Genomic DNA, 288,358 nt, shown 5'->3' with positions numbered 1-288,358 from the left:
CTACCATATTGTTGTCCATTTTTGCCAATCGTCAGTTGTCTGAGTCAGTGCACTACATGCTGAGTGTCCTTCCCTATATGCATGCTGAAAGTCAGTGGTTAACTTGTTCTTTCAAAAATAGCATTGTATTTTGTTGAAACACAGTTGTCTCTATAAGTTTACTATGAACAGGCAGCAAACTGATTATGTGGCTGTTACAGCCAGCAAAGAAAGGGTGCTTTACTATTTTTAGGTAGTGGAATTACTTTAGCCTGTTCTTCCATGCCTGTGGACACACACTCCTTTAGGCTTTGGTTAAAGACATGGCAAAATAGGGGTGGCAATACAATCTGCTACCATTCTCAATAGTTTCCCATCTAGGTTGTCTATACCTGGTGGCTTATAATGTTTTATGGATAATCTGCGTTTTTCCACCTCTTCCACACAAACTTGACCAAATTCAAAACGGCATCCTTCTCTTTCATTATTAGATCTTCAATACACTAATATGATTGTTCACTGTTCAAAGTTGTCATTTCACTTCTCAGTTTGTCCACTTTACCGGTGAAATAGTCATTGAAATTATTGGCTATATCAAAAGTTTTTGTCATAAATGACCCAACAGCTTCAATGAACAATGGAGATGAATTGGGTTTTCAACCCATAATATAATTTAAGGTGCTCCAACATCTTTTCCCATTGTTTTTTTATGTCATTTGTCTTGTTTTGGTGATATAATTTCTTATTTTTTTGTTAAGTTTAGTCACAAAATTTCTCAATTGACAATATGTCAACCAATCAGCTGAGCAGCCTGACTTTTTTTGCATCCTTTCTTTAAACCATACAAGTGTTCAATTCACCATAAATCCAGGGGGCTTTAACAGTTCACAGTTTCTTAACAGGTGCATGCTTGTCAACAATAATTTGGCAACACTTTACTTTACACCCAGATTCATAACACATTATGACACGGTCATAACCAGATCATAATAGGTCATAACAGCTGACATAAGTTGTGGTAACCTGTCATAATATGGCCATAATACTGATATGACCCATATATTTACGCCTGTTGTGACATATTGCATTATTTTATGGCTGGTTATAACACCTACATAAGAGTGTCAAAATCCACATTTGTTCAAATGTTTTTTCCCTGCCAAGAAGTTTGCTTTCATTTGAAAGTTTTTTTCTTAAGTCTGTTGTTGTTGTAATGAATTCTTTACACATTTTTTTTTCTCCATCATATTTTTAATAACTAGTAGAAAATACACTTTGACACTGTCAAGAAGCATTATGACCATCATAATCATATAAGCCAGATAGGCCTATCACGTACATGCCCTTATGTCAGCCATCAGTCAAAAAGAGTGTCTTGTTCTGCTCCTGAAATCTGCTCATGCATTCACACCAGTCATCAGAATCAGAGCATTGGGCATGTCTGATATCAATGTGCATACAATTATAATGATAATTTAATAATATGATTGATTTCAGAAAATGTCACATAACATAAACAAGTAGGCTTTAATGTAATGGAATGTTTGCCTTGTGTGGTAGGTTTAGTGTTTTTTTACATTGTTATGTAGGTGTCATAACCAGCCATAAAATATCTACCGAGGTAGGTTTTGTGGGTTCTGACACTCTTATGTAGGTGTCATAAACAGCCATATAATAACCCAATATGTCACAACAGGTCTAAATATCTGTGTCATGACAGTGTTATGACCATATAATGACAGGTTATGACCGTGTGATGAGTTAAGCGTTATCAATAAGGTAACAAATACTGCTGCATCTGGATTCTCCTCCTTATACACATCAGACCAACATACATGTTTTACATCTTCAACAAAAGAGTCCTGAGAAAACAGTTTGTATGATCTCATAACTTTAGGCCCTGCCTTTGATACTTTGGCTTTCCTTGTTATTGCCACAATCTTATGGTCACTACAGCCAGTGGGAACTGATATTGCGTTGGTGCAAAGCTCTGCAGCATTGGTGAAGATATGATCAATAGAAGTGGATGTCACAGATCCAACACTATTGGTATACACTCTAGTTGATCGAGTGATAACCTGTGTCTTGCAACAGACATTAGTCACAGTAAGAAACTTCCTCTTGAGAGGACAACTAGTTGATCACCAGTCAATGTTCAGATCACCAAGAAAATACATTTCTTTGTCAGCCTCAGAGACCTTATCTAACATCACACACATACAGTGCATTTTCCACATTTTGTTACGTTACAGCCTTATTCTAAAATGGATTAATATTATATATCCTCTTAAATGTAATGGCAAAATGTAGATTCCTGCCTAAATAGACATGCCCAAAAGTAACTGCTATTCATGTGTAATTACATGATTCTGACATGCAAAAACTTGATATATTTGGAAAGAAGACATCTGGGAGATTATGAGGAAATGATCAGAAGATAGGAGTTAAAGTTCAGAATACACAAGATCAAGCACACACAAAAATAACCGTTTTTAATTTTGAAAGTCATCTCTCAATGACAAGCTTTAAGTGAATTATTGATGACTAGAGCTGGAAACACATCAGATAGCTTCCACAACATGTGAACAATATCATTAAAAAAATGGGATTCATAGACCTAACAACTAGAAATGGGCAGATGTGTCAGGTGTGGTCACAAGGCATTTCCAAGTGTCCCTAAACCTCTCCAAAGTGGCATATGTCTGTAAATTAGATAAGTCCAGTCCTATTACATATCTGCAATACGTAAATGCTATTTGTTCAGTATAAAAACACAAGTTCTACCATATCAACCTCACTCAAACATTGTGGTGTTGTTATGGGGTATCCAGGGTACATTCAAGTGTCCTTTCAACCTCTCCAAAATGTCAAAATGTGATAATTGCACTGTTTTTGCACACTGGATGTGCCTAAAAGTTATTGTTCAATATAAAAACAAAATTTCTACAACACCAACCGCTCTCATACATTTCGGTGGTAACTGGGGACATACAGAGGATATGGATGCCTACAGCGCGTAAGCAGGCAACATCATATTTTTGATGCGCAAAGATATAGTCACTCAGTAGACATTAGATGTTGCCATTAAATCATACATTATCAGATAACATTGGCAATAGGCTAGATGTGTTCATACCAACCTAAGGCTGATGTGCGTCGCTGGAGACCTCGGACAGGAGGGCGACTCTGGGCGCTCCGGACCGGAGGGCGACTCTGGGCGCTCTGGACCGGAGGGCGACTCTGGGCGCTCCGGACCGGAGGGCGACTCTGGGAGCTCCGGTTCCGGACTGTAGGGTGACTCTGGCTGTGCCGGTTCCGGACTGTAGGGTGACTCTGGCTGCGCCGGTTCCGGACAATGGGCCGTCTCTGCCGGCTCTGGACTGTGGGCCGTCGCTGTCGGCTCCGGACTGTGGGCCGTCTCTGCCAGCTCCGGACTGTGGGCCGTCTCTGCCGGCTCCGGACTGTGGGCTGTCTCTGCCGGCTCCGGACTGTGGGCCGTCTCTGCCGGCTCCGGACTGTGGGCCGTCTCTGCCGGCTCCGGACTGTGGGCCGTCTCTGCCGGCTCCGGACTGTGGGCCGTCTCTGCTGGCTCCGGACTGTGGGCCGTCTCTGCAGGCTCCGAACTGTGGGCCATCTCTAGACGGGGCACTGTCGCCAGAAGCTCTGGACGGGGCTCTGTTGCCGGACACTCTGGACGGGGCACTGTTGCCGGACACTCTGGATGGGGCACTGTTGCAGGACACTCTGGACGGGGCACTGTTGCAGGACACTCTGGACGGGGCACTGTTGCCGGAAGCTCTGGACGGGGACTGCGCACTGAAGGCCTGATGCGTGGGGTTGGCTTAGGAGGCGCCAGACTAGGGACACACACCACAGGGCTAGTGCGAGGAGCAGGAGCAGGACGAGCTGGACTGGGCTGACGCACTGGAGGCCTGGTGCGTAGGGCTGGTACTGGAGGTACCAGGCTGGAGACAGGCACCCCAAGGCTAGTGCGAGGAGCGGGAACAGGATGTACTGAACTGGGCTGACGCACTGGAGGCCTGGTGTGTGGTGCTGGCTTTGGAGGCGCCAGACTAGAGACACACACCTCAGGGCTAGTGCGAGGAGCAGGAACTGGATACACCGGGCCATGAGTAGGCACTGGAGGTCTGGAGTGCACCTCCTGCACAACCCGTCCTGGCTGGATGGTAATAGTAGCCCTGCACGAGCGGAGTGCTGGCAGAGGGCGAACTGGGCTGTGCAGAGGCCTGATGGCTGCCGTGCGTAGAGCAGGCGTAGGGTAGCCTGGGCCTAGGAGGCACACTGGTGGCCAGATGTGCTGCGCAGGCATCCTCCTTCCAGGCTGGATGCCCACTCTAGCACGGCATTTGCGAGGGGCTGGGATCGCTCGCACCGGACTGTGCGTGCGCATGGGCAAGATCGTGCACACTTCCGCATACACCGGCGCTCTCCACTCCACATGCTCCCCATAATAAGCACAGGGAGTTGGCTTAGGGCTCACCCTTGGCCCAGCCAAACTACCCGTGTGCCCCCCCCAAAAAAATATTGGGGGTGCCTCTCAGGCTTCCTTGCTAGCCGTGTCCCAACATAGCATTCTCTGTCCTCTCCAGCTTTCTTCCATGGTCCTTCTCCCGCTAGTATCTGCTCCCAAGTCCAAAACTCCTTATAGCTCTGCTGCTGCTTCTTCCTCCACTGCTTGGTCCGTTGGTGGTGGGTAGTTCTGTCACAGGTGTCGTAGGGATTGGACCAAAACACAGCGGGAACGTGTAAACTCATCTTATTGTTTTATTTAAGAAGGAAAACAAAAGAAACACGTATACAAAAACAACAAACGACACTAAACAGTCCCGTCAGGTGCACAAACACAAAACAGGAAACAACTACCCACAAATCCCATAGAAAAAACACCCCTCTTAAATAGGACCTTCAATTAGAAGCAGTGAGAAGCAGCTGCTTCCAATTCAAGGTCAACCCAATAAACACCACATAGAAATAGACATACTAGAACTAACATAGAAATAGACTAACAAGAACATAGCCCAACAAACCCCGAAACACTCTAAACAAACACCCCCTGCCACGCCCTGACCAAACTACAATAACAAACAACCTCTTTTACTGGTCAGGACGTGACAATATGGTAGTAAGTCATACCAAAGATTTGAACGCTCTGATCAATAGCTAAGATACTCAGCTTTCTGCAGACACCCTGCTTTTGCAGATAGGGGCTACCATTCCCATAACAGTCTGAAATACTCTTGGAAGGTAAAAAGGGCGACATTTTATGACAATGTATTCCAAGTCGGGAGTGCAGAAACTTTCAAGTTCCTCTACATTTCCCAAGTCGCACCACATGTTGTTGGTCATAAAGCAGAGCCCTCTGCCTTTGTTCTCGCCAGAGAGCTTGAAAAACTGTCAAACTCGCTGGCTGTATATAATCCATTTGGATGTTAGAGGAAAGCCAAGTCTCAGAAGAACAGAGTATGTTGCATAATCTGCTGTCCCTCTGGAAGGAGATCCTCCCTCTGAGTTTGCCAAGTTTATTCATTAATGATTAAACTTTGGCAAGTTGTATGCTCGGTAATGGAGGAGGGTTGCCTGGCGTCTTAATCTCACTAAGACCCCGCCACGGCTGGCTCTCCATCGGAGTCTCCTTTTCATTCACTTCGGTAGGACTCTCAGGCAACTGAGGTCTCACCGAAGAGGCTAGCGCAGAAATTCGGGAAAGTCGGGTGGACGATGAGTACGCAGCAATTCATATTGCAATAGTTCTGCCCAGGTGTATGAAGTAATGCACGAAACAAACTGAGTAAGAAAATGAGAGAAAACCACGGCCATCTTTGTGGTTAGATTGTATGTGAACAAAACATTGAAAATGCGTAGGCCCTTAAATGTTATGTAATCTAAAAATATCACAGCTGGTAGAACTGAGCAAGTTAAATGAATCATAGAGGCCTTATAACTTATTCCATTTGACAGGTATTTTGCGGGGGCTTATATCCCTTTATATTCATATAGCCTAGGTGCTATGTAGATTCTTATCTGTCATGTTTGGAGTTGTGTTGCTCTGTTATGTGGACACGAGCATTTTTCTTTACAGTTGAGTTTCCCTGTTCGTGTCAGTATACATTAACTTTAAAACTAACTAATGGCATGTTGCACCTCTACCTTGCAGTTGAGCCAAGGAGGAGGACAGATGAGAACAGCAGGCCAATGGAGCACTTAGAGCAGCAGCTGTCAGGGGCAAATAGTAGGGAAGAGGATGAATTAGAGACAAGCCAGACAGAGACAGAAACAGAAGAGTAGATGACGGAGAGAGACACCAGACAAGAGACAGAGACAGAAACAGAAGAGTAGGATATGATGGGAGAGAGACACACCAGACAAGACACAGAAATAGCAAAAAAATAATAGGTTATGGAGAAAGACACACCAGACAAGACACAGACCACAACAGAAGAATAGAATATGATGGAGAGAGACAACAGAAGAACAGAAAAGGCCATAACAGAAGAGGATAGACAAAGTCAGTAACAAACAAGAACCTGAGATTGCAACAGACAAGACAAAGACAGCAACAGATGAGACAGAAGAGGGCAGATAGAGAGAACAGAGGTGGGTTGAGCACACTGTAGAATGTATCACTTCAAGCTGCTCTATACAGAGCTGTGGGAAGTAGGGGTGCTCAACCCACCACAGCATCCCCTGATAAATCGAAATTAAAAAGTAAATAATATCAAATATATTTTTATTTCACAAAATGTTCAACTAGGCCTTTATTACTCCTGTATTAGCAGAGAAAAATCCTCCTCAGCACCCCCATTCCTATTCTGTACAGGCTACCTTCTTTTCACTCTGTCAATTAGGTTAGTATTGTGTAACTACAATGTTGTTGATCCGTCCTCAGTTGTCTCCTATCATAGCCATTAAACTCTTTAACTGTTTTAAAGTCACCATTGGCCTCGTGGTGAAATCCCTGAGCGATATCCTTCCACTCTGGCAACTGAGTTAGGTAAAACGTCTGTATCTTTGGATGGTGTATCATTACATCCAGTCACTACAAAGTGCCATTTTTTGAAATGTATTTTTTATTTTATTTAACCTTTATTTAACTAGGCATGTCAGTTATGAACAAATTCTTACTTACAATGACGGCCTACCAAAAGGCCTCCTGCGGGGACGGGGGCCTGGGATTAAAAATAGAAAATCCAATATAAATATAGGACAAAACCCACATCACAACAAGAGAGACACAACACCACATAAAGAGAGACCTAAAGACAACAACATAACAAGACATCAACACATGAATAACATGAATAATAAGCCGGCGAGAGGTGGTTAGAATAGGATGGGAGTCCAAAAGTCAGTGTAACCAAAAGAGAGTCAGAGTCCCGAGTGTGGGAACAAACAGTCTGTCCCACAGTTGGGTAAAGAAAGTTTGTAGTCAAAGTATGCAGGAGTCATGAGGCAAAGAGCAAAATGCACAAGAAAAAAATAAAATATTTAACCAGAGAGATTTCTGCTACTAAGGTTTTCTTTTTTCAAGCTATACTGAGGGTGCTCTAGCAAAGAAACAGCAGAGACCTGAGGACACCATCCAACCTAAAACTGAGCTCCCAGGCTTGAAAAGACAGACCAGATACAAATTCATTTAGCACTGAGGTGTGAAGTAAAAGGGCTTTTGCTCAACAAGTGTCAGGAGTCTTTGAAGCGTCCTCTGAATCCCCCTCCTGCTGTTCAAAGACCATTCACTGGCATTTTCTACAAGAAATCTGCCTCCAGAAATAAAAGCTTCTTCCAAGTGGGTGTGACACACACCTACTCCCATTGCCTGAGGCACTGCTGCTTGGATTCCACCTGGCAATCTGTTCACCGTCTGCCCTGGCCTGTCTCCCCCTGTCTGGTACAGGTACCTCTACCACACTCACCCCTCTCTCCCGAGCTTTCGCTCGCCTCCAGCACCCACACACTGTTGAGGCGAGTGACTCTGAACTTACAATGGCTAGCCCCAAGTCGTTAACATCTTTGGGGTAGGTGGGACGCTACCGTCCCACCTGGCCAACATCCGGTGAAATTGTAGAGCGCGAAATTCAAAATTCGTAATATTAACCTCTTACATCTAGATGTTCCGCTAGCGGAACACATGCTCCAATATCCAATGATAGGCGTGGCGCGAATTACAAATTCCTCAAAAATACAAAAACTTCAATTTTTCAAACATATGACTATTTCACAGCATTTTAAAGACAAGACTCTCCTTTATCTAACCACACTGTCCGATTTCAAAAAGGCTTTACAGCGAAAGCAAAACATTAGATTATGTCAGCAGAGTACCCAGCCAGAAATAATCAGACACCCATTTTTCAAGCTAGCATATAATGTCACAAAAACCCAGAAGATGCATGTTTTGTTCAATCAAGTTCATATTTATATCAAAAAACAGCTTTTTACATTGGCATGTGACGTTCAGAACTAGCATACCCCCCGCAAACTTCCGAGGAATTTACAAACAATTTACTAAATTACTCACGATAAACGTTCACAAAAAGCATAACAATTATTTTAAGAATTATAGATACAGAACTCCTCTATGCACTCGATATGTCCGATTTTAAAATAGCTTTTTGGTGAAAGCACAATTTGCAATATTCTAAGTACATAGCCCAGCCATCACGGGCTAGCTATTTAGACACCCGGCAAGTTTAGCCTTCACCAAAATCAGATTTACTATAACAAAAATGTTATTACCTTTGTTGTCTTCGTCAGAATGCACTCCCAGGACTGCTACTTCAATAACAAATGTTGGTTTGGTCCCAAATAATCCATCGTTATATCCGAACAGCGGCGTTTTGTTCATGCGTTCCAGAAACTATCCGAAATGGTAAATCAGGGTCGCGCGCATGGCGCAATTCGTGACAAAAAAATTCTAAATATTCCATTACCGTACTTCGAAGCATGTCAACCGCTGTTTAAAATCAATTTTTATGCAATTTATCTCGTAAAAAAGCGATAATATTCCGACCGGGAATCTCCTTTTCGGCAAACAGAGGAAAAATCACAAAGACGGGGGCGGCCTGGGCACGCGCCTAAGCCCACAGTCCCTTGATCGGCCACTTGAGAAAGGCGATAATGTGTTTCAGCCTGGGGCTGGGATGACGACATTCAGGTTTTTCCCGGGCTCTGAGCGCCCATGGAAGACGTAGGAGGTGTCACGTTAGAGCAGAGATCCTTTGTAAAAGATAGAGATGGCAAAGAAGTTCAAGAAATGGTCAGACAGGCCACTTCCTGTAAAGGAATCTCTCAGGTTTTGACCTGCCATTTGAGTTCTGTTATACTCACAGACACCATTCAAACAGTTTTAGAAACTTTGGAGTGTTTTCTATCCAAAGCCAATAATTATATGCATATTCTAGTTACTGGGCAGGAGTAGTAACCAGATTAAATCGGGTACGTTTTTTATCCAGCCGTGAAAATACTGCCCCCTAGCCATAACAGGTTAAACATTCATGAAAATACAAGTGTCTTACATCGTTTAAAAGCTTAATGTCTTGTTAATCCAGCCGCTTTGTCAGATTTCAAAAAGGCTTTACGGGGAAAGCACACCATGCGATTATCTGAGGACAGCGCCCCGTGTACAAAAGCATTACATACATTTTCCAACCAAGCAGAGGCGTCACGAAAGTCAGAAATAGCTAGCCATCTAGCTCGGCCAGCTTTCAACAAAGTGTCATCAAAATATTTAATACTTTCCTGGAATATTGCATAACATTAGATGACAAGTGAGAGATACAGTATATAAAGTATTATTTCTAACAGAGCTAACATTAACCAAGTTTTGAGTTTATCTTACCAGCTGAGTGCCTACGGTCCATCAGTTCCCAAATAAGCTGCTACCCATTCCATCTGATCACCTTGGTTTTTCCACCACCTTCATCCTTGTCTTTCCAGAACCTTCATCTGACTTTTTTAGCAGATAGTTTGCTGTCAGTCTGCTGTTGAAAGCAGGTAGGTAGCAAATACTTTTGCTTTAGCACCCCCATGTTTTCTTGGTTTGACTGGGGATGTAATAATTCACCAATACGCATCGGTCCCCGATTCAAATGTTTATAATACAAGTGCATTGTCTGCTGACCCCAAAACCAATCCAAATGTAGCATGCATCGGTCAGAAAATAAATTCATACATTAAAAATCGCTGGTTCCAATTTTTTGTTGCTGTTCATATTACATTCTTTCTACCTTGCAAAAATACCTCATCTTTTATGACAACTGATTTATCCTCTCCTTCAGTGTTGAACTGAATGTAACTGTGTTAACAGTCATTGATATACAAGTCATTTGGCATGCCAAACAACCCCAGGCAATGTCAGTAGCCTAGTCAAACTACATACACTGCCCAGCTTCGCACGCTGATCTTGCACATCTCTGCAGCACCTTCAGCATTCAAATGCTAAAATGGCTTGCGTGATATTAGGCTCCCTTATGGCTCAGCTGAGGTGCCTACATACAGTAGCACATGCACCATAGACGTACATCATGTACACACACACACACACACACACACACACACACACACACACACACACACACACACACACACACGTCAGCCAGCTCAGACAGATCCAGCTCAGAGAGGCCCAGCTCATGAGCTCCATCAGCAGCAGGTTTTAATTTAGAATGTAAAATGAATGTGTTTATGCAACAAATGTTAGTCCATCGAATTGTATTGCATCGAACCGATTCGCCCGCTAATCAAACCGAACAAAGCGTTTCAAACTAAAATGTATTGTTTCTGTATCTTATCTAGACACGTATCGAATAGTCTTGAAAGGGAAAGATGAACATCCCTACCTCTTACATATTGCATCCCTTTTCAGAGCATGTAGGCCAAATTTGCCAGGAAATCGTACCCAAACATTGATATTTCAGCTGCTGCCACAGAGGCCAAACTGGGGTCTGAAATGATCTAATCTTCAAAGAATTACATTCTCCTGCCACTTTATTATGTCCATTGAGAGCTTTCATGTAAACAGCTCTTCAATTAAAGGTACATGATGGACCCATATTTAATTGGGTCAAATAGCTAGTATTATGCCTTATATACAGTACCAAGATGTTTAGCTGCCAACTTTTTGCCACTTTTTCTTTATATCTGAAATGTATTGCCCGTAACAAAGCCTGCACTTACTTTTCCGCCAACCTACCTAGTCATGAATGCGGTAAAGCAGAGGTAATCAAGGTATCAAATTGTTGTTTTGAAATATAATCTCTTTTTGGCTTGTGGAACATTTGCAGTGTAAATATTATGATTATGTTCCGGCCCCCTCACCATCCGCTCAGATTTGGTCAAAAATCAGCCTGTGTCTGAATCTAGTTGCCTACCCCTGACCCACAGCTTAGTATGAAACGTAGCCGTAATGCTACAGCGGCATTGGCACGCTCAATGTAGAAAATATATAATATAAAATATTGTCATCTTCAACCTAGACTACGCTCTTATGCACTTGGTGGTTGCTAGGCATCACATTACTAGGCTGTTAACGTCTTTCGGGCAGTTCTAAACTTTGCGAGGCATGTCACTTCGCCCATCACTTCGTATAGCCCACCACATGCACTGTTTTCTTAACCACAACTGGATGGATCCATAAAGCATTACTGGGAATGAATAAAATTGAATGACAAAATTATTTGGAATAATGTAGGCTTATGCAATTGAAGGCATGTATCAAATTGTTGCTTACTGAAACTCCCAAAGTTATCCAATCATTATTATCCAACACTATGGTGCCCACAAAGCTCACCACTAACCTAAGGACACTGGACCCTGGAACTAAACACCTCCTTCTGCAACTGGCCACTCCCAGGTGGTAAGGGTAGGCAACAACACATCTGCCAAGCTGATCCTCAACACTGGGGCCCCTCAGGGTTGTGTGTGTAGTCTCCGCCTGTACTCCCTGTTCACCCACGACTGCGTGGCCAAACACGACCGCAACACCATCATTAAGTTTGCTGACGACATAACAGTGGTAGGCATGATCACCGACAACAATGGGACAGCCTATAGGGAGGAGGTCTGAGACCTGGCAGTGTTGTGAGCAAGACAAAGGAGCTGATCATGAACAACAGAAAAAAGGCGAGCCGAACAGAGTTTCAAGTTCCTTGGTGTCCAACTGCTCAGCATCTGACCGTAAGGCATTACAGAGGGTAGTGCGTATGGCCCAGAACATCACCGGGGCCAAGCTTCCTGCCATCCAGGACTTATATACTCAGCGGTGTCAGAGGAAAGCCCCAAAAATTGTCAAAGACTCCAGTCACCCAAGTCATAGACTGTTCTCTCTGCTACCACATGGCATGCGGTACTGGAGCGCCAAGTCTAGGACCAAAAGGCTCCTTATCAGCTTCTACCCCCAAGCCATAAGACTGCTGAACAATGAATCAAATGGTCATTCAGACTATTTAAATTGACTCCCCCTCCATTGGTTTTTAACACTGCTACTACTCAGTTTATTATCTATGCATAGTCACTTCACCCCTACCTAAATGTACAAATTACCTCGACTAACCTGTACCCCCGCACATTGACTTGGTAACGGTACCCCCTGTATATAGCCTTGTTTTTGTTATTTTATTGTGTTACTTTTTCATAATTTTTTACTTTAGTTTATTTGGTAAACATTTTCTCAACTCTTTCTTGAACTGCATTGTTGGTTAAGGGCTTGTAAGTAAACATTTCACGGTAAGGTCTACACCAGTTGTATTCGGCGCATGTGACAAATAAAGTTTGATTTGATTTTCATTATAATACATTTGATGCAATACTAGCGTGGGGTCAGCTAGATGACCATTTCAGCACCGTTTTGATTGGGAGAGCGCCATTACCCTGCTTTGAGACACGTGTGGGGACTCCTCTTGATAACATTCTATCAATGTCAGATTTTTCTTTTCACCGAATCTCCATTTGGATATTTGGTTACAAATATACTGGGGAAACATCAGCTAAGTTGAGGAGAGTGCTGCTCATGATCATCTTCAGTCTAGTTGGCTCATTTATTAGCCCTTATCAGAACATTTTGCTAGCGTGTTATGTAGCGTAAGTTAATTATTTTGCTCTTTACTCGTTCAGTAGGCTGGCCTACTGCCGACCAAAAGCCTGCATGACTAGTGTAACTTGACGGATTTACACATAAATATACAATTACTCTAGCCGTACTATGCCACCTTTTTTTATACTCGAGGTGAGGCCCTTTGGACTAATCTAAAATACATTGGTTCTTTACATCAAGGAGTGACGCATGGGAATAAGAGGCTAAAATAGGATGCAACAGCATTCCAAGAAAGGCACAATAATCTCCATAGGCCTGCATCATTTCCATACGTCATCTTTAGCTCCAGGAGCTCAATACAACTGTCCTACAAGCCAGACTTCAATAGTTAGCAATATGAGATCTCACAAACATCACCAGGTTTATGCATTTCATTCACATATCCAAAAGGACAATAACAATGTATTGCAACACTGAGGGAGGGCATGCCAAGGGAGGAGGAGAGCAGATCTAGGTGAGCCTAAAACACTATGTTTAAAATTGCTACAGTACCATACTTACTTTTGCTAAAATCCCACCATCACCAGTCCAGTCCAGTCCGGCCAAGGTACATCAACCGTAACATGGTAAATGGTATCCCCTGACTGAACAAACAGATCTGACTTAGGGTGTGTTCGTAAATTCACTCTGGAGTGTCTGAGTGTGCTCAGAGTGCGCTCTGGAAATACGTACATTCAGACCGTTGCCAGATTGTCAGTTTGTAAATTCAGAGCATTTCGCTCTCGGAGTGTTCAGAGAGCAAACTGGATGCTCTGGCCGAGGAGTAGGGTGGATCCGAGCGTTCTGACTTCACAACGGCAGTCGAGCGCCCATGCAAACTGGCTAGCTTGCTATCTACTTCCAGAACCAAATGAGAGAACACCTCACTCTGACCACTTTACTCATCCTAGAAGAGCTGGTTAGGCTGTTTTCATGATATCCAGAGCGTTGGTGATTAACTGTGCTGCTGGCAACAACTGAATTATGCTTTTTGCCGACGTTTACTCCCACCAGGTGTTGAGCGTTCATAAATTCATCAGTTATTCTGCTCTCTGGCAAACTCAGATGATAGTGCTCTGTAGGGCGGCAGGTAGCCTAGTGGTTAGAGCGTTGGGCTAGTAACCGGAAGGTTGCAAGATCGAATCCCTGAGCTGACAAGGTAAAAAGCTGTTGTTTTTCCCCTGAACAAGGCAGTTCCTATGCCGTTACTGAAAATAAGAATTTGTTTTTAACTGACTTGCCTAGTAAAATAAAGAAAGAAATCAGAGTAGATAGCCAGAGGGAATTTACAAATGCACACTTAAATAATTAATTAACAATGATCCACACCTGGGACTGGCAGCCCAACAACAGTACGTTCACAACAACAACTGTTCTTCCCCATTACACTTGTCTGATAATTGATCAATGTGATTTTGTTGTTTCACTGAATCGTGATGTTTGTTTGGTTAATTTGTCTCTGGCTGGGAAAATAAGTGGTGGTAGCTCATCTATTCATTTGCTCATCCATTACTGATCAGAAACATTTAGCATGCAATAATGAAACCTAAATCAAGGGTAGCCTATTATTTAGCTCGATCTCGTATCGGCAACTCCAAAAGCCAGCAAAAGTTGTGAAATATGAACACGAGACTTTGAAAACATACAGTGCATTCAGGAAAAGTATTCAGACCCGTTGACTTTTTACACATTTTGTTACGTTACAGTCTTATTTGAAAATGTATTCAATTTTTTCCCTTCATAAATCTACACACAATACCCCATAATGACAAAGCAAAAACAGGTTTTTAGGAATTTTACTAAATGTATAAAAAATTTAAATAATGAAATATTATATAAGTATATAAGTATTCAGGCCCTTTACTCAGTACTTTGTTGAAGCACCTTTTGCAGCAATTACAGCCTCGACTCTTCTTGGGTATGACGCTACAAGCTTGTCACACACCTGTATTTGGGGAGTTTCACCCATTCTCTGCAGATCCTCTCAAGCTCTATCAGGTTGGATGGGGAGCGTCGCTGCACAGCCATTTTCAGGTCTTTCCAGAGATTTTCGATCGGGTTCAAGTCCGGGCTCAGGCTGGGCCACTCAAGGACATTCAGAGACTTGTCCCAAAGCCACTACTGCATTGTCTTGACTGTGTTCTTAGGGTCATTGTCCTGTTGGAAGGTGAACCTTCACCCCAGTCTGAGGTCCTGAGAACTCTGGAGACGGTTTTCATCAAAGATCTGTCTGTACTTTGCTCCGTTCATCTTTCCCTCGATCCTGACTAGTCCCTGCCACTGAAAAACCTCCCCACAGCATGATCCTGCCACCACCATGCTTCACCGTATGGATGCTGCCAGCTTTCCTCCAGATGTGGCACTTGGCATTCAGTTCAATCTTGGTCTCATCAGACCAGAGAATCTTGTTTCTCATGGTCTGAGAGTCTTTAGCTGCCTTTTGGCAAACTCAAAGGGGGCTGTGATGTGCCTTTTACTGAGGTGTGGCTTCCATTTGGCCTGATTGGTGAAGTGCTGCAGAGATGGTTGTACTTCTGGAAGAGTCTACCTTCTCCACAGAGAAACTGGAGCTCTATCAGAGTGAACTTCGGGTTCTTGGTCACCTTCCTGACCAAGGCTCTTCTCCCCCTATTGTCCCAAGAGTCTTGGTGGTTCCAAACTTCTTTCATGTAAGAATGATGGAGGCCACTGTGTTCTTGGGGACCTTCAATGCTGCATAAATGTTTTGGTACTCTTCCCCAGATCTGTGCCTCGACACTGGATGATAGTGGGGTGAACAGGCAATGGCGTGGGTGGTTATTGTCCTTGATGATCTTTTTGGCCTTCCTGTGACATCGGATGCTGTAGGTGTCCGGGAGAGCAGGTAGCTTGCATCGGGGATGCATTGGGCAGACCATACCACCCTCTGGAGAGCCATGCTGTTGCGGGCTGTGCAGTTGCAATACCAGGTGGTGATACAGCCTAACAGGATGCTCTCATTTGTGAATCTGTAAAAGTTTGAGGGTTTTAGGTGCCAAGCCAAATGTCTTCAGCCTCCTGCGGTTGAAGAGTCTCTGTTGCGCCTTCTTCACCACACTGTCTTTGTGGGTGGACCATTTCAGATTGTCAGTGATGTGTACGCCGAGGAACTTGAAGCTTTCCACCTGCTCCACTGCGGTCTCGACGATATGAATAAGAGCGTGCTCCCTCTGCTGTTTCCTGAAGTCCATGATCAGCTCCTTTGTTTTGTTAACATTGAGTGAGAGGTTCTTTCCTGGCACCACACTCCGAGGGACCTCATCTCCTCCCTGGAGGCTGTCTCGTCATTGTTGGTAATCGGGTCTACTACTGTTGTGTCGTCTGCAAACTTGATGATTGAGTTGGAGGCGTGCATGGCCATGCAATCATGGGTGAACAGGGAGAGGGCTGAGAACGCACCCTTGTGGGGCCACAGTATTGAGGATCAGCGGGGTGGAGATGTTGTTTCCTACCCTCACCACCTGGGGGCGGCTCGACAGAAAGTCCAGGACCCAGTAGCAAAGGACGGGGTTGAGACTGATAAGGGAATTTATATGTTTAACCTCTCTGGGCCAGTGGGACGTAAGCGTCCCACTCTAGTCAACAGCCAGTGGAATCGCGTGGTGTGAAATACAAATACCTCATAAATGCTATAACTTCAATTTCTCAAACATATGACTATTTTACACCATTTTAAACCTAAGACTCTCGTTAATCCAACCACGTTGTCCGATTTCAAAAAGGCTTTACAGCGAAAGCAAAACATTAGATTATGTCAGGAGAGTACCCTGCCAATAATCACACAGACATTTTCAAAGCAAGCATATGTCACAAAAACCAAAACCACAGCTAAATGCAGCCCTAACCTTTGATGACCTTCATCAGATGACACTTCCCTGTAGCTCAGTTGGTAGAGCATGGTGTTTGCAACACCAGGGTTGTGGGTTCGATTCCCACGGGGGGCCAGCACAGAAAAAAAATGTATGAAATTGTATGAAATGTATGCATTCACTACTGTAAGTCGCTCTGGATGAGAGCGTCTGCTAAATGACTAAGATGTAAATGTAGGACATTATGTTATACAATACATGCATGTTTTGTTCAATCAAGTTCATATTTATATCAAAAACCAGCTTTTTACATTAGCATGTGATGTTCAGAACTAGCATACCCACCGAAAACTTCCGGTGAATTTACTAAATTACTCATGATAAACGTTGACAAAATACATAACAATTATTTTAAGAATTATAGATAAAGAACTCCTTTATGCAAACGCTATGTCAGATTTTAAAATAGCTTTTCAGCGAAAGCACATTTTTCAATATTCTGAGTACATAGCTTAGCCATCATGGCTAGCTAATTTGACACCCACCAAGTTTGGGACAACCTAAACTCAGAATTACTATTAGAAAAATTGGATTACCTTTGCTGTTCTTCGTCAGAATGCACTCCCAGGACTTCTACTTCAACAACAAATGTTGTTTTGGTTCCAAATAATCCATAGTTATATCCAAATACCTGCGTTTTGTTCGTGCGTTCAGGTCACTATCCGAAGAGTAACGCGCGAGTGCATTTCGTGACAAAACAATTCAAAATATTCCATACCGTACTTAGAAGCATGTCAAACGCTGTTTAAAATAAATGTTTATGCTATTTTTCTCATAAAATAGTGATAATATTCCAACCAGGCAATGTTGTATTCATTCAAAGAGTGAAATAAAAAAAATGGCGAAGTCTCGTGAATGCGCATCTCCAGTGTCACTGTCCCCAGGCAGGCCACTCACAAACTCTGCTGTTGTACTTTGCCCAGAGAAAGGAGACACATCATTCCGGTTTCTGAGGGCTTTAGAGAGCCAATGGAAGCCTTAGAAAGTGTCACGTAACAGCACAGATGCTGTAATTTTGATAGAGATGCAACAGAAGGACTACAAATTGTCAGACAGGCCACTTCCTGCATGGAATCTTCTCAGGTTTTGGCCTGCCATATGAGTTCTGTTATACTCACAGACACCATTCAAACAGTTTTAGAAACTTTAGAGTGTTTACTATCCAAATCGACTAATTATATGCATATTTTCGTTTCTGGGCAGGAGTAGTAAGCAGTTTAAATCGGTTACGTTTTTTATCCGGCCGTGAAAATACTGCCCCCTAGCCCCAACAGGTTTTAAGGTAATAACTAAAGAATTCCACCCTTAAGCATAATTGTTAGTTATAACATATATAATGAATAATTAGACAAACATAACTATTAGTAATTATTTGATTATGTAACATGTATAATGAATAATTAAAGTGATAAACTTAAGTCCAATAAGGTTTGGTCGAGACCAGTAAGGGAGAGAAATGTGTGTGTGTGTCTTAAGAAAACACAGAGAACAATTAAACTATTCATGACCTGACCTGGTTAGAACTCTGAGAAACTTACATCAGGAAAGGGAGTCCCGTCAAGATCCCTTTAATCTCGGGGTGATGGAACTGCCAGCTTGGTAGTGATAAACAGTGGTGAGAACTATGGGGAAGGATACATTCTACCTACTGTTCATGTGTATGTATCTGCGTAGACTATCTACTGTTTGTGTGTAGGTATGTGCGTAAGTAGGGAGAGGAGTGAGTTATAAAATGGCATGTGTTTGTATTACGGACTTTAGAACGTTCTCGTGAATAAACTTTATGGACCTTTTGCATAAGTCTATGCCTAATTATTATTAAACCCAGGATCTTACAAACCTCGGGGATTGGTCAAAGCTTAATTGATTGTTAGATATTAGGGGAACGGCACCTCCGTACCTTCAGGCTCTGATCAGGCCCTACACCCAAACAAGGGCACTGCGTTCATCCACCTCTGGCCTGCTGGCCCCCCTACCTCTGCGGAAGCACAGTTCCCGCTCAGCCCAGTCAAAACTGTTCGCTGCTCTGGCACCCCAATGGTGGAACAAGCTCCCTCACGACGCCAGGACAGCGAAGTCAATCACCACCTTCCGTAGACACCTGAAACCCCACCTCTTTAATAACCTGTTGGGGCTAGGGGGCAGTATTTTCACGGCTGGATAAAAAAACGTACCCGATTTAATCTGGTTACTAATCCTACCCAGTAACTAGAATATGCATATACTTATTATATATGGATAGAAAACACCCTAAAGTTTCTAAAACTGTTTGAATGGTGTCTGTCTGTGAGTATAACAGAACTCATTTGGCAGGCAAAACCCTGAGACAGATTCTGACAGGAAGTGGATACCTGATGTGTTGAATTACCTTTAAGCCTATGCCATTGAAACACACAGGATCTTATTAATGTTTTGGCACTTCCTATTGCTTCCACTAGATGTCACCAGCCTTTACAAAGTGTTTTGAGTCTTCTACTGTGAGATCTGACCGAACAAGAGCCTTGGAACGGTGATGGCCGATTAGACTCTGGCGCGAGGTCATGTTGGGTACCCTCGTTCCAATACGTTTTAAAAGAGAATGCATTCGTCCACCTTGAATATTATTCATGTTCTGGTTAAAAAAGGCACTAATGATTTATGCTATACAACGTTTGACATGTTTGAACGAACGTAAATATATTTTTCCCCCTCGTTCATGACGAGAAGTCCGGCTGGCTTAGATCATGTGCTAACAACACGGAGCTTTTTGGACATAAATGATGAGCTTTTTTGAACAAAACTACATTCGTTATGGACCTGGGATTCCTGGAAGTGACATCTGATGAAGAGAATCAAAGGTAATGGATTATTTACATAGTATTTTCGATTTTAGATCTCTCCAACATGGCCGTTAGTCTGTATCGCAAAGCGTATTTTTCTGGGCGCAGTGCTCAGATTATTGCAAAGTGTGATTTCCCAGTAAGGTTATTTTTAAATCTGGCAAGTCGATTGCGTTCAAGAGATGTAAATCTATAATTCTTTAAATGACAATATAATATTTTACCAATGTTTTCTAATATTAATTATTTAATTTGTTGTGCTGACTTGACTGCCGGTTATTGGAGGGAAACGATTTCCTGAACATCAATGCCATAGTAAAACGCTGTTTTTGGATATAAATATGAACTTGATAGAACTAAAAATGCATGCATTGTCTAACATAATGTCCTAGGAGTGTCATCTGATGGAGATTGTCAAAGGTTAGTGCATCATTTTAGCTGGTTTTATGGTTTTGGTGACGCCTGTCTTTGAATTGACAAAACATTACACACAGCTATTGTCAATGTACTCTCCTAACATAATCTAACTTTATGCTTTCGCCGTAAAACCTTTTTGAAATCGGACAACGTGGTTAGATTAAGGAGATGTTTATCTTTCAAAGGGTGTAAGATAGTTGTATGTTTGAAAAATTTGAATTTTGACATTTATTTGGTTTCAAATTTGCCGCTCTTGAAATGCACCTGCTGTTGATAGGGTGCACCACGGGTGGCACGCTAGCGTCCCACATAGCCCCTAAGGAGTACCTGGGATAGGATATAGTAATCCTTCTAACCCCCCCCCCCCAAAAAAAGATATAGATGTACTATTGTAAAGTGGTTGTTCCACTGGATATCATAAGGTGAATGCACCAATTTGTAAGTCGCTCTGGATAAGAGCGTCTGCTAAATGACGTAAATGTAAATGTAAAAAATATTATCATTGGGATTGAAAATTCTCATGACAGAGACCCAGGGTCTCGAGCTTAATGACGAGTTTTGAGGGTACTATGGCGTTAAATGCTGAGCTGTAATTGATAAACAGCATTCTTACATAGGTATTCCTCTTGTCCAGATGGGTTAGGGCAGTGTGATTGCGATTGCGTTGTACGTGGACCTATTGGTGGCGGTAAGCAAATTGAAGTGGGTCTAGGGTGTCAGGTAGGGTGGAGGTGATATGATCCTTGACTAGTCTCTCAAAGCACTTCATGATGGCGGACGTGAGTGCTATTGTCACGTTCTGGCCAGTATAAGGGTTAATTGTCATTTTAGTTTGGTCAGGACGTGGCAGAGGGTATTTGTTTTATGTGGTTCAGGGTGGTGTGTTAGTTAGGAGGGCGTTTGATTTATTATTCCGGGGTTTTTGGGCACTGTTCCTTGTTTACGTATTTCTATGTTGATCTAGTTAGTTGTATGTCTATGTTTGGTTAATTGGGGTGGACTTCCAATTGAAGGCAGCTGTGTGGTGTTGCCTTTGATTGGAAGTCCTATATTAGTTGGGTGTGTTTGTCTGTTTAATTGTGGGAGATTGTTCTGAGTTTAGCCTTGTGCCTTGCCAGACTGTCTGTTAATCGTTCGTTCTCTTGTTTTTGTTATTTTGGTGTTCATTTTGGAATTTATTCAAAGTCAAGATGAGCATACATATACCTGCGGCATTTTGGTCCTCCTTAAACAACGACAACCGTGACAGCTATGGGGCGATAGTCGTTTAGCTCAGTTACCTTAGCTTTGTTGGGAACAGTAACAATGGTGGCCCTCCTGAAGCATGTGGTAACAGCAGACTGGGATAGGGATTGATTGAATATGTCCGTAAACACACCAGCCAGCTGTACTTGTCCTCTTGCTCAGTTGTGCACCGGGTAGAAACAGACTTCAGTTTCTTGGCAATTTCTCGCATGGAATAACCTTAATTTCTAAGAACAAGTAATGACGGACGAGTTTCAGAAGAAAGGTCTTTGTTTCTGGCCATAATACTGCACAGTTGCTTAGGAGCTAGAAGCAGACTTGCCCTATGTGTCGGCGCCATCTTGCTGACATGCTAAACATTTTGGGACTATATCAACAATTGACTGATGAAACAAATACCAAAACTTTTTGGGTGGAATATTCCTTTAAGCAATAAGGCAGGGGTATTCAACTCTTACCCTATGAGGTCCGGAGCCTGCTGGCATTCGGTTCTACCCGATAAAAAACAGTGGAACTGGCTTTGAGGTAAAGAGTTGAGTTTTAGGGCAATAAGGATTAGCGTGTGATAAAACCGCCCTTAGGAGGGAGTTATCACACAAGAATTCCCGGGTTTGAGGGCCTTACGGCTTTTGTAAAACGGTTTCTGTTTTTTTTTTTAAATGTATTTGAATGAGTAAATTTGTTTTATTTCATCCTTCCACCAGAAAGTCCGTTTTTAGTTCTGATGTTCTGAAGTTTCTAACCAAACAGGCCGGTCGTTAATTCTATTATTCTGTTTTGCCCAGTTATTAATGCTATTAATTCTATTAATGCCATGTTCCTATGCTAAACAAATCATTGGCATGTAGCTAGCTAGCAAAGGTTCAATGATGATGGTAGACAAACACTTAAATAAAAAAGGATTTAATAAATAATTTATGAATAGGCAACAAAAACTTCAGCAGAACTTTTTATAAATAGGCAACAACTAGCTGATTGTTGAGTCTATAGGATAGTTATAGAGGATAGCTAGGCTAACGTTAATTCTCCTTTGCTAGCTAGTTAGCCAACTAAAGCTAACACACAATCACATCAAGCAGGTGAAATGACAGAAAACAATGTGCATTTTGTTTGTTTTACCATCGCTTCTATTTCCAATTCTTTGCATACATCCATTATAATGATCCTGATAAATTAATTTGCCTGGATCAGAGAAGCTGTCAGTCTCATTACGTTCATATGCATGGCATGGTGGAGATAGGGAAAAAACTGCAACATGCTGCTCAGGTCAAATAGGCACACAGCGAATCTTATAAAGTTGCAGCGAACCCCCTAAAGTTGCGGTGACTTTATATTCACACAGCTTCTAAGGACATAAACAGTTATCATAGAAAATGACATAATTAGTCATGCTATCCCGTGTTTTACTGTTTAAGGAATTGTCTCTTGTTATATGCTAGTGTTTCTTCTAACTTGATACAAACTTGTGTTTGTGGGATTTAGTTAGAAGACTGGGCGTATCGCTATGGTCTGCTTGGGTTCGACCGCAGCATGTGGTGTCCCTGTGGGTTTACTATCTACAGAAAGTCACATGTATGTAAACTTGCAGAACGGAGCACATTATAGTGTTTTGCTGTTGTGAATGCAGTTAGACGGTTGAGCCCTCGGGCTATCAACCTTGTGCTATCTTAAATCTGCACAGACAACTAATTGCCTTTTTTACACTATCTGCTGACTGCCACGTATACAAAGAGGATGTGCTTCTCTATAAAAGCTTTGAACCGGCACTGTTCGTTGAGCTTTTCAACTATGCACTGTTGAGTGGATAGTTGATTCTCCATTTTTGCAAATCGTATAATAAAGTGTTGTTTGAAAGAATCTGCAGTCTCTCTTCCAATAGAATTGCTACCACAATTTGGCGACGAGGATGGACGGCTAACTCTGCTTGCTGATTGCTCCCAAGGAGACCGAAGGTATAACTGTGCATGCAGGAGCTGCGTTAGATGTGGCTCAGGGAGTGTCAGTGAGTGGATACACCATTCCGAACAGATAAATTGAGGGTGAGATTGATTTTCTTAAACATCATAGAAAATCCTGTTCTGAGAACAGGTTGTGCACATTGTCTTTGTTGTAGCAAATACACCCCTAGTTAGAAACTTTGTTGTAGCAGAATAGGGAAAGTCCTTCAAGTAATTCTAGGGCAAACATCCTGTTGAAGCAGGGTGACCCTGTAGGAGCATGGGACATCTCCGATTGGGATCTTTTTGTTGAAGCAGAAGTATCCTGCTTAGAGACAGGGGTTGTGTTTTTCTCTGTTGAAGCAGAGAAGTAGCCATGGGATGATATGACACTGTCACGTCCTGACCAGTATAGGGGTTATTTGTTATTGTAGTTTGGTCAAGACGTGGCAGGGGGTATTTGGTTTATATGGTTCGGGGTGTGTGTCTATGTAAAGGGGTGTTTGATTTATGTATTCCGGGGTTTTTGGGCACTGTTCTATGTTAGTGTATTTCTATGTTCTGTCTAGTATAGTCTATTTCTATGTTTAGTTTATTGGGGTTGGACCTTCAATTGGAAGCAGCTGGTTATCGTTGCTTCTGATTGAAGGTCCAATAAGTAGGAGTTTGTTTTCATGGGTTTTTGTGGGAGATTGTGCCGTGTATAGCTTTGTGCCTTACCGGCCTGTTATTCGGCGTTGTGTTTGTTTGTGTACGTGTTTGTTTTGGTTTACCTTCTTTGTCCTTAATAAAAAGAAGATGAGTGCACATATTCCTGCTGCGTTTTGGTCCACTCTACCCTACGACAACCGTGACAGACAGGGTTACGAGTTCTATGATTCCAGGGCACAATCCTGAGATAGAAATAATAAAATATTCCTGCAGGTAAAAAAAAAAGTTCAAAAATAAAAAAAGAAACATTGTAGAAGAAAATGAATTAGTCAGTGTACTTGTAAAACAGTTGGTTATGATTGAAACCAGCTATACATTTAAACCCAACGCGGAAAAGTGCACAGGAGAAACTACCATGTGTGTACAACATTTAAAATTGCATGGAATAATTACAAAAGAAGAAATTACTCTTTTCAAATTGTAAGAAAGGAACACGTTCCTATCCAAATACTGTTGTTTGTGTGTTTGTGTCTAAGTGTGTTTATAGACAGAGAATGATAAGAAAAGGAGAAACAGGGATGATGATGATAATGACTGTTACAACTGTGGAACTTTGCTTGTTACAACTGTGGAAAAGAGGGACATTCCACTAGAAAGTGTACAAACCCAAGTAAACAGAGGGCAGCGGGGGAAGGTTGGAAAACCTAATAAAGAATTCAGATGCTATTGTGAGTTGGCATAAAATAAAAAAAATAAAAATCTAAAGGTCTATACATCAGCGTTTTGATGTCACCTTAATATAAACAGAAAAAACTGGTACAACCAAGATTAGTAGATTAGTAGGATAACCGGACTAACCGTACTATTTGTGAAGTAAATGGAGTATGTAGTATGCTTATTGGTCATAAATACACATTCATTGCTTTAACTAATTATGACAAATGTTAAGAAAATGTTGTGCAATGTTATAAAGTAATGGCTTGAGCATGCTTTTGGTGCACAGTCGATAGATCGCTGGACTTCAGGCAAGAAGATTGATGGTTCGAAACCTGCTCCCTGCTTGTTTCATTTGAAGCGTGCACAGTTTATTATTTGGTTTATATTGCCCATTCATTGTCAGTTAGAGACACAGTAGTGCATTGGGACCCAAAAGCATAATCAGTGCTCTAACACCCCCTTGGTCATTAGGGCAAATCTGGTCAGTGATCGGATGGGGGGTTTTCACACCTAGCTCGGCTATAAGACTATTCTTTAGTAAAGGTTGAATAGTCTATTGTTCAGCTATTAGCCCCCATCCCCAACTTCCAACTAATGGATGTATTTTTGTCGAGAGCAAAACTTTTTTATTTTCAATCAAAAATAATTGTTCTGAAAGCAAAAATGAGGCTTCAAAGTAAAAAAAAATTTTTGCAATCAAACATTTTGTAATAGAGCCGAAGTCGATGCCCCTCCTTGTTCGGGCGGTGCTCGGCGGTCGACGTCACCGGTCTTCTAGCCATCATTGATCCATTTTTCATTTTCCATTGGTTTTGTCTTGTCTTTCTACCCACCTGGTTCCAATCCCATTCATTATATGTTGTGTATTTAACCCTCTGTTTCCCCTCATGTCCTTGTCAGAGATTGTTTGTTGTTATGTGCTCGTGTTGTTGGATTGGTGCGCGATGGGTTATTGTACCCATGTTTATTTTATTATGTACTTTGGTTTTGGAGTTTGTTTTTACTTTATTAAACTACTCCAGTTACACCAAGTTTGATTCTCCTGCGCCTGACTTCCCTGCCACATACACACACGATGTGACAAGAGCACATCGTGTGTGCTCAGTTGGTAGAGCATGGTGTTTGCAACGCCAGCATGGTGTGTGCAATGCCAGGGTTGTGGGTTCGATTCCCACGGGGGGCCAGTCCAAAAAAATGTATGAAATGTATGCATTCACTACTGTAAGTTGCTCTGGATAAGAGCATCTGCTAAATGACTCAAATGTAAAAAAAAAAAAAAAGAGCACAAAATGTATACAAATATTTTGAGAACAAAAAATGTATTTGAAAACAAAGCTCCAATTTAATTTCGCTATCAACCACCCTCCATTTTGGCAATTTTGAGTGTCAGTGTGGCTACAACCAATACTGTTCAGCCTTTCTTTGCAACATAAAGGAAGTCATTGCGGACACCTACGAAGAAGGATTGTGTGATGATGGCATCTCAGGTAAGCAGCACTGGGTGTTCTTCCGTCCAACTCTTACATAGCTAGTAGTTAGCTCCTACGATTCAGTATCGGTTCATAACATTCTACTATATTACATACATACATACATACATACATACATACATACATACATACATACATACATACATACATACATACCGTAGAAGGATAAATCATGCAATTATTATTCTCAAGCTAACCAAAAGCATTTAGCTACGAGCGCCTGTACTCGCCAATTTCAGTTGAATTAATCTAACTTTCTTTCATAGCAACTCATAAGTAGGCCATATCCTATTTCTTTCATAATCGATATATAATCATATTTCATGACAGTGTAACGGTTAGCTTTTTTTACAGAAGGATGAAAGAACACAATATGTCTGTCAGGGAATGCTATTCTGATATGTCAGATGAAGAGTTAGACCAGAAAGTCAGTGCCATTAAAGCAAGGATGCCCCATGCAGGCTTTAGAATGGTCAAAGGAAGTCTCAGAGCAATGGGCCATCGTGTACAATGGCAAAGAGTTAGGGAGTCTTTGCAGCGTGTGATAGTGCAGGTATCATTGCCAGAATGATCCAGCTTTGTTGCATTGCTCAGCAAAAATACTCTGTTCCTGCTCCCCTGTCTCTCGTCCACATTGATACAAATCATAAATTGATAAGGTACTAAGATGTATAATGTCTCCATCAAATCTAAGAATTGATTTTAACTTTTATATTCTTACTTATTCATAGACACATTTTCAATTATGTATGAAATTGGACTTGTTCTTCATCATCTGGCAATACATAAATAATGAAGCAGGTTAATAGGTTAGACATTTCACTTTTGATTCCAATGCTTTTTTTCAAGATACAACAGGTAAGTATGTATATTATTTTGTATACATATTGCATATTTCCCATCACCTAATGAACAACCACAATATCAGTCTGGTGTTAAGCTTTCTGTGCTGTATTGACATATCATGAAAATGACATCTGCTGCTTTAGATTGAACGGTCATATCTCAGTTACTGTTTTCATATCTACAAAAAATGTACTATTTTCTTTACTTTCAGAGTGCGAGCTGATCAAGGGGTCGATAATGAAGATATTGCCAGATGTTTACTGTCCGAGAAACAGACCGTGAAAGCTTTATTGCTGGCAAAAGAGTCCATAACCAGAGGTAATTAAACTGTTCTGTGTTCTTTCTCTTCCTCTCTGCCTGTCTTGTTGTACATGGAACCTGTCTCGTATGCACAGTTTGGAGGAAGGATACCTTGACCTGTCGAATTCTATCCACCTCTTCTGTGTGGGATATGTGTTCCTACCTCGTCTGCGGGCAGATCTGCAGCATTTCACAGAGAGTTGGAATAATCACCCTTTAAGTACAGAGGCGAACCTGATACCTCACCAGCTGTGGTATATCGGAATGCTTCAAACACCTGTGCACATTTTTGTTTTTTCCTTAACACTATACAGCTGATTCAAATGATCAAGTCATCATCAAGCTTCAAGTCTAATAATGACATTATCTTCTATTGTTTGTCCTCATGTGTCTGTTTTTCAGCATAAAGTACTTTGTATGCACTTAGTGTGGACACCAGGTGAGACCACACACACACACACAATAACAGTCTATCTCCTTCACTTCATCCCTCTCCCCCTTCTCCCTAAATCCTCTAGGTTATATCAGCTATGTTGGTGAACCCCTCCGAAATCTGAACTGGCTGACACAGAGGGCACAGCATGATCATAGGTGAGCGGTCCCTTGGTCGGGTCAACAGGAAGTGTTATTAAAGAGATGTTTTACATTGAAATACAGATAGAGATGTAGTAGTCCCAGAGTTAATGATCCAAGGTCAGTTTTGCATTTCACCTCCTGATGATTATGATGACTGACCGTGTTAGAATAAAAGTAACAAGGCTTAACCATGCTCTCTCTCTATCCATCTGTCTCTCTTCTGCAGGTAAGTTTTGATGTGAGAGAGGAAGCCAGTCACGTCATCGCCACCTCACCCGCTCTTAAGATAACCTTCGGGCCAACTGTGGGCCCAAGGCTGGTTAGGAGACACCGCTAGAGACACTGTAATTGTGATGAACTGAGAGAATATTAGAGTAGCACTGTAATTCATGAATCATATGCTGTCTGCCTCTGTTCTTACCTCTTTCCTTTTCTGTCTTTTACACCTCTCTCCCCACCTCGTCTTTCTTCCTCGTTTTATAATGCACACCATATGTGCATTGAAGTACAGATTGAACTTGTATTTATATAATATTACAATTATCATAATTATAACACATCTTTATCTGTTTGTAACACCTGGATAATGAACTTCTTTCAATAAAGTGTTTCACATTCTCCACTGGTTGAAATTAAGTATCTCATTGAAGTACTATCCTGTGTCCTCAGATTAATGCAGATGAAGGGAGTAAGATGTGCATAGTTTTTTTCTGTGTATATGAATTACAAATCAGACTTTACTTAAATAATGTTTCTAGTCCATAGTTACAATGTATAATCATTGATGTCCAAGGAGCAGGAGTGGTAAACACTGAAGTGTATAATTATAATACATACACGCAGACACAGCATCATTCAAAGAATGAAGTTTGATACAACTGGTATTGGATTTAACTGAAAAAGAATGTCTAACAGAGATTCATACTTGAACCAGACCTTTATTTGCCAAGGAAGAGTAAATTATCAGAGAATATATTCAATGTACCGGCTAGAATGTGGGGAGCTCATGCGTGGTAATAACTACAGTACATGTACATAGGACTTGCATCCTTGGCACATTAAAGTTATTATATTCCACTCAATCCATAGGTTTCATTAATGCCATTCTGTCACGGCTGTCTGAAGAATGGGACCAAGGTGCAGCATATGTATCGTTCCACATATTTTATTGAACTGTGAAACTATGCAAGATACACAAATAAACTAAAGAACAAAAACAACAAACCGCGACGAAGAGGTGCAACATACACTAACCTCTCTAGGGTAGGGGGCAGTATTTGCACGGCCAGATAAAAAACGTACCCGATTTAATCTGGTTATTACTACTGCCCAGAAACTAGAATATGCATATAATTGTTTGATTTGGATAGAAAAGACCCTAAAGTTTCTAAAACTGTTTGAATGGTGTCTGTGAGTATAACAGAACTCATATGGCAGGCAAAAACATGAGAAGATTCCTTACAGGAAGTGCCCTCTCTGACCATTTCTTGGCCTTCTACACTCTCTTTATTGAAAACTGAGGATCTCTGCTGTAACGTGACACTTCCTACGGCTCCCATAGGCTCTCAGAAGGCGGCAAAACGTTGAATGATGCCTTTGCAGGCCATGGCTGAAAAACAGTAGCGCATTTGGATAGTGGTCGATCAGAGAACAATGAGACTGGGGGCGCGTGCACGAGCCGACACCATGTTTTTATTTTTTCGTCTTTGAACGAAAACAGGGTTTCCCGGTCGGAATATTATCGCTTTTTTACAAGAAAAATCGCATAAAAATTGATTTTAAACAGCGGTTGACATGCTTCGAAGTACGGTAATGGAATATTTCTAATTTTTTTGTCACGAAACGCATCGGGCGCGTCACCCTTCGGATAGTGTCTTGAACGCACGAACAAAACAGAGGATATTTGAAAAAACCAACATTTGTTATTGAAGTAGAAGTCCTGGGAGTGCATTCTGACGAAGAACAGCAAAGGTAATCCAATTTCTATTATAGTAAATCTGAGTTTGGTGAGGTCCAAACTTGGTGGGTGTCAAAATAGCTAGCCCGTGATGGCGAGCTATCTACTCAGAATATTGCAAAATGTGCTTTTGCCGAAAAGCTATTTTAAAATCGGACATAGCGATTGCATAAAGGAGTTCTGTATCTATAATTCTTAAAATAATTGTTATGTTTTTTGTGAACGTTTAAAACATGCATGTATTGTATAACATAATGTCCTAGGATTGTCATCTGATGAAGATCATCAAAGGTTAGTGCTGCATTTAGCTGTGGTTTGGGTTTATGTGACATTATATGCTAGCTTGAAAAATGGGTGTCTGATTATTTATGGCTGGGTACTCTGCTGACATAATTTTATGTTTTGCTTTCATTGTAAAGCCAGTTTTGAAATCGGACAGTGTGGTTAGATTAACCTCTCTGGGCTATTACTTCAATTTCTCAAACATATGACTATTTTACACCATTTTAAAGACAAGACTCTCGTTAATCTAACCACACTGTCCGATTTCAAAAAGGCTTTACAACGAAAGCAAAACATTAGATTATGTCAGCAGAGTACCCAGCCAGAAATAATCAGACACCCATTTTTCAAGCTAGCATATGTCACATAAACCCAAACCACAGCTAAATGCAGCACTAACCTTTGATGATCTTCATCAGATGACAATCCTAGGACATTATGTTATACAATACATGCATGTTTTGTTCAATCAAGTTCATATTTATATCAAAAAACAGCTTTTTACATTAGCATGTGACGTTCAGAACTAGCATACCCCCGCAAACTTCCGGTGAATTTACTAAATTACTCACGATAAACGTTCACAAAAAACATAACAATTATTTTAAGAATTATAGATACAGAACTCCTTTATGCATTCGCTTTGCCAATTTTAAAATAGCTTTTCGGTGAAAGCACATTTTGCAATATTCTGAGTAGATAGCCCGGCATCACAGGGCTAGCTATTTAGACACCCACCAAGTTTAGCCCTCACCAAAGTCAGATTTACTATAAGAAAAATGTTATTACCTTTGCTGTTCTTCGTCAGAATGCACTCCCAGGACTTCTACTTCAATAACAAATGTTGGTTTGGTTCAAAATAATCCATAGTTATGTTCAAATATCCTCTGTTTTGTTCGTGCGTTCAAGACACTATCCGAAAGGGTAAAGAAGGGTGATGCGCCCGACGCGTTTCGTGACAAGAAATGTCTAAATATTCCATTACCGTACTTCGAAGCATGTCAACCGCTGTTTAAAATCAATTTTTATGCCATTTTTCTCGTAAAAAAGCGATAATATTCCGACCGGGAAACCGTGTTTTAGTTCAAAGAGAGAGAAAATTAAAACATGGGGTCGCCTCGTGCATGCGCCTCAGTCTCATTGTCCTCTGATAGACCACTATCCAAAGGCGCTAATGTTTTTCAGCCAGGGGCTGCAAAGACATCATTCAGCTTTTTCCTGGGTTCTGAGAGCCTATGGGAGCCGTAGGAAGTGTCACGTTACAGCAAAGATCCTACATTTTCAATAAAGAGAGTCAAGAAGCCCAAGGAATGGTCAGAGAGGGCACTTCCTGTACAGAATCTTCTCAGGTTTTTGCCTGCCATATGAGTTCTGTTATACTCACAGACACCATTCAAACAGTTTTAGAAACTTTAGGGTGTTTTCTATCCAAACCCAATAATTATATGCATATTCTAGTTTCTGGGCAGTAGTAATAACCAGATTAAATCGGGTACGTTTTTTATCCGGCCGTGTAAATACTGCCCCCTAGCCCTAACACGTTAATGAGAGTCTTGTCTTTAAAATGGTGTAAAATAGTCATATGTTTGAGAAATTGAAGTAATAGCATTTCTAAGGTATTTGAATATCGCACCACGGGATTCCACTGGCTGTTGAGTAGGTGGGACGATTTCGTCCCACATACCCTAGAGAGGCTAACTCAAAAACAATCTCCCACAAACCCAGGTGGGAAAAACAACAACTTAAATATGATCTCCAATTAGAGACAACGATGACCAGCTGCCTCCAATTGGAGATAATCCCCCCAAAAAAACAACATAGAAATACAAGAACTAGAACATAACAACATAGAAAATCTAAACTAGAAAACCCCCTGTCACGCCCTGACCTACTCTACCATAGAAAATAACAGCTTTCTATGGTCAGGACGTGACACATTCAGACTTGAAGTTGATACAACAACTGTGATAGCTGAGGTTCATAGATAGGTTCTGAACTAATATTCATACCAAACGTTTTAGGGTCCATAGACAAATCGGCTACATACTGTAGCTAGCTACACATCCATAGACATGCAGTTATTTTTATCCTCCACTACACAATCAGCAAGTAAATAGTTAGCTAGCTATGTTACTTAAGCTGCATTGCACGGCAAGGCAAGCTTACACAATTGTACATTCAATTTGCAGTAAATGCTTTAGCTAGCTAGATTCTTTACATCCACTGTTTCCCAAGACGACAGCCCGGTTTGCTGGTTTTCTCAAGAGTCCCTAAAACATTAAACAACACAAATTACAATGTCATACTCATGTCATTACACCAGCTAGCTAGCTGGCTAATGTTAGCTAGTCAGCTAACTTGCTAAATAGCGATTTTTGTAAATGAACTTTATGACAAAAATATGCACAATCATTTGTCTCTACATTAACTAACATATTCCTCTCAAATGTACATGTTTAGCTTGACTCATTATGACATAACTACTTACATTTGCTTCCCCCGTAATGTTTTGCCATCTTTGCTGAAGAAAGTCACCAGGGATGGGTGGCTCGCATTAAATTTGTCATTGGAACCACTCGATATGATTGGTCATATAAAAACCTTGGGACCCAAATGCTTAATGAGTGCTCTAACTCCCCCTTGTGATGGTCTGGAGCAATGAAGCCGTGACGCTGGGTACCTCTAAGGTCCCATGGTGTAAGCTCGCAACTTTTAAAGGAGGAACCACTGTATGTTTTGATCGTAGGTTTGAAACCTGTTATCAACATGTATATTGCGGGGGTAGTGTAAAAAATACCGAAGCGTAGTGTGTGGGGCTGTTGGTCATTCGAAAAGTGAGTGTAGGGGCAATATTGGCTAAATTTATGACAGAAAGTTTGGGGAATTTACTTACCCTAACCAATGAAACTACAAACGCTTATGGGATGTTCTCCGCCCGGGTAATACATTTAAATAAAATAGCCCATACGGCTTGAAATTATATTTTTTTCTGCAGTAAGAGTTAGGGAGAATTAACACGGAATGTAGACAACTTGTAATGACGTAAAAAAAATAATTAAGGTTTCCATCAAATTAAACATCATTGCGAAGCAAATGTGATGTATTGAAGGAATTTCATTATGTCACAAGGGAAAATATAATCTGCTTTTATTGACCTTGCCAGATCTGTTTCCAAATCAATTAATGTTGATTCAGCTCGTTGACTGCTAAATCCCCTTTGCGCATGTGAAATCTTTGCAAAGAAACACTTAGATGAACTTTATGGCTATTTTCTTGTAATTGTGTCATTATTATGTGGCAGATGTTAAGACTACAAACCATTATAATTGGTTTATTTGCGGGATTTACCGGTTATTTCAATAGCATTGGGTCTATGTTACTGACTGTTTGTTTTTAATATTTTCATCGAGCAATGTGACCAAAAACACAGACCACACAGACATTTCAGCTCAGCTTCTTCCACCTTTATGGCCTGGTTCTAAATGAACAATTGGCCAGCTATTCTTTGTACTGGTCTAACAAAGGGTATTAGAATATCGTAAACTCAAGTTACTTTAGCTTGACCATAACAGTTATAAATTATAGAGCACAGGATGTGGCCAATTAGAAAGTAGTCAAAGCACTGCTTGAGACGATAAGCCTAATGCCTCTCATAATGGATCGATTGAACAAATGTATTTCTGGAGAAACTTAATTGGTGGGCTAGTAAATGGACAGAGAATAAGGGAGATTTAATGTCAATCTGTCCACTCTGTGGTGTGTATGCTAAGCTATGTAAATAACATTTACGTACTCATTTTCATGCTTCCTTACCTTTCAACTACTATTCCCACTCCCTCCACCCTCTCTCTTCATCCCAGTCCATCAACCTTCTGTCTCTCACCTTTTATGCCAACAGATTGTGCTCCATTAGCTATGAGCAGCCACATCTAAAGCTGTGTGGGCTGTGTCACTGTCCATTATAAAGATGCATGGGTAGGAGAGGGCTTTTCACTGTAGCTTAGTCTGAGCAGCCCTCAGAGACCTGGTGGTTTAATACAGACCCAACATGGCTGCCCTCTGCACCACTGTAACACATGGGCTGAGACGGCAACTGTGAATTGTCATCATGAAGCTCTCACGAAATCATTGCCTTTCAGTCCTTCACAGATGGGGAGCACTTATAATAACTATTTCAGTTGTGTTCTTCACTTACAAAATATTTATATAAAATTGGAAACAATTGAACTGTTGTCTTTCTTTTTGTGTCAACAAAGTATGAGGATACATTACCTACCACGTAAATGGAATTGTGTAAAGATCTGTGCAACGTATTATGTATTATGTGACAAATTGTTACCTGAACTTATTTAGGCTTGCCATAAGGAAGGGGTTGAATACTTATTGACAAAAATATTTCACACGCAGAGAGAGAGAGACAGAGAGGGAGAGAGAGACACACACAAAAATAACGTGAGAGAACCTTCCCAAGTTCTCTCACGTCACCCCGCTCCTCCGCACACTCCACTGGCTTCCAGTTGAAGCTCACATCTGCTACAAGACCATGGTGCTTGCCTACGGAGCTGTGAGGGGAACGGCACCTCTGTACCTTCAGGCTCTGATCAGTCCCTACACCCAAACAAGGGCACTGCGTTCATCCACCTCGAGCCTGCTCGCCTCCCTACCTCTGCGGAAGCACAGTTCCCGCTCAGCCCAGTCAAAACTGTTCGCTGCTCTGGAACCCCAATGGTGGAACAAGCTCCCTCACGACGCCAGGACAGCGGAGTCAATCACCACCTTCCGTAGACACCTGAAACCCCACCTCTTTAAGGAATACCTGGGATAGGATTAAGTAATCCTTCTAACCCTCCCCCCCAAAAAAGATATAGATGTACTATTGTAAAGTGGTTGTTCCACTGGATATCATAAGGTGAATGCACCAAATTGTAAGTCTCCTAAATTATGTAAATGTAAATGTAAAAATACCATATTTCTCCAGTGTGCCCCCTGTATTGCATTCATTTAAATGTAGTTGTGTTGTGGCAGAGTTGAGTAAGGTAGAGGTTGCAGGAGGGCAGTCAGTGATTATAGAGAAGCAGCTCCTCCAAGGGACCTTCATCTAACCTATTCCATAATTTGTCACATTTGTATCGTGACCTGCTGTGTGTACGCGCGTGCGCATTTAAATTCTCACCGCATTTTCTCTATTTAGCATTTATTAGGATCCCCGTCTTCCTGGGGTCCAAACAGGAATAAAACAATTATATCACAACAAAACAAAACAATAGACTACATCATAAATAAAACACTTCATACAAGACATTACATTATTACAAATGAACAAAATACAATTTACAATATTACAATACAATATTACAGTGTGTGTTGGAGTATGTGTGTGTATGTGTCTCTTCAAAGCCCATGTTGTGCAGGGATGTGTTGTTTTATCTGTTTTTTAAATCAGATTTTACTGCTCGCTTGAGTTACATTTTGTGGAAGAGAGCTCCATGTAGTCATGGCTCTATGTAGTACTGTGCATTTCCCAAACTCTGTTCTGGACTTGGGGACTGTGAAGAGACCCCTAGTTGTATGTCTTGTGGGGTATGTATGGGTGTCTGAGCTGTTTGATAGCTGTTTGAAGAGACAGTTCGGTGCTTTCAGTACCTCTCACAAAGACGATGCAGTCAATCTCTCCTCTACTTTGAGCTAGGAGAGATTGACATGAATGTTATTGATATTTGCCCTCCTTGTACATTTAAGGGCCACCCGTGCTGCTCTGTTCTGGGCCAACCGTAATTTGCCTACATCCTTCTTTGTGGCACTTGACCATATAACTGGGCAGTAGTAAAGGTGTGATAAAAGTAGGGCCAGTAGAACTTGTTTGTTGATTGTGATGTCAAGAAAGCAGAGCAGCGCTTTATCACAGACAGACCTCTCCCCATCTTAGCTACTGTGCATCTTAGCTGTATGTGGACTCATCTTGACTCATCTATATGGACGAATGTTGGTACTGTACATGTTTCTACTCACAGCCCCGTCTTTCCATTAAGAGCCACAATGCATTAGTGAATCCCCAAACACAATCACACTATTTTATGAAACTGTCACGCCCTGACCTTAGAGAGACGTTTTATTTCCTCTAGTTTAATTAGGTCAGGGTGTGATGTGGGGTGGGCAATCTAGTTTTTGTATTTCTTTGTTTTGGCCGAGTATGGTTTCCAATCAGAGGCAGCTGTCTATCGTTGTCTCTGATTGGGAATCATAATTAGGCAGCCCTTTTTCCCTCCTTCAGTTGTGGGATGTTGTTTTTGTACAGCTCAGTGAAAGCCTGCAGAACGTGACGTTCGGTTTACTTAGTTTTTTGTTTTGGTTTAGTGTTCTGAGTTATAATAAAAATTAATCATGAGCACTTACCACGCTGCACCTTGGTCTCCTCTCTACGACGTACGTCACAGAAACACAACACTGTGCTATCTATAGCCTACTGCAGGACCAATCAGTCACACCTTTGTGCAGTATAGTCAGGCATGATAGACCTATCCAAAATTTTGTCAACTCCGAAATAACTTGGCTGTCAACCAAACAAGTGCAATACTGAAGTCTAATAAGATGAAGTGAGATGTTGTGGTCGATACAGGAAAAAATTGTAAAGAGCCTTCTATAAAGCACCAAAAAGGGATCTGCTATCATTACGAGCCAAATAAAACTTATTTGTGCCTTCAGAAAGTATTTCACACCTCTTGACTTGTTCCACATTTTGTTGTGTTACAGCCTGAATTTAAAATTGATAAAATTGAGATTTGTTGTCACTGGCCTACAATACCATATGTCAAAGTGGAATTATGTTTAAAAAAAAATTTTAAAAATTAATACAAAATTAAAATCTGAAATATTTTTTGTCAATAAGTATTCAACCCCTTCCTTATGGCAAGCCTAGATAAGTTCAGGTAACAATTTGCTGTGTGCAATAATAGTGTTTAATATGAATTTTGAATGACAGCCTCATCTTCGTATCCCACACATACAATTATCTGTAAGGTCCCTCAGTTGAGCAGTGAATTTCAAACACAGAGGATTCAACCACAATGACCGGGGAGGTTTTCCAATGCCTCACAAAGAAGTGCACCAATTGGAAGATGGTTAATAAAATAAAAATAAACAGACATTGAATATCCCATTGATCATGTTGAAGTTGATAATTACACTTTGGATGGTGTATCAACTATAAAGATACAGGAGTCCTTCCTAACTCAGTTGCCGGAAACGAAGGAAACCACTCAGGGATTTTGTCATGAGGCCAATGGTGATTTTAAAACATTTACAGAGTTTAACCTGTTAGGGCTAGGGGGCAGTATTTACACGGCCGGATAAAAACATACCCGATTTAATCTGGTTATTACTACTGCCCGGAAACTAGAATATGCATATAAGTATTGGCTTTGGATAGAAAACACCCTAAAGTTTCTAAAACTGTTTGAATGGTGTCTGTGAGTATAACAGAACTCATATGGCAGGCAAAAACCTGAGAAGATTCCTTACAGGAAGTGGCCTGTCTGACCATTCCTTGAGCTTCTTGACTCTTTTTATTGAAAACTTAGGATCTTTGCTGTAACGTGACACTTCCTACGGCTCCCATAGGCTCTCAGAACCCGGGAAAAAGCTGAATGATGTCGAGGCAGCCCCTGGCTGAAAAACATTAGCGCCTTTGGATAGTGGTCGGTCAGAGTACTATGAGACTGAGGCGCGTGCACGAGGCGACCCCATGTTTTTATTTTCTCTCTCTTTGTACTAAAACACAGATTCCCGGTCGGAATATTATCGCTTTTTTACGAGAAAAATGGCATAAAAATTGATTTTAAACAGCGGTTGACATGCTTCGAAGTACGGTAATGGATTATTTCGATTTTTTTTGTCACGAAACGCGTCAGGCACGTCACCGTTCTTTACCCTTTCGGATAGTGTCTTGAACGCACGAACAAAACGCCGCTATTTCGATATAACTATGGATTATTTTGAACCAAACCAACATTTGTTATTGAAGTAGAAGTCCTGGGAGTGCATTCTGACGAAGAACAGCAAAGGTAATAACATTTTTCTTATAGTAAATCTGACTTTGGTGAGGGCTAAACTTGGTGGGTGTCTAAATAGCTAGCCCTGTGATGCCGGGCTATCTACTTAGAATATTGCAAAATGTGCTTTCACCGAAAAGCTATTTTAAAATCGGACATAGCGAGTGCATAGAGGAGTTCTGTATCTATAATTCTTAAAATAATTGTTATGTTTTTTGTGAACGTTTATCGTGAGTAATTTAGTAAATTCACCGGAAGTTTACGGGGGTATGCTAGTTCTGAACTTCACATGCTAATGTAAAAAGCTGGTTTTTGATATAAATATGAACTTGATTGAACAAAACATGCATGTATTGTATAACATAATGTCCTAGGTGTGTCATCTGATGAAGATCATCAAAGGTTAGTGCTGCATTTAGCTGTGGTTTGGGTTTATGTGACATTATATGCTAGCTTGAAAAATGGGTGTCTGATTATTTCTGGCTGGGTACTCTGCTGACATAATCTAATGTTTTGCTTTCGTTGTAAAGCCTTTTTGAAATCGGACAGTGTGGTTAGATTAACGAGAGTCTTGTCTTTAAAATGGTGTAAAATAGTCATATGTTTGAGAAATTGAAGTAATAGCATTTCTAAGGTATTTGAATAACGCGCCACGGGATTCCACTGGCTGTTACGTAGGTGGGACGAAATCGTCCCACTGGCCCTAGAGAAGTTAATGGCTGTGATAGGATAAAACTGAGGATGGATCAACAACATTGTACTTACTTCACAATATTAACCTAATTGACAGAGTGAAAAGAAAAATGCCTGTACATTAATACTCCCAAGACTTACCTAGAAAGACTCATAGCTGTAATCGCTGCCAAAGATACTTCTACAAAGTATTGACTCAGGGGTGTGAATACTTTTGTAAATTAAACATTTCTGTGTTTCATTTTCAATACAAGAAAGTATATTTTCAAAAACATGTTTTCACTTTGTCATTATGGGGTATTGTGTGTAGATGGGTGAGAAAAAAAATCGACATAATCCATTTTGAATTCAGGCTGTAACACAACAAAATGTGGAATAGGTCAATGAGTATGAATACTTTCAGAAGGCAGTGTAGACTGTATAATAATTTTTTAACTATGTGCTTTTTCAATAGAAATCCTCTATCACACATGTAGGCAATGTCATGTCGATGTTAGCTACCTAAGCTAATGCGCAGAAACACGTCATTGGGTCTACACTCGTGAAGTAGATTTGTGGTTCAAATAGAGCTACACAATCACACACACAGGAGTCAGGAGATTTAGAGGAACCATTGTTTTATTACATTTTACAAGTACATTTTCAGCCATGGTTCCTAAAAGAGATGAAAAAGTGCAGTAAATTATATTTTATCAACAATAATAGTCAATCAATTAATTTAATAACATTTTCATAATAACAAATGTGCATAAATAATATTACAAAAGGATCCAATGAAATGTCCATATAAATGAAACCAATTGTCAGATAAATGTAATAAAAATGAACAAAGCTCCCTATGCCCAGTCGGCAATGGATATTTCCCATTTCAGGGAATTTTGAAATGTTATAGGCACAGTTCAGTACAGCCTCCAGATTTGAGCAGCAAATCTGTGTTTTAGTCCTGTGCATTATGGTCATCGATAGTTGGTAGCGTAACCAGTCTGGCCACTGGACAGACATACTCTTGACCCTGTATTGAGATCTTTGAAGTCCGCACCCGGCCATACCACTCCAGGATATGTTTCAATTATTTTTCGTATAGGTCATGAAGCCTGAGGCTGCTAAGGATCCACCATAATTGCAATCTGGCATAAATCAAAGTTTGCCCTATCAGTTTCACATTTTTGACGGGTCTGAAGAGAAGGAAGGTAGTTGCATATGAAGGCAGCCCAGAAGTTGTCGGACAGAATCTGGCTATGATCTATGACCATGGAGATCACTAGAGCAACAGATGGCTTGTGGGAGAGAGGAATCACACCACCCTATATTTTATGTAACTAGACCTGGGTCAGGCAGGCAAGAGGATACATGTGGTTAAGATTTCAGGATTCCCTCTACCTCCACCAACACAGTGTGCAAGACTGCTTCTGTTGTTGACTGGTTGCCTAGCACCACACGAAGGGCTGTTTTTACTGATTTGATATCTCACTCCCAGCTTCCACCAAAGTGAGGAGCAGATGGATGTTGACCTGTTTGTTGGCTAGCTGCTGCTGCAGTGCTGGGGCCATGGCCTAAAAGGCAGTCTGTAATTCAGTCTCTCCAACACAGAAATATGTCCATTGGTCGGACAGGACCTCAAAGGGCTTGCCTCCTCAGTAAGAATGTGTCAGCATCCATACTGTCCAGCAGCTCAAGATGGATGGACCATGTGGTGAGGCGTTTGAACAGTATACCCCCATCGTTTTTTCTGTACATCCACCTATCTTGACTTTGAATGTGCCGAAGTAGTCCATGCCCGTTGACCAGAAGGGGGTTAAAGAGCCGTAGGCAAGTTGGAGGGAGCATGGGAAAGGATTGTTTTTTCTGACCCTTCATTCAGGATGGCATGTGTCTGGAGTGTTTTCTTACCGTTGTGGATTAGGATGTTGACGACTTTCAGCTTGACCTTTGCATGTAGAGTAGCTGTGAATGGGAGGCTGTTATCAGCACACTGGTGTGTTTTTGTTCAGCTGCGTCATGGAGAATGGTTAGGTGGAGTTCTTGACAGTTGTTGCATGGCTTATTCAGCATGCACATACCAGTCTTATGTGTTCTCCCACACCTCCAGCTGCGCTCTTTCACCTGTATCCAGCAGACAACGTCCTTTATTGAAAGCTTTTTGAATTCTAGACAGGACCTGTAATGTATTGACTTGACTCAGACTGATGGGAATCATTGACTTGTACTTTATTCCTGGTCCCCCAAGCATAGCCTCCCTCCGTTCCTCACGTAACCCTAGTGCCCCCCTGGTATTGCATCACTAGGTGTCGCTAATACACTACATCCCTGCTCTTCTTAGACATTTGACTAACCATTATGATAACACATCTCCAAACTGCAGATCTATGCATTATAATGTAACAAAACATTATCCAGTACTCAAAATAAATTATCTCTTGTATACAGTATTAACATATTTTCCAACAACAACATACTGCGATGTTTACTTCTACTTTCTTTAAACTTCCAACCAAAACACTGGTTACGTTGCTGGAACTCTTTTGTTAACAATGTTTTTTGAAAATAATTCTTGCCGGAACTTTTCTGTGATGGCTAGGGTTAGACTGCCCTGCCATTGAGACTGTGCCAGAGATTATTCTTCTCCATTATGGCAACATGTCTATCTAACATAGTCCTTCAGGTGCACAACTTGTTGTCTGAGTCTTCGGGTCGAGGCTGTAGTTGAAAGGCCTCGTCAGGTGCAGGCATTTGTCTAGGCAGTGTGTCAGGCTCTGCCCGGTCAGTGTCTTTGTCACATGTAGTCCATTGTCTTGGCTGTGGTTGTATCCACTGTTTCACAAAAGAAACATGTCGCATGGCCCTCTTGCTAATCCTTTCCAGGATAATATAGTTCCCCTTCCTGTCCACGACGCTGTATGGCTCTGGTTTGAAGGTAGTAGACAACTTGTTCTGCGTTGGTTGCTGTAGCAGAACCATGTCACCTTGATGGATTGTGTTTTCAGTGGCTCTCCTAGTTCTGTCAGCGTTCTGTCGGCCCTTCTCCTTCCTTTCAGCATCAGTAAGCCAAATGTCGTTGTCGTGTGGTTCAGCTGCTGGCAGCATGTCGGCTGACAGCTCTGGCAGTTTGGTTCTAAATTGGCGGTTGAACAACAGTTCAGCTGGACTGCAGCCTGTGACTGAGTGTGGCGGGAGAAACGTCTGTAGTTCTGTGCGCCAATCCTTCCCTTCTGATTGAGCAGCGCAAATTGCTTTGACAAGCTCCTGTTCTGCCTTTCAACTTCGCCGTTGGCCTGAGGCCAGTATGGAGTGATGCAGCGGTGTCGGATCCCGTTTTCCTCCACGTATGCTCGGAAGTCACTCACGGTGAGAGGAGCGCCATTATCCGTCACAATAGACTCAGGATACCCATGGACTGTGAACGTCACCGTTAGGCTTTTGATTATATTGGCGGTGGTGATGCGGTTTAGGATACTCACATCAACCCATCTTGAGTAGTAGTCTGTTGTTACGAGGAGCTGTTCTCCTGTTGGAAACGGCCCACACATGTCAATGGCTGCCAAGGATCTGCCATGGTTTAGCTCGTAGCTAGCTCTGTTCTGACCGTGTGGACCTGCTTTGGTGGTGTGCCATTGACTTGACATGCTGGACAGGACTTCACAAGCAGTTCAACCTCTTTATCAATGTTTGGCCACCACACTTTTGTGCATATTCTCTGATGCCCTGATGCCCTTCGTGTGCTAACATCAAAGTCCATTTCTGAGCTGCTCGTGACATAATAATGTGGTTGCTTCGTAGAACTATCTGTCCAACAATAGAGAGTTCTTCTTGAACACGTCGGTATGCAGTGTCGCATGTGCTCCAATCACCCTGTCTGATGCTTGTTCATAGAGTAGCTAGAACTGGGTCCTTTGCTGACATTTGTTCCAGCTCTCATGGGTGAATGCACATGTCACTGTGTGTTTGGCTACATAGTAGATGTGGTCGTCCCCGTAGTGTAGAAGTGCCGGAGGGTTAAGAGTCAACCGTGACAGTGAGTAGGCTGCATTCTGAGGCCCAGGCTTGTATCCAACATTGAATCTGTAAGGCTGCATTCTCAGTGCCTATCTATCAATCCTTGCTGGTGGTTTGGATGTTGGAGAATAAATAGTGTCTAAAGGTTTGTGGTCGGTTACCATTACAAAGTCTTTGCCTTGGAGAAACATATGAAACTTCTCGCACGCCCAGGCTATGGCGAGTGTCTCTCTTTCAGTCTGAGAATAGCGTCACTCTACATCTATGAGAGCACGGCAAGCGTAGTACACTGGCCTGTGTGAAACATATTTTTGCTTCTGACTCAAGATAGCCGCTAGTCCACTGCATCTTGATTGAAGCAGGCCATGTTGTGTGAACTGGCCAGTGCGTTCTTCTGCGCATTCAATTATGATTCTTGTTCATCTCCCCATGTCCATTTGCATGATGCTTTTGTGAGTCTTCTCATCGATTCAGATGTGGTTGCCAGATTAAAGATAAATATGCCACAGTAGTTCACTAGTCCTAAGAAACTCCTTAATTCAGCAGCATTTGTCGGGCTGCGTGTTCTCTGCACCGCTTCCACCTTTGACTGTGCTGCTCTGATGCTGTTCTTCAAGAGAACTTGGCCCATGAACTCCATCTCCATCAATTGGAATTCACATGTGTCACTGTTGAGGGTGAGCCCCCTCTCCTGCAGCCGTCTCAGGACTTGGTGTAGTCGTTTGTTGTGTTCTTATGCGTTCTTCCCAAACACAATGACATCTAAGATGTTGTGGACCCCCTTGATGTCTTGTAGGACTTGACGGACGATGTGCTAATATGTGTCTGGAGCAGAGGAAACACCGAACATTAGTTTCTTGTTGCGCCACAAACCTGTGTGAGTCACAAATGTGGTTAGGGAACGAGACTCAGGTTTCAGTTTGATCTGATGATATCCCCACCTTAGGTCCAGTTTTGAGAAGACCTCAGCTCTTGACATCCTCCAGGATCTCGATGTATTCCTCCTGGAGATATCCCTCCAGTGGTGTGGGGGCTGTGCTTTGGCAAAGTGGGTGGGGTTATATCCTACCTGTTTGGCCCTGTCCAGGGGTTTCATCGGATGGGGCCACAGTGTCTCCTGACCCCTCCTGTCTCAGCCTCCAGTATTTATGCTGCAGTAGTTTATGTGTTGGGGGGCTAGGGTCAGTCTGTCACATCTGGGGTATTTCTCTTGTCTTTTCTGGTGTCCTGTGTGAATTTAAATATGCTCTCTCTAATTCTCTCTTTCTCTCTTTCTTTCTTTCTCTCTCTCGGAGGACCTGAGCCCTAGGACCATAGGACCAACTGACACTTACTCTTGTTTTACTGACTTGTTGCACCCTCGACAACTACTATGATTATTATTATTTGACCATGCTGGTCATTGATGAACATCTTGGCCATGTGCTGTTATAATCTCCACCCGGCACAGCCAGAAGAGGACTGGCCACCCCTCATAGCCTGGTTCCGCTCTAGGTTTCTTCCTAGGTTTTGGCCTTTCTAGGGAGTTTTTCCTAGCCACCGTGCTTCTACACCTGCATTGCTTGCTGTTTGGGGTTTTAGGCTGGGTTTCTGTACAGCACTTTGAGATATCAGCTGATGTAAGAAGGGCTATATGAATACATTTGATTGATTTGATGGTGGGATGAGGTGTCACTCCCGCACAACAGCTTAATTTGCTCTACGCATGTCAACACATACTCTGATGACACCCGTTTTCTTGTGTACTACAACTAATGGGGGCACCCATGGTGTAGGTCCATTTGCTTTATTAATAACATCCAAGTCCTCTAGCTCGTTTGTCTACTCTTCAACTAGCTTCCTGACACTGAATGGTATTCAGCGTACTGGCTGTGCAACTGGTGTGAGTCTCATCTCCATTAATTCCTAACTGGAAATCTTTCAGTTTTTACAGCCCTCTGAAACAGTCTTTGTATTCCTCCTGGAGTGCAGCTTTGAGTGTCTGTGTGTCATAATCTTGGACTGAGTTTGTGTGCCTTTGGCCCTATGTGCAAAATGCCAAGAGCAACTGCTGATTTATTTTCCAGTACAGATGTCTGTGCATCTTTCACGACTAGAATGTCTGCAGTGACTGACTCAGAACGAACAACTGCTGTAATATTGGCATTGAGCAGGCCCTCAACTGCTAATGATTGTGACAAACCATATGGGTAAAGTCTCTTGGATGTTGGTTTTAATTGCACAATGCATTTGGTCTGCAAATGACTGAATGTTGCTGTGAACCCATTTGCGCAACACATTTGAGTGACACTTGTCAATCACTTGGTCCCTTATGAAATAGTCTTTGAAATATCCATAGTCACATATAGCAGCCAACTGTTTGTCTGCTCACAAACGTCTCCACTGATCCCCCTGTGCTTTTTCAGCTTTCCTAAACAAAGGTCTCTTGTAGGGAATGTTTTTTTGTGGAGTGAAGTACTCGTTTAGCTTTGTCAACGGCATCTCATAGTCCTTGTCTTCCCCCGTGTCATCTAACGTGGTGAATATATCCTGCACATCCGAGCCTCCCAAGTGCAATAAAAGAGCTTGTTTCCGTGCTGCATCTTTGACTCCTGAAGCAGTGATGAACAGTTTGAAACTATTAATCCATTTCGCCCATCACAAACCAACACTGGCTGGGTCGGAATGCACATCAAACTGCGAGAGAGAAAGTAAGCTCAGTGTCATTATTCTTAGTTTCTTTTGCTAGCTAGCACACTCGTTTCGTGGTTAGCTATGTTAACTGAATGGCTAGGCTAGGTTTTCGTGAAAAGTCCCTTCACAAATTCACTTTTCCTGCACTCACCCAGCTTCTTGAGTGGATAAGGTTTATTTTATTTCCATATCCTCTTCACCAGTTGTAATGTATCGACTTGACTCAGACTCACGGGAAGCATTGACTTGTACTTTATTCCTGGTCCCCCAAGCATAGCTTCCTTCCGTTCCTCACGTGACCCCTAGTGCCCCCCTGGTATTGCGCCACTAGGTGTTGCTAATACACTACAAGACCCAAAGTAGTGGTCTCGAATGTTGTGGAATGGACAGTAGGGCTTGAATTTCTCTCCATCATTACCTTTGATCTTACTCACTTTCTGTGTTGTCTTGATTTAATTTTATTTAACCTTTATTTATCAGGGAGTCAAACTGAGACCAAAGTTTATTTTACAGATGAGCCCTGAATTACATAAATTACAGAAAATACACACATCATTATAAAAACAAAATGCATGCAGAAAGAAAAACATGGTCATAAAAAACACACATTTATCAGTAATAAAGTCCTCAATCAGCCTTCTGAACTGCCCTAGATGCACCAAAACATCAAATTTAAGAACACTTTGAAGATTGTTCAACAAATAAGGTGCAAGAAAACTAAAAGCTGATTTACCTAACTCCGTAGAGACCAAAGGAATTTCCAGAGCAAACCATCCCTGAGACTGGGTGTGGTAACTCATACGTATAAAGTTTAGTAAAGATGTTAGGTACAGTGGGACATTTTGTAAAGGGCTTTATAAATGAAAACATAGCAATATATCAACCTACGTGACATCAGAGGGCCAACCAACTTTCTGGTAGAGAGTACAGCGATGAGTGCTAAAATTGTTGCCCGTAATAAAGGGCAGTGCGCTATGATAAAATGCATCTAACGGCTTTAATGAGGTGGCAGCTGCATTCATATAGACGATGTCGCCATAGTCCAGGACCAATAAGAATGTTGACTGAATAATCTGCTTTCTACAATTTAGTGAGAGGAAGGACCTATCTCTATAGAAGAAGCCCATTTTTATTATTAGCTTCTTTACAAACTCCTCAATATGCTTTTTAAAAAGACAGCTTTTCAGCTATCCAGATGCCCAGATAAGGTGCATTCGGAAAGGATTCAGACCCCTTCACTTTTTCCACATTTTGTTACATTACAGCTTTATTCTACAATGTATTAAATTTTAAAAAAATACTCAGCAATCTACACAAAATACCCCATCATGACAAAGTGATAACAGGTTTTTAGACATCTTTGGAAATGTATTAAAAATAAAAAACAGATATACCTTATTTACTTAAGTATTCAGACCCCTTTGCTTTTAGACTCGAAATTGAGCTGAGGTGCATCCTGTTTACATTGACCATCCTTGAGATGTTCCTACAACTTGAATGGAGTCCACCTGTGGTAAATTCAATTGATTGGACATGATTTGGAAAGGCACACATCTGCCTATATAAGATCCCACAGTTGGCAGTGCATGTCAGAGTAAGAACCAAGCCATGAGGTTGAAGGAATTGTCTGTAGAGCTCCGAGACAGATCTGGGGAAGGCTACCAAAACATTTCTGCAGTATTGAAGGTCCCCAAGAACACAGTGGCCTCCATTATTCTTAAATGGAAGAAATTTGGAACCACCAAGACTCTTCCTAGTGCTGGCCGCCCGACCACACTGAGAAATCGGGGGAGAAGGGCCTTGGTCAGGGAGGTGACCAAGAACCCAATAGCCACTCTGATAGAGCTCTAAAGATCCTCTGAGGCGATGGGAGAACCTTCCAGAAAGACAACCATCTCTGCAGCACTCCACCAATCAGGCTTTTATGGCAGAGTGGCCAGACGGAAGCCACTCCTCAGTATAAGGCACATGACAGCCCGTTTGTAGTTTGCCAAAAGGCACCTAAAGTCTCTCAGACCATGAGAAACAAGATTCTCTGGTCTGATGAAACCAAGATTGAACTCTTTGGCTTGAATGCCAAGCGTCAAATTTGGAGGAAACCTGGCACCATCCCTACGGTGAAGCATGGTGGTGGCAGAATCATGCTGTGGGGATGTTTTTCAGCGGCAGGGGCTGGGAGACAAGCCAGGACTGAGGGAAAGATGAACGGAGAAAAGTACAGAGAGATCCTTGTTGAAAACCTGCTCAAGAGTGCTCAGGACCTCAGACTGGGGTGAAGATTCACCTGCCATCAGGACAATGACCCTAAGCACACAGCCAAGACAATGCAGGAGTGGCTTCTGGACAAGTCTATGAAAGTCCTTGAGTGGCCCAGCCAGAGCCCGGACTTGAACCTGATCGAACATCTCTGGAGAAACCTGAAAATAGATGTGCAGCAACGCTCCCCATCCAACCTGACAGAGCTTGAGAGGATCTGCAGAGAAGAGAGAAGAATGGCAAATACAGGTTTGCCAAGCATGTAGCATCATACCCAAGAAGACTCGAGGCTGTAATCTCTGCCAAAAGTGTGTCAACAAAGTACTGAGTAAAGGGTCTTATATAATACTTATATAAATTTAATATTTCTGTTATTGAATTTTTTTTTGCTTGGTCTTTATGCGGTATTGTTTGTAGATTGATAATGGAAAAAAACTATTTAATACATTTTAGAATAAGACTGTAACCTAACAAAATGTGGAAAAAGTCAAGGAGTCTGAATTCTTTCCAAAGGCACTGTATCATAAGTTCAAACGTCTTTCCTACGCTACCGGCTGCCAGCGTCATTCTTCTGTGAGCTGCTCCATGCCAAGACCCATTGAGAGCTGCACACTCTTGCTTCCTGCAGATGTTTTCCGCTGAAACTAGGCTGTGTGGGCTGCGCGCATTTGAATATATTTCATGCGCTTTGTGATTGTGAAGGCTACTTTGTGCACGATTTCTCTATTGTACTACATAATTGATAAGTCTTATAGCCTCCACTACACCACTGGCCCTTTGTGTTTTACAAAAAGCTCACTCTCTAACATAAGTGCGCTGGTATTATGGTTGCTGTCCTTTCAGAGTCACGCACCTGTCACACTGAAGGCGTATAGGTTCGCCGCTGCGCAAACGTGTCTATAATAGATATGAAGGCTGTTAAGATACTGTATTAATGTTTAAAGAAAGGAGTGCATATGTTTGGCTTGGCGAAGCGGTTTTATGCGCTGATTTCATGGCAGCTGATAATTATGAGTTTTTTAGTCCACAAATGCATCCAACACCGAGATAAAACCGAGACACTCAATATGTGGTCTCGAGACCAGACTAGAGACCGAGACCAGGTCTCGAATGCTACAACACTGGTTACCAGGGTTTTTCACATTTAGGCGTGTGGGTTTTGAGATCAGTTGAGTCAGACTAAAATCAATGCATATACTCTTAAATTTATCTGAGGCCGGAGATTGTCAATCCAGATTCAAAACCCCTACAATGACGAACTCTGAGGACAAAAAATATGTTAAACACTCAGATATAGCAACAATAGCAGACGCTACAAATACACGAGTATTCTGGTTTATTGACACATCTACAACCAGGAGCTCACATTTTTGGGAACAGAAATAATTAAAGATCGGGATGCCATGAAATTAGACTTTACATATATGGCCACTCCTCCCCCTTTCTGTAATCTGTCAGATCTAAATACATTTTAATAATTTACTTATCAGATGCAGAACCATTTTTTAAAATCATATTTCACCCATTTAGGAGCGTTAGCCAAAGCCCCTACGAGATTTAAAGTCAGAGGGGGTATTCAGCTCATTCCCATAAGAGCTAACAGGCATAGAGTCATCTGGAGCCGTTTGTTGAGTGAGCTGAGACTTTGCCAAGGTCCCTGGCCAACCACGTGAGAGCAGAGCAGACTGAGCATGACAGACCTCCCTCAAGTCGCTGGATGCAGGGGCTGGGGCGGGAACTGGAAGAACAGTGTTGGCAGAGCTCAGTCCACCCTGATGAAGCTCCCGCCAAAGGAGTGGAGCTGCTGCAGGGGATCGGAGTGGTTGCCTATGCACCATTCTGGGTGTGCACAGGATGCCTTGGTGTGGCTCCTGTTGCAGGGTTTGGGCTGTCATGGGGGGCAGGAGTGTCCCAGGTCTGTCCTGGGGATGGGAGTAGGGAGGGTAACCGTAACTAGCCTGGGAGGGAGGTTGGGGGGATTTAGGAGGGTGGTGTGGAGGATAGTGTAGCTGGCGAAGCTCCAAACTCTCAGCAATTAGCTCATTGTTATGCATGTATCCAAATAAATGTCACAAGAAAACAGTTTAAACAAATGCAGCTACTTTGCTGTTATTCTAGCTGCAATGTTTGACTTTTGTTTGGGTTTTATTTGGATCTCTTTTAGTCCTCATTTGGACTAATCTTCCAAGAGTCCTTAAACATTAAAATACAATTTATAATACGAACACATTTCCACATATACACACACTGTTACAAACAGACATAATACACTAACATATTGACCCGATAAATGCTCAGTCTAAAAAGATATTGATTCTCCATCTACTATAGTCCAACACAACATTTCTATGTATTATATTTAAATGGTTTTAAAGTATTGTTTAAATTAATATTTTGAGAGGTTTCTGGTTTGCTCAGTTAAATTATTCAATTTCTTTATTGCTCTAAATCGAAATGTTCTTTTGCCTGTTTCTCTTTTCTGTCCAGATAACACATAGATGGTGGACAATCTATTCCTAGTATTTACTGAATGTCTGTCTCTTACCAACTGAATACCATTGTGAATAAAGTTTGGCCATATGAAATACAATAAGCATGTTTTTTTCAATTATCTTGTTGATTGATAACCAACCAAGAGCATTGTGCATGACTACAACAGAAAAACCACATCTCCACCTTAAAACAATCCTTTGTTTTGTTCTGTGCAATCTGCAGCCTCCTAATTTCACTTGCTGATGCATTTCCCCAGACCACAGAACAGTAGTTCACCTGACACTCAATTAATGTTTGGGTTGTTTTCTGAAGAATCTTTCCTGGTAAATATGTATCTATCCTTGTTATCATGCATGCTGTTTTAATAAAATGTTTTTACATAGATGAGTTATTTGAGACGACCATGATAAGCAGTTGTCTAGCTGCACTCCCAGTAGTTTGGTTTCTGGTACTTCCTCAATTTGTACTTCCCCCATACTCAATTGGATCCCCATACTGTGTTGGCCTTTTCTTAGTGGAACAGACCAACATAACTTTGGTTTTCTTGGTGTTTAAAACCAGTTTATTCCGGAAAATCCACTCCCTGATATTCTCCAAATCTCCTTGTAAAGCTTGCTGTACCTGTTGAACCGATTGTCTTGCTGTGTAAATTGTAGTATCATCTGCAAATATAGTAGCTTGAGTTACAGATAAGGCATAAAGGAAGGTCGTTGGTATATATTAAATATAGAAGTGGCCCAAGGCAACTGTCCTGCGGTATTCCACAGTTTAAAGCATTAGGGGAAGAAAATTAACCATTGATCCTGTCAGTTAGATATGACTGTACCCAATTTAATGCTACCTGCTTAAAACCATAATGGATTAATTTTGTCGAAATTATTTAATGATCCACTAAATCAAATGTTGCACTAAAATCTAAAAATAGTACACCCACAAACCTGCCATTATCCATAGCATTGAGCCACTGGTCAGTCATTACAAACAATGCAGTGGTAGCGGAATGTTTTTTGCGATAAGCATGCTGATTGGCTGTAATCAGATCATTCTTTTCCATGTACTCCCATATTTGTCTACTCACAATACCCTCCAATATCTTACTGAGTGAAGGGACTAGACTAATTGGTCGACTATTGGCAGGAGTAATGTTTGTTTTTTTTGTCTTTCGGAATAGGACACAATTTCGCATGCTTCCATACATTTGCAAACATTCCCTTTTCCAGTGACTAATTAAATAAATATTTCAGTGGAGCTGCAATCTGGAGAGCAGCATAGCGAAGTAAAACATTGTCCATAAGATCATAACCTGTAGATTTACAATTGGGTAATGACTTCAATAGGTTTAACACCTCCTCTACGGACACCATTTGTAGACTAAAAGAGCAGGTCTTGTTGCTCATAATATGATCATCAATCCATTGGACAATAGCTTGTTTGGTAGAATGTATGTTTGCATTATTGCTCAGTAAATACATTTTCTTTGTAAAAAAATCTGCAAAATGATTAGCAATATCAGCTGGTTTTGTTATTGTTCTCCCGCCAACCTCCACACTAGATGGGCATGATGAGATAGATGTACCAAGTAGGCCCTTAACTGTATTCCATACCTTGTTAGAATAATTTTTACAATCAATAAAAGCATTTTTGTAAAATAACGTTTTTTTCTTACAATTCAATTTAACTGCACAATTACGTAATGCTCTATAATTCTGTTCATCAATTTGTAGTTCTGATTTGGCTGCTAAGACTTTTGCCATATTTCTTTGAGAAAAAGCTTCACCGAGTTCATCATCAATCCATGGAGATGGACGAGCCCCAACTGTACTCTTTCTTACTGGGGCATGATGGTCCATTACCTCAGTGAGCAAATCAATAAAACATTCTGTAGCGTGATTTAAATCATCTTCTAGATAAATCAGCTCCCAGAGTACAGCAGCCAAATCATTTTGAAATAGCTCATGATTAAATGTTAAAAAATGTATCTTGACCACAATCCTAGGGGATTTCTTTAGAACCTTGGTGTTCATGGTTATGGTCACAATATTATGGTCTGTCCAGCCCAGTGGCATTGATCTGGCTTTTAAACATTGAAATGGTATAGTACAGAAGATCAGATCAATGCATGTGTCTGAACGATGACCCAACTTAGTTGATGATCCAGTAGTATCATTAACCATTTATTTCAAACCACAGTTCTTGGTATATATCATCTATTTAGTTTTATTCTAATTATTATGATCCTTCCAATTTATATTAAAATCACCCAAGCTAAATACATCTCTGTTACTATCTGTGGCATGGTCAAACCCCGTGCATAAGTCATCCAGATAGGACACCTTAGAGCTACGAGGTCTATACACACATCCTGTCAATATGGCTGCCTGGTGAGGAAGATGTACTTGAGCCCATAGTGCCTCTACTTGACATACATTAAGGTCATCCCTCTTAAAAGGTATATAATTGTGAATGTACAGTGCTACACCCCCACCATTCCTATTCCTGTCTTTTCTATGTAGACTATATCCTTCAATGTTAATTTTCCCATAATTTACAGATGCATCTAAATTAGTTTTGGTCAGAGCCAAAATATGAATATTATTCTTGTTGACCAAGTTAAAAACCTCATGTATTTTGTTAGGAAGGGTACATACATTAACCTGAGCTATATGCAACCCTTTCCTTGTCAAGTGGAGATCAATAGAGCATGTATTCGTTATAGTTGAAGTTGTTATGATACTCTGCAACACAAACTCAGATTTGAACATTGAATTAAAATAGCCAGGGAGTTACTCTAGAGTCCCGATACAATTGCCCTTTGATTAAATGTTTATCGATCACCATGGAGACTCATTGATTCAGGCAACGCTTTTCCTTCATGATGGGATACATTTTTTTCTCCTTTCATTGATCTCAGTGGGGAAGGGATCATTCATTCCAAAATCAGTGTTTCTGAGTTCTCTGACCCTGCTCTTCGTCATTTCCTTTTGCTTAAATCTGTCAAAACATGCAATAATAGCCCGTGGCCTACTTCCAGAGGCCTTACCTATTCTATGGACTCTGGAGAAAGTGACATTACGCATAACATCAGTGGGCAGTTTCAGTTGAGTTGACATAAAGTCTTGGACAGTGTCCTGACAGCCTCTGCTGTTGTCATTCTCTGGTATCCCTGAAAATATTAGATTGTCCCGCATTGATCGACACTGTACATCAAGCAAGGTTTCTTTAAGTTGTTTGTTCTCCCTTTGCACCACCTCCACCTTGCCATGAATAGAGTCTACAGTACCTTTCAGCTCCGTGTTCTGTTTCCTTAGATCATTAATCTGACATTGGCTGAATTCTAGACTGGCACATAATGCATTGAATTCCTCTCGTAATATATCCAAGATATCAAGTTTGGCAAGCCTTTCATTGATGGATTTTAACAAGTCAACATCCATATCAGTAAATCTCTCCCCACTCGCACCCTCTTACTTGGAGTTGGTTTGGTTCCATCATTGATACCGCTTGGCCAACTTGGCTTTGGTTTGTTTTGTTGATTTGGGTTTGTTGTCCTTAACAATGCTTGAATCCTCCGAAACCAGCAACATGTTTGAGTTCGTAAGTATCTCTCGTCAATAAATCGTTCAAGCTCTTCAATAGATTCTGAATCATCCAGCGTGTTTGCAGGCAGAGTAAAACAAAAAGAACAAAAAATGTTAACTTAGCAAGGCAAATGATAAAGGGGGTGAGTCCAAACTCCTTAACGATGACCCCCTGCAATTTCCACCCGCCACATGTTTCCCATTGGAATCTAATCAGGTCAGAATACTACAACTCTCAAGAGAAAATAAAAGAGTTTGGTTGGAACAAACAATCCATTTAGCCAATGAAAGCGGAAAGAGTGGAGACAGAATTGAAACCGTGGGACTTTTCTGAAAGCGCACACCCACCCCACGGTGGACTGCACATTGCCTGTGGAGGTAGAAGTCGCCATGGTGGGGGTTCTCTAGGCGAAGGGGGTGACTGTTGAGTGAAGTCTGTAATTCAGCTACTTCTAATACAGCAAAAGTAGCTTTAAGAAAAACTGTGACTAAGTTAGCCATAGTTGGCTAGCTAGCAAGCAGTGGTAGAAAAAGTCCTCAAAAGTCATACTTGAGTAAAAGTAAAGATACATTAATAGAAAATGACTCAAGTAAAATTGAAAGGAACCCAGTAAAATATTACTTGAGTATAAGTTTAAAAGAATTTGGTTTTAAATATACTTAAGTATCAAAATAAAATGAAATTGCAAAAATGTACTTAAGTATCAAGAGTAAAAGTATAAACCATTTCAAATTCCTTATATTAAGCAAACCAGACGGCACAATTTTGTAATTTTTGTATTGACGGATAGCCGGAGGCACACTCCAACACTTAGACATAATTTACAAACAAAGCATTTGTGTTTAGTGAGTCCGCCAGATCAGAAGCAGTAGAGATGACAAGGGATGTTCTCTTGATAAGTGTGTGAATAAAATCAAAATCAAAATCAAATCAAATGTTATTAGTCACATACACATGGTTAGCAGATGTTATAGTGAGTGTAGCGAAATGCTTGTCCTTCTAGTTCCGACAGTGCAGCGATATGTAACAAGTACTCTAACAATTCCACAACAGCTACCTAATACACACAAATCTAAGTAAAGGAATGCAATAAGAATATATACATATAAATATATGGATGAGCAATGACAGTGTGGCATAGGCAAGGTGCAATAGATGGTATAAAATACAGTATATATGTATGAGATGAGTAATGCAATATATTTAATCATTCTTACATTTTACATTTTAGTCATTTAGCAGCCGCTCTTATCCAGAGCGACTTACAGTAGTGAATGCATACATTTCATACATTTTTTCTCTCCGTGCTGGTCCCCCGTGGGAATCGAACCCACAACCCTGGCGTTGCAAACACCATGCTCTACCAACTGAGCTACACGGGACTATACATTTACATTTAAGTCATTTAGCAGACGCTCTTATCCAGAGCGACTTCTTAAAGTGGCATTTATTAAAGAGACTAGTGATCCATTCACTATAAGTGGCCAATGATTTCAAGTCTGTATGTAGGCAGCAGCCTCTCTGTGTTCGTGATGGCTGTATAACAGTCTGATAGCCTTGAGATAGAAGCTGTTTTTCAGTCTCTCGTCCCAGCTTTGATGCACCTGTACTGACCTCGCATTCGGGACGGTAGCGGGGTGAACAGGCAGTGGCTCGGGTGGTTGTTGTCCTTGATGATCTTTTTGGCCTTCCTGTGACATCGGGTGCTGTAGGTGTCCTGGAGGGCAGGTAGTTTGCCCCCGGTGATGTGTTGTGCAGACCGCACCACCCTCTGGAGTGCCTTGCGGTTGTGGTTTGGTACAGAAACAAAGGTTTCTGTACCAAATATTAAGTTCTGCTTTTCTGATGTATGTCATGCAATAAAATGCAAATTAATTACTTAAAAATCATAAAATGAGATTTTCTGGATTTTTGTTTTAGATTCCGTCTCTCAAAGTTGAAGTTTACCTATGATAAAAAATTACAGACCTCTAAATGCTTTGTAACTAGGAAAACCTGCAAAATCGGCAGTGTATCAAATACTTGTTCTCCCTAATGTATGTATATATATATATATATATTTATTTTTTATTTTTATATCAGCTGAGAGGTAGACTGAGGTGTTTTTTTTAGCTTGGTTGGCGTTCTCACCTCACTGTTGTTGAGTAATCTTGTCTGTGCAGATCAATGGCTCTTTCAGATATCTGCTTGGCTCTGGACTTCACCTGCAACCATCTGGATAGATCTGAAAGGGAATCATGTCTGATGGGCTTGACCAGTCAAGATGCCTTTGTTTATACAGTGTTCAACGAAGCCATTATGGTATGACGCAGGAATCTTACTCACGAGACAGTTAACATGAGAACCCCACTTCAGCTCGTAACCATTGGGACCTTCTAGAGAAAGCACTATACCAACCAAAGCATGAATGGATAGAGAGAAGTTGTCAAAGGCATTTACATCTCCCATCCTAATGGGAGCAAAGTTCAGGATTGTTCTGATTTCACTCTGGACAAGTTGACGTGGTTGGCTGTATTTGTCCTGCAGGGATTGAAGAGCAGTGGTGTGGAGCAGTGCTTCCTGAACTGTCCAGCTTTCAATTTACTCTTGAAAATTTTAATAGTAGAATGCCCAAGGTGCAATTTAGAAACTGGGTAGTGCGTAATGTCAGTCATTGCATACCTTAGAGAACTATTTATAACTTGGCAGAAATGTCCAGATCAACAAGCCTAGTGGTCACCAACCAATCTCCAAGGCATTCCTAGTTGATAGCCATTGCGTTCCTATTTTTTTTTATTTACCTCGTGCTGTTGACAGTAGGTGCACCTGATTCAGCTGCCCTGCGCATGTTCCCATTTAGAACCATTTCATATGTCTGAAGGTACAAACTCTGGCTTCCCGATGGGCCAGGGGGGAGCAAATCAAGTGCACTATAGACCTACTACTGGCCAATCAGATGGCTCAGAATACCTTATCTGCTGGAAAGCCACAGAAAAGCTGATAATGAGATTTCTAAACTTTTAAAACCATGACTAGCCTCTTTTAGCGCTGATCCAGTAACCGGGATCAACATCCAGCGAAAAATCAGAGCGCCATATTCATAACCAAATCTAAAATTTCTGTTTCTCAAACATAGGACTATTTTACACCGTTTTATCGATACACTTCTCCTGAATCGAACCACGTTGTCCGATTTCAAAAAGGCTTTACAGCGAAAGCAAAACATTACATTATGTTAGGAGAGTACATCGTCAAAATAGCCACACCGCCATTTTCCGACCAACCACATGCATCACAAATAACCAAAACACAGCTAAATGAAGCACTAACCTTTGACAATCTTCACCAGATGACACTCCTAGGACATCATGTTACACAATACATGCATTCTTTTGTTCGATAAAGTTCATATTTACTGGGAAATCACACTTTGCAATAAACGACGTGCTATGCTCAGAAAAATAGGCTAGGCGATACAGGTTAGCGCCATCTTGGAACCATCTAAAATCAAATATACTATTGTAAATATTCCCTTACCTTTGATTATCTTCATCAGAAGGCACTTCCAGGAATCCCAGGTCCACAACAAATGTAGTTTTGTTCGAAAAAGTTAATAATTTATGTCCCAATAGCTCCTTCTTGTTAGCGCGTTCCGAAGGCTACTCAAAATCTACTGAAGCCCGCGGGACTTGTCGTCACGAATGTGCAAAAAATATATATTTACATTCGTTCAAACATGTCAAACGTTGTATAACATAAATCTTTAGGGCCTTTTTCAACCAGAGCTTCAATAATATTCAAGGGGGACGATTGCATTGTCTTACTAAACGTTTCGGAAGATGAGGCTACCCATGGGCGCCCGCATCATAGTAGTAATGGCCCCCCCTATGACCAACTTTCCAAGCCTCTCTTTCAGTCAGTTTCTACCATAGAAGACTCAAACCACTTTGTAAAGACTGTTGACATCTAGTGGAAGTCTTAGGAAGTGTTCAATGAATCCTAACTCACGGTGTGTTTCATAGGCAAAGTGTTGAAGGTGATTCCACAAATCAGATTTCCACTTCCTGTTAGGATCTGTCTCGGGGTTTTGACTGCCATATGAGTTCTGTTATACTCACAGACACCATTCAAACAGTTTTAGAAACTTTAGAGTGGTTTCTATCCAAATTTACTAATTATATGCATATCCTAGCTTCTGAGTTTGAGTATGAGGGCGTTTTATATAGGGCACGTATTTTTTTCCAAATTTGCTGTAGCGCCCCCTATCCTTAAGGATCTATAATAGGCTAGAGAGAGTGTCAACGAATACAGCAAAGAGTTTGTTTTTATGGGTGAGTTCATGTTTACTCAGCACTTTCTATTCAACACTTTTATAAGCCATAGAATGCGCGTTCTCCCAACTTCCACTCGTGCTACAACCAGCACTGCAGCTGCAATTAATGAGCAGGAAAGTGTATCGATAGGCTTGCGTTATTATTAGCAGCTTGGGTCTTGTAATATCGAGGAATATTTCATTTTCTCTGGTCATAGGAGTAACGTGAATTTGTGAACAAGGCAGAAATAATGCGGTACGACTTGAGTTTCGCCATCAACTGGAAGACGGTGTCCCTTTTTAGTCAGTGTCAGCGGAGGAAAGGGAGAGCAGAGGGATGTTGAGAGTCGGACTCAGTCTGCTTCCCTCTCCCTCTGCTGAGACTGACCATCAGATGCGGGCACCATCAGCGCAGTAAAATAAAAAAAAAGCGAATTGTGACCGACCGGCTCAATTCAGTCTTATGTAGCAAACTTTGAAATGGTGTTTTTTACATTGGATAAAAGTAGAGACTCAGAGCTAGAAAATGGTATATCATACACTACAGTTGAGGAACAATGGGAAAGTAATTCTGCTTTTGAGAAAATGGCCCTTGAATGTTTTGGGACCTATTGGAGAGCTCTTCTTTGTGTACACCCATTCAACATCATTCACACCCTCTTAAAGGCTTTAGCCCCCCATCTCTTTAAGGATTCACATGTGAGGCAATATACAAAACAGCCGAAAGCTGGCTTATATTACGGGTGTGTTTTGTAAATTCACTCTGGAGTGCTAGAGTGTGCTCTGGGCGTTTGTAAACTGAGTGTTGTCAGATTGTCCGTTCGTAAGTTCAGAGCGTTTCGCTCTCAGAGCGTTCAGAGCACACACTGGACACTCTGGCCGAAAAGTAGGGTTGATCCGAACGTTCTGACCTAACAATAGCAGTTAAGCACCCAAGCTAATGTTGACTAGCTACTTCCAGACACAAATGAGAGAACAGCTCACTCTGACCATTTTACTCACCCTAGCTGTCACACCCTTATCTGTTTCACCTGTCTTTGTGATTGTCTCCACCCCCCTCCAGGTGTCACCCATCTTCCCCTGTGTATTTATACCTGTGTTTTCTGTCTGTCTGGGCCAGTTCATCTTGTTTGTTCAAGTCAAGCAGCGTTTTGTGTCTCAGCGCCTGCTTTTTCCAGTCTCTCTTTTTTCGCCCTCTTGGTTTTGACCCTTCCCTGTCCTGACTCCGAGCCTGCCTGCCTGACCCCTCTGCCTGAGCCTGCCTGCCGACCAGTACCTATGCCCCCCCTCTAGATTACCAATCTCTGCCTTACCCTGAGCCCGCCTGCCGTCCGGTACCGTTGCACCCCCCCCCCCCGTGTGTTCTGACCCCCTGCCTGCCTTGACCTGTCCATTGCCTGCCCCTGTTTGGAACATTAAACTATTGTTTATTCAACGTGGTCTGCATCTAGGTCTTCCCTTCATACCTGACACTAGCAGAGCTGGTTAGGCAGTTTTTATGTTATCCAGAGTGTTGGTGACTGCAACTGTCCTGCTGGCAACAATTTAATTACACTTTAATTTACTGACACCGACCATATTCAATGGGTGTTGAGCGTTCGTGAATTCATTAGTTATTCTGCGCTCTGGCACACCCAGATGAGAGTGCTCTGAAATCTGAGAATATAGACGTAGCTGGTAAATTTGCTTGGCTATTAACAGTTGTTGTAGTGGCATCAAACATTGAAATAGTTACTTGCATAGTGGAGTCTTTGTTTAGAAATGTAGCACACATAACTGTACTACCCTGCATGAATCTGCAGGTAGCTAACCAACAAGGTTCAATATTATGCAAATGGCTCTGAGATACAGATCATACATGTAATGTTAGCTAGCAAGCCAGCCAGCTAACGTTAGCTACCTAACAGTACACTTTAACTTGAAATGAAACTACTTTCTGACAAAATTGTAATATCTGAAAATGTAGCTAGCTAGACTCGCTTAACCATATACATGGATGGACTCTTCCCCCTCCCTGTCACAGATGCCATGGTTACCCTTAGTTTGAAGCCTTCTGTGTGTTCTCTTTTCGACTCCGTCTGCATATTTGCAATCAAGCATCAGAATTTTATCCATCTCCTTAGTTATCATACTCTAATTCCATTGATTTCAAAATTTGCTCCTCCAGAAAGTGGAGAGCAACACTTATGCAGTTCTACTACGTGATATCTTTCAAAAAAGCCTACACATACTGACCAGTTCATATTATAGACAGAAGCGTGCTACATGGCAGTCCAATCTGAACTCATCTCTCGGCATGTCCAGCCCACTCATTATCTCAGCAAATCATGGCTAGCAGGAAGGTTGCTCACTTATTCCATGGCTAAAACAACTAGGCTTGTAATTTAACCTCTCTTAACGAATTCGTCCCACCTACGTAACAGCCAGTTGAATCCTGTGGCGCGATTTTCAAATACCTTAGAAATGCTATTACTTCAATTTCTCAAACATATGACTATTTTACAGCATTTTAAAGACAAGACTCTCGTTAATCTAACCACACTGTCCGATTTCAAAAAGGCTTTACAACGAAAGCAAAACATTAGATTATGTCAGCAGAGTACCCAGCCAGAAATAATCAGACACCCATTTTTCAAGCTAGCATATAATGTCACAAAAACCCAGAAGACAGCTAAATGCAGCACTAACCTTTGATGATCTTCATCAGATGACACACCTAGGACATTATGTTGTACAATACATGCATGTTTTGTTCAATCAAGTTCATATTTATATCAAAAACCAGCTTTTTACATTAGCATGTGACGTTCAGAACTAGCATACCCCCCGCAAACTTCCGGCGAATTAACTAACAATTTACTAAATTACTCACGATAAACGTTCACAAAAAGCATAACAATTATTTTAAGAATTATAGATACAGAACTCCTCTATGCACTCGATATGTCCGATTTTAAAATAGCTTTTCGGTGAAAGCACATTTTGCAATATTCTCAGTAGATAGCCCGGCATCACAGGGCTAGCTATTTAGACACCCAGCAAGTTTAGCCTTCACCAAAATCAGATTTACTATTAGAAAAGTTTGATTACCTTTCCTGTTCTTCGTCAGAATGCACTCCCAGGACTTCTACTTCAATAACAAATGTTGGTTTGGTCCAAAATAATCCATAGTTATGTTCCAAAAGTGGCGTTTTGTTCGTGCGTTCTAGACACTATCCGAATGGTAAATAAGGGTCACGCGCACGGCGCATTTCGTGACAAAAGATTTCTAAATATTTCATTACCGTACTTCGAAGCATGTCAACCGCTGTTTAAAATCAATTTTTATGCCATTTTTCTTGTAAAAAAGCGATAATATTCCGACCGGGAATCTGCAATTAGGTAAACAGCCGAAAGAAAATAAATCACTGGGTCAACTTGGGCACGCGCCTAATTCCTTTGTCCTCTGATCGGCCACTTGGCAAAGGCGATTATGTGTTTCAGCCTGGGGCTGCCTCGACATCGTTCAGCTTTTTCCCGGGCTCTGAGAGCCTATTGGAGCCGTAGGAAGTGTCACGTTACAGCTAAGATCCTGACTCTTCAATAAACAGAGGCAAGAACAACAACACCTTGTCAGACAGGCCACTTCCTGCATGAAATCTTCTCAGGTTTTTGCCAGCCATATGAGTTCTGTTATATTCACATACACCATTCAAACAGTTTTAGAAACTTTAGGGTGTTACTGGGCAGGAGTAGTAACCAGATTAAATCGGGTACGTTTTTTATCCGGCCGTGCAAATACTGCCCCCTATCCCCAACAGGTTAACAATTTTATTTGTATTTACAGACGCCATACAAGTTAATTATTAAAGTTCACATGTTCCAGAAGGCATTTCTGCTCCCAAAAAAAACATTTTAATATAAAAAAAAGTTTATGTTCAAATGGCGCTTCCTGAAACTGTGTGTCACAAGTAATACAATATCAACAGATCTATTCCCGGTGTGATCGAATCAAATCAAAGTTTATTTGTCACGTGCGCCGAATACAACAGGTGTAGACCTTACAGTGAAATGCTTACTTACAGGCTCTAACCAATAGTGCAAAAAAGGTGTTAAGTGAACAATAGGTAAGTAAAGAAACAAAACAACAGTAAAAAGACCAGTATATACAGTAGCGAGGCTTTAAAAGTAGCGAGGCTACATACAGACACCGGTTAGTCAGGCTGGTTTGAGGTAGTATGTACATGTAGATAAGGTTAAAGTGACTATGCATGTATGATGAACAGAAGGTAGCAGTAGCGTAAAAGAGGGGTTGGTGGGTGGTGGGTGGCGGGACACATTGCAGATAGCCCGGTTAGCCAATGTGCGGGAGCACTGGTTGGTCAGCCCAATTGAGGTAGTATGTACATGAATGTATAGCTAAGGTGACCATGCATATATGATAAACAGAGAGTAGCAGCAGCGTAAAAAGAGGGGTTGGGGGTGCACACAATGCAAATAGTCCAGGTAGACATTTGATTGCCCGTTCAGGAGTCTTATGGCTTGGGGGTAAAAACTGTTGAGAAGCTTTTTTGTCCTAGACTTGGCACTCCGGTACCGCTTGCCATGCGGTAGTAGAGAGAACAGTCTATGACTGGGGTGGCTGGGGTCTTTTACAATTTTTAGGGCCTTCCTCTGACACCGCCTGGTGTAGAGGTCCTGGACTGCAGGCAGCTTAGCCCCAGTGATGTACTGGGCCATACGCACTACCCTCTGTAGTGCCTTGCAGTCAGAGGCTGAGCAATTGCCGTACCAGGCAATGATGCAACCAGTCAGGATGCTCTCGATGTTGCAGCTGTAGAACCTTTTGAGGATCTCAGGACCCATGCCAAATCTTTTTAGTTTCCTGAGGGGGAATAGGCTTTGTTTTGTCCTCTTCACGACTGTCTTGGTGTGTTTGGACCATTCTAGTTTGTTGTTGATGTGGACACCAAGGAACTTGAAGTTCTCAACCTGCTCCACTACAGCCCCGTCGATGAGAATGGGGGCGTGCCTGGTCCTCCTTTTCCTGGAGTACACAATCATCTCCTTAGTCTTGGTTACATTGAGGGATAGGTTGTTATTCTGGCACCCCCCGGCCAGGTCTCTGACCTCCTCCCTATAGGCTGTCTCGTCCTTGTCGGTGATCAGGCCTACCACTGTTGTGTTGTCTGCAAACTTAATGATGGTGTTGGAGTCGCACCTGGCCATGCAGTCATGGGTGAACTGAGAGTACAGGAGGGGACTGAGCACGCACCCCTGTGGAGCTCCAGTGTTGAGGATCAGCGTGGCAGATGTGTTGCTACCTATCCTCACCACCTGGGGCGGCCCGTCAGGAAGTCCAGGATCCAGTTGCAGAGGGAGGTGTTTAGTCCCAGGATCCTTAGCTTAGTGATGAGCTTTGAGGGTACTATGGTGTTGAACGCTGAGCTGAAGTCAATGGATAGCATTCTCACATAAGTGTTCCTTTTGTCCAGGTTGGAAAGGGCAGTGTGGAGGGCAATAGAGATTGCATAATCTGTGGATCTGTTTGGGCGGTATGCAAATTGGAGTGGGTCTAGGGCTTCTGGGATAATGGTGTTGATGTGAGCCAACCTTTCAAAGCACTTCATGGCGAATACTTGAGTGCTACGAGTCTGTAGTCATTTAGGCAGGTTGCTTTTGTGTTCTTGGGCACAGGGACTATGGTGGTCTGCTTGAAACATTTTGGTATTACAGACTCAAATCAGGGACATGTTGAAAATGTCAGTGAAGACACCTGCCAGTTGGTCAGCACATGCCTGGAGCACACGTCCTAGTAATCTGTCTGGCCCCGCAGCCTTGTGTATGTTGACCTGTTTAAAGTGATTTAGCTCGTCTGGTAGGCTCGTGTCACTGGGCAGCTCGCGGCTGTGCTTCCCTTTGTAGTCTGTAATAGTTTGCAACCCCTGCCCCATAAGACGAGCGTCGGAGCCGGTGTAGTATGATTCAATGTTAGCCCTGTATTGACACTTTGCCTGTTTGATGGTTCGTCGCAGGGCATAGCAACATTTCTTGTAAGCTTCCGGGTTAGAGTCCCGCACCTTGAAAGCGGCAGCTCTAGCCTTTAGCTCGGTGCTAATGTTGCCTGTAATCCATGGCTTCTGGTTGGGGTATATACATACAGTCACTGTGGGGACGACATCCTCGATGCACTCATTGATAAAGCCAGTGACTGATGTGGTGTACTCCTCAATGCCATCGGAAGAATCCCGGAACATGTTCCAGTCTGTGATAGCAAAACAGATCATGTAGCCTGCCTCAAATGTTGAAATATCATTTAAAAAAATGTTCTGAGAAGAATGAATTGGCAGGTCAATTCAAGCAAAGCCAATATGCGGTGATAATGTTTTGGGTCTATAGCCTACTATACACACCTCATTTCAACAGTACCTTTAAATAGATTAATGTTGCATAGGCTCACAAGTCATGTTAAAACAAAAATGAAAACGGTTGATCTCGGCTTGCATTTTGATTCAGAAAGCGATCTCGACTCAAAAAAAGGTTGATGACCACTCAACTATCCCATGTCAGCTAACGTTTTTTAGCTAGGTTTTTTAGCCCATAGATTTTGTAGTGAAGTTTGAGTCACTGAAATATCACATGAATACTCATTAGACATGGCAAAATGTATCAAAATGTATCGCAGTTTGTGTCATGAACAGTGCTTGAGCCCATAGAAATCGAGAGCACGTGCGCACGGGGGGGGGGGGGGGGGGGGGGATGTTCCACAAAGCTGGAAGGTGGATCTGAGTGAAAAAGTTTGGGAACCCCTGGTGTAGAGCCTGGCCTCATGCATACAGGCCTTAACCAGTTTGTGTGCACCTGGGAATTGGATATGATTCAAGAGAACCTGATATTTATATTGTTCCATGAGGTGAGGATGATTTTTCAGACATCTTGAGAAGTGTGAAATCACTCTCCCTTCCACTTCTGAAGGTTGGCAATGATTGCTTTGGTATCCCTTGGGCTGATGCTATGAAGAGATCTACCATATTGGCAGCTAGCAGAGGTTGAGGTGGGGCCAGCACAGATTGACCTGGGGCTAGCGGAGGTGAAGCTAGCACGTCTTGATCTGGGGCTAGCGGAGATTGACCTTGGGCAAGCGGAGGTTGGAGAGGGGTTAGCATAGCATGGCCAGGGGTCAGCGGTTGAGGAGCTAGCATAGCATGGCCAGGGGCTAGCAGAAGTCAGATCTAGAATAGCATGGCCAGGGGCTAGCAGAGGTGAGGAGGGGCTAGCATAGCATGGCCAGGGACTAGCAGAGGTTGGAGAATGGAAGCTAGCTCATTGTCAGCTGGAGCTAGCATAGGTTGAGGAGCTAGTGTAGCATGGCCAGGGGCTAGCAGTGGTTGGAAAAGGAATAGCATAGCATGGCCAGGGGCTAGCAGAGATTGAGAATGAGTTAGCGTAGCATCTAGAGCAGGAGCAATTGAGGGAGTTAGTGAGGGCCTAGCTGGAGAGCTAGATTGATATGCTGATAGTCTAGGAGCAGTGGCTGCTTTATCATCCAAGATGTTATGTTGTATAAAGCTGAAAACAAGCTGTGCTGAAGAGAGTTTGAGTTCAGCTTGGCGGATTCAAATTTTAGTCTCCTAGCAACCTTTTCCCTAGTTGCTGCCTCCTGTACCCTTTTAGCGGCTTTGGCTTGATCATTAATCTGAAGGCATTGTGCATCCAATGTTTCCTCCTCCACCATTTGTGTTTTCAGTTACTCAACTGTATCCTTCTTGTTTCTCCCATAGAATACTGGTTTGTAGGTCACTCAGGGAGGCACAACTGCCTGTGAAGTTGCAGTTGAAGTCTTAGTCACAGTTGACCTTTTACTTTTTGCACTGCATGCTCATTAAGTATTGGATGTTGTTAGACGTCCTATTCCATAGAAGTCAGGGGGGCGCCTAACCCTCTTAAGATGCACCACCTGCTGTTGGAGTCCCCTATTGCATGAGGAAGGGGGTCATCTTAGTGTACTGGTGTACTGACAAAGCAAAGGCCATCCCGTCCAGCCATGTCCATTGTACTTTGGAGCACATCATTGGGGTCCGAACTCATGATCTCCATAGGTCACTGTGTGATTACTCTCTCTATACTGCCCGAAGGACCATTTGAAGTAGATTTGCGGTTTAAGTAGAGCTACGTAATCACACACACACACACACACACACACGCACACGCACACGCACACGCACACACACACACACACACACACACACACACACACAGGTGTTTTAAAAAAGAACCATGGTTTATTTTCAAGTTAATTTTCAGCCATGGTTCCAAAAAGGGACGAAAAAGGGCAGTAAATAATTTAGGGGAGTAAAATGATTATATTTGATCAACAATAATTCAAGGAAATTAACAATAATAATCCAGAGCTCCAACACATGTTTTCTGTAAAGATGCAAACGTAGGCCAATCTTTGCTAAAAATGAATTGTATTTATTTAACAGAAAATAAAAGTTGTACACCCTCAATACCTCTGCCTGCCCTGTTTGTTATGGACGATGGATGCAATGGGTGCCGATTGGGCCATCAGCAGCAGTCCTTGCATTCCAGACCCAACATGGTGGTAGCGTAGGTCTGTGATTCATACCAAACTGTCAATGCAGAAATCATTCATCAAAATTGTGTTCTTATTGCAAGAATATATTGTCATTTCACTTAACCATACCACAAGGTAGCTACTCTACCTGCTTCATTCATGATGAGAAAACTAACTGGAACAACCTAGCTAGCTAGCCAAGTTGCTCGTTAGCTAGTTCGCTAAGTTAGCTAGCTGGCTTATATTAAGCAGTAATACAAAATACGCCTCAAAATTTTAAAACATTAGCTGTCACCTTGAGGCTTGATAGGGGGTCAAACATTTTCTCAGAAGGGAAGGGAATTTAGTTATATGTTAGCCTGCTATGCTACCAGTTAGTTTTTACCCCCCCCATCAAGCTCAGCTAGTGATCTAGCTAGCCCTACAGCCCAAATTAACTAACGTTCTGGATTCTATACTAAACAAATATATAAATGCAACATGCAACAATTCCAAAGATTTTACTGAGTTACAGTTCATATAAGGAAATCAGTCAATTGAAATAAATTCATGAGACCTGAATCTATGGATTTCATATGACTGGGAATACAGATATGTATCCGTTCGTCATAGATACCTTTAAAAAATATTAGGGGCATGGATCAGAAAACCAGTCATGATCTGATGTGACCACTACTTCTCTCATCCAGTGCGACAAATCTCCTTCGCATATAGTTGATCGGACTGTTGATTGTGGCCTGTGGAATGTGTCCCACTCCTCTTCAATGGCTGTGCGAAGTTCCTGGATATTGGCGGGAACTGGAACATGCTGTCGTATATGTTGATCCAGAGCATCGCAAACATGCTCAATGGGTGACATATCTGGTGAGTATACAGGCTATGGAAGAACTGGGACATTTTCAGCTTCCAGGAACTGTGTACAGATCCTTGTGACATGGGTGATGGCGACGGACATGAGGTGATGTCGGCGGCTGAATGGCACGACAATGGATCTCAGGATCTCTTCACGGTATTCCTGTGCATTCAAATTGCTATCGATAAAATGCAATTGTGTTTGTTGTCCGTAGTTTATGCCTGCCCATACTATAACCCCACCATGGGGCACTCTGTTTACAATGTTGACATTTGCAAACCGCTCGCCCACACGACACAATATATGTGGTCTGTGATTATGAGGCTGGTTGGACATATTGACAAACTCTACAAAATGACCTTGGAGAACATTCAATTCTCTAGCAACAGCTCTGGTGGACATTCCTGCAGTCAACATGCCATATTCAAAGTCATCCCAATATCATATATGTCTAAAAGACACATCTGGATTCAGAATTTGTCAAGATATGTTGCATATCCACAAAACATGCATTGGAAATGACCTATATTCTCTGGAATATAAAAAATGTGTCATGTAAAGATATCCCCTGATTTGGACCCTTTTCGCATAACTATTATTGCAAAAGGATCTAACAAAATCTCCATATAAACAGAACAAATGATCAGATATACAATTGAAGTTGGAAGTTTACATACACCTTAGCCAAATACATTTAAACTCAGTTTTTCACAATTCCTGACATTTAATCCTAGTAAAGATTCCCTGTCTTAGGTCAGTTAGGATCACCACTTTATTTTAAGAATGTAAAATGTCAGAATAATAGTAGAGAGAATGATTTATTTCAGCTTTTATTTCTTTCATTACATTCCCAGTGGGTCAGAAGTTTACATACACTCAATTAGTATCTGGTAGCATTGCCTTTAAATTGTTTAACTTGTGTCAAATGTTTTGGGAAGCCTTCCACAAGCTTCCCACAATACGTTGGGTGAATTTTGGCCCATTCCTGTCACAGATAATGTCGTTGTGTTGAAGGGAGGACCAATACGCAGCGGGAATGTGGATACACATCTTTTTAATAAAACACGAGCAAAGCATCCACAGGAAAAAAAAACAATAAACAATACTCACGACAAGAACAGTGTAGCAGGCTAAACAAAAGCAGTGCTCACAAACAACTACCCACAACCACAAAGAAAAACACACACCTGTTTATAGGACTCCCAATCAGAGGCAACTAGAAACACCTGCCTCCAATTGAGAGTCCAGCACCCAACCTACACATAGAAAACCTACCTAGAACCTACACATAACACAAACCCTCTGCCACGTCCTGACCAAAACTAATTAAATTACTCCCTCTGCTGGTCAGGACGTGACAATTCCTCCGGACAGAGCTGGTGTAACTAACTGCAAGCCTCCCCCTTTTTCCTCCAAACATAACAATGGTCATTATGGCCAAACAGTTCTATTTTTGTTTCATCAGACCAGAGGACATTTCTCCAAAAAGTACGATCTTTGTCCCCATGTGCAGTTGCAACCCATGGTCTGGCTTTTTTTTATCATGGTTTTGGAGCAGTGGCTTCTTCCTTGCTGAGCAGCCTTTCAGGTTATGTCGATATAGGACTCGTTTTACTGTGGATGTAGATACTTTTGTACCTGTTTCCTTCAGCATCTTCACAAGGTCCTTTGCTGTTGTTCTGGGATTGATTGACTGATTTCTTTTGATTTTCCCATGATGTCAAGCAAAGAAGCACTGAGTTTGATGGTAGGCCTTGAAATACATCCACAGGTACACCTCCAATTGACTGAAATGATGTCAATTAGCCTATCAGAAGCTTCTAAAACCATGACATAATTTTCTGGAATTTTCCAAGCTGTTTAAAGGCACAGTCAACTTAGTGTATGTAAACTTCTGACCCACTGGAATTGTGATAAAGTGAATTATAAGTGTAATAATCTGTCTGTAAGCAATTGTTGGAAAAATTACTTGTGTCATGCACAAAGTAGATGTCCTAACCGACTTGCTAAAACTATAGTTTGTTAACAAGTCATTTGTGGAGTGGTTGAAAAACAAGTTTTAATGACTCCAACCTAAGTGTACAGTATGTAAACTTCCAACTAAACTTCCAACTTCCGACTAACTGTATGCAATATATATGCAAACTGCATATGTGATTGGACATATGACATAAGTTTGATCCAGATTGGACATATGACATAGGTTTAACTGAGTTTGGATATGTGAAATAGGTTTGATTGAGCTTGGACATAGGTTCCACTCGAACAATGGAACTGAATTAGGAGAGTGTTTGGGTGGGTATTACATCTCATTGCCCATTGTCGAGACCAAACCATGTAGAATGTTTTTGTAGAACAGGCAAACGATGTTAGAAAACATGTATGGAACAAAAACTCCCCCTGTATAGAACACCTACTAATCATACTTTAACTTTAACAGCTTGTGTGGGAAATGGGACGAGCTTACATGACTAACGCCTAGTGGCGGATTTAGGTATAGGCGACATGGGCAGCCGCCCAGGGCGGCATCTTCCTGGGAGCGGCACGGGGCGCCCGCACAAAAAAAATTCGGAATGGTGAAATTTGCACGATCGGTTTTCTATCGCTCATTTGCACGTCATTTCAATGATATCATGTCACCGCATGGGACTGTGGGTCAATTAACCTTGTCGGAGTGGCGCCCTGATTCTAGTTTGTGAACTCGGCAGGCCAATGCCTGGGAAGGTCTCCCCCTCAGAAGTACGAGATTGGGAGGGGGGGCGGGGTTAGGTTGACCTCAGGTCTCCCCACTGGAAACCTGAGGTAGGGGGAGCGGGTGAATCTATCAAATACTGCACCTCTAACTTTGTACAGTACTAATGCAATTAGTAAAATCAGTCACACTACAAAATGCTACCAAATAAACCACAATTCATTCATAATACTATGAATATGTAGTCTCACAGACATATTGTTGCATTTTTTTCTGGTTTGTGTGAAATCGTTAAGAATAATATTAAACCAGTCTGCACACCACCAAGGTGAATTGGTTTAGTCTTGACTCTTGGTTAACAGTGTTGGGGGATGGGTAATGTATTGATGCTCGAGTGCCAAATCAACACAAATTTGTTTCTATTTGTCTTATTTTTTTGTATATATTTTTATATTTATATTTTTTTAAATGTTAGGATTATTTGTGTTGTTCCAAATGTCTGAATAAAAATACCATGTATTTTTTTGTTGGCGGGGGGAGGGCACTGAAGGGGGGGTTTGCCCAGTGAGCCATACAAGCTAGAACCGCCACTGCTAACGCCTGAGTTTATTTATTTAATAGGCACAACTCTGTCATTAGCTTCTTTGAGCTTAAAGAAATCCTGATTGGCAGTACTTTGCATTTTTAAATCTCTGTTGTATAGCAATTAAATGATAAATCCTGTGGTCTACACTGTGTAAACAGGAAAACAGGGAGACATGAGCTGTGGTCCCGTCAATCAGATGGATCATTTTGCAAGTATCCAGGTAAATACAGAGTAAATACCAAACCCAACCTCCAGATAAAAACATGTTCCTGGCATGTTTTTGAAGACTACCAGAAAATTTGTGCTAAAAAATAAAACTCTACAATACAGGACCACAGGAATCCTTGAAATATGGGTGCTAGGAGACTTGTAATCCTTATTGGAGATACACTGTGACCTTCAACACTATGTTTTAACATGCTCCTGGTTGGGTTATTTATTGCCCTATTATTTCTGCAACTGCTTTTTAAAGGAGGGAAATAATATTTGATCATTCAGTGGCACACATCGCACACAAAGCAAGCAAATGCTGGAATTGAATATCTTATAAAACACACTTTTTTGGACATCTTGTGACAGGAGAAAACATGTTTTATTATCATGATAGAATTGATCCAGTGGTATATCCCTGTGAATTATTAATTGGTTGGGTTTTCTTGAACACATCAGGTTTATACACATTACACCCAATCCTGTGGTGTTTGCCAAGGGAGAAGCCCAAACACGCAAACACACACATATGATGAAATGAATTGGTAAACTTGGGGAATGAACCACAGGGTATCCAATACTCACAGACATTTCTTCACATGCATTTTTGTTTTCACGCTGTGAAGCCTGAGACAAAGACAATACCCCCAGAAGATACACACACACAAGCACCCATGAATTGTGAAAAGACACGGTTCATTGTGCAAAGTGTGGGGGAGAGTGAGAGACAGGTAGAGAGGAAGAATGAATGATGGACAATGTCTGCAAGAGAAACAGTGAAACATTATGTTGGACTGAGAGGGGGGGCTAGAAAAGAGAGGTCTGGTATTGGAGATAAACTATAGGCGGTCATTTCCTTCAATTGTAAACCCCATGCAGATACTTCTCGGAGTTCCTGCTGGCATGTTTTGTTGAGTGAAAGAGACAGATGACTGTGGTTTTCATATTGCAGCTCCACTGGAGCTGGTGCACAGTTACTTGGCCGAAGGCTAGCTTACCAAACACAGGGTAAAGTCAGGTTGTGTTCTGTGCCAGACAGAATTAAGCATCTTAGTTCATTGTAACGTGAACAGTGTTAGGTATTTCAACACATTATCAGGATGCGTGAAAGGATATGTTCAAGTTTTTATACTCACATACAGTATCAGTCAATACAAACTAAAATATGTGAGTGATTAGACAAAAAAACATGTCCTGCTACCTTAAAGAATTAAAGGGTTCATATTTGCGAACATTATAAAAAGTCTTCAACTTTTTATCAGTCTCAAAATCTGCATCAATCAATTAAAATTGTTGACGTAGTTGCAAATGATAAAACGCTACATGTTAGCTTTTCCTATTAGATAATCTGGCACACTTAGCCCAATGCTAATCTGACCAGCTGGCAATCATTATTTCCTGTAACAAATTATGCATCAGCCAATCAATGATCTTAGACTTTATATCCACCAACCAATGGCATTTCTTAAAATGCGAACTTGGCCACTGGAGGGATATTATAAACCTCCAAATTCAAGGTTCCGTTTGTTCCGTTTTGTCTGTCACAAGTGTAGTGTGCTAATATTGCATGATGCGTCCTTGACTAGGCTACTACCTACTAATGTTAAAATAAATTCAAAATTCACGTTTCCGCATATATGACCAAATCCAACCTTTTTGCTTATCCGTTTCACACACATCCATGTGATTTTATGGAGAAAAAAAAGATAAAGGAGGTCATCATAACATTTACGTTTATAGTACATCGTAAGATAAAACATTTGAAGAGCCTCATGGTCTTGTCAAATAGCTGTCATGTACCTCTACTACTGGTGCTTCCAGGTGGCGTGCACCACTACTGTACGTCAGCAAATGTTTTATCCGCAGTAACCGTGCGTTCGAGGACCACTCGCGTCAAGCATTTTTGTTAAGGAAAAAACTTCACTGCTGGTCCTCGATGCTCAATTCAAATAACGCAAATGTGACGAAGTGGATGACTAGAATAATGCATATAAAGTGTTGTACCTGTAAGTGTTGCCTACACATCTATGTAATACAGCCCATATTGTAGCGACGATTATAAAATCATATAACCTGTCTGGGCCAGTGGGACGCTTGCGTCCCACCCTAATCAACAGCCAGTGGAATCGTGTCGCGCGAAATGCAAAACCTCATAAATGCTATAACTTCAATTTCTCAAACATATGACTATTTTACACCGTTTTATAGATACACCTCTCCTGAATCGAACCACGTTGTCCAATTTCAAAAAGGCTTTACAGCAAAAGCAAAACATTAGATTATGTTAGGAGAGAACCCAGCCAGAAATAATCACACAGACATTTTCAAAGCAACTAGATGCATCACAAATACCCAAAACACAGTTAAATGCAGCACTAACCTTTGACAATCTTCATCAGATGACAATCTTAGGACATCATGTTACACAATACATGCATTTTTTGTTCGATAAAGTTCATATTTATATATAAAAACAGCATTTTACATCGGCGCGTGACATTCAGAAAATCTTTTCCCTCAAATGCTTCCGGTGAATCAGCGCTACAATTTACAAAATTACTATTCGACAACATTGTTAAAATTTTATATTGTCATTCAAAGACTTATAGATTAACATGTCTTGAATGCCACCGCTTTGCCAGATTTAAAAATAACTTTACTGGGAAATCACACTTTGCAATAAACGACGTGGTATGCCCAGCAAAATAGGCTAGGCTATACATGTTGGAGCCATCTTGGAACGATCAACCATCAAAAATACTATTGTAAATAAAACCTTACCTTTGATTATCTTTATCAGAAAGCACTTCCAGAAATCCCAGGTCCATAACAAATGTAGTTTTGTTCGAAAAAGTTAATTTAATGTCCCAATTGTTAGCGCGCTCCGAAGGCTACTGAAAATGTACCGTGGTGAGTCGGACTTGTCGTCACGAATGTACAAAAAAAATGTATTTAAGTTCGCTCAAACATGTCAAACATTGTATAACCTGTTAGGGCTAGGGGGCAGTATTTGCACGGCTGGATAAAAAAATGTACCTCGATTTAATCTGGTTACTAATCCTACCCAGTAACTAGAATATGCATATACTTATTATATATGGATAGAAAACACCCTAAAGTTTCTAAAACTGTTTGAATGGTGTCTGTGAGTATAACAGAACTCATTTGGCAGGCAAAACCCTGAGACAGATTCTGACAGGAAGTGGATACCTGATGTGTTGTATTACCTTTAAACCTATGCCATTGAAAAACACAGGGGCTGAGGAATATTTTGGCACTTCCTATTGCTTCCACTAGATGTCACCAGCCTTTACAAAGTGTTTTGAGTCTTCTGGAGGGAGATCTGACCGAACAAGAGCCATGGAACGATGATGGCCCATTAGACACCTGGCGCGCTAGGTCATGCTGGGTACCCTCGTTCCAATACGTTTTAAAAGATTTTGCATTCGTCCGCCTTGAATTTTATTCATGTTCTGGTTAAAAAAGGCCCTAATGATTTATGCTATACAACGTTTGACATGTTTGAACGAACGTAAATATATTTTTTCCCCTCGTTCATGAAGTGAAGTCCGGCGGGCTTAGATCATGTGCTAACAAGACGGAGATTTTTGGACATAAATGATGAGCTTTTTTGAACAAAACTACATTCGTTATGGACCTGTGATACCTGGAAGTGACATCTGATGAAGAGAATCAAAGGTAATGGATTATTTACATAGTATTTTCGATTTTAGATCTCCCCAACATGGCGGCTAGTCTGTATCGCAACGCGTATTTTTCTGGGCGCAGTGCTCAGATTATTGCAAAGTGTGATTTCCCAGTAAGGTTATTTTTAAATCTGGCAAGTTGACTGCGTTCAAGAGATGTAAATCTATAATTCTTTAAATGACAATATAATATTTTACCAATGTTTTCTAATTTTAATTATTTAATTTGTGGTGCTGACTTGAATGCCGGTTATTGGAGGGAAACGATTTCCTGAACATCAACGCCACAGTAAAACGCTGTTTTTGGATATAAATATGAACTTGATAGAACTAAAAATGCATGCATTGTCTAACATAATGTCCTAGGAGTGTCATCTGTTGGAGATTGTAAAAGGTTAGTGCATAATTTTAGCTGATTTTATGGTTTTGGTGACGCCTGTCTTTGAATTGGCACAACATTACACACAACTCTTGTAAATGTACTGTCCTAACATACTCTAAATTTATGCTTTCGCCGTAAAACCTTTTTGAAATCGGAAAACGTGGTTAGATTAAGGAGATGTTTATCTTTCAAAGGGTGTAAAATAGTTGTATGTTTGAAAAATTTGAATTTTGACATTTATTTGGATTCAAATTTGCCGCTCTTGAAATGCACCTGCTGTTGATGGAGTGCACCACGGGTGGGACGCTTGCGTCCCACCTAGCCCATAGAGGATAACATAAATCTTTAGGGCCTTTTTCAACCAGAGCTTCAATAATATTCCATGGGGACGTTTGCATTGTCTTTCAAAACGTTTCGAAAGGGGAGGGTAGCCATGGGCGTCCGTGTCATAATGGTAAATGGCCCTCCACCTGTGACCACATTCCACAGCCTCTCTTTCAGTCAGTTTTGATAGTAGGAGACTCAAACCACCTTGTAAAGACTGGGGATATCTAGTGGAAGCCTTAGGAAGTGCTAAATGATTCATAAGCCCCTGTGTGTTTCAATGGCAAATGTTTGAAGTGATATCCACACATCAGATTTCAGTTTCCTGTCAGGATTTGTCTCAGGCTTTTGACTGCCATATGACTTCTGTTATACTCACAGACACCATTCAAACAGTTTTAGAAACTTTAGGCTGTTTTCTATCCAAATCAAACAATTATATGCATATTCTAGTTACTGGGCAGGAGTAGTAACCAGATTAAATCGGGTACGTTTTTTATCCGTCCGTGCAAATACTGCCCCCTATCCCCAACAGGATAATATAAAATGATGTCAGGGACATAAGCATATCTTGTCAGATGAACAAGACTACAGACTATGGCATGGAGCATAGCCAGATAACATACAGTAGGCCCACTCATATTCTATTATTATGAAATATACATTTTCTATGGCATTGAGGTCAGGGCTTTGTTATGGCCACTCCAATACCTTGACTTTGTTGTCTTTAAGCCATTTTTCCAAAACTTTGGAAGTATGCTTGGGGTCATTGTTCATTTGGAAGACCGATTTGCGACCAAGCTTTAACTTCCAGACTGATGTCTTGATATGTTGCTTCAATATATCAACATAATTTTCCTGCCTCATGATGCCATCTATTTTGTGAAGTGCACCAGTCCCTCCTGCAGCAAAGCACACCCACAACATGATGCTGCCACCCCCGTGCTTCACGGTTGGGATGTTGTTTTTCGGTTTGCAAGCCTCCCCCTTTTTCCTCCAAACATAACGATGATCATTATGGCCAAACAGTTCTATTTTTGTTTCATCAGACCAGAGGACATTTCTCCAAAAAGTACGATCTTTGTCCCCATTTTCAGTTGCAAACCATTGTCTAGCTTTTTTATTATGGTTTTGGAGCAGTGGCTTCTTCCTTCCTGAGCGGCCTTTCGGGTTATGTCAATATAGGACTCGTTTTACTGTGGGTATAGATACTTTTGTATCTGTTTCCTCCAGCATCTTCACAAGGACCTTTGCTGTTGTTCTGGGATTGATTTGCACTTTTTGCACCAAAGTACATTCATCTCTAGGAGACAGAATGCGTCACCTTCCTGAGCGGTATGACGGCTGCGTGGTCCCATAGTGTTTATACTTGCGTATTATTGTTTGTACAGATGAACGTGGTAACTTCAAGTGTTTGGAAATTGCTCCCAAGGATGAACCAGACTTGTGGAGGTCTACAATTGGCTGATTGCTTTTGATTTTCCCATGATGTCAAGCAAAGAGGCACTGAGTTTGAAGGTAGGCCTTGAAATACATCCACAGGTACACCTCCAATTGACTCAAATGATGTCAATCAGAGGCTTCTAAAGCCATGACATCATTTTCTGGAAATTCCCAGCTGTTTAAAGGCACAGTCACTTAGTGTATTTAAACTTCTGACCCACTGGAATTGTGATTCCGAGAATTATAAGTGAAATAATCTATCTGTAAGCAATTGTTGGAAAAATTACTTGTGTCATGCAAAAACTAGATGTCCTAACCGACTTGCCAAAACTATAGTCTGTTAACAAGAAATTTGTGGAGTGGTTGAAAAACAAGTTTTAATGACTCCAACTTAAGTGTATGTAAACTTCCGACTTCAACTGTATGTGGCAGGGTCTACAGGAAATGACGGACTACAAACACAAGAACAGCCACGTCACGGACACCGACGTCAAGCTTCCAGACAAACTAAACATCCTCTTTTCCTGCTTTGAGGACAATTCAGTGCCACTGTCGTGGCTCACTAACAAAGACTGCGTCCCCCCCTCTCCTTCTCCGTGGCTGACGTGAGTAAAACATTTACATGTGTTAACCCTCGCAAGGCTGCTGGCCTAGACTGCATCCCTAGCTGCGTCCTCAGAGTATGCGCAGACCAGCTGGCTGGTGTGTTTACGGACATATTCAATCGCTCCCTATCCCAGTCTGTTGTCCCCACATGCTTCAAGATGGCTACCATTGTTCCTGTACCCAAGAAGGCAAAGATAACTGAACTAAATGACTACCGCCCCGTAGCACTGACTTCTGTCATCATGAAGTGCTTTGACAGGCTAGTCAAGGATCATATCACAGCCACCTTACCGGCCACCCTAGACCCACTTCAGTTTGTTACCAATCCATGGCTATTGGTTGATTCAATCACTTGAGCTATATTTGTTGTGAGAAGTGCTGCATAGCAAAAGCATCTCTGCAGGCTTGTCCATTTCTGTCATTGTCTGCCTCAACCATGGGACCATCTAGGTTATCCTCATCTTCAATGCGAGGATCTGGGCAGCCATGCTGTTTGAGGTAATTGTGAAGTACTGATGATGCAATTATGGCAATGCAGCATCTTCTTGGTTGAAAGTGCAATGTGTTTCTGAGACACTGTAAATAACTCTTCCATACACCAAAAATGAGCTTGGTTGTACCGTTCTTGCTCAGGTCCTATTGTATGAAGATACAGGGTGAACAAGACGTTGGTCTGTGCATACCCACTGTCACCAAGTATGATTCCACTATGTTGTCCACTATGTTGTCCTCACACTTCACACTGAGCATAAAAAGAGGAGTTTTGGAAAATCCTTGAGTCAAGAGTTGTACCTTTCCAACGTGCAATGATGTTTAGAGAACTGCATATTGCGAGTGCACACTTTGTACATTTATTGAGAAGCAGTTTTTAAATTCCTGTACTCCTCAGTATCTGCTGTAGAGGGACACTTGATGGGAATACGACATCCATATATACAGTGCATTCGGAAAGTATTCAGACCCCTTGACTTTTTCCACATTTTGTTACGTTACCGTTAGCGTTATTCTAAAATTGATAAAATATTTTTTTCCCTCCTCAATCTACACACAATACCCTATAATGAAAAAACGAAAACAGGTTTTCGCCAAGTCTCATGTCTGGAGGAAACCTAGCACCATCACCATGGTGAAGCATGGTGGTGGCAGCATCATGCTGTGGGATGTTTTTCAGCGGCAGGGACTGGGCGACTAGTTAGGATTGAGTGAAAGATGAACTGAGCAAAGCCACCAAGGCATGTTGTGTAAATCAAATGATACAAACCGCCCAAAAATCTATTTTCATTCCAGGTTGTAAGGCAACAAAATAGGAATAATGCCAAGGGGGTGAATACTTTCGCAAGCCACTGTACATCACAGGGAGTTTTTCCTAGCCACTGTGCTTCTACACCTGCAATACTTGCTGTTTGGGGTTTTAGGCTGGGTTTCTGTACAGCACTTTGAGATATCAGCTGATGTAAGAAGGGCTATATAAATACATTTTATTTGATTTGGAAGACCCATCGCATCTGGAAGGTTCCAGATCACTTCAAGGTGTTCAGTACTTATAGGGAAGGAGGGATGGGCCTTCCACAAAGAGAGTCAGATGAAAAGCTCAAGCAAAGAAATACCTGCTGCATTTTCTTTGTACATACGGAAACGGTCACGGAAATTGATTTCATCAAAATCATTCAGTGGGTTGCTCCTGTTTATAACCGTCCTTATGTCTGGTTTTGGTGGTGCTCTTTGATCATAATTGTAAGAGTCCAGGTAATCAATTTTTCTCCACTGCCAACATCAACCTGAAGGCCAGCTTCCATTAATCTGAAGTTAAACCTGCCTTTGGCCAGGTTTAATTTAAGCCTTGACTTAGATCTAGATTAGCTCTAATCGTCCTTCTGGAAATCAGACTTTTAAAATCTAGACTAGGGCAAGTCTGAGACTATTTTAAACCATGTCTGAGAAATAAAATGTCAGTTTGTCCAGTTGAAAAGTGCAATTTAGTCTAGGATTAGGCTTAATCTATGTCCACGTAACTGACCCCTAAAGGCCTGCATCACTATATTGACATCTTTGCCGTTTCTAAAAGGACGTAATGGTTGTTTTTTTTTGTTCATGTTTTTTCATACTACACAACGAGGATGAAGAAGTAATTTGCTGTTTGTGGTAAGTTTTTTTAAAAAGTAGTGAAATCACAAAAAATATTTACATACTTACATAAAAAAATAGAGATTTGGTTGTCAAAAAAGAACTCCTCCTTTTAACGAAATATATAACACATTTTCTGTTGTGAAACAACTGTTGCAAGGAGTTAAGGAAGAGTTATAATTTGAATGTTTTGTTAATGTTGTCTACCTCGTGAATGAAAACTGATCATAAAACTGGGAGATGTAGCCTACACACAGCAGTTGGCGGGACCGGACAGTTTTTCTCTAGTGGATTTTTATTCCTTCATTACTACTGATAGGTGATTGAGGTCGAAATATGTATGATTTGCAGGTATAAATGTATAAATCCTTTAAATGCTTCCAGTGTTTCAGTCTTGTAATCACAGACTGGTTTCAAACATGGCTTTGTTTGGCGGCACCTTTACGGAGCCTTCAAAAGAAGTAACTCTGAACGTAATGGGATAGTTCAGCAAAATAATGTACTCAGATATTTGTTTCCTTACCTCGTAAGAAGTCTATGGACTGCTCTTAATCTCTCATGGATAGATTCGGAGCATAACCAAATAATCTGTCTTGATATGATGGAATGCGTAGGACAAGTAGCAACAGTAGTTCCAGTCTTTCACTGATTATTTGGATTTACCAGGATTGGGTAAAGGTGGTGCTTAACTCTTAGCACACGGATCCCGCTAGCGGGATCAAATTCGATAACATCCGGTAAAATCGGAGCACGCCAAATTCAAAATACAAAATCGTAATACTAGTGTCACACATGATTCTTTATCTTAGAATCTTGGTAATCGAACCGCGGTGTCCGATTTACAATAGACTTTACGGCGAAAGCATAGCATTCGATTATCTGAGGTCAGCGCCCCACAACAACATATGTTTACAAACCAGCACAGGCATCACAAAATCATAAATATCGATACAATAAATCACTTACCTTTGAAGATCTTCCTCTGTTTGCAACAAGTCCGTTTAGTAGGAGTCATTGAGTTCAGTAATCCACCCATTCAACAAGCAGACAAAGAAGTCTCAAAAGTTACCGGTAAAGTTCGTCCAAACAAGTCAAACGACATTTCTAATTAATCCTCAGGTAGTCTAATATCTAAATTAATGAAAATATTTCATACGGAGACTAGTATGTTCAATAGGAAAAGAAAATAACGAAGAGCGCGCCCTCATTCGTGCTCAAAGAGACTACTTTTGCCTTAGTGTTCCCCTTGGATAAACTACTATTCCTCGTTGGTTTTTCAAAAAACAAGCCTTAAACCATGTATAAAGACTGTTGACATCTAGTGGAAGCCATAGGAACTGCAATCTGGGAGGAGGAAGTCATAGTTTTTAATAGCTTCACATTTGAAGTGGCCGGGAGCTCAACAAAAAAGAAAATTCCGGATGGATTTTCCTCGGGTTTTTGCCTGCCATATCAGTTCTGTTATACTCACAGACATTATTTTAACAGTTTTAGAGTGTTTTCTATCCAATTATGCGCATATCCAGGGCCAAGGTGAGAACTCACACTTAAAGGGTTTCAATTGCCCTATATTATACTCCTAGAACTATATGATCATACTGTCTCTCTATAATTTTTGTTTTTCTTCCGGATGCTGGAGTGAGTAGTCGTGCTGCACCTCGCTCCGCGGGTAATATTACATTTCATTACATTACATTACATTACATTGGAACGATTTGATTAGTGTATTGTTGGCTAGCTGCATAGTTGTCTCTGCTGTCTTTGTATCAAGGATAAAGGTGTAGCTCTGAGGAACTAACAAGGTTAGCTAGCCAACTGTATTCGTTCGTTCGCGCCGTTTTTGAAACGGCGTCAACACCATAACACCACAGCTAGCTAGCCAACTTTACCAATTAGCAGTACTGTAGAAACTATATACATTACAACGGAACGATTTGACTAGTGTAATGTTAGCTAGCTACATAGTTGTCTTTGTATCAAGATAAAGGCGTAGTACAGAGTAACTCTCGAGGTTAGCTAGCCAGCTACATTTTCTAACATAGTCAACAACGCGCCCACTGCTAGCTAGCTAACCCTACCAGCTAGCTGTATCATTTTTAGTCAATAAGATTTTTGCAACGTAAGCTTAACTTTCTGAACATTCGAGATGTGTAGTCCACTTCTATAGCTAGCAGGACTGACTTTGTGTTAGCTAGCCAATGTTTAATTACTTCTGCGTTATGAACTAGACACGGACACGAATGATCCATTGGTAGCTTGTTGTTACCAAGTATTGGTGCTAACCGTGTGTTATAGGATGCTAGCATGCTAGTTAGCTAGTTAGCTACGGCATCATAGGACACGGTGCACTAGGTGGATTTTCACAGAAGAATACTGTACAAAGTTAGCTAGCAGAATAAACTAAACTTGAGCCTATTCCTGGACACATTGAACCACTGTAGTTTCTAATTTCTAGTGGTAGCTAGAAAAGATATATTTTAGCGTTTTAGTGTTTCAGTGAATTGTTAGTGAGGGAGGCCCTGCTCTCTCGCTTCCCCAGTTGTTTAGTTAATTTTCATGCCAATCTCCTTTGCATTAGCGTAGCCTCTCCTGTAGCCTATCAACTATGTGTCGGTCTATCCCTGTTCTCTCCTCTCTGCACAGGCCATACAAATGCTTCACATCACGTGGCCGCTGCCACTCTAACCTGGTGGTCCCAGCGCACATGACCCACGTGGAGTTCCAGGTCTCCGGCAGCCTCTGGAACTGCCGGTCTGCGGCCAACAAGGCAGAGTTAATCTCAGCCTATGCTACCCTCCAGTCCCTCGACTTCTTGGCGCTGATGGAAACATGGATTACCACAGAAAACACTGCTACTCCTACTGCTCTCTCCTCGTCTGATCACGTGTCCTCGCACACACCGAGAGAATCTGGTCAGCGGGGTGGTGGCACTGGAATTCTCATCTCTCCAAAGTGGACATTCTCTCTTTCTCCCCTGACCCATCTGTCTATCTCCTCCTTTGAATTCCATGCTGTCACAATCACTAGCCCATTCAAGCTTAACATCCTTACCATTTATTGCCCTCCAGGTTCCCTTGGAGAGTTCATCAATGAGCTTGACGCCTTGATAAGTTCCTTTCCTGAGGATGGCTCACCCCTCACAGTTCTGGGTGACTTTAACCTCTTACATCTAGATGTTCTGCTAGCGGAACACCACTCCAATATCCAATGATAGGGCGTGGCGCGAATTACAAATTCCTCAAAAATCCCAAAACTTCAATTTTTCAAACATATGACTATTTTACACCATTTTAAATACACGACTCTCCTTTATCTAACCACATTGTCCGATTTCAAAAAGGCTTTACAACGAAAGCAAAACATTAGATTATGTCAGGAGAGTACCCAGCCAGAAATTATCACACACCCATTTTTCAAGCTAGCATTTAATGTCACAAAAACCAAAACCACAGCTAAATGCAGCACTAACCTTTAATGATCTTCATCAGATGACACTCCTAGGACATTATGATATACAATACATAGATGTTTTGTTCAATCAAGTTCATATTTATATCAAAAACCAGCTTTTTACATTAGCATGTGACGTTCAGAACTAGCATACCCACCAAACACTTCCGGTGAATTTACTAAATTACTCACGATAAACGTTCACAAAAAACATGACAATTATTTAAAGAATTATAGCTACAGAACTCCTTTATGCAATCGCTGTGTCCGATTTTAAAATAGCTTTTCGGTGAAAGCACATTTTGCAATATTCTGAGTAGATAGCCCGGCCATCACAGGCTAGCTATTTTGACACCCACCAAGTTTGGTACTCACCAAACTCAGATTTACTATAAGAAAAATTGGATTACCTTTGCTGTTCTTCGTCAGAATGCACTCCCAGGACTTCTACTTCAACAACAAATGTTGGTTTGGTTCCAAATAATCCATAGTTATATCCAAATAGCGGCGTTTTGTTCGTGCGTTCAAGACACTATCCGAAGGGTAACGAAGGGTGATGCGCGGACGCGTATCGTGACAAAAAAATTCAAAATATTCCATTACCGTACTTCGAAGCATGTCAAACGTTGTTTAAAATACATTTTTATGCGATTTTTCTCGTAAAATAGCGATAATATTCCAACCGGGCGACGTTGTTTTCGTTCAAAGACTGAAAATGTAAAATGGACTCTTCACCTGCATGCGCACGCCCGTTTCATTGTTCTCAGATCGACCACTATCCAAATGCGCTACTGTTTTTCAGCCAGGGACTGCAGAGTCATCATTCAACATTCTGGCGCCTTCTGAGAGCCTATGGGAGTCTTAGAAAATGTCACGTTACAGCAGAGATCCTCTGTTTTCGAAAAAGAGGGTATAGAAGGCCAAGAAATGCTCAGAGAGGGCACTTCCTGTTTAGAATCTTCTCAGGTTTTGGCCTGCCATATGAGTTCTGTTATACTCACAGACACCATTCAAACAGTTTTAGAAACTTTAGGGTGTTTTCTATCCAAATCAAACAATTATATGCATATTCTAGTTTCTGGGCAGGATTAATAACCAGATTAAATCGGGGACGTTTTTTTATCCGGCCGTGAAAATACTGCCTCCTATCCTAAACAGGTTTACCTCCCTACGTCTACCTTTGACTCATTTCTCTCTGCCTCCTTCTTTCCACTCCTCTCCTCTTTTGACCTCACCCTCTCACCGTCCCCCCCACTCACAAGGCAGGCAATACGCTTGACCTCATCTTCACTAGATGCTGTTCTTCTACTAATCTCACTGCAACTCCCCTCCAAGTCTTCGATCACTATCTTGTATCCTTTTCCCTCTCGCTCTCCTCCAACACTACTCACTCTGCCCCTACTCAGATGGTATTGCGCCATCGCAAACTTCGCTCTCTCTCTCCTGCTACTCTCTCCTCTTCCATCCTATCATCTCTTCCCTTTGCTCAATCCTTCTCCAACCAATCTCCTGATTCTGACTCCTCAATCCTCCTCTCCTCCCTTTCTGCATCTTTTGACTCTCTATGTCCCCTATCCTTCCGACCGGCTCGGTCCTCCCCTCCTGCTCCGTGGGTTGACGACTCATTGCGAGCTTACAGAACAGGGCTCCGGGCAGCCGAGCGGAAATGGAGGAAAACTAGCCTCCCTGCGGACCTGGCATCTTTTCACTCCCTCCTCTCTACATTTTCCTCCTCTGTTTCTGCTGCTAAAGCCACTTTCTACCACTCTAACTTCCAAGCATCTGCCTCTAACCCTAGGAAGCTCTTTGCCACCTTCTCCTCCCTCCTGAATCCTCCCCCCCTCCTCTCTCTCTGCGGATGACTTCGTCAACCATTTTGAAAAGAAGGTCGATGACATCCGATCCTCGTTTGTTAAGTCAAACGACACCGCTGGTCCTGCTCACATTGCCCTACCCTATGCTTTGACCTCTTTCTCCCCTCTTTCTCCAGATGAAATCTTGCGTCTTGTGACGGCCGGCCGCCCAACAACCTGCCCGCTTGACCCTATCCCCTCCTCTCTTCTCCAGACCATTTCCGGAGACCTTCTCCCTTACCTCACCTCGCTCATCAACTCATCCTTGACCGCTGGCTACATCCCTTCCGTCTTCAAGAGAGCGAGAGTTGCACCCCTTCTCAAAAAACCTACACTCGATCCCTCCGATGTCAACAACTACAGACCAGTATCCCTTCTTTTTTTTCTCTCCAAAACTCTTGAACGTGCCATCCTTGGCCAGATCTCCTGCTGTCTCTCTCAGAATGACCTTCTTGATCCAAATCAGTCAGGTTTCAAGGCTGATCATTCAACTGAGACTGCTCTTCTCTGGGTCACGGAGGCTCTCCGCACTGCTAAAGCTAACTCTCTCTCCTCTGCTCTCATCCTTATAGACCTATCTGCTGCCTTTGATACTGTGAACCAACAGATCCTCCTCTCCACCCTCTCCGAGTTGGGTATCTCGGGCGCGGCTCACTCTTGGATGCCGTCCTACCTGACAGGTCGCTCCTACCAGGTGGCGTGGCGAGAATCCGTCTCCGCACCATGTGCTCTCATCACTGGTGTCCCCCAGGGCTCAGTTCTAGGCCCTTTCCTATTCTCGCTATACACCAAGTCACTTGGCTCTGTCATATCCTCACATGGTCTCTCCTATCATTGCTACGCAGACGACACACAATTAATCTTCTCCTTTCCCCCTTCTGATAAGCAGGTGGCGAATCGCATCTCTGCATGTCTGGCAGACATATCAGTGTGGATGACGGATCACCACCTCAAGCTGAACCTCGGCAAGACGGAGCTTCTCTTCCTCCCGGGGAAGGACTGCCCTTTCCATGATCTCGCCATCACGGTGGACAACTCCATTGTGTCCTCCTCCCAGAGTGCTAAGAGCCTCAGCGTGACCCTGGACAACACCCTGTCATTCGCCGCTAACATCAAGGCTGTGACCCGATCCTGTAGGTTCATGCTATACAACATTCGCAGAGTACGACCCTGCCTTACACAGGAAGCGGCGCAGGTCCTAATCCATGCAGTTGTCATCTCCCGTCTGGATTACTGCAACTCCCTGTTGGTGGGGCTCCCTGCCTGTGCCATTAAACCCCTACAACTCATCCAGAACGCCGCAGCCCGTCTAGTGTTCAACCTTCCCAAGTTCTCTCACGTCACCCCACTCCTCCGCACACTCCACTGGCTTCCAGTTGAAGCTCGCATCTGCTACAAGACCATGGTGCTTGCCTACGGAGCTGTGAGGGGAACGGCACCTCTGTACCTTCAGGCTCTGATCAGGCCCTACACCCAAACAAGGGCACTGCGTTCATCCACCTCTGGCCTGCTGGCCCCCCTACCTCTGCGGAAGCATAGTTCCCGCTCAGCCCAGTCAAAACTGTTCGCTGCTCTGGCACCCCAATGGTGGAACAAGCTCCTTCACGTCGCCAGGACAGCGGAGTCAATCACCACTTTCCGTAGACACCTGAAACCCCACCTCTTTAACCTCTCTGGGCTGGTAATTGTATGTAATGTTTTGTGTGCTGGGCGCTGTCCTCAGATAATAGCATGGTATGCTTTCGCCGTAAAGCCTTTTTGAAATCTGACACCGTGTGACGCTTGCAGTAGTGGGTGTGGAGTCAGGCGCAGGAAACAGGAGTAGTTGCTAATGGGCTTTTAACCTCTCTAGGGTCTAGGGTCGAAATCGTCCCACCTACGCAACAGCCAGTGCAATCCCGTGGCGCGATATTCAAATACCTTAGAAATGCTATTACTTAAATTTCTCAAACATATGACTATTTTACACCATTTTAAAGACAAGACTCTCGTTAATCTAACCACACTGTCCGATTTCAAAAAGGTTTTACAACGAAAGCAAAACAGATTATGTCAGCAGAGTACCCAGCCAGAAATAATCACACAGCCATTTTTCAAGCTAGCATATAATGTCACATAAACCCAAACCACAGCTAAATGCGGCACTAACCTTTGATGATCTTCATCAGATGACAATCCTAGGACATTATGTTATACAATACATGCATGTTTTGTTCAATAAAGTTCATATTTATATCAAAAACGAGCTTTTTACATTAGCATGTGACGTTCAGAACTAGCATACTTCCGGTGAATTTACTAAATTACTCACGATAAACGTTCACAAAAAACACAACAATTATTTTAAGAATTATAGATACAGAACTCCTTTATGCACTCGCTATGTCCGATTTTAGATAGCCCGGCATCACAGGGTTAGCTATTTAGACACCCACCAAGTTTAGCCATCACCAAAGTCAGATTTACTATAAGAAAAATGTTATTACCTTTGCTGTTCTTCGTCAGAATGCACTCCCAGGACTTCTACTTCAATAACAAATGTTGGTTTGGTTCAAAATAATCCATAGTTATATCCAAATAGCGGCGTTTTGTTCGTGCGTTCAAGACACTATCCGAAAGGGTAAAGAAGGGTGACGCGCCCGTCGCGTTTCGTGACAAAACATTTCTAAATATCCATTACCATACTTCGAAGCATGTCAACCGCTGTTTAAAATCAATTTTTATGCCATTTTTCTCGTAAAAAAGCGATAATATTACGACCGGGAAACCGTGTTTTAGTACAAAGAGAGAGAAAATAAAAACATGGGGTTGCCTCGTCCACACGCCTCAGTCTCATTGTCCTCTGATAGACCACTTACCAAAGGCGCTAATGTTTTTCAGCCAGGGGCTGCAAAGACGTCATTCAGCTTTTTCCCGGGTTCTGAGAGCCTATGGGAGCCATAGGAAGTGTCACGTTACAGCAAAGATCCTAAGTTTTCAATAAAGAGAGTCAAGAAGCCCAAGGAATGGTCAGAGAGGGCACTTCCTGTACAGAATCTTCTCAGGTTTTTGCCTGCCATATGAGTTCTGTTATACTCACAGACACCATTCAAACAGTTTTGAAAACTTTAGGGGTATTTTCTATCCAAAGCCAATAATTATATGCATATTATAGTTTCTGGGCAGTAGTAATAACCAGATTATATCGGGTACATTATCTCACATTCTTTGTTATCTCTATCCAAAACAGAGGATCTCGGCTGTAACGTGACACTTTCTAAGGCTCACATAGGCTCTCAGAAGGCGCCAGAACGTTGAATGATGACTCTGCAGTCTCTGGCTGAAAAACAGTAGCGCATTTGGATAGTGGTTGATCTGAGAACAATGAGACGGGTGTGCGCGTGCACGTGAAAAGGCCATTTTAAATTTTCAGTCTTTGAACGAAAACAACGACTCCCGGTCGGAATATTATCGCTATTTTACGAGAAAAATCGCATAAAAATTTATTTTAAACAGCGTTTGACATGCTTCGAAGTACGATAATGGAATATTTTGAATTTTTTTGTCACGATACGCGTCCGCGCATCACCCTTCGTTACCCTTCGGATAGTGTCTTGAACGCACAAACAAAACGCCGCTATTTGGATATAACTATGGATTATTTGGAACCAAACCAACATTTGTTGTTGAAGTAGAAGTCCTGGGAGTGCATTCTGACGAAGAACAGCAAAGGTAATCCAATTTTTCTTATAGTAAATCTGAGTTTGGTGAGTACCAAACTTGGTGGGTGTCAAAATAGCTAGCCTGTGATGGCCGGGCTATCTACTCAGAATATTGCAAAATGTACTTTCACCGAAAAGCTATTTTAAAATCAGACACCGCGATTGCATAAAGGAGTTCTGTATCTATAATTCTTAAAATAATTGTTATGTTTTTTGTGAACGTTTATCGTGAGTAATTTAGTAAATTCACCAGAACTGTTCGGTGGGAATGCTAGTTCTGAACGTTACATGCTAATGTAAAAAGCTGGTTTTTGATATAAATATGTACTTGATTGAACAAAACATGCATGTATTGTATAACATAATGTCCTAGGAGTGTCATCTGGTGAAGATCATCAAAGGTTAGTGCTGCATTTAGCTGTGGTTTTGGTTTTTGTGACATTCTATGCCAGCTTGAAAAATGGGTGTGTGATTATTTCTGGCTGGGTACTCTCCTGACATAATCTCATGTTTTGCTTTCGTTGTAAAGCCTTTTTGAAATCGGACAGTGTGGTTAGATAAAGGAGAGTCTTGTCTTTAAAATGGTGTAAAATAGTCATATGTTTGAAAAATTGAAGTTTTCGGATTTTCGAGGAGTTTGTATTTCGCGCCACGCCCTATCATTGGATATTGGAGTGGTATTCCGCTACCGGAACGTCTAGATGTAAGAGTTTAAACGCTAGTAAAACCAAATGCATGCTTTTCAACCGTTCGCTGCCCGCACCTGCCCGCCCGACTAGCATCACCACCCTGGACGGTTCCGACCTAGAATATGTGGACAACTATAAATACCTAGGTGTCTGGTTAGACTGTAAACTCTCCTTCCAGACTCATATTAAACATCTCCAATCCAAAATCAAATCTAGAATCGGCTTTCTATTTCGCAACAAAGCCTCCTTCACTCACGCCGCCAAACTTACCCTAGTAAAACTGACTATCCTACCGATCCTCGACTTCGGCGATGTCATCTTCAAAATAGCTTCCATTACTCTAGTCAGCAAACTGGATGCAGTCTATCACAGTGCCATCCGTTTTGTTACCAAATCACCTTATACCACCCACCACTGCGACCTGTATGCTCTAGTCGGCTGGCCCTCGCTACATATTCGTCGCCAGACCCACTGGCTCCAGGTCATCTATACGTCTATGCTAGGTAAAGCTCCGCCTTATCTCAGTTCACTGGTCACGATAACAATACCCACCCGTAGCACACGTTCCAGCAGGTATATCTCACTGATCATCCCCAAAGCCAACACCTCATTTGGCCGCCTTTCCTTCCAGTTCTCTGCTGCTAGTGACTGGAACAAATTGCAAAAATCACTGAAGTTGGAGACTTTTATTTCCCTCACCAACTTTAAACATCAGCTACCTGAGCTGCTAACCGATCGCTGCAGCTGTACATAGTCCATCTGTAAATTGCCCACCCAATCTACCTACCTCATCCCCATACTGATTTTATTTTATTTACTTTTCTGTTCATTTGCACTCCAATATTTCTACTTGCACATCATCATATGCTCATTTATCACTCCAGTGTTAATCTGCTAAATTGTAATTATTCGCTCCTATGGCCTATTTATTGCCTACCTCCTCATACCTTTTGCACACACTGTATATACACTTTCTTTTTTTCTATTGTGTTATTGGCTTGTTTATTGTTTACTCCATGTGTAACTCTGTGTTGTTGTCTGTGTCACACTGCTTTGCTTTATCTTGGCCAGGTTGCAGTTGTAAATGAGAACTTGTTCTCAACTAGCCTACCTGGTTAAATAAAGGTGAAATAAAAAAAATAAAAAATCTCACCTACAGTTACTGAACTCAGCCTGCAGGAGGTTTGTTTGCTGCGGGCAAGATTCTGTGTTGGTGGCAGCAAGGACACATCCAAGAAACACCCACATTAAACCACACCCCCAAGCCAACTCACTTTTGGCTTCTGTCATGGGTACCAGCATTTCTTGAGGAGCAAGCCAAAAAACAAGGCCAAATCAGTGGGTGCGGTTCCTCTTGAAGCTCACATGATGTAGAGCTGTGCTGTCACATATATTCTGTAGGTGTTTGTACTTTTAGGTGTTCCTTCCTCTCCTCTATGGCTTTGCAGGGATCATAACATCCTGTTCTATTCTTGCATTGAGAACGAGTTCTATTTCGAGGAGTGACTAACCACAGTGTACAAAATGGTCACACATGCTCATTCTAAATGGACAGTTAATTTGCTCCTACATGTATCTCGACTCCTGGACTTAAACAAGGAAGGAAAGTGTCAGGGTTATGATTAGGTATGTATGGAATGGGATGGGAACATGTCAAATGGGAAGTAGAAAAACCATTCATTTACTTGGAGACATTGGACCTCTCCCAACCCAATATGGAACATGTCTTTGTGGAAGACAGTATGGAATTCAAGGCTCTCCATTGAACCACATACATACTTTTAGCGTTTAGCTCTAAGGCGAATGATGCTGGGTTTCTTTGTGAGTAGTTGTTAAAGGGATGAGTCACTGCAGAGGCCACTAAATCTCTCTAGTATACAGGTTGCCTCACACAATGTACCAATGTTCCAGCATACACCAGTGGAGGCTTCTGAGGGGAGGACTGCTCATAATAATGTCTGGAACGGAATGATACCATTCCACCCATTCCGCTCCAGCCATTACCACGAACCCATCCTCCCCAATTAATATGCCAACAACCTCCTGTGGCAAACATGTCTGTACAAGTACCCGCGTCAGTTGGGACAGAGAGGAGGTGGAAATTGGACGCTGTAAACATTCCCAATAGCTAGCTAGATGGAGCTCACGGAGGACATATTCAATTAGTGTATTTTGAGAGTAGTTTGCATGCGTTGGGAGCCTGAAGAGGACCCTCCTTCGAATAACTTTTTTTCCCCTTTCGATGTGTCTGAAGAGAATCCAGCATGATTCCCAGACCTGGTGCTTTTGCTCTAGGTCAGGGAATTCCAATGCTAGAGGCATCTTGCATCATTCAAGGGTTTAAAGTGCAGGTTGATGTTTATTGTCATGAATCTTGCCCTGAAGGCAGAACTGACCAATTTCTGCTAGATGGGCCAGCTGAAAGACAAAATTGCCTATATCGTAAAGAATAGATGAAAAGAAAGTGTAGTGTGAAGGTTAGGGTTAGGTTTTATGACTTTGTGACTGTGCCAGCTAGCGACCACTGCAGTGCTGCCTCCAGGGCAAGATTCATGACAATAAATGCCAACCTGCGTTTAAAGGGATGCACTTGCACAATCTTTTTTCGGGTGCTTCATTGTTCATTAGTCATAATTGGGCTCCACACAGTGGCACAATATTATTGTTGGTGTTGCGGTGTAAATGGCTGGCTAAAAACAATCGTATTTTAACAACATGCTGTAAAAATGGGATACAGTGGCATATAACTAGGTAACATAGAGTATTGAAGGTAGTCAGCTAACAGCAATATCAAGCAATATATCACTAAACCCCTAAAATAAAGCAGCTTAATTTAATTTTAAACTCCAAATCTATTTTGCATGAAGAAACAACCTGTCATTCATCACAAACTTTGTGAATATCTGTGTTTTTCCCTATTCACAATGCAGAAAGACTGCACCACTCGTTTTTATTACAACACACCTGTCATAATTGGTTTCTTTACTAAAGTAGATGTTTATTATTATTATTATTATTATTATTATTGCTAAAGGTGCTGCATAGGTGTAAACATTAACTTGTTAGCAAGAGATAGCACTTGTACAGCCTAAAAAAGTAGAAGAAATGTGCAGAAAGTAGCAGAAATGTGCAAAAATGAGTTTTTAATGCATTTTATTGAACAGAAAGAATAACAGTCTTGAACTTCTTTGGCAACATAGTGATATATTCTTATATACTGTACAATGTGGAATTCAACTACAAAATACTAGTCTTCTCCCATTTTTTTAACCATTGTCCCCACCCACAAGGTGTATAAACAACAACAATAAATAAGAATAAAATAAGATAATAGATACAAAACAAAAACGTGAAGAACATAAATCAATCAATTAATTAGCACATGTAGGACAGTATGCAAATGTGTGTGCATGGACTTTGCAGATGTATTTCTCACATGTGCAGCACATAGTATTTGTTTTACTGTCCTTCTTTGAGGGGCAGAATTGGCATCTCCTCCTCTTGCCAGCCCCAGCTGCAGCCTCAGGTGGATCAGGACAAGATTCAGCCCCCTGAACATCTTTCACAAGCTCTGCAGAGGCTGCTGTGCGGGGGAGGCGCTCCCTTCTTTGAATGTGTGGGAACACCCTCTTCTTATTCTGCTTATCAGGCATCCAGGTAGGGGTGATCTTGTTCCATAGCACAAAGGCATTGTATGAGGACACATCAATGATGTTATGGAAGATGACCATGGGCCAGCAGGCAGTCATCCTCCTGCAGCTGTAAGTTCCAATCAACTTGTCCAGGTTGTCCACACCTCTTTTGTTGTGGTTCTAGTCCAGGACGATGGCTGGCTTTCTGTCCTCACGATCACTGATCTCAGCTGTTTTGTGCAGTGTGCTCAGGAGGACCACATTCTTGTTCCGCTTTGGGAGGTAAAAAACTAGTGGTGGTGGGGGTGAAGGCGGCAAACTTTGATGAGAAGGCCTCTCTCCCTCAAGTTTGTGAAGAGTGCAGGGGGGGGCTCAGGCTTGTTCTTTCTAACTTTGCCAACCATAGGGATCTTCCTCTTCAGGAGCTGCTGGCTGAGTTCAATCAGTAGCACACATAGTCTCAATTTCTCATTGTGGTTGTGTGTGTGTGTTTGTGGTCAATCTTTGTCCCTGGTGGTGTACAGCTTTGATGGAAATATGAACAAAGGCGATGTTTCCCTTTTTCTAATGTTGGGGTCACTCTAGGAAAAGTCATCAAATTTCAATTTGAAAAAATATAATTTAGGGGGTTTTCTCTGCTGTTAAACATAGTTGCGGGTCATTTTTGACCCTTAAGACAACACAAGGGTTAAGCACAATGGCACAATGTAGGCTACTACATTGGATGGCAGGTAGCCTAGCAGTTATAACGTAGGGCCAATAACCTAAAGACCACTCGAATCGCCGACAAAGTGAAACATCTGTCGATGTAGTCTTGAGCAAGGCGCTTAACCCTAATTGCTCCAGGGGGCAGGGCAATTCCGAGGGTGTCTCAGGGGGAGTTGGGAAAGGCAGAAAACTCTCTTCCAATTCACGTGTGAAATAGGACAAATATAACCACCCACCAAATGATTTTGTATTACATACCAAGGATACCACTGCAATCTGTTAGGTCCTGACAGTACATTTCTACAATGCACAATAGCTCTGAATCTAGTATTCAAAAACAGGTGTAAAAACCGCACATTAGAGAAGACAGTGCAGTTTTTACTCTTTTTCTCTGCTTGTTCCTGCCAAAACAGCACCTGAATCTAGATGCACTGATGTAAACAGTGTTTCTCTTTCCTTTTAGTCCTATATTTATTGTCATTATCTACATTCAGATAGGAGCTAAAAGAATCAGAAATATGGTGAAAAGTTACTTTTCATAAAGGAAGATATGTGACTTTCCTTTCAGAACTGTGTTTACACAGTGGTTCACTGTCTCTTTTGCACGTGTCAGGCACTTCACAAACTGTTCTTGGACACACGTACAACCTCCTAACCCTCTCAGCCCTCCGGATGTGCCCTGCTGGCTTGCCTACAGCGGAGGACTCCCCAAGCTTATCTCCTCCCTGCAGGCTCTGAAATAATACCTATTTTTCAGGAGGATAAACACACACACAGGCACACACGCAGACACACACATCTATGCTCACGCATCCTGGAGTCAGCACTAGAAAACCCAGTATTGCTGCAGTCTGATAAATGACAAGCGTGAAATGTGCTTTAGCATTGTTTTGTTTTTTCCTCCCTCTTGCATTACTTAACTTCTTAAGAATGTTCATACCTCCATGAACATTGTGGTTGCCGTCGTTGCCATGGTGCTACGAGGTAGCCTAGGCAGAGAGCTCTGTAAATATTGTACATATTTGTATTATTTCTAAGTGTTTTTTTGTCTGTGAATTTTTGTATTTATTTTGGAGGGGGTTTGACTGCTCTAGGGTTTGATCACTATATCCTGTGGTCTTGACTCTCAGAGTCCCAAGATCGTGCTGAAATGTCTATCTTTTGGCTTGATAGCTAGCCGTGGCATCACCCAGGTGGGTGCTACATTCCTGGCAATGGAGGACCAGTACCAGAGGAGTGGCTCCAATGGAGTGACTGACCATTCAGAGAAGCAGGTGCGGTGGGCTGTTGAAGAGCTCCGGGACGGTTTCTCTTTCATCCTTGGCACCGATGCCCCCTCCACTGAACCTACACTGCCTTTCCAGCCCAAAGTGCACAGTTTCATCACAAGCCAACTGAGACTTTCATTCTCCATCATGTTTGTTTGTTTTATTTTATCATAAACATCATAATATAAACTCTGAGGTTTCAGGCGGCTTAGAACACCTGCTCTTTCCATTACATAGACTGACCAGGTGAATCCCGGTGAAAGCTATGATCCCTTTTTGAATCCACTTCAATCAATGTAGATGAAGGGGAGGAGACAGGTTAAATAATCCTTTTAAGCCTTGATTCAATTGAGACACGGATTGTGTATGCAAGACAAAAGATTGAAGTGCCTTTGAGCGGTGTATGGTGGTAGGTGACAGGCGCACCAGTTTGTGTCAAGAACTGCAATGCTGCTCGGTTTTTCACACTCAACAGTTTCCCGTGTGTATCAAGAATGGTCCACCACCCAAAGAACATCCAGCCAACTTGACACAAATGTGGGAAGCAATGGAGTCAACATGGGCCAGCATCCCTGTGGAACGCATTGAGTGTATGTCCTGACAAAAAAAGCTTTTCTCTACGTCCAAACCACTTTGTGATAAATAATCTGAATCTGTAAAAAATATATATTTTACATTTACAATCTGTAGAAATTATGAGAACAGAAAGGTTCAGAGCTTTTGTGAAATATCACAGCACAGTTGAAAAATATATGGCAAATACAAATTCAATATGGATGGTGTTAACCTGTCTGGGAACCTGGGACGTTTGCGTCCCACCCTAGTCAACAGCCAGTGGAATCGCGTCGCGCGAAATACAAATACCTCATAAATGCTATAACTTCAATTTCTCAAACATATGACTATTTTACACCATTTTATAGATACACCTCTCCTGAATCGAACCACGTTGTCCGATTTCAAAAAGGCTTTACAGCAAAAGCAAAACATTAGATTAGGTTAGGAGAGTACCCTGCCAAAAATAATCACACTGCCATTTTCAAAGCAACTAGCATGCATCACAAATACCCAAAACACAGCTAAATGCAGCACTAACCTTTGACAATCTTCATCAGATGACACTCCTAGCACATCATGTTACACAATACATGCTTTTTTTGTTCGATAAAGTTCATATTTATATATAAAACAGCATTTTACATCAACGCGTGACGTTCAGAAAATATTTTCCCTCAAATGCTTCCAGTGAATCAGCGCTACAATTGACTAAATTACTATTCGAAAACATTGTTAAAATGTAATATTGTCATTCAAAGAATTATAGATTAACATCTCGTGAATGCAACCGCATTGCCAGATTTAAAAATAACTTTACTGGGAAATCACACTTTGCAATAAACGACGTGCTATGCTCAGAAATATAAGCTAGGTCATACAGGTTAGCACCATCTTGGAACCATCTAAAATCAAATATACTATTGTAAATATTCCCTTACCTTTGATTATCTTCATCAGAAGGCACTTCCAGGGATCCCAGGTCCACAACAAATGTAGTTTTGTTCGAAAAAGTTAATAATTTATGTCCCAATAGCTCCTTCTTGTTAGCGCGTTCCGAAGGCTACTCATAATATACGAGGCGCACGGGACTTGTCGTCACGAATGTGCAAAAAAATATATATTTACGTTCGTTCAAACATGTCAAACGTTGTATAACATAAATCTTTAGGGCCTTTTTCAATCAGAGCTTCAATAATATTCAAGGCGGACGATTGCATTGTCTTACTAAACGTTTCGGAATGAAAGGGTACCCACGGGCGCCCACGTCATAGTAGTAATGGCCCTCCCCCATGACCAACTTTCGTTCGGTCAGTTTTTACTGGAGAAGACTCAAACCACTTTGTAAAGACTGTTGACATCTAGTGGAAGCCTTAGGAAGTGCTAAATTAATCCTAACTCATGGTGTGTTTCATAGGCAAAGTGTTGAAGGTAATTCCACAAATCAGATTTCCACTTCCTGCATGGAATCTTCTCAGGTTTTTGCCTGCCATATGAGTTCTGTTACACTCACAGACACCATTCAAACAGTTTTAGAAACTTTAGAGTGTTTTCTATCCAAATCTACTAATTATGTGCATATTCTAGTTACTGGGCAGGAGTAGTAACGAGATTAAATTGGGTACGTTTTTTTATCCGGCCGTGCAAATACTGCCCCCTAGCCCCAACAGGTTTAAGAGATAGATGGGAGGGGTTGATTGGCGCTGAAGGTTGGGAATAATAACAACTAATAACAAGATAACTAATGTAAAACATACTGTGTCCGTAAAACATATATAGGTGCAGAACTTTTGTCCAATAAATTGATGGAAGAGGTTGAGGTTAGAAGAAGGACATGACTAAAACAAACAAAATATAACTATTGTAAAATAGACTGTGCCCGTAAAATGTATATAGTATGTTTAAGCTGGAAGTATAAGCCTAAGCATTGTTGTTTACTCCAATTAGGTCGAGGGGTGGTAGGGTTAGAAAGTAATTAAGGAAAATATATTTTTTTAAGTATGTATGTATGTATGTATGTATGTATGTATGTATGTATGTATGTATGTGTGTGTGTGTACAGTACACATCAAAAGTTTGGACACACCTACTCATTCAAGAGTCTTTCTTTATTTTCACTATTTTCTACATTGTAGTGATGTGTTGTGTTGGACTTTGTATTCAGATAAAAAACAGGAGCTGGCGCACACCCAGAAAAAATTATTTTATGTAGAGGTGCTGACTAGTGGCAAATAAACTATAATTTTGCCATAATAATAATAAAGAGAGTCGCACACTCTAAACTCCCAGTAATTTATTGGGTAAATCACCAATGTTTCGGCATCACTGTGCCTTCTTCAGGGTCAGGACATAAAGTTAATTTCTTTGCCACATTTTTTGCAGTTTTACTTTAGTGCCTAATTCCAAACAGGATGTATGTTTTGGATAATTTTTTATTCTGTACAGGCTTCTTTTCACTCAGTCATTTAGGTTAGTATTGTGGAGTAACAACAATGTTGTTGATCCATCCTCTGTTTTCTCCCATCACAGCAGTTCAACTCTGTAACTGTTTTAAAGTCACCATTATCCTCATGGTGAAATACCTGAGCAGTTTCCTTCCTCACCTGCAACTGAGTTAGGAAGGACGCCTGTGTCTGGGTGTATTGATACACCATCCAAAGCCTAATTAATAACTTCACCATGCTCAAAGGGGTATTCAGTGTCTGCCTTTCTTTTTTCACATCTACCAATAGCTGCCCTTCTTTGCAATGCATTGGAAAACCTCCCTGGTCTTTGTGGTTGAATCTGTGCTTGAAATTCTCGATTGAGGGACCTTGCAGATAATTGTACGTGTGGGGTACAGAAATGGGGTAGTAATTACAAATGCAATTTGTTAAAGTAATGATTGACTGTGTCGTCGAATATTCTAATCAAGTGAGAGACACTGTCATTTCTTCAAACAATCATCTTTATTTAATATTAATTACTGCAATAATGAAGCTGGTCGATCCCACGCTCTGAAGTGTGATGCCGAGAGCTCCCCGAGCAGAACTGAGACACAATATTTTATAGTGTAAGAATATTTCGAAGATAAATACACAATGCAGAGACAGAGGACGAGAAGTCAATAGAGTACTAACGATCAATGTAAATTCGTGTTTTTTCTGTAATAGGGGATTAATGAGTAATGGGTCAGAGACATGGGAGGAATTTGTCTATGCAGTGAGCCTGAAATAGGATACTTGTTGTTTGGCCATTAGCCCCGTTTTATTGCAAGGAATTCTAATTGGTCAACCACAAGCTAGGGCTGGGTTATAAACTACATCCTGTGCCTTTGTTCTGTGGAGAGAATCACTAGGAGAGAATCATTGAGGACAGGGAAGGAACAACCATCTTCCATCTACCTCTCAGCATAACATCTATGCATAACATCCATGATTTAGCCTCTTTGAATAAACCTATTTTCCTCCCCCTGATTTGCTTTGGGGTCTGTGTTATTAAAGAATAACATCAACTGCTAACATTTGGTGCCGTGACCCGGATGAATTGGTCTGAACAACAAGAAGAAAAAACTCAACTGTATGTTGATCCAGAAAGAGAGAAGGCTGAGCGCAACCCACTAAGGGAGTCACCTCTTAATCTTGTGATCTATGGCATAATTGCTGGGTGAGTCTAGACCAATATCATTTTAAAAGAAACAAATCAGGTTAACCTGTTAGGGCTAGGGGGCAGTATTGACACGGCTGGATAAAAAACGTACCCGATTTAATCTGATTACTACTCCTGCCCAGTAAGTAGAATATGCATATAATTATTGGCTTTGGATAGAAAACACTCTAAAACTGTTTGAATGGTGTCTGTGAGTATAACAGAACTCAAATGGCAGGTCAAAACCTGAGAAGATTCTGTACAGGAAGTACCCTGTCTGACCATTTCTTGGCCTTCTTTGCCATCTCTATCCATTACAAAGGATCACTGCTGTTACGTGACACTTCCTACGGCTCACATGGTCTCTCAGAATGCGGCAAAAAGCTGAATCGTGGCTTTGCAGGCTCTGGCTGAAAAAAAGTAGCGCGTTTGGGTAGTGGCTGGTTACAGTACTGTGAGACTCAGGCTCGTGCCCGCGTCGACCGAATGCTTTGTTTTCTTTTGTCTGTTTACCTAAACGGAGATTCCCGGTGGGAATATTATCGCTTTTTTACGAGAAAAATGGCATAAAAATTGATTTTAAACAGCGGTTGACATGCTTCGAAGTACGGTAATGGAATATTTAGAATTTTTTTGTCACGAATTGCGCCATGCTCGTAACCCTGATTTACCATTTCGGATAGTGTCTGGAACGCACGAACAAAACACCGCTATTTGGATATAACGATGGATTATTTTGGACCAAACCAACATTTGTTATTGAAGTAGCAGTCCTGGGAGTGCATTCTGACGAAGACAACAAAGGTAATCAAACTTTTGTAATAGTAAATCTGACTTTGGTCAGGGCTAAACTTGTTGGGTGTCTAAATGGCTAGCCGTGATGGCTGGGCTATCTACTGAGAATATTGCAAAATGTGCTTTCACCGAAAAGCTATTTTAAAATCGGACACCTCGATTGCACAAAGGAGTTCTGTATCTATAATTCTTAAAATAATTGTTATGTTTTTTGTGAACGTTTATCGTGAGTAATTTAGTAAATTCACAGGAGGTTTGCGGGGGGTATGCTAGTTCTGAACGTCACATGCTAATGTAAAAAGCTGGTTTTTGATGTAAATATGAACTTGATTGAACAAAACATGCATGTATTGTATAACATAATGTCCTAGGATTGTCATCTGATGAAGATCATCAAAGGTTAGTGCTGCATTTAGCTGTCTTCTGGGTTTTTGTGACATTATATGCTAGCTTGAAAAATGGGTGTCTGATTATTTCTGGCTGGGTACTCTGCTGACATAATCTAATGTTTTGCTTTCGTTGTAAAGCCTTTTTGAAAATCGGACAGTGTGGTTAGATTAACGAGAGTCTTGTCTTTAAAATACTGTAAAATAGTCATATGTTTGAGAAATTGAAGTAATAGCATTTCTAAGGTATTTGAAAATCGCGCCACGGGATTCAACTGGCTGTTGCGTAGGTGGGACGAATTCGTCCCGCCTAGCCCAGAGAGGTTAAAATTACTGCATGCAATGAGTGATATGTATCTGTGATGTATAAGGGTTCAAGTCCTTTGTTCTATTACAGACTTCCTTTGTTTGCTCGATTAGGGGTTTGAGTCCTCTGTTACAGATTTGTTCTCTATTATAGGGGTTCAAGTCCTCTATTAAAAGGTTAGAGTCCTTTCTTTTTATGAAACCTTCTTGTTGCATAGAAGTGAGGTGCTAGTTGAGTAGGACATTTTACACGTGTGGTCAGTGTAAGCCTTCAAAAAGCTTTTTGAAGTGAACATAAGTTTTATGCGTAGCCAGGCCCTACAGAAACAATGTGTTCTAGAAGAGGTTTGAGTCCTCAAAAGGGGTGTCACGCCCTGACCTGAGAGAGCCATTTTGCTCTGTTTAGTTAGATCAGGATGGGATATGCGGTGGGCATTCTATGTGTTTATATTTCTATGTTTTGGCCAGGTATGGTTTCCAATCAGAGGCAGCTGTCTATCGTTGTCTCTGATTGGGAACCATACTTAGGCAGCCTTTTCCCACCTGTGTTTTGTGGGTAGTTGTTTTCTGTTTTGTATTTCGTTACCTGATGGAACTGTTTGGCTTTTCGTTTTGTTTCTTTGTTCTAGTGTTTCATTTGTTTAATAAATAATAATGAACACTTACCATGCTGCGCTTTGGTCCCCACTCTACGACAGCCGTAACAGAACTACCCACCACCAAAGGACCAAGCAGCGTGGTCAGGAGGACTGGACCTGGGAGGAAATCCTGGATAGGGCAGGACCCTGGACAAGGCCTGGGGAGTATCGCCGTCCGCAAGAGGAGATAGAGGCTGCGAAAGCGGAACGGCGATACTATGAGGAACAAGCACGGCAACAACGGAAGCCCGAGAGGCATCCCCCAACAAAAAAATGGGGGGGGGGGGGCGTTACACGGGGAGATTGGCGAAGTCGGGGTTGAGACCTGAGCCAACTCCCCGTGCTTACCATGGGGAGCGAGTGACCGAGCACGCACCGTGTTATGCGAGGATGCGTACTGTGTCGCCAGTGCGCAGCTACAGCCCGGTGCGCTCGGTGCAAGCTTCCCAGAGTTGCCGTGCTAGAGTTGGCAGTCAGCCAGGAAGAAGTGTGCCGGCTCAACGTTCCTGGTCTCCAGTGCGTCTCTTCGGCCCAGGTTATCATGCACCAGCTTTACGCACGGTACCCCCCATTCACCAGCACAAACCAGTTCGTCCTGTACCAGCGCTCCGCCCTTGCTGGGCTAAAGTAAACATCCAGCCAGGACGGGGTGTGCCAGCCCTAAGCTCCAGACCTCCAGTGCGCCTCCACGGCACAGTATACCCTGTGCCTGCTCTGCGCACCCAGTCTCCTGTGCGTCTCCCCAGTCCGGTGAGACCGGTTCCAGCTCCACGTAGGAAGCCTTCAGTGATGATCTATGGTCCGAAGCCTCCAGTGATGATCCATGGCACGAAGCCTCCAGTGATGATCCATGGTCCGGAGCCTCCAGTGATAATCCATGGCACGAAGCCTCCAGTGATGATCCATGGCCCGGAGCCTGTAGGGATGATCCATGGCATGAAGCCTCCAGTGATAATCCATGGCCCGGAGCCTCCAGCGATGCTCCCCAGTCCGGAGCCTCCAGCAACGCTCCCCAGTCCGGAGCCTCCAGTGATGCTCCCCAGTACGGAACCTCCTGAGACGGCCTGCAGCCCGGAACCTCCTGAGACGGCCTGCAGCCTGGAGTCTTCAGCGGCGGTCTGCAGCCCGGAGTCTTCAGGGGCGGTCTGCAGCCCGGAGTCTTCAGGGGCGGCCTGCAGCCCGGAGTCTTCAGGGGCGGCCTGCAGCCCGGAGTCTTCAGGGGCGGCCTGCAGCCCGGAGTCTTCAGGGGCGGCCTGCAGCCCGGAGTCTTCAGCGGCGGCCTGCAGCCCGGAGTCTTCAGCGGCGGCCTGCAGCCCGGAGTCTTCAGCGGCGGCCTGCAGCCCGGAGTCTTCAGCGGCGGCCTGCAGCCCGGAGTCTTCAGCGGCACTCGGCAGTGCAGAGCCTCCGGCGATGATCCACGGTCTGGTTCCTCCGGCGACACAGAAGCGGGGGGGATCAGCGGTCAGAGTGGGGGCTACACCCCGAACCAGAGCCGCCGCCAAGTATAGATGCCCACCCAGACCCTCCCCTATAGGTTCAGGTTTGCGGCCGGGAGTCCGCACCTTTGGGGGGGTACTGTCACGCCCTGACCTGAGAGAGCCGTAGTTAGGTCAGGGTGTGATATGGGGTGGGCATTCTATGTGTTTATATTTCTGTGTTTTGGCCAGGTATGGTTTCTAATCAGAGGCAGCTGTCTATCGTTGTCTCTGATTGGGAACCATACTTTGGCAGCCTTTTCCCACCTGTGTTTTGTGGGTAGTTGTTTGCTGTTTTGTATTTCGTTACCTGACAGAACTGTTAGGCTTTTCGTTTTGTTTCTTTGTTCTAGTGTTTCATTTGTTTAATAAATAATAATGAACACTTACCACGCTGCGCTTTGGTCACCTCTCTACGACAGCCGTAACAAGGGGATATATTTTGGGGTTAAATAGAACTTTTTAAGTTAATGTAATGCCATTGTAAAGTGAGAAAACCACTCTGAAAAAGGGGTGAAACAGCTCCTTCGGATGTGAGCATGAAAGAGATTTTAAATCCACTGTCTAGTGATATGAAGAACCATTTCAAAGTAGAGAAGTGTGGGCAAGAGATAATAAAGAAATATTCCTTCATTGTTGACAAAGATGGAATGTGGAATCTGTCTGATATACAAAAAGATTGGGGAAAAATACAGAGAATGTCTAATTCCTTGACACGATGGTCTTTAACTGTATTAGCCAAAGTAAGAAAACAGGATGAGAAATTATTTCTGGAGAATCATGACAGGACATTGAAGAGAGATAAGGATAGTTTGAAAGCTCTTGGTGAACAGATCAAAACCTTGAAAGAAGAAATTCAACAATTACAGGCAAGGGTCGTAAAATCAGACTTGACCCCTACCTGTGGACCATTTGTTTCCTCAATCTACCCTCACACTGAGTTGTGCAAGGATGATCGGGGTTCCAGCATCTGGTCAGCATGGCCTGGCTTTGAGTCAACAGATACTGACAGCGGTGACGAACGATGTCTTGGGCCAACACAGGTTGTAAAAGGTAATAAAGACACACCTCCGGTGACAGTAATCCCACATAAATCAGCATCTCCTAAACAGTTGGATGAATGGTCAGAAATGTTGAAACATCCGCGAGAAGTTGGTATGAAAACACGGGACCATTTGAAGCGTTATAAGAAACTCTACAATCTACATCCTTATGATGGGTTACAGTTATTAGCCTTTGTTTTGACTGCGAACATGGTGTTCTTGAAGAAAAGGATAATAGAGCTGTGGGTGGTGAAGAGCAAGATGTGGCCGATGGATGGAGAGCCATACATATTTTCCTTATAGGTCTGACCAATGCAACCACCAATTGGGGAGAGATAACCAAATGTGTTCAAAAATCAAAAGAACCATTTGTGGAATTTGAAGAAAGGTTTAGAGCAGAAGTGGTTAGACACAGTGGGTTACCTGACATGGAAGATGAAGATGCCCCATTTGTGGAAGAATTGAGTGTAATCATTCATCAGCTGATGCAATCCATACATGGTAATTTGCGAAAAACTTTTGTTTCCGCAACTAATGACTGGGAGAGACAAAACTACGGCGACATCATCGACAGGTTGTCACGACTGGACAGAGACATCAATCAGCATAATAAACCGGCTGTTATCAGAGATGTCCAGGTTCCGAGTGAAACCAATAACATAATTTGTTCAGTAGAAGAGAAACCTGGTGTATGTCATTATTGCAGGATTTCTGGTCACTGGCAACGAGAATGTCGGAAAAGAAAACGTGTTCTTATGGTTTCCAATTGTATAGAAACCAGAGTTTGGCCCCTAAGACAAGGTTCCTGCCATCAGCTGTCCACACCAGAGACATCTCCTCCCTGGTACCTCACAGTTTACAAACACCAACTCATAAATAAATTGCTAGCGCCAGGCCCCAGAGGCCCAACTCGGTCCCACAGACACAGATGAGAGAGTACTCATCAAAGCTATTTAATTCATAATCAGTATTAAAACATAATCTAGTAATTTTTCTACCATAACTGATGTTTCTCTTTGCTTATTTGAGCTGTTCTTGACATAATATGTACTTGGTCTTTTACCAAATAGGGCTATCTTCTGTATACCATCCCTACCTTGCCACAACACAACTGATTGCCTCAAACGCATTAAGAAGGAAAGAAATTCCACAGATTAACTTTTAACAAGGCACACCTGTTAATTGAAATGCATTCCAGGTGTCTACCTCACAAGCTGGTTCAGAGAATGCCAAGAGTTTGCAAAGCTATCATCAAGGCAAAGGGTGGCTGCTTTGAAGAATCTCAATTTTTAAATATATTTTGATTTGTTTAACACTTTTTCGGTTATTACATGATTCCACCACTTTCCTTCAGAGTTCTTTATTGTGAGTGACAAGCTATTCTATTTATGTGCATTTATAGGATTAATATCTCAAATTGGAATGTTGTGAAGAAAAAAGTCAAGATGACATCCAATGGTGACGTCTCAAATTGGAATCTTGTACAGCAAATCAATATAGACGCGAATTGACAAGACGGGAACTGCTTCAGACATATAAGATTGCAATCAAGCCATGTCAACGGACAAATCTGCTCAAAATGGATGTGATGATTCCATTGAAGAGAAAAAGCCACTTCACGTTATGTATCATTATATTAGATCCCTCCGATATGGTATCCATCTGCTCGGCTGGATACATTTCGAGTAAGAATTTCAGATTAGTCCCGTGTACTGGGTAGTGCTGCGGCTGACCCCCTTCAATAGCTGCTGCCGCACTACTCCCAACTGTTCCTTTTCACAGCTCATTCCAGAGAGGATTCACTTGGTAGGAGCTCTGTTTGAATGTGTAAAGGTTTGTCCTATTTGTCTGTGTCTTGTCTGTCAACCGGAACCCTCAAGGTTAGCCTTCTGGCTCGGGACCACCCTTATAAGAAGGATGGGCCCTGTCAGTCCTCCTGAGGTCCTGGCGGACGCATGAGCCCCCCATGGAGTGGCAAGCACATTAATGTGCTGGAGGTCAGGGCGGTTCGCCGGCTTGGAGGGGAAGCATGTCCTCGTCAGATCTGACAACACCACGGTAGTGGTGTTTATCAATCACCAGGATTAACTGAGATCACGGCACCTCCACGAGATGGAGAGGGTCATGAAAGTGCTTTGCAGCCATTCATCTCTTACTCTTTCAGGTCCTGGTTTGAGGTGAGGCACCTTGCCAACAATCTCCTTGTCAGGGAGGATCATAGCAGCCACCATGTCATCCATCACCGGATAGTGGTCTAGCCCCAAGGACTCTGCATCCATTAGGAGAGTCAACGGCCTGGTATAGTTGTCGCAATGAAAGCGCCCTCCCATCTTGCTCCAGTATTCACGGATAGCTAATGCGAACTTGGGGCAGATGGGTATAAGGAGCTGCTCAGATGGTTCTTCTTCCAGCTTGATATCAAGAGTGGTAGCCCCCGGTGTTGCTTGCGTCACCACCGTGGTGCTCCCACCTACAGATGGCGCTATGGACTGGGTTGATCCCTGATATGCTCGGAACACTGAAGCACTGTCATCCAACTATAACTTGTTTCCAGCATGGAGAGAGAGGGCGTTGTCGCTGTCATCATCCCCCCGTAAAGCATCAACTTGCTCCCACTGGCTTTCCGCCTGACGTTCGAGGTGGATCAACTCCTCAGCTAAAATGAGTTTGGAGGGGGCGGCCCCACAGCGGCCGAAGGGGTGCTGCCACGATGACGCATCACCCCAGAGGGGGGAATACAGTCATCAGATGGGGAGGACTGTACTGTGGCCCTCATCCCCTCCAGGCATGCTAAACGCATGCGTTTTCCAAAGGCGGTACAGGCCAAACAACTACTGGGTTCTCTAACCACTCTCCGTGTGTGATCTAACCCAAGACAGGTCATGCAGGCAGAGTGTGCGTCCCCCATAGGCAGGGGTACCCCGCATCTCTCACAATGAAACACCATAATAGTTATGTAGTTTCTCTGTGAAATTGAAGCTACATGTGTGACATTACTACGTGTCTGTAGTATACACTGCGCAATACTGTAATAGTCAGATACTACAGACCTACAGTACCAGCCTTAGTCTCATCTGAAGGAGAAGAGACGTGAACAGGGTGTGAACTGCCTGATCGTGGGGGGAGGAGCACACAGACTCACACATGTTAGCTCAATCTTTGCTTATACATGTTGGTCGGCTGTAGCTCACGCCACGTTATAGTTTATTCTACTATACGTGGGTGTGTTGGCAGGATGTAAGGAGTGTGCTTAGTCCTGCAGTGGTCTGCTCTTGTTAAGCTAGCTACTGCATAGCTCATTCACCGTGGGACACACAAGAGTCTAGGCAAGATGGTTACACCCTGTGAGCGATGAAACATGGTGCGCCTAGAAACACATGACTCATTGTCCGGGGAGAACTGCAAGCCCGCCGGAGTGAAACATACACAGACTGTCACGTCCTGACCAGTATAAGGGTTATTTGTTATTGTAGTTTGGTCAGGACGTGGCAGAGGGTATTTGTTTTATGTGGTTCGGGGTGGTGGTTTATTTAGTAGGGCGTTTGATTTATTTTTTCCGGGTTTTGTTTTATGTTCTATGTTTTGTACTTCTATGTTCTTTCTGGGTTGGTGTATTTCTATGTGTAGGTTAATGGGGGGTTGGACTCTCAATTGGAGGCAGGTGCTTTCTCGTTGCCTCTGATTGAGAGTCCTATATATGGGTAATTGTTTGGATAAGTGTTTGTGGGAGATTGTTTCTTGTTTTGCCTGTGTGAGCCTTACAAGAATGTTTGTTGTTCGTGAGTTCTTCATTGTTTATTATTTTGGTGTTCACTTTATTTTATAAATAAATCAAGATGAGCATCCACATTCCTGCTGCGTTTTGGTCCTCCATTCCAGACGACAACCGTGACACAGACTCCCTATCTTACGGGGTTAGAAGCGGTCCCGAGCCCGAAGGCTAACCGGGAGGGTTCCGGTTGACAGACAAGACACAGCCAACTAGGACAAACCCTCAGCACCACAATACTGGTCGACCAAACTGAGTATCGCCCAGGTTGATACACTGTCACAAGTAATTAAATACAAGGACAAAACCCACACGAGATGGCACAATCCAAACTGAGTAGGGGGACAGCGGAGCACCCAGATGGAGATGCTAGCTAGCTGCTCCAAGCTATTGAATAGCTGCGTGTATACTTCTGCGCTTACACTCTCTAACACAGAGCTCTTACCAAGTGATGTATATCAAACACCAGGGTTGACTGAGATCACGGCACTTCCACGAGATGGCTCGGGAGCTCTTGCTGTGGGCTCAGGCCCGCTTAGTGTCACTGTGGGCCATGCACATTCTTGGGGTCTTGAACTGGGGCAGCGGACATGCTTTCGAGAATTGGCCCATAATGAGCAGGTCACTGGTACTTCCTTCCCCCGAGTTGTGTGATGTACAAACGGTTTTACAATTTTTACAATCGCTGCTTGATGCCGGCCGAGCGGCATCTACTTTGAGAGTGTATTTGGCAGCAATTTCGGTGTGCCATGACGATGGCCCGGAAGGACCCATGGGTGGCCACCCATTGCTCTCCAAGTTTATGAAGTTAGACATCTGTGTCAGCAAAAGCCTGCACGGTGCCAAACTGGGTCCTTGAAGTGGTGCTGTCAGCCCTTCTGGCCATCCTTCGAGCCCTTGGGTTTAGTGTCTTTGAAACACTTATCCATGAAGGTGGTATTCCTTTGGCTATTACCTCAACTAAGAGGTTACTTAACTTCATGCTCTCTCAGTGAGCACTGAATGTTTCCCGAATGGGTGCAGACAAGGGGAGTGTTATCCTCTGGCCTAACCCTTTTTCTTCCTGAAGGTCCTGTCTGACAGACATGTGAACCAACCCTTTACATTTGTCCGCATACGCACCTCCAATGGCTGCGAGTGCTGTGCCCGATGAGGGCACTAGACATTTACGTTACACGGACTAAGATAATACGGCAGTCGGATCAGCTGTTTGTGTGTTATGGTCAGAGAGTTCTGGGGCAGAGCCTATCGAAACAGAGACTCTCACATTGGATTGTGAACACTATTACTACAGCATATCACCTGGTCGGACGGCTTTTGCCGTCTGCTGTGGTGGCGCATTCTACTAGAGGAGTAGCTACATCGTGGGCTCTGCTTGGAAGAGTTCCCCTTGATGAAATTTGCCTCGGCCAGTTGGGCGTCGTCTAGCACTTTTGCTAGGTACTATCGTGTCAATGTTGCTGCCACCAACCAGGTCGGGACGGCCGTGTTGGGTGTTGCCTCCAATTCCCTGGAGGGGATGGAGGGACACAGCAACCATGACTGCCCTGAGCTCAGTCCTACGGTATTTTGCTCTTGTCTGGCCATGCCTAGTTCACCGATTAATCTGGTATTGTGCTACCATATTGGAATGATTCAAAACAGTGCTACCTAACGAAGGTTACATATGTAACCACGGTTATGTGAGCTATTGGATCACTCATATCCTCTTTGTCAGTGATCGACGGCGCATCGAAAAGGACACAAGGTGGGAGTAGTGTTGCGGCTGCTATTTAAGGGGGTTAGCCGCAGTGCTACCCGGTACACAGGACTACTCTGAAATTCTTACTCAAAACGTATCCTGCCGAGTGGAAGGATACCATATTGGAGTGATCCAATAGTGATCCAATAGCTCACATAACCGTGGTTACATACATAACCTTCATTTGAAATTATGGGTAATTTTTTAACCTCTCTGGGCTAGGTGGGACGAAATCGTCCCACCTACGCAACAGCCAGTGTAATCCCGTGGCGCGATTTTCAAATACCTTAGAAATGCTATTACTTCAATTTCTCAAACATATGACTATTTTACACCATTTTAAAGACAAGACTCTCGTTAATCTAACCACACTGTCCGATTTTCAAAAAGGCTTTACAACGAAAGCACATTAGATTATGTCAGCAGAGTACCCAGCCAGAAATAATCAGACACCCATTTTTCAAGCTAGCATATAATGTCACAAAAACTCAGAAGACAGCTAAATGCAGCACTAACCTTTGATGATCTTCATCAGATGACACACCTAGGACATTATGTTATACAATACATGCATGTTTTGTTCAATCAAGTTCATATTTATATCAAAAACCAGCTTTTTTGCATTAGCATGTGACGTTCAGAACTAGCATACCCCCCGCAAACCTCCGGTGAATTTACTAAATTACTCACGATAAACGTTCACAAAAAACATAACAATTATTTTAAGAATTATAGATACAGAACTCCTTTGTGCAATCGAGGTGTCCGATTTTAAAATAGCTTTTCGGTGAAAGCACATTTTGCAATATTCTGAGTACATAGCCCAGCCATCACGGCTAGCTATTTAGACACCCACCAAGTTTAGCCCTGACCAAACTCAGATTTACTATTACAAAAGTTTGATTACCTTTGGTGTTCTTCGTCAGAATGCACTCCCAGGACTGCTACTTCAATAACAAATGTTGGTTTGGTTAAAAATAATCGTTATATCCAAATAGCGGCATTTTGTTCGTGCGTTCAAGACACTATCCGAAGTGTAAATAAGGGTCACGAGCATGGCGCAATTCGTGACAAAAGATTTCTAAATATTCCATTACCGTACTTCGAAGCATGTCAACCGCTGTTTAAAATCAATTTTTATGCCATTTTTCTCGTAAAAAAGCGATAATATTCCGACCGGGAATCTGCGTTTAGGTAAACATACGAAAGAAAACAAAGCATGAGGTCGACTCGGGCACGCGCCTGAGTCTCACAGTACTGTAACCAGCCACTACCCAAACGCGCTACTTTTTTTCAACCAGAGCCTGCAAAGCCACGATTCAGCTTTTTGCCGCCTTCTGAGAGCCCATGGGAGCCGTAGGAAGTGTCAAGTAACAGCAGAGATCCTCTGTAATGGATAGAGATAATCAAGAAGGGCAAGAAATTGTCAGACAGGCCACTTCCTGCATGGAATCTTCTCAGGTTTTGGCCTGCCATATGAGTTCTGTTATACTCACAGACACCATTCAAACAGTTTTAGAAACTTTAGGGTGTTTTCTATCCAAAGCCAATAATTATATGCATATTCTAGTTACTGGGCAGGAGTAGTAACCAGATTAAATCGGTATGTTTTTTATCCAGCCGTGTCAATACTGCCCCCTAGCCCTAACAGGTTAACACTACAGTGTTTTCCTTGTCATAACCTAAATATTTCCTCATCACAAAGAGGAGAGCACAATGCAGGTGCAAAAAGGGAACTAATGCATTTCACCTTGGGATGTGATGTTCAGTCATTCAGGAAAGTGTAGGCATTCCTTATGCTTTGTATTTATGTAAGAAGTAAGATAACATGGCATCTGAAAAGCTCTAAAGATAATGCTATTCACAAGGACACTGTCACGCCTATGACGTCGCTGGTCTACTAACCACCGGTCCTGGCAACCCACATCACGCACACCTGGCAACCATCATTAAGCACACCTGCTCCCCATCACAGGATTATGAAAGGGGAGCACCATGGCCTCTATTTGAATTGTGTTATCTTTTTCTCATTACACACATGCCATTTAGCTTGTTGTGCTTTCATAAAGGTGGCACACAAGTAAGCATTCACTACATAATTCTCACATAGCAGGCTAAGTACTAAGAACTAGTGGTTACAGCTTGTTCCTTTTGTAGCCTTGACAAAGTAATGGAGGAAGTCATGTGAGGCATGAGCAGTTAACAAATTCACATTTTTCAAAGGCTTGTTTATCAGCTGCATTGGGTATCAGGATTGGAACATGCTGTACGTGATTAATATTATTTTCTCATTAAAATACTTATAAAATTCCGACTGTTTTAGGGAAAGGAAAATAAAAAAGTTGTATTAACAGAGTATCAGTAGCTTAAAAGGTTTAAAAGGCAGAGAAACCCAGAGTTTCGAGTTCAGTGCACCTGACGTAGAACGTTTAAAGTCTTTCTCGCAAGCCCAAATCCAACAATTGAGTTGCAGAATTATTGTAGTTATTGAGGATGACACTGGCCTTGAACCAGTGACCCTATGGATAAGGGGTAAGTGTAATACTGTACTACTGTAAGAATATTACTGTACCATAAAAACACAGGTCTCATGGCTAAGGCAATAGTAGTCTGAACACATGTACAAGAAAGCTACACTTTTATCCCTCTCTCTAGAAGAGTTCCATGCACAACAACCAATGCAAACAAGGTAACACGGCCTGAGAGAGGACTATCCCACTACTCCCACCAATGTGGCGATTAAGAGAGAACTGCCAGGGCGAGACCCTGTGGTTACGGGGAAAGTGCACTACTACCTGGGCCATTAAATCCTGGACCCTTTCCTGTACCCTAAATGTATATTCACTGACTCTACAATGCCACTGTCTAGGAAAATAACTAACAGAAATAACAGGTTTGAAACAGGTTGAAAAAATCCATCAAATAAATGGCAGCTATTCTACAGCAGCTAAATGTCAGGGGATATGGGATATATTCGCCTTCCCCTGACTGTATCTGTCATCGGCGAAAGATCCTGGTTACAATGGGGGCTAATGTTTGCATAACACCAACATGTGACAGCTGGTATATTTGCATGTCTAGTCTTTCACGTAGGCAGTGAAATATTACTGTGAAATTGAAACTGAAGATAGCATACCCATTGGAAAGACTATAATAAGCTCCACATCCACCTTCTACGGCTGCACTAACGAAGTGTGGAATTTCATAAATCAGAAAATAGATTATGCTTCTGCACAAAAAAAGTGTTGGTGTTTTTTTCTTCAAATACATTATTTTCCCACAATCCCTTATTTACTTTCTTACTCAATTATATGTGCATAGGCGTACAGATCTGACTTCTCAATAACATAAAAATTCACAATTAACAAACGTATGATTGGTTATTAGGCTAATCTGATTATTAGAACACTTAAAATGCACTCTGCGATAAAAGCTACCATCCTTTGTGAAAAGATTTAGCCTGTTTTATAAGCCTATAACATCCTCACTGTCTGGTGCGCGAAATCAAAAACATTTTGAAGCTGCTTTGTGGTGGAATGTTGATGTGTGCATGCACTGTCCTATCAGCACGTGAGCGTGACTACAAGAGGAAAATCATGCCATCAAGGAGCTGGTGTATTCACTTTGCAAGCTAATTTCTTTATCGTTTGTAACCCAGTTGATCCATACATCATTTTCAACTCCACTTATGTTAGTTCATACCGTTTGGACCCTGATTAAATGCTAAAGTGTGCAGTGCCTTAGACCGCTGCGCCACTCGGGAGGCCCTGGCCAATGATTATAATGGCGATTCTGATCCAACCATTAATTCATACAATGTTGTGCCCCTGTCCTGAGAGGATGGAAGTTCAATATGTACTTAGGATGTAGAAGGCTAATGTTAACTAGCTAACGTTGCCTGTGAATGGAAGTTAGGCTAACGAGCAAGCATTTTAGCCAGGTAGCCTAGGACAACTAAAATTAAAGTGTGTACTGTATGAAAGAGTGATAGACTGTTTCGTCAACATGAAAGAGATGAGGATGGCATTGGTGTTTCTCTACAAGTAGGGTGAGTCAAAACGTTTCTACTTGCACAAACTCGCATGCACACACACACACACACACACACACACACACGCAGGGGCACAATCCCCCCACACTCTGAAATTGCATTTTTGACACCCCCAGTTTTATCATTGGAATGTGATACAAAATACAACACCGGTGTAGCTTTAGGACCATGTGGACGCCTCCGACCAGTCGGGTGGGCTGTTTGGAATGTTTACCCGACTGGATTTAGGACACATGGACACCACAGAGCAGGCTGGCAGGCTGTGTGAAGGCAGAGCTTCTGGAAGGCTGACTGGAACAGCATGGGAGAGTTAAACATAGTGTGTACGTGTTGCGCTCTTTCACCAAGTTGTTAAAGGAACCAGAACCAAAATTGGCTACTCTTTAGTTGACTGATGTAGCTGGCATTATAAAACGGGTGGGTCTAATCCTGAATGCTGATTGGTTAAATGCGCAATCCACTGTCTCATCAGCCCAGACAGGCAAATTATAACCTTGATCTCCACTATAAAAAGCATCTAGACATTATCTCACATTTAGTTTAGACTAACATTCAGTTTTCAACACTGGATTGGATTTGTCTTCCCTGTGGCTCAGTTGGTAGAGCATGGTCTTTGCAACGCCAGCATGGTGTGTGCAACGCCAGGGTTGTGTGTTCAATTCCCACGGGGGGCCAGTACAATATTTATTTTTTTAAATAATAAAAAAAAAATGCATGAAATGAAATGTATGCATTCACTACTTACTGTAAGTCGCTCTGGATAAGAGCGTCTGCTAAATGACTAAAATGTAAAATGTAATGTAAATGATCTGGCGGATTCACTAAACACACATGCTTCATTTGTAAATAATGTCTAAGTGTTCTAGTGTACCCTTGACTATCCATAAATAAAATAAAAACAAGAAAATTGCTCTGCTTGGATTGCCTAATAGAAGTAATTTGAAGTGATTTATACTTTTGATACTTAAGTATATTTTTTGCAAATACATCTACTTTTGACACTTAAATATATTTAAAACTTAATACTTTTTGCCTTTTACTCAAGTAGCATTTTACTGGGTGAGTTTCACTTTTTCTTAAATCATTTTCTATTAATGTATTAATACAAGTATGACAATTGAGTACTTTTTCCACCACTGTAGCTAATGTAAGCCAACTTTTGGCCAGCTCTTGCTATAACAGTTCATCCACTGGAGAAAGCTTGCCAAGTTCATTTACTTCTGAAACGGGACAAAACAACAGTTACAAACATGTCCATACAAACAACTGCTGTTAGATAGGGATATCAGGTGGCTATTATTACTATCTGACCGATAAGTATAGGCCAGAGCTGACCTGGCTGTTGTAGCTACTCACTAGCGTAGCGTATTCATTCACCTCAGTTGAGAGGTGTTAGTTAGTTGTTAGTGTTAGTTACAATACTAGCTCAGCACTAAAAATAAATACTAGTTTCGTTTTTTTTCTGTTAAGTTAAACAGCAGTTACCTTAAGTGATAATGCCCGAGAAGTCGTGTTTGGAGGATATATTGGCACAGGTGTTGTTTGTCGAGGGCCGGCAAACCTGCCAATATATCCTCCAAACATCAGCTTCGAGGGCGTAATCACTTATATACAATGGGTTACCAATATATTCAAAAAGTTTTTTTTATGATTAATTTATTCATACTATTTCATCCTTCCACAAGATATAGTCCCAACACAAATCTAGGGTTGCTACCCAAGCCGGCTGGTCATTCAATCTATTGGAACGGTTGCCAGAGATGCGACCCAGTCATTCAGTCAACGTTTTATCCCTTGCTTGTTAGCTAGCCAACTACGGCTAACTTAAAGTCAAGTCAAACGTCAAAAAGAATAACAACAGTAGCAACATTTGCATTTGGTTAAGCTGTTTTTTTGTGACATATACATATTTGGATACATCCATCACAATGAGCTAATGAGACTCGATTTCGCCTGGCAGAGAAAATGTGCTCTCTCTCGTCTGGACACTGCTGTGCAGAGGAGCTAGCCAACAACACAGCTAACACAATCACTTCAAACACTGAAGCTGTAAAGACTGCAAACTAGCTGCACTTTGTTTCATTTGACCTTTTTTCAATGTACATTTCTTTGTATATATCTATAAACATTATGCCAGCTAATTCATGATTTCGACTGGCTGAGAAATGCTACCTACCTGTCTGTCTCATCCCAACTCCCGACCCCTACACGTTCATTACTATGGGCAGCTGGAGATCGAATTTGAATATTGAAACAATGTTGCAAATGTTGGAGAGACAGACAGCAAGGTTTATACTGAGTATCCTTTAGGCTTGGGTTCTATAAATTGAAACTGTGGGGGAACCCCTATAAGTTCTGCAAAGAACCCTTTAAAAGGGTTCTTCAAAGAAACCCTTTGTAACGCCCTGGCCATAGAGAGGGGTTTTTGTTCTTTATTTTGGTTAGGCCAGGGTGTTACACTGGGTGGGCGTTCTATGTTCATTTTCTATGTTGTCTGTTTCATTGATTTTGGCCGTGTGGCTTCCAATCAGGCACAGCTGTTGTTGGTTGTTGCTGATTGGGAGTCACACATAAGTGCCTGTTTTTCCGTTGGAGTTTTGTGGGTAATTGTTTCTGTTTCTGTTTAGATCATTTCCGAACAGGACTGTTTTGCTGTCGGTTATCTTGTTTTTGTATAGTGTTCTTACGTTAATTAAATACAATCATGATGAACACTAACTCCGCTGCGCCTTGGTCTACTCTCTCTCCCGACAGCCGTTACACCCTTTTAATGGATCCTCGAAGAACCTTTTGGGTACATTTTTGAACTACCCCCCTATTATTTTTTGTATTATTATTAATACGCATAACAAAAACACAATATTTTATTGTTTATTATGATTTTAGTGGATAAGCAGAATAAAAAAATCGAAATATGAGGTAATCTCCCAGCAGAGCCCCAAGTCCAATTCTTATATACTCTGGCATGTTGATCTCTGCATGTCTGTCAGACATATCAGTGTGGATGACGGATCACCAGCTCAAGCTGAACCTCGGCAAGACGGAGCTGCTCTTCCTCCCGGGGAAGGACTGCCCCTTCCATGATCTCGCCATCACGGTTGACAACTCCCTTGTGTCCTCCTCCCAGAGTGCTAAGAACCTTGGCGTGATCCTGGACAACACCCTGTCGTTCTCCACTAACATCAATGCGGTGACCCGATCCTGTAGGTTCATGCTCTACAACATTCGCAGAGTACGACCCTGCCTCACACAGGAAGCGGCGCAGGTCCTAATCCAGGCACTTGTCATCTCCCGTCTGGATTACTGCAACTCGCTGTTGGCTGGGCTCCCTGCCTGTGCCATTAAACCCCTACAACTCATCCAGAACGCCGCAGCCCGTCTGGTGTTCAACCTTCCCAAGTTCTCTCACGTCACCCCGCTCCTCCGCTCTCTCCACTGGCTTCCAGTTGAAGCTCGCATCCGCTACAAGACCATGGTGATTGCCTACGGAGCTGTGAAGGGAACGGCACCTCCATACCTTCAGGCTCTGATCAGGCCCTACACCCAAACAAGGGCACTGCGTTCATCCACCACTGGCCTGCTGGCCCCCCTACCTCTGAGGAAGCACAGTTCCCGCTCAGCCCAGTCAAAACTGTTCGCTGCTCTGGCACCCCAATGGTGGAACAAGCTCCCTCACGACGCCAGGACAGCGGAGTCAATCACCACCTTCCGGAGACACCTGAAACCCCACCTCTTTAAGGAATACCTAGGATAGGATAAAGTAATCCTTCTAACCCCCCCCCCCCCCCCTTAAAAGATTTAGATGCACTATTGTAAAGTGGTTATTCCACTGGATATCATAAGGTGAATGCACCATTTTGTAAGTCGCTCTGGATAAGAGCGTCTGCTAAATGACTTAAATGTAAATGTAAATGTAATGTTATTTTGCAGTGCATGGTGATCAAACAGGTTTCCTGTTATATTCAGAGGTGTAGGGAGGGTGACATCTGTGAATCCCCAAAATAGTAATTATATAGATGATTAACAAAACATGCACATGACCATATTCTTACCTTGGTTTTTGTGGTAAATGTGAATTTAAAAAACTGTTTTGATAATGGTTTTCATACACATATATCCATAATGTAGAGGCCAATGGGATTTTCAGTGAAGAGGTAAGGGAGGACGATGGTACATGTGATCTGCATAACATACCAATATTAACTGTCCCGTGCTTCTCCGCCCATGTATACATAGGTTATAGCCTAATCTATTTACTTGAAACCACACGAGCACCTGATCTTGCAGGTATGGCTACTGAACTGGAAGCAGCAAGAATGATGACAGCGACACTTGCTACGTTTTGCATAGTCCTATAGATTATAGCCTACCTTTTAGGAGGATGATTTGCAGGCAGAGACAAATAAATGGGTAATCCATACTTATTGAAAATGAAAAGGTGCAACACTCACTCACCACAGTAGCCTAAACTACAGTGCATTTGGAAAGTATTTCAACTTTTTTTTTAATAACTAGGCAGTTAAGAACAAATTCTTATTTACAATGACCGCCTACCCAGGCTAAACCCTAACCTGGATGACGCTGGGCCAATTGTGCGCCGCCCTATGGTACTCCCAATCACGGCCGGTTGTGATGCAGCCTGGAAACAAACCAGGGTCTGTAGTGGGTTCTGTAGTGACGCCTCTAGCACTGAGATGCAGGGCCTTATACCCCAACGCCACTCGGGAGCCCCTTGATTTTTTTTCACATTTTGTTACGTTACAGCCTTTTTCTAAAATGGATTCAATTCTATTTTCCCCTCATCAATCTACACACAATACCCCATAATGACAAAGCAAAACCACATTTTACTTTACTCTTTACTCAGTACTTTGTTGAAGCCCCTTTGGCAGCAATTACAGGTATGACACGACAAGCTTGGCACGCCTGTATTTGGGGAGTTTCTCCCATTCTTCTCTGCGATCCTCTCAAGCTCTGTCAGGTTGGATGGGGAGCTGCACATCGATTTTCTCTCCAGAGATGTTCGTTCGGGTTCAATTCCGGGCTCTGGTGGGGCCACTCAAGGACATTCAGAAACGTGTCCCGAAGTCACTCCTGTGTTGTCTTGGCTGTGTGCTTAGGGCCGTAGTCCTGTTGGAAGGTGAACCTTCGCCCCAGTCTGAGGTCCTGAGTGCTCTAGAGTAGGTTTTCATCAAGGATCTCTCTGTACTTTGCTCCCTTCATCTTTCCCTCGATCCTGACTAGTCTCCCAGTCCCTGCCACTGAAAAGAATCCCCACAGCATGATGCTGTCACCACTATGCTTCACCGTAGGGATCTCTCCAGACGTGACGCTTGACATTTAGGCCAAAGAGTTCAACGTTAATACTGCAGACATTTTTTGGTACCCTTCCCCAGATCTGTGCCTCGATACAATCCTGTCTCGGAGCTCTATGGACAATTCCTTCGACCTCATGGCTTGGTTTTTGCTCTGACATGCACTGTCAACTTTGGGACCTTATATAGACAGGTGTGTACCTCATGTCCAATCATTTGATTTTACCACAGGTGGTCTCCAATCAAGTTGTCAAAACGTCTCAAGAATGATTAATCGAAACAGGATGCACCTGAGCTCAATTTCGAGTGTCATAGCAAATGGTCTGAATACTTATGTAAATAAGGCATTTCTGTTTTTTATTTTAAATGAATTTGTCAACATTTCCACAAACCTGTTTTTGCTTTGTCATTATGGGGTATTGTGTGTAGATTGATGAGGATTTTTATTTATTTAATCAATTTTAGAATAAGGCTGTAACGTGACAAAATGTTTAAAATTACTTTCCGAATGTACTGTATGTGCGCTTTGTGCCTTTTCCTTTCAATAGTGATAAAAAAAATTGATTCCACTTCGACTTACGTTGGTTGAGCGCCCTCCACTTCCTTTCATTATCTATATTTATTTACAGGCACTGGTAAACTACAGTTTAATCATATTTAAGTTAATTTAATATTCAAGTTAATTAACTGCCACGTGATTATCTGTATCGTGTAGGCAGGCTACTCTATTTCAATGAGACCACACATACAGTATTAGGCGCACTCTCATGCCCAACTAGGAGAGTTAGGCTACTGAAGTTGAAGCAGTGTGTCACGTCGTGACCAGTAAAAGGGGTTATTTGTCATTGTAGTTTGGTCAGGGCGTGTCAGGGGGTGTTTGTTTTGTGTGTTTTGGGGTTTTTGGTTTAGGTTCTATGTTTTCAATTTCTATGTTTAAATCTAGTTTTCTATTTCTATGTTGGGTTTTTGGTAGGACCTCCAATTAATCTAATTGGAGGCCATATTTAGTTGAGGTTTGTTTCACTTGTGTTTTGTGGGTGGTTATTTTCTGTATAGCCTGTGTGCCTTATGGAACTGTTTTTCGTCGTACGTTTATTTTGTTTAAGTGTTTTCATCAAATAAATTAAGTATGAGCACTTTACCCGCTGCGCCTTGGTCCTATCCTTACGACGCCCATGACACAGTGAATTCTGAGTGTGTGAATAATGCGAAAGATATGTATTTTTAATACAATAGGAAGGCTAACGCACACAAAGCAGAAAGAGGACCATTTCAAAATAATCTGTGGGGACAACAAAAATACTTTCATTGTCCGTCTGACCGCCCGCTCCCGCCTGTAGCATGAAAAATGAAGACCAAATGATCTCTCTCGAGACCCACAGGTCTCACAGGCATCCCGTGGGAATGCAGCCCTCTAGTGCAGTCAGTACACAACACTAGGCTCATCATGTTTTAGAAGGATCAGATGGTGACAGGGGTCCCAGCAGGGTCAGACAGCCAGGGAAGACTAGTCTACGTAGCTCAGGTGAATTTTTCAGTATGTTCAATGAATGACACAAAGTTCCATCTTGAATTGATGGGTAGACCTAAAGTAGCTACAGGATAGCAGCTGAAGCTTAAAGCTACAGTCTGGGATCTGAGAATAATGGTAATTTCAATTATTTAACCGTTGATTCTATTCTTGGATAATATAATGTGTAATTGTACACCAAGGTAATTCTTTGTCATGCCTCATTTTAGAAGGATCAGATGGTGGCAGGGATCTCAGCAGGGTCAGGCAGCCAGGGAAAACCAGTCTGTGACTGAGGTGAATTATTGCAGATACAACACTTTATTCTCTCTGTCCACCAAACAATGGACAAACCAGATGCTATTTTAAGGCCGTCTGACAAACCTCCAATGTTTATTTCCAAATTGTATCAAGGGTTGATAGAGGCTTTTCCCAATGACACAAAACATGTAAAACAAAAATGTGAGGAAGACCTGAGAGACACTATTGATGATGATGAATGGATACACATATTATTAAAATGCCCAGTCATGTTCATATAATCTCAGACATGAATTAATGCAGTTTAAGACCATCCATACAATGTACTATACGCCAGTGAAACTGAATATCATGCACTCAGAAATTGTATTATTCTGCTGGAGGTGTAAAGGGGAACATATTTGCATATGTTGTGGTCTTGTGAAGGCTTGCTGAATTCTGACAAAGAGTATATACTTTTATCTCAACATGTCTACAGATTCTCCTTTTTCCCTGTTTTTGTTTGCTTGGAAATGTTGATACTGAACACTGTTATCAGAAGAAACTGTGTTACCTAGCATTTATAGTGGCTAATAAATGCATTGCCATTAATTGGAAGGTTGGTTTTCCTCCCACAATGTTTGGAAGAAATGTCAAGTTATGTACAGTATCACCAGTATCACTTGGTTTTTAGATTAAGGGTATACTATGCAACTTTCATAAGGTCTGGCTGAATGCCTTATATGGAATAATGTACGACAAAATGAGTCTGTATTGAAAACATGCCCATACCTATTTAGGCCATCCCTAGCTGCTGGGCTGCTCAGTCTTGGCCCTGGGGGTCTGCTGTACTGTTGTCACTCTGGCTTGGCCTAACACACCTGAAACCAATAATGAATGTTTCACTAAGATCCTAAAGCTGAGTGGGGTGTGTTGGGTTGGGGCGCTACAGGGCCGTGGACCCCTAGGGGCAGGACGGGGTGACCCAGCTGTATTGTTAACGTAAAAAGAACTCTACAGTACTATTAGGCCTATGATTTGAATTATATGGAGGGTGTACTGTTTCTGTGTGTTATTGTGTAGTGTATGTGTGTTTTATTTAAACTTTTGTTTTACCAAACCTGTCCCTTGAGACGAAGGCTGTAGCCATGAAGTCAACATTGAGGGGGGGGGGAGTCAAATTTCGAATGAAATTTTATTTTATGTTTTATTGTATGTAATGGCAGAGATTAGGGATTAATAAAGTACAACCATAACCATAATCATATAAACAGAAATCTATGCATTGTTATATGAAGACAAGTCCAGATATTTTGGCCAAGGTTTAGCAAATTGTTGTTTTTATTTACATATTTACAAGTACACTTGGGTGGGCAGCAGGGGCGTTTGCTCTGCTCTGCTCTCCTCTCCTCTTGTCCTATCTTCTCCTCTCTTCTCCCCTGCTCTCCAGTCATCTCTTCTCTTTTCCTCTGCTCTCCTATCCTCTCATTTCCTCTCTAGGCAATGACATGTGTTTTGACTTGCCATTCTTCAAACTAAGGATCCAAAGACCTTTTTGCGCTTATCGTTGACACCAATAAAAGACTGGCATATTCCTTCAAGGTCCAGTCTGTCCAGTTTCTCCTGGTGCATGTGATACATGGCCACATTGTTCAGTCTTGTTGACTCATCGATGATCTAAGCCATGTCTTAAGCCTCCTCAGGGCACTAAAACTCCTCTCAGTCTCTACAGAGGAGGCAGGGATGACCAGCAGAAGCCGTACTAAAGCTTTCACCTGACTGAAGAGACTTCTCACCTCTGGCACCATTTCCCAAATAACGCTAGCAACATCTGAGCTCGTTTGATATGTGTAATTAGCCCCAAACATGTCCAACTGCACCTGCAGTAGTCTTGAATTCAATTCATAATACTCATCTACCACCTTGTCCATGTCTCCGCGTAGCAGCACATTTTCAAGCTGCTGCAGCTTGTGGAATCCAGCTTAATCAGACCTCTCTATGAATTGAGTATTCACTGTGTCCAAGGCATTGTAGAATTGGGCTCTGTACAAAGACAGAGCATCCGGATGGATATGGGCTGCAGCCTGACCGGTGTAGCGCTTTGTAGGTTTGCGGATATGCGGCATCTGAATAGGTTGTAGGTCCAACTTTGTTGACATAGCAGTTGCTATTGCGAACAAGACATCAAAGTGCTCCTCCGTTCGCTTGTCCTGCATGCTTGTTTTGACATGGTCCATAGCCTCCAACATGCCTGAAACGGTCTGTTTCCTAAGCTGCAGGGAGGTGTTCGGGCACTCCAAATCCCCCATCAGGTCTTCAGCTATTACATTTACATTTACATTTACATTTAAGTCATTTAGCAGACGCTCTTATCCAGAGCGACTTACAAATTGGTGCATTCACCTTATGATATCCAGTGGAACAACCACTTTACAATAGTGCATCTAAATCTTTTAAGGGGGGGGGGGGGGGGTGTTAGAAGGATTACTTTATCCTATCCTAGGTATTCCTTAAAGAGGTGGGGTTTCAGGTGTCTCCGGAAGGTGATGATTGACTCCGCTGTCCTGGCGTCGTGAGGGAGCTTGTTCCACCATTGGGGTGCCAGAGCAGCGAACAGTTTTGACTGGGCTGAGCGGGAACTGTGCTTCCTCAGAGGTAGGGGGGCCAGCAGGCCAGAGGTGGATGAACGCAGTGCCCTTGTTTGGGTGTAGGGCCTGATCAGAGCCTGAAGGTATGGAGGTGCCGTTCCCTTCACAGCTCCGTAGGCAATCACCATGGTCTTGTAGCGGATGCGAGCTTCAACTGGAAGCCAGTGGAGAGAGCGGAGGAGCGGGGTGACGTGAGAGAACTTGGGAAGGTTGAACACCAGACGGGCTGCGGCGTTCTGGATGAGTTGTAGGGGTTTAATGGCACAGGCAGGGAGCCCAGCCAACAGCGAGTTGCAGTAATCTAGACGGGAGATGACAAGTGCCTGGATTAGGACCTGCGCCGCTTCCTGTGTGAGGCAGGGTCGTACTCTACGAATGTTGTAGAGCATGAACCTACAGGATCGGGTCACCGCCTTGATGTTAGTGGAGAACGACAGGGTGTTGTCCAGGATCACGCCAAGGTTCTTAGCACTCTGGGAGGAGGACACAAGGGAGTTGTCCACCGTGATGGCGAGATCATGGAACGGGCAGTCCTTCCCCGGGAGGAAGAGCAGCTCCGTCTTGCCGAGGTTCAGCTTGAGGTGGTGATCCGTCATCCACACTGATATGTCTGACAGACATGCAGAGATGCGATTCGCCGCCTGGTTATCAGAAGGGGGAAAGGAGAAGATTAATTGTGTGTCGTCTGCATAGCAATGATAGGAGAGACCATGTGAGGATATGACAGAGCCAAGTGACTTGGTGTATAGCGAGAATAGGAGAGGGCCTAGAACAGAGCCCTGGGGGACACCAGTGGTGAGAGCGCATGGTGCGGAGACAGATTCTCGCCACGCCACCTGGTAGGAGCGACCTGTCAGGTAGGACGCAATCCAAGCGTGGGCCGCGCCGGAGATGCCCAACTCGGAGAGGGTGGAGAGGAGGATCTGATGGTTCACAGTATCAAAGGCAGCAGATAGGTCTAGAAGGATGAGAGCAGAGGAGAGAGAGTTAGCTTTAGCAGTGCGGATAGCCTCCGTGACACAGAGAAGAGCAGTCTCAGTTGAATGCCCAGTCTTGAAACCTGACTGATTAGGATCAAGAAGGTCATTCTGAGAGAGATAGCAGGAGAGCTGGCCAAGGACGGCACGTTCAAGAGTTTTGGAGAGAAAAGAAAGAAGGGATACTGGTCTGTAGTTGTTGACATCGGAGGGATCGAGTGTAGGTTTTTTCAGAAGGGGTGCAACTCTCGCTCTCTTGAAGACGGAATGGATGAGTTGATGAGCGAGGTGAGGTAGGGGAGAAGGTCTCCGGAAATGGTCTGGAGAAGAGAGGAGGGGATAGGGTCAAGTGGGCAGGTTGTTGGGCGGCCGGCCGTCACAAGACGCGAGATTTCATCTGGAGAGAGAGGGGAGAAAGAGGTCAAAGCACAGGGTAGGGCAGTGTGAGCAGGACCAGCGGTGTCGTTTGACTTAGCAAACGAGGATCGGATATCGTCAACCTTCTTTTCAAAATGGTTGACGAAGTCATCCGCAGAGAGGGAGGAGGGGGGGGGAGGGGGAGGAGGATTCAGGAGGGAGGAGAAGGTAGCAAAGAGCTTCCTAGGGTTAGAGGCAGATACTTGGAATTTAGAGTGGTAGAAAGTGGCTTTAGCAGCAGAGACAAAAGAGGAGAATGTAGAGAGGAGGGAGTGAAAGGATGCCAGGTCCGCAGGGAGGCGAGTTTTCCTCCATTTCCGCTCGGCTGCCCGGAGCCCTGTTCTGTGAGCTCATAGTGAGTCGTCGAGCCACGGAGCAGGAGGGGAGGACCGAGCCGGCCTGGAGGATAGGGGACAGAGAAAATCAAAGGATGCAGAAAGGGAGGAGAGGAGGGTTGAGGAGGCAGAATCAGGAGATAGGTTGGAGAAGGTTTGAGCAGAGGGAAGAGATGATAGGATGGAAGAGGAGAGAGTAGCGGGAGAGAGAGAGCGAAGGTTGGGACGGCGCAATACCATCCGAGTAGGGGCAGAGTGAGAAGTGTTGGATGAGAGCAAGAGGGAAAAGGATACAAGGTAGTGGTCGGAGATTTGGAGGGGAGTTGCAATGAGATTAGTGGAAGAACAGCATCTAGTAAAGATGAGGTCAAGCGTATTGCCTGCCTTGTGAGTAGGGGGGGAAGGTGAGAGGGTGAGGTCAAAAGAGGAGAGGAGTGGAAAGAAGGAGGCAGAGAGGAATGAGTCAAAGGTAGACGTGGGGAGGTTAAAGTCACCCAGAACTGTGAGAGGTGAGCCATCTTCAGGAAAGGAACTTATCAAGGCGTCAAGCTCATTGATGAACTCTCCAAGGGAACCTGGAGGGCGATAAATGATAAGGATGTTAAGCTTGAAAGGGCTGGTAACTGTGACAGCATGGAATTCAAATGAGGAGATAGACAGATGGGTCAGGGGAGAAAGAGAGAATGTCCACTTGGGAGAGATGAGGATTCCAGTGCCACCACCCCGCTGGCTCGATGCTCTAGGGGTATGCGAGAACACGTGGGCAGACGAAGAGAGAGCAGTAGGAGTAGCAGTGTTATCTGTGGTAATCCATGTTTCCGTCAGCGCCAGGAAGTCTAGGGACTGGAGGGTAGCATAGGCGGAGATGAACTCAGCCTTGTTGGCTGCAGACCTGCAGTTCCAGAGGCTGCCGGAGACCTGGAACTCCACGTGGGTCGTGCGCGCTGGGACCACCAGGTTAGAGTGGCAGCGGCCACGCGGTGTGAAGCGTTTGTATGGCCTGTGCAGAGGGGAGAGAACAGGGATAGACAGACACATAGTTGACAAGCTACAGAAGTGTTGTTTCTTGTATTATTGTCTCTTGTGTCTTTAGAGAACTGTTTCACTTTGATATCCTTTTTCTTGTCCTGATTTTCTCTTTCTTTTCTTCTGTTAACCTCTATGGGCTACGTAACAGCCACTTGCAGCCTGTGGCGCGATTTTCAAAACCTTAAAAATCCTATTACTTCAATTTCTCAAACATATGACTATTTTACAGCTATTTAAAGACAAGACTCTCGTTAATCTAACCACACTGTCCGATTTCAAAAAGGCTTTACAACGAAAGCAAAACATTAGATTATGTCAGCAGAGTACCAAGCCAGAAATAATCAGACACCCATTTTTCAAGCCAGCATATAATGTCACCAAAACCCAGAAGACAGCTAAATGCAGCACTCACCTTTGATGATCTTCATCAGATGACAACCCTAGGACATTATGTTATACAATACATGCATGTTTTGTTCAATCAAGTTCATATTTATATCAAAAACCAGCTTTTCACATTAGCATGTGACGTTCAGAACTAGCATACCCCCCGCAAACTTCCGGGGAATTCGCTAACATTTTACTAAATTACTCACGATAAACGTTCACAAAAAGCATAACAATTATTTTAAGAATTATAGATACAGACCTCCTCTATGCACTCGATATGTCCGATTTTAAAATAGCTTTTTGGTGAAAGCACATTTTGCAATATTCTAAGTACATAGCCCAGGCATCACGGGCTCGCTATTTAGACACCCGGCAAGTTTAGCACTCACCATAATCATATTTACTATTATAAAAGTTTGATTACCTTTTGTTGTCTTCGTCAGAATGCACTCCCAAGACTGCTACTTCAATAACAAATGTTGGTTTGGTCCAAAATAATCCATCGTTATATCCGAATAGCGGCGTTTTGTTCGTGCGTTCCAGACACTATCCGAAATGGTAAAGAAGTGTCGCGCGCATGGCGCAATTCGTGACAATAAAATTCTAAATATTCCATTACCGTACTTCGAAGCATGTCAACTGCTGTTTAAAATCAATTTTTACGCCATTTTTCTCGTAGAAAAGCGATAATATTCCGACAGGGAATCTCCTTTTCGGCAAACAGAGGAAAAAATCACAAAGGCGGGGGCGGTCGGGTCACGCGCATAAGCCCAGAGTCCCTTGATCGGCCACTTGAGAAAGGCGATAATGTATTTCAGCCTGGGGCTGGAATGACGACATTCTGTTTTTTCCCGGGCTCTGAGAGCCTATGGAAGACGTGGGAAGTGTCACGTTAGAGCAGAGATCCTTAGTAAAAGATAGAGATGGAAAAGAAGTTCAAGAAATGGTCAGACAGGCCACTTCCTGTAAAGGAATCTCTCAGGTTTTGACCTGCCATTTGAGTTCTGTTATACTCACAGACACCATTCAAACAGTTTTAGAAACTTTAGGGTGTTTTCTATCCATATGTAATAAGTATATGCATATTCTAGTTACTGGGTAGGAGTGGTAACCAGATTAAATCGGGTATGTTTTTTATCCAGCCGTGTCAATACTTCCCCCTAGCCCTAACAGGTTAACTAGATATTCTTTGTTGTTCTTCGTTAGCTAGCTAGCTTCTTCCAAAAGAGTCCCTAGCAACTGCTTAGCAACTGGTAAACAATTCAGCTAGCTAAGATAACTACAATTTTATGAAAAATAGTTATTTTTCAAAAGCCTATCTTCTTTGTTTGTTGCTTGTTTTTTTTCCTATTCAGTCTTGCAGTTTTCTTTTGCTTTTTTCCGATGTACTTCACTCTAAAAACCATGTAAATTTCAATATTTGTAGGAGCTCATTTTTCAGCTGCTGCTGCTCAAATTGGAGTTCCGGAACTTTAAAAGGCTGAGCACAGTGTTCCCTTTTAGAAATGTTCCATGAAGACCATTAGCCTTAGTTCTTCGAGGACTGTCAGCACTGACTCATACTGGCTGAGAACTGAGCGGATGACAGAGGTGCGAACAGTCCACCTGGTGGGACAGAGAGGTTTCAACGAGTTGAAATCATGCTTTTATTTTGTGCTTTCTTGGAAAAACAACTTGAACTTGCCAGATTGATTAAAAAAGCCCCCCAATTCATGAACCAGACCCATTGAATCTTTTACTATTGGAGAGGCTACACAGGCAGCCTGCGTAACTTAGTTCACACAGTCTGGACCACAGTGACAATACATAGCCAGCGGTCGTTCTTTCCTTAAAATGGCTTGCACTCCCTGCAATCGTCCTGCCATGTTTGCGGCACATTCATAGGTTTGTCCTCTAACTTGGGACAGAGGAAGCCCTAGACGCATCATGACATCGCATGCCATCTTGGCTATATTTTGCCCTGTCGTTGATGACACTTCATAGAGTCCCATGAATTCTTCCATTGGTTGTAGATCTGCATCTACAAAGCACAAACATATTGAATCCTGCTCAACTCCTGATATATCCTGGTTGCCATCAAACATATTGACTCCTGCTCAACTCCTGATATATCTTGGGTGCCATCAATGATAAGTGTGAACCGGACCACTGGCATTGATGTTATTTCTGACACAATTTCTTTGATGATTGTATTTCCCACCAGCTTCAAAATGTAATTTTGCATTTGGGGACTGGTGAAATCAAAGTGATTTCAGCCAGGTGGTCAGCTCTGCATTGCCCTCTGCCTTGTACTTTAGAAGCTGGCTGAAGTTCCCACACTCCTTATCAACGCCTCAAAAAGCATGACCTTGCCGTGCCAAGTACATCACACCCCCAACAATCTTCAGAAGATTTCTCCTCGCTTGTTGCTGCTGTCTTTCATGTTCAAGTGAAAGTTGCACATTAACAGGCTTTGGCTCCTGAATCTGAGTCATCACAGCTAATTTGTGACACTGGCTATCTTTATGCGCACTAAATTTCTCCAGTACCGCCTTCCAATTTTGAAAGCCAGTCTTGACTGAAAGCTGAATCTGCTTTTGACACAAGCTTAGACTTTTGTGTTGCAAAGTATTTAGCACAACAAAACAGAGGACCCCTTTTAAGGAGGGGCTGTAATGGAGCAAAGTATAATCTTTAAACCATTTCTCCTGAAAGTAGAGTGTCCTATTTGATAGGGAATCCCACCGTACCTTCTCCGCTGTGTAATACGGTTTCTGAGCTGGTCACGGATGCACCTCAGCCACGCTCAAGGTACTAAATTATATCATAACCGCCATCGATAAAAGATTGTACTGTGCAGCCATCTTCATCAACCTGGCCAAGACTTTCGATTCTGTCAATCATCGTATTCTTATCGGCAGACTCAACAGCCTTGGTTTCTCAAATGACTGCCTCGCCTGGTTCACCAACTACTTCTCAGACAGAGTTCAGTGTGTCAAATCGGAGGGCCTGTTGTCCAGACCTCTGGCAGTCTCTATGGGGGTACCACAGGGTTCAATTCTCGGGCCGACTCTTTTCTCGGTATATATCAATGATGTCACTCTTGCTGTGGGTGATTCCCTGATCCACCTCTATGCAGACGACACCATTCTGTATACATCTGGCCCTTCTTTGGACATTGTGTTAACAAACCTCCAGACGAGCTTCAATGCCATACAACACTCCTTCCATGGCCTCCAACTGCTCTTAAACACTAGTAAAACAAAATGCCCGCACCGGCCCGCCCGACTAGCATCACTACTCTGGACAGTTCTGACTTAGAATATGTGGACAACTACAAATACCTAGGTATCTGGCTAGCCTGTAAACTCTCATTCCAGACTCATATTAAACATCTCCAATCCAAAATTAAATCTAGAATCGGCTTTCTATTCCGCAACAAAGCCTCTTTCCCTCACTGACTATCCTACCGATCCTCGACTTTGCCGATGTTGTTTACAAAGTAGCCTCCAACACTCTACTCAGCAAACTGGATGCAGTCTATCACAGTGCCATCCGTTTTGTCACCAAAGCCCCATATACCACCCACCACTCTGACCTGTATGCTCTAATCGGCTGGCCCTCGCTACATATTCGTCGCCAGACCCACAGGCTTCGGGTAATCTAGAAGTCTTTGCTAGGTAAAGCTCCGCCTTATCTCTGCTCACTGGTCACCATAACAACACCCACCCTTAGCACGCGCTCCAGCAGGTATATCTCCCTGGTCATCCCCAAAGCCAATATTCTTTATATCAATATATTGGGGAGGGACATTTTGAGCATATTTGATGGGGATGTTCCCCCCTAATATATATTATAATTACAGCCCTGCTTGAGACATAAATAAAAAGATGGGAAGGAAGTTGTGTTGGGGAGAGAGTTTAGTTATAGACTAGACTGGTAGGGGTTGGGTGTGTAGGCGGCTCGGGTTTGCTGAAATGTGATAAAGAGGATGTCTTAAAGAGTTGTCTCAAAAGTTGTCTTTGTACTTTATTTGTAAGAGTTGTTCATTTGTTAGGCTATTGGTTATAGGTGTATAGTCAATTGATCAATAATATAATAGCACTCTTAACTAAAATGTTTATTTTTCATTTACAATATGTAGAATCTATGAGAATAGAAAGGTTCTGAACTTTTGTGAAACTTAACAGCACAGTTGAGAAATATATGGCAAATCGAAATCAAAACGGGATGGTGTTCAGAGATAGATGGGAGGGGTTGAGTGGAGCTGAAGGATGGGACTAAAAAACAAACAAAAGATAACAATTGTAAAATATACTGTGTCCCCCCACTTCTAAAACCAAAGTTGAGCCCCTGGACACACATGCACACAGAAATCAGAAACACAGACAGCCACATCATATTTAGCTTACCTTGCTTGCACTAAATAGTTTTTGGTATCTTTAGTTGTCACTGTATTAGACTTGGCAGGGGTTATTTCATGAAGTTGAAATGTTGAAGTTGAAATGGTGCTGGAATAGTGGAGTCAGCTCCAGTTTTCTTTGCGACTAGCGGTAACTCTCTGTAGTTCTAAATCAATAGTTGTTTAGTGGTCTGAAAATGTCGGAAACGTTAACTTGCTTGACTATGCTCTAGGTCATGTAATTGTTTGTTATTGTACATGCAATATGCTTTGTGGACTTCACTGGACAGAGTTTGCTATCCGGTTTTGTGATAAAACAAAGGTGTGGTTGAATTTATTCTGCCACTGTGTCTTCTTATTATCTCGGCGTTTAGATAATGGTCGCAAGGCATATGAATTAACAGGTTATAGATCAAACAAGCAATTATCACAACACATAGGTTGTGTGTGTGGGGGGGCTTTCCCAGTAATTTGACCCACGAACTGGGGTTTACATTTTAGTTAGGTGGGGGTTAAGTGCCTTGCTCAAAGGCACATTGACAGAATTTTCACTAAGTAATCTCGGGGGGCTCGAACAAACGACCTTCCGGTTACTGGCCCAACGCTTTTTTTGCTAGTCTACCTGGTTGAATTTCCCCCAGAAATACGTTGTGTTTCTTGCTGTTCCTTTTACCTTGAATCACCCATGTCAATCAGCAATCAGAGGAACGTTAACCAATCGTTGCCTGTGGGGTGACGCTACCACTGGCACAGTAGGCTATTTAAAAGCCAGTTTGCGGTCAGAGCGCACGGACCATCATTACATGAGAAGATGGAGACTTTCAGGTATCTGTTTTGAACGTATGAAAAGTTTATGCTACCATACCATGTTTGCAACTATGTATCTTTAATTGTTTTTGAATATATTTTACGTCTGGAACGAAATAGTGGATATGCAAACGGCACTTAGCTTGCTGCTCGTAAAAGCACCTGCCTTGCCAAGAATGGGGGACACTTGGAACCACAACATCAGCTCTTATAACCGGTCCTCTACGGACCCAGACCGCTTCAGCAGCCTTGAGGACATAGATGTGACCGCCGACGGCAGTCCAGCGCTTCGAATCATGATATCAATCGTGTATTCTGTGGTTTGCGCAGCGGGTTTGGTGGGGAATTTGTTAGTCGTTTTCTTAATGAAAGTGAGACGAGGAAGAAAAAGGTCCACCATACACTTTTTTGTTCTTAATCTGGCCATGACGGACTTCCAGTTTGTCCTGACCCTGCCTTTCTGGGCGGTGGACACCGCTCTGGACTTCAGCTGGCCGTTTGGGAACGCGATGTGCAAGATCATTCTCTCTGTCACTGTTATGAACATGTACGCGAGTGTGTTCTTCCTCACTGCTATGAGTGTCACGCGCTACTGGTCCGTTGCCTCGGCTCTAAAGGACCGGACTAGACACAGATATTGTTCGGTGAGATGGGTAAGCGCAGTGCTCTGGGTCTCTGCCACTGTGGCCACCGCGCCAACGGCTATTTTCTCCAATATGACAAACATCGCTGGGGAGAAGCTCTGCCTTTTGCGGTTCCCGGAGGGCCAGCACTGGCTGGCTTTATATCACTTACAAAAAATTATAATTGCCTTTGTTTTCCCCATGCTCATAGTAACAATTTGCTATTTGATGCTCCTACGATTCGTTCGCCTGAGGAGTATGAACAATAACCATCCTAAACGGAGTAACAGAGTCACTAAATCCGTCACCATTGTGGTTCTTTCATTCTTTTTGTGTTGGATGCCAAATCACGCCATCACTTTCTGGGGCGTCCTGGTCAAATTTAATGTGGTGAACTGGGACAAATCTTACTATATGGTTCACACCTATGTTTTCCCTGTGACCGTGTGCCTGGCACATGCCAATAGTTGCTTGAACCCATTTTTATATTGTCTCATGCGAAGAGAGTTCAGGAAAATGCTGAAGGATTTATTCTGGCGGGTTTCCTCACCTGTAAACAGCTGCCAAACACGTCCATTTTCTGCAACTCTAAAAGCCTCTGTCCACGGTGACACCCAAATACCTTTGAATGTCATAGACACCGACCTCTGTCAACTATCCATTGTAAATGGGCAATGTGACGCATTAGCGGAGGACAGCCAACCATAAAGGTAACTTAATGCGTAAAACCAGAGCTCTAAGCCGCTTCGTAAAACAATTCGTTTTTTTTACTGTTCAAAAGAGTCAAATATTACGAAATGTATTATCCTCGACTCAATGCATAGGACTAAGATGAAAACATGAACTTTTCTTAATTAACAGTATTTAAGTTTACAAATGATGATATTATATCATGTAGCCTACCAAATTGCGCATAAGATGCCAGCTGCGCCAAGCAAATATTTGTCCCTCTGTGACTTCAAAGTAATTTCTACCCATGTACATAGCGTACTACCGAACATAATTTAAGTTTAGGCCTACTTGGGGATCTATTTAATCTGTATCGCGGAAGTTCAGCGTTACAGCTTGATTGATATTTTTAAGGCAATATTCCCGCATTAGCAGACTGCATTCATAGTAAACGCAGTATATGTCGTCTCAATCGGAAATTACCTTTTCATTTTTGTTGCAGAATGTAATACAGATGATTGAAAGGCCCTTGACCTTGCTAAATCAATGCTATATTGTCGTTACATTGCGCTTTTGGACAGTTTTTAAATCGAACAAAAACGTTGGCTACTGCCTGAACGCCTGGTGTGATTTCCATAGCTATTGGTTGTAGTAGGTGTGTAAGTGTGGTATAGTAAGTGTGGTGTAGGCCTAGGTGTATTTTGAGACAAATATTGTTATTTCCATTTTGCAAAGTAAAATGCAAGTGTCAAATTATTTTCAGTAATTCAAAGTATTTCATTAACAGATGCTTTTAAACTTTGTGACTAGGGATGAATATTTTCCCTGAAACTTTCCAACTTTCAGTACCGGGAATACTTCATATGTATGTATCCATTGAGTCCCGGAAAGTACGTAAAAAATCGGAAGTGCCCAATTCAAAGCGTTTAAAACCAAGATATGGCCACTATGCCAGGGTTCTCCCCAAATAATAATGACTCCTGGCGCTGTGCCACCTTGTCGACTGGGCTGCACCACTATGTAAAGATTTCAGAGAAAATGAAACTGATATTTAGTAATGAACTATCTTTGATCGCCAATGACACTGTTGTGAATTAAATTCCATAAATTCCGAGCATTATCATGTTCCTCAATTAATGTAGTGCATATCTCGACACAGAGCGCGCTCAGGACGCACAGAGCGCACCCCGAGTACAGCGTTGTCAAATCATGCAAACTTGCTAAGCTTGTTAACTTCCTTCAACGAATGACTTAATATATTCTATATTTGGCTAAATCGAGTTGATGATTATACAGATAGGATATCAGGTCATTAATAACAGGGAGATTTAAGAGTAGAAATAGTTTAAAATATCAAGGAATCTTAACAGGGACCAACTCTAAAAATATCCATATCTACTTTCATATGGTCTGTTGATCACGCATACCGAAGCTCCCATCTGGGCAGGAACTATACAGTAGAATTTTCACTCATGCCTCTCTGAATTGTTAACAGACTGTGACAGAGATGCCAATATAGGGATTTGTGCAAAGGCCTATCAAATGTGTGACTGTCTGGAGAGCCACAATGACAGCTCAAATAGGCACACGTTATTTTACTATTGTACGGGTTTCCTGTAGGGCAGAGCTCTCCTTCCTGGAGAGCCACCATCCTGTATGTGTTCACTTCAAACCTAATCTAGCACACCTGATTCTAATAATTATCTAGTTGATAAGAATCAGATTAGTTACAATTGGAGTTGGAGTGAAAACCTTTAAAGGAGGGTAGCGGTGTCAATTATGTGTGTGCTTTGAATTTATGGCAACTTTCTGTGAAGTAAATACCTAGGCTAAAGGCTTCCATGTGACAACCTGTTTGGATAATGTGTTTTGAAAAAAATCGCTAATCTGCATGTTGTGTATTTTGTGGAATTTTATTAGTGCGACATTGGAACATTTTTATAGGCTACTTTCCCAGGTCTTGTCATTACATTTTTTCTGGAAATATAAAGAGGGTAAACAGGTTACACATGTTGTGACTGTAGCCTATGTCTATTCCAAGGATTTATATAGTCTATACACTAGATTACTATTTTGGTGGCGCTGTGTTGTAGCCACTGTTCCTCCAGCTTGGAACTCCCACACGTTGTAAAAAAATATTTTGGAAGCTATAGCAATGCATTAATGTCTACGTTTTGTTTTTGCCACATTTATTCTATTACAGACAACTTGATGCATTAAAGTATACATTTTTTGAGATTGCTAATGTTGCTGTCCCCACTACAACAACAAAAAAATACGATCCCCAAGACACCGATCTTTGGGATCGGTGTCCCGCCCACGAGATGGTTGAGCTAACGTAGGCTAATGCGATTAGCATGAGGTTGTAAGTAACAAGAACATTTCCCAGGACATAGACATATCTGATATTGGCAGAAAGCTTAAATTCTTGTTAATCTAACTGCACTGTCCAATTTACAGTAACCATTACAGTGAAAGAATACCATGCTATTGTTTGAGAAGAGTGCACCATTTTGAACATGAAAACTTATTAATAAACAAATTGGGCATATTTGGGCACTGGTTTAAAAAAGCATTAACAGAAATGCAATGGTTCATTGGATCAGTCTAAAGCGTTGCACATGCACTGCTGCCATCTAGTGTACAAAATCTAAATTGCACCTGGACTGGAATAATACATTATGGCCTTTCTCTTGCATTTCAAATGCAATGTACAACATTTTTTTCAAAATAACGGTTGGCTTTGTCTTTGTTTTATCCTTTATCAGAGCTATTGTGATATATTCTCCTACATTCCTTTCACATTTACACAAACTTCAAAGTGTTTCCTATCAAATGGTACCAAGAATATGCATATCCTTGCTTCAGGGCCTGTAATTGTGTCCTGGAAACATTTAATTGCAATACTGTATAATTACATTAATTCCTGTGGAGGACTGCTCCTACTGGGGAGTGCCAATATGGCCAACCGATGGCTTCAAAGCCTCTCAATAGCCAGGGTTTATGAACATCATTGGCTTATTTTATTATGAACTACAAGGAGACCTTTGGAAACATGTGTGATGTAAATATTATAAAAGTTTCTGTGACTCATGCCTGTGAAATACATGTACTCTTCACTAAACAAATGTAACGACTGATATGTCAACCAATACATTTGCACAATACAATTATTTCTCATGGCCATTGTTTGTCTCATTTAGCAGTGATGTTAACAAGTTTGGCACTAAACAAAAATAAGTGGAAAATCATCAACACAATAAAAACTATACATTTTGGAAAAACGGCAGTGCCAAGAGTAAGACAGAACTGGCAGGAGTTAATATACGATAAGTGAATTTGTCCAAATACTTATGACTTCTTCAAAAGGAGGGACTAGATACATAAGGTGCTTTCATTTCTGAATAGTAAAAGCAGTGGTGTAAAGTACTTTTAAGTAAAAATACTTTAAAGTACTTCTTATGTAGTTTTTATGGGGATATGTACTTTACTATTTATATTTTTGACTACTTTTACTTCACTACATTCCTAAAGAACATTATGCACTTTTTACTCCATACATTTCCCCTGACACCCAAAAGTGCTCGTTACATTTTGAATGCTTAGTAGGACAGAAAATGGTTCAATTCTCACACTAATAAAAACTTCCCTGGTCATCCCTACTGCCTCTGATCTGGCAGACTCACTTAACACAAATGCTTTGTTTTTAAATGATGTCTGAGTGTTGGAGTGTGACCCTGGCTATCCGTAAATAAAAGAAAATTCTCTGGTTTGCTTAAATTATTTTACATTATTCATATTTTTACTTTTACTTTTGATACTTAAGTATATTTTAGCAATTACATTTACTTTTGACACTTAAGTATATTTAAAACAAAAATACTTTTAGACTTTTGCTCAAGTAATATTTTACTGGGTGACATTTACTTTTACTTGAGTCATTTTCTATTAAGGCGTCTTTACTTTTACTCAAGTATGAGAATTGAGTACTTTTTCCACCACTAGGTAAAAAGAGATGTATTAAAATACCCGCAAATACACGGTGACATTCTGTATTGTCACCTTATATGAAATATTTTATCTCAAATCCAAAATGCTGGAGTATAGTCAAATTAAGTGTAGCTCTTAACCCAGTATGTCCACTGAGGGGGCACTATAGTCAATAAATAATTCATTGAATCTCAACGTGTACTTGACAAGACCAAGGGAATTATTGGGCTATACATGATGTGTTATGAATATTCTAAAATAAAATAAAAAGCAAGTCACAACAGGTTATTTCCAGTTTCAACCCACATCGGTGTTGTTTTCCAAGTTAAGGTTATCCTGATCTCCTTACAAATTACTTCACATTTTATAACCCTTATTATAACCTGTCAATCTCTACAAAGTCAAACGCCATAACCGTAATAATCTACCACACACCAGTTTACCTGCCTCTATCGATTCCCTTTAGACAGAATCACTGAAAGGGTCTACATGGCTGAGGGGCGATAAATGATATGCCATAGAAATCCCTATGGTATTTGTGAAATGGAGGGATGGGGGAGATCATGAAACTATTGACAACCTTTTATGAGATTATTAAGGGCCATAAGAGATCCTCAGGGATACACACACTATTGTACTGCTCAAGGCACATTACTGTAACATCACTGTGTACACACTCAGTGTACCAAGTCCACTGAAATGTCTCTATAGGTTTCAATTTCATAGCTCATTTACTCCAAGTCTGAATATGCTAGTTTGCATTGCCTAGGAGAAAACAATACTCAGTGGAAAGGCAAATGCAAGATGGTAGCCAATCAGTCTGTCCGTTTGTATGTGTGATCCTTGAGATCAGAGTTTAAGAGTTATGTTTTAATGACACTGATCCTGTTTACAGAAGCAAATACTTTTTATGTGAAGGTGGATGCTGTATTTAACAACTATTATTTTTAGATCTCAGCCTCTATTTTACGAAATTTACTTCTACAAACATTTCGGATTGAGAAGGAATTTATTTTTTATACACCTTTCTGGAGTTGGAGCTCACCGAGTCAGGAGCGTCTGTCTGCCCGCAAGGCCTGCTACGCGAGCGCAGGTGCGCACTGAAGGCTAGGAGCGGAGAAGCACTTATCAGATTGGAAAACCTGATGCACTGTGGGCGGTGAGAAAATGTAGGTTGTTCTTCACAACGTCTACTGGTCGTTGCACACCTGTGCTGAAAGAAATACCTATAAAAACCGGCATTAGGTATATGTTACTGTGCCTGCTCTTTACTCAATGCCATCCTGGATTAAATAGGCTGAATGATCAATGGTTAAGTGAATTATCTTCGCCTTATGCCCTACAATTTGTAAACACTCCGAAGAGACCATCATGTCAATACCACCAGGAACTTGGTCTCTCTCTGCAATTACATTTCTACCACTCTCAAACGCAACTGGACCTACACTTGATGGCATACTTCCAAAATCTCAAACTATTGAATTAATTTTTTTCTGTGTCGAAAGACTCAGTTCGTTTTATTGACAATGGTGCTGCTCCACCAAGTCCTCACGCATTGGGCAACTGAGATATATTGTTATGCTTTTATTGTTGATCTCTGGTAAAGTGCAACCAAACCCTGGGCCGATAGATACTATGCAATCTCTACCGACTCCCTATGATTTTAAAAACAGAGCAGGTTTTGGCCTCTTGCATGTTAATGTCAGAAGTCTATTTCCAAAAATAGACATGATAAGAATATGGGCCAAAACGACAAATGCAGGTGTAATGGTTTTATCAGAAACTTGGCTAAATAAATCTGTGTCAAATAACTCGATATCTATTGATGGATACACGGTTCTTAGAACGGATCGGATAAGTAAAGGAGGAGGGGTTGCAATTTATGTTAAATCCGAGTTTAACACCTCTGAAATTCTCTCGATTACCAAAGTCAAACATTTTTAATTGCTTGCGGTTAAAGTGAACGTATATAAGGACTCCCACATCGCTGTAGTCGGCTGCTACAGACCGCCCTCAGCTTCGGGAGACGCAGATCTTTCTGATGTCCTGCACAAGCTAAATGACTCTGAATTCATTATTTTAGGAGATTTGAACTGGGACATGCTTACATCTGTATCGGACTCTTTTAAAGAACTGTGTGACTCTCTGAATCTCGCTCAATTAATTCATGCGCCTACAAGACCGAATCCCTGACCACCTAACAAATCAGCGCTATTGGACATTATTTTAACGAATACCCCTTACAAATACACATCAACCGGGATATTCTGTAATGATGTCAGTGATCACTGTGCAATTGCTTGTGTTAGAAATACAAAAATGTCCAAAGCCAAACCCCGGTATATTTTTAAAAGACATTTTAGACAGTTTGATGAGCAAGCGTTCTTACATGATCTGTACCATACTATTGACAGAGTAAGTCTGATTCTTGATGTTAACACTGCCTGGGACTATTTTTATATGACATTTGTGTCGATTTGTGATAAGCATGCCTCTGTGAAGAAATTTAGAATCAGTGGAAGGGACAATCCCTGGTTTTCAGATAACTTGGCAGAATCAATTAGAAAGAGAAATATCTAGCTCAAGCTAGACATACAAATGCTCCTGTTGACTGGGCCTCCTTCTGAGCACTAAGAAACAAATGCACAGGATTGATCAGGAAGTCCAAATCAGATTACTATTTAAATGCAGAGAACCTAAACAACCCTACCAAGTTCAGGAAGCTAATCAAATCAGTGTCAGGTTCTAATGTATCCTCCGGCCTTCCTGGCCATTTAATGATGGATTCTAATGAAGTGAAGGATAAAGCCAATATTGTAGGGTTTTTTAACAAGCACTTCATATCTGCTGGTTCAGTTTTTGATAATGGTGGGGCCCAGGCCTCTAATGTAAGCTCGGTTATAGTCAATTATGATATAGGCCCTCTTGTGAAGCGTTTTACCTTTGAGCCTGTTTCTTATACTGAGGTCTATAAAGCACTAAAGGCTATAGACACTAAAAAATCTGCAGGTCCAGACCCCTACCTCTTAAAGATAGCATATGATATTATTACTAAACCTGTGACTCACATTTTCAACTTGGGTCTCTTGACCAATTCCATACCCAGCATTTGGAAATCAGCGTATGTCCTCCCACTGCTAAAGGGAGGTGATCCCTCAGATACTAATAACTATCGTCCTATCTCCTAACTCCCTATCCTGGCCAAAGTCTGTGAATCCCTAGTGAACTCACAGTTGAAACACTTCTTAATTGAAAAGAACATACTGAGCGGGGTTCAGTCTGGCTTTAGATCTGGCCACAGCACCACAGCTGCAGCTATGGCAGTGCAAATGACATCATTTATGCACTTGATAAACAGCAACATTGTGCTGCTCTGTTTGTGGATTTATCAATGGCCTTTGATTCAGTTGACCATGAATTGTTGCTAGCTAGACTCAGAAACATTGGTCTCAGTGAAGGGGCAGTAAATTGGTTTGGAACTATCTTTCTGTCATAATTGTGTATGTAGGTGGCAGGGAAGTAGGGCGCAGGAGAAACCAAATTGGTTAAACTGGAGTATTTAATGACAAAAACAAACTCCAAAACCAAAGTACAAAATAACATGGGTAAAAATAACCCGTTGCACACCGATACAAAATACACACGTAACATAACATCACAAACAATCACCGACAAGGACATGAGGGGAAACAGAGGGTTAAATACACATGTAATTAATGGGATTGGAAACAGGTGCGTAGGAAGACAAGACAAAACCAATGGAAAATGAAAAACTGATCAATGATGGCTAGAAGACCTGTGACGTCGACTGCCGAGCACCACCCGAGGAAGGAGGGGCATCGACTTCGGCACTTTCTGACAGAACAAAATGTTTATATACTGACAATCACAAGTCTAGCTTTTTTGAGATTAGTAGAGGTGTGCCCCAGGGTTCCATTTTAGCTCCTGTGTTCTCAATTTCTATTAATGATTTGGGAAATGGGATGCAACCGGCAAAATTACATCTATATGCAGATGATACAGTCATATATTAATGTGCTCCTTCTCTGGTTCAGGCTGTTGAAGAGCTCCAGACTGCTTTTCAGTCACTGCAGGCCTCCCTCAACCACCATTGCACATAGTACCAAATGATAGGTTGGACCTCACTTTATATGCGCAGAAAGATACATTTGTATGTGTTCATCTACAAAGCCCTTTTGGGTAAATTCCCTCTTTACCTCTGTAGTCTGGTCTCCTTCACCACCAGTAGTTACCATATCCAGTCTGCTAGGTGGTTGCTACTTAAAGTCCCCAGGACATTCACAGTAGTAGGCAAGACTGCCTTCTCTTCTTGTGCACCAGATGCATGGAATAGTCTACAATCCATGCTTCATCTAGATATGTTAGTGCCACGAAATGAATTTAAAATATTGATGGGAGACTCTGTTACAGAGGAGTGTAAATGCTTTTTTCTAGGCTGGATCATATTGTTGTATGTGTCACACCCTGTTCTGTTTCACCTGTCCTCATTATTGTCTCCACCCCCTCCAGGTGTCACTTGTCTTCCCCAGTGTATTTATCCCTGTGTTTCCTGTCTCTCTGTGCCAGTTTGTCTTGTATGTTCCAAGTCAACCAGCGGTTTTCCCATACTCCTGCCTTTGCTATTCTCTTTTTTCTAGTCCTCCTGGTTGTGACCCTTGCCTGTTCTGGACTCTGTACCGGTCTGCCTGACCACGAGCCTTTCTGCTACTCTGTACCTCCTGAACTCTGATCTGGTTTTGACCTTTTGCCTGTTCACGACTATTCTCTTGCCTACATTATTCTCTTGCTTACATTGTAAGACTCCAACCATCTGCCTCCTGTGTCTGCATCTGGATCTTGCCTTGTGTCATGATAGTATGTTTTAATTATGTAATGCATTGATTGTTGCTGCCTTCTTGGCCAGGTCTTCCTTGAAAAAAGAGACTCTGGGTCTCAATGGGCTTTTCCTGGTTAAATAAAGTTGAAATACAAAATATATATATTGTAAGGCAAATAAATTATATTGGCAATAAAACATGTTTACCATTTACTCAGCTGTATTCACAATTGAAAAAGGAAAATCTAAGTAAAAAATGGCTATAGTTGTACAATAATAGTAACTGAAGCCATTTCTTATCTGCCTTTATTTTCAGCAATTTGTGAAAGTTAACTTTACAGACATATTACCTAATAAGATTAGGTAAACAGTTGCAATACTGACCTCTTTCTGCCTCAAGTTAATGTATCTGTTTGGGTGGTTATGAAATCCAAACACACCTAAATTCAGCAAAAAAAAAGAAACGCCCCTTTTTCAGGACCCGGTCTTTCAAAGATAATTCGTAAAAATCCGAATAACTTCACAGATCTTCATTGTAAAGGGTTTAAACACTGTTTCCCATGCTTGTTCAATGAACCATAAACAATTAATGAACATGCATCTGTGGAACGGTCGTTAAGACACGGTAGGCAATTAAGGTCACAGTTATGAAAACTTAGGACACTAAAGAGGCCTTTCTACTGACTCTGAAAAACACCAAAAGAAAGTTGCCCAGGGTCCCTGCTCATCTGCATGAACGTGCCTTAGGCATGCTGCAAGGAGGCATGAGGATTGCAGATGTGGCCAGGGCAATAAATTATAATGTCCGTACTGTGAGACGCCTAAGACAGCGTTACAAGGTGACAGGATGGACAGCTGATCATCCTCGCAGTGGCAGACCACGTGTAACAACACCTGCACAGGATCGGTACATTCGAACATCACACCTGTGGGACAGGTACAGGATGGCAACAACAACTGCCAGTTACACCAGGATGCACAATCCCTCCATCAGTGCTCAGACTGTCCGCAACAGGCTGAGAGAAGCTGGACTGAGGGCTTGTAGGCCTGTTGTAAGGCAGGTCCTCACCAGACATCACCGGCAACAATGTCGCCTACAGGCACAAACCCACCGTTGCTGGACCAGACAGGACTGGCAAAAAGTGCTCTTCTCTGACAAGTCGCGGTTTTGTCTCACCAGGGGTGATGGTCGGACTCGCATTTATCGGCAAAGGAATGAGCGTTACACCGAGCCCTGTACTCTGGAGCGAGATCGATTTGGAGGTGGAGGGTCCGTCATGGTCTGGGGCAGTGTGTCACAGCGTCATCGGACTGAGCTTGTTGTCATTGCAGGCAATCTCAACGCTGTGCGTTACAGGGAAGACATCCTCCTCCCTCATGTGGTACCCTTCCTGCAGGCTCATCCTGACATGACCCTCCAGCATGACAATGCCACCAGCCATACTGCTCATTCTGTGCATGATTTCCTGCAAGACAGGAATGTCAGTGTTCTGCCATGGCCAGCGAAGAGCCCGGATCGCAATCCCATTGAGCACGTCTGGGACCTGAGTGGGGTAACATCTCACAGCAAGAACTGTCAAATCTGGTGCAGTCCATGAGGAGATGCACTGCAGTACTTAATGCAGCTGGAGGCCACACCAGATACTGACTGTTACTTTTGATTTTGACCCCCCCCCCCCCTTTGTTCAGGGACACATTATTCCCTTTCTGTTAGTCACATGTCTGTGGAACTTGTTCAGTGTATGTCTCAGTTGTTGAATCTTATGTTCATACAAATATTTACACAGTGAGAGGACATTTCTTTTTTGCTGAGTTTATAATATAGTTAGCCACAAGATTTCATCACAATACAAATCTATGTTTGCTTAATCTCAGTTAACCCAGAACTAAAGTCTTGGGTAATTGGTCAGATGCTCGATTAAATTCTGGGTCCATACATGTTAAGAGAAGAGAGAGAATGAGGATCGGAACTGGAACAAAGAGCTCCAACCTCCCTCTTTGCAAGTTTGTGGGCCAAATGTCTCCTCCCCTTCCTTAAATCGAAAGATGCTAACACCTGCAAAATTGTGATTTGTCCAAAACACTTGAACTAATGCTGCTCGTTATCTCACACATCACGTTGTATCAAATGAAATCTACAATACCATTTATGTTTACGTCAGAGCCGGCAGGAAAACGTGTGGCGAAACAGCATTTGCCTGAGTACTTTTCAATGTCTGGTGAAAGCGTTTTCCAGACATATTCTTAGTTCATGTCATAGAAAACATAAAAAAATGTCTAGCATCAGAAAAGAAAGCAGGTGTTATTTATTGGACAAGTTGACATATAGTACCTTCCCCAATTTCAGCCCATTTGTTTTATATAGTGAATACAACCCTGTCCACGGGATTTCACGCATTAATCCCCATGGTCGATGTGACAGGTGGATTCACTTGTCAGTCACAGGGGTCTCTTAGCTACAGCGGTCAACAACTACATTTGCACCAGCTCCTCTCCTTCCTGCCTGGTTGCCTGCGAACACACATTTTCATGGAAAACAAGGTATGTGTTGAAGGGACACTTCGGGGTTTTGGCTATGAGGCCCTTTATCTACTTCCCCAGAGTCAAATGAACTCATGGATACCATTTTTATGTTTCTTCATCCAGTATGAAGAAAGTTAAGAGGTACTTTCACAAGCCAATGCTAACTAGTGTTAGCTCAGTGCCTGGAAGTCTATGGGTATCTGCTAGCATAAAATGGTATCCACAAGTTCACCTGACTCTGGGGAAGTAGATAAAGGGCCAGATTGCAAAATCCTGAAGTATCCCTTTATTAAAGCAGTTTAGTCGTCCTCTAAAATTATCTAGAATGATCCGATCTGTAGCTAGCTAACAAAACTACAAATGTAATTTAAGTAGCTTAGCTAGATAGCTAACATTACCTAGCTAGGTTGATGCAATCATGCCACCAGGAGTTAATGTTAAGAATTTAGACTCTCTAACCAGGTATACATCCAACCTTTTTATGTGGGTAAAGTACATGTCGGTTTAAAAAAATGCTATGAAAGGCCTTATGGAAACATAATTTTTCGGTAAACTTTACAATTCTCGAGAAAACAAAATACTTTAACCAAGGTCGGATCTTTTTGTGTTGCTAAAATTAATAATGTGAGAAATGTCGATGGAAGCACTTTTATGAGGAAATATTTATTTAAGAACCATCATATCGAAGTAAACTTGGAGTCACGTGATTACATGTTGTGTGGTCCTCCCATTACGACGCCCCAGGAAAGCATGCAGTTTATTAGGCTACAGATTAAATAAATTACAATGAACTTCACAGGGTGGTGAAAGTGCAAGGTGATGAGCTTGATGCTCGTTCCAATAAATATCAAGGGTTTTATTCGAGTGACATGACCGTCGATGCTTGGTGGCCGTTTGACAAATAAAAATTATCTTGCTCTTTAGTCCATAATAATCTCATCATGTATCTTCCGCTGCTGGCTCGAGCGCAAGGATACCAGAGTGAGCACACTCACTACATGTATATAACACATTTATTTTAAGAAAACCATCAGCAGAGTTGAAAATGCAATGGAAACCCATTTAACTTTTGTTTTTTATTCAGTACATTTGGGAATTTAACTGTATAAGGTTTCTTTATGTGCACTATGTCATCACACACAGTCTTTTATCTGCAACAAGTCAATTTGATGGAAACATCTCTGGTGGGAAAATCTAGATTTCCATCCAATTGGCGATATGTGCATATTAAAAACAATATGCACATAACGCCAATTGGATGGAAATCTAGATTCTTAATAAATGTTTTTGGCACAGAATAAAGAAGATGAAACGATCTGTTGCTGCTACCAAAGGCCAAGGGATTCTGAGGTTCTTGAAAATGTAAGTCAGCCAGTGTGTTGATCCAGTAATGTTGGAATATTATTTTATTTCCACTGCTGGTGATTATTCACAATTGTTTGTGGTGAAAATGTCACTGTCTTAAAAGTAAAACATCTACAAATTCCACCACAGAGCAGTTTACACAGACAATATGAACACGTTTGTCCAACCATAACAGATAAATGGCTAATACAGAAAGAAACAATTTATGGATTCTAGCACTACCATCTTTTACAAATACAGACAGGCAGCCATCATGGCATCAGTTTTTTTCAACTAGCTAGTGCATAGTGTCACCTACTGATATGAACTGGTAATGCAGGTTTGGTTAGAATATAGTACAACAGAATAAGTGGCATTCAATAAAATCTACTTCATGAAAAGGGGGATATTATTTTCAATGAAAATGTTGAAACTAGTTGATTTAATGATTGAATATATGGATTTGACAGGCAATCAGTTCCTACAGTGAGTGCCAGAGAACCAACCATCTGGTGGGCCAGATGGAGGCCAGGACAATAACACAAGGTTAATGGTTTTATGATTTACACATAACATTTTTTTGTTGCATGCGAAGTCACTTGGGCTCCCGAGTGGCGCAGCGGTCTAAGGCACTGCGAAGAGGTGTCACTACAGTCCCTGGTTCAAATCCAGGCTGTATCACATCTGGCTGTGATTGGGAGTCCCATAGCGAGGTGCACAATAGGCCAGGGTAGGCCGTCATTGTAAATAAGAATTTGTTTTTAACTGACTTGCCTAATTAAATAAAGGTTCAATAAAAAAAGTGTAACAAAGCCTACTGTGTAAAGCAGTGTTCCCTAATTGGTGGCAGGCTGACAAATTTTATTTGGACACCCAAGTTTTCTGAGCATATTTTTTTTTGTTATTTGCTGGACATAATAGACTAAAAGGAAATCAGCTCCAAGTGATTTTAATTTAAGAAATGTATTGATCTTTTTTATCTGTATATGACATCAAAAGTGTAATTATTGAAAGATAATTTCATCACACTTCTCTCTTTCAATTATAGTTGCTAGTTTTTGATTTAATACTTACAGTATTTTCCATACTTTTTATGATTCATAAAATCTATTTCTTTCAAAAAGCACTTAAATGGTTCTACGTCTGCAGGATTAAAATGTAACCCTGCCTTACATAAAGCTCACAGAATGAATTTCAGAAGAGCACTGCAGTCAGATGAACAAATAATAGGTTGTGACAAAATTAAAATAGTTTTCCACATTGAAACCTGTGTCTTTTTTATTTTTAAAAGTACACTGCTTAAAACTTCTTCAGGATCGGTGTCCAGTCCACGGGACAGTTGAACTAATGTAGGCTAATGTGATTAGCATGAGGTTGTAAGTAACAAGAAGAAAATGTCCCAGGACATAGACATATCTGATATTGGCAGAAAGCTTAAATTCTTGTTAATTGGCTAGGGGGCAGTATTTTCACGGCCGGATGAAAAACGTACCCAATTTAAACAGGTTACTACTCTGTCCCAGAAACTATAATATGCATATTATTAGTAGATTTGGATAGAAAACACTCTGAAGTTTCTAAAACTGTTTGAATGGTGTCTGTGAGTATAACAGAACTCATATGGCAGGCAAAAACCTGAGAAAAAGTCAAGCAGGAAGTGGGAAGTCTGGTGCTTGTAGTCCTTTCAAGTGATTGCTTTGACTGTATACAGTGACTTAGGGTTCATTTTGCACTTCCTAAAGCTTCCACTAGATGTCAGCAGTCTTTAGAACGGTGTTTGAAGATTCTATGGTGAATTTGAAGGGAATACCAGCTGTGGTAAACTGGTGTCCCATTTTAACCTGTTGGGGATAGGGGGTATTTGCACGGCTGGATAAAAAAACGTACCCGATTTAATCTGGTTACTACACCTGCCCAGTAACTAGAATATGCATATAATTATTGGCTTTAGATAGAAAACACCCTAAAGTTTCTAAAACTGTTTGAATGGTGTCTGTGAGTATAACAGAACTCATATGGCAGGCCAAAACCTGAGAAGATTTCAAGCAGGAAGTGGCCTGTCTGAGAAGTAGTGTTTCATCTTGGCTCTTTTTATTGAAGACTCAGGATCTGTGCAATAACGTGACACTTCCTACGTCTTCCATAGGGTCTCAGAGCCCGGGAAAACGTTGAACGATATCGAGGCAGGCTCTGGCTGAAACACTTTATCGCTTTTGGCAAGTGGCCACTCAGAGTACTATGGGCTTAGGCGCGTGCCCGCTTCGACCGAATGATTTCTTTTCCTTTGTCTGTTTATCTAAACGCAGATTCCCGGTCGGAATATTATCGCTTTTTTATGAGAAAAATGGCATAAAAATTGATTTTAAACAGCGGTTGACATGCTTCGAAGTACGGTAATGGAATATTTAGAATTCTTTTGTCACGAATTGCGCCATGCTCGTCACCCTTATTTAGCCTTTAAGATAGTGTCTAGAACGCACGAACAAAACGCCGCTGTTTGGATATAACGATGGATTATATTGGACCAAACCAACATTTGTTATTGAAGTAGAAGTCCTGGGAGTGCATTCTGACGAAGACAACAAAGGTAAGAACATTTTTCTTATAGTAAATCTGACTTTGATGAGTGCTAAACCTGCTGGGTGTCTAAATAGCTAGCCCTGTGATGCCGGGCTATCTACTGAGAATATTGCAAAATGTGCTTTCACCGAAAAGCTATTTTAAAATCGGACATATCGAGTGCATAGAGGAGTTCTGTATCTATAATTCTTAAAATAATTGTTATGCTTTTTGTGAACGTTTATCGTGAGTAATTTAGTAAATTCACCGGCAGTGTTCGGTGGGAATGCTAGTCACATGCTAGTCACATGCTAATGTAAAAAGCTGGTTTTTGATATAAATATGAACTTGATTGAACAAAACATGCATGTATTGTATAACATAATGTCCTAGGGTTGTCATCTGATGAAGATCATCAAAGGTTAGTGCTACATTTAGCTGTGGTTTGGGTTTATGTGACATTATATGCTGGCTTGAAAAATGGGTGTCTGATTATTTCTGGCTGGGTAGTCTGCTGACATAATGTAATGTTTTGCTTTCGTTGTAAAGCCTTTTTAAAATCGGACAGTGTGGTTAGATTAACGAGAGTCTTATCTTTAAAATGGTGTAAAATAGTCATATTTTTTAGAAATTGAAGTAATAGCATATCTAAGGATTTGCATAACGCGCCACAGGATTCAACTGGGTGTTGAGTAGGTGGGACGCAAGCGTCCCACCTAGCCCATAGAGGATAAGGCATGGGCTCAAGTCACGCGCAATGACTTGGGAGTGAGCTGAGTTCATATTCACTCCTAAAGAGAACGGATAGGTCCGGTTGGAATTTTATTCAAGGTATATGATAAACACAACCTAAAGATTGATTCTATACATCATTTGACATGTTTCTACAAACTGTAGTATAACTTTTTTGACTTTTCGTCTGGACTAAGTAAGCACGCGCGTAGTGGATTTGGATAGTGAACCTAACGCGCGAACAAAATGGATTATTTGGAAATAAATATGAACTTTATCGAACATTTATTGTGGAGCTGGGATTCCTGTGAGTGCCTTCTGATGAAGATAATCAAAGGTAAGTGAATATTTATAATGTAATTTCTTAGTTTTATTGACTCCAAGATGGCGGGTTTCTGTTTGCTAGTTGTTAGTGTCATCTGGGCTGTACTCAGATTATTGCAAATTGTGCTTTCGCCGTGAACCTTTTTTGAAATCGGACAAAGCGATTACATTTAGGAGAAGTGTATCTATAATTCTGTGCATAACACTTCTATATTGATCAATGTTTACGATGAGAATTTACGTACTGTGTGCTCATTGTGCTGATTTACCGACAGGTTTGGAGGGAAAACATTTCTCAACATTACGCGCCAATGTAAAATGCTGTTTTTGGATATAAATATGAACATTATCGAGCAAAACATACATGTATTGTGTAACATAATGTCCTAGGAGTGTCATCTGATGAAGATCGTCAAAGGTTAGTGCTTCATTTAGCTGTGTTTTGGGTTTTTGTGATGCATCTAGTTGCTTGGAAAATGGCTGTGTGGTGTTTCTTGTGAAGTTTATGTCCTAACATAATCTAATTTTATGCTTTCGCAGTAAAGCCTTTTTGAAATCGGACAATGTGGTTAGATTAACGAGAAGTGTATCTTTAAAATGGTGTAAAATAGTTGATTGTTTGAGAAAATGGAATTATGAGATTTTAGCTGTTTTAAATTTGGCGCTCTGATTTTCCACTGGCTGTTGTCAAAATCAATCCCGTTAACGGGATGAGAACGGGAAGGGGTCCCATAGAGGTTAATCTAACTGCACTGTCCAATTTCCCTGTGGCTCAGTTGGTAGTGCATGGTGTTTGCAACGCCAGCATGGTGTGTGCAACGCCAGGGTTGTGGGTTCGATTCCCACAGGGGGCCAGTACAAACAAAATGCATGAAATGGTATGAAATGTATGCACTCACTACTGTAAGTTGCTCTGGATAAGAGCGTCTGCTAAATGACTAAAATGTAAAAAATGTAATTTACAGTAGCTATTACAGTGAAATAATACCATGCTATTGTTTGAGGAGAGTGCACAATTTTGAACATGAAAAGTTATGAATAAACAAATTAGGCATATTTGGGCAGTCTTGACACAAAATGTTGAACAGAAATGCAATGGTTCATTGGATCAGTCTAAAGGTTGCACATATACTGCTGCCATCTAGTGGCCAAAATCTAAATTGCAGCTGGGCTGGAAAAATGCATCATGGCCTTTCTCTTGCATTTCAAAGATGATGGTTAAAAAAAATACAAAAGAACGGTTGGTTTTTTTCTTTGTATTATCTTTTACCAGATGTATTGTGTTATATTCTCCTACATTCCTTTCACATTTGGTCCCGTGTGGCTCAGTTGGTAGAGCATGGTGTTTGCAACGCCAGGGTTGTGGGTTCAATTCCCACTGGGGACAAGTACGGGGGGAAAAATGTATGAAATGTATGCATTTACTACTGTACGTTGCTCTGGATGAGAGCGTCTGCTAAATGACTAAAATGTACACAAACTTCAAAGTGTTTCCTTTTGTACCAAGAATATGCATAGGGGAAGCTATCTATAATAATGCTATTTTGTCATAGCCTACGAATAGGACCCAGAGTTTTACCTGACCAGGACATGAGATCAGGAAAAACTCCAGGCCACAGAAAAGACGTGTTCATTTTGCCACACCACTTTGAACCACACCACGTAAAATACCTCAGGTTTACAAATTTTCTCCATGAGAGATTGTTTGATCCAAACCTACAAAGCTTATTCACATTTACATAAAAACAATTTTACAGCAAGTTTGGACCCAAAATTATTGGTCCATTTATTATCAAGAAATCAAGTTACTCTTGTATCAATAAGAACAATGTCATTACTTTGTGAAAATGTCAGTAGGCTTTTTAGTGATTACTTGGTAAAAGTGATAAGCTATAACAATGCCAGTTAGTATTAGCTGTCTATTTAAAGTGCAGATGTTTCAACCAGGCACACCATTGCTTCCTTCAACATACAAATCTATATAAGGGAGATATAATGGAAACATAAGGAAAACGTAATAACAATAGAAACACATACCTCAGAAAGCTAATAAAGAAAAAAATAACATCTCATCTCAACATGTTGTTAGTGGGCAGCCCGCATGCAGATGCTTTGAATCAGTGCACTTTAGTGGTACAGGATGATCGTGTCTGGCCTGATGGCTGCTCAGCAGTATGTAGAAGGAAGGGTCATTATTTTGGCAAACTCCTCGTAGTGGACACATCCGTCTGGTCCAACGCCAGTCTCTTTCAGCAGCTCGTCAACTGCAGGGAAGTGAGAAGATGACGCCCACACAACTTAATTATAACTCATCAAATCTAGTAATTTCATCACTGGTCTTTGAATGTTTTAAGACGTTTTATGACTACTGGTCATAAAATCATACAATCATCGGTCATACAATCTCTGCCACACATAAAGTACCAGTCAAAAGTTTGGACACACCAACTCATTCAAGGGTTTTTCTTTATTTTTACTATTTTCTACATTGCAGAATAATAGTCAAGACATCAACTATTAAATAACACATAAGGAATCATGTAGTAACCAAAAAAGTGTTAAACAAATCAAAATATATTTTAGATTTTAGATTCTTCAAAGTAGCCACCCTTTGACTTGATGACAGCTTTGCACACTCTTGGTATTCACTCAACCAGTTTCACCTGGAATGCTTTTCCAACAGTCTTGAAGGAGTTCCCACATATGCTGAGCACTTGTTGGCTACTTTTCCTTCACACTGCAGTCCAACTCATCCCAAACCATCTCAATTGGGTTGAGGTCGGGGGATTGTGGAGGCCAGGCCATCTTATACAGCACTCCATCACTCTCCTTCTTGGTCAAATAGCCCTTACACAGCCTGGAGGTGTGTTCAGTCATTGTCCTGTTGAAAAACAAATGATAGTCCCACTAAGCGCAAACCAGATGGGATGGCGTATCTCAGCAGAATGCTGTGGTAGTCATGCTGGTTAAGTGTGCCTTGAATTCTAAATAAATCACAGACAGTGTAACCAGAAAATCACCATCACATCTCCTCCTCCATGTTTTACGGTGGGAACCACACATGCGGACATCCTCCATTCACTTACTCTGCGGTTGGAACCAAAAATCAGAAATTTGGACTCATCCGACCAAAGGACAGATTTCCACCGTTCTTGGCCCAAGCAAGTCTCTTCTTCTTATTAGAGTCCTATAGTAGTGGTTTCTTTGCAGCAATTCGACCATGAAGGCCTGAGAGGTGTCTGTTACTTGAACAACGTGAAGCATTTATTTGGGCTGCAATTTCTGAGGCTGGTAACTCTAATGAACTTATCCTCTGCAGCAGAGGTAATTCTGGGTCTTCCTTTCCTGTGGCGGTCCTCATGAGAGCCAGTTTCATCACAGCGCTTGATGGTTTTTGCGACTGCACTTGAAGAAAGTTTAAAAGTTCTTAATTTTCCAGATCGACTGACCTTCATGTCTTAAAGTAGTGATGGACTGTCGTTTCTCTTTGAGCTGTTCTTGCCATAATATGGACTTGGTCTTTTACCAAATAGGGCTATCTTTTGTATACCACCCCTTCCTCGTCACAACACAACTAATTGGCTCAAATGCATTAAGAAGGAAATATATTCCACAAATTAACTTTAAACAAGGCACACCTGTTAATTGAAATGCATTCCAGGTGACTACCTCATGAAGCTGGTTGAGAGAATGCCAAGTGTGCAAAGCTGTCATCAAGGCAAAGGGTGGCTACTTTGAAGAATCTCAAATATATTTTGATATGTTACTCCATATGTGTTATTTCATAGTTTGATGTCTCCACTATTATTCTACAATGTAGAAAATAGTAAAAATAAAGAAAAACCCTGGAATGAGTAGGTGTGTCCACACTTTTGACTGGTACTGTATGTCAAGTGTTTTTCAAGTGTTCAAACAGAATATACAGTATCGGTGTAATAAAGTAACAAAGTAATTCAATTACATTTACTACCATAGAAATGTTGTTGACCTCTATGGGCTAGGTGGGACGCTTGAGAGAATGCCAAGAGTGTGCAAAGCTGTCATCAAGGCAAAGGCTGGCTACTTTGAAGAATCTCAAAAATAAAATATATTTTGATTTGTTTAACCTCTCTAGGGTAGGTGGCACCAAATCGTCCCACCTACTCAACAGCCAGTGTAATCCCGTGGCGCGTTATTCAAATACCTTAGAAATGCAAAACCTTCAATTTTTCCAAAATATGACTATTTTACACCATTTTAAAGATAAGACTCTCGTTAATCTAACCACACTGTCCGATTTCAAAAAGGCTTTACAACGAAAGCAAAACATTACATTATGTCAGCAGACTACCCAGCCAGAAATAATCAGACACCCATTTTTCAAGCCAGCATATAATGTCACATAAACCCAAACCACAGCTAAATGTAGCACTAACCTTTGATGATCTTCATCAGATGACAACCCTAGGACATTATGTTATACAATACATGCATGTTTTGTTCAATCAAGTTCATATTTATATCAAAAACCAGCTTTTTACATTAGCATGTGACTAGCATGTGACTAGGATTCCCACCGAACACTGCCGGTGAATTTACTAAATTACTCACGATAAACGTTCACAAAAAAGCATAACAATTATTTTAAGAATTATAGATACAGAACTCCTCTATGCACTCGATTATGTCCGATTTTAAAATAGCTTTTCGGTGAAAGCACATTTTGCAATATTCTCAGTAGATAGCCCGGCATCACAGGGCTAGCTATTTAGACACCCAGCAAGTTTAGCACTCATCAAAGTCAGATTTACTATAAGAAAAATGTTATTACCTTTGCTGTCTTCGTCAGAATGCACTCCCAGGACTTCTACTTCAATAACAAATGTTGGTTTGGTCCAAAATAATCCATCGTTATATCCAAACAGCGGCGTTTTGTTCGTGCGTTCAAGACACTATCCGAAAGGGTAAATAAGGTAAATAAGGGTGGCGAGCATGGCGCAATTCGTGACAAAAAAATTCTAAATATTCCATTACCGTACTTCGAAGCATGTCAACCGCTGTTTAAAATAAATTTTTATGCCATTTTTCTCATAAAAAAGCGATAATATTCCGACCGGGAATCTGCGTTTAGGTAAACAGACAAAAGAAAAGAAAGCATTCGGTCGACTCGGGCACGCGCCTAAGCCCATAGTACTCTGAGCGGCCACTTGCCAAAAGCGATAAAGTGTTTCAGCCAGAGCCTGCCTCGATATCGTTCAGCTTTTTCCCGGGCTCTGAGAGCCTATGGGAGCCGTAAGAAGTGTCACGTTATTGCACAGATCCTCAGTCTTCAATAAAAAGAGCCAAGATGAAACACTACTTCTCAGACAGGCCACTTCCTGCATGAAATCTTCTCAGGTTTTGGCCTGCCATATGAGTTCTATTATACTCACAGACACCATTCAAACAGTTTTAGAAACTTTAGGGTGTTTTCTATCCAAAGCCAATAATTATATGCATATTCTAGTTACTGGGCAGGAGTAGTAACCAGATTAAATCGGGTACGTTTTTTATCCGGCTGTGTCAATACTGCCCCCTAGCCCTAACAGGTTAAGTTGGTACAATACTGCACACCCGTGATTCTGGACGTGCGTGGTTTGAACTAACAAACACAATGCACATACATACACTCTACACTCTCTCGTATACATGTGGCATGTGTGTTTTATGACCCTTACCTTCTTTATCAGTGAGCTTCTCTCCCAGCCCGGTGAGCTTGGCCCGGAGCTCCGAGGACAGGATGTAGCCCTTCTTCTGTTTGTCCGTCATCCTCATGGCCTCCAGAATCTCTGCTCTGGGGTCCTCCTGCTGGATCTGCTGGTGCATCATGGTCAGGAAGGTGGAGAAGTCCAGCTCTCCACCCTTATCTAGTGTTACGGAGGGAGTGATTGATTGAATGATCGATCGAATGATTGGTTGATTAGAAAATTGATTAATTGAAAGAGAGAGTTTAGCAATGACAAGACATTGAAAGACAGACATACAGGCGGGCAGACAGACAGGTGGGCGGATGGGCGGGCAGACAGACAGACAGACAGACAGACAGACAGACAGACAGACAGACAGACAGACAGACAGACAGATAGACAGACAGACACATAGACAGACAGACATGCGTACCAATCTTGGAGATTTGCAGGTGTCTGTCCACCTCAATGAAAGTGGGGCTGACCCCCAGGCAGCGCATTACTATAATCAGGTCCTTGGCCTCAATTTTACCCTTGTGCTTCTTGTCATAGAGTGAAAAGCATTCCTTGAATTCTGTGAGAAAGAAGAGGTTGTCACATTTCCTCAGCTCTTCTAGGTATGTCTATGTAGGCTTCTAATGACTATTCCCCTGAGGTCAAACCATAGAAATAGAATGAATAGAACAGACATCCCCATACAGGTCAATAATAGATGGACTGTCAGACATGTTTTGTGTACCCATGAGTTTACCTGTCAAATTTCCATGGTCACATGTTTCAAGAGCGTTCTAATCCCTCTAATTCAGTGGGTTCTGTTTAGTTTATTAAGATCACGATTAGCTACTGCACATTGCTGACGACAACAGTGGTAGGCCTGATCACCGACAACGATGAGACAGCCTATAGGGAGGAGGTCACAGACCTGGCAGTGGGGTGCCAGGACAACAAACTCTCGCTCAATGTGAGCAAGACAAAGAAGCTGATCGTGGACTATAGGAAAAGGAGGGCCGAACATAAGACTGCTGAACAACTAATCAAATGGCCACCAAGACTATTTACATTGATCCCCCCTTTGTTTTTACACTGCTGCTACACGCTGTTTATTATCTATGCATAGTGACTTTACAAATGACCTCGACTAACCTGTACCCGCACACATTGACTCAGTACCGGTACCCCTTGTATATAGCCTCGTTATTGTTATGTACATTTCTTGTGTTACTTTTTGATTAATTCGATTTTGTTTCACTTTAGTTTATTTAGTAAATATTTTATTAACTCTATTTCTTGAACTGTTGGTTAAGGGCTTGTAAGTAAGCATTTCACGGTAAGGTCTACACCTGTTGTATACGGCGTATGTGACAAATAAAATTTGATTTGATTTTAATATTGTTTCTCGCGGACTGAGAGTCCTTTAGCTAACTTTTGGCAAACTCCAAGCGGGCTGTCATGTGCCCTATACTGAGGAGTGGCTTCTCTCTGGCCACTCTACCATAAAGGCCTGATTTGTGGAGTGCTGCAGAGATGGTTGTCCTTCTGGAAGGTTCTCCCATCTCCACAGAGGAACTCTTGAGCTCTGTCAGAGTGACCTTCAGGTTCTTGATCACCTCCCTGACCAAGGCCCTTCTCCCCCGATTGCTCAGTTTGGCCAGGCGGCCAGCTCTAGGAAGAGTTGGTGGTTCCAAACTTCTTCCATTTAAGAATGATAGAGGCCACTGTGTTCTTGGGGACCTTCAATGCTGCAGAATGTTTTTTGGTACCCTTCCCCAGATCTGTGCCACAACACAATCCTGTCTCGGAGCTCTACAGATAATTCCTGGCTTGGTTTTTGCTCTAACATGCACTGTCAACTGTAGGGCCTTATATAGACAGGTGTGTGCCTTTCCAAATCATGTCCAATCAATTGAAAATACCACAGGTGGACTCCAATCAAGTTGTAGAAACCTCTCAAGGATGATCAATGGAAACAGGATGCACCTGAGCTCAATTTCAATTCTCATAGCAAAGGGTCTGAAAACTAATGTAAATAAGGTATTTCTGTTTTTTTATTTTTAATAATTAGCAAAAATATCAAACCTTTTTTCACTTTGTCATTATGGGGTATTGTGTATAGATTAATGAGGAAAACAAATAATTTAATTAATTTTAGAATACGGAACGCTATATTGTAACAAAATGTGGAAAAAGTTAAGGCATCTGAATACTTTCCAAATGCACTGTAAGTACAGAACAGTTATAGACAAGAACAACATAAGATATTACATTACATTTTAAATAAAAAAATAGAAGTTAGACATAAAGAACATCTTTCTAATATTGAGAAATTAATGGTAAATAATGTATTGTGTAATTTTGGTTGTGTTTCAGATGATTTTGTGACCAATAGAAATTAATGGTAAATAATGTATTGTGTTATTCTGTAGTCACTTTTATTGTAAATAAGAATGGAATATGTTTCTAAATACTTTAACACTAATGTGGATGCTACCATGATTACGGATAATCCTATATGAAATGTGAATAATGATGAGTGAGAAAAATGCTAACCTCCCCTGTCATTGTAATGGTGAGAGGTTAGCATGTCTTGGGGGTATGATATTTGTCTGTAACTTTCTCATTTATCATTATTCACGATCCATTCAGTATTATTCGTAATCATGGTAGCATAAAACCCACATTAATGTAGAATATTTCATAAAAAATTTTTAACATTTTTTTTTATTATTTTACCATTATTTAACCAGGTAGGCTAGTTGAGAACAGGTTCTCATTTACAACTGCGACCTGGCCAAGATAAAGCAAAGCAGTGCGACACATACAACATGTCACGTCCTGGCCAGTAAAAGGGTTAATTGGTATTGTAGTTTGGTCAGGACGTGTCAGAGGGTATTTGTTTTATGTGGTTAGGGGTGGTGTGTTTGTTGTAGGGCAGTTGATTTAGCCTGTTAGGGCTAGGGGGCAGTATTGACACGGCTGGATAAAAAACATACCCGATTTAATCTGGTTACCACTCCTACCCAGTAACTAGAATATGCATATACTTATTACATATGGATAGAAAACACCCTACATTTTCTAAAACTGTTTGAATGGTGTCTGTGAGTATAACAGAACTCAAATGGCAGGTCAAAACCTGAGAGATTCCTTTACAGGAAGTGGCCTGTCTGACCATTTCTTGAACTTCTTTTCCATCTCTATCATTTACTAAGGATCTCTGCTCTAACGTGACACTTCCCACATCGTCCATAGGCGCTCAGAGCCCGGGAAAAATCAGAATGTCGTCATTCCAGCCCTAGGCTGAAACACATTATCGCCTTTCTCAAGTGGCCGATCAAGGGACACTGGGCTTAGGCGCGTGACCCGACCGCCCCCGCCTTTGGGATTTTTTCCTCTGTTTGCCGAAAAGGAGATTCCCTGTCGGAATATTATCGCTTTTCTACGAGAAAAATGGCGTAAAAATTTATTTTAAACAGCGGTTGACATGCTTCGAAGTACGGTAATGGAATATTTAGAATTTTATTGTCACGAATTGCGCCATGCGCGCGACACTTCTTTACTATTTCGGATAGTGTCTGGAACGCACGAACAAAACGCCGCTATTCGGATATAACGATGGATTATTTTGGACCAAACCAACATTTGTTATTGAAGTAGCAGTCCTGGGTGTGCATTCTGACGAAGACAACAAAAGGTAATCAAACTTTTATAATAGTAAATATGATTATGGTGAGTGCTAAACTTGCCGGGTGTCTAAATAGCGAGCCCGTGATGCCTGCGCTATGTACTTAGAATATTGCAAAATGTGCTTTCACCAAAAAGCTATTTTAAAATCGGACATATCGAGTGCATAGAGGAGGTCTGTATCTATAATTCTTAAAATAATTGTTATGCTTTTTGTGAACGTTTATCGTGAGTAATTTAGTAAAATGTTAGCGAATTCCCCGGAAGTTAGTTCTGAACTAGTATGCTAGTTCTGAACGTCACATGCTAATGTAAAAAGCTGGTTTTTGATATAAATATGAACTTGATTGAACAAAACATGCATGTATTGTATAACATAATGTCCTAGGGTTGTCGTCTGATGAAGATCATCAAAGGTGAGTGCTGCATTTAGCTGTCTTCTGGGTTTTGGTGACATTATATGCTGGCTTGAAAAATGGGTGTCTGATTATTTCTGGCTTGGTACTCTGCTGACATAATCTAATGTTTTGCTTTCGTTGTAAAGCCTTTTTGAAATCGGACAGTGTGGTTAGATTAACGAGAGTCTTGTCTTTAAATAGCTGTAAAATAGTCATATGTTTGAGAAATTGAAAATCGCGCCACAGGCTGCCAGTGGCTGTTACGTAGGTGGGACGCAAGCGTCCCACCTAGCCCATAGAGGTTAGGTATTCCGGGGTTTTTGGGCACTGTTTGATTTTCATGTATTCTATGTTTAGTCTAGTGTGTCTGTTTCTATGTTTGGGTTCATTGGGGTTGGGACTCTCAATTGAAGGCAGGTGTTGTCTATTTGCCTTTGATTGAGAGTCCCATTTATGAGGGTGTGTTTGTGTTTGTCTTTTGTGGGAGATTGTTTTTGCACTGCGTTTTTGTATAGCCTGCAAAACTGTTGCACTGTCGTTGTTTATTGTTTTTGTATAGTGTTCAAGTGATCGATTAATTAAACTCAAAGATGAACACGACCTCGGCTGAGTATTGGTCTACTTTTTCTGATGAGGACTTTTCTATTTCTTCTGAAGACGAAGACGACTGTGACAGAATCTCCCACAAAACCAAGACCAAGCAGCGGAGAGAGGAGCAGCACGCTCAGGATATGGACTATGGGGAAAGATGGACTTGGGAGGAGATTTTGGATGGGGCTGGACCTTGGCATCAGGCTGGGGAATACCGTCGCCCACGGGAAGAGATCGAGGAGGCGAAGGCTGAGAGGCGGCGGTTTGAAGCCATGGCGAGGAAGCCGGAGAGGCACCCCCAAGATTTCTTTTGGGGGGGGCGCACGGGTAGTTTGGCTAGGTCTAGGAGGAACCATAAGCCAGCTACCCGTGAGTACATGGTGGAGCGTAGGAGGTGGAGAGCGCCGTGTTTCGCGGAGGAGCGCAAAATCTCGCCTATACGCACGCACAGCCCAGTCCGCCCTGCACCAGCACCCCACTCGTGCAGGGCTACTAGTCTCATCCAGCCAGGACGGGCTGTGCAGGCGGTGCGATCACGGCCATCTGCGCGCCTCCATGGCCCAGTCTTTCCGGTTCCTGCCTCTCGTGCGGACCCAGAGGTGCGTCAGCCCAGTAAGACTCGTCCTGTTCCCGCTCCCCGCACTAGCCTGGAGGTGCGTGTTCTCAGGCTGATAACCCCAGTACCAGCACCACGCACCAGGCTGACAGTGCGTCGGTCCGTCAGTCAAGAGGCGCCAGAGCTGCCCGCCAGTCAACAGTCACCAGAGCTGCCCGCCAGTCACCAGAGCTGCCCGCCAGTCACCAGAGCTGCCCGCCAGTCACCAGAGCTGCCCGCCAGTCAACAGTCACCAGAGCTGCCCGCCAGTCAACAGTCACCAGAGCTGCCCGCCAGTCAACAGTCACCAGAGCTGCCCGCCAGTCAACAGTCACCAGAGCTGCCCGCCAGTCAACAGTCATCAGAGCTGCCCGACTGCCCGGAACTGCCAGAGCGGCCCGGCTACCCGGAACTGCCAGAGCGGCCCGACTGCCCGGAACTGCCAGAGCGGCCCGACTGCCCTCCGGGTCTGCCAGAGCGGCCCGACTGCCCTCCGGGTCTGCCAGAGCGGCCCGACTGCCCTCCGGGTCTGCCAGAGCGGCCCGACTGCCCTCCGGGTCTGCCAGAGCGGCCCGACTGCCCTCCGGGTCTGCCAGAGCGGCCCGACTGCCCTCCGGGTCTGCCAGAGCGGCCCGACTGCCCTCCGGGTCTGCCAGAGCGGCCCGACTGCCCTCCGGGTCTGCCAGAGTGGCCCGACGGCCTGGAACAGCCAGAACCGGAGCCACCTCCAGATATAGGTGGGTTGGGGGAGGGGGGGTGTAGCACAGTGCCGTCGTTGACGGCAGCCACCCTCCCTTCCCTCCCTTTAGTAGGGGGATTTTTTTTTTGGTTGTTTGGGGTTGTTGTTTTTCTTAAGGTGCTTCCGGGGTTAGCACCTTTGGGGGGGGTACTGTCACGTCCTGGCCAGTATAAGGGTTAATTGGTATTGTAGTTTGGTCAGGACGTGGCAGAGGGTATTTGTTTTATGTGGTTAGGGGTGGTGTGTTTGTTGTAGGGCAGTTGATTTAGGTATTCCAGGGTTTTTGGGCACTGTTTGATTTTCATGTATTCTATGTTTAGTCTAGTGTGTCTGTTTCTATGTTTGGGTTCATTGGGGTTGGGACTCTCAATTGAAGGCAGGTGTTGTCTATTTGCCTTTGATTGAGAGTCCCATATATGAGGGTGTGTTTGTGTTTGTCTTTTGTGGGAGATTGTTTTTGCACTGCGTTTTTGTATAGCCTGCAAAACTGTTGCACTGTCGTTGTTTATTGTTTTTGTATAGTGTTCAAGTGATCGATTAATTAAACTCAAAGATGAACACGACCTTGGCTGCGTATTGGTCTACTTTTTCTGAGGAGGACTTTTCTATTTCTTCTGAAGACGAAGACGACTGTGACACAACAACACAGAGTTACACATGGATGCAATAGAAAAGTCTATATACAGTGTGTGCAAATGAGGTAAGATTAGGGAGGTAAGGCAATAAATAGGCCATAGTGGCGAAGTAATTAAAATGTAGCAATTAAACACTGGAGTGATAGATGTGCAGAAGATGAATGTGCAAGTAGAGATACTGGGGTGCAAAGGAGAAGAAAAAAATAACAATATGGGGATGAGGTAGTTGGATGGGATATTTACAGATGGGCTGTGTACAGGTGCAGTTATCTGTGAGCTGCTCTGACAGTTGGTGCTTAAAGTTAGTTAGGGAGATATGAGTCTCCAGCTTCAGTGATTTTTGCAATACGTTCCAGTCATTGGCAGCAGATAACTGGAAGGAAAGGCGGCCAAAAGAGGAATTGGCTTTGGGGGGGACCAGTGAAATATACCTGCTGAAGCGCGTGCTACGGGTGGGTGCTGCTATGGTGACCAGTGAGCTGAGATAAGGTGGGGGTTTACCTAGTAAAGACTTATAGATGACCTGGAGCCAGTGGGTTTGGCGACGAATATGAAGCGAGGGCCAGCCAACGAGAGCATACAGGTCGCAGTGGTGGGTAGTATATGGGGCTTTGGTGACAAAACAGATGGCACTGTGATAGACTGCATCCAATTTGCTGAGCAGGGTATTGGAGGCTATTTTGTAAATGACATCGCCGAAGTCAAGGATCGGTAGGATAGTCAGTTTTATGAGGGTATGTTTGGCAGCATGAGTGAAGGATGCTTTGTTGCGAAATAGGAAGCCGATTCTAGATTTAATTTTGGATTGGAGATGCTTAATATCAGTCTGGAAGGAGAGTTTACAGTCTAACCAGACACCTAGGTATCTGTAGTTGTCCACATATTCTAAGTCAGAACCGTCCAGAGTAGTGATGCTGGACGGGTGGGCAGGTGCGGGCAGCGATCGGTTGAAGAGCATGCATTTAGTTTTACTTTCATTTAAGAGCAGTTGGAGGCCACGGAATGAGAGTTGTATGGCATTGAAGCTCGTCTGGAGGTTAGTTAACACAGTGTCCAAAGAAGGGTCAGAAGTATACAGAATGGTGTCGTCTGCGTAGAGGTGGATCAGAGAATCACCAGCAGCAAGAGCGACATCATTGATGTATAACAGAGAAAAGAGTTGGGCTGAGAATTGAACCCTGTGTGCCCCCATAGAGACTGCCAGAGATCCGGACAACAGGCCCTCCGATTTGACACACTGAACTCTGTCTGAGAAGTAGTTGGTGAACCAGGCAAGGCAGTCATTTGAGAAACCAAGGCTATTGAGTCTGTCGATAAGAATGTGGTGATTGACAGAGTTGAAAGCCTTGGCCAGGTTGATAAATAAGGCTGCACAGTATTGTCTTTTATCAATGGCGCTTATGATATCGTTTAGGACCTTGAGCGTGGCTGAGGTGCACCCATGACCAGCTTGGAAACCAGATTGCATAGCGGAGAAGGTATGGTGATATTTGAAATGGTCAGTGATCTGTTTGTTAACTTAGCTTTCGAAGACTTTAGAAAGGCAGGGTAGGATAGATATAGGTCTGTAACAGTTTGGGTCTAGGGCGTCTTCCCCTTTGAAGAGGGGGATGACCGCGGCAGCTTTCCAATCTTTGGGGATCTCAGACGATAAGAAAGAGAGGTTGAACAAGTTAGTAATAGGGGTTGCAACAATTGCGGCGGGTAATTTTAGAAAGAGAGGGTCCAGATTGTCTAGCCCAGCTGATTTGTAGGGGTCCAGATTTTGCAGCTCTTTCAGAACATCAGCTATCCGAATTTGGGTGAAGGAGAAATGGGGGAGGCTTGGGCAAGTTGCTGTGGGGGGTGCAGGGCTGTTGAAAGGGGTAGGGCTAGCCAGGTGGAAAGCATGGCCAGCCGTAGAAAAATGCTTATTGAAATTCTCAATTATCGTGGATTTATCGGTTGCGACAGTGTTTCCTAGCCTCAGTGCAGTGGGCAGCTGGGAGGAGGTGCTCTTATTCTCCATTGGCTTTACAGTGTCCCAGAACTTTTTGGAGTTTGTGCTACAGCATGCAAATTTCTGTTTGAAAAAGCTATCCTTTGCTTTCCTAACTGCCTGTGTACATTGGTTCCTAACTTCCATGAAAAGTTGCATATCCAAGGGGCTATTCGATGCTAATGCAGAATGCCACAGGATGTTTTTGTGCTGGTCAAGGGCAGTCAGGTCTGGAGTGAACCAAGGGCTATATCTGTTCCTGGTTCTACATTTTTTGAATGGGGCATGCTTATTTAAGATGGTGAGGAAAGAACTTTTAAAGAATAACCAGGCATCCTCTACTGACGGAATGAGGTCAATATCCTTCCAGGATACCCGGGCCAGGTCGATTAGAAAGGCCTGCTCGCTGAAGTGTTTTAGGGAGCGTTTGACAGTGATGAGGGGTGGTCGTTTGACCGCAGATCCATTATGGACGCAGGCAATGAGGCAGTGATCGCTGAGATCCTGGTTGAAGACAGCAGAGGTGTATTTGGAGGGCAGGTTGGTCAGGATATCTATGAGGGTGCCCGTGTTTATGGATTTGGGGTTGTACCTGGTAGGTTCATTGAAAGTTTGTGTGAGATTGAGGGCATCTAGCTTAGATTGTAGGACGGCTCTGAAGATAGTTGGAAGATAGTTGGGGGGCAATCTATTCACATATGGTGTCCAGGGCACAGCTGGGGGCTGAAGGTGGTCTATAGCAAGCGGCAACGGTGAGAGACTTGTTTCTGGAAAGGTGGATTTTTTAAAGTACAAGCTCAAATTGTTTGGGCACAGACCTGGATAGTATGACAGAACTCTGCAGTAGATTGCAACTCCGCCCCCTTTGGCAGTTCTATCTTGTCGGAAAATGTTATAGTTAGGGATGGAAATTTCAGGATTTTTGGTGGCCTTCCTAAGCCAGGATTCAGACATGGCTAGGACATACGGTTTGGCAGAGTGTGCTAAAGCAGTGAATAAAACAAACTTAGAGAGGAGGCTTCTAATGTTAACTTGCATGAAACCAAGGCTTTTACGGATACAGAAGTCAACAAATGAAAGTGCCCGGAGAATGGGAGTGGAGCTAGGCGCTGCAGGGCCTGGAATAACCTCTACATCACCAGAGGAACAGAGGAGGAGTAGGATAAGGGTACAGCTAAAGGCTATAAGAACTATTATTTAGTTCTTTAGAAACATATTCTATTCTTATTTACAATAAAAATGACTCCAAAATGACACAATACATTATTTACCATTAATTTCTATTGTGCACAAAATCATCTGAAACGCAACCAAAACAAACAGCAAATGCATCAAACAAATGTGTAAAGTCACAAGCTTTATGTAGTTATTGTATGCTATGAATAAGGGATCAAATACTTAACTATTTACTACTTTAATACAAAAATAAGTGAATTTGGCCCAATACTTTTGGTCCCCTAAAATGAAGGGACTATGTACAAAAAGTGCTGTAATTTCGAAACGGTTCAACCTATATGGATGAAAATACCCTCAAATTGCACTTGACAGTCCAAACCCATAGTCATTGTACATTTCAAATGCCGGGGTACAGAGCCAAAACAACAAAAAATGTGTCACTGTCCCAACACTTTTGGAGGTCACTGTACAGATTCATGTTCTTATATACAGTACAGTTAAATTAAATATTTAGAAAGAGGAGAGGCGCTGTGATAGAATATGTTTATCTGTTTTTTTTAAGTTAAAGTTGCTTTTGGCCTGAGTATCCTCTGGTGGCAGAGCATTCCACGATGACATGGCTCTATACATAACTGTGTGACACTGTCACAACTTCTGCCGAAGTCGATGCCTCTCCCTGTTCGGGCAGTGTTCGGCGGTTGACGTCACCGGTCTTCTAGCCATCGCTGATCCATTTTTCATTTTCCATTTGTTTTATTTTTCCAACACACCTGGTTCTCATTTCCCTCATTATGTGTTACCGCATTAACCCCTCGTTCCATGTGTCTCTCGTCAGGCCGGTGGTGGCTTGCCCGCTCCAGGAGTCTGAGGTGCGGGAGGTTCCTCCAACCCCTCTGGACATCGAGGGGGCCCCGGCGTACTCCGTTCATTACATACTGGATTCGAGATGTCAGGCGAAGGGCCTTCAGTACCTCGTGGACTGGGAGGGGTATGGTCCGGAGGAGAGATGCTGGGTTCCGGTGGAGGACGTGTTGGACCCTTCAATGCTGCGGGAGTTCCACCGTCTCCATCCGGATCGCCCTGTGCCTCCCCGAGACCGGTATCGGCGCGCTTCTCCTTGTTCGGGCGGTGTTGGGCGGTCGACGTCGCCGGTCTTCTAGCCATCGCTGATCCATTTTTCATTTTCCATTTGTTTTGTCTTGTTTTCCAACACACCTGGTTCTCATTTCCCTCATTATGTGTTGTGTATTTAACCCTCTGTTCCCCCCATGTTTTTGTGTGGTATTGTTTATTGTAAGTGCATGTGCACATATGTTTGACTGGTGTGCGTCGGGTTATTGTACCCATATTTTGTATTTTCTTATGCCATTGGGTTCACTATTAAACTGCTCCGGCTATTTAGCAAGTTCTGCTCTCCTGCGTCTGACTTCCCTGCCACCAGTTACGCACCCCTTACAGACACATTAAATCTGTTTTTGGTTAGGGTACCGTGATGAAACCTATCGTGGCATGTCTGGTGGGGTATGTATGTCTGTTTGAAGTGTATGCAAATAGATTATACAAGTGGTTAGGCATTTTCAACATACAAATGTTTCTTAAAAGACTAGAAGGGAAGTAGTCTTTCAAGGTTGAGGGTTAAAGAGAAATTGACTATCATGCATGTTGTTGATGTTAGTTTTGTGTGCAGTTACAGGCATAAGAACGGGCATAAGGCCCGTTCATCTCAGACTGAACTAGCCAACAGATCCCCAAGCTTCCTGTGTAGATTAAGACACCACGAAGCCAGCGTGAGACAAGGCTTGAAAAACATACCTCAATCCAGGGATGAGAAATGTGTTGTACTCCGAATTTTCCCATTATCCCAACTGTTACACTGAGAAAATTATCATACTAGCTAGCAGATAACAGTTGTCCAATCTTCTCTGTATAACAGTGGTGATAATGGGACAATTCAGAGTACAACGCAGTTCTCATCCCTGGATTGAGGTACGTATTCCGAGCCATATTTTGTCTTAATCTACACAGGAAGCCTGTCCAACCTTAGCGCAGTTGTAAGCAAGCAAATTGGATCTGCTGGCTTAAACTGAACTAGAGCATTATACTCTTCAATGGGAGATACAGGTCAGTCTGCAGTCACCGCTCATTAATCTTTGAGGGATTACAGCCGTCAGGATCTGGTTCAATCACACAGAGGAGAGCACAGGCTGCCTACTGAAAGGCAAACAGAAGGGCCATAGAAATATATATGGGTTGCATGGTGCACTGTATACTAGCCCTTGATCATGACTCTCAGTTCCATTACATTATACATAAGAGTCATTGGACGAAGGCGTCTTCTGTACAGGGGAGTTTTGTTAAGAGCCCCAACGCTGGGTCTGAACATTAACACGAATTGTTTGTGGTACGTTTTTGGAAGCATAAGGACCTTATCTTTCATTTCAGCAAAACATAATAAAAAAAAAAAAGCTGAAATTGATACAAACCTTTATAAGGTTAGGATTAGTGTTCCCACACAGCCATATATTCATGTATACAGCGCATGTTTACGGAAGACAGAGGGACCACCTGTGCTAACTAGCTATCTAGCATGCTCGAAACACCTGTGTGTAACGGAAGTAGGCCGCCAGAAACGTGTTGTCACTGAAAAATACTGTTGGCTGCAACTGTGATGACGCTGGTTAAAACAGTAAGAGTATATTTTGCATTTGTGAAATTATTTTCATGTGAGATGTTTCTAGAACCGTATTGCAATCAAGAATCAATTCATGTTTAGATGGAGTATTTGGCTGTTTTGGCTGCCAGAGTCAGTCTACCTCTGAAAATAACATGTCCTTGAACCTAAAGGTAACCTTAAGAGTACATCTTGGGCTAGATGCATACATGATGCATGATAGCACCAATCAGACATAGTATTGTATATTAGTAGGCTATATATTGGTATACATAAACTAGTCCTCCACAGTCTGTAATATCCTATTCAAATATTGTTGAACAGTTTTATGATCTACATTTGACAAGAAAAGAAACTATCAAAAGACTGGTGATATAAGTGATGCATTGTGTGTGTCTTCTCAACAGGAACGTTGACACAAATGGGGTGCATTGTGTTGTGGCAGGCACACGGAAAATTACGTGGAATAAAAGTCTGTTCATATCAACATCCAGCAATAAGAAGTAGTCCTGGAATGTAGGCTTCTGTAAACTTATAGTAGTTTTCATTTTATTCGCCAATTTCTTGAGTATAGATCAGAGACTATCCAAACCGCAATCATCAAGATAGTGGACATTCTCAGACAGTAACGCAAAGTAAAACAATTATAAACAGGTTGTGCATACCAGGAATTAAATTAAATATATATCCACGATTATTTTGACATGTGATAAACAATCCTGCCTTGCGCCGTACTCGACTAAAACGATCACATTTATCCAATTCAACATAGCGTGCGAAATATGTGCACACAGCCTAACGCGTCTTACCATTTATTTGGTCTTGAGTCAGGAACTTTGCCTGTAACAAAACAAGAGAAGCACGTCACTTTTATATGCAACTATTTATAGTGGATGCTACATCTAACTATGAGCCAACTATTGTACATAACAACGATTTCACTGGAATAACTTGCTTACCATCGTGGTTAGGCTCAGTCAGTGCTCCTAGACACACTCGACGTGTCAGGTCCGCTTGTTTTACCTGCGTGAGTAATCTTTATTTTGAAGTTTGCATTATTGATACAGTGTTGCCATGAGCACATGGTGAACTAGACCCCACACCAACTATAGGCTACTATGCTATTTATCTCCGATCACCATGAAACGGTCTGTCACAATAAAGGCACAATCCTTAATTTGTTTTAGCCGAAAGACCCACCACTTGGTTTGCTGTAGGGCTGGATAAATGTAGCCTAACCTACTAACGTTACTCTCAAATTCGTAACTGGAAGAAGCTATGGATGCAGAATGGCATCGCGTTTTTATATAGTTCTAAACATTTAACGTTATATTGTTTGGTTACAAAGACAAAGGATTCATAAGTAGTTTATGGACTATAGTTGTTTATAAATCAGTAATAATAGTAGCCCAACCAGCAGCAAGACGGCAGTATTAGGCTATTCGTTTTACATCGTTTTTCATTTTACGTCCGACTTCTATTTGCACAGCCGGAAATACACTGGTGTCCGCCGTGGACCGGCTCGTAAATAAAACATCCTGCATTCAGGCTGAAAATGTGTCAGTTTCCTCCTTAACTCGATTTAATTGATCGTCGTAGGAAAATAAAACTGGGAAAATACAGTATGTGTAGGGGAGATATGTTATGCCGAAAAGCTCCCCCTGCCAGAATTCTCCCTCCCTTGCTGCGATTTGTTTGCTTGTTGAGATTTCTGATCACGTTAGGCTGCGTTTCATTTTATTTTTATGTCGGATTGATCGATAGGGAGTCACAAGTAAGGTCTGCAGTTTTCAGTTTGACTATGTGTTTCAAGTGTATTAGTCTATAAATAAATATCTTTGCCAAAATGTGTCATCTCTCCCATGTCTTATTCGACAAGTAGTTGTTCTGAAATGTTTATTGCTTGCCTACATTTTACTCCCTCCTCTATGTTTAATAGAACACACATACATTAATTAATAATTTCGGTTGCCTATCCTGACGTGAAGTTTGTTCTGTAGAAAGTATTTGACTCAAGCCACAAAATTAAGGAAATTAGGAGGGGGGGGGGGGGGGGGGGGGGATTTCGACACGGCCATTTTATTGCCTGCCAAAATTCTTCCCCCCCTTCTATATTGGGACTGCAAGTCCTGGCACACTTCATAATCATTTTGGTGGCCTATCATGCCCTCTGATGTGTCACATGAAGTATTAGTCTCTAGTCACAGAAGGAAGTGGTTATTTCAGCAATAATAGTTTTTAGAGCCCTCTACTGTTCTCTCTACCCATCCCTCAATCCCCCATCCCATCGTGCTATTCCCTCTTATGGCTTTCCCCCCAAAAAATGTACACTATCTGTTTTAATTTTTAAGAATGTAGGTACAGTAGTAATAATAAAATAATAATAGTAAATAAAAAATTGTACTCTGGGTGAAAAAGAAATATATAAATATATAAGTCAACATGAGTGCATATCCATAATTACAGTAAACTGTTATAATAATAGAAACAAAAGTAAAATATAAATAAATGCATAATGTTATAATAAACAGAACTATGACTGAAAGTGCCTCCATGAGGAATCTCCTCCCCAACTTGTTTAAAAAAATTCAAAAAAATAAAAATTTGAAAAGTGGTGCGTGCATATGTATTCACCCCTTTTGCTATAAAGCCCCTAAATAAGATCTGGTGCAACCAATTACCTTCAGAGGTCACATAATTAGTGAAATAAAGACCACCTGTGTGCAATCTAAGTGTCACATGATCTGTCACATGATCTTAGTATATATACACCTGTTCTGAAAGGCCCCAGAGTCTGCAACACCACTAAACAAGGGGCACCACCAAGCAAGCAGCACCATGATAACCAATGAGCTCTCCAAACAGGTCAGAGACAAAGTTGTAGAGAAGTACAGATCAGGGTTGGGTTATAAAAAAATATCTGAAATTTTGAACATCCCACGGAACACCATTATTTCAAAATGGAAAGAATATGGCACCACAACAAACCTGCCAAGAGAGGGCAGCCCACCAAAATTCACAGACCGGGCAAGGAGGGCATTAATCAGAGAGGCAGCAAAGAGACTAAAGATAACCCTGAAGTAGCTGCAAAGCTCCACAGCGGAGATTGGAGTTTGGAGTATCTGTCCATAGGACCACTTTTGGCCGTACACTCCACAGAGCTGGGCTTTACAGAAGAGTGTCCAGAAAAAAATAAGCAAACATGTTTGGTGTTCGCCAAAAGGCATGTGGGAGACTCCCCAAACATATGGAAGAAGGTACTCTGGTCAGAATTGAAGGTATGATGGATCCTGTTGATGATCCTGTTTCAGTCTTCCAGAGATTTGAGACTGGGACAGAGGTTCACCTTCCAGCATGACAATGACCCTAAGCATACTGCTAAAGCAACACTTGAGTGGTTTAAGGGGAAACATTTGAATGTCTTGGAATGGCCTAGTCAAAGCTCAGACCTCAATCCTTTTGAGAATCTGTGGTATGACTTAAATATTTCTGTACACCAGCAGAACCCATCCAACTTGAAGGAGCTGGAGCAGTTTTGCCTTGAATAATGGGCAAAAATCCCAGTGGCTAGATGTGCCAAGCTTATAGAGCCATACCCCAAGAGACTTGCAGCTGTAATTGCTACAAAAGGTGGCTCTACAAAGTATTGACTGGGGGGGTGAATAGTTATGCACGCTCAAGTTTTCAGTTTTTTAAAACTTATTTCTTGTTTGTTTTTAAATGAAATGATACAAACCCCCCAAAAATCTATTTTAATTCCAGGTTGTAAGGCAACAAAATAGGAAAAATGCCAAGGGGGGTGAATACTTTCGCAAGCCACTGTTTTGACTACTTCAACTCACACCCTGCTGGAATCCCTGTATTCTCAGATTCCCCTTTCTTATTAATCTCTATATTGTGATCAGTGAAGTGTTTCAAAATGCTGTACTTTTATTAACATATATGTTCAGATCATTCCTGAGAGAAGGGGTGTAGTATCTCCAGATGGACGTGTGGTATCCTTCCTCACCCATGCCAACAAGATGTTACTTCTTGTGGGGTCTTTGCCTTGAAAGTAAGTATGAGAGTATAAGTAATGTACAATTAACCTACTGAAAGTATACTGACTAAAAGGCAAACCATAACTGTCAAATTATATGTTATCTGTGTCGTTGTATACTTGCGAATTAGAATCTTAAGTGTAACAATTTTGTTGTGGAAAACTGAAATGCCCATCAAATTTTTTTCCCAGTTTGCTGAATGTGTTCTGAAGGAGGACTTGATTGTCTTTTCAAATACGGACAGAGATGTTAAAATCATGAGATGAAATGGCAGTCACTTTCCTCCAAAACACTGCTATGTTCAATTTCTAATTTAATATAATTGTAGATTAAAAAAAAACCTTGAAAGATCCATATAAATGTTATCTTTGATCCAACTTCTGACTAGTAAGCACCACCTTTATTTTTTAAACAGACCAGGGGTGAAAACAGACTGCTGGAACATGATTGGCTGAATGTGGTAAGCAACATCCCGGTGTAGCATTAGCCACTCTAGCATAGTGGTGGAAAATTGTGTTTTAAGACAGTATACATATTTTCTGTTTCTTTCCATAGACGAGCCATTCAATTGATTTAAGGAGGAAACTGATGCCATTGAGCCTGAATGGTGGATGCTTTATTTACGAGCCGGTCCATGGTGGAAATTAGTGTATTGCCGGCTGTGCACATTCAATTCGGAGATAAGATGACAAACAACGTAAAAGGAATAATACAGTACCGCCATCTTGCGGCCGTAGGGCTATAAATAAACAATAAGGCCCGAGGGCGCGTGGTATATGACCAATATACCGGCTAAGGGCTGTTCTTATGCACAACGCAACGCAGAGTGCCTGGATACAGCCCTTAGCCGTGGTATATTGGCCATATACCACAAACCCCCGAGTTGCCTTATTGCTATTATAAACTGGTTACCAATGTAGTTAGAGCAGTAAACATAAATGTTTTGTCATACCTGTGGAATACCTTCTGATATACCACTGGTGTCAGCCAATCAGCATTCAGGGCTCAAACCACCCAGGTTATAATAACAGCTATGTCTAACAGTTTGAGGTTGCCGCATTGGGACATTTCAGACCTTACAATCTGTACTTGTGTGAGTGAGCATACAACACAAACTAAACATAATTAATTATTTATGGATTTATATAGGCTACAACAATAGTTTGGACAAGGACAGTATAGAATATATACATTGGAATATAGGAAAATAATTTGGCAATATTTTCCTATCTTAAAGGTAGACTCAGCGATATGATGTAGATGCAGAAAATAAACAGCATAGTGGGTCAATTTCTGCAAACAACTAAAAGCGTTGAGGCTCAACTTCGGCTGTTTTGGTGCCCTGGCTACCACACTGTGAACAGTGTGAACGCAACCTGTGCACATGCGCAGATACTGTGTGTGACTGTGTGAGAGCAAAGTGTTGCATCTCGCTCATCTCTGGTGCTGTCATTTAGCTGAGTGTACCTTTACATTCTACAAGAACACAGGATGAAACAAGGTGGAAAAGATAAAGATATATATATATATATATATATTTTTTTTTTTTAATTAGTCAAGCCATAATAAAACATTGTCAGCTATAATTTCCTCACAGTGTTGGTGATGCACATCATAATAAAAGCTAAGATGACTTCATATCATCCAAGGAACTTCATAAAATCTGCTTCTGAACATTGATAAAACTATGATGATCTTTTCAATCCTGATAAAGGGCATAGAGTGAGTGACAGACAGAGTTTGGGTCAATTCTATTCCGTAGCTTTTCAACAAGGAAAATCAGTGCACTTCCTGAATTGACTGGAAATGGCATTGACCCCAAAATGGAATTGACCCCAACCCTGGTGAGTGGGTGTGATCGAAAAGCATCTCTGCAGGAATCCCAGGAGAATCATACATTCAGTTTCTCCAGTCTCCATTCAGTGTTGCCAGATGGTGCTGGCTCAGCTCCTTCTACTGTTCTGTGACATATGACACAATCAACAGGGCTTGCCATGATTACACCACATCACTTCTCTGTAAAAATAAGCAATGGAGGAATTGCATATCTGTATCTGCATACGCAATCAAGTTAATTTATCTTAGTTAAATCTTCAACAAAAAAAAGTTCACTTCAGAGACCATTCAAGTTCTTGACACAGTCCCAAGAGTACAGTACCTCTCAACATCTCTTACTTTTGTATTTTTGTTGCATAGTAGGTAAACTCGTGCTCTATCCCTCTTTCTTTTCCTCCCAGCACACATGACTAGAGTGAGTCATTTGAGCAGCTAGTGATTGTGCGTGTTGGAGATCGACTGCATTGCAGTCGGAATGGGAAAAATCTACAAATCACCTCGCATCCCAGATAGCTACTCATTATATTATGGGTGATCAAGATAAGTGATTCTGTGCCTCGCTTGCTCAAACTGATTCCATCCAACACGCTGATTTTCTCTGCTGTGCACCTGCATCCAAAGTAACTACTCATTATGTGCTCAAGATGACCGATTCTGCAATTTGCCTTGCTCAAGCTGATGCCCCCTTGTCTCTGATGTGCAGAGTGTAGAAGGCCCAAGGCTCCGGTATGTAGATGACTCCGCGGTATTTCTTGCGGAGGACCTGGTCGCTCCAGAGACAAGCCACCCAGACGCTGACCAGACCCAGGGCGATGGAGAAACTGTCAAGTCAAGTTTATTTTAAAATGCATTTTGCTCAGGTCTCAATTCACTTTAAATAAAGGGGTGGATTCCCAGACACAGATTAATCCTAGTCCTAGTCCATGGTTTTTAGCCTAGGACTAGGCTTAATCTGTGTCCAGGAAACTGCCCCAAATATTCTTAAAGAAAAAAGGAACAATGTAGGAAACAGTATTATTATTACTATTATACCTGTAGAGCAGGAAGAGCCCATTGCTATCGGGGACAAAGCCTTTACGTTTCTGGTGCATCACTGTGGCCGTCATGGCGAAGAAGGTGAAGATGAAGAGGATAAAGATCTGGCCCTCTGTGATCAGGTACCTGTACAGAGTTGAGCTGTGTTCATTTAGTGCATGTAATGGAAAAAAAAAAATTGGGTTACTTATAAGTCCCTCCCTGTTACAGTTTTCTTCCGTTTCTTCCAGTTGAGGGAAATGGAGGTCTTATGCTGCTGCCTTTTTGGTATCTGTCTCAATTGACACCTATACCCTAAGATCTGCAGACTTGTGGAGATCTGAGAGTATTTAATTGATATAAGCATGGGGACATTTCCACCTATCCTATCAGAGTGCAAGGCGGATCTATTATTATATTGCTTACACCAGTCAAATCCTCTCAGATCTCCACAAGTCTACAGGTCGATTTGGGATTGGGCCATATTCTCTCTTTGCCTCGTTCATTGAAATGGACCCAAAGTATCAAACCACTTTGAAAACAATGGATGAAATCCTTTCCTGTCAACTCCTACATTTCATATTCTCACATAGGGGAGGTTTCCCCAACACATATTAAGCCTAGCACTAAAAAGTACTTTCAATAGAGATTCTCCACTGAGCTTGCTTTTTAGTCGAGGACTAGGCGTAATCTGTGACTGCGAAACCATCCCATACAGTTGACATGAAGGATAAAAAGTAATTCAAAACGCTGCCTAAAAACTTTCAGTGCCTTTTATTTGACCTGATAACTCTTCCAGCATGTTTCATTTTAGTAGCATTAAGGAGACCTCTGAAGGGAAATACTGTAACTCTGCACCACCTGTGTGACCTTGTGAACGCAGCCCATAAAGAACTCTACAGATAGAGGGCAAGTCTCAGGGAGTCAGTTTTGCTGTGGTGAATAATGGACAAGAGTCCATTGGAATCAGAATGTACAGTGCATCCTTCGTTCCTTCGCTCACTCACTCCCTCCCTCACAAACACACATACGCACGATACACTGACGTGTCCTGCCCTTTGCCCAGGGCTAAGTCATTGTGTTCAATCACAGTGGATTCGGACAGAAACAAAACAAACATTCTAGCATTACAGGCTGTGATAGTATGATGTGACACTAAAGAGGCTGACCAATAGTAGATGGCACTGGGAGCGAGAAGAAACCAAGCAGCGAGCGGCATCCTCTTCTCTTCCTTGATGTGTGTGAAGCAACCAGTGAAGTAGAGGAAGAGGATGAGGAAGAAAGGAACATACCTGTGGAAGAGAAGAAAAAAGGCACATTTTCAATCATGTTCAATTGTGTTTTTCCCAGGGACGATTAAACAATTGAAAGTGATTAAAATGCTGGTAAGCTGCAAACCCTGCACATCATGTCAATGTATCTATGACAGTCTTCACGTCAATGTAATCTCATATGACATTCACAGTTTGAATGGTATAAATTTATGTATAGCTATGGGCAAGGTGAAATTACTTTTTTCATCTGATTCAGTCATTCAGTACAGTAAAGATACACTACTGTTCAAAAGTTTGGGGTCACTTAGAAATGTCCTTGTTTTTGAAAGAAAAGCACATTTTTTGTCCATTAAAATAACATCAAATTGATCAGAAATACAGTGTAGACATTGTTAAGGTTGTAAATGACTATTGTAGCTGGAAACGTCTGATTTCTAAAGGAATAAGTCCCGCATCCCGGAGTCACCTCTTCACTGTTGACGTTGAAACTTGTGTTTTGCGGGTACTATTTAATGAAGCTGCCAGTTGAGGACTTGTGAGGTGTCTGTTTCTCAAACTCGACACTCTAATGTATTTGTCCTCTTGCTCAGTTGTGCACCGGGGCCTCTCACTCCTCTTTCAATTCTGGTTAGAGACAGTTTGCGCTGTTCTGTAAAGGGAGTAGTACACAGCGTTGTACAAGATCTTCAGTTTCTTGGCAATATCTTGCATGGAATAGAACAAGGATAGACTGACGAGTTTGAAGAAAGTTCTTTGTTTCTGGCCATTTTGAGCCTGTAATTGAACCCACAAATGCTGATGCTCCAGATACTCAACTAGCCTAAAGAAGGCCAGTTGTATTGCTTCTTTAATTAGGACAACAGTTTTCAGCTGTGCTAACATAGTTGCAAAAGTTTTTTTTATAATGATCAATTAGCCTTTTAAAATGATAAACTTGGATTAGCTAACACAACATGCCATTGAAACACAGGAGTGATGGTTGCTGATAATGGGCCTCTGTATGGCTATTTAGATATTCCATAAACAAATCTGCCGTTTCCAGCTACAATAATCATTTACAACATTAACAATGTCTACACTGTATTTCTGATCAATTTGATGTTATTTTAATAGACAAAGAATGTGCTTTTCTTTCAAAAACAAGGACATTTCTAAGTGACCCCAAACTTTTGAACGATAGTGTAGTTTCGAGCAAACATGTTCCTTACCACATAGAATGGCCAAGCTTTTCATCATAATAGTAAAGTAGCTCAAATGAATCTATCTGTGGGAAAAATAGGACAGTAAAGGTATAGAATTTCTGCAATATACCAAATTATATTCCAATTAAATCATGCTAATGAGTACTACAATTTCATGTTTGGTCTTTATACAAAAAGAAGCCTATCCAATAAGCAAAAACAATGTAAAAAGTTACACACAGTATCAGTATAGCAGTATCACAGTATTCAGCAGAGTATGGCAGTCCTTGACTTTCACAGCTTTACATTCAGCTTTCACAGTGTTATTGAATAAACACAATGTAGTAGGCAGATAGTGGTTTACGGCAAAACTGGATGAAATGGATGAATGACTTTGTTACAACCTTGTAATAACATCCTGGAAAAACTGATTGAAATTACATAATAATTCCACATAAGCCTTAAACTGGTTGTAAAGGTGTAATTAAAACCAGCATGCCCGCTGGTCAAGACAAGTGCTCCTGAGTGTGAGAGAGGTATAGAGGGTGAGAGAGATATAGAGCGTGTCATGGTGGAGTACCAGAGAGGCAGGTTGGAGGTTCTTGATGATGGGGTTCTCTCTGACAGACAAGTGGAGCTGGTAGCCACTCAACAGGAGGCGATGGTTAATAGAGTCACCCACCAGGTGGATGCTGGCGCCCATCACAAAGGTGATGATGCACAGGTACACGGCAGAGTGGGGCAGGGTCTTGGGGCTACGCTCGATCAGCTAGAGAGGGATGGGAGAGAAATGGACAGTGAAATTCCTTCTGGAGACAATTTCAACAGGGGGGTTAGTGGGAGATGGCAGGCCAGCAGGGACATAAAGGTTATGTTCTCTGTTCAACTTGACAGCTATGATCTTTCAGCTCCCTCAGTCCAATGTGTGAATGGATTTCATCTGAGACAGGACAAATCAAATCGTATTTGTCTCATGCGCTGAATACAACAGGTCTAGCTAGACCTTACAGTGAAATCCTTACTTACAAGCCCTTAACCATCAATACAGAGTAAGAAAATATTTGCTATATAAACTAAAGCAAATAAAAAAAGTAACACAATAAATTAACAATAGCGGGGCTATATACAGGGGGTACCGGTATCAAGTCAATGTGCGGGGGTACGGGTTAGTTAAGGTAACTGAGGTCATATATACATGTAATGTAGGTAGGGGTAAAGTGACTATGCATAGATAATAAACAGTGAGTAGCAGCAGCGTTACAAAAAAGGGCGTCAATGCAAATAGTCAGAGTAGCCATTTGATTAAGTGTTCAGCAGTTTTATGGCTTGGGGGTAGAAGCTATTCAGGAGCTTTTTGGTCCCAGTCTTGGCACTCTAGTACCGCTTGCCGTGTGGTAGTAGAGAGAACAGTCTATGACTGGGGTGGCTGGAGTCTTTGACAATTTTTAGGGACTTCCTCTGACACCGCCAGGTATAGAGGTCCTGGATGACAGGAAGCTTGGCCCCAGTGATGAACTGGGCCGTTCACAGTACCCTTTGTAGCGCCTTGCGGTCGGATACCGAGCGATTGCCATACCAGGTGTTGATGCAACCAGTCAGGATGCTATCGATTGTGCAGCTGTAGAACTTTTTGAGGATCTGAGGACCCATGCCAAATCTTCTGAGGGGGAATAGTTGTCTTGCCCTCCTGAGGGGGAATAGGCGTTGTCTTGCCCTCTTCATGACTGTCTTGGTGTGTTTGGACCATAATAGTTTGCTGGTGATGTGGACATCAGCTCTTGACCCGGTGCACTACAGCCCCGTTGATGTGAATGGGGGTGTGCTCGGCCCTTCTTTTCCTGCAGTCCACGATCATCTCGTTTGTCTTGATCACGTTGAGGGAGAGGTTGTTGATCTGGCACCACACTGCCAGGTTTCTGACCTCCTCCCTATAGGCTGTCTCATAATTGTCGGCGATCGGGCCTACCACTGTTGTGTCGTCGGCAAACTTAATGATGGTGTTGGAGTCGTTCTTGGCCACGCAGCCATGGGTAAACAGGGAGTACAGGACTGAGCATGCATCCCTGCCCCCTTGTTGAGGATCAGCATGGCAGATGTGTTGTTGCCTACCCTTACCACCTGGGGGTGGCCCGTCAGGAAGTCCAGGATCCAGTTGTAGAGGGAGGTGTTTAGTCCCAGAGTCCTTAGCTTAGTAATGAGCTTTGAGGGCACTATGGTGTTGAATGCTGAACTGTAGTCAATGAACAGCATTCTCACGTAGGTGTTCCTTTTGTCCAGGTGGGAAAGGGCCATGTGGAGTGCAATAGAGATTCTGTCATGTGTGGATCTGTTGGGGCTGTATGCAAATTTGGGTGGGTCTAGGTTTCTCAGATGAGGGTGTTGATGTGAGCCATGACCAGCCTTTCAAAGCACTTCATGTCTACAGACATGAGTGATACGGGTCGGTAGTCATTTAGGCGAGTTACCTTGGCATTCTTGGGCACAGGGAATATGGTGCTTGAAACATGTAGGTATTACAGACTCAGTCAGGGAGAGTTTGAAAATGTCAGTGAAGACACTTACCTTACCAGTTGGTCAGCGCACGCTCTGAGTACACGTCCTGGTAATCCGTCTGGCCCTGCGGCCTTGTGAATGTTGACCTGTTTAAAGGTCTTACTCACATTGGCTACAGAGAGCGTGATGTTCCATTAAACGAGTAAACGACTGTCTGACCTTCCCGTTACTGGTCTGACTGAGTGGAGCTGGCATCTGCTTTCGCAAGTTAATGTCAATGCCTTCAAAGTGTCCCTTATAAACTGCCAGAGTGCCTGAAGAGAAACCGATGTTGGAGGGACAGCAGCGTGCCCTTATCATGTAGCATTCAACTGGGTTGTCGTGCCTTGTGTTCATTAGGCACCAAGAGGAAGAAAACTAACTAGAACAGGAATGTACTACCCGGACTTGTCCAACAAGAAACACTTGTTTTCATATCAGTTTTGAAACGTATTCCTATGGTGTGTCTAATAAACACCACCCTGTCTCTGTGTGCCATGATTGGTTACCTTGAGAAGCAGGAAGGGTGTGATGATGTTGTAAGCCATGTGGAAGTAGTCCCCAGCACTGGGTCTGTTCAGGGGGAACCACTCTAGAGGGAGGATGATCTGAAAAGATACAGTTTATCAGTTAGAGGAGGGGAAAACGATACACCACAGGGACATGTAATAAGCATTGAATATACTCAGAAATGACATGGTAATATGGTAATTGTTATAATGACCTAATAATTACTGTGGTTTCTTGGGTGTTGTTGAAACAAGCACCACTACTTGACATTTGATACTAGGTACCTGTAGTTACTATTTGTGTCAAAGTTACCATAAACCACTCATTGTGACCACATACTGTTTTAGAACCAGTCTGGACGATTAAGATGAAATAGGCCGTGTTATGAAAGTGCTGCTGCACAACCTCCGACAACCAATTGAGTTGTAGTCTGTCGGGTCGTATACCATAGAAATAGAATTACTAGACCGGACATTGACATTCAAGTCAATAATACGTTTTATTTTGATTTCACTCACCATGACAATGGGCCTCCCGAAGTCCAGCAGCCAGTTCTGAATGGTGAAACTGACCCACAGGTCCAGGTGGAACTTGGGCATCAGCAGAGATGATTCCATGTCTCTGGACCCATGCCTATTGTGTATAAGGAGGACAAAATAAGATCAATATGGACCCATGCCCGACGTGTGTTAGGAGGACAAATAAGCTCATTATTAAAGTTAAAAGGATTATGTGCTCAAACTTTAAATGGAAGGCCTTTTGAACTTTTGCATTGACATCAATAACAACCCTTAAGCTATGTGCACAGCTTTGCTCTCTGTAGGGTGCATTAGGTCCCGAATATGTTTTTGTTGGTTAAACAAAGTATGTATGGTTCAGAGACAGCATTGAAAGAGTAGGAACCTCAACAGGCAGAGTCAGCGTGTTGGAAAGGAGAGATTTGTGTTCAAAGACAGAGTCCCGAGGTAGGGAGGGTGGATATACAGTGTATACAGTCTCTTCTCTACAGTCTTAAACAATAGGTTTGCAAAGGCTTTCTCTGCTGAAAGATATTAGGCTTTACACCACAGACCACATTCTGGCATTTCTGAATCACAGCTGTTCCTCCTGGCCCCAACATTAACAAGGCCAACAAAAGAACAAAACAACAACGCTGCTGTCATCTCTCTCAAGTTTATTGTCTTTATTTGGTCATTAAACAAGACACATTTGAGAGAGAGATCCAATGCTGGCTCCACACATTCCCTAGCAGAACCCATTTGACCTTAGCTTCCATTCAGCTGCCTGTGTTGGAAGTCTGATTATGGGAGCCTCTGTGCACACTGCATGGACAGATCTTCTAGCCAGAGACAGAGAATATGGAGCATCAGCAGTGGTTGGGGTGACAAAAGAGTGCCTGCCCTGATCCTGTAGCAGAGAAGACCTCTTCCCTTTCCCAATCCTGGCACGGCCTGGAGAATCAACTCTAATCTCATCCGATTTGTCTCTTTGAAATCCCGACAGAACAAGCTCCTCCGCTGGTTTCATAAGGTCAGTACTCCTGAGTGGAGCTAAGAGAGGAGAGGCAGCAGCTGCACTTGGCAGGGCATAGTATCACCTTTCTGTGGGCTATATTTCAGACTAATGTGACACATTCACTCATGGGGACTGACCCTGTGAATCCCACAGAAGGAAAGGAAACTCCTGATTGTGCAGCATGCACAAAAGGGGAACTATACCTTGGTTAGATAAAATGTATGATAATACACATAAAAAAAGAAAGGTTCTTAAATGGTTATTCCTCAGCTCTTAAGGTTCCTTGGAGAACTCTTGCCCCAAAAAATGACCTTTGTGAAGTGTGGGGTTCTTGACATGGCATCTACGATTCTTCATAATTCTAAAAGGTTCTTGAAATGTACAGAAGCCTGCAGATGTGTCCCTTTCATATCACCCATAAAATTGGCCAGTGTCAACTTGTGTTGATTTTTCAGTGTAACATTTCTAGTGTTGATTCAGGAGTTAAATTAACACTCAGTGGTGTAAAAGAACCCCAGGGAAATATGATAATGATGGGTGTGGTTTTGGTTAAACTCTGGTTATTGACACTAGACTTTAACCAAAACCACACCCATCATTATCTATATTTTCCAGCATGCTCTATTGCAGGTTGATTCTAAGAATTGTTTGTTTCAATATCTTGTTTCATACATTTTTCTAAACTATTCCAATCTCTTACTTGGTCTTATTGCACCCGTTACTGAAATGGTTGTTCAAGTTAGATGTTTAAGGTAGTCTCATATCTTAGTCTTTCCAACCTGGCAAACATTCAGAATGCAGGTTGCGGGTGAATAAAAATTCAAAAATTTTGGATATCCCCACTCTGGCTGGATGCCAATACAAATGACAATTACAATCACTTTGCAAGCCAGCATAACGTAAATTGCAGGCCTGATATGGCCTGTAAACTATGAGTTTTAGGCCATTGTATTAGGGTAAAACTATGTCCTCAAAATTAATATGAAATATGCATTTTATTGTCTTAGGACCCGATTCCGACTTTCTTACACACGCTTTTCCTATGCACTTCACAGTATTTGGTATTCAACCTTACCTTATTCAGTCACGTAATGCCCTCTGAAGGTGCGGGTACCTTGCGCACTATGAATACATTTCATTCAACCACAGAAAACCCTCCCACTTGCCGGCCAACAAATTTTCTTGTGGAGTTTTTATTCAGTAGGGTTTTCAGTACATTTGTCTTAAGCCATCCCTTTAAATACGGTGTACCTTTAAGTTTAAATTTTATCGACAGACTTGAATATATCGAGAGAACGGGTTCAGAATATTAGGCATTAATGAAAGAAAGCCAAGTATGCATATTCGTCTCTGTTTCATCACCAATTGGTAGATTGGTGATGAAAAAAAAACAACTCTAAAAAGAATCTGATTATTTAGGTTTAGAGAAGCATTTAAACACGAAAGAATGGTAAGGGTGGTTTAATTCATTCATAAATTTGCCACATTCAGTTCTTCAACCCATGGGCGAATAGGTTACAAAACTAGGCTATACCCTCATCTATTGCCTCCACTAACCATGGAACTGCGTGATGACACGGTCAAATATTGCGCCATGCGTCGGGTTAAAACTGTTAAGGCTTAAGGCTTGGATCTCCGCTCCATAACGATTTAATTAGCCTACATGTCTTTTTTTATATTATCAACTGTTAATAATGATCCTCAGCAACAACCACACGGCCGTGACAGCATTTACAAAGGAAGCAAATGAAGGTAAACTAAACAATGTAATTAAATGAAATGATAATGTAGGCTATACCAACTGCAGGAGACTAACAGTACATTGGCAGTTGAATATGTGTGGTTATTAGGCCTACTGATGGCTGATACTGATAGTGGCTAATATTTAACATGATAGAAGTAGGAAACGGAGAAAGTCGGGGTAGCCTATCATTAATACATTAAGACAGTCAAGTTCTAAATTACAGTGCATGGAGAATTGTTATTTCTATTGGAAAAAATAAAGTAGATGCTTTTTCTACTTGGAACCGGTAGGTTCGCTAGACCTTATTCATGGTTTCCTTGCGCTTAAAGGTGGTGTAATTATTAGTGAATTAAGTCAAGGTCAGAATATGGTACATCTGTAGACAAACCTCAACCACACCTTAATTTATTTGATTTCCACCCCAAACGAATAGCGGGTGAATAGCATGCTATCCTCATGCTTATGTTCAAGGTCAGAATACCCACAGAGAATAGCGCATAAAAGGGGAATTACGTTTAATTTTCGTGTGCTTAACTCTGATCAGAATCAGACCCTTACAGAATAAAATTAATGACAACATATTCACTTAGGATCTCGCTTGGTGAAGGCCACAGGACTGAAAATGAATGAATGCAACAACCATATCTCTGTCACTAGCAAACAGTCATGGGTGTTACTGGTAACTCTAACATTCACTCAAAAGGCACCCTGGGAAATATGCAAATAAGGCTTAAAACCCTACAGCAGGGCTATTCAATTCTGGTCCTGGAGGGCCAAAACATTTCTGGTTTGGAATTTTTGTATGATTCTTTAAAGAACCATCACATTTATGGTTCTTCAGAGACCCCAAAATGGTTCCCATATGGCATCGCTCTCAAGAACCTTATTTGGTTCCAAATTGCACTTTGATTTTTAAGAGTGCACTGTATGGCATTATTTACAGATACATGGTGATGATAAGGCTTTAATATGTCTACATATCAAATTGTTAATAATCGTAATGTTGACATTTAAGATGTGAGGGGTCATGCATATGAAATGTAGGGAAGGCCAATAAAGGGCAGACAATTCAATTGGATATGAGTTGTTTAGGTATGACTATTTTAATTACGTTTTTCAAATGCTATATTAAAAAGTTGTTTTTCAAACCTAGAGAGAAAAGTTGACGACTGCATAGCATAGTTCTGCCGTTTCCGCATTGATGCGTGCATCTCCCTTCCAACAGAACCATGAAGATTCTCCTCGATATCACTTCTTTCAGACCCGACTTGGCAGCCACCGTCCCTTTAAACTTGGTCAAGAAACTAGATGATAAAGTATGATTTCACAAAGGAAATAGCCATTTGTAGATCTGTGTTGAATAATTGACTCGTCAACAATCCGAATAACAATGCCGACCTCAAAACCTCTTCTTTCGCTCACCGTTGCTCTCCTTACAAAGTAGCACAACAATAGAGATTGACAGGCTCAGTGACTATCTGTAACATAATAGCCTTTGATGAGATGGGAGTCCCACACCCTCCAATAGTTTACACGATATTCCTCTCCTCAGCATTAGTTGATACAGGCTATTATTGCCCTCAAAGTCTAACCCGTGTCTTGAAGAGTGTTCTGAAATATTATCACACAGTTCGGCTGAGTGAATCTAGTTTGAAATGCATGTTTCAGTTCTATGAGTCTGTGTGAGTCTAAAGGGATATTGAAATGAAATGGTTCAGTAGCCTGCAGATTAACTGTTAATCTGTTTTCCCCACCCCCTTTTTATCAGGGGCATAATCTCTGATTTTGGCAGAGTAGAGCAGATAGGATGCAATTTAGGCCGGCCCGGTACATAAATATAGCCGGCTCCCATCAAACCAAGGTGCCCTCATGTACAAGAATAATCAGTAAAATTATCTCTATTATACCTCTTATCTCTGTATTATTATAATATCTATATCATCTCTATTATACTGATTATACAATAAAGGGGAGTAGTGGAATCCAGGCTGTGAATGGGACATGTAGCTAGATACTCACAAAATTGTGTAAACATGATATTAAGGTCAAATTGTGGGTGCTTATAGTTGTCCTGTTTCACACATGTACAACTGGAAATGTGTTTTTTGCATATCCCACTCCTCCTGAGATACCCTCGGAGAGTGGGGTCATGGATCAGCCATTATTGACAGCAACACTGGAGCAATAAAGGTTAAGTGCCTTGTTCAAGGGCAGATCGATAGACTTTTCCTTGTCAGCTCAGGGATTTGAACTAGCAAACTTTACCGATTACTGGCCCAACATGCTAACTGCTGGGCTACATTAATAAGAAAGACCGTGCCAAACCTCTGCCAATAACAGCTAGCATTCAGTTTCCCCTCCCCACTCAGACCACTCCCAGACAGTCCTAGTAAAATTGTTGCTTGACAAATTGCTATTTGCTAAGAAGGTTTTTTTTATTTATATTTGACAATTTCAAGTGAAGGACAGGTTTGTGGTCCATCCACATGATGAAGGGGAGAAAAGAACCCTCCAGCGACGCCATTCCTCAAGAGCTAGCTTCACTGCCAGAGTTCCCAGTTACTAATGTCATAATTTCTCTGCAGGTGAGAGCTTACGGGAAAAGAATGCACATGGGTGGAGCTTCTGATCAGAGGGGGAACGTGGAGACAGAACAGCACCTATCCCGGTGTCGGAGGCATCCACCTCCACGGTGAACTGGAGTTCTGGGTCTGGCTTGGTGAGGACCGGAGTGGAAGTGAAGCGGCACTTGAGTTCCAGGAAAGCTGCCTCTGCCTCAGGGATCCAGTGGAATGGAGTGGAGGTGGTGGTGAGAGGTGCTGCCAGACGGCTGTAGTTGCAGATGAAACATCTGTAAAAATGTGCAAATCCCAGGAAATGCTGAAGCTGCTTCAGGTTTGAGGGTGCAGGCCACTCTGACTGCCCTGACCTTGGCGGGATGCATACATAACCATCCCTGTGCAATAATATAACCCAGGAAAGACAGGAAGCATGGAACTCACATTTTTCTGCTTTAACAAAAAGCTTATTCTCCAACAGTCGTTAGAAAACGTGTTGCTGGTGAGCCTCAGAGTCCTTAGAAAGAAAATCAAAATGTCATCCACACAAAAACAAAGCATCAAATCACATCCCTCAGTACATCATTGACTAGGCTCTGGAAAACAGCAGGGGTGTTAGTGAGACCAAAAGGCATGACCAAATACTCAGTGGTGTGTTGAACGCCGGTTTCCACTCGTCCCCCTCTCTGATGCGGACAAGGTGGTAGGCATTCCGGAGGGTGAGTTTGGTGAACACCGTGGCACCATGGTGTGGGGCAAAAGCAGACCTGATGAGTGACAAGGGATACTTGTTCTTCACAGTGATGTTATTCAGCCCACAGAAGTCTATGCACGACCTCAGCGTCCCATCCTTTATCTTTACAAAGAAAAATCCAGCACCTACCGGAGAGGAAGAAGGCCTGACATGTCCTGCAGCCAGGGAATCCTGGATGTACCCCTCCATAGCCTCCTGCTCGGGGCGAGAGAGGTTATACAACAGGCTACAGGGGAGAGGAACTCCAGGCTGGAGGTCAATGGCGCAGTTGTACGGCCGATGAGGCGGCAGCGACGGCATGGTGCTTGCTGAACACAGGAGCTAGATCGTGATACTAGAGAGGAACTCATGACAGGTCCGGAGGTTGTGGAAAGGACTGGGGCACAAGCAAGGCAGGGGCAAGTGCAGAACAAAGGCAATTTGAGTGACAAAATGAACTCCAAGTGGTTACCTTTCTGGTGGTCCAGTCAATTTGTGGATTGTGCAGCTTTAACCAAGGATGGCCAAGATCCAGGGAAGAGAGGGCAGTTGATTATGTGGAGACTAATCCTTTCCTGGTGATTCCCAGAGAGACGCAGGATGACAGGGACAGTTCTCTCAGACATGGGCGAGGAGCTGTCCGTTGAGAGCATTGGCATCAAGGGGTGAATCGAGTGGAACAGTGTCCAGGCCCAACTGGATAACGACACCTCGGTCCAGGAAACTCTCGTCGGTGCCCGAGTCGATAAGGTCAGGCAGAGGTAAAGCCTGGCTCTGCCACACAAGGGTGCCATCTAGCAAGGGTCTAGGGGAGATGGGCCGGCGATTTGGTTATAGTATATCTCCCACAACTAACGAGCCACCTTTTGCTTGCCGCAGGGAACAAGTGGAGACAAAGTGACCAACCTGGCCACAGTATAGGCAGCTCCTAGTGCTGATTCGCCGCTGCCTCTCCTCAGGTGAGAGACGGGCCCGGCCGAGCTGCATGGGTTCAGCTTCTGGAAAAGACTTGGGAAGGGAGGCAGTCAGAGGAGAACCAAGCAAAGAAGCAGATGTAGTGATGGGGCATGCAACCCTACCTGCCCTCTCCCTCCGACGCTCATGTTTACAGCTGTCGATGCAGATGGCGAGAGAGATGAGCTCCTCGAGTCCATCCAGCTCATCCCTGGACACCAACTCATACTTGATGGTCTCAGTGAGAGCTTGCTGAAATGCTCCCTGAAGGGCCTCCTCATTCCAGCCGCTCTCAGTGGCGAGGGTGCGAAACTCGATCGCCATCTCAGCGACACTATGGGAGCCTTGACGGAAGGACAGGAGTCGCTTAGCGGCATCCTTACTGCAGACACGGTGGTCAAAGACTCTCCTCATCTCCTTTGTGAAGCTGAAGTAGGAGGAGCAGATGGGGGACTGTCACTCCCACACCGTGTGGCCCAGGAAAGCGCTGCTCCACAGAGGCTGCCAATCAGGAAGGATATCTTGGCCCACTCGCTAGCATAAGCGAAGGGCTGTTGCTTGTATACTAGTGGACATTGTACCAAAAAGGCTTTGCAAGCTCCGAGGTTGCCATCGTAAAGCTCGGGGGCCGGAAAAAATGGCTCACGAGGCAGAGGAGAGGGACTTGAGGCTGGTTGCGAGCTCTGGGTGAAGGTTTGGCCCTGCAGGTCCGAAAGGCTCCATGAAAACTCCTTGACGTGCTTCAGAAGGGTTTTGAGGACTTGGTCATGTTGCTCGAGCTGGGCACCTTGGCTGGCGAGGGTTTGGTGGAGAGGATCTGAGTCTGCTGGGTTTATATCTTCGGCCAGATCGTACTGTTTACGTGGAGTGAAGCAGGTGAACCCAAGAGCAGACTCAGACGAGGAGACTGGGATAAGGTAACCAAGGTATTTTTTGAAAAACGGGGAAGATGGGAAAGCTTGGGCGGGTTACAGGAACCCAGGTGCTGAGGCTGAGGCTTGAGCGAGGGGAGTTGGGGCTGGGTAAGCAGGTCCGGAGAGGAATCCAAGGAAGCAGTAGAGTGAGGGGTCCAGGACAGGGTAGCAGGACTGATGAGACGTGGGACTGGAGACAGGGACCAGAGTCAGAGCTGCTACAGAACTGCTACAGAACTGTAGCAGAGAAGAAAACAGCGTCAGGCAAGGGAAAACAGGCACAACACGAAAACAGTATCTATGCAGGAACAAATGTCTAAAACCGCAGACTGACTGAGCAGAGGTTACGATCTGGCAGCGTGGAAGTGGCAGGGCTGAGTATTTGTAGAGGTCTTGATTATGGAACAGGTTGCAACTTGTGGGGATCTGCTCTACCTCCAGCACACCTGTCTCCGCCCACACAATCACACACATACACATACACATACACACACACACACACACAGAGAGAAAGAGAGCACTGGGGGAGGGGCGACTGGTTAGGGAGACACAGGATCAGCAGTAGAGGGCGTGGCAGGCGCAGATGTAACACTTTGGATGTACACAGAGATATAAAATGTATATGTCAATCTCTCCTGGCTCAAAGTGGAGGAGAGATTGACTTCATCACGACTTGTATTTGTAAGAGGTGACGTTGAATGCACCGAGGTGTCTGTTTGAGCTACTGCCACACAGCTCTGCCACCCATGCATACCCCATAAGACATGGCACCAGAGGTCGCTTCACAGTCCCCAAGTCCAGAACAGACTATGGGAGGTGCACAGTACTACATAGAGCAATGACTACATGGAACTCTATTCCACATCAAGTAACTCATGCAAGCAGTAAAATTAGATTTAAAAAACAGATATAAATACACCTTATGGTACAGCGGTACCTGTGAAGCAACACAAACACAGGCACAGACACATGCATACACACATGATAACATGCACACTATACACACGTACACATGGATTTTGTGTTGTAGATGTGTGGTAGTGGAGTAGGGGCCTGAGGGCACACACTTGGTGTGTTGTGAATGTGTTGTGAAATCTGTTGTGAATGTGTTGTAATGTTTTTAAAATTGTATAACTGCCTTAATTTTGCTGGACCCCATGAAGAGTAGCTGCTTCCTTGGCAGCAGATAATTTGGATCCATAATTAATTAATGAATTAATTTTAAAAAGTAATTTATCAAATTCAGCAGGCTATGGTGTGAAATAGGCTTATAGAAGTGCCATCTTTATTTGATTACTTATCGTTAATGCTGTCTTTGGTGTGCTTTGGTGTGCTTATTAATGCACAAGCATACCCAGTCTTATCGATACAATTATTTAATAAGTCATCCAAAAGTTTTACTGTGCGTGAAGTTTCAAATGCAGTCTGTTATTACTAGATTTGTAATGTGATAGGTATATTATATCACCTCAAGAAACACCAGCAGAGACCCACTGTGAAGAAATATATCTGCTGCTCTGACTGTGGAAAACGTTGCAAATCTTCATCAGAACTTAAAATACACCAGCGAGTACACACAGGAGAGAAATCTCACCACTGTTTTGATTGTGGGAAGAGTTACTTAAGATTATAGAATTTTTAAACATACAAAAAACATTAATAAAATATTGTCTGTCACTGTGGATCTGACTTTTCCGGGATCTTCAGTTTGTTGTACTAAATATCATCTGCGCATGTGAATACGTTCAGCACGTGTATATTCTCTACTATGCGTAGAGACAGAATACTCAGGCAAATGGTGCTCGTTTATTAAAGTTAGATGAAAGCTGAATCAATGTCTGCAAGATCACATAATGATAGTATTCTACATAACAGTACCGAATATAATAGCGTTGTAAGACAAAAACACTACCGCATTCAATTGTGAATAATAATTCTTGACGTTTTACCGGTGAAAAGTCCGTGCAGCATCTGCATACCAACCATTTGATCTCAATCAGTTAGAAGGGATTTCCGCTAGCTTCTATATCCACTAAATCAGATTCCACAGTCACAAAGTCAGATTCCACAGCCACAAAGTCAGATTCCACAGTCACAAAGTCAGATTCCACAGTCACAAAGTCAGATTCCACAGTCACAAAATCAGATTACACAGTCACAAAGTCAGATTACATAGTCACAAAGTCAAATTTCACAGTCACAAAGTCAAGATTGGCTACATAATTTAATTGTAGGTCAGGAATAAGGTTAGCAGTGTTTTTAAGGTTTTTAAGGGAACTCATTTATAAATGTTGCATATGCACAAAATATGCCCTAAAACATACTTGCGCAAGTTTTCACGCAATAGTTGCCATTTATAAGTGAGAATGTGCTTATCCTCCTGCAAACTTTAGACCATGCATATGCACAGTTTCTAGTTGAAGTATTGCACTGCAAGAAGGCAAAAGTAGTAGCCTTGTGCAAATGGTGAATATACAGTATGTCACGATTATTCATAACAAAAAAAACATGTAGCCTAGCTAAATAACAACAATATGCAAACATTTGCCATTAGTGATGACTGACATTTTTTTCTTCTTATCTTTGCATTCTAAAATAAAACATTCCTAATCTTTTCAGACTGTGATGGTTTAATAGGCTACTCGTGTTGCGAAATAGCATATAGACCTACAACAAGTTTGTATAGGGTACCATTTGTCCCATCTCTCATTTAATGAGAAGTATTTTGTTCTATCCAATCCGAAGCACAGATTAACGGTAGAATAGACAGTTCACCTTTTCCATTGACATTTGTAGGCTACACCTAATACTGTACTGTCCAATTTCTCGGGTAGACAATATTTCATTTCTAAACATAATACATATACAGTGAGGGAAAAAAGTATTTGATCCCCTGCTGACTTTGTACGTTTGCCCACTGACAAAGAAATGATCAGTCTATAATTTTAATGGTAGGTTTATTTTAACAGTGAGAGACAGAATAACAACAAAAAAATCCTGAAACACGCATGTCAAAAATTTTATAAAAGGATTTGCATTTTAATGAGGGAAATAAGTATTTGACACCTGTGCAAAACATGACTTAGTACTTGGTGGCAAAACCCTTGTTGGCAATCACAGAGGTCAGACGTTTCTTGTAGTTGGCCACCAGGTTTGCACGCATCTCAGGAGGGATTTTGTCCCACTCCTCTTTGCAGATCTTCTCCAAGTCATTAAGGTTTCGAGGCTGACGTTTGGCAACTCGAACCTTCAGCTCCCTCCACAGATTTTCTATGGGATTAAGGTCTGAAGACTGGCTAGGCCACTCCAGGACCTTAATGTGCTTCTTCTTGAGCCACTCCTTTGTTGCCTTGGCCGTGTGTTTTGGGTCATTGTCATGCTGGAATACTCATCTACGACCCATTTTCAATGCCCTGGCTGAAGGAAGGAGGTTCTCACCCAGGATTTGACGGTACATGGCCCCGTCCATCTTTCCTTTTGATGCGGTGAAGTAGTCTTGTCCCCTTAGTGAAAAACTCCCCCAAAGCATAATGTTTCCATGTTTGACGGTGGGGATGGTGTTCTTGGGGTCATAGGCAGCATTCCTCCTCCAAACACAGCGAGTTGAGTTGATGCCAAAGAGCTCCATTTTGGTCACATCTGACCACAACACTTTCACCCAGTTGTCCTCTGAATCATTCAGATGTTCATTGGCAAACTTCAGACGGGCATGTATATGTGCTTTCTTGAGCAGGGGGACCTTGCGGGCGCTGCAGGATTTCAGTCCTTCACAGCGTAGTGTGTTACCAATTGTTTTCTTTGTGACTATGGTCCCAGCTGCCTTGAGATCATTGACAAGATCCTCCTGTGTAGTTCTGGGCTGATTCCTCACCGTTCTCATGATCATTGCAACTCCACGAGGTGAGATCTTGCATGGAGCCCCAGGCCGAGGGAGATTGACTGTTCTTTTGTGTTTCTTCCATTTGGGAATAATTGCACCAACTGTTGTCACCTTCTCACCAAGCTGCTTGGCGATGGTCTTGTAGCCCATTCCAGCCTTGTGTAGGTCTACAATCTTGTCCCTGACATCCTTGGAGAGCTCTTTGGTCTTGGCCATGGTGGAGAGTTTGGAATCTGATTGATTGATTGCTTCTGTGGACAGGTGTCTTTTATACAGGTAACAAGCTGAGATTAGGAGCACTCCCTTTAAGAGTGTGCGCCTAATCTCAGCTCATTACCTGTATAAAAGACACCTGGGAGCCAGAAGTCTTTCTGAATGAGAGGGGGTCAAATACTTATTTCCCTCATTAAAATGCAAATCAATTTAAAACATTTTTTACATGCATTTTTCTGGACTTTTTTGTTGTTATTCTGTCTCTCACTGTTCAAATAAACCTACCATTAAAATTATAGACTGATCATTTCTTTGTCAGTGGGCAAAAGTACAAAATCAGCAGGGGATCAAATACTTTTTTCCCTCACTGTATCATAACCATTACTGCATCACACCCTGTTCCACCTGTCTTTGTGCTTGTCTCCACCCCCCTCCAGACGTTGCCCATCTTCCCCATTTTTATTTAAGTTAACGTTTATTTAACTAGGCAAGTCAGTTAAGAACAAATTCTTATTTACAGTGATGGCCTACTCCGGCCAAACCCAGACAACACTGGGCCAATTGTGCGCTGCCCTATGGGACTCCCAATCACGGCCGGATGTGATACAGCCTGGATTCAAACCAGGTACTATACTGACGCCTCTTGCACTGAGATGCAGTGCCTTAGACCGCTGCACCACTTGGTAGCCCATTATCCCCTGTGCATTTATACCTGTGTTCTCTGTTTGTCTGTTGCTAGTTCGTCTTGTCTCGTCAAGCCTACTAGCGTGTTTTCGTACTCCTGTTTTCTAGTTATCCCGGTTTTGATCATTCTGCCTGCCCTGACCCTGACTACCGTTCTGTACCTTTTGTCACTGCCCTGGATTACTGACCTCTGCCTACACTGAGCCTGCCTGCCACTCTGTACCTTACGGACTCTGCCCTGGACTACCGACCTATGCCTGCCCTTGACCTGTCGTTTGCCTGCCCCCCATTTTATAATAAATGTCTGTTATTCGAACTGTCTGCATCTGGGTCTTATCCTGAGTCATGATAAACAGAATAAATTCTTCACCTTTTCTAGCCATGTTGAGACAGTTTAGTTCATATTCCTGAAGTAGCCATACAAAACAAATTACCATGTGCATCTCTCATTTAATTGGGCCTATTAGATAGGCTATTATAATTTAAAGTTTTTGCTCTATGTATCTGACAGGAAGCACGGTGTTCTAACATACAGTAGGATTTAACAGGTGAACAGACAGTTATTTTGTATTGAATTGTGTAGGCTACCACTCTAAGTAGGCCTACTTGTAGTTTTCTTATTTTTCTTAGTAGACAATGTTTCAGATTTCAGCATATTTAGGTTTGGGAAAAAGTGAAATCAAGACTATTGCATTCAAAAGATCCACAACAATTAGCAATTGTTTTTCTATTTCAGAAATGGACAGATATATCAAATGTCACTGCAAAAGAAAACATTCTGCAAACACCTCCAAAGACATTTGATCAAGTTCGCAATGCATTGTTTTTTCCTTTCGATGCTGTCTTGCCTAATTCCAGTACTTTCAAAGAATACAGCAAATAAGGGCGTTATAGTCACCATAAAAGGTGAATGATGGGCGTTTTCAGGTGGAGTTATATAATTTTCGAACACGCGCGCATAGTTTTACGGAAGATCTGATTTATAGTTTATTCGGGAAACATGTGTATGTATGCCAAGTTTATAAATCGCAACATTTTGGTGGGTGCGCAGTCTTTTCAGAAATGGTGTACACATCTATTTAGTGTTAAATTTACCCAACGGTTATAAATGAGGCCCAGGCACCCCATTTTCAGCGGTTTTACCACAGTAAAAGGCCAGCAACACTCCATATTATTCAGAGCCCCATGAAATGACACCATATAGGCTATATATTCTACAGATCCTACTGAGTACTCCCCACCTTTACATCGCCCTTAAATTATATTTTTCCTTATAAGCCAATATATTATGTGATTTGCTTCAGGGATTTATTTGACATTGTAACATGTTTAAAAACCGAAATAAATACAAATGTCTATTAAATATGAACAAATATGAATCACTGTTAATGTTTAGACAAATATCTGTCATTCATGAATAAATACTGGTTATTTCTACTTTTCTTCTATTACTTGGGGGACTTTTATTGAGGTCGTTTCCGAAAGTCCGTGACCCGGAAGTACTTTTTTTTTTAGTGTTGCTGAAGAGACGTTGATAGCCTTGCTCTGTTCTCAAAACATTTACATTTGTTGGATAATATAGCCGACTACATTCTTCTTTGACCTTGCCCGCTTTAACGTGTTTAAAGAGGAGTACTGTAATTCAAGAGAAGCGAGATTTAACAGCACGAAGTTCTGAGACTTGCACGGTTTTGAACGTGTGCTTGCTAGCTAGCTATCTTCAGATGATGCATTAGCTAGCTAGCTCGGTGCCACCGAAATTGTGGACAACAAAGTTGATAATCGAAACCAGAAGTTGGCTCAAACAAACAATACGAATTAGTTTGGATGCTGCTTGTTTTCTGCTTTGAAATAATGGGTTTCAGGCAAACGAATTACTGTATCAATCAAGCTCAATTGAGTTTTTCATGTGAGCACTGAATAACCTTGTTTCGGTATTTTAATGGGAGGCGGGCTGCGTTGGAGTAGTACATCTAGTGGGCGACACTTGCGAAGAAGGCGAAGGTGCCGGCGGCGTGCTGGGCTTGGATGGACTCGCTTGCCGGGTACGTATACAAAGCGGCTGCTGAGGGCCGAGTCCTGACGTTGGCCGCCCTGCTGCTCAACCACTCCGAGGCCGAGACACGATATTTACTGAGTTACGTGACCCACCTCGCTGGCCAACGGTCAACTCCTCTCATCATTGCATCTCGAAACGGACACGACAAAGTTGTGAGGCTGCTGCTGGATCACTACAGGGTGGATACTGAACAGACTGGCACAGTCAGATTTGACGGGTTAGTATTCATTAATTTAATCATTGGTCATTCAATTGTGTGTGATTGCACTTTATTTCAGCTGGCAATGGTGGGAAAATTAAGCACCATAATTGACTTTTGTCAAATGCATTATTTGCTGGAATTATTTGCTGGTTAATTCATTTTACCCATCTCTTCTCCCTCCTTCAGGTATGTCATTGATGGGGCCACCGCCTTGTGGTGTTCGGCTGGCGCAGGACACTTTGAGGTGGTCCGCCAGTTGGTGTGCCACCAGGCAAATGTCAACCATACCACTGTCACCAACTCCACCCCCCTGAGAGCGGCCTGCTTTGATGGGCGCCTGGACATTGTGAAATACCTGGTGGAACACCAGGCCAACATCGGCATCGCCAACAAGTACGACAACACCTGCCTGATGATCGCTGCCTACAAGGGCCACACGGACGTGGTGGGCTTTCTGCTGGAGCATGGCGCTGACCCCAATGCCAAGGCCCACTGCGGGGCCACCGCCCTGCACTTTGCTGCTGAAGCAGGCCACCTGGACATTGTGAAGGAGCTGGTGCGCTGCCAAGCAGCCATGGTGGTGAACGGCCATGGCATGACACCGCTCAAAGTAGCGGCGGAGAGCTGCAAGGCGGACGTGGTGGAGCTTCTGCTGTTGCACGCCGAATGTGACCCACACAGCCGCATCGAGGCTCTGGAGCTGCTGGGTGCCTCGTTCGCCAACGACCGGGAGAACTATGACATCCTCAAGACCTACCACTACCTCTACCTGGCCATGCTGGAGCGCCACCGCGATCTCGGCGCGCTCATCGCCAAGGAGCTGCTGCCACCCATCGAGGCCTACGGCGGTAGGAGCGAGTGCCGCACCCCGCAGGAGCTGGAGGCCATCCGGGCGGACCGCAATGCGCTGCACATGGAGGGCCTGATGGTGCGCGAGCGCATCCTGGGCTCGGACAACATCGACGTGTCACACCCCATCATCTACCGGGGTGCCGTGTATGCTGACAACATGGAGTTCGACCAGTGCATCAAGCTGTGGCTGCATGCGCTGCTCCTGCGCCAGAAGGGCAATCGCAACACTCACAAGGACCTGCTGCGCTTCGCCCAGGTCTTCTCCCAGATGGTGCACCTGAAGGAGCCGGTGGGGGCGGAGCCAGTGAAGCAGGTGCTGCACTGCAGCGTGCTGGAGATCCAGAGGAGCATGGCCAGGGTGGAAGCAGCGCCTGAGGCCGAGCTTCACACGGCCATGGACAACTACGAGTCCAACGTGTTCACCTTCCTTTACCTGGTGTGCATCAGCACCAAGACAGTGTGTGGTGAGGAGGAGCGCGCCCGCATCAACAAGCAGATCTACAACCTGATCCAGCTGGACCCGCGCTCGCGGGAGGGCTCATCCCTCCTGCACCTGGCCATCAGCTCCAGCACTCCAGTGGACGACTTCCACACCAACGATGTGTGCACCTTTCCCAACGCGCAGGTAACCAAGCTGCTGCTGGACTGCGGCGCGCAGGTGAATGCGGTGGACCATGAGGGCAACAGTCCGCTGCACATCATTGTGCAGTACAACCGGCCCATCAGCGACTTCCTGACACTGCACGCCATCATCATCAGCCTGGTGGAAGCGGGTGCCCACACTGACATGACCAACAAGCAAAAGAAGACGCCACTGGACAAGAGCACCACGGGAGTGTCGGAGATCCTGCTCAAGACCCAGATGAAGATGAGCCTCAAGTGCCTGGCATCGCGGGCCGTGCGCCAGCACCAAATCACATACCGCAACCAGATCCCTAAGACTCTGGAGGAGTTTGTGGAGTTCCACTGATCCACCTCGCCATGGAGACCTTTTAAACAATTAGAATCTCTTGTTCTTTATTTTGTTTTATCATTTTCTAACAAATCAGAACGGTGCTGTCTGGGGATGATTATGAACAGTTTGACACATTGTGGTTTTTAAACAATGGTTCCTTTTTTTCCTATTATAAGTATGAATTGCGAGTACCAGCAGCAGCGCCCATGTTCTCATTCTCCAGATCTCTTACTGAAGTGTGTTACTGTCTGTGGTTGTCATTCTGACTACTGGGTGTCACTAGCAGAATGAGGAAATTGACAGCCTGCTTTGTGCTTCACTTTCCCAGAGTGTTCCAAAGAAAATACTTGGCACAGCCAAGCATCCACACAATGGTGACAACAGCAGGACCATTTGACAGCTTGTACTGCATGGATCCAATTGTCCCAGACTCCCAGCTGGGTTCGCAATCATGAAAAGTAACATTACACTCTTGATTCTTTTTGCTTTATGTTGCCTGTTGCAGGGATGTTGTGTGCTATGTTGCATTGATTATGGAGGTCAGTGGTTTGTTCGTGTGTGTTTGAGGGAGCGAATGTGTGTCGGTCAGAGAAAGGCTGGGAGGTGAGACTGTAGTAGTTAGTCTTGGCGATAGAGAATAAGCAAGAAAAGCACGGCTTTGCCAAGCAGCCAGTCAATCTTGTGTGTTAGACAGTGACGCAGAGATCTTGTGGGACTTTCTTTTATTTCAGTCACCCATTGCTCTTTATAAGTTGTCACGGTTCCACTGTTGTCTATATTTTGACATTGTTTTGCCTTGTGATTCTCATTTCTAGTTGGATTGTCTGCCTATCTTTGGTTCCAAACTCATGACAGGTGATAGAGTATTGCATTATAATAACGGATCGTTTCAGATTTCTCTGTAGAAGAACAGCGAGCCAACTCACACAGTAGAGAGAGAGAGAGGGAGAACTGCTGGACAGCACTTTATACTTATAATAGGAGTATTTTATTTTTCTTTCATAACTGATATTTAAAAAAAAAAAAAAAAAATGAAGTTTTATTTAAGAGGGTATGTTTGAAGATATATTTTTATGGAAAAAAACATCTGTGGAAGTAGATGTAAAAGGAGCTTTCTTTTACACAAACACTGACTGGCAAAGATGTGCCTGTGATTCTATTTAGATTTTCTCTATCGGAGTAAGTAGGCCTAGATGTGCCCTTTTAACTAAGTCACCAACGCATGTGAGTTGTTGGCCATCCTGATGAGCTTTGCTACAGTGTGAGGGAACGAGCTTGGCGGCTGTCTGTGGAGACTCCATGGCTTTGGCTGAGTATTACCACATACTGGCCTTTAAATGGATGCTGCTGGTATTGATGTTTGAGCATGTCTTCCATTCTACGTCTTTTGGATTTGTGTGTGGGTGCGCATGCTGAGATTGAGGGAAGGACTGTGGAATGTTCCTGGCGGGGTTGAATGTAGGCCTATAGTCTTTTCCCTCATGCTTGCAACATGTCGTTTGTCCATAATAACCGACTGTACAGTCCGCCCTTGTTCTGTTTCCTAATCGGATGGTCAGAGATTAAAGCTGAGAATGAAAGGTGATTTCTGCCGATTTTTTTATTTATTTTTGTATTTTTTATTTTTTTCTCTTCTTTGATTTTCATCTAAGTGATACTGTGACCATAGCGTGCCGATAAGTGTGCTTTCTACTTTAAAAGGGTGTGCGTGTTCAGACTTTAAATGCTCTCGCTATTGATTTGATCTGATTTGGCTTTTACATTATGACACTGGTTAAAAAAAAATCTGGAGTGGAAAATGTATGTACATTACCAGTCAAAAGTTTGGACACCTACTCATTCAAGAGTTTTTCTTTATTTCTAAATTTTTCTACATCGTAGAGTAATAGTGAAAACATAATTCCATGTGTTATTTCATAGTTTATGTAGTAACCCAAAAAAGTGTATTGTTATTTTATTTAACCTTGAACTAGGCAAGTCAGTTAAGAACAAATTCTTATTTACAATGATGGCCTACCCCGGGCAAACCCTAACCTGGACGACACTGGGCCAATTGTGTGCCGCCCTATGGGACTCCCAATCACGGCCGGTTGTGATACAGCCTGGAATTAAACCAGGGTCTGTAGTGATGCCTCTCGCACTGAGATGCACTGCTGTGCCACTCTGGAGCCCTAAACAAATCAAAATATATTTGAGATTCTTCAAAGTAGCCACCCTTTGACTTGATGACAGCTTTGCACACTCTTGGCATTCTCTCAACCAGCTTCACCTGGAATGCTTTTCCAACAGTCTTGAAGGAGTTCCCACATATGCTGAGCACTTATTGGCTGCTTTTCCTTCAATCTGCGGTCCAACTCATCCCAAACCATCTCAGTTGGGTTGAGGTCGGGTGATTGTGGAGGCTAGGTCATCTGATGCAGCACTCAATCACTCTCCTTCTTGGTCAAATAGCCCTTAGACAGCCTGGAGGTGTATTTTGGGTCATTGTCCTGTTAAAAAAACAACTGATTCCACTAAGCGCAAATCAGATGGGATGGTGTATCGCTGCAGAATGCTGTGGTAGCCATGCTTGTTAAGTGTGCCTTGAATTATAAATAAATCACTTAGTGTCACCAGCAAAGCACCCCCACACCATCACCACCACCTCCATGCTTCACGGTGGGAACCACACATGCAGAGATCATCTGTTCACCTACTCTGCATTTCACGAAGATACGGCGGTTGGAACCAAAAATCTCAGATTTGGACCTGGCCACCTGTCTAATGTCCATTGCTCATGGTTCTTGGCCCAAGCAAGTCTCTTCTTATTGGTGTCCTTTATTAGTGGTTTCTTTGCAGCAATTTGACCATGAAGGCCTGATTCACGCAGTCTCCTCTGAACAGTTGATGTTGAGATGTGTCTGTTACTATTTCTGAGAAGAGTAACTCTAATGAACTTATCCACTGCAGCAGAGGTAACTCTGGGTTTTCCTTTCCTGTGGTGGTCCTCATGAGAGCCAGTTTAATCATTGTGCTTGATGGTTTTTGTGACTATACTTGAAACTTTCAAAGCTCTTGACATTTTCCAGATTGACTAACCTTCATGTCTTAAACTAATGATGGACTGTCATTTTTCTGCTTATTTGAGCTGTTCTTGCAATAATATGGACTTGGTCTTTTACCAAAATAGGGCTATCTTCTGTAATTCTCTCCCCCCCCCCCCCCCTTGTCACAACACAACTGATTGGCACAAATGCATTAAGAAGGAAAGAAATTCACTTTGAACAAGGCACACCTGTTAATTGAAATGCATTCCAAGTGTCCACCTCATGAAGCTGGTTGAGAGAATGCGCAAAGCTCTCAAGGCAAAGGGTGGCTACTTTATAAAATATATTTTGATTTGTATAGCACTTTACTACATGATTCAATGTGTTATTTCATAGTTTTGTTTTCACTGTTATTCTACAGTGTAGAAAATAGTAAAAATAAAGAAAACCCATGAATGTGTAGGGGTGTGTCCAAACTTTTGACTGGTACTGTATATCAGGTATTTGTATTTGGGGTGAGTTTTGGACTAATAGATGCAAATGAACCCAAAGACAGTTTAACGCAGTATTTTCTTTTTCTTCAGCAGTTGACATGTTTTTTGGAAAGACTAATGCGTTGAAGACATGAAAGATATTGCATATGTACAAAGTTGGTGTCATATTAAAGCTCAGTGTTTCCCATTAGCTCATTGGTTTTGTCATTCCCCTTTCAAGCTAATCCAATTTATTTAATCAAAGAAAGCTGTCGAATTGAAACTGTTTCTGTCAGAAGTTGTGGGACTAGAACGATTTCTATATCACTCAATGTGTAAAGTGATACGTTTTTGCCTTGATATTAATATTTATTATACTTTCCTTTTCTACTTGCATGCAATTAATATTTCTTCAGGGATAATTATCAAAGGTGTAGTATCTCCCTTTTAATATGACACCAAAACTGCTTAGAAGTGAGTACACAACCAAATGTATTGACATTGGTCCTCTCCAGTCTCCAGAGGGAAAATTTAATGTGGCAATTTTGTCTGAAATCCAAGTGGATAGTGCCAAAATTTGTCCAATGTCACATGCAATGACCCGCATACCAGATGGCCTCTGGATTGAGTCAGAGCAACTGTGGGCTTAAATCTTCTCTAAAACAGATGACTGATATACCACACACGTTTCATTGCATGTGGAAGCTGACCAATTCACTCTGTGGTTACAGTATACAGATATTGCTCTAGCGTTAGGGTTTTAAAATTTCACGTGAAAATGATTTTGTGATAACACTGGTAAAAATCTTTTCTAATGGATATCAAGGTCAAGGTGCCCTTTTCTGTGTCTTTTTAGTTGCTCTGGTATTGACCAGGGAGGGTAGATGACAGAAATATAATGACATTTAATTACACAGAAAACTCATGAACTCTTTATAAACCACTTGGCATGCTTTAATGATTTCTACATGGCCATCATTGCATCTTCCTTGAGATCCTGTCTAGGACCCCAGGTCATCTGTGCTCATATATAAATCCACAGGTTGTACGCCATGGTGCAAAGCAGCCTCATATTGGTGTACATACATCTGACAACGTTGTTGCACAATAGCCTTAAGTTAATATTATGTAGTTATATAGCATTGCCACTTTAACAGTCATCGACAACTTAATTCAGTTGTGAAGGCACAGTTGGATATGTACACAATTCAAGTTTATCGTTATACGACAAAAGTGCATCAGCTATAGAATATGGCATTTGCAAATACAATATAATATTTAAGTTGCATCGTGTTCTCTTCCAAAATAAATGAGTAGGGCGTTGCGGTTGCATATTTGAGAAACGCCATTGCAAAAGCCAAAAAATCATCAGCCATTATAGGTAATCTCGTGTTCTGAACAGGCTGCCTGATTTTTTTGGGGGCCTTGTGCTGTGTATTAATGATGGGCTTATTCCATTCACTCTATTATATTCAGACACACTTTCTTAGAAAAATATTCTGTGGTCATTGGTCTGGTGAAAGATTGTCGTTTGGCTTTGTGATGATGATGATAGGTCATAAAGGCTGACTGATAACCAGGATCTCTGTCAGTCTTGTCCAGATGGTGTCAGTCTGCTGAAGTTCCTCAGTCATAAGAGAGACACAGGTGGGCCGGGAGCTTCTGTCGGGTTCTAAGACAGCCAGTAAGAAGGCTCGGCAGTGCAAGACAGGTGCTGTTCAGCCAAGGGGAATACGGACACCGAGGTCACGCCCACAGTCTTGTCTGGGGTGTGCTGGGGGTCCCTGAGTGATGGGGCTGATGCGGGTCTGCACTGTTGCCATGGTTACCGCTCCTCTGGCGTCTTCCCGTTGGCTACTTGCTCCTCCTCTTCCTCCCTCTGTTTCTGCCTGTTGAAGAAGCCCAGCTGGGAAGGCAGATACAGAGAGGGGAAAGAGTGAAACCAAAACCCTTCACCAGGTGTCTACAGGGACCAACATACTGGTAGAAAGGCTGAGTTATCATTGATTATAAACCTGGTAGTTTGGCACCTGGATGCTGATTGGCTGAAAGCCATGGTATGTCAGATCGTATACCACCCCCCAAAATATTTTTACTGTTCTACGTTGGTTACCAGTTTATAATAGCAATAAGGCACCTCGGGGGTTTATGGTATATTGCCACTGTTAAGGGCTGTATCCAGGCACTCTGTGTTATGTTGTGCATAAGAACAGCCCTTAGCCGTGGTATATTGGTCATATACCACACCCCCTCGTGCCTTATTGCTCTATTATAATGAAGATTTATGCAGGATGACATTGATTCATTCCTACCTTCCATAGAGCCAGGATGAGCAAGGCTAGCAGCAGCAGACCGCCCAGCGTGCTCCCTACTATAATCCAGATGGGAATTTTGTAATCTTCCTCCTTTCTCATCTCCAGGATTATCTAGAGGGGAAATTACACTGGACTCAGGCATGTATGGGGGATCTGGTTTGGCTGGACTTTGCTCCGAGTGAACGGTCATCAAACATACATTTAATACTGTCTGAAATGTTTTTTATTCTCTATGACTGGTGGTCTAAAATGTGGATTTACATGCACATATAATGTGTATTGGTCATACCAGCACACTCCATCACCAATCTCTCTGACCAACTCCCTCAGCTCAATCCAGAAACTTTTTGAACATCTCATGACTGTCGCGCCATCATTTGGAGGATGCACTCAAAGATTTGGCCTAGCTAGGCTACTCAGTAGTCATGATATATTGCTCGTTTGTTTCTTGTTTTTTAAGCACTTTTAGGTTTAGGCCACGATTCAACCAGTCACATTGTGCTGTCGGCCATTACCGTTAAATGCTGACAAAGCGCAATCGGTAGCTGACAAAGCAATCGGTAGCTGACAAAGCAATCGGTAGCTGACAAATAGCTGACAAAGCGCAATTGGATTGAATCTGGGCCTTATTTCTGTAATTCAAAGCGCTATAGAAGTTTAATAAATTTATTATTATTTGGTGTGTTTATCGTCTAATAAAAATAACAAACTGACCAGAAACCGAGTGATTGAAATAAACCTTGGAAATGACTGTGCCTGTGAACTACCTGTTCAAGTTATCAAATTGAACCTGTGGTTTGAAGTGTAGTAAAATTGTAACATAACAAATGAAAGGCATCTACAACAGCAAAGTAATCAGTATCACTTTCTGCCAGAAGGTGGAACCATAACCACATATATCTGAGCAACTATCACCACATTCTCCTGGTCCTCCTAGTTCTTAGGCCTCACTGCACTGGCAAGCCAAACAAATGTGGGCGTTCAACAGGGGGACTAAGTACACTTCATTAAGTACACTCAAACCAGCCTATTCCTTCAGGCTGTTATAAAGTGTTACAAAGTGTTATGAAGCATATGAAGTGTGAGTTGGACGCTGCTGGGGTCTTACGTGTCGTGTTGGCCTCTCCTCATGTAGGAACACGGGACTGGACGGACTCAGTTCTATGGAGGCTGCTGTCACCAACTCCAGAGTTTTAAACTTCACCTATTTTGAAAGAGTTTAACAAGAAAATAACTATAATTGCAATGAACAAATAACTCAGTCATCAACAAGTGACATTAAAGAACAATAGGAATTGAAAGTTATTTACATTAAAGGGGCTATTCAAAACTTTTGCCTCGGGACCAGATCAGTACTTAAAATGGTCCACAAGCGCGCACAGTTGTGAAGAAGGCAAGATACCTAATGGCTCCTGAACAGCTTCTATCCCCAAGCCATAAGACTGCTAAATAGCTAACAAAATGGCTACACGGACTACCTGAGTTGACCCTTGTATTTATAATTTTTTTGTACTGTCTATGCACACTCACAGGACTCTACACACACACACACTGACACTCCAACACACATAACATGCATCTTTTAACATCTTAATTTACACCGTTGCTACTCTGTTTATCATAAATCCTGGTGCCTAGTCACCTTACCCCATATATACAGTTGAAGTCAGAAGTTTACATACACCTTAGCCAAATACATTTAAACTCAATTTTTCACAATTCCTGACATTTAATCCAAGTAAATATTCCCTGTATTAGGTCAGTTAGGATCACCACTTTATTTTAAGAAGGAGAAATGTTAGAATAATAGTAGAGAGAATTATTTATTTCAGCTTTATTTTCTTTCATCACATTCACAGTGGGTCAGAAGTTTACATACACTCAATTAGTATTTGGTAGCATTGCCTTTAAATTATTTAACTTCAGTCAAATGTTTCGGGTAGCCTTCCACAAGCTTCCCACAATAAATTGGGTGAATTTTGGCCCATTCCTCCTGACAGAGCTGACACTCCAACCTGAGTCAGGTTTGTAGGCCTCCTTGCTCGCAAATGCTTTTTCAGTTCTGCCCACAAATTTTCTATAGGATTGAGGTCAGGGCTTTGTGATGGCCACTCCAATACCTTGACTTTGTTGTCCTTAAGCCATGATGCCACAACTTTGGAAGTATGCTTGGGGTCATTGTACATTGGGAGACCCATTTGCGACCAAGCTTTAACTTCCTGCCTGATGTCTTGAGATGTTGCTTCAATATATCCACATACTTTTCCTGCCTCATGATGCCATCTATTTTGTGAAGTGTACCAGTCCCTCCTGCAGCAAAGCACCCCCACAACATGATGCTGCCACCCTCGTGCTTCACGGTTGGGATGGTGTTCTTCGACTTGCAAGCCTACACCTTTTTCCTCCAAACATAACGATGGTCATTATGGCCAAACAGTTCTATTTTTGTTTCATCAGACCAGAGGACATTTCTCCAAAAAGTACGATCTTTGTCCCCATGTGCAGTTGCAAACCGTAGTCTGTCTTTTTTTTATGGCGGTTTTGGAGCAGTGGCTTCTTCCTTGCTGAGCGGCCTTTCAGGTAATGTCGATATAGGACTCGTTTTACTGTGGATATAGATACTTTTGTGCCTGTTTCCTCCAGCATCTTCACAAGGTCCTTTGATGTTCTGGGATTGATTTGCACTTTTCCCACCAAAGTACGTTCATCTCTAGGAGACGGAACGGGTCTCCTTCCTGAGCGGTATGACGGCTGCGTGGTCCCATTGTGTTTATTCTTGCGTACTATTGTTTGTACAGATGAAGGTGGTACCTTCAGGTGTTTGGAAATTGCTCCCAAGGATGAACCAGACTTGTGGAGGTCTTGGCTGATTTCTTTTGATTTCCCCATGATGTCAAGCAAAGAGGCACTGAGTTTGAAGGTAGCCCTTGAAATACATCCACAGGTACACCTCCAATTGACTCAAATGATGTCAATTAGCCTATCAGAAGCTTCTAAAGCCATGACATCATTTTCTGGAATTTTCCAAGCTGTTTAAAGGCACAGTTAACTTAGTGTATGTAAACAGGAATTGTGATACATTGAATTATAAGTGAAATAATCTGTCTGTAAATAATTGTTGGAAAAATTACTTGTGTCATGCACAAAGTAGATGTCCTAACCGACTTGCCAAACTATGGTTTGTTAACAAGAAATTTGTGGAGTGGTGCATGCAAACTTCCTGCTTCAACTGTATCTGCCTCTATCTCTGCACAATGTAAATATGCTATTGGAATTGACCCTGTAAATAGATTCTTACTTTCTCATGTTCTTCTTAGTTCTTATTTTTATTTCTTGCGTGTTTCTTGTTATTTTAATTTCTTGTTTTTGTTCTGCCTCATGTTATTTTTAGTACTACATTGATATTGATTATTACATTGTACATTAGAACGTGCAAGAAAGGCATTTCACTGTACTTGTACACGTGACATTAAAACTTAAAACTTGGATGCTATTGAGCCAACAAACATCCTCTAAATGGTCAAAGTTTGAAAGAGTTATCGAGAAAGAGTGGAATAGGGGTACTGAATGTCAGTGGAGTGCAGAAGTAATGTCAAACTCACAGCAAAGAGAGCTTGGAGGTGCAGCCGCCCCCAGACTGTCACTCTGACCTCCTTGTACGCAGGCAGGTTGAGTCTGCACTGCATTGGCAACGTCATGCTGTTGGAGTGATTCTGCACCACACATAACAAGGATTCTCATCAACATGATACTGTTCTATTAGCCCATATGCTGCATACTCCATAACCAGTTGCAAAATTGGTGAAATAACATCATAGTAATTTTATTCCAACCAGTTTCTGGTTGAAACGATATCATATTCATTTTATTCCAACCAGTTTCTGGTTGAAATGACATCATAGTAATGAAATTCCAACCAGTTTCTGGTTGAAATGAGATCATAGTAATGTTACTCCAACCAGTTTCTGGTTGAAATTATATAATATTAATGTTACTTCAACCAGTTTCTGGTCGAAATGACGGCACCAGTTTTGCCAGCTGGGTAGTACTTCAGTACATACACAACCACACTAGACACACAGGCAGATAACGAATACTTACCAGCTGTGGGACGTGTGAGAGATCTTCAGGAAAAACATGGCTTGGAGTCATGTGATGTGGGAGGACACAGTTAGAGCTAACCGTCTGGTGAGGAGAGAGCGAGAGAGAGTTTTAATCTGTCATACTGTAGCTACACACAGACACAGGGAGTAGTACATCCGGGACAGTCAGAAGAGGACTGGCCACCCCTCAGAGCCTGATTCCTCTAGGGTTCTTCCTAGGTTCCTGCTTTTTATGGAGTTTTGGCAACACTTTATTTGGATAGTCCCAAGTGGATGGTTTGTGGATGTTCAATAACTGTCAACATTTCAACTAACTATCCCCTAACAACTAACTATCCCCTATCAACATATATACAAAAGTATGTGGACACCCCTTTAAATTAGTGGATTAGGCTATTTCAGCCACACCCATTGCTGACAGGTGTAGAAAGTCGAGCACACATCCATGCAATCTCCATAGACAAACATTAGCAGTAGAATGGCCTTACTGAAGAGCTCAGTGACTTTCAATGTGGCACCGTCATAGGATGCCACCTTTTCAACAAGTCAGTTCGTCAAATTTCTACCTTGCTACAGCTGCTCTGCTCCGGTGCTAAAGCGCGTAGCATGTAAAAGTTGCCTGTCCTCGGTTGCAACACTCACTCCCGAGTTCTAAACTGCCTAGGGAAGCCGCACACCAGCCTAATATCACTATGCGCAATGCCAAGCGTAAGCTGGAGTGGTATAAAGCTCGCCGCCATTGAACTCTGGAGCAGTGGAAGCGTGTTCTCTGGAGTGATGACTCAAGCTTCACCATCTGCCAGTCTGACGGACGAATCTGGGTTTGGCAGATGCCAGGAGGACGCTACCTGCCCCAATGCATAGTGACAACTGTAAAGTTTGGTGGAGGAGGAATAATGGTCTGGGGCTGTTTTTCACCATGAAAAACAGCCCCAGAGGGGTAATCTTAACACTACAGCATACAATGACATTCTAGATGATTCTGTGCTTCCAACTTTGTGGCAACAGTTTGGGGAAGGCCCTTTCCTGTTCAGCATGACAATGGCCCTGTGCACAAAGCGAGGTCCATACAGAAATGGTTTGTCGAGATCGGTGTGGAAGAACTTGATTGGCCTGCACAGAGCCCTGACGTCAACCCCATCGAACACCTTTGGGATGAATTGGAATTGCTAAACATCAGACTGTAGTACTCGCGCTGCTAAAACACTCAACCACTGCTACTCCAACTTCCGGGATGCTTACAAGGCCCTCCGCCGCCCTCCTTTCGGCAAATCTGACCACGACTCCATTTTGCTCCTCCCTTCGTATAGGCACAAACTAAATATACATATTTTTAATTTAACTAGGCAAGTCACTTAAGAACAATTTCTTATTTACAATGACGGCCTACCGGGGAACAGTGGGTTAACTGTCTAGTTCAGGGGCAGAATGACAGATTTTTACCTTGTCAGCTCGGGAATTCGATCCAGCAACCTTTCGGTTACTAACCCAACGCACTAACCACTAGGCTACCTGCCACCCCAAAAGGAAGTACCCGTGCTAGGAACTATTCAACGCTGGTCTGACCAATTGGAATCCCTGATTGTTTTGATCACGCGGACTGGGATATGTTCCGGGTAGCTTCAGAGAATAACATTGATGTATATACTGATACGGTGAGTGAGTTTATCAGGAAGTCTATAGGAGATGTTGTACCTAATGTGACTATTAAAACCTACCCTAACCAGAAACCGTTGATAGATGGTAGCATTCATGCAAACTGAAAGCGCGAACCACCACATTTAACCATGGCAAGGTGACTGGGAATATGGCAGAATACAAAGAGTGTAGTTTTTTCCTCCGCAAGGCATTCAAACAGGCAAAACGTCAGTATAGAGACAAAATGGAGTCACAATTCAAAGTGGAGTCACAATTCAATGGCTCAGACACGAAACGTATGTGGCAGGGTCTACAGAAAATCACGGACTACAAAAGGAAAACCAGCCATGTCGCAGACACCTACGTCTTGCTTCTGGACAAGCTAAAACTTCTTTGCCTGCTTTGAGGATAACAGTGCCACCGACGCGGCCCACTACCAATGACTGTGGGCTCTCTTTCTCCATGGCCGATGTGAATAAGACATTTAAGCGTGTTTACCCTCGCAAAGCTGCCTGCCCAAACGGTATCCCTAGCCGCGTCCTCAGAGTATGCACAGACCAGCTGGCTGGTGTGTTTATGGACATATTCAATCTCTCCCTATCCCAGTCTGCTGCCCCCACATGCTTCAAGATGGCCACCATTGTTCCTGTACCCAAGAATCCAAAGTTAACTGAACTAAATTACTATCGCCCCGTAGCACTCACTTCTGTCATCATGAAGCAATGTTCCAAAGTCTAGTGGAAAGCCTTCCCAGAAGAGTGGATGCTGTTATAGCACTAACAGAGGGACCAACTCCATATTAACGCCCATGATTTTGGAATGAGATGTTCCACGAGCAGGTGATTCTGCCTCTGCATTCCTTCGGGTTTTAGGCTGAGTAAAGCACTTCACTTTATTTTTATTTATTGATTTAAATTTGAGTAGTCACACAGTTCAGCGTTTTTTCTAGAACCATTCCAGGTTGCTTTTTTATGTGTGTTTGTGGTTATTTTCTTGAATGCTTAATTTGGTCGTTGGTAAACATAGGAAGACCCCAGTACTTTAGGAGACACAAGAAAGCCTGAATAAACTTCTCATGAAGCCACATAAATAAGCCTACATCCTGGTGAAAATGTCCTGTGGACCAATGAAAAACATAATGAGAGCCCTTTGGCAGTACAAATCAGCTCTGTGTTTACTGACAACCAAATGAAGAACAAATTAAAATAACTCCCTCCGTACAATCAAAGATAAAGGTTTGATAATGCTGTGGGGTTGCTTTGCTGCCTCTAGTACTGAGGGCCTTCAACGTGTGGAAGGCATCATCATTATCAGTTTTTTTGGAGTCCAATGTTCAACTCAGTGTCCAAAAACTGGGTCTCCATTGAAGGTTACGCATCTTCCAGTAGGTCAACAACCCCAAACACACATCAAAAAGCACACCGGAATGGTTCAAGAAGAGCTGCTGGACTGTTCTGGAGTGGCCAGCGAAGAGTCCAGATCTTAATCCCATCCAAAACCTATGGCGAGAGCTGAAAACAGCAGTTGGTGCGAGGACACCCATCAAACATTGAAGAATTAGAGCAGTTTTCTGCTACAAAGTGGGCCAAATTGCCAGCAGAAAGGTGCAGCAAACTCATTGATGGCTACAAGAAGCGTTTGTCTGCAGTTATCTTGGCCAAAGGCTGTGCAACCAAGTGGTGACCACAATTTTGTTTGAAATGTCAACTTATTTAAGAAGAAATAGGGAATATCTACGAAAGATGCAAGGGTGCCAATATATTTGTCCGCAACTGTATACAGTAGATGAATGTATATTGACAATGCAATGTTATAACATTGAATAATAACTGATCCTCTCACCTGGTCAATGTCGATATTGGTAATCTGGACGAGATGGTTACCACTCTTTGTAACAGCAAACAAGTCAACAGCGAACTGCAAGTCTGTCACTGGGAAGAAGCCCAGATTCTGGATCTGTACATCGAGAAGAGAATAAATATAAAGATACTGAAGAGAATGTAAAAAAAATTATAGTCTACAGATTATAGTCAGTATTTAGTATTTATACTATAATGTGGATCGGCCATATGTATAACTTGGACAAAAGGTTGTAGGTCGGATCTTGTTAAGGTCGGATTGAGAGAAACTCACGTGATAAGTAAGGTTAAACGTTGGACCACTGCTGCCGGGTTTGTTCCGGTAGTGGTCTGAGTTGATCTCAAAACGAGGAGGCTTGGAGTCCCTGAGGTGGAGAGAAAAGGGATGGATGATACAAAATACAATACTGCTAGAATTGACATCTCCATTAAGGATTTAAAATCTTATTGTATTTATAAAGCTTTTATGTAGCTTTTGATTGTTCTCCCCACACACACTTTAAAATACTCCTTATGTGTGGAATCATCTGAATTCAGCAGCTCATAGAAACCCACCTTGTGAACAGGAGGTCTGCCTCGTACTTCAGAGGATGAAATATGTTGTTGATGTTGTCCTCTGGGCTAATCTCCTCCCCATTGCTGTAGAGCACAAATCAACATGAAATAATTCACCTGCACCCTGTTTTGTGTTTGACACCAGGGTTAGGGTCAAGTTAATTTATTTCAGTTTACTTCCTGAATTGACTGGATTGAAATGGAATTGACCTCAACCCTGTTGGGTACAGTACAAACATGAATTGTTTAGGAGGAGGTGATTGTGGAAACATAGCAGATCCGGTTCCGTTAGTCCGTAACGGATGGTTACCTGGTGGTAATAGCTACCCAATGGGCAAAAACTGGCTGAATCAACGTTGTTTCCACAACATTCAATTCTTTTTGATGTGATGACATTGAATCAACGTGGAAAATTGATTGGATTTGAAAAAATCATCAACGTAAGGGAATTTCGTCATTTATTCATCCAACTTTTAAGCTAAATCAAATAACATGGTGACAATTTTTGGTGATTTCACATTGAATTCACAACTCAACCAAATGTACATCAAAACTAGATGTTGAACTGATGTCTCTGCCTAGTGGGTAGGGGCTGAAATGGAATGTGGTGATTGGCAGGACAAGTTGAAAAGTGTGGTATCTGAGCACACAAGGCCCTCACCAATGGTTAATATGAACATATACAGGTGACTGCCAACATGAAGGAAACATTTGAGTAAATGATACAAAGTATATTGAAAGCAGGTGCTTCCACACAGGTGTGGTTCCTGAGTTAATTAAGCAATTAACATCCCATCATGCTTAGTGCCATAAAAATGCACAGTTGCCATTATTTTGGCTACCATGGCTAGAAGAAGAGATCTCAGTGACTGAAAGAGGGGTCTCAAAGGAGCATAGGGGGTTTAAAGTGTGTGTGTGTGTCCAGATCTCAACCCAATTGAACACTTATGGGAGATTCTGGAGTGGTGTCTGAGACAGGGTTTTCCACCACCATCAACAAAACACCAAATTATGGAATTTCTCATGGAAGAATGGTGTCATATCCATCCAGTTCCAGACACTTGTAGAATCTATGCCAAGGTGCATTGAAGCTGTTCTGGCAGCTTGTGGTGGCCCAACGCCCTATTAAGATGCTTTATGTTGGTGTTTCCTTTATTTTGACAGTTACCTGTATGTCTATGAATATATTCATATATGCACTGTATGTCTATCACCTGGCAGCCTGCAGGACAACCCTCACTTGGTCCAGGAAGACAGAGTGATTCAACTCAAACTCCAGCCGGAAAGACACCTGGGACACGGGCAGAAAAGACATATACTACGAGTCACATACCATCCACATGCAAAAGATTTTATGTTGGAAACTTAGGAACTGAGAGACTTACAGAGGCTCATATAGGCTAAGAAATGTTAAGGTATCTGGCAACAAGCTGTGTTTTACATTTCGTTTTTACCTCCAGTCAAGTTATACCTGATATGGTACAGAGGCTTTCCAAAGGAGAGCCAGTAGAAATCTGCACCATTGTGTTTCAGACATCCGTCTCTGAAGCGGTGCCTCAAGGTCAGGGCCTATACTGGGGCCACCACAGTCTCTACTGCTTTACTGTGGGGTTTAATATATAATCTTATTAAAAGTTTAGAAAAATGTTTTTTCCTAGTCCAATGTAATCTAATCTAAATAAATGAACCGAAAATGAACAAAAACAAGATTTCTTAAGACACTGCAGGACCTGCCCACCTATTAGTATAATAAGGTATTGGCTATGTTACTGTAAAAAATATTCCTTTGCAAAAGAGCTATAACAATCAATATTACACCATAAACACTAAGTCTATTATCACCTGAAGCATCTGCCCTGTGATAGACAACATTCCGTCAATTCATTGTCCTTCTACAAAAACATTTCTTCCTTCATTCCTCATAACTTCTGCGTGCTATTTTTTTTCCCGCCCTGATTCATCTGACCACCTCAGTTACGACTGACAACATATTCCATTTAGCCCTGGTGCAGTAGGAAATTCTGAGGTCTTGAGCCAAGGAAATGAGTAGAGCATTAAGGGTTTCTATGAAGGGAAGGAAAACCCTGTAGTACATAGGGAGTGTGGTTTCTGCTCACAGCCAGAACACAGAATGGACCTGTAACTCACTGACTGACTATGGTATATCAGGACAATACAACCAGGGACAGACAGAGGAATCTCCAAAATGGGGCTCGGTGGTCTTTAAGGCACTGGGTGACCGCAATTCTCTGACTACAAAACTAGATGACCATGTGTTGAGTGGAGAATGCAAACTTTCGTACAGCTTCTTTTTTCAGGTTTAGGTTTCTGTTTATTACCCTCACCTGGTAAAATTTACATACGGAATTTATGTCTTTGGTCATGTTAAAGCCACAGTTCACGCAAATTACAACATTGCATATTGGTTTCCATACACTGCAAGCAGTTTTTGGACAAGATATGACAGCAATCCATGCTTTGGTTTAGTTTCCCTTCCCTGGTTTCCCTGGTTTCCAAATGCTAACGTTTTAGCATTTGCGGCACAAATCTCATAGCCTGACGACTCACACTAAATTCTTCCGCTGCTGTTGTTCGCTGCATACTTTAGTCTGAGACTGCCATCATTGAAATCGTTTGTGGTGACGAGGGGCACGAGTGGCGTTGTACAAAACAAAGTAATCAGCGTTTGGATCGTCTCTAACCAATCAGAGTATCAAAGCCAATTACAGATTTTAAAACAGCCGATTTACACACGTGTGTTCTGGATCTGGCCCAACCCATCGGTTTCTGGACCAATCAGACAGACGAATGTGTTCACATTCGATGAAGGGTCGGGGAGGTACTCAGATCCAGACTCATTGCGGAGAAGAAACTGACGTCTGTGGGCGTGGCGTAGTGTTTGGCCGGAGCATGGAGTCTGGGTAGACGGGCAACAAATCCCATTCAAGTCATGGGACCGATATTAGCATTTTTCACACGTCATGTTCAAATCTTTCAAAAGTATCTAAAACTGATTGTGAAGTTCAACAAAGGCACTTATAGATGATTTGAACATGATGTGCGAAAAATGCTAATATCGGTCCCATGACTTGAATGGGATTCGTGCCACAAATGCTCAAACGTTAGCATTTGGAAACAGTGCCAGTCACTGCCAGGGAAACTAAACCAAAGATTGGATTGCTGTTATACCTTGTACATTGACTGCTTACAGAGTAAGGAAACTAATGTGTAATTTTGTAATTTGGGTGAACTATCCCTTTAAGGGCCAGGAGTTCTTCCAAACCTTGTGGCCTGACAAGGCAAAATCTAGCAAGTCCCTCAGTTTTTCCTGGTCAGATGCTTTGGTAAGCAAAAATGCTGGCCCTAGTAATGTTAACTAAATGTGTCCAATTGAAAACCTCTAGTATTGGAAAGGTGATGTAGTGAGGGAGATGTAGTGAGGGTGATGAACTGACGAAGCAGGAGCCAGCAACAGTGCTGATCAGATACAGTACCTGGGTCAGTGACCTCATAAAGGGTGAGCTGACATTGCAGGTCCTATTATTCCTCTCCCTGTCCTCAGCACGACATTCAATCTGGATGTCTGAGTGGTCCTGCAGGGTGACAGAGATACGCTGAGTCAAGTGCTGAATAAGACCTAATGTATTACTTTGATCACAAACAGTCATAGGTTACTTATGCTGTAATCTTAACATAGTAAGAGATGTCATGATGTGGTCTATCTAACTCATGTCTGAAGAAACATTTAAGGGTTAGTGTATGACCTCTCCCCTCACTGATTTGATATGAACTTGGTTATCCTCCGTTTTCTCCTACCTTGACTATGAGACTGGAGAAGAGCAGGTTGTGGGAGTGGGAGATGTTGAGCGTGGTGCCATAGGCGTTCTCTCCTTGGTTCTCCAGACGAGCTTCTACCACCAGCCTCCTGCGTGATGCCTCCACCACTCGCTCCGAGCCCACCGAGGCCCCCTGGTGGTGACACAGCGCCCATGCGGCCCGCTCCCTTGGCCTACAGAACTGCCTTTGGCCATAGACAGACATGAACATTAGCGCCACGTTTTTACCCCCTTTTCTCCCCAATTTCGTGGTATCCAATTGGTAGTTACAGTCTCGGGAGAGGCGTACGGACTCAGGAGAGGCGAAGGTCGAGAGCCGCGCGTCCTACAAAACACAACCCAGTCAAGCCGTACTGCTTCTTGATACAACGCCCGCTTAACCCGGAAGCCAGCCACACCAATGTGTCGGAGGAAACGCCGTACACCTGGCGACCGTGTCATTGTGCATTGCGCCCGGCCCGCCACAGGAGTCGCTAATGCACGATGGGACAAGAACATCCCTGCCCGGCCAAACCCTCCCCTAACCCAGACGACGCTAGGCCAATTGTGTGCCGCCCCATTGGTCTCCCGGTCGCGGCCGGCTGCAATAGAGCCTGGACTCTAACCAGGATCTCTAGTGGCATAGCTAGCACTGCGATGCAGTGCCTTAGACCACTACGCCAACCCTTTTTAAGGTGAATTCAATGATTCAATGATTGGTGGGTTCCCAGAGGGACTTTTTCTATTTCCAGATGGGTGGAAACCGTATAGGGGAAACTCCACCTTGTCTATTAGAGTGAAGTGTAAAGGGGAGTGGCTAAAGGGATGACTTGGGATTGGACATACAGACACCATCTCAGAAAAGTGTGCCTGTATTGTGTGTGTGTGTGTTTCTGAGGGCAAAAAAATCACCTGCGGTCTAGAAGGTCTGTTCGACTGTGCAGGATGAGGTCAGGGACACAGCTGTCATCCCCCTCGCAGCCATTCCAGAAGGGGATCTACAGAGAGATATCAAATAAAAAAATCGAAGAAAAATGTTTAAACAACTGGTGTGGACTAACTGTGAAATGCTTACTTATGGCACATTACCAACAATGCAGAGAGAAACAAAATAGATAAATAATAGAAAAGTAAAACACGTAATAATAAATGTAATAATAGATACACAATGAGTAACAATAACTTGGCTATATACGAGGGTACCAGTACTGAGTCGACGTGCAGGGGTACGAGGTAATTCAGGTAGATATGTACATATAACTAAACTCAGCAACAACAAAAGAACGTCCCTTTTTCAGGACCCCAAAGATAATTCATAAAAATCCAAATAACTTCACAGATCTTCATTGTAAAGGGTTTAAAAACTTCTTAGGGGTAGAGTCTAGTTTCCTAAATTTCCGCCTGACGGACGTGCCCATTATTTTGATAAGGCAGGCAAAAATCCGAAGAAAAACCAACCATCATTTTTATTTTTTTGAGGTTCCAGGCTCTTATAATGGAAACCTATTGTTTCTATGTAATTCCGTCTCCCAGATTACAATTCCTATGGCTTCCACTAGATGTCAACAGTCTTTATTCAAGGTTTCAGGCTTGTTGTTTGGAAAACAAGCAAGAATTTAGATTTTTGGTGAGGAGAGCACCGGAACAATGTCAGTCTTTCGGTGCGCGCTTGCTAATTTTGCTTTCCTATTGAACATACTACTTTCCGTATTAAATATTATAGTTTAATCCTCAGAGTACCTGAGGATTAAATAGAAATGTCGTTTGACTTGTTTGGACAAAGTTTAGTGGTAGCTTTTTAGACTCCTTTGTCTGCATGTTGAACGAGTGGATTACTGAAATCCATGAAGCCAACTAAACAGACATTTTGGGATATAAAGAAGGATTTTATCTAACAAAACGACCATTCATGCTGTAGCTGGGACCCCTGGGATTGCAAACAGATTGCAAACAAATCGGACAATGCAGTTAGATTAACAAGAATTTAAGCTTTTAAATTATATAAGATACTTGTATGTTCATGAATGTTTAATATTACGATTATTTATTTGAATTGCGCGTCCTCCAATTTCATAGGATGTTGTCGGCTGGTGTCCTGCTAGCGGGATGCCTATCCTTAAGAAGTTTCCCATGCTTGTTCAATGAACCATAAACAATTAATAAACATGCACCTGTGGAACGGTTGTTAAGACACTAACAGCTTACAGACGGTAGGCAATTAAGGTCACAGTTATGAAAACTTAGGACACTAAAGAGACATTTCTAATGACTCTGAAAAACACCAAAAGAAAGATGCCCAGGGTCCCTGCTCATCTACGTGAATGTGCCTTAGGCATGCTGCAAGGAGGCATGAGGACTGCAGATGTGGCCAGGGCAATAAATTGCAATGTCCGTACTGTGAGATGCCTAAGACAGCGCTACAGGGAGACAGGACGGACAGCTGATCGTCCTCGCAGTGGAAAACCACGTGTAATAACAGGTACAGGTACAGGATTGCAACAGCAACTGCCCGAGTTACACTAGGAACGCACAATCCCTCCATCAATGTTCAGACGGTCCGCAATAGGCTGAGAGTGGCTGAACTGAGGGCTTGTAGGCCTGTTGTAAGGCAGGTCCTCACGAGACCTGCAACATTGTCCTGTAACATCACCTGCAACATTGTCGCCTATGGGCACAAATCCACCGTCGCTGGACCAGACAGGACTGGCAAAAAGTGCTCTTCATTGACGAGTCGTGGTTTTGTTTCACCAGGGGTGATGGTCAGATTTGCGTTTATTGTCGAAGGAATGAGCGTTTCACCGAGGCCTGTACTCTGGAGCAGGATCGATTTGGAGGTGGAGGGTCCGTCATGGTCTGGGGCGGTGTGTCACAGCATCATCAGACTCGGCTTGTTGTCATTGCAGGCAATCTCAACGCTGTGCTTTACAGGGAAGACATCCTCCTCCCTTATGTGGTACCCTTCCTGCAGGCTCATCCTGACGTGACCCTCCAGCATGACAATGCCACCAGCCATACTGCTCATTCTGTGCATGATTTCCTGCAAGACAGGAATGTCAGTGTTCTGCCATGGCCAGCGAAGAGCCAGGATCTCAATCCCATTGAGCACATCTGGGACCTGTTGGATTGGAGGGTGAGAGCTAGGGCCATTCCCCCAGAAATGTCTGGGAACTTGCAGGTGCCTTGGTGGAAGGTGCAGTCCATGAGGAGGAGAAGCACTGCAGTACTTAATGCAGCTGATGGCCACACCAGATACTGACTGTTTCTTTTAATTTTGATCCCCCTTTGTTCATGGACACATTATTCCATTTATGTTAGTCACGTCTGTGGAACTTGATCAGTTTATGTCTCAGTTGTTGAATCTGGTTATGTTCATTCAAATATTTACACATGTTAAGTTTGCTGAAAATAAACGCAGTTGACAGTGAGAGGTAGTTTCTTGTTTTGCTGAGTTTAGAAATAAAGTGACAGATGGTTAACAGTAGCAGCAAACCTATGTGCTGAGTCAAAAAGTTTGTGCAAAAAGGGTCAAGCGTCAATAGCCCGAGTAGCTTCTTTTCACAATCAAATGCCGACCGTTTTATCTCCCAAGAGAATTCTCTTTGGTTATTGTCAGAGCCATGTATATACCCCCTCAAGCCGATACCACGACGGCCCTCAAGGAACTTCACTGGACTTTATGCAAACTGGAAACCATACTCCCTTTAAGAGTGTGCTCCTAATCTCAGCTCGTTACCTGTATAAAAGACACCTGGGAGCCAGAAATCTTTCTGATTGAGAGGGGGTCAAATACTTATTTCCCTCATTAAAATGCAAATAATTTTATAAAATTTTTTACATGCGTTTTTCTGGATTTTTTTGTTGTTATTCTGTCTCTCACTGTTCAAATAAACCTACCATTAAAATTATAGACTGACCGTTCCTTTGTCAGTGGGCAAATGTACAAAATCAGCAGGGGATCAAATACTTTTTTCCCTCACTGTATATCCTGAGGCTTTATTTATTGTAGCTGGGCATTTTAACAAAGCAAATTTGAGAAAAAGGCTACCTAAATTCCATCAGCATATCAACTGTAGCACTCGCGCTGGAAAAACACTGGACCATTGTTACTCTAACTTCCATGATGCATACCAGGTCCTCCCCCGCCCTCCTTTCGGCAAATCTGACCATGACTCCATTTTGCAATAGGCAGAAACTCAATCAGGAAGTACCCGTGCTAAGGACTATTCAACGCTGGTCTGACCAATCGGAATCCACGCTTCAAGATTATTTTGATCACATGGACTGGGATATGTTACGGGTAGCCTCAGAGAATAATATTGACGTATACGCTGATTCGGTGAGTAAGTTTATAAGGAAGTGTATAGGAGATGTTGTACCCACTGTGACTATTAAAACCTACATATGTGGCAGGGTATACAGACAACCACGGACTACAAAAGGAAAACCAGCCACTTCGCGGACACCAACGTCTTGCTTCCAGACAAACTAAACACCTTCTTTGCCCACTACGAGGATAATACAGCGCCACCGATGCGGCCCGCTACCAAGGACTGTGGGCTCTCCTTCTCCGTGGCCGACGTGGGTAAGACATTTAAACATGTTAACCCTCACAAGGCTGCTGGCCCAGGCGGCATACCTAGCCGCGTCCTTAGAGCATGCGCAGACCAGCTGGCTGGTGTGTTTACAGACATATTCAATCTTTCTCTATCCCAGTCTGCTGTCCCAACATGCTTCAAGATGGCCACGATTGTTCCTGTACCCAAGAATGCAAAGGTAACTGAACTAAATTACTCACCTCATTCCTAAAGGTAGTGGGCCAGCCGTGGTCCAGCACCGGGCCTTGGTCTGGACTCTGCAGACCTGCCTTCACCACAAACACTATGGGATGGCCGTAGTCTGCAGTTTCCTGTTGGAGCAAGGTGGAAAGTCAACTATAGAAATGTAATTACCCATTGCCTTAGTTTGAGGGTTCTGTTTCCATTCTAGAATTTCTATTTCTAGAATGAAAAAATGTCTACTCCCTGCCACAACTAGTTTCAATACAGAACATTTATGTACAATGAAATGTATACAGTAATAATGAAGATTATGCCGAATTAAAACATGAACTGCTTTTACTTGCAGGTGCTTAGCCTGAGACTGTGCTCACTCACCTGAACATAGAAGTGGACATGTTCACAGGACTCCTCCCCGTGTTGTAGTGTCAGATTCCTTGACTGCTGCTGTCTGTCATTGTCGTCCAGAGATGCTCTGGGAGGGTGCCTCCTCTCGTCTATCAGCACCCTGTACCACACACCTAACCACACTCAGAGAGAGAGAGAGATAAAGAGTGTGTGTGAGTGTAACAGTGGTGTAACAGTGGTGGTCCTGTAACTTTGATGACCACACTCACGTGTAGAGAAACCTTGTCTGAGACCTCAACAGTTTTATTGGCTCCTCAGCCTGAGCCAATGCTTTGGCTTAGCGGGCTAATATGATGTTCTGCACACAGAAGACCCAGGTTCAAATCCCGTCAGTCACATGAGAAGACAACGGTCTAATGTTCATGTCCACTAAACTGTGTTGACAGGCAGTAAATGTTTGCACCGTCTGCTTTTAGATTAATTTAGGCTTGAATTATATGTCAGTAAGGGCTAGCTGTATGTAGCAGGCAATAAATATTCCTCTCCATCTGTCCAACTGTGGGCATGAACGAGATGAGGACACAGACTAGACTTTTTCATATTTTTCATTCCGGCTTCTCCTCTCACCACGGGCGGTCGTGCTAACAGGAGAATGCTGAATGGGAAAAGTGGAAGCACAGTATGTTGTCTGTCAGGTTCTGCTTTCATCTAAAAGTGGGTTTGAAAGTAGGCAACTCTATAACCCTGAGGTAAATCAGGAGATACGCTGCTCCACTTCTATGAGTGTGTGTGTATGTGTTTGTGTGTGTGTGTGTGTGTGTGTGTGTGTGTGTATGGCTGCGTGCATACACACTTCTGTCTGATATAAACCAGACTAGGGGAAGGAGGGAAAAGGGAGGGAGGACTGAAAGGGAAGACAGAGACCGACACACTTTAAGCCCCTCTCCGTGGCTCTGCTCCGCTGAGTGATGCACTTTAAAGAGTTCTCCCGAGCCCCTGGGCTTAGGACATTAGGAAAAAAGTTTTCATGAAAAAACAGACTGACCCCAGCCACACATCTGACAGGAATTACACACAGACACAACAACGATGTCACACCCTGACCATAGAGAGTCCTTGTTTCTCTATGGTGTAGTAGGTCAGGGCGTGACTAAGGGGTAGTCTAGTTTAATATTTCTATGTTGTGTCCTAGTTTATATTTTCTAGGTTGGTGTTTTGTATGATTCCAAATTAGAGGCAGCTGGTAATCATTGTCTCTAATTGGGGATCATATTTAAGTAGCTATTTTTCCCACCTGTGTTTGTGGAATATTGTTTTGTGTTTGTGCCTGTGCACCACGTAGTCACGTGTAGTTGTTCGTTTATTTTATTTATTTGTTTTCACTTTGGAATAAAGATGTGGAACTCTACACACGCTGCGCCTTGGTCCCGTTCTTACGACAACCGTGACAGAATATCCCACCAAACCAGGACCAAGTAGCGTGTTCACCAGGTGAAGGAGTTTTGGACATGGGAAGAAGTGACGGGTGGATGCGAGAACCTTCCTTGGCGGCAGACGGAAGGTAATGATGGTGGAAGGCGACGACGCTGGGGTTCGCGGCCACAGAAAGCCCAAGAACAACCCAAATAATTTTTTGGGGGGGGGCACGAGCCGAGGAGAGTGCCAGAGCCCGAATGGCAAACTCTGGAGGAGCGTGTCGTCAGACCACGGCCACAGAAACCCCAATAATTTTTTTGTTTTGGGGGGGCACATGGAGCTCACAGCTGAGCAGAGGGAAGAGCCAGAGACCACATGGGGAGAGATGAGAGAGATGTGCAAGTGTGTTCTGCTAAACGTCCGACCAGAGGATCCGGTCACCAGTCCGGTGCAACCTGTACCGGACCCATGCATCAGGCCTCCAGTGCGCCTCCCCAGTCCGGTACGTCCTGTGCCTGCTCCTCGGACTCACCCTGAAGAGTGTGTCACCAGTCTGGTGCAACCTGTGCCGGCCCCACACATCAGGCCTCCAGTGCGCCTCCCCAGTCCGGTACGTCCTGTGCCTGCTCCTCGCACTCGCCCTGAAGTGCGTGTCCCCAGTCTGGTACGTCTTGTGCCTGCTTCTCGCACTCGCCCTGAAGAGCGTGTCACCAGTCCGGTGCACCCTGTGCCGGCCCCACGCATCAGGCCTCCAGTGCGCCTCCCCAGTCCGGTACGTCCTGTTCCTGCTCCTCGCATTCGCCCTGAAGTGCGTGTCCCCAGTCCGGTACATCCTATGCCCGCTCCTCGCACTCGCCCTGAAGTGTGTGTCACCAGTCCAGTGCCACCTGTGCCGGCTCCACGCATCAGGCCTCCCGTGCGCCTCACCAGTCCGGTGCCACCTGTACCGGCTCCACGCACTCGGCCTCCTGTGTGCATTCACAGTCCAGAGCTTCTGGAGACGATTCACAGTCCAGAGCTTCCGGAGACGGTTCCCAGTCCGGAGCCTCCCGCGACGGTCCCCAGTCCGGAACCTCCCGCGACGGTCCACAGTCCGGAACCTCCCGCGACGGTCCACAGTCCGGAACCTCCCGCGACGGTCCACAGTCCGGAACCTCCCGCGACGGTCCACAGTCCGGAACCTCCCGCGACGGTCCACAGTCCGGAACCTCCCACGACGGTCCACAGTCCGGAACCTCCCGCGACGGTCCACAGTCCGGAACCTCTCGCGACGGTCCACAGTCCGGAACCTCCAGCGACGGTCCACAGTGCGGAACCTCCTGCGACGGTCCATGGTCTGGAACCTCCCGCGACGGTCCACAGTCCGGAACCTCCCGTGACGGTCCACAGTCCGGAACCTCTCGCGATGGTCCACAGTCCGCAACCTCCTGCGACGGTCCACAGTGCGGAACCTCCTGCGACGGTCCATGGTCTGGAACCTCCAGCGACGGTCAACAGTCCGGAACCTCCAGCTCCATGGCCGGAGCCTTCCCCTGCGCCAATTCCCAGTCCGAGCACGGTGTCCAGTCCAGCTCCAAGGCCAGTGTCTTCTTCTGCACCGATGCCCAGTCCAGGCAGGGCGTCCAGTCCATCTCCAGGGTAGGAGCCTTCCTCTGCGCCGGTGACCAGTCCAGGCACGGCGTCCAGTCCCGCTCCATGGCCGGAGCAATCCTTTGCGCTGGTGCACAGTACAGGCACGGCGTCCAGTTGAGCTCCAAGGCAGGAGCCTTCCTCTGCGACGTTGCCCATTCCAGGCACGGTGTCCAGTCCCGCTCCATGGCCGGAGCCTTCTTCTGCGCCAGTGCCCAGTCCAGGCACGGCGTCCAGTCCAGCTCCATGGCCGGAGCCTTTTTCTGCGCCGATGCCCAGTCCAGGCACGGCGTCCAACCCAGCTCCAGGGCCAGAGCCCTCCTCTGCCCCGGTGCCCAGTCCAGGCATGCCGTTCAGCCTGGCGCTATGGTCGGATTCGGGGTCTGGGGGGGGGCTACGACCCGCACCAGAGCCGCCACCGACACTAGTCACCCCCCCTAACCCCTCCATTTGGTTCAGGTTTTGCGGCCGGAGTCCGCACCTTTGGGGGAGGGGGGGTACTGTCACGCCCTGACCATAGAGATGGGTCAGTGGTGTGAAAGGCAAACACCCTATGCATTGTGCCAATAGGGTTAACCCATTAGGTAGGAATTGTGTCATGGCTCATATTGCGAGGATTGTGACAGTTTAATAGTTTTGGAATGACAGTCACAGGGACCAGGGTTTGAATCCAAGTCAGGGTCACGCCACTTCACTATATTGGTGTCAGGTGTTGGAGAGCACCATTGAAAGCATGTCCCAACTAAGTTTTAGTCACAGTACATTTGTGATGGCAGAGTAGAGAGGCGGCATGCCCGTAGGGGGCACAGATTTGTCAATTTCTTTATTTTATTATTTCTTTATTTTATTTACATTTTGTTGTTGTTGTTCCTCTGTAATACTACTAGTCACCTAGTAATTTTATGAAGCTGGCCTTAGCCAATTTGAGGTTCCCAATCTCATAACTCATAACTAGCTACCAAGAAACAATTGCAGGCTATCAATAACGTTAGAGTAGCTAGCTTGTTAATCTTAGCTGGCATGCTTGCTGGCAGGGTTAGTAGATTTTAGAAAAGAAAGCAATATCTAAATGTACTGAATAAGACTCACATTCCTTTTAATATTTTACACAGTTTTGAGCAAAGATGCAGAGAAGCATATTTTGTTTCTTTAAAAAAAAGATCCAGCAGTCAGGAGGATACAGACAGTTCAAAAGATATGCTTGGATATGTAAAAATATACTGCTCAAAAAAATAAAGGGAACACTAAAATAACACACCCTAGATCTGAATGAATGAAATAATCTTATTAAATACTTTTTTCTTTACATAGTTGAATGTGCTGACAACAAAATCACACAAAAATAATCAATGGAAATCCAATTTATCAACCCATGGAGGTCTGGATTTGGAGTCACACTCAAAATTAAAGTGGAAAATCACACTACAGGCTGATCCAACTTTGATGTAATGTCCTTAAAACAAGTCAAAATGAGGCTCAGTAGTGTGTGTGGCCTCCACGTGCCTGTATAACCTCCCTACAATGCCTGGGCATGCTCCTGATGAGGTGGCGGATGGTCTCCTGAGGGATCTCCTCCCAGACCTGGACTAAAGCATCCGCCAACTCCTGGACAGTCTGTGGTGCAACGTGGCGCTGGTGGATGGAGCGAGACATGATGTCCCAGATGTGCTCAATTGGATTCAGGTCTGGGGAACGGGCAGGCCAGTCCATAGCATCAATGCCTTCCTCTTGCAGGAACTGCTGACACACTCCAGCCACATGAAGTCTAGCATTGTCTTGCATTAGGAGGAACCCAGGGCCAACCACACCAGCATATGGTCTCACAAGGGGTCTGAGGATCTCATCTCGGTACCTAATGGCAGTCAGGCTACCTCTGGCGAGCACATGGAGGGCTGTGCGGCCCCCCAAAGAAATGCCACCCCACACCATGACTGACCCACTGCCAAACCGGTCATGCTGGAGGATGTTGCAGGCAGCAGAACGTTCTCCACGGTGTCTCCAGACTCTGTCACGTCTGTCACGTGCTCAGTGTGAACCTGCTTTCATCTGTGAAGAGCACAGGGCGCCAGTGGCGAATTTGCCAATCTTGGTGTTCTCTGGCAAATGCCAAACGTCCTGCACGGTGTTGGGCTGTAAGCACAACCCCCACCTGTGGACGTCGGGCCCTCATACCACCCTCATGGAGTCTGTTTCTGACCGTTTGAGCAGACACACGCACATTTGTGGCCTGCTGGAGGTCATTTTGCAGGGCTCTGGCAGTGCTCCTCCTGCTCCTCCTTGCACAAAGGCGGAGGTAGCGGTCCTGCTGCTGGGTTGTTGCCCTCCTACGGCCTCCTCCACGTCTCCTGATGTACTGGCCTGTCTCCTGGTAGCGCCTCCATGCTCTGGACACTACGCTGACAGATACAGCAAACCTTCTTGCCACAGCTCGCATTGATGTGACATCCTGGATGAGCTGCACTACCTGAGCCACTTGTGTGGGTTGTAGACTCCGTCTCATGCTACCACTAGAGTGAAAGCACCACCAGCATTCAAAAGTGACCAAAACATCAGCCAGGAAGCATAAGAACTGAGAAGTGGTCTGTGGTCACCACCTGCCGAACATCCGGCTGGATAACCTGCTGGCTACCCGCGGCGTTCAGATCGGGGTCTGTTGGTTCCATCCCCTCGCACCCCCTCTCCGATACCTATAGAGCTGGGAGGGGCAGTGCGCAGGGAGACCGGAGGGGGTTTCAGCTCGTGCACCATCTGTGGCCGCAGAGGTCACACTGCCGTTCGGTGCCGGGTTGGTTCCTCTGGGTATCGAAGCAGCAGGCAGGGCGCTCTAGCGTCACCCCAGGTGAGCCAGCACCATTCTCACCCAGAGCCCTCTGTTGCACATATGTTTGTGTATGTCACTTTTCCTGAGTTTTCCCTGCATTCCCAGCATAAGGCGCTCGTCGATTCAGGCGCGGCTGGGAATTTTATAGATAGATCGTTTGCCCATAGTGTAGGGATTGTTCCCGTGGCTGTGCCCTTCCCCGTTCACGCCTTAGATAGTCGACCATTAGGGTCAGGGTTGATCAGGGAGGCCACCGCTCCTCTGGGCATGGTGACGCAGGGCGGTCACAAGGAGAGAATTAGTCTCTTCCTTATTGACTCTCCTGCGTTTCCCGTGGTGCTAGGCCTACCCTGGTTAGCTTGTCATGACCCCACTGTTTCTTGGCCACAGAGGGCTCTCACGGGGTTGTCGTGAGAGTGCTCTGGGAAGTGTTTAGGGGTTTCCGTTGGTGCTACTATGGTGGAAAGTCCAGACCAGGTCTCCACCGTGCGCATTCCCCCTGAATATGCCGATTTGGCTCTCGCCTTCTCCAAAAAGAAGGCGACTCAATTACCACCCAATCAACGGGGTGATTGCACGATAAATCTCCTGGTAGACGCTGCACTTCCCAGGAGTCACATGTATTCCCCCTCACAGGCGGAGACGGAGGCTATGGAAACATATGTCTCTGAATCCCTGCATCAGGGGTACATTCGGTCCTCCACTTCACCCTCCGCCTCAAGGTTATTTTTTGTAAAGAAGGAGGGAGGTCTGCGCCCGTTTATTGACTATTGGGGTCGGAACCAGATCACTGTGAGGTATAGTTACTCGCTACCGCTCATAGCCACAGCGATTGAGTCAATGCACGGAGCGCGCTTCTTCACCAAACTAGATCTCAGGAGCGCTTACAACCTGGTGCATATCCGGGAGGGAGACGAGTGGAAGACTGCTTTCAGTACCACCTCAGGGCACTATGAGTACCTCGTCATGCCGTACGGGTTGATGAATGCGCCATCAGTCTTCCAGGCCTTTGTAGACGAGATTTTCAGGGACCTGCACGGGCAGGGTGTAGTGGTGTTATTGATGACATTCTGATATACTCCACTACACGCGCCGAGCATGTGTCCCTGGTGCGCAGGGTGCTTGGTCGCTTGTTGGAGCATAACCTGTACATCAAGGCTGAGAAGTGCTTGTTCTTCCACTAGTCCGTCTCCTTCCTAGGGTACCGCATTTCCACCTCGGGTGGAAATGGAGAGTGACCACATTTCAGCCGTGCGTAATTGGCCGACTCCCACCACGGTAAAGGAGGTGCAGCGGTTCTTAGGGTTTGCCAAATACTACCGGAGGTTTAGCCGGGGTTTTGGTCAGGTAGCGGCTCCCATTACCTCACTGCTGAAGGTGGGCCCAGTGCGTTTGCAGTGGTCGGCTGAGGCGGACAGGGCTTTTGGTCACCTGAGGGCTCTGTTTACCTCGGCTCCCGTGCTGGCCCATCCGGATCCCACTTTGGCATTCATAGTGGAGGTGGACGCATCCGAGGCTGGGATAGGAACTGTGCTCTCTCAGCGCTCGGGTACACCACTGAAGCTCCGCCCCTGTGCCTTCTTCTCGATGAAGCTCAGCCCGGCGGAGCGAAACTATGATGTGGGGGACCGGGAGCTGTTGGCTGTCGTCAAGGCTTTGAAGGCGTGGAGACATTGGCTTGAGGGGGCTAAACACCCTTTCCTCATCTGGACTGACCACCGCAATCTGGAGTACATCTGGGCAGCGAGGAGATTGAACCTTCGCCAGGCAAGGTGGGCCATGTTTTTCACCCATTTTGTGTATACCCTTTCCTACAGACCAGGCTCCCAGAACGTGAAGGCAGACGCATTGTCCCGGCTGTATGACACAGAGGAGGGGCCCATGGATCCCACTCCCATACTCCCCGCCTCAAGCCTGGTGGCGCCAATAGTGTGGGAGCTGGACACGGACATTGAGCAGATGTTACGTGCAGAGCCCGCTCCCGTCCTGTGTCCCGCGGGGCGTTTGTACGTCCCGTCTGCTGTTCGTGACCGGTTGATCTATTGGGCCCACACGTCAACCTCCTCTGGTCATCCTGGGATCGGTCGGACAGTGCGCTGTTTGAGCGGGAGGTACTGGTGGCCTACCTTGGCTAAGGACGTGAGGGTTTATGTTTCCTCCTGCTTGGTGTGCGCCCAGTGTAAGGCTCCTAGGCACCTGCCCAGAGGGAAGCTACACACATTACCCATTCCACAACGGCCTTGGTCGCACCTGTCGGTGGATTTTCTAACCGACCTCCCCCCTCACAGGGTAACACCGCGATCCTGGTCGTTGTGGATCGGTTCTCGAAGTCCAGTCGTCTCCTCCCTCTGCCCGGTCTCCCTACGTCCCTACAGACTGCGGAAGCCTTGTTTACGCAAGTCTTCCGGCACTACGGGTGCCTGAGGATATAGTGTCTGATCGAGGTCCCCAATTCACGTCTAGGGTCTGGAAGGCGTTCATGGAACGTCTGGGGGTCTTGATCAGCCTTACTTCAGGGTTTCACCCCGAGAGTAATGGGCAGGTGGAGAGAGTAAACCAGGATGTGGGCAGGTTTCTGTGGTCCTATTTCCAGGACCGGCCGGGGGAGTGGGCAGTGTTCGTGCCCTGGGCCGAGATGGCACAGAACTCACTTCGCCAGTCCTCCACTAACCTCTCTCCCTTCCAGTGTGTACTGAGGTACCAGCCGGTCAACGACTGGTTCAGGCGCGCAGAGGAGACATGGGAAGCTGTCCGTGTTCACCTTCAGCAGGCCATGCTGCACCAAAAAGAGAACGCAGGCCGCCACCACAGTGAGGCCCCGATGTTCGCACCGGGGGACCGGGTCTGGCTCTCGACCCGAAACCTGCCCCTCCGCCTGCCCTGCCAGAAGCTGGGTCCGCGGTTTGTGGGGCCATTTAAAGTCCTGAGGAGAGTGAACGAGGTTTGTTATATGTTACAGCTTCCCCCCGATTACCGTATTAACCCCTCATTCCATGTGTCTCTCCTCAGGCCGGTGGTGGCTGGCCCGCTCCAGGAGTCTGAGGTGCGGGAGGTTCCTCCGCCCCCTCTGGACATCGAGGGGGCCCCGGCGTACTCCGTTCGCTCCATACTGGATTCGAGGCGTCGGGCGAGGGGCCTTCAGTATCTCGTGGATTGGGAGGGGTACGGTCCGGAGGAAAGGTGCTGGGTTCTGGTCGAGGACGTGTTGGACCCGTTAATGCTGCAGGAGTTCCACCGTCTTTGTCTGGATCGCCCTGCGCCTCGCCCTCCGGGTCGTCCCCGAGGCCGGTGTCGACGTGCAGCTGGAGCCGCGCGTCAAGGGGGGGTACTGTCACGACTTCCTCCGAAGTCGGTCCCTCTCCTTGTTCGGGCGACATTCGGCGGGCGACGTCACCGGTCTTCTAGCCATCGCCGATCCACCTTTCATTTTCCATTTGTTTTGTCTTGTCTTCCCACACACCTGCTTTCAATGTTGTGTATTTAACCCTCTGTTACCCCCATGTCCTTGTCCGGAATTGTTTATTGTAAGTGTTTTTGCACGTTATGTCTGGTGTGCGTCGGGTTTTGTACCCATTTATTGATTGTTCTGTTTTCCGGTGGTTTTTATTATTAAACTGCGCCGTTGGAAACACAGTTTTTGCACTCCTGTGCCTGACTGCTCTGCCGCCAGTACCCACCCCTTACATACATTGAATGTCCAAATCAATTTAAAGTATCTACTGTACAAAATTAATTTTGCAGGGACACAATTTGAAAGGAAGGCTACAGCAAAAAAATGTCCTTTTACTGTTTGCGATTCACAAATGATTGATTCCCATGATTCAATTTATCGCAATTTAACCGAACCCCAACTTCTGCAATGGTGAAGCACATCATTCAATTAATCTAAAATAATAATTTAAAAATAAGTGATTCATATTAATGAAATGAATCACTATTTTATTTTTTACTATTTTGAGAAATGTGAAGAGGGGAATCAATTATACAGTAAATGTAATTTATATGGCCTAAACAAGATCAATAGGGGAGCTTTTTGTGCTGTGTGTCTCATGTCTTGACTGTTATTCCATGTGCAATGAGACACCTGGCCTCTCCGCTGCCTATCAGCTATTCCTCTATGTTCTTGTGGATTTATATAGAAAATTGGTGGAGATTTGAATAATATTATGTGTGGTATGATTGCTAGTTAACCTATTGCAGATCTGGATAAACGATCCACCTACCACTATTGTCACTATGGGTAGAGGGCAGGATAGATTTGACTATATAGTAAGCGCGCAGAAAGTGTAGTGAATAAGGGAACTACCAAAACACCTTGATAGGGAAGTCGCATGCAAGCAGAAATGTAGGTCCTATTTTGGAGCCACACATTGGTGGGACATTGGGGTTATTTTTGCACGTACAACGTAAAGGTGAAAAGTGCTGCACTGTATAAATGAAAACCGCATTGTTGTTTTTATTATGGCATTTTGATTTGAGAGGAGTGGTTACTCAGCTGACTGATTAAAGTTTCACTAGTACCCATTCTTTCACAAATTCACATGTTTAAGGACTCTTGGAAGATTAGTCCAAATGAGGACTAAAAGAGATCCAAATCAAATCAAATCACATCACATAAAAAATCCCCTAGTGTAATGGAGAGAGAACAAGGGGATCTTTACGTAAACAGCTCTGCTCTGTGGTACTTGAGGTTTTGTTGGTTTCATTGTGCACCCAAGTCGTTACTGCAATAAGCAGTCAGAATCTAGTCAGAAAGCTCAATGAACCCAGAGTTAGGAGTCCCAGCCAAGATCTACATGAAACCACATGCACACACTAACACGCCATACACTTTTAATCCAGTAATAATGCCCAAATAGACCAAACACACCCACTCCGTGGCTCTGCAGCTGAGTCCTGGCATCCAGACTGATACACACAATGGCAGACATGCAGGTGACGTCCTTGCCTCCCCTGCGGCAGTCCTTGTTGAAGGTGTTGATCTTTTCCGGTTCAAAAGTGACTTTGGCTTGGATGCGCACCACACTGCGAGACCTGAGGGAAGAGAAGGGGCATAAGGGCCATTATCAGTGTGTCTGTGTGTGAACGATGAGACTGCAATAGTATGGGAGTGTGTTAGGGTGAGTGTGTGTCACTAACCAGATCAGTACTGCTGCACCCAACGCACCCACTGCCAAGTCCACCAACCCATCTTCATTGACATCCATCATCCCATGAACACTGCGGCCAAAATACTGCAGACCAGCAGAGAAGCCTGCTGCTCCAATTCTCTGAGAGGGGGGAGAGGTTGTAAGGGAGGGAGGGAGGGAGGGAGAAAAAGCCAGTTAGTGAGACAGCAAAAAATACTTTTAGTATTGGTTCTGAATAATCCACTGCATGACTAGGGGTTGTGTGCCACTGAGCTCACCTGTCTGTATTTGTGTTGTATGCCATTGAGCTGGCCGTAGAACAGGTAGATGGCCCCCTGGTGGTCGTCCTCTAGAGGAGCTCCCACCACTACCTCACTGTACGAGTCACCATTCATATCAGGGATAGGGGCCATCGCTCCACCAAAACGAGAGTTCTGGGACTGGTCGGAGACCTCAAGTGTCCCTTCCAAAAGGAAATGGCTCTGTAGATAGAGAAAGAGAGAAATCTCGACAAACCATTTCTGTATGGACCTTGCTTTGTGCACGGGGGCATTGTCATGCTGAAACAGGAATGGGCCTTCCACGAACTGTTGACACAAAGTTGGAAGCACAGAATCATCTAGAATGTCAATGTAAGCTGTAGCGTTAAGATTGCCCTTCACTGGAACTAAGAGGCCTAGCCCGAACCATGAAAAACATCCCCAGATCATTATTCCTCTTCCACCAAACTTTACAGATGGCATTATGCATTGGGCAGGTAGCGTTCTGCTGGCATCGCCAAACCCAGATTCGTCCGTCAGACTGCCAGATGGTGAATCGTGATTCATCACTCCAGAGAACACATTTCCACTGCTCCAGAGTCCAATGGCAGTGAGCTTTACATAACTCCAGCCGACGCTTGGCATTGCGCATGGTAATCTTAGGCTTGTGTGCGGCTGCTCGGCCATGAAGCTCCCAATGGACAGTTACTGTGCTGACGTTGCTTCCAGAGTCAGTTTGGAACTCGGTAGTGAGTGTTGCAACCGAGGACAGGCAACTTTTACGCACTACGCTCTTCAGCACTCAGTGGTCCCGTTCTGTGAGCTTGTGTGGCTTACCACTTTGCGGCTGAGTCGTTGTTGCTCCTAGACATTTCCACTTTACACTAAAAGCACTTGCAGTTGACCAGGGCAGCTCTAGCAGGACAGAAATTTGACGAACTGACTTGTTGGAAAGGTGGCATCCTATGACGGTGCCATGCTGAAAGTCACTGAGCTCTTTAGTTAGGCCATTCTACTGACAATATTTGTCTATAGAAATTGCATGGCTGTGTGCTCGATTTTATACACCTGTCAGCAACAGGTGTGGCTGAAATAGCTAAATCCACTAATTTGAAGGGGTGTCCACATACTTTTGCATATATAGTGTTCATTTACACTCCGATTCACTTCTCCTGCTTCTCACCTGCTGAGTCACCCTGTAGATGTAGACCTTGCCCCTCTCCCAGCCCTTACTGAAGAACATGGGCGCTGCCACCAGGAGGAAGTCTGTCACACCGTCCCCATCGATGTCCAGAGGAGCTAGCTCACTCCCGTAGTATGACCCAATCTACAGACACACCATATGTCAAAGAGTCAAGCCATATATACTCTTCTAAAATGTACAGAACAGTGATTCATTTATATCTATGCACATTCAACCCGAACCATATCACAATTTTAAAAGTGTTAAATTAACACAGTACAATTACCGCCCATAGCATCCAGTGAGGGGAAAACCCCATTCATTTCAAGTCCATTTAATTCTCCTAATCGTATTTTTAGGCCACATACCCCACAAGCAAGGATGGAGTTTAAGAGGGAAGGGGAGGCACCTGAGACAGGATGCACCACCTAACACATCCCAGCCGCACTTGCTTACTGTAAATCTTGCTCCAGTGGCCTCAGGCTACCTCAGAAAACACCACAGCAGCCGCAATTAATCCTAGAGGCAAACTGCATTTCTAATGACCCCTCAGGAATGCGCAGCACTGACTCTAGGACTCTACTCTTCTCTCCCTCCCTCCCTCTCTCCCTCTCCCTCTCCCTCCCTCCCTCTCCCAAACAACAGTCTGGTCTGACACAGTGGTTAGCCCTTATTTACAGGGAGCCTGTTGCCCGGGGCGATGCGTCTGTGCTCAGTAGCAAACCCTGTTTTGATTGGATGCATACAGATGAGAAGCACATGGGCCGATGAGACGAAGGCCATCTGGACCGGGCAGCCGAGTCTAGACCATAGTGTAACGAAGACTCCAACGTGTCACACGTGTGCACACACAAGCTTGACATGTAGAGCAAGTGTGTGTGTGTGTGTGTGTCAGTGTGTGTGTGTCGGTGTGTGTGTATGTGTCGGTGTGTCGTGTTGGTGTGTGTTTGTTTGTTTAAGCAAATCAACTCAAGCACCTGCCTGTAATGGTGTCCCCCAAGGTTCAGTCCTTGGCCCCCTTGTATTAATCATTTATATATCTTGGTGTGTCTCACCTGCTGGCCCTTGAGTGAGTATAGGATGGTGAGGTTGCCATTGTTTCTCAGGGTAAAGATGATGACTTTGCCTGTGTGGTTGAAGCGAGGGGCTCCAGCAACATAGAGCTGCCTGCCTTTGGCCGACACCACTGAGTTTACTGTGTAACCTGGGAGATTGGACACAAGGACACACTTTCTGAAGGCACTGTCCAAAAGTTATGGGAGAGGGTGCAGTTATGGGTGTGCAGTGAGATAACCAATCGGTTGAACTGTATTTTCCTTGTCAATCATTTTGAAAAAAAAAATCTTAAAAACTGGAAATCAAGGTGACCCTCCATCGTTAAGACAGTGGATGAATCAAATGCATTATTATCTAAATATATAAAACATTTGGGCTCCATGGCGAAACAAAATAGTACAATTTGAAGCCATATGGCATAAAGTATTACAAGCACTGGATACATTCAAAGGATGAGAAATTAGAGAAAATGAGATGGACAGAATAGGTAAGGAACTTGTGGGTCTGAGCGTATGTGATGTCATTAATGTCTGTTGAAATCTATGTGTGTAAATGTTATGTTGTCTATTGTTTTTATATTGTCAAAAAAGGAAAATAAAACACGCTATAGTATTGCCTGCAATGTTAGACAGACATCCATCCATCTATTTATTCATCTATCCACACACCCATTCATCTATACATCCATCTCTTTATTTATTAGTCTATGCATCCATCCATCCATCTATCCATTCATCCATCTATCCATCTATCCGTCCATCCATCCACCCACCCACCCACCCACCCACCCATCCATCCATCCATCCATCCATCCATCCATCCATCCATCCATCCATCCATCCATCCATCCATCCATCCATCCATCCATCTACACAATTCTACCTGCCCATCCAGTTCACTCACCCAAGTAGGCCCCATGGTTCTTCAGTTCTTCTGGGAACTCTTCCAGGTAGGAGGACTTGGGTGGGACTACCTTCCCATGACGTGTCTCTTTCAGAACAGCCCCGTTCCAATCATAGGCCCCCACGGCCCCCACCAATATGCCATCCTACAGGAACAAGCATTTTCACATTACTCGCCAAATACACATCTCTTATTAGGTCAATGTACCTCTTTCGCCACCGTACAAAGAGGTACCAAAGCAGAGAGTGATGATGGTGGACAGATATGTCTTTCATGAGAAATAATGGGTTGAACATTTTGTCTTTTCAGTAAGTCCAATCCTTTCAGTGAGTTGATTTATTCTTTGGTAATTTTCCACTCCCTATCCTGTTTTTCTCTAATGGATTTTACAACCCTAGTACAAGAACACCGGGCAATGAGGAAACAAATGTCTTGGTTACATTTTCCAACATAAGTGCATCACCATCATTGCTAAACTTCCACAATAAAAACATGTGAGTACATTTCACAAACACACATACACACACAGGTGGTGTTGAATGAACTATACACCCACCGTCACACAGATGTGAATGCACTGTACAGTAGACTATACATACGTCACACACTCATGTCCAGAAGTGAAAGTCATTAAACCGTGAGTTACACATCTCTACACATCTCTCAGAGCGAGAAAAACAAGGATCATGGTCAATGACCAAATCCCCAGCATTGTGTGCAATGCTCCATTAGGCTGCACGATGCATGGGAATGTTCATTGAGCCCTGTCAAACTCTCATACTGTTTTGTATTATTGTTTCAGATACCGGTGAAGCCATCACCACTGTCACCATACTTCAAGTTCGCCTGATCCCAGATCTGTTTGTGGTGTCTTGCTGTCTCCAATGGTCACGTGGCTTGAAAATGACCATAGGTGCTGGCAAGAAAGCACAAACAGATCTGGGACCAGGTTAGCATTGACCACCAAACTATACTCAGCAGACTGCATGTACGGTACTATAGCAACGTGTTCTGATTCATTAGCTAAGCAACCAGAAGAACCAACACAAACTGAATACACACAACTGATTCAGAGTTGATCTATTGGGACAAATCAACAGCTAATCCTTAACCTTTGGAAGAGAGAAAGAAGGTTTTCAAGAGAAACTGTGTGCTACAGGGTTGTATAGTACTGCATACACAGCCCATGTGAATTTACTAATAAAAGTTCAAATACTGACACCATGCCAGCGGACAGATTTCAGCCAACGCTACAGTCATGGCTAAATCAAGACAGCAGCGGGGCTGTTGTGAAGATACGCCATGGCCAAGTATTCCCTCACTCATAGTCAGGCTGTCGACGTGGACAGTTTGACTGGCTGCCATGGCAACTGTTGCGGAGTAAAGTAAGTCTCCCATTGGGATGGATACAGTATTATCCATGACTTATGATTTTAAGGATTTGGGTATTAGCTAATAGTTTATTCATTAATTTGCATGTACAGACAGAGAGTAAGTTTAATGGCCCTTCTGTGATATCCTTAAAGGGTGTTTTCACATACAGTCCTCTTTAAAAGAACCAATCTCAGTCCTCTTTAAAGTGAACTCTGGGGTAGAAAAAGCAAAATAACTCAGGTCTCTTTGTATTCACACTGCCCTTGCCTTTGAATGAGGACTCAACTCTTTTGTCAGTTCACTTCACATATTTTGTGGTCTGAGTCCTCTTTGCATTCACATTGTTATGTTTAGAAAGGAACCAAGATCTTGTTCCAACACTCTGGGTTGTGCAGGACAAGCCATTCCATCAGAATTTGTTATTGGACAGCTTATACAGTGCCTTCGGAAAGTATTCAGTCCCCTTAACTTTTTCCACATTTTGTTAGGTTACAGCCTTATTCTAAAAATTGAAAGCCCCATAATGACAAAGTAAAAACAGGATTTTAGCAATTTTTGCTAGTTTATAAAAAAACGAACAGAAATATCACATTTACATAAGTATTCAGAACCTTTACTCAGTACTTTGTTGAAGTACCTTTGGCAGCGATTACAGCCTCAAGTCTTCTTGAGTATGACGCTACAAGCTCGGTACACCTGTATTTGAGGAGTTTCTCCCATTATTCAATGCAGATCCTCTCAAGCTCTGTCAGGTTGGATGGGGAGTATTGCTACTTATCTATTTTAAGGTCTCTCCAGAGATGTTCGATCGGGTCCAGGCTCTGGCTGGGCCATGCAAGGAGATTCAGAGACTTGTCCGAAGCCACTCCTTCGTTGTCTTGGCTGTGTGCTTAGGGTCGTTGTCCTGTTGGAAGGTAAACCTTCGACCCAGTCTGAGGTCCTGATCGCTTTGGAGACGGTTTTCATCAAGGATCTCTCTGTACTTTGTTCCATTCATCTTTGCCTCGATCCTGACAAGTCTCCCTGTCCCTGCTGCTGAAAAAAATCCCCACCGCCATGCTTCACCAAAGGGACGGTGCCAGGTTTCCTCCAGATGTGACGCTTGGCATTCAGGCCAAAGAGTTCAATCTTGGTTTCATCAGACCAGAGAATCTTGTTTCTCATGGTCTGAGAGTCTTTTGGTGCCTTTTGGAAAACTCCAAGTGGGTTGTCATGTGCCCTTTACTGAGGAGTGGCTTCCGTCTGGCCACTCTACCATGAAGGCCTGATTGGTGAGGTGCTGCAGAGATGGTTGTCCTTCTGGAAAGTTCTTCCATCTCCACAGAGGAACTCTAGAGCTCTGTCAGGGTGATCATCGGGTTCTTGGTCACCTTCCTGACCAAGGCCCTTCTCCCCCGATTGCTCAGTTTGGCTGGGCGGCAAGCTCAAGGAAGAGTCTTGGTGGTTCCAAACTTGTTCCATTTAAGAATGATGGAGACCACTGTGTTCTTGGGGATCTTCAATGCTGCAGACCTTTTTTTTTTTACCTTTCTCCAGATCTGTCCAATCAATTGAATTTACCACAGGTGAACTCCAATCAAGTTGTAGAAACATCTCAAGGATGATCAATGGAAACAGGATGACCCTGATCTCAGTTTTGAGTCTCATAGGAAAGGGTTTGAATACTTATAAGGTATTTCTGTCTTTAATAAATTTGCCAAAATGTAAAAAAAAACTGTTTTCACTTTGTCATTATGGGGTATTGTGTGTAGATTGCTTAGGATTTTTTTTTTTCAATCCATTTTAGCATAAGGCTGTAACGTAATTTTTTGGGGGAAAAAGTCAAGGTCTGAATACTTCCCGAAGGCACTCTTTATACCTACTTACCTTTTGGAAGCTAATAGATTGCATTTAGTTAAAAGATGAGACATAAACATTGTAATCAGAAGATAATATTAACATGCAAATATTATTTGTAACAGAATAAATAGCAGAAGATAGCTCCCGATTAAATAATGCTTTAATTGAAAATTGTACACCCAATGTAGGCTACTGCCCCTTTAACAGCTAGAATTGATTTTGTACCCTATGTTGGGATTCTCATCAAATATGTTGTCGTCTTCTAACACCATTCAAACCCCACAAGCGAATAAACAGCTTATGAAGCTCTCTTTATAGATCACATATTGCAAACAAATAATCTGAACTAAAAACTCCACACATATTTTGGAATTTCTGTACATCATTGACAATTGCTAATCAATATCCAAGAACAGCACACATTTTTTTCTGTGAACCTGCGCATCATCATCTTCTCTCTTTTGTGGCACCAATGTGAGGGGTTATGGCAGGTGAAATGGTGTTGCAGTATTCTAGTGTGTGGTGAGGGAATAATGACAAGTGAACCTGGGAGCTTAGTGTTCACGTTGCCCTAAAAAAAGGGAACCGGACCAAGGAATTCAAGGGAACCGAACTCAGACTACCTCTCAGTCCTGTTTGCTTCGGGGGCTTTTTTGAGGGGACTGAGTTCCTTTGGAGTATTCACACTGGACACAATATTAAGCAAACTGCACTGAGTTAACAAAAATTGTCTGAAAGGGACCAAGTGTGAAAAAACCTGAGTGTTGGCAATACCAGTGTTGAAAAGTGGTTGGAGGAAGTAGCCATATGAGGTTCAAGGTGGGTTGCAGGCGACTGTTTTTTAAAAGGTTACATCCTTATTTCATCCGCTCTTGTTTCCTCTTCTTCTCAAAGCGCATTGAAGGAGAGAATCCAAGGTACCTCCCTCAGATATCCTTTTTCCAATGAGCTTTGAGAAAGACTTAGGAAACAAGGATGACGGAGGAAAAAAGGATTTGACAGTGTTACATTCCCTAGCAAGAAAACCAAAAACGACGCTCAAACAGAAGGGAATCTAACAAAGAGTCACTTACAACAAACAAAATAAAACAGGTAGGGAGGGTACTGTTTTCAGACACAGCCCGAAGTTGCGATATGGACAGTATGCTTCCCTGCCCTGATATTTTTTAAATTTATTTATTTCACCTTTATTTAACCAGGTAGGCAAGTTGAGAACAAGTTCTCATTTACAATTGCGACCTGGAGGGAACAGCATTCAAATGGCCCATGTAGAGACAAATGAGGATGAGGAGACAAACAAAAGTGAGATGATACATAAAACTGATACCTGGAGAGATCCCTGAAGACTGGGGTTTGGTATGCAAGAGGTAAAACCCAATATTACTCATGTCAGTAATGCGGCAATGTCAGCCAACACAGTAAACAATGACCTGAACAAATCTTTCCATATTATTTTGACTTGTAGGATATTAAATGAATTCAGCTAATATTCCCCTAAAGATATTAGGATTTCAAACTATGAGCAAATAAATTCCATCACAATAGGACAATCTCAAAATATTTGGTGTGTCTGTGTTGTGTGAGCTTGTTGATCAGTGTGTATCTGTGTGTGTGTTAATGTGTATGATGTGTGTGTTAATGTCTTTGTGTGTGTGTGTGTGTGTGTGTGTGTGTGTGTGTGTGTGTGTGTGTGTGTGTGTGTGTGTGTGTGTGTGTGTGTGTGCATGCATGTGTTTAGCTGGCAAGCTCTGCATTCAACTAAACCATCTGTACTCTCTTGCCTGTTTTCCTCTTAAAGTCCCCCCCACCCCTCCCTCCGCCAACAAAAAATACTTTCCACAACGTTATCATCATCTCATTCTCAAATTGCCCCTGAGCCTAGAATCCAACAATCCATTGTATGAATATATAATTTTTCCCAGAGACGGTTAATGCTTTCTCCATTATCCACATTGCCGTGCTTCATGCTAATTAAAACAATAATATGAGCTCCTTAGAGGTAGCTCACATTCATCATCTACCACCCGTCATCCATCACCAACATATAGCTCCCACCTGGGTAATGTAGTCTTCCCAAGAGATCTTTAAAGCTGTGTATAAATACAACAGATTCGGTTCCGTTCAGCCCCGGACACAACTCATTGGAATGCAACCTCCCCATGGCCCTACTTGCAATTCATACCTGGGCCATGTTTAGTACAAAAACGTTCTTGAACGTTGCAGATAGAAATACCAAAAATAGAGTCGACGTGATTCCTTATTCTACATGTCAGAGATGCATGTTTGTTCTACATAGCATATTTCTATCTGAACGTTCCAAAACGTTGCTTCCTGCTAAAGGCACCCCAGTCCAATGGTGGTCCCCACAGTGAGCAAAAAAAGGGACATTTCAACCTCAATTTCATTATCTCCAGCACAATACCAGTGTCAACTAGGGATGGGCATTTGAAATAATTTCCCTATTAGAATAATATCATGACATTTTTGGGATGTCCGGATAGTCCATATATATGTAAAAAATGAACTTGGAACTGGATTTCTGTGCAGCCTGCGTGATTTTGGTGCCGCTAGCTTGCAACAGTAGTATGGGCAGGGGTGTCTGGTTAGACTCACATTAAATATCTCCAATCCAAAATTAAATCTAGAATCGGCTTCCTATTTCGCAACAAAGCATCCTTCACTCATGCTGCCAAACATACCCTCGTAAAACTGACCATCCTACCGATCCTCGACTTCGGCGATGTCATTTACAAAATAGCCTCCAACACTCTACTCAACAAATTGGATACAGTGCCATCTGTTTTGTCATATACTACCCACCACTGCCCCATATACTACCCACCACTGCAACCTGTATGATCTCGTTGGCTGGCCCTTGCTTCATACTTGTCGCCAAACCCACTGGCTCCAGGTCATCTACAAGTCTCTGCTAGGTAAAGCCTTATCTCAGCTCACTGTTCACCATAGCAGCACCCACCCGTAGCACGCGCTCCAGCAAGTATATCTCACTGGTCACCCCCAAAGCCAATTCTTCATTTGGCCGCCTGTCCTTCCAGTTCTCTGCTGCCAATGACTGGTACGAACTGCAAAAATCTCTGAAGCTGGAGACTTTTACCTCCCTCACTAGCTTTAAGAACCAGCTGTCAGAGCAGCTCACAGATCACTGCACCTGTACATAGCTCATCTGTAAATAGCCCATCCAATCTACCTCATCCCCATACTGTATTTATTTATTTATCTTGCTCCTTTGCACCCCAGTATCTAAACTTGCACATTCATCTTCTGCACATCCTACCATTCCCGTGTTGAATTGATATATTGTAATTACTTTGCCACCATGGCCTATTTATTGCCTTACCTCTCGTATCCTACCTCATTTGCAAATGCTGTATATAGATTTTCCTACTGTATTATTGATTGTATGTTTGTTTATTCCATGTGTAACTCTGTGTTGTTGTATGTGTCGAACTGCTTTGCTTTATCTTGGCCAGGTCGCAGTTGCAAATGAGAACTTGTTCTCAACTAGCCTACCTGGTTTAATAAAGGTGAAATAAAAATAAATAAATAAAGAGTCTAGCTAAGATAGCCAGCTATGCTAGCCAGCCAGCGAGCTAGCTAGCTAGTTACCTAGACTATTTAGGGCTATTTTGCTCAGCTTCCCATCCTTGTCTACAACAATTCCATGCAGATTGAAGAACAGCCTAATTGATGGTTGCTCGTCATTGTAACCAACTCCTCATTTAATTAACTTCATTCTGTAATTTTCATTACATTTTGCACTGATTAGAGATCTCCCACATTGCTTGCTACACATGGAGGCACTGACTGTAGACAGTGACACTTTCATTGGCCGATAATAACAACAAAAACATATGAAACCCGTGTGGGCTAATAGAGAAAATATGTTTATGTTGTGCAAGTCATTAAACTACATTTAACATTATTTTTTTATTTTTTTTTAAGAATTTCAAATGTCTTGGTATATCCTTATGTGTAGCAATGTCACTTAGATCATTTAATATAATTTAGACAAAGCCTTTCATTGTTAAAATAGGCCTATGATAAATGTTTTTCAAAAATGAATACTCTTGCAAATATTATATTTACATAAGTATTCAGACCCTTCACTCAGTACTTTGTTGAAGCACCTTTGTCAATGATTACAGCTTTGAGTCTTATTGGGTAAGACACTACAAGCTTCCACACATGTATTTTGGGAGTTTCTCTCATTCTTCTCTGAACTGTCGCCCCAGTATGAGCGCTTTGGAGCAGGTTTTCATCAAGGATCAATCTTGGTTTCATCAGACCAGAGAATCTTGTTTCTCATGGTCTGAGAGTCTTTAGGTGGCTTATGGCAAATGCCAAGCTGGCTGTCATGTGCCTTTTACTGAGGAGTGGTGTCCGTTTTGCCACTCTACCATAACGGCCTGATTGGTGGACTGCTGCAGAGATGTTTGTTCTTCTGGAAGTTTCTCCCATCTCTGGAGCTCTGTCAGAGTGACCCGAGTTCTCCCCCGATTGCTCAGTTTGGCCAGGCAGCCAGCTCTAGGTCTTGGTGGTTGCAAACTTCTTCATATTTAAGAATGATGAGAATTTTCTACAACTTGATTGGAGTCTACCTGTTGCAAATTCAATGAATTTGACATGATTTGGAAAGGCACACACCTTTCTATATAAGGTACCACAGTTCACAGTGCGTGTCAGAGCAAAACCCAAGCCATGAGGTCGAAGGAATTGTCCATAGAGCTCTGAGACAGGATTCTATCGAGGAACAGATCTGGGGAAGGGTACAAAAAAATGTCTACATTATTGAAGGTCCCCAAGAACACAGTGGCCTCCATTATTCTTAAATGGAACAAGTTTGGAACCAGCAAGACCTTTCCTAGAGCTGGCCGGCTGGCCAAACTTGAGCAATCGGGGGAGAAGCACCTTGGTCAGGGAGGTGACCAAGAACCCAGTGGTCACTATGACAGAGCTCCAGAGTTCCTCTGTGGAGATAGGAGAACCTTCCAGAAGAACAACCATCTCTGCAGCACTCCACCAATCAGGCTTTTATGGTAGAATGGCAAGACAGAAGCCACTCCTCAGTAAAAGTCACATAACAGCCCATTTGGAGTTTGCCAAAAAGCACCTAAAGGACTCTCAGACCATGAGAAACAAGATTCTCTGGTCTGATGAAACCAAGATTGAACTCTTTGGCCTAAATGCCAAGCATCACATCTAGAGGAAATCTTGCACTATACCTATGGTGAAGCATGGTGGTGGCAGCATCATGCTGTGAGGATGTTTTTGAAAGGCAGGGACTGGGAGACTAGTCAGGATCAAGGAAAATATTAAAGGAGCAAAGTACAGAGATCCTTGATGAAAACCTGATCCAGAGCGCTCAGGTCTTCAGACTTGGTCAAAGGTTTACCTTCCAACAGGACAATGACCCTGGCCTAGCCAGCGCTCAGGTCTTCAGACTTGGGCAAAGGTTTACCTTCCAACAGGACAATGACCCTGGCCTAGCCAGAGCCCAGACTTAAACCCGATCTAACATCTCTGGTTAGACCTGAAAATAGCTGTGCAGCGACGCTCCCCATCCAACATGACAGAGCTTGAGAGGATCTATAGAGAAGATTGGGAGAAACTCCCCCAATACAGGTGTGCCAAGCTAGTAGCTTCATACCCAAGAAGGCTCAAGGCTGTAATCACTACCAAAGGTGCTTGTTTTTCTGTTGCTGTGTATTTTACCCCCCTTTTCTCCCAAATTTCAATCTTGTCTCATCGCTGTAACTCCCCAACGGGCTCTGGAGGCGAAGGTCGAGTCATGCTCGGAGTTGGGGCGACAGGTGGTGGTTAGAGTGGTTCGAGTGTTGGACTTGTAACCGAAAGGTTGCAAGATTGAATCTCTGAGCTAACAAGGTAAAAAAAAATCTGTTGTTCTGCCCCTGAACAAGGCACCCACTGTTCCTAGGCCGTCATTGAAAATGAGAATTTGTTCTTTACTGACTTACCTATTTTAATTAAGTTAAAATAAAATGTTTTAAAAAATGCGTCCTCCGAAACATGACCCACCTAACCACACTTCTTAACACCCGCCCACTTAACCTGGAAGCCAGCCGCACCATTGTGTCAGAGGAAACACTGTTCAACTGATGATGAAGGTCAGCCTGCAGGCGCCTGTCCCGCCACAAGGAGTCGCTAGAGCGTGATGAGCCAAGTAAAGCGCCCCTGGCCAAACCCTCCCCTAACCCAGATGACACTGGGCCAATTGTGCGCCGCCCTATTGGACTCCCAATCACGACCGGTTGTGATACAGCCCCGGGTTCAAACCCGGGTCTGTAGTGATGTTTCTAGCGCTGCAATGCAGTGCCTTAGACCGCTGCGCCACTCGGGAACCCCCTGCCAAATGTTCTTCAACAAAGTACTGACTAAAGGGTCTGAATACTTATGTAAATGTGATATTTCTGTTTTGCTAAACTTTCGAAAAAACGTTTTTTTTCTTTGTCATTATGGGGTATTGTGTGTAGTTTCATGAGGGGAAAAAACAATTTAATCACTTTTAGAATAAGGCTGTAACGTAACCAAATTTGGAAAAAGTCAAGAGGTCTGAATACTTTCCAAATGCACTGTAAAGTGTATATCAGGTCCGGGTGGGAAGCCCTAGTTCCATTTCTTAATGGGACACACCATTTATCCTCATCATTCAGATCAGGTTTCTAAATGTTCAAATCGCAGATCCTCCAAAAATCTGTGTTTTAATACATTTCACCTGCGTTGTAACTAAACAAATTGACATTTAAATCCTGAGTCCACTCAGTGCTAAAGAAAGCAGGAAAATATGCATCAGTTCAAGAGAGTGCTATGGTAAATGTAGTTTTCTTTACCCTATGTCATTATACATCACATTAAATAATTATTATATTAATCTGAACGATATTATAGACTTAATATGCATGTACTGGACAGTGTTGATGAAATACGAATGTTATAAGTGTGTTGGAAAAATTACCTGCTCCCAACATGCATCATTAATTCATTATGAATAAGATTTATTTTATTTATTTTATTCATCATTAATGGAACCACAATGTTCAGTTGAAATGACATATGCACTCGTATTTGCACGCACCAACAGAAGGGACATCTTCTTGGTAAAATATATAAAATATGTATTTGGGCTAATTCACCATCTCAGTAAGTGGAAACTCAAAATGCATTACTTAGATCGCTAAATATACAGTATGCTGCTAGTTTGCTGTGTAATTGATGGCCTAGTTACCAGGACTCAACAGTCACGTGGAATTTGACTGCGGTCACTGTGTGGTGTTCATACCGTCACTGTAACAGCCCTTTACCCACCTTGAAAAAAAAACACTCCACCTTTTTGGAATGAAGAACCTGTAAAACCACTTGCCTATTCCAATAAAGTGTGAGAGGGAGAGTCAGTTAGTGAGTATAAAACCAGATCCCAGGTTAGACTCATGTGGTGACTTATTTCAGAGACTCACCTCCACTATGTGTGATGAGAAGCCTGCCTGAGACATCTGCAGACCGAACCCCGTCCCGTTAGGGTTCACTCCTGTGGAGAACAGTGAAGTGACAGCTAGTCTACACACTTCACTAGAATGATCATCGCAGTCTGCTACAATGGAGTCCTCCAGAATTGTTCTATGTTGCCACCATTATAAACTTCACAATTCCATTCATCTCTAGAGACAGATTTTCATAAAAAATGAACATCTGTTTGCAGAATGTTAAACATTGTTCAAATTCAGACACGTCCACCTCCAGAAGTAAATACATTTAGCTAGCTAGCTAACACATGCAAGATGTATTTCTGGGTGTTTCTGAGATTACAATCCCTTGAACACTTGATCGGTGAAACCAAAGGGTCATTAAAGGAAAATACCCTCTAGACTGAAGATCCTCTCTCCCAGGGCGTCCACTATGTCCTTTAGCGCCGACTCATCAGTCACGTTGAAGAAGTGTTTGTCGTCAGGATCGCTGGCGATATACTTGATCTCTTTCAAGAAGGCCTCTGGGTTTATCCCACGCCGATTGTAGTAGCCCAATACCTGGTGGTACATAACATTTAATGTCAATACCAAACAGAGGATCTGGAAATACCATAGAACGTCAAAAGAATACTACGCACATGATCTGGAAATGCAATAGAACATTGATAGAATAGTAGGCAGATGCTCTAAAAATATGATAAAGTAGGAGAATATAAATTCAAGCACAGGATATGGAAACGGTATAACATGTAAGTGATAGACCAAGACGTGGCAGAAGGAAGAGAGAATGGGATTACAGTGTTCCAGGGGAATTTAAAAAGGGACAGACGGACTCACAGCGATGGCATACATGGTGATGTTGTCCGCCTCACTGTCCTCCATGGCCTTCTGCAGGTCAGGGCTGTCGTGGGATTCACCATCCGTGATCACGAGCATCACTTTCTTAGCCCCTTTCCGACCTCCCCGTTTAAATCCCTCTGTCCTTTGAGCGAATACAGGGTTTTTTTCTCAGCCAACTCATTAACCATTTTGAGTAACTATCGGTTAGTTAGCAATTCAATCATTATGGATAAACAGTATTTGCAACTTTACCTCAACACACTGCACAACCAATTCAGCAACAAAGTGCTTTATTTTGCTCCCTGTTTCGAAAGGCACTACTATGGAAAATTATACTGAGAAATTTGGGATTAGGATGAGAGTTATGACCAGTGTTGAGCAGCTCTCCATACCGTGCCACATTGATGCCCAGGGCCGTGCGTGTTTCCTCCCCTCCCCGTTGATCGATGGTCTTGGCTGCTTCTACCACCTCCTCCACAGAGCGAAAGTCATTCAGGGTGAACTCATGGACCACCCTCGACCCATACTGCACCACTCCAACCTGTAGAGATAGGAGTGTGATTCACTTGCCCATGGGTGCTGATCTAAAGTCAGCGTAGTATTTTCCCCATTGATGGTTAAGGTTAGGATTTGAGGAAGATAAAGATGATACTAGGTCTGTGCCTATGGGTACAACTTCCACACAGAACGTAGAGATACTGGCTCCCAGACATGCAGTCCACAATTATTGGCATCATTTATAAAAAGACTATATGAAATAATTAATACAAATGTTGAGCTATATTGTATGCACATTTTTGTGTGAAAATTTTATACATAAACATTTTATACCAAAAAATTGCTCAGCGAAAGAGATTTTGCTTAACAAGTAATAAAAAAAATAGGGCCCCCTGTTTATTTGCACCTCTGTTTTCAATTCTCCAGCACACTGCCCTTGCGAGGATAACGACACTGAGCCTTTTTCAAAATATTTTATGAGATTGGAGAACACATTGGGAGGATCTCAGACCATTCCTCCAAACAGAATCTTCCCAGATCCTTGATATGCTTCTTCTGTGCTTACGGACTGCCCTCTTCAATTCAAACCACAGGTTTTCAATGGGGTTCGGAGACTAAAATGGCCATTGCAAATATTTTGATTCTGTGGTCAATTAACCATTTATTTGTGGATTTTGATGTGTGCTTGGGGTTATTGTCTTGCTGAAAGATACACCATAATTTTGGACCTGACTGTATACACTCACTGGCCACCGCATGTACCCCAGAATAATACACATTCAGGTACACATACTGTCTATCAGAATCAGATCAGAATCTCAGATAACACACCTGGATCTGACCTGGCCCAATGTAGAACTTCTGCAGAATGTTGATGAGGAAGTCCTGCACCTCGTACCAGGGGTAGATGGAGTTGGACCCGTCCAGAACAATCATTATATCCATGTAGGTCTCGCACCCTAGAAGAAGCAATTGGAAACAGTCAGTAACAGTGAGTAACTCTTGGAAGCCATGGTCTTATGAGGTGTATGTGAGTGAAAGTTTGTGAGAGTAGATTTTTTACTCTGGAAGGCCGGCGAGATGGTTTTGGAGAACTTGAAGCTTTCGTTAACCCTGGAGCAGATGCCTGTGCTGTAGTAGGAGCTCCCACATTCGTACGACCACAGAGGACCACAGGTCTGGAACACAAAGCCATTGATGAACCACCTTCAATTGGGTTTAACACAGACCACAGTAAATCTCAATTTAATATTTTCAACAGTCAACATCAGTTGACACCCACCACAAAGCTGTTATCCTTAGGGTTGGAGGTCAGTGTCATGCCCAGCCTCATTTTGTCCTTGCGCTCTGACACATTGTTCAGGGATACCTTTCCTTGAAGGAATTAATAAAAGCAGACAAAGAAACAAACTAAAAAAAATTGCATTGAATGAACCACAACATTAGACAAATTCAACAATATCAATGAAATCACAGTCAAGTTGATGCTATGATACTATGTTTAATGCATCATCGGGAGGCCTATATGGGTAATTCATACTGTAACTGTCCATCATGCATAACTCCCACTGGGCATAACAAGGTGTAGAGTTTCCTCTGCATGAGTTGGACTTGAGTCAACAATGTGAGATCTCAATCTACACCACACAGTGCTGCCAGGTGTTTCTAATCCAACTGAACACCGTGGTCGGAGAGCCAGCTTCTGGAGGGAATCATATTCTGTAAAGTATGCGAAGGTGTGCTGTGATTTGGAGGCAGAACAGTTCAGTATGGAATCTATCTATCTCATTCAGTCATACCTAGGTTGAGTCTAGTGCAGTTGGTGTTGGGACTGGTGTCCATCGGGCATTTGTATATATCGCCTGTCTGGTGTTGGCCACTGGTTTCAAAGGGAGCTCCAACTAGTAGCCTGGAATGACAAAAACAGCAAAGGATGAGGACTGATCTTAATTTCTATGTCAAAAAGAGAGAATACCCTGCTGAAAAAAACTGCATAGACCATCATAAATTTCAAGATGGTCCATGCTGGTATTTGCTGGTCCTTACTGGTCTATGCTGGTCAGTTCTGGACGGATGCTGATAAAGCTGGTCTGATCAGTATGGTCAAGCTGGTCGAGCTGCTCTGACCAGCATAGTCTAGCTGGTTATGCTGGTTTTTCTGGTGACCAGCCTTCGCTGTGTTTTGGGCACTGGTGACCAGCCTTCACAGTGTTTTGAACACTAGTGACCCGCCTTCGCTGTGTTTAGGACACTGGTGACCGCCCTTCACTGTGTTTTGGATACATACCAGCTTATGCTGGTGATGCTGGTATACTGGTGACCAAGCTGGTCCATCATGGTCTAGCTGGTCTAGCTGGTCATGCTTTGGTCTAGCTGGTCATGCTTTATCATCAATTCTAAGATGGCTCATTAGAATGTAATGTGACACCGTGTACTGGAATGTGCTGGTACAAAAACAGACCGTACAGTTTGAAGAGCTGATTGGCGTAGGAGCTAGCCTAGCTGCTAACTAGCTACCAAGCTAGCAAGGTTTCATTGACAGGTTGAACACAGCCTGGAAAGTGGTTAGCCCTTGTGGCTGAGACATTGAATTGTCCTAGGCTTGTGGCTGTCTAAATCCCTGTTGTTTGTGGCTGTTTAAATCTGCCCTGCGACCTGCCCTGTCTGGAACTGCGTGGAGTACCAAATGTTAGCCAACTTTGCTACCATGGCATCTAAAGCCAAAAGACAGTGTTTCTCTATCACAGGTGAAGGATCTTTTAAACGAACAAAAGGGGTTCTACAAGCAGTTGTTACAACAATAGGACAATTGCTTCAAGAGCTTTGTCCAAAGACTGATGGACTCAACTAGTTCTCTCAGGAAGAAGTGGATGTCCTTAAAGAGACTTGCAGCAAGATGACAAGTCCTCTCGAGATGACATCAGCACTGTCTGTGAATAATTATAAAAAATGTCTGAGAAAAAAGACTAGAGGGACAATCCAGGAGGAATAGCATTGTTGTGGATGGCATACCAGAGTCTTCACATGAGAAATGGGCAGAGTTTGAGGCGCAAGTAAGACAAATGATTACTGAAAAGCTGCAGATGGATCATGCGAAGATTGAAGTGGAAAATGTAACCAGCCTAGGTGACAGACCCAGGTCGATAGTGGTCAAGTTCCTGAGGTTTAAGGACAAGATTTCTTTGATGATACAGCAGTAGCAAGACAGAGATTTAACATATACAGAAAAGACAGGAATGCCTATGGGGGAGGTGTTGCTGTATACAGTAGGTTCAGAGCCATTTTCCTGTAAAGTTTAGAGAGGATCTCATGTCAAATGTTGTTGAAGTGTTGTGGGTGCAAGTTCCGCTGCCTCATCTAAATCTTCTTCTCTTGGGGTGCTGCTATAGGTCACCAAGTGCTAACAGTCAGTATTTGGATAATATGTGTGTAATGCTTTATAATGTATGTGATGTCAACAGAGAGCTCTATTTTCTTAGTGACCTGAATATTGACTGTTTAGCAACTATCTGTCCTCTCAAGAGGAAGCTTCTAACTGTGACTAATGCCTGTTATATTTCCAAGGTTATAACTCAACCAACTAGAGTGTATACCAATAGTGTTGGATCTGTGACATCCACTTGTATTGATCATATCTTCACTAAAGCTGCAGAGCTTTGCTGCAAAGCAATATCAGTTTTCATTAGCTGTAGTGACCATAATATTGTGCCAATAACAACGAAAGCAGAAGTGCCAAAGGTTGGGCCTAAAGTAATTTATAAGAGATCACGCAAAATGTTTTCTCAGGATTATTTTGTTGATGATGTAAAAAATGTATGTTGGTCTGATGTGTATGAGGAAGTGAATCCAGATACAGCACTGGAAGTATTTGTAAAATTATTCATGCCAATTGTTGAAAAGCATGCACTTGTTAAGAAACTAACTGTGAGAACTGTTGGAACCCCTGGATTGATAAGGAATTGAAAAATTGTATGGTTCAAAGAAATGATGCAAAAGAGGTGGCAAACATGTTAGGCTGCTTAGCTGACTGGTTGACACATTGTAAGTTGAGAAATGTTGTGACTTAACTTATCAAAAGAAGAAGAAATTATACTACCAAACAAAGCGAAATGACATAAAACACAATAGAAAAATACTTTGGAGTACCTTAAATGATATCGTGGGCAGAAAACTCAATTAATCTCCATCGTTCATTGAAGTTGGTGGGTCATTTATAACAAAACCTTTTGATTTTGCCAATCTTTTCAATTACTATTTCAATAGTAAAATGGAATAACTCAGAATCGAAATGACAACACTGAACAGTGAATCATCATATTTTTGTATAAAATGTCTAATAATGAAAGAGAAGAATTGCTGTTTTGAAATTGGTCAAGTGAGTGTGAATTTGGTCAAGTTAGTTAATAATAAGTCACTATGTACTGTATACCTTGATGGGAAACACCATTATCCCAGAAACCCTAGACCCACTCCAATTTGCATACCTGCCCAACAGATCCACAGATGATGCAATCTCTATTCCACTCCACGCTGCCCTTTCCCACCTGGACAAAAGGAACAGCTGTGTGAGAATGCTATTCATTGACTACTGCTCAGCGTTCACCACAGTGCCTTCAAAGCTCATCAATAAGCTAAGGACCCTGGGACTAAACACCTCCCTCTGCAACTGGATCCTGGACTTCCTGACAGGCCGCCCCCAGGTGGTAAGGGTAGGTAATAACACATCCGCCCAGCTGATCCTCAACAAGGGGGGCCCCTTAGGGGTGCATGCTCAGTCCCCTCCTGTACTCCCTGTTCACTCATGACTGCACGGCCAGGCACGACTCCAACACCATCATTAAGTTTGCCGATGACACAACAGTGGTAGGCCTTATCACCGACAACGACGAGACAGCCTATAGGGAGGAGGTCAGAGACCTGGCCGGGTGGTGCCAGAATAACAACCTATCGCTCAACGTAACCAAGATAAGGAGATGATTGTGGACTACTGGAAAAGGAGGACCAAGCACGCCGGGGCTGTAGTGGAACAGGTTGAGAGCTTCAAGTTCCTTGGTGTCCACATCAACAACAAACTAGAATGGTCCAAACACACCAAGACAGTCATGAAGAGGGCACAACAAAGCCTATTTCCCCCAAGACATAAGACTCCTGAACAGGTAATCAAATGGCTACCCGGTCTATTTGCATTGTGTGACCCCCCCAACCCCTCTTTTTACGCTGCTGCTACTCTCTGTTTATCATATATGCAAAGTCACTTTAAATATACATTCATGTACATACTGCCTCAATTGGGCCGACCAACCAGTGCTCCCACACATTGGCTAAGCGGGCTATCTGCATTGTGTCCCGACACCCACCACCCGCCAACCCCTCTTTTACGCTACTGCTACTCTCTGTTCATCATATATGCATAGTCACTTTAACCATATCTACATGTACATACTACTGTCTGTATGTAGCCTTGCTACGTTTATAGCCTCGCTACTGTATATAGCCGTCTTTTTACTGTTGTTTTATTTCTTTACTTACCTATTGTTCACCTAATACCTTTTTGCAGTATTGGTTAGAGCCTGTAAGTAAGCATTTCACTGTGAAGTCTACACCTGTTGTATTCAGCACACGTGACAAATAAACTTTGATTTGAATCACCACGAAAACACACCGAAGTCACCACGAAAACACAGCAAAGGCTGGTCACCAGCAAAACCAGCACCTATGCTGGACCAGCCTATGCTGGTCTATGCTGTTTTTCTTCATCAGATTAGACAGAGTGTGGGGGTGTCCAAGACTGTTTCTCAATTAATCTTTCCTTAATTCCTCACATCCTCTCTCCTCACCTTCTTCTTAAAGGGCTCCTGAGTGGCGCAGCGGTGTAAGGCATTGCATCTCAGTGTAAGAGACGTCACTACAGTCCCAGGTTCAAATTCAGGCTGAATCACACCAGGCCATGATTGGGAGTCCCATAGGGTGGCACATGATTGGCCCAGCATCATCCGGGGTAGGCCGTCATTGTAAATAAGAATTTGTTCTTAACTGGCTTTCCTAGTTACATTTTTTAATTTGACTTTGAACTGACGCAAGGAGATAGGATGCAAGGAATCAAGGAAAGACAAATTGAAATAGAGCCTGGAATGACTAAAACAGCAAAGGATGAAGGCAAATATTTTCTATGTCAACAAGAGAGAATAGACAGCGGACAGTGTGGTGAAGTATTAATTCTGTGAGAGGCGTGGAGGCCATTTGCCCTGTCAACCTCAGGCTTTTACTATAAATATTACCGTTATTACAAACATAAGATGGAGTCTCCTGGAGTCCACACTTCAGTGGTATTTAAACCGACAGTATGACAGCCAGAGACAAGAAGGCCTTATCTACTGGTATTCCAGCCAATTTCCAGAGGAGCTGCTAAAACGATCAGGGGTGAGCCCGTTATTAAAGTTAGAACCAAGCTATTAGTGTCAAAAGGAGAGGGTAATAGTGCTAAATGGGGCCTTGGGCAAAATGGTGCTCGGGAAATGCCTGAATCACGTTGGAGTTTGATGCCATACCAAAGAAGACCTAACCAGCAATCTGCTAATTTATTTAACATTCAGATCAAATGGGCTGGGGTGGGATGGGAAACTACATCCAAATCCTCAGCCTGCATAATGGATCTGTGTGTTTGAATACAGTAATGAATCCGCATTCCCTCCACACATTCCACTCATACAGTGTGAGTAGTTCACAGCTCTGTGCTATTAATATGTTTTTTGAACACTATATTTTATTTACAAGCATGATAGCTGTACTTTTAGTTGCTGTTTTACTCAGTTTGTTGGCCATTAGCTAATCAGTGTTTCTCGATGAGTTTAAAGCACGTGAATGAATCCAACTGGTATTTAAGACTTCACAACTAGTAAATTCCCAGCTCCTGCTTTTCCCTAGTCTCTCCCTAGTCTCTTTTTCTCACCCTCCTGGTTTTGACCCTTGCCTGTCCTGACTCTGTGCCCGCCTGCCTGACCCTGAGCCTGCCATCCTGTACCTTTGCCCCTACTCTTGGTTACCGACCTCTGCCTGACCTGACCCTGAGCCTGCCTGCAGTCCTGTACCTTTGCCTCACTACTCTGAATTATCGACCCCTGCCTGCCTTGACCTGTCGTTTGCCTGCCCCTGTTGCTGTAATAAACATTGTTACTTCAACACAGTATGCATTTGGGTCTTACCTGAAACGTGATATTCTAATTATGTTGTCATTTCAGATAAAGTGTTTGAAGGAACTTTAATTCTACATACAGTTAAAGTTGGAAGTTTACATACACTTAGGTTGGGGTCATTAAAACTAGTTTTTCAACCACTCCACAAATTTCTTGTTAACAAACTATAGTTTTGGCAAGTCGGTTAGGACATTTACTTTGTGCATGACACAACTCATTTTTCCAACAATTGTTTACAGACAATTATTTCACTTATAATTCACTGTATCACAATTCCAGTGGGTCAAAAGTTTACATACACTAAGTTGACTGTGACTTTAAACAGCTTGGAAAATGATGTCATGGCTTTAGAAGCTTCTGATTATCATTTGACATCATTTGAGTCAATTGGAGGTGTACCTGTGGATGTATTTCAAGGCCTACCTTCAAACTCAGTGCCTCTGCTTGACATCATGGCAAAATCTAAATAAATCAGCCAAGACCTCAGAAAAAAATTGTAGACCTCCACAAGTCTAGATCATCCTTGGGAGCAATATCCAAACGCCTGAAGGTACCAAGTTCATCTGTACAAACAATAGTACGCAAGTATAAACACCATGGGACCACGCAGCTGTCATACCGCTCAGGAAGGAGACCCGTTCTGTCTCCTAGAGATGAACGTACTTTGGTGCAAAAAGTGCAAATCAATCCCAGAACAACAGCAAAGGACCTTGTGAAGATGCTGGAGGAAACAGGTACAAAAGTATCTATATCCACAGTAAAACAAGTCCTATATCGAAAAAACCTGATAGGCCGCTCAGCAAGGAAGAAGCCACTGCACCTAAACCGCCATTAAAAAAGCCAGACTACAGTTTGCAGCCGCACATGGGGACACAGGTCGTACTTTTTGATGAAATGTCCTCTGGTCTGATGAAACAAAAATAGAACTGTTTGGCCATAATGACCATCGTTATGTTTGGAGGACAAAGGAGGAGGCTTGCAAGCCGAAGAACACCATCCCAACCGTGAAGCACGGGGGTGGCAGCATCATGTTGTGGGGGTGCTTTGCTGCATGAGGGACTGGTGCACTTCACAAAATAGATGGCATAATGACAAAGGAAAATTATGTGGATTTATTGAAGAAACATCTCAAAACACCAGTCAGGAATTTAACGTTTGGTTGCAAATGGGTCTTCCAAATGGACAATGAACACAAGCATACTTCCAAAGTTGTGGCAAAATGGCTTAAGGACAACAAAGTCAAGGAATTGGAGTGGCCATCACAAAGCCCTGACCTCAATCCCATAGAAAATTTGTGGGCAGAAATGGAAAAGCGTGTTCGAGCAAGGAGACCTACAAACCTGACTCAGTTACACCAGCTCTGTCAGGAGGAATGGGCCAAAATTTACCCAACTTATTGTGGGAAGCTTGTGGAAGGCTACTCGAAACTTTTGACTGAAGTTAAACAATTTAAAGGCAATGCTACCAAATACTAATTGAGTGTATGTAAACTTCTGACCCACTGGGAATGTGATGAAAGAAAATAAAGCTGAAATAAATTATTCTCTCTACTATTATTCTGACATTTCACATTCTTAAAATAAACTGGTGATCCTAACTGACCTGAGACAGGGAATTTTTACTAGATTAAATGTCAGGAATTGTGAAAAAATGAGTTAAAATGTATTTGGCTAAGGTGTGTGTAAACTTCCGACTTCAACTGGACTTACAAAAAGTATTTTAGATTGATTAGCAGTCTTTTTAAAAAAGATTTATGTTGAAGATAAGTCGATATTTCATTTGAGGCGGGAGTAGAGAACCTACACACAGCTGTCTGGTGTCAGGCTCATTTGACACAATAACAACATGGGCTCAACTGATGGATATGCTACAAAGTAGGGTCAATGAGTTAGCAAGCTAACTTTTACAAACAACCAGAAATAACAGTTGATTTTCTGGTTTGGTTCATTAAGAAAGCTAAATATAAATACAGTGGATTCGGAAAGTATGAGGACCCCTTGACTTTTCCCACATTTTGTTACGATACAGCCTTATTCTAAAATTGATTTGAAAAAATCCTCATCAATCTACACACAATACCCCATAATGACAAAGCAAAAAAAAACTGAAATGTAATATTTACATACGTTTTCAGACCCTTTACTCAGTACTTTTTTGAAGCACCTTTGGGGGTGATTACAGCCTTGAGTCTTCTTGGGTATGACGACACAAGCTTGGCACACCTTTATTTGAGGTGTTTCTGTAAGGGGTGCGTACTGGCGGCAGAGAAGTCAGACGCAGGAGAGCAAAAGCTGTTTCCAACGGCGCAGTTTAATAATAAAAACCCACCGGAAAACAGAACAATAAATAAATGGGTACAAAACCCGACGCACCCCAGACGTAACGTGCACAAGCACTTACAATAAACAATTCTGGACAATGACATGGGGGGAACAGAGGGTTAAATTCACAACATGTAATGAATGGAATTGGAACCAGGTGTTTGGGAAGACAAGACAAAACAAATGGAAAATGAAAGGTGGATCGGCGATGGCTAGAAGACCGGTGACAAGACAGGGACCAACTTCGGAGGAAGTCGTGACAGTTTCTCCCATTCTTCTCTGCAGATCCACACAAGCTCTGTCAGGTTGGTTGGGGAGCGTCTCTGCACAGCTATTTTCAGGTCTATCCAGAGATGTTCAATTGGGTTCATGTCTGGACTCTGGCTGGGCCTTTCAAGGACATTCAGAGACTTGTCCCGAAGCCACTCCTGCATGGTCTTGGCCCTGTGCTTAGAGTCGTTGTCCTGCTTCACAGACGTGACGCTTGGCAATCAGGCCAAAGAGTTCAATCTTGGTTTCATCAGACTAGAGAATCTTGTTTCTAATGGTCTGAGACTCCTTAGGTACCTTTTGGCAAACTCCAAGTAGGTTGCCATCTGCCTTTTATTGAGGAGTGGCTTCCATCTGGTCACTCTACCATAAAGGCCTGATTGGTGGCGTGCTGCAGAGATGGTTGTCCTTCTGGAAGGTTCTCCCATCTCCACAGAGGAACTCTGGAGCTCTGTCAGAGTGACCATCGCGTCCTTGGTCACCTCCCTGACGAAGGCCCTTCTCCCCCGACTGCTCAGTTTGGCCGGGCAGCCAGCTCTAGGAAGAGTCTTGGTGGTTCCAAACTTCTTCCATTTAAGAATGATGTTGGCCACTGTGTTCTTGGGGACCTTCAATGCTGCAGACATTTTTTGGTACCCTTCCCCAGATCTGTGACTCGAACACAATCCTGTCTCAGAGCTCTACAGACAATTCATTTGACCTCATGGCTTGGTTTTTGCTCTGTCATGCACTGTCAACTGTGGGACCTTATATATACAGTTGTGTGCCTTTCCAAATCATGCCATATCAATTGAAATACCACAGGTGGACTCCAATCAAGTTGTAGAAACATCTCAAGGATGATCAATGGAAACAAGATAAACCTCAGGTCAATTTCGAGTCTCATTACAAAGGGTCTGAATAATTATGTAAATAAGTTTCGCTTCGTCATTAGGGGTATTGTGTGTAGATTGATGAGGGAAAACATTTATTTTGTCCAGTTTAGAATAAGGCTGTAATGTAACAAAAGGTGGAAAAGTTAATCTTTCTAAAAGCTTATCTTTTTTAAATGTTAAAGTTATTTCAGAATATTCATGCAAGTTAGTTGGTTAACTCCTTGATCTTGCTTTGAAGTTTACCCCTCTTTCTGGTTTATTCTTGTGAGGTTTTAGTTGCAAGCAAGTTTGTTTTAACATGCAGGTGCAGGCAATCTCCCATTGGCACAGTTTTAAGAAATCCTTCACTAACGCGTAGCTACGCGTTAAGTTCTGCCCGTAGTTTGCAGTCCACCCGCTAAGTCACAGACCAAAATCAAACACAGAGATCAAAGGAACAAACAGACTAAACAAACAGATTCACGCAGCGCTGCAAACATCTGCCACCTCTCAGCATGACCTTCCCTTTGACTCAAAGGTCAAAGGCGTCTGACCCCATTATGCAACGTTCTGATGCCTTTCGCTTCCCATCTGAGGTAGCAGAGAATGTGGGAGATGACAGCCCAAATGTCAGTCAGCTGGATACGCAGCTGGCTAGGAGAGCGTTAATGGCCAATGGTGTTTGGCTGTGATATTCAACACCCTCACATTTGAATGGCAACTATTCATATATAAAAGCCAGAGGCCATTAAGGTTTTAATGTGATGCTTGGTGTAAATTCACCAGAGGTAAATATCGAGAAAACAAGTTTGCATATGTTACTCTGGGCTGTTTATTAAGGGCAAAATACATTTCAAAGTTTTAACTAGAGGTCGACCGATTATGATTTTTCAACACCGATACCGATACCGATTATTGGAGGGCCAAAAAAGCCGATACCGATTAATCGGCCGATTTTTGCGATGTATTTGTAATAATGACAATTACAACAATACTGAATGAACACTTATTTTAACTTAATATAATACATCAATAAAATCAATTTAGCCTCAAATAAATAATGAAACATGTTCAATTTGGTTTAAATAATGCAAAAACAAAGTGTTGGAGAAGAAAGTAAAAGTGCAATATGTGCCATGTCAGAAAGCTAACGTTTAAGTTCCTTGCTCAGAACATGAGAACATATGAAAGCTGGTGGTTCCTTTTAACATGAGTGTTCAATATTTCCAGGTAAGAAGTTTTAGGTTGTAGTTATTATAGGAATTATAGAACTATTTCTCTCTATACGATTTGTATTTCATATACCTTTGACTATTGGATGTTCTTATAGGCACTTTAGTATTGCCAGTGTAACAGGATAGCTTCCGTCCCTCTCCTCGCTCCTACCTGGGGTCTAACCAGGAACACATCGACAACAGCCACCCTCGAAGCAGCGTTACCCATGCAGAGCAAGGGGAACAACTACTCCAAGTCTCAGAGTGAGTGAGTTTGATACGCTATTAGCGCACACCCCACTAACTAGCTAGCCATTTCACATCGGTTACACCAGCCTAATCTCGGGAGTTGATAGGCTTGAAGTCATAAACAGCGCAATGCTTGAAGCATTGCGAAGAGCTGCTGGCAAAATGCACGAAAGTGCTGTTTGAATGAATGCTTATGAGCCTGCTGGTTCCTACCATCGCTCAGTCAGACTGCTCTATCAAATCATAGACTTAATTATAACATAATAACACACAGAAATACGAGCCTTAGGTCATTAATATGGTTGAATCCGGAAACTATCATCTCGAAAACAAAACGTTTATTCTTTCAGTGAAATACGGAACCGTTCCGTATTTTATCTAATGGGTGGCATCCATAAGTCTAAATATTCCTGCTACATTGCACAACCTTCAATGTTATGTCATAATTACGTAGAATTCTGGCAAATTAGTTCGCAACGAGCCAGGCGGCCCAAACTGTTGCATATACCCTGACTCTGCGTGCAATGAACGCAAGAGAAGTGACACAATTTCACCTGGTTAATATTGCCTGCTAACCTGGATTACTTTTAGCTAAATATGCAGGTTTAAAAATATATACTTCTGTGTATTGATTTTAAGATAGGCATTGATGTTTATGGTTAGGTACAGTCGTGCAACGATTGTGCTTTTTTTGCAAATGCGCTTTGGTTAAATCATCCTCCATTTGGAGAAGTTGGCTGTCTTTGTTAGGAAGAAATCGTCTTCACACAGTTCACAACGAGCCAGGCGGCCCAAACTGCTGCATATACCCTGACTCTGTTGCAAAAGAAGTGACACAATTTTCCTAGTTAAATGTTAGCAGGCAATATTGACTAAATATGCAGGTTTAAAAATATATACTTGTGTATTGATTTTAAGAAAGGCATTGATGTTTATGGTTAGGTACACGTTGGAGCAACGACAGTCCTTTTTCAGGAATGTGCACCGCATCGATTATATGCAACGCAGGACACGCTAGATAAACTAGTAATATCATCAACCATGTGTAGTTAACTAGAGATTATGATTGATTGATTGATTGTTTTTAATAAGATAAGTTTAATGCTAGCTAGCAACTTACCTTGGCTTCTTACTGCATTCGCGTAACAGGCAGGCTCCTCGTGGAGTGCAATGCAAGGCAGGTGGTAAGACCGTTGGACTAGTTAACCGTATGGTTGCAAGATTGAATCCCAGAGCTGACAAAGTAAAAATCTGTCGTTCTGCCCCTGAACAAGGCAGTTAACCCACCATTCCTAGGCCGTCATTGAAAATAAGAATGTGTTATTAACTGACTTGCCTAGTTAAATAAAGGTGTAAAAAATAAAAAATTATATATATATATATTTTTTTAATTATCGGCCAAATCGGTGTCCAAAAATACCGATGTCCAATTGTTATGAAAACAGCCCTAATTAATCGGTCAACCTCTAGTATTAACCATTGTTTTTTTACCTTTACTTAACTAGGCAAGTCAGTTATGATCAAATTCTTATATTCAATAAGAGCCAAGGAACAGTGGGTTAACTGCCTTGTTCAGGGGCAGAACAACAGATTTTTACCTTGTCAGCTCGGGGATTCGATCTTGCAACCTTTCAGTTACTAGTCCAACGCTCTAACCATTAGGCTACCTGCCACCCCGTAACGTAATGTCTGCCTCAAAGAATATGCGCCAGTTGACTCCACATACTTTTTGCATGTCACCAATGCCTATACAAAGGTCCCCAGGCTCAAATTGAAAACTATGGATGTATTCATTATTAATCAGGTTCAGTTGCAAAACATTTAGTTTGTTGCAAACCGTTTACTGCTTACCGTTTACTGTTTACTGCTCAGTGATACGGGAAGGAAGGGGTTGTTACTTCACAAGCAGAGCCTGGGGTGTATTCATTAGTTTTTCTTTTGGAGTAAATGGTTTCCGTTGCAAAACGTTTTGCAACAGACTAAACATTTTGCAACGGAATCCGACTAATGAATACACCCCAGGCTCTGCTTGTGAAGGAACAACCCCTTCCTGTATCACTGAGTAGTTTGTTTTTCTCCCCCTACTAATCGGCCAGTGATGGGATGCACAGAAGGGGGCTTGGGAATAAACGACCACAACACATACTTTCCAGAGTCATCAAAAGCCTCTGGGATGCTTGCGAACAGGTTGCTAGACAAACACAAATACTTTCCACTTATTTACCTGTGACTTCATAGGGCAGAATATTTTGCAATCCTGGAAGAACCGCAAGATATTCCTCAAGGCTGAAAGACTTCCAGTCTGAAAACAGTAAGAATACCTGGAACGTTACTCAATCTTGGCTGTCTCAACGATCAAACCTTCTCATTCAAGACCCCTGACTAAAAGTTAGGCTAGCAGCTTTTAAACTGTTAGGTTTACAAATTATAATTGATCACAATAATAGTTGAACAAAACAACGAGCTGGAGACGGATATAAATCATGCTCCTTTCCACAAGCTCACTTTGGTAAAGGACATACAGTCCACTCCTGTGGAGAGTAGCAGCAGTTGAGAGCCATAAAGATGAGGGATGTGATATTCTCTCAGGCTAGACTCATACCTCACTGACAGCAGACATTAAGAGGAAAGGAAATTCAGCCTGGCGTCAAAGAGTTAACATATACTGAACAAAAATAGAAACACAACATGTAAAGTGTTGGTCCCATATTTCATGAGCTGAAATAATACATCCCAGATATGTCCCATACAGACAAAAAGCTTATTTATCTCATTTTGAGGACAAAATTGTTTACATCCCTGTTAGTGAGCATTTTTCATTTGCTAAAGCCTCTTGACGGTCGCCAAGGATAGGGGGCGCTACAACGATTTTTGAAAAAAATGTGTGCCCATTTTAAACGGCCTCCTACTCAAACTCAGAAGCTAGGATATGCATATAGTTAATACTTGTGGATAGAAAACACCCTAAAGTTTCTAAAACTGTTTGAATGGTGTCTGTGAGTATAACAGAACTCATATGGCAGTCAAAACCCCGAGACAGATCGTAACAGGATGTGGAATTCTGAATTGCGGACTCAAATTCATCACTTTGCCTACAAATCACACCGTGAGCTATGGTTCATTGAGCACTTCCTATTGCTTCCACTAGATGTCCCCAGTCTTTACAAAGTGGTTTGAGTCTCCTACTGTGAAAACTGACAGAATGAGAGTCTGTGGAAAGTGGTCACATGGAGAGGGCCATCACCATTATGACGCCGGCGCCCCTGGCTACCCTCCCCTTTCGAAACGTTTAGAAAGACAATGCAATCGTCCCCCTTGAATCTTATTGGAGCTCTGGTTGAAAAAGGCCCTAAAGATTTATGTTATACAACGTTTGACATGTTTGAACGAACTTAAATAAAAAAAAAAAGCATTTTGTTGAGAGTGAAGTCCCGCGGCCGACGGTACTTTTGGAGCAGCCTTCAGAACGCGCTAACAACAACAAGCTATTGGGACATAAAGGATTAACTTTTTCGAACGGAAATACATTTGTTGTGGACCTGGGATTCCTGGAAGTGCCTTCTGATGAAGATAATCAAAGGTAAGGGATTATTGACAATAGTATACAAGAGTAGATTTGATATGTGATTGTTCCAAGATGGCGCTGACCTGTAACGGTAGCCTATTTTTCTGAGTATCGCATCCCCTTTTATCGCAAAGTGTGATTACCCAGTAAAGTTATTTTTAAATCTGGCATTACAGGTGCTTTCAAGAGATGTTAATCTATACATTTTAGAATGACAATATTACATTTTAAAAATGTTTTCGAATAGTAATTTAGTAAATTGTAGCGCTGTTTCACCGGATGCATTTGAGGGAAAATAGTCAATGTCACGCGCCGATATAAAATACTGTTTTTATATATAAATATGAACTTCATCGAACAAAAGAATGCATGTATTGTGTAACATGATGTCCTAGGAGTGTCATCTGATGAAGATTGTCAAAGGTTAGTGCTGCATTTAGCTGTTTTTTAGTTATTTGTGATGCATGTGGTTGGTCGGAAAATGGCTATGTGGCTACTTTTACGATATACTCCTCTAACATAATCTAATGTTTTGCTTTTGCTGTAAAGCCTTTTTGAAATCGGACAACGTGGTTCGATTCAGGAGAGGTGTATCTATAAAACGATATACAATAGTCCTATATTTGAAAAAATATATATTACATTTTGTAAAGAAAATGGCGATAGGATTTTTCGCTGGATGTTGATCCCGCATACAGGACGGAGCCCGTCCAGAGGCTAAGATCATCCATCCACCTGACAGGTGTGGCATATCGAGAAGCTGATTAAACAGCATGATCATTATACAGGTGCACCTTGTGCTGGGGACAAAAAAAGGCCACACTAAAATGTGCAGTTTTGCCACACAACACAATGGCACAGATGACTCAAGTTTTGAGGGAGCGTGCAATTGGCATGCTCACTGCAGAAATGTCCATCAGAGCTGTTGCCAGAGAATTGCATGTTCATTTCTCTATCATAAGCTGCCTCCAACTTCATTTTTGAGAATTTGGCAGTACGTCCCAGTTGCCTTACAACTGCAGACCACCTGTAACCACACCAGCCCAGGATCTCCACATCCGGCTTCTTCACCTGTGGGATCGTCTGAGACAGCCACCTGGACAGATGATTGAACTGAGGAGTATTTCTGTATGTAATAAAGACCTTTTGTGGGGAAAAACGAATTCTGATTGGCTGGACCTGGCTCCCCCAGTGAGTGGGCCTGGTTCCCGAGTGGGTGGGCCTCCCAAGCCTCCCATGTGAAATCCATAGATTAGGGCCTAATGAATTTCCTTATATGAACTGTATCTCAGTAAAATCGTTGAAATTGTTGCGCGTTAAGTTTATAATTTTGTTCAGTTTAACATAAATCTGTGAGACACAAGTTAGTATGATATGTTACATTTGGCCTGGTTACAATGGAAAGACGGTTACTTAAAACTGTCATTATACACTAGGAGTGGTGGGCTGAAGTCAGGCGCAGGAGATCAAAGATGCAATAGTAGAGCGTTTTATTTCCAGAGTCCAAACCACCAAATACAGGTTTGAATAAGGAAAAACCCAACCAGACAAAAATGTCCACCCCCACCAGGGCCGGATCACAATCCAGCAATAAAACGCCAGTAACCAAAATACAAATACGTAACCCCCCCAAACTCACGACAGGTAACACGAAACAATCCTGCACAAAACCCAACCTAGAAGAGCAAGACTAAATAACCCACTAATGAACTCAACTCAAAATAGGTGCAACACAAGACAGACAAAACCAAACGAAAAGGGAAAAGGAGATCGGTGGCAGCTAGAAGGCCGACGATGACCGCCGAGCGCCACCCGAATAGGGAGAGGAGCCGGTAGAAGTCGTGACAAAAACCTCATAAATATAATCTCCATAATCCCCCAAAATAACCATTTATCAGGAGGGCCATTAACAATAACTAGTAACACTGCATACTTCAAGAAAGTAAAAAATCTCACCTTTCTGGTACAAACAGTTAAAAATTGCTGAGGTTTAGTCACTTGAGGACACAAGCTCAAGTACACAGTACAAATATGAAAATATGATGGAAAGTATTGTATAATCAAGTTATAATTTATACGTTTTCACCTTCCTTACAACTGTAAAATGCATATTTGTATATTTAGTGTCACAGAAAAATTTGCATAATTCCGAACAGTCTTTCGTGATCAAAATGTCTTCCCCCATTGCTGTGAACATCTCACAGAGCTCTAGCTTGGCTTCCTGAACTCGTTAGGAACTCGCCTTTCCCTCATCAATCAACACACAATACCCCATAATGACAAAGGAAAAACAGGTGTTTAGAAACGGAAGTATGACATTTACATAAGTATTCAGACCCTTTACTCAGTACTTTTTGGAAGCACCTTTGGCAGTGATTACAGGCTGGAGTCTTTTTGGATATGACGCTACATGCTTGGCACACCTGTATTTGAGGTGTTTTTCCCATTCTTCTCTGCAAATCCTCTCAATCTCTGTCAGGTTGGATGGGGAGCGTTGCTGCACAGCTATTTTCAGGTTTCTCCAGAGATGTTCGATGGGGTTCAAGCCCGGGCTCTGGCTAGGCCACTCAAGGACATTCAGAGACTTGTTTCGAAGCCACTCCTGAATTTTCTTGGCTTTGTGCTTCGTCGTTGTCCAGTTTGAAGGTGAACCCTCACCCCAGTCTGAGGTCCTGAGCGCTTTGGAGCATGTTTTCATCAAGGATCTCTCTGTACTTTGCACAGTTCATCTTTCCCTCAATCCTGACTAGTCTCCCAGTCCCTGCCACTGCACAACATCCCCACAGCATGATGCTGCCACCACTATGCTTCACCGTAGCGATGGTGCCAGGTTTCCTCCAGATGTGACGCTTGGCATTCAGGCCAAGGAGTTCAATCTTGGTTTCATCAGACCAGAGAATCTTGTTTCTCATGGTCTGAGAGTCCTTTAGGTGCCTTTTGGCAAACTCCAAGCGGGCTATCATGTGCCTTTACCGAGGAGTGGCATTCGTCTGGTCACTCTACCGTACAGACCTGATTGGTGGAGTGCTGCAGAGATGGTTGTCCTACTGGAAAGCTCTCCCATCTCCACAGAGGAACTCTGGGGCTCTGTCAGAGTGACCATCGGGTTGTTGGTCACCTCCTTGAACAAGGCCCTTCTCCCCTGATTGCTCAGTATGGCCATGTGGCCAGCTCTGGGAAGAGTCTTGGTGTTTCCAAACTTCTTCAATTTAAGAATGATGTTGGCCACTGTGTTCTTGGGGACCTTCAATGCTGCAGACATTTTTTGGTACCCTTCCCCAGATCTGTGCCTCGACACAATCCTGTCTCGGATCTCTACGGACAATTCCTTCGACCTCATGGCTTGGTATTTGCTCTGACATGCACTGTCAACTGTGGGACCTTATATATACAGTTGTGTGCCTTTCCAAATCATGTCCAATCAATTGAATTTACCACAGGTGGACTCCAATCAAGTTGTGGAAACTTCTAATGGATCAAATCAAATCAAATTTTATTGGTCACATACACGTGTTTAGCAGATGTTTATTATAGGTGTTGCGACATACTTGTGCTTCTAGCTCCGACAGTGCAGTAATATCTGACAAGTAATATCTAACAATGTCACAACATATACACAATACACACAAATCGAATTAAGGAATGGAATTAAGAATATATACATATATGAACGAGCGATGTCAGAGCAGCATGACCTAAGATACAGTAGAATCATATAGAATACAGTATATACATATGAGATGAGTAACGCAAGACGTGTAAACATTATTAAAGTGACTAAGATACAGTAGAATATTATAGAATACAGTATATAAATATGTGATGAGTAATGCAAGATATGTAAACATTATCAAAGTGACTAGTGTTCCATTACTTAAAGTGGCCAGTGATTTCTAGTCTATGTCTATAGGCAGCAGCCTGTAATGTGCTAGTGGTGGCTTTTTAACAATCTGATTGCCTTGAGATAGAAGCTGTTTTTCAATCTCTCATTTCCAGCTTTGAAGCACCTGTACCGACCTTTCCTTCTGGATGATAGCGGGGTGAACAGGCAATGACTCGGGTGGTTGATGTCCTTGATGATCTTTAAGGCCTTCCTGTGACATTGGGTGCTGTAGGTGTCCTGGAGGGCGAGTAGTTTGCCCCCGGTAATGCGTTGGGCAGACCGCATCACCCACTGGAGAGTCTTGCGGTGCAGTTGCCGTATCAGGCGGTGATACAGCCTGACAGGATGCTCTCAATTGTGCATGTTTAAAAGTTTGTGAAGGTTTTAGGTGCCAAGACAAATTTATTCAGCCTCCTGAGGATAAAAAGGCTATGTTGCACCTTCTTCACCATACTGTCTGTGTGGATCGTCCATTTCAGTTTGTCAGTGATGTGTACACCAAAGAACTTGAAGCTTTTCCCTTCTCCACTGTGGTCCCGTCGATGTGGATAGGGGGGTGCACCCTCTGCTGTTTCCTGAAGTTCACATTTATCTCCTTTGTTTTGTTGACGTTGAGTGATAGGTTATTTTCCTGGCACACTCCCAGAGCACCCACCTCCTCCCTGTTGGCTGTCTCGTCATTGTTGGTAATCAAGTCTACTACTGTTGTTTCGTCTGCAAACTTGATGATTGAGTTGGAGGTGTGCTTGGCCACGCAGTCATGGGTGAACAGGGAGTACAGGAGTGGGCTGAGCACTCGCCCTTGTGGGGCTGCAGTGTTGAGGATTAGCATAGTGGAGGTGTTGTTTGTCTCATGTCCGAGCCGTTGAATTGCGACTCCCCTTTGTTTCTATACTAACGTTTTGCCTGTTTGATTGCCTTGCGGAGTGAATAACTACACTGTTTGTATTCTCCCATATTCCCAGTAACCTTGCCAGGATTAAATGCGATGGTTCACGCTTTCAGTTTTATGCGATTGCTGCCATCTATCCACAGTTTCTGGTTTGCATAGGTTTTAATAGTCTATACACTATACACTTCCTGATAAACTCAGTCACTGTTTCAGTGTGTTTCTCTAAATTACTTTTGCAAACTACCCGGAACAAATCCTAGTCCACGTGATCAAAACAATCCTGAAGCGTGGATTCTGCTTTTGAATTGTCACGGTCATCGTAATGGATGGACCAAGGCACAGCGGGTATGTGAATGCTCATTTTTATTAAACACGAAACAAAACAAGAAACCGATGAACGGACGACAAACAGTCTTGTAGGCTCACACAGCAATACAAAGAACAATCTCCCACCATCCGCAAAACAAACAAACTCCTAATTATAGGACCTTCAATCAGAGGCAACGATAACCAGCTGCCTTCAATTGAAGGCCCCAATCCCCAATACTACACATAGAAATAAACACCCTAGAAACAGACTGTACAACATAGAACTAAACCAAAAACCCCGGAAACATAAATAAAACCCCCCTCTACATAAACACACACTCAAAACCATATAAAACAAATACCCCCTACCCCGTCCTGACCAAACTTTAATAACAAATAACCCCTTTACTGGTCAGGACGTGACATGAATAGTCCTTAGCACGGGTACTGAGTTTCTGCCTATATGAAGGGAGGAGCAAAATGGAGTCGTGATCAGATTTGCCGAAAGGAGGGCAGGGGAGGGCCTTGTAAGCATCCTGGAAGTTTGAATAGCAGTGGTTGAGTATTTTACCCGCTCGAGTACAACAGTCAATATGTTGATAGAACTTCAGCAGCCTTGTCCTCAAATTTGCTTTTTTTAAATCCCCAGCTACAATAAATGCAGCCTCAGGATATGTGGATTCCTGTTTTCATGAAGTCCAGTGGAGTTCTTTGAGGGCTGTCGTGGTATCGGCTTGAGGGGGGATATACACGGCCATGGCTATGACCGAGGAGAATTCTCTTGGGAGATAATACGGTCGACATTTGATTGTGAGGTATTCTAGGTTGGGTGAACAAAAGGATTTGAGTTCCTGTATGTTACTACAATTAGTTGGTAATCATGAAACACGCACCTCCACCCTTCTGCTTCCCGGAGAGATATTTATTCCTGTTTGCATGATGAACTGATAATTCCTCTGGCTGGACCGATTTCGACAGAATATCCCGAGAGAGCCATGTTTCCGTGAAACAAAGTGTGTTACAGGCCCTGATGTCTCTCTGGAATGAAATCCTTGCCCTGAGCTCGTCAACTTTGTCATCCTAAGACTGAACATTAGCAAGTAATATACTCGGAAGCGGTGGGGGGTGTGTGAGCCTCCTAAGTCGAACCAGTAGGCCACTCCGAGTGCCTCTCTTCTGCCAGCGATGTTTTGGGTCGGCCTCTGGAATCAGTTCAATTGCCCTGGGGAGAGCGAACAAAGGATCTGCTTTCGGGGAAGTCATATTTATGGTCGTAATGCTGGTTGTTCTGGTAAGTTACCACCGCTCTGATATCCAATAGTTCTTCCCTGCTGTATGTAATGACACAAAACATTTCCTGCGCTAATAATGTAAAAAATAATACATTCAAAAATAAAATACTGCAAAGTTTCCTCAGAGCTAGTCACAAGGATGATTGATGGAAACAGGATGCACCTGAGCTCTCATAGCAAAGGGTCTGAATACTTATGTAAATAAGGTATTTCTGTTGCTTACTTTTTATACATTTGAAAAAATGGATAAAAACCTGTTTGTTTTCGCTTTGTCATTATGAGGTATTGTGTGTAGATTGATGAGAAAAAATGTTTTATTTAATCCATTTTAGAATAAGGCTGTCACGTAACAAAATGTAGAAAAAGTCAAGGGGTCTGAATACTTTCCAAACATACTGTACTCTTGTGTCCGTAAGAATCAGGGCTACCGCTCAATGCAAGTCCTTTTGATCTATGGTTTCCACATATCAATTTTTAAGTGAAAGTACCAGAACCACACAGGTCCACAAAACAGGGGACTTTACATATAATTAAGCCAAAAATGGAAGGAGAGAGATTGGTCGTGACTCGATTGTCTAAGCAACTACTTAGCATGTTAGCTAACCCCTTCCCCTTACCTTAACCACTAACCCCAACTCCTAACCCCTAACCTTAATCTCTAACCCCTAGCCTAGCTAACGTTAGCCAGAACAATGTGGAGTTCATAACATATTGTATGAATTTGCAATTTATAACATATCATACTAAATGGATGATGGACATCCACAGTTGAATATATACCATACAAAATGTAACGTATCATACTAAATAGAGGGAGACAGATTTCCGTTAACTATGTGACACCTATCCCTGTGTCCAGGTTGGCAAAACACCCAGTGCCATAGAGACCCATTGGTGGTGTGTCTGTGTGTGTGCGTGTGTGTGCGCCTGCATGCATGCATGTACATGTGCACATTGTGTATGATGAAGCAGGGAAAAGCTAGCTAGAGGCATATGGATTACACATTTCCACTTTTACAATATGAAAACAGAATTTCAACTAAAGATGACCATAAATAATCTCCAATGTACAAGAGAGATGTTACACTTATTTTTTGTTTTGTTTTTATTAATTCACTTTATTTATTCAGGGTAGCTCAAATGAGACCAGGGTTTCATACACAAGGGTCCCCTGAGTACTAACAAACAGGGAGAAAACATTTACATTACAAGTAAAACAATAAGAAAAATAACCACAACACCACAATTTCAACAAATAAACCACTAAAATCAATCGATACAACTGCCATCCTCAAAAACACCAGAGTCCTAAACTGCCCTAGCAACACAAGGGAATCAAGATGCAAGGAATTTTGTAGGCTATTCCAACCATGGGGGGCACTAAAACTAAAGGAGCATTTCCCTAAATTGATCGGTAGCTCATTCTTTTATACGTAGCAACAAAGTTAGGTCAGTGGAAGTTTGTGTAGTAGAGCTTTGTAAACAAAAAGGCACTAATGAAGTGATCTACGGGACTTTAACAAGGACCAGCCAACCTTTTGATACAAGATGCAGTATTAAACTGTCACCTGTGATAAAGCGAAGGGCGCTATGGTAGAAGTGTAACGATCGTCGTAGAGAGGCGACCAAGATGCAGCGTGGCAAGTGTTCATGACTTTTTATTTGAATCAAACAAACACTCGAACAAAAATAACCAAAGGGAAACGAAAGCGCACAGTTCTGTCAGGTACAGAAACACAAAACAGAAAACAACTACCCACAAACACAGGTGGGAAAAGGCTGCCTAAGTATGATTCCTAATCAGAGAAATACAAAACATAGAATGCCCACCCCACACCCTGACCTAACACAATAGGGATATAAACCGTCTCTCTCAGGTCAGGGTGTTTTCCCTTGTTCCCAGCATAGGGCGCTAGTCGATTCAGGTGCAGCGGGGAACTTTATGGATCGCGGACTTGCCCTTAAGCTGGGAGTTCTGTTAGTACCGTTAGATTCCCCCTTTCCCGTGCACTCCCTAGATAGCCGGCCATTAGGGTCAGGGCTGGTCAGGGAGACTACGGTGCCGCTGGACATGGTAACGCAGGGGAATCATAAGGAGCAAATTAGTTTTTTCCTTATCGATTCACCTGCGTTTCCAGTGGTGCTGGGAGTGCCTTGGCTGGCCAGTCAAAATCCCAAGATTTTGTGGAAACAGGGGGTTCTCCAGGGGTGGTCAGAGAAGTGTTCGGGTAGGTGTCTGGGAGTTTCCATCGGTGCCACGTCGGTGGAGAGTCCAGACCAGGTTTCCACTGTGCGCATTCCCCCTGAGTATGCCGATTTGGCTCTCGCCTTCTGTAAGAAGAAGGCGACTGAATTACCACCCCATCGACAGGGGGATTGTGTGATGAACCTCCTGGCAAACGCTGCGCTTCCCAAGAGTCACGTGTACCTCTTGTCTCAGGAGGAGACGTTGGCTATGGAGACATATGTCACAGAATCTCTGAGACAGGGGTTCATTCGGCCCTCCATCTCACCCGTTTCCTCGAGTTTTCTTTTTCGTGAAGAAAAAGGGGGGAGGTCTGCGTCCGTGCATTGATAACAGAGGTCTCAATTCCATCACAGTGGGTTTTAGTTACCCACTACCTCTCATCGCTATGGCGGTGGAATCATTTCACGGAGCGCGTTTTTTCACGAAACTGGATCTCAGGAGCGCGTATAATCTGGTGCGTATTCGGGAGGGAGACGAGTGGAAAACCGCATTTAGTACCACATCGGGCCACTATGAGTACCTCGTCATGCCGTATGGGTTAAAGAATGCTCCAGCCGTCTTTCAATCCTTTGTAGACGAGATTCTCAGGGACCTGCATGGGCAGGGCGTGATAGTGTATATCGATGACATCCTGATTTACTCCACCACCCGCGCCGAGCATGTGTCCCTGGTGCGCAGGGTGCTTGGGAGGTTGCTGGAGCATGACCTACATGTCAAGGCTGAGAAGTGTGAGTTCTCCAAACGAGCCGTCTCCTTCCTGGGTTATCGCATTTCCACCTCGGGGGTGGTGATAGAGTGTGACCGCGTTAAGGCCGTGCGTAATTGGCCGACTCCAGCCACGGTGAAGGAAGTGCAGCGGTGTTTGGGTTTTGCCAATTACTACCGGAGGTTTATCCGGGGTTTTGGCCAGGTAGCGGCTCACATTACCTCACTGCTGAAGGGGGGACCGGTGCGTTTGCGTTGGTCGACAGAGGTGGACAGGGTTTTCAACCAGTTGAAGGCACTGTTCACTGATGCACCTGTGTTGGCGCACCCGGACCCTTCTTTACCATTCATAGTGGAGGTGGACGCGTCCGAGGCTGGGGTGGGTGCCGTGCTATCTCAGCGCTCGGGTACGCCACCGAAACTCCGCCCCTGTGCCTTCTTTTCTAGGAAGCTCAGTCCGGCGGAGCGTAACTATGATGTGGGGGACCGGGAGCTGTTGGCTTTGACCGTGTGGAGACACTGACTTGAGGGGGCTAGACAACCTTTTCTCATCTGGACTGACCACCGGAAGCTGGAGTATATCCGGGCAGCTAGGAGACTGAACCCGCGTCAGGCACGGTGGGCCATGTTCTTCACCCGGTTCCAGTTCACTATTTCATATCGACCAGGTTCCATGAACATGAAGGCCGACGCACTGTCCCGTCTTTATGATACTGAGGATCGGCCCATCGATCCTACTCCCATCATTCCAGCCTCAGAGCTGGTCGCACCGGTGGTATGGGAGGTGGACGCGGACATCGAGCGGGCGCTACAGCTGGAGCCTGCGCCTTCCAACTGTCCAGCAGGGTGTAAGTACGTGCCGCTTGGTGTCCGTGATCAATTGATTCGATGGGCTCATACGTTACCCTCGTCGGGTCATCCTGGGGTGGCGAGGACAGTGCTAGGCCTTAAGGGGAAGTACTGGTGGCCCACCTTGGCTAAGGACGTGAGGTTTTATGTCTCTTCCTGTTCGGTGTGCGCCCAGAGTAAGGCTCCTAGGCACCTCCCTAGAGGGAAGTTACAACCCCTCCCCGTTCCACAAAGGCCGTGGTCCCACCTGTCGGTGGACTTTCTCACCGATCTTCCCCCGTCTCAGGGGAGTACCACGATCTTGGTAGTTGTGGATCGGATTTCTAAGTCCTGCCGTCTCCTCCCATTGCCCGGTCTCCCTACGGCCCTACAGACTGCAGAAGCTCTATTCACCCATGTTTTCCGGCACTACGGGGTGCCGGAGGACATCGTTCTGATCGGGGTCCCCAGTTCACGTCCCGTGTATGGAGGGCATTTATGGAGCGCCTGGGGGTCTCGGTCAGCTTGACCTCCGGTTATCACCCCGAGAGCAATGGGCAAGTGGAGAGAGTTAACCAGGAGGTGGGTAGGTTTTTGCAGTCGTACTGCCAGGACCGGCCAGGGGAGTGGTCCAGGTACATACCTTGGGCCGAACTGTCCCAAAACTCACGCCGCCACTCCTCCACTAACATTTCACCATTTCAGTGTGTTGGGCTACCAGCCGGTCCTGGCACTGTGGCATCAGAGCCAGACCGAGTCTCCTACGATGGAGGATTGGGTGCAGCGCTCCAAGGAGACCTGGAGGGCTGTCCAGGAGGCCCTTAAAGAAGCAGGGGGACGACAGAAGAGGAGCGCTGACCGCCACCGCAGTGAGACCCCCGTATTCCAACCAGGGGACAGGGTCTGGCTCTCGACCCGAAACCTGCCCCTTCGCCTGCCCTGCCGGAAGCTGGGTCCGCAGCGTGTAGGGCCCTTCAAAGTCCTGAGGAGGATAAACGAGGTGTGTTACCGATTACAACTACCTTCGTATTATCATATTAACCCCTCGTTTCATGTGTCTCTCCTCAGGCCGGTGGTAGCTGGTCCCTTACAAGACGGTGAGGTGCCGGAGGTTCCCCCGCCCCCTCTGGACATCGAGGGGCCCCCGGCGTATACAGTAGATGCCATTCTGGACTCTAGACGCCGGGTGAGGGGCCTGCAGTACCTCGTGGACTGGGAGGGGTACGGTCCGGAGGAGAGTTGCTGGGTGCCGGTGGGGGACATACTGGACCCAACACTATTGAGGGATTTCCATCGCCTCCACCCGGATCGCCCTGCGCCTCACCCTCCGGGTCGTCCCCGAGGCCGGTGTCGGCACGCTGCGGGAGCCGCGCGTCAGGGGGGGTACTGTCACGACTCCTGCCGAGGGTGACTCCTCTCCCTGTTCGGGTGGCGCTCGGCGGTCGTCGTCACCGGCCTACTAGCTGCCACCGATCCCTTTTTCCCTTTTCTGTTGGTTTTGTCTTGATTGTTTGCACCTGTGTATGATTAGTGTTTAGTTTAGTATTTAAGCTTGTGTTTTCGTGGGTGTACTTTTCTTTTACGGTGCAATTCATTAACCTGTTGGGGGTAGGGGGCAGTATTGACACGGCCGGATAAAAAACGTACCCGATTTAATCTGGTTACTACTCCTGCCCAGTAACTAGAATATGCATATAATTATTGGCTTTGGATAGAAAACACCCTAAAGTTTCTAAAACTGTTGGTGTCTGTGAGTATAACAGAACTCATATGGCAGGCAAAAACCTGAGAAGATTCCTTACAGGAAGTGCCCTCTCTGACAAGATCTTGTTCTTCTTGTCTCTGTTTATTGAAGACTGAGGATCTTTGCTGTAACGTGACACTTCCTACGGCTCCCATAGGCTCTCAGAGCCCGGGAAAAAGCTGAATGATATCGAGGCAGCCCCAGGCTGAAACACATTTGCGCTTTTGGCAAGTGGCCGATCAGAGGACAATGGGCTTAGGCGCATGCACGAGTCGACTCCATGCTTTATTTTCTTTCGTCTTTTTACCTAAACGCAGATTCCCGGTCGGAATATTGGCTTTTTTACGAGAAAAATGGCATAAAAATTGATTTTAAACAGCGGTTGACATGCTTCGAAGTACGGTAATGGAATATTTAGATTTTTTTTGTCACGAAATGCGTCGTGCTCGTCACCCTTCTTTACCCTTTCGGATAGTGTCTTGAATGCACAAACAAAACGCCGCTGTTTGGATATAACTATGGATTATTTGGGACCAAACCAACATTTGTTATTGAAGTAGAAGTCCTGGGAGTGCATTCTGACGAAGACAACAAAGGTAATAACATTTTTCTTATAGTAAATCTGACTTTGGTGAGTGCTAAACTTGCTGGGTGTCTAAATAGCTAGCCCTGTGATGCCAGGCTATCTACTGAGAATATTGCAAAATGTGCTTTCACCGAAAAGCTATTTTAAAATCAGACATATCGAGTGCATAGAGGAGTTCTGTATCTATAATTCTTAAAATAATTGTTATGCTTTTTGTGAACGCTTATCGTGAGTAATTTAGTAAATTTTTAGTAAATTCACCGGAAGTTTGCTAGTTCTGAACGTCGCATGCTAATGTAAAAAGCTGGTTTTTGATATAAATATAAACTTGATTGAACAAAACATGCATGTATTGTATAACATAATGTCCTAGGTGTGTCATCTGATGAAGATCATCAAAGGTTAGTGCTGCATTTAGCTGTCTTCTGGGTTTTTGTGACATTATATGCTAGCTTGAAAAATGGGTGTCTGATTATTTCTGGCTGGGTACTCTACTGACATAATCGAATGTTTTGCTTTCGTTGTAAAGCCTTTTTGAAATCGGACAGTGTGGTTAGATTAACGAGAGTCTTGTCTTTAAAATGGTGTAAAATAGTAATATGTTTGAGAAATTGAAGTAATAGCATTTCTAAGGTATTTGAATAACGCGCCACAGGATTCCACTGGCTGTTACGTAGGTGGGACGATTTCGACCCTAGACCCTAGAGAGGTTAAAAGCCCATTAGCAACTACTCCTGTTTCCTGCGCCTGACTCCACACCCACTACTGCAAGCGTCACACGGTGTCAGATTTCAAAAAGGCTTTACGGCGAAAGCATACCATGCTATTATCTGAGGACAGCGCCCAGCACACAAAACATTACATACAATTACCAGCCAAGTAGATTAGTCACAAAAGTCAGAAATAGCAATAAAATTAATCACTTACCTTTGATGATCTTCGTATGGTTGCACTCACAAGACTCCCAGTTACACAATAAATGTTGGTTTTGTTCGATAAAGTCCCTCTTTATATCCAAAAACCTCCGTTTTGTTGCCGCATTTTGTTCAGTAATCCAATGGCTCAAAGGCAGTCACAACAGGCAGACGAAAATTCCAATTAGTATCGGTAAAGTTCGTAGAAACATGTGAAACGATGTTTATAATCAATCCTCAGGTTGTTTTTAGCCGAAATAATCGATAATATTTCAACCGGACAATAGCGTCGTCAATATAAAAGAAAAACAAGAAAGGTGCGCTCTCGGTCATGCGCAGGAAACAGCTCTGGGGACATCCCACTATCCACTCACTCAAAATGGTCATTCTCCCTAATTTTTCAGAATAAAAACCTCAAACAATGTCTAAAGACTGTTCACAACTAGTGGAATTCATAGGGAACGGAATCTGGGTCCTATCCCTTTAATGGTGGATATGCTTTCATTGGAAAAACAGCCATTTCAAAATAATGACACTTCCTGGATGGATTTTCCTCAGGTTTTTGCCTGTCATATCAGTTCTGTTATACTCACAGACATTATTTTAACAGTTATGAAAACTTTAGAGTGTTTTCTATCCAAATCTACCAATTATATGCATATCCTAGCTTCTGGGCCTGAGTAGCAGGCAGTTTACTTTGGGCACACTTTTCATCCGGAGTGATGATTTTTGAATGAATAACTCATCTCGTTACCCCACACATACAATTATCTGTAAGGTCCCTCAGTCGAGCAGTGAATTTCAAACACAGATTCAACCACAAACACCAGGGATGCTTGCCAATGCCCCACAAAGTATTAATTACACTTTGTATCAATACACCCAGTCACTACAAAGAAACAGGCATCCTTCCTATCTCAGTTGCCAGAGAGGAAGTAAACCTCTCAGGGATTTCACCATGAGGCCAATGGTGACTTTAAAACAGTTAGAGTTTAATGGATGTGGAGAAAACTGAGGATTGTACAACATTGTAGTTACTCCACAATACTAACCTATATGACAGAGTATATGACAGGAAGCCTGTACAATAAGGAACTAAAGTAAAACTGCAAAAAATGTGGCAAAGAAAGGAATGTTATGTCCTGAATACAAAGTGTGTTTGGGGCAAATCCAACACAACTCCCTTCATATTTTCAAGCATAGTGGTGGCTACATCATGTTAGGGTATACTTGTCATCGGCAAGGACTAAGGAGTTTTTTAGGATAAAAAGACACTGAACAGAGCAGGCAAAATCCTAGAGGAAAACCTGGTTCAGTCTGCTTTCCAACAGACAATGAGGGACAAATTCACCTTTCAGTTGGACAATAACCTAAAACACTAGCCCAAACATAGACTGGAGTTGCTTACCAAGACAACATTGAATGTTTCTGAGTGGCCTAGTTACAGTTTTGTGCAAATATTGTATAATCCAGGTGTGCAAAGCTCTTAGAGACTCTAAATAAGATTTTCTGTATTTCCTATTAAATAATAAAAATTAAAAAAAAGCATGCTTTTACATTGTCATTATGGGGTACTGTAGATTGGTGAGAGTAAAACATGTTTCATCCATTTTTATTGCAGGCTGTAACACAACAAAATGTGGAATAAGTTAAGGGGTATGAATACTTTCTGATTCATTGACACGCAATGAGAGGACAGCACTATGTTTTCTGGGAGAGGTACAAACCCACTAAGCAAGGACAGACTTTTTTTGGTGCAGTCTGGACTGGCCTTGATTTCAACATCTATGTTTGGTTCAGATTTGGTTCTGTCCTGCCTTGTTTTGGCACAAACATAGATGTCTATGATAGGTTCAGATTTGGTCTGGTCATGACCAAATCTGAACCAAGCATAGACGTCTATGTTTCACAAGTTTGAACAGTACAGTACTGTGGAGGACAGCAGAGTACAGGACATTACAATAAAGAAAAGTAAACTATAGTTTACTCTAATGTAGTCTACTCTACTGAATTAAACTGTACTGTACTGAATTAAACAGTTGTACTCTACTGTACTTTTCTCTTCTGAATTAAACTTTACTGTATTGTACTGTACTCCACTGTACTCAACTGTACTCTACTGAATAAAACTCTGTCCTGTACCATACTATACTGTACTCCACCGTGCTGAACTGAACTATGCCGTACTGTGCTGAAGATTTGGCCTGGTCCTGACCGACCACATTTTTTCTTGTTTTGGGCGGACCTCAAAATACGTATTTTAAACATCAGGAAAACACGTATTTTCACCTTTCATTCAGAACCTAAAATGAACTTAACTTCAACGCCTGGAAAATACATCTTGTAGACATCCTTTCAACTTTATTTTGCTTGCTGGGAAGAGTAATAACGTTGTCGAAAGCCTTTCTGAAATGCTTTCCGACCATGTCCAAAGCTTTGTGTGAGATGAAATTAACATTTTCTTTTCATTTTACAGTGATTGGAAGACTGAGTGGGGAGGAAGTGATAGTGATTTAGAGTGGAAATGTGAGAGAGAGAAAATAGAAAGAGTGTGTCTTACCACTTCCGTCCTCCTGCCTCATGCTGCTGCACTGTGTATCCAAACTGGGCCTCTTTGGAGCCTTCAATGATCTTGTACTTCTTTGTGTCAAAATTGAAGCTGTGCCGAAGGCCTAGAAACACACACAAAACATTCTATAAGCATTTAAAAGATTAAGTACACTGAATGAATGTAATTGCACCACTATTGCGTTGCGTCTCACACTCAACGGTCTTACCAACCGCTTGCACAGTGAGAGGAGCAAACTTACCAGTAACACTTTACAATAAGTTGCTCCTATTAATATGTAACTACCCAGTAATAACTGTAGTAATAATAGTAGTTACATAGATGTTACTAAGTAATTACATGGTAATAAGGTTTTGTAGCTATCAAGTATTACACATTTGGAACACAAAATGTGTAATTGCACATTCACTTGCTGAAGGTTAGTCCACATGTGTAACTACTGATGTAATGAAACATTTTCTTGTTCCACTATGTAACTAATGTTTTGTAATCATACGCTTGATATCAAAAAGAAGTAACAAAGACAAATGGAAACAAATTTGTGTTGATTTGGTACTCAAGCGTCAATACATTACCCATCCCCCCAACACTGTCAACCAAGAGTCGAGACTAAACCAATTCACCTTGGTGGTGTGCAGACTGGTTTTATATTATTCTTAATGATTTCGCACAAACTAGAAACAAATGCCACAATATGTCTGTGAAACTATACATTCACAGTATTATGAATGAATTGTGGTTTATTTGGTAGCATTTCGCAGTGTGACTGATTTTACTAATTGCATTAGTACTGTACAAAGTTCGAGGTGCGCTATTTGATAGATTCCCCGCTCCCCCTACCTCGGGCTTCCAGTGGGGAGAAATGAGGTCAACCTACCCCCGCCCCCCTCCCCATCTTGTATTTCTGAGTGGGAGACCTTCCCAGGCAGTAGCCTGCCTAGCTCACAAACTAGAATCAGGGTGCCCACCCCGACATAGTTAATTGACCCACAGTCCCACACGGTGACATGATATCATTGATGTGACGTGCAAATGAGCGATAGAAAACTGATCACGGAAATGTCACCATTCCAAATTTTTTGTTGCGTCGCCCCCTTGCCCATATCGCCTATACTTAAATTCGCCACTGACTCCAACCAAAATCTGACCTTGTTACACATAACTACAAGGTGCCACTACTATCGAATCCACATATAATACCAGGATTGATAAATAGGCTAGAACCTTATTTTCAATTAGTTTATTTCTATATTATGACCTGGCTCAAAAGCTATGGAGTTTTTTTTTTTTTTGACCTTTATGTAACTAGGCAAGTCAGTTAAGAACAAATTGTTATTTTCAATGACAGCCTAGGAACAGTGGGCGTTCAGGGGGAGAAAGACAGATTTTTACCTTGGGGATTTGATCTTGCAACCTTTCGATTACTAGTCCAACGCTCTAACCACTAGGCTACTTGCCAGATATACTTACATAGGATATACTTGTAATTATTATGTACCTACACAGTAGTAGGAAACAATGTAATGTGAAACCCAGTTGGGTATAACCTTTATAATTACTATGTAGTTTAAATGTAACAACCTTTGCAGACAATAGGCTAACCAGGCGAACATTAGGTATAACCCATTTAGTTGCATTGTGCTTACAATGTAGCAAATCTTTAACAACCAACTTACTTGTAATTACAATGTTGGTACAAGGGATATACATATATTTACAATGTACTTGCCCAGGAGAAGCAACTTAATGTAAAGTGAAGTGACATTTTTAATGACTTTGCAGTTCACAATGTAACAACCTTTGCAGACAATAGGCTAACCAAAGTCAGTTTGACTTTTCTTTTATGGATTTGACAAAGATTCATATTCAAACTAGGGCTGTCAAATGATTCAAATAATTAAGAGTTAATGGCTTTAGTTAATCACGATTTAAGAATTTGTTCAAATTCGGCCCTAAATAAATACAAAAATCTGTTTAAAAAGCAGTGTACTGAGTTATAGCCATATTATGTTTTGATTGTCAGGGGAAAAAACACAAAATAATCTGTCCCGGAATGTTTTTAATGGTATTTTCACCATAAACAACACAAAAGTCACTAACATACATGTTCTTGAAGTTGAACATGTGCATGCATAAACACACACACACAAGTACTGTTAAATCTTCAGTCATTCTAAATTAGTGTTCTCCCAATTTATGATTGGAGGGTTGACTATAGCAAAAAATAAGTGGCTCTATGGATACAAAGAACAAAGAGCTTTAAACTTGTCCAATAATGTTCTGAATTCCACAGAAGACAATAACAGATCAGCCAGGTCTGAGTTTATGTAAAATATAATATCGCTGGTAGATCTAGCCTAGGCTACTTATCCATGTACTTCAACATTAACTAGTCACAAGCTGCTACTACTACAATTGGGATCATTTGCTTAAATCTTTTGACCCGAGAAGTACAACAAAAACAGTAGTTGGCTAAATGCAATGATTTTAATCATGTTCTGATTAAAATTGTTGTGGGAAGTTAGTTGAATCAAGAGGCATTCAGCCATGGTACTGTAAACATTCTTCTGGTTAGCTAGCTAACGTTAGCATAACTAGCTACTTCTGTACAAATTATGTTTTTGGAGTCAACAATGCGGCACTGTTTGAAAATAAACAAATTCATACAGAGCTGCAGGAAAACGTGTGGCGAGACAGCATTTTCCCCCGTACTTTTCGATCTTTCAAAGCAGCCGCACTGAACGGATTTACCAGACATATTCATAAGTTAATGTCATAGAAAAACTCGAAAAAGTTTTGCAACGTTAAAAAAGCAGGCCTCTGTTATTGGAAAAGTTGACATAGTACCTCACCAAATTTTCGCCCGTTTGCCTTTGTTTTGTCTAGTGAATACAACCCTGTCCCTGGCATTTCACGGTGGAATCCCTTGTCAGTCACAGTGGTCTCCTAGCTACAGTCTTCAGACCCTCATCAACCACGCCTCTCAACAACTATGTTTGGTTGCACAAGCACATCTTTGTTTGATTCAGCACTTGGTTTCTTTCTTCACTCATCCTCCTCTCCTGCCTACCTCGTTGCTTGCCTCACAAGAGAGCAAACACAAATTCTTATGGAAACAAAGTATGTGTCAGTAAAAGCAATTTAATAAAAGCAGTTTAGTCGTCCTCTGAAACTAGGTAGATTAATAAACGCGGTAAAGAGGTCAATGGAACACCAACTGGGGGGATAGACAAAGGATGCCGGATCAAATCAAATCAAATTTTATTTGTCACATGCTCCGAATACAACAGATCTTACAGTGAAATGCTTACTTACAAGCCCTTAACCAACAATGCAGTTAAGAAAATACCAACAAAAAAAGAGAACAAAAAAGTAAGAGAAGAAAAACAAATAATTAAAGAGCAGCAGTAAATACATACCGGGGTACCAGTTCAGAGTCAATGTGTCAATGTGCGGGGGCATCGGTGTCGAGGTAGTTGAGGTAATAATGTACATGCAGGGGGGCTATTAAAGTGATGAGAGTAGAAGCCTCTTGGACCTAGATTTGGTGCTCCGGTACCGCTTGCTGTGCGGTAGCAGAGAGAATAGTCTAAGACTAGGGTGGCTGGAGTCTTTGACAATTTTTAGGGCCTTTCTCTGACACCACCTGGTATAGAGGTCTTGGATGGCAGGACGCTTGGCACCGGTGATGTATCTGCCTCCGATACTACCCTCTCTATGTGTCAGTAAAAGCCAGTGACTGATGTGGTGTACTCCTACATGCCATCGGAAGAATCCCGGAACATATTCCAGCCTGTGCTAGTAAAACAGTCCTGTAGTTTAGCATCTGCTTCATCTGACCACTTTTTTTATAGACCAAGTCACTGGTGCTTCCTGCTTCAATTGTTGCTTGTAAGCAGGAATCAGGAGGATAGAGTTATGGTCAGATTTGCCAAATGGGGGGCGAGGGAGAGCTGTGTACGCGATCTGTGTGTGCAGTAAAGGTGGTCTAGTGTTTTTTTCCCTCTGGTTGCACATTTAACATGCGGATAGAAATTTGGTAAAACTGTCTCTGGATGAGCGTTTTTCTGTTTGCTTATGGCGGAATACAGCTCATTGAGTGCGGTTTTACTGCCAACCTCGCTCTGTGGTGGTGTGTAGAGAGCTACGAAAAATACAGATGAAAACTCTCTAGGTAGATAGTGTGGTCTACAGCTTATCATGAGATACTCTACCTCAGGCGAGCAAAACTTGGAGACTTCCTTAGATATCGTGCACCAGCTGTTGTTTACATAAATGCATAGGCCCCCGTCCATGTCTTACCAGAGGCTGCTGTTCTGTCTTGCCGATAGAGTGTATAACTTGCCGCTGTATGTTAATGTCGTCGTTCAGCCACGACTCAGTGAAACATAAGATATTACAGTTTTTAATGTCCCGTTGGTAGGATATACGTGCTTTCAGTTCGTCCCATTTATTTTCCAGCGATTGAACGTTAGCTAGCAGAACGTGTCTGCAGTATATCCCTCGCGTCTGACTCATTGAAGATTAACTCCTCATCCAATTTGAGGTGAATAATCCCAGTTGTGATGTCCAGAAGCTCTTTTCGGTTATAAGAGATGGTAGCAGCAACATTATGTACAAAACAAGTTATGAACAATGCGAAAAAAACAAACAAAATAGCATGACTGGTTGAGAGCCGATAAGACGGCAGCCATACCCTCCAGCGCCATCATTTAAAGGATCGATGCACATTCAACAAATATGATCTGACAAAATGGATATTCGTCAAAACCATCATTGTTGATGTATTGTAACAGTCCCAAAATGTGGTTACTAAAGTCCGATTTGGATATAGTTGTCTGTTTTCGCATAGTGTGAAATACACATATAAACAATAGCCTAAATGTAGGCAAATTCTGCGGGGGGCAATGAGACAATTCAGGATCTTTCCCCCACGGCACCTTTCCCCCACGTGTTTCCATGGCATTTCCATTGTTTTTGATGAGTTCCATTGACCTCTTTACAGCATATATGATCCAATCTTAGCTAGCTAATGAAACTGCTAACATTAGCTTTAGTAGCCTAGCTATAAAACTAGCTAATTAACCTTAGCTAGCTAGGTTGATGTAATCATGCAGCCAGCAACATTAATAATTTAGACTCACTAAATAAATTATCTGCTGCTACCCAAGGCCAAGGGATACTGAAGTTCCTGAAAAGGTTAGTCACCCAGTTTGTTAGTACAGTAATGTTGGCATATTATTTTATTTCCACTGTTGTTGATTATTCACAAATGTTTGTGGCACAAACTTCTGTCTTTAAAGTAAAAATAATAACAATATCCGCCACAGAGCAGTCTACACGGACAATATGAACACATTTGTCCAACCATAACAGATAGATGGCTAACGCATAAAGAGAGAATTGATGGATTCTAGCACCACCATAACTTTCACAAATACAGAGACAGACAGTCATCATGGCATCAGTCTTTTTTGACAAGCTAGTGCAAAGTGACACCTACTGATATGAACTGCTAATGCAGATTTGTTAGAATAGAGAAGGGTTCCCCAACTGGCCCACAGGCCAGCGATTTTATTTGGCCCCTGAAGTTTTCTGAGAAAATGTTTTTGGACATAAAAGACAGTAAAAAACAATAGCAAATCAGCTCCATGTGATTAACTTTGGAAATCTGTTCCTAAGTATTCCCACACATAATAGAGAGATATATGCGATCGTATACAAAATGTAAGAAAGGTTTAACATTATTATGTTTTAGTAAAATGTTATATCTGTTCAGGCATCTTGTTGTCAGTTTTAAGTCTATCAATTTTGATGGGGGCGGCAGGTAGCTTAGCGGTTAAGAGCGTTGCGCCAGTAACTGAAAAGTTGCTGATTTGAATCCCTGAATCAAATAGGTGAAAATTCTGTCGAGGCACTTAATCCTAGTTGCTCTGGATAAAAGCATCTGCTAAATGACCAAAATGTAATTTTCAATGAGGCGGCCCTATTCATAGGCTATGATAAAATATTATTATTATAGATAGCTTCCCTTTTCATCTGTGCTATGACTACAGGGCTGAGGTTTTTATTGTCGGGTCATATGGATTGGAAACACTCCTGGCCTAAGGTGGATCCAACCCTTCAAACTACCACAAACCTTGTTATTATTAATTCTGAATCTGATGTCAAAAGAGCCAGAGACAACAACTTCAATGGACAACATACTCTGTAGTTTCGTGAATTACTATAGCAGGGCTGAGTGCTACGCAAAGAATGGTTAATGTCTTTAAATATAAATTTCACTCTATACACACACAAAGTTAAGCAGTGGAATTTGAAAAATAAAAATGACACATTTCAATGTAGAAAATTATTTTAATTTTATGTCATAAAACCTATTATTTGTTCATCTGATTACAGTGATCTGCTATTATTTGTTCTGTAACCTTTATGTAATGCAGGGTTACATTTAACACTATACACAGTAGAATTTGTAACAAGGCAGGATTACATTTAACTCTGAAGTATACATAGTAGACTTTGTAACTAAGTTGTTTTTACAGTGAGGGAAAAAAGTATTTGATCCCCTGCTGATTTTGTACATTTGCCCACTGACAAAGAAATGATCAGTCTATAATTTTAATGGTAGGTTTATTTGAACAGTGAGAGACAGAATAACAACAAAAAAATCCTGAAAAACGCATGTCAAAAATGTTATAAAAGGATTTGCATTTAAATGAGGGAAATAAGTATTTGACCCCTCTGCAAAACATGACTTAGTACTTGGTGGCAAAACCCTTGTTGGCAATCACAGAGGTCAGACGTTTCTTGTAGTTGGCCACCAGGTTTGCACGCATCTCAGGAGGGATTTTGTCCCACTCCTCTTTGCAGATCTTCTCCAAGTCATTAAGGTTTCGAGGCTGATGTTTGGCAACTCGAACCTTGAGCTCCCTCCACAGATTTTCTATTGGATTAAGGTCTGGAGACTGGCTAGGCCACTCCAGGACCTTAATGTGCTTCTTCTTGAGCCACTCCTTTGTTGCCTTGGCCGTGTGTTTTGGGTCATTGTCGTGTTGGAATACTCATCCACGACCCATTTTCAATGCCCTGGCTGAGGGTAGGAGGTTCTCACCCAAGATTTGACGGTACATGGCCCCGTCCATCTTTCCTTTTGATGCGGTGAAGTAGGCTTGTCCCCTTAGTGAAAAACACCCCCAAAGCATAATGTTTCCACCTCCATGATTGACGGTGGGGATGGTGTTCTTGGGGTCATAGGCAGCATTCCTCCTCCTCCAAACACGGCGAGTTGAGTTGATGCCAAAGAGCTCCATTTTGGTCTCATCTGACCACAACACTTTCACCCAGTTGTCCTCTGAATCTTTCAGATGTTCATTGGCAAACTTCAGACGGGCATGTATATGTGCTTTCTTGAGCAGGGGGACCTTGCCGGCGCTGCAGGATTTCAGTCCTTCACGGCGTAGTGTGTTACCAATTGTTTTCTTGGTGACTATGGTCCCAGCTGCCTTGAGATCATTGACAAGATCCTCTCGTGTAGTTCTTGGCTTATTCCTCACCGTTCTCATGATCATTGCAACTCCACGAGGTGAGATCTTGCATGGAGCCCCAGGCCGAGGGAGATTGACAGTTCTTTTGTGTTTCTTCCATTTGGGAATAATCGCACCAACTGTTGTCACCTTCTCACCAAGCTGCTTGGCGATGGCCTTGTAGCCCATTCCAGCCTTGTGTAGGTCTACAATCTTGTCCCTGACATCCTTGGAGAGCTCTTTGGTCTTGGCCATGGTGGAGAGTTTGGAATCTGATTGATTGATTGCTTCTGTGGACAGGTGTCTTTTATACAGGTAACAAGCTGAGATTAGGAGCACTCCCTTTAAGAGTGTGCTCCTAATCTCAGCTCGTTACCTGTATAAAAAACACCTGGGAGCCAGAAATCTCTCTGTTTGAGAGGGGGTCAAATACTTATTTCCCTCATTAAAATGCAAATCAATTTAAAACATTTTTGACATGCATTTTTCTGGATTTTTTTGTTGTTATTCTGTCTCTCATTGTTCAAATAAACCTACCATTAAAATTATAGACTGATCATTTCTTTGTCAGTGGGCAAACGTACAAAATCAGCAGGGGATCAAATACTTTTTTCCCTCACTGTATGTGTAATTCATATAACCACTAACCTTGTGTTGTTGTCCTGGTCTCCATCTGGCCCATCAGAGGTTGGTTCCCTGGTGCTCACTGTAGGAACTGATTGCCATATATATTCAATCATTAAAACAACTACTTTCAAGAATTTCATTAATAACAATATCCCTTTTTTCATGAAGTAGATTTGATTGAGTGTCACTCATTCTATTGCACTCTATTCTAACCAAACCTACATTACCAGTTCATATCAGTAGGTGTCACTATACACTAGCTGGTCCAAAAATACTGATGCCATGATGACTGCCTGACTCTGTATTTGTGAAAGTTATGGTGATGCTAGAATCCATCATTTCACTTTTTATGCATTAGCCATCCATTTGTTATGGTTGGACAAACGTGTTCATATTGTCTGTGTAAACTGCTCTGAGGTGGAATCTGTAGGTTTTTTACTTTAAAGACAGTGACATTTGTGCCATAAACACTTATGAATAATCAACAACAGTGAAAATAAAGTAATATGCCAACATTACTGGACTAACTGGCTGACTAACCTTTTCAGGAACATTTAGTATCCCTTGGCCTTGGGTAGCAGAAGCAGATCGTTTCATCTTCTTTATCCTGTGCCAAACATTTATTCGGTGAGTCTAAATTATTAACATTATTTGTTGGCTGCATGACTGCATAAACCTAGCTAGCTAATGTTAGATAGCTATCTAGCTAGGCCAAGATTTCACAAACTCGGTCCTGGGTCCTGGCGGCGCCACACCAGATTGAAAAGTACTGTGGCAAATGCTATCTTACCACCTTTTTCCGGCGGCTTTGCAACCACAGACTGTTTCCTCATTATTGTTTGTCTAAGATGGCAAATACAATGCAACTAAAATGGTTAAACCTAAAGGTCTCCTGTCTTTTAATTTCTCCTGGTTAGCCTATTGTCTGCAAAGGTTGCTACATTGTAACTACATAGTAATTATAAAGGTTACACCCAACTAGATTTCACTTTACATTAAGTTGCTTGCTCCTGGGTAGTTACATGATTATTACAAGTATATCCTATGTAACAATATTGTTCTTACATTACATTTGATTTGGTATAACCTTTGAGCCAGGTCATAACATAGAAATAAACTGGTAGTTAATGACAAGGGTGTGCCTTGTTACAATTGTTACAAGGTCTCAGCCTATTTATCATCCCTGGTATTACATGTGGATTCGATGGCAGTGGCATCTTGTAGTACATGTAACATCCTGTATGTGATACTTTAGATTTGTGTATTTGTGACAGGATTAGACCTGACCTCTGGTAATCAGTGGACTCCCGATTAACATGTGGTAATGATCAGCCAAGAGGCACGCATACCCATAGTCATTAAAGAGAGTGGGAGAGAATACACTGGAGGACAAAAACCCCTGTGAAAGTTGATCAAAGAACAGTCCCTTCAGTGGAGAGATTGCTTCTCCTCCTCTCCTCCCTCCTTTCCTCTCCTCTCTTTACTATGTTCTCTCTCAGCTCTTGTCAAGCACACGCCACACATTGGGACAGGAGCAGCTCCCTCTGGTTTCAATTTAAATGTTTATCAGGAAAGGTTACTTGAAAGACAGAAACGGGAGGGAAAACTATTTTTCTTGATGTAGCCAAACACTCCTAAAAAGGAGTATTAAAATGATGTCACATGGTCTTTTAAGTTTATTTTCTACTGCAGGAAATGGTGAACAGTAGAAATAGATGTAGCAGATGAGAAGAACGTCCTCTTGGATAAAACAGAAAGGGGGTTAAGTTGATCTGACTTCAATTTAAATCCCCCTCACCCTCTTCACTCCTGATGTGGATCTGCTTATTGCACTTGACTTTTCAAGTGCTCTAGCATTCTCGAACGAGAATACGATGTTGAGGACTGGTCAAGTGAGACTACTTGGACCAGAGTAATTAAGTGTTATCCTGGCGATACTTGGAAATGTATATAAAACAGAGTAGGTTCTTAAAGAGAGCACAAAATAGAATCTACAAACAACAGTAATTGCTGAAAAGGCACGTGGCACTGAGTTGGGCAATGTTGTCAGCTTGCTGTCTGAATTTATAGAAGGAAAGAAACGATCACTCATGGGAGTGACAGAAATTGAGGGCTGTTGGGAACTCTTAAAGGAGGGAGAGGGAGGGAGGGAGGGAGGGAGGGAGGGAGGGAGGGAGGGAGGGAGGGAGGGAGGGAGGGAGGGAGGGAGGGAGGGAGGGAGGGAGGGAGGGAGGGAGGGAGGGAGGGAGGGATCGAGAGAGAGAGAGAGAAATAGCTTTAAATGTCATCATACTTAAATCAGACGCAGAGCTCCTTCTCCTCCTCTGTCAGGAACAACACAATAATATTAGCCTGTTAC

At 42.8% G+C, this 288,358-nt stretch overlaps 5 protein-coding genes and 1 non-coding gene across 6 annotated transcripts; 3 read left to right on the top strand and 3 right to left on the bottom strand.

The window, feature by feature from the left end:
• Positions 1-131,418: 131,418 nt before the first annotated feature.
• On the top strand, positions 131,419-136,505 carry LOC106560756 (relaxin-3 receptor 1-like). The gene has a single exon (XM_014123974.2). The coding sequence runs from the start codon at positions 131,559-131,561 to the stop codon at positions 132,762-132,764; it is 1,206 nt and encodes a 401-aa protein (XP_013979449.1). The 5' UTR covers positions 131,419-131,558; the 3' UTR covers positions 132,765-136,505.
• Positions 136,506-150,347: 13,842 nt separating this feature from the next.
• trnaa-ugc (transfer RNA alanine (anticodon UGC)) lies at positions 150,348-150,421 on the top strand. The gene has a single exon. It is a non-coding gene; the product is annotated as a tRNA-Ala (tRNA).
• Positions 150,422-150,783: 362 nt separating this feature from the next.
• On the bottom strand, positions 150,784-168,403 carry calml4b (calmodulin-like 4b). The gene is made up of 5 exons (XM_014123975.3): positions 168,163-168,403; positions 168,013-168,043; positions 155,173-155,313; positions 154,731-154,919; positions 150,784-151,298 (listed from the first exon to the last, which is right to left on the bottom strand). The coding sequence occupies exons 1-5, from the start codon at positions 168,163-168,165 to the stop codon at positions 151,201-151,203; spliced, it is 462 nt and encodes a 153-aa protein (XP_013979450.1). The 5' UTR covers positions 168,166-168,403; the 3' UTR covers positions 150,784-151,200.
• Positions 168,404-171,837: 3,434 nt separating this feature from the next.
• Positions 171,838-182,327, bottom strand: cln6b (CLN6 transmembrane ER protein b). Its single transcript, XM_045688066.2, has 8 exons — positions 182,181-182,327; positions 180,109-180,223; positions 179,590-179,688; positions 177,129-177,317; positions 176,576-176,631; positions 175,263-175,385; positions 174,112-174,240; positions 171,838-173,900 (listed from the first exon to the last, which is right to left on the bottom strand). The coding sequence occupies exons 2-8, from the start codon at positions 180,205-180,207 to the stop codon at positions 173,750-173,752; spliced, it is 846 nt and encodes a 281-aa protein (XP_045544022.1). The 5' UTR covers positions 180,208-180,223; positions 182,181-182,327; the 3' UTR covers positions 171,838-173,749.
• Positions 182,328-194,283: 11,956 nt separating this feature from the next.
• On the top strand, positions 194,284-200,563 carry fem1b (fem-1 homolog b). The gene is made up of 2 exons (XM_014123977.3): positions 194,284-195,061; positions 195,233-200,563. Exons 1-2 carry the CDS (start codon positions 194,814-194,816, stop codon positions 196,866-196,868), a joined length of 1,884 nt encoding a protein of 627 aa, XP_013979452.1. The 5' UTR covers positions 194,284-194,813; the 3' UTR covers positions 196,869-200,563.
• Positions 200,564-201,279: 716 nt separating this feature from the next.
• Positions 201,280-282,555, bottom strand: itga11b (integrin, alpha 11b). The gene is made up of 30 exons (XM_082956616.1): positions 282,543-282,555; positions 277,838-277,949; positions 248,010-248,119; positions 247,493-247,584; positions 247,274-247,388; positions 247,042-247,169; positions 246,105-246,253; positions 245,710-245,854; positions 245,265-245,430; positions 244,864-244,934; positions 234,158-234,302; positions 233,254-233,402; positions 232,199-232,342; positions 231,034-231,237; positions 230,766-230,896; positions 230,497-230,660; positions 219,791-219,933; positions 219,433-219,543; positions 215,550-215,635; positions 214,639-214,843; positions 214,317-214,415; positions 212,037-212,113; positions 210,823-210,906; positions 210,542-210,632; positions 210,251-210,364; positions 206,769-206,852; positions 206,270-206,380; positions 203,776-203,871; positions 202,665-202,778; positions 201,280-202,258 (listed from the first exon to the last, which is right to left on the bottom strand). Exons 1-30 carry the CDS (start codon positions 282,553-282,555, stop codon positions 202,178-202,180), a joined length of 3,534 nt encoding a protein of 1,177 aa, XP_082812742.1. The 3' UTR covers positions 201,280-202,177.
• Between the last annotated feature and the right edge of the window lie 5,803 nt (positions 282,556-288,358).

This window comes from Salmo salar, chromosome 10, assembly GCF_965601325.2.
Source record: "Salmo salar chromosome 10, fSalSal1, whole genome shotgun sequence".
Lineage (NCBI taxonomy): Eukaryota > Metazoa > Chordata > Actinopteri > Salmoniformes > Salmonidae > Salmo > Salmo salar.
The sequence above is the reverse complement of the archived record's forward strand: the minus strand, read 5'-3'. Positions and strand labels throughout refer to the sequence as shown.

What these genes read in the sequence shown, in the direction of transcription:
- LOC106560756 (XM_014123974.2), top strand. Translation starts at nt 131,559, where the DNA reads ATGCAAACGGCACTTAGCTTGCTGCTCGTAAAAGCACCTGCCTTGCCA.
- calml4b (XM_014123975.3), bottom strand. An exon ending in CCTGCAAATCTCCAAGATTG is followed by an intron (nt 154,920 to 155,172) that starts GTACGCATGTCT and finishes CCGTAACACTAG; the next exon opens with ATAAGGGTGGAGAGCTGGAC. An exon ending in GAAGCTCACTGATAAAGAAG is followed by an intron (nt 151,299 to 154,730) that starts GTAAGGGTCATA and finishes ACTTCCCTGCAG; the next exon opens with TTGACGAGCTGCTGAAAGAG.
- cln6b (XM_045688066.2), bottom strand. Translation starts at nt 180,207, where the DNA reads ATGGAATCATCTCTGCTGATGCCCAAGTTCCACCTGGACCTGTGGGTC. An exon ending in ACCTCCAACCTGCCTCTCTG is followed by an intron (nt 176,632 to 177,128) that starts GTACTCCACCAT and finishes TTTTTCCCACAG; the next exon opens with ATAGATTCATTTGAGCTACT. An exon ending in AAGCTTGGCCATTCTATGTG is followed by an intron (nt 175,386 to 176,575) that starts GTAAGGAACATG and finishes TCTCTTCCACAG; the next exon opens with GTATGTTCCTTTCTTCCTCA.
- fem1b (XM_014123977.3), top strand. Translation starts at nt 194,814, where the DNA reads ATGGACTCGCTTGCCGGGTACGTATACAAAGCGGCTGCTGAGGGCCGA. An exon ending in GGCACAGTCAGATTTGACGG is followed by an intron (nt 195,062 to 195,232) that starts GTTAGTATTCAT and finishes TCCCTCCTTCAG; the next exon opens with GTATGTCATTGATGGGGCCA.
- itga11b (XM_082956616.1), bottom strand. An exon ending in GAGGATCTTCAGTCTAGAGG is followed by an intron (nt 244,935 to 245,264) that starts GTATTTTCCTTT and finishes TGTTCTCCACAG; the next exon opens with GAGTGAACCCTAACGGGACG. An exon ending in TCTCATCACACATAGTGGAG is followed by an intron (nt 234,303 to 244,863) that starts GTGAGTCTCTGA and finishes TTGTTCCTGTAG; the next exon opens with GATGGCATATTGGTGGGGGC.